The sequence below is a fragment of the Balaenoptera musculus genome, chromosome 1 (genome assembly GCF_009873245.2).
Source record: "Balaenoptera musculus isolate JJ_BM4_2016_0621 chromosome 1, mBalMus1.pri.v3, whole genome shotgun sequence".
NCBI lineage: Eukaryota > Metazoa > Chordata > Mammalia > Artiodactyla > Balaenopteridae > Balaenoptera > Balaenoptera musculus.
This window is the reverse complement of record NC_045785.1, coordinates 21,735,483-22,000,091: the sequence shown is the minus strand read 5'-3', so window position 1 is coordinate 22,000,091 and position 264,609 is coordinate 21,735,483. Positions and strand designations below refer to the sequence as shown.

At 42.4% G+C, this 264,609-nt stretch overlaps 5 protein-coding genes and 1 long non-coding RNA gene across 16 annotated transcripts; 2 read left to right on the top strand and 4 right to left on the bottom strand.

The window, feature by feature from the left end:
* Nucleotides 1-21,368: 21,368 nt before the first annotated feature.
* On the top strand, nucleotides 21,369-144,090 carry EYA3 (EYA transcriptional coactivator and phosphatase 3). 10 transcript variants are annotated; one of them, XM_036827381.1, is made up of 19 exons: nucleotides 21,369-21,522; nucleotides 21,985-22,084; nucleotides 79,228-79,328; nucleotides 86,841-86,884; nucleotides 89,907-89,986; nucleotides 94,796-94,862; nucleotides 97,734-97,870; nucleotides 104,596-104,733; nucleotides 111,243-111,328; nucleotides 114,461-114,644; nucleotides 116,560-116,699; nucleotides 120,760-120,843; nucleotides 122,303-122,392; nucleotides 124,506-124,564; nucleotides 126,678-126,838; nucleotides 129,149-129,263; nucleotides 130,584-130,705; nucleotides 137,060-137,160; nucleotides 139,172-144,090. In XM_036827381.1, exons 3-19 carry the CDS (start codon nucleotides 79,296-79,298, stop codon nucleotides 139,250-139,252), a joined length of 1,722 nt encoding a protein of 573 aa, XP_036683276.1. In that variant the 5' UTR covers nucleotides 21,369-21,522; nucleotides 21,985-22,084; nucleotides 79,228-79,295; the 3' UTR covers nucleotides 139,253-144,090. The 10 variants fall into 10 exon arrangements, with proteins under 10 accessions (XP_036683276.1, XP_036683312.1, XP_036683237.1 ...); XM_036827351.1 differs by lacking the exons at nucleotides 21,369-21,522; nucleotides 21,985-22,084 and adding exons at nucleotides 42,569-42,655; nucleotides 65,093-65,139; XM_036827361.1 differs by lacking the exons at nucleotides 21,369-21,522; nucleotides 21,985-22,084 and adding exons at nucleotides 42,569-42,655; nucleotides 52,322-52,481.
* Nucleotides 106,489-129,140, bottom strand: LOC118881991. Its single transcript, XR_005016643.1, has 3 exons — nucleotides 129,060-129,140; nucleotides 125,789-126,114; nucleotides 106,489-107,744 (listed from the first exon to the last, which is right to left on the bottom strand). It is a non-coding gene; the product is annotated as an uncharacterized LOC118881991 (long non-coding RNA).
* Nucleotides 144,091-145,951: 1,861 nt separating the features above from the next.
* On the bottom strand, nucleotides 145,952-152,759 carry XKR8 (XK related 8). Its single transcript, XM_036827448.1, has 3 exons — nucleotides 152,368-152,759; nucleotides 150,118-150,314; nucleotides 145,952-147,553 (listed from the first exon to the last, which is right to left on the bottom strand). Exons 1-3 carry the CDS (start codon nucleotides 152,658-152,660, stop codon nucleotides 146,844-146,846), a joined length of 1,200 nt encoding a protein of 399 aa, XP_036683343.1. The 5' UTR covers nucleotides 152,661-152,759; the 3' UTR covers nucleotides 145,952-146,843.
* Nucleotides 152,760-153,318: 559 nt separating this feature from the next.
* Nucleotides 153,319-182,292, bottom strand: SMPDL3B (sphingomyelin phosphodiesterase acid like 3B). The gene is made up of 8 exons (XM_036827438.1): nucleotides 182,042-182,292; nucleotides 167,149-167,362; nucleotides 164,489-164,586; nucleotides 159,322-159,465; nucleotides 158,114-158,286; nucleotides 156,797-156,977; nucleotides 156,584-156,717; nucleotides 153,319-153,951 (listed from the first exon to the last, which is right to left on the bottom strand). The coding sequence occupies exons 1-8, from the start codon at nucleotides 182,127-182,129 to the stop codon at nucleotides 153,586-153,588; spliced, it is 1,398 nt and encodes a 465-aa protein (XP_036683333.1). The 5' UTR covers nucleotides 182,130-182,292; the 3' UTR covers nucleotides 153,319-153,585.
* An 18,735-nt stretch (nucleotides 182,293-201,027) lies between these two features.
* Nucleotides 201,028-219,468, top strand: RPA2 (replication protein A2). Of its 2 annotated transcripts, none has more exons than XM_036830757.1 (9): nucleotides 201,028-201,306; nucleotides 201,547-201,653; nucleotides 205,355-205,456; nucleotides 206,458-206,571; nucleotides 212,013-212,087; nucleotides 212,594-212,710; nucleotides 217,242-217,349; nucleotides 217,520-217,614; nucleotides 218,781-219,468. In XM_036830757.1, the coding sequence occupies exons 1-9, from the start codon at nucleotides 201,297-201,299 to the stop codon at nucleotides 218,863-218,865; spliced, it is 813 nt and encodes a 270-aa protein (XP_036686652.1). In that variant the 5' UTR covers nucleotides 201,028-201,296; the 3' UTR covers nucleotides 218,866-219,468. The 2 variants fall into 2 exon arrangements, with proteins under 2 accessions (XP_036686652.1, XP_036686642.1); XM_036830747.1 differs by having other exon boundaries at nucleotides 201,028-201,312; nucleotides 201,544-201,653; nucleotides 218,781-219,465.
* Nucleotides 219,469-221,082: 1,614 nt separating this feature from the next.
* On the bottom strand, nucleotides 221,083-234,620 carry THEMIS2 (thymocyte selection associated family member 2). Its single transcript, XM_036841300.1, has 6 exons — nucleotides 234,501-234,620; nucleotides 232,104-232,244; nucleotides 229,068-229,478; nucleotides 226,365-227,431; nucleotides 223,796-223,952; nucleotides 221,083-223,364 (listed from the first exon to the last, which is right to left on the bottom strand). Exons 1-6 carry the CDS (start codon nucleotides 234,592-234,594, stop codon nucleotides 223,312-223,314), a joined length of 1,923 nt encoding a protein of 640 aa, XP_036697195.1. The 5' UTR covers nucleotides 234,595-234,620; the 3' UTR covers nucleotides 221,083-223,311.
* Between the last annotated feature and the right edge of the window lie 29,989 nt (nucleotides 234,621-264,609).

Below are 264,609 nucleotides of genomic sequence, written 5' to 3'. Positions count from 1 at the left end.
GGGGTGGGCGGGTAGTTTTTTTTCCTTTTCTTCCTTTTACGTCTGTCTTTCTTTCTTTCCTCCCTCTCTCTGTTTTTCTCCTTCCTTTCCTTTCTTCCTTCCTCTTTTCCAAAAAATGCACAAAGTTCCTGCTCATTGCCAGACTCTGTTCTGGGAGATGGTGACATAAAGATGAATCAAAAATAGTCTCTGTCCTCAAAGAGCTCAAAATCTAGTCTGTTAGACGTCTAGGTCAAGTAAATAAATTCCAAGCCAGTATCATTTCCTCCTCTGTAAAATGGGCATCATCCTTACTACACCAGAGTTATTGGATGCAAGTAACTGAAACTGACTTAGGAATGAAATTTATTGGAAGGGCACTGGATGGGTCCCAGAAATGAAAGAAAAGCAGGAGAACCAGACCCTGGAAACAGGAGGGTGGGCAGCTCATAGAGCCAAGTCCATGCTCTAAGAGCTAGCTTGTGAGGACAATGCCACTGGCACTGTCCCCACTGTGACTATTCCAGTTGTTCCCTTGTCTTTGAGACTGTCCCCCAAGATTCAAAGACCCAGGTGGGAGCATCCCATGAAGCAAGCATGGATCAGTCACCTAGCCAGACTCCAGCTGCCTAGATGTTGGGAGAGGAGATAATTGCTCCCTTCCATTGCAGAATGGGGGTTGGCACTCAGAGCCCCTGACACTGCTGCTCTCATTTCCCTGTGGTTCTTGGGTGACACCAGGGCTAAATAACCTCTTGAGAGGTCACCTATTCATCGAGTCCCTGCACAATGATCTGCTGCTAAGTAGTAGGACTGTGACTTGAATTTGGGTCTAGCTGGCAGAGTAGCAGTTAGAGTTCTTGGCTACAAGCAACAGACACCACCTCTGCCAATTTTCAGCAAAAGAGAATTTATTGGAGGGATGTGGGCGAGGCTCAAAGAATTTATGGGGAGCTGTAGAAGCCAGTTTGGGGATAGACAGGAACCAAAGGAGAGATGGAGGGTCTAGGATCATGTTGGAGACACATTTACACTTGAGTGCTGCCGCCACCAGCACGATGAATGACCTGCAACAAGATCTCCTATTTTGGCTGCACTGCTTCCAAGTTCAAATTCTCAGGACATAAGGTGTTTGATGGGGTTAGTTTCCACCATGGCCCTGTCCTCCAGGGTGAGGATAGGAAAATGGCTTTTTTAGTGGGATGGGTCATTTGGAGTTACCTTTCCATCAAGGCCACAGAGGAAATTAATACAGTGTTGGGGGGTGTTTATCAGTTATCTATTGCCAAAATAATAGTACATAGCAAACAATCACATGCTTCCAAAGCATGCAGCAATCAGCTCATACATCTGGTGGTCAGTTAGGCAGCTCTACTGATTTTGGCTGGACTTGCTCACATGTCTGGAAGTTGGCTGGCTATTGGCTGATCTAGTCTAACCTTGGCTGGGAGGACTAGGCCCTCTGGTTCTGCTCCTCCAGTGGGTTACTTCTGGCATGTTCTCCTGGGTAATGGCAGAGGCAGAAGAGGGGGCAAACCCTATCACACAAGTGCTTTCTAAGGCCCAGCTTGCATCACATCTGCTGATATCCTATTGGCCAAAGCAAGTCACATGACCAAGGCCAGCATCAGAGTGAGGGAGCACTGTGAAATATCATGGCAAAGGGTGTGGATACAGTTGGCCCTCCCTCCATATCTGCAGGTTCCACACCCACCGATTCAACCGACCATGGATCAAACATATTCGAAAAAAACAATTCCAGGAGGTTCCAAAAAGAAAAACTAGTTACATAGCATTTACATTGTATTTACAATCATTTAAATGGCATTTACAGTGTATTAGATATTATAAGTAATCTAGAGATGATTTAAAGCATACCGGAGGATGCGCATAGGTTACATGCAAATACTTTGCAGATTTTGGTATTTGAATTGCAGGGTTGGGGTGGTGGTTGTCCTAGAACCAAATCCCCAGCAGATAACAAGGGGAGACTATACAGGGAAAGGTGAAGAATTGGTGCCATGTTTGCAGTCCATGGGGAAATGTCTAAAAGGAGCCAATGTCTGTGACAGACGTCAAAGTCCAAGTTCTTTCCATGTTCCACACCACCTGGGGCAGCAACCAAAGGAGCTTTTCTCTAGGACAGGCCTCTGTCCTTATTCAGTTGTATCACTTTGAATGTCAGGTTCATGAGAACAGGGACTTTTGTCTGTTTTACTCACCATGTAACCCCACTGTCTAGAACAGTGCCGGATACATAACAGGTGCTTAACAAATAGTGATTGAGTGAAAATTCCCCTGTGAACTTATCTTATGCATCTAACCAAGGTTTTTCACTTTTGTGGGGAGGTTGTATGCTATGGAGGAAAGGACTTAAATTTGGACACAAATCAACCTGGGCTTAAATCTGGGCTTCATCCTTTACTACCAGTGACCTTGGGCAAATTATCCTGTCTTCCTGAGCCTCATTTCCCTGTAGTGGAAAACTTTTGGGTGACTTCTCAGTGCAACCTCCCCATTTTCTGGTAATTGTCCCTTCCATCTCCACATATTTCCTGTGATGGGGCTTCTGTATTACGTGACCCTGTCCCCAACCCCCAACCCTGTCTCAACTGATTGGACCAGGGGTATGGATCTGAACCATAATGGGCCAATCAGAGTCTCTTCTCCAGGAATTTGGAATTCCAGTCTTAGTCTGATTGGCCTCTTAAATGGAGGAGATAGGAAATCAGGAGCTGGCTATGGTCATTTTCCACCAGAGAGAGCTGGTCTACAGCAGGAGAGAAGAATAAAGCCCTCATTGCAGATTATTTCTTAGGCCCAGTCAGCTATCAGACAGCTAGCTAGGCAGCTAGGTAACCACTGGTGTAATGGTTAAGGGCATAGTCTCTGGTTCCAGACTACCCTGGTTCAGATTCTGGCTCTAACATTTACTAGCTGAGTTATTTAACTTCTCTGTGCCCTCATTCTCATCTGTAAAGTGGGAATGACATTAATACCTACTTCATGGGGTTGCCATAATGATTAGATAAAAGTGCATAGAACTATATCTAATGCATGGTGAGTACTAATCCATGTGCATGGATTCCAGGTCATAGTCTCCGATCCTTAAAATTAATACCTCTTTTTCACCCCACCCACCCCCTTTCAGGAAACACTCACTTCAGTGGATTGTTGATTCCAGGGCAAAGAATCTGAACTAATACCATTTTCACCTGTGAAATGGGGAAAGTTAGGAATCTTGAGTTCTTGGAGTAGTAGTGAGGATGAAATGAGATGAGTACAGCTCTTGGCACACTGTAGGCACTCAATATTTACATGCTTCTCATCCTTCCTACCCTGCCTTCCTCAGACTCCAACTGGGGCCAAGCATGGGAGATGGTGCTTCTGGTCTGGACGGTCTTGGCCACAGCTTGGTTTGGCTCCTTTCTAAGGTGAGTCTGATCTGTTCTTCCAAGGTTCGTAGAACCACACCTCTCAATACTTCATTCTGTACTCAGAGGAGTGAATCATTGATCCTGAGGTGCCTTCTCCCCTAGAAGACTTCATCTCCGATGCACTCTAGATTTTCTCATTGCCGGGGAAGTAACCCAGGGCACAGCAGCTCTTGGTGGGGGCAGGGGTGGTGTGGGCAACAGGGGTAAGAGAGCTGAACCTTACCCTTTCCTTATTTGTCCCCTGCTGGTACAGTCCTTTTCCTGGTCCTTGAGAGCTATATAGGAAGGGAGAAAACTGGGCCACTGGCTTAAGAGAACAGGGGCAAGAGGCTTGGAGGTGCGGACAGAGCTTCTTGATTCATGTGATAATATTCGGGGGTGAATAAGTCCATGACAGGGAGGTTTTCTTCCTCTTGGCCAGCTTCCTCAGCCCTCCTAGCTCCTCCCTTTGAGGCCCCTACTCTGTGACCACCCAGCTCAGCCCCCAGGCGAAGCCCAGCAAGGGCAGGGCGTGTGAGTAAGTGGGATGGGAGGTTCTAGGAACATTTTTTTTTTAATTGAAGCATAGTTGATGTACAATATTATGTTAGTTTTGGGTCAACAAAATAGTAATCCAACAATTAAATCCACTACAAAATGATCACCACAAGTCCAGTAACCATCTGTTACCATGCAAAATTATTACAATATTATTGACTATGTTCCTTATGCTGTATATTATGTCCCCATGGCTTATTTATTTTATAACTGGAGGTTTGTATCTCTTAAACCCCTTCACCTATTTTGCCCAACCCCCCACTCCTTCCTGGCAACCACCAGTTTGCTCTCTGTATCTACAACTCTGTTTCTGTTTTGTTGTGTTTGTTACTGTATAAGTGAGATCATACAGTACTTGTCTTTCTCTGTCTGACTTATTTCACTTAGCATAGTACCCTCTAGGTCCACCCATGTTGTTGTTAATGGTACAATTTCATTCTTTTTTATGGCTGAGTAATACTCCATTGCATATATATACTATATCTTTTATTATCCATTCATTCTTCTATTTTTTAAAAATTTATTTATTTATTTATTTATTTATTTATTTATTTTTGGCTGTGCTGGGTCCCCGTTTCTGCGCGAGGGCTTTCTCTAGTTGCGGCAAGCGGGGGCCACTCTTCATTGCAGTGCGCGGGCCTTTCACCGTCGAGGCCTCTCTTGTTGTGGGGCACAGGCTCCAGACGTGCAGGCTCAGTAGTTGTGGCTCACGGGCCCAGTTGCTCCGCAGCATCTGGGATCCTCCCAGACCAGGGCGCGAACCCGCGTCCCCTGCACTGGCAGGCAGACTCTCAAACACTGCGCCATCAGGGAAGCCCTCCATCCTTCTACTGATGGACATTTAGGTTGCTTCCATATCTTGGCTATTGTAAATAATGTTGCAATGAACCTAGGAGTGCATACATCTTTTCGGATTACTGTTTTTGTTTTCTTTGGGTAAATACCCAGAAGTAGAATCACTGGACCATATGGTAGATCCATTTTTAATTTTTTGAGGCAACTCCATACTGTTTCCCATAGTGGCTGCACCAATTTACATTCCCACCAACAGTGCATAAAGTTGTCTTCTGTATTCGTTTGCCTCTGGGTTGGGGGGCAGGCAGGAGGGTGATTTCCCTGAGATGAGTCGGCTGTTGTCATTGTCCCTTTCCCCTTCTCTCTTGTGGGGAAAAAAGTTGTGAACATGGAAAAGGCCATAAAGTTGGCAGATGCTTCTGGGGACCCATAGAGCCATGGTGCTGCAGGCTTCTCCTTCTGCCGTGTTGGCCCCAGTCCTTGACTGGGATTCTGCCTCTGTTTCCCTCCAAAGACAAAGAGCACTGTCTTTGTCCAAAGACAAAGAGCGCTGTTTCTAGAAAACTCCAATGCTAACTCAACAGGGAAGACCCCACGGGTGGCTTTCAGGCATGCAAGTGAATCTTCCAACCACGTTATGAAACCATCAACGGCTCCAGTTTCCTCAGTCTCAAAGAATGGGACAGTCACCACCGTGAAACCCATAGTAGCATCTAAAATGACAACACCAGGGGTCTCAACAGATATAACTTCCACCACCTTAAAGTCTACACCCAAAATAACAAGTGTTTCAAAAAACATCCCGGATGTCAATCAACATCCACAATGACTACAACCCACAGTAGTTCGGTGACATTTGTTTCTTCATCAGTAACAATTACAGCAACTATTAACTCTAAAGAAAATAAAAGATCAAAATTTGATACTGGCAGCTTTGTTGGTAGTATTATATTAAATTATGGAATTTAATCTATGCTTTACATTGGATGCAAAATGTACTATTCAAGAAGAGGCATTTGTTATAGACCCATCTGTGAACATGATGTCATCATTTAAGGAAATCCGAGCACCAATGGAAAGAAGAAAGATTGATGCAGCCCAGTCAATTAATTTTGTTTTATTGTTGGTTTAAAACAATATTCTCTTCTTGAAAATAGTATGAACAAGCCAGTGCATATAATGTACAATGTATTATATGAATATGTAAAGCTTCCTCAAGATTACTAAAGGCAAAAAGGATTTGGATTATTTTTTTTTTTGGTTTTTGGGTTTTTTTGGCCACGCGGCATGCAGGATCCCAGTTCCCCGACCAGGGATGGAACCCGTGCCCCCTGCAGTGGAAGCGCAGAGTCTTAACCACTGGACCGCCAAGAAAGTCCCTGGTTTGGCTTTTTTTTTTTTTTTGGCTGTGTTGGGCCTTCGTTGCTGTGAGCGGGCTTTCTCTAGTTGCGGTGAGCGGGGGCTACTCTTCGTTGCGGTGCGCAGGCTTCTCATTGTGGTGGCTTCTCTTGTTGCGGAGCACGGGCTCTAAGAGCGCAGGCTTCAGTAGTTGTGGCACGTGGGCTTAGTTGCTCCGCGGCATGTGGGATCTTCCCAGACCAGGGCTCAAACCCATGTCCCCTGCATTGGCAGGTGGATTCTTAACCACTGCGCCACCAGGGAAGCCCCAAACCAGGTTTTAAGCATAATTTTAGTTTCAATGTCTCTTCAGAGTGCATCAGTATATTATATGTTTTAAAGCTTAGTACTCGTTTTTTTGCGTGTGTGTGTGTGTGTGTGTTTGCCACGAGGCTTGTGGGATCTTAGTTTCCTGACCAGGGATGGAACCCGTGTCCCTTGCAGTGGAAGTGCAGAGTCCTAACCAACACTGGACCGCCAGGTAATTCCCAAAACTTAGTACTTGGTTTAGAAACAAAACACATACCAAAAACAAAAACAAAAAACCCAGAAAAAACCCAGATAAACCCAGAACCAATATCTGGGCTTAACTCTGTTAGAGAGGCTGTTTTATTTTTTGTTTTTTGTTTTTTTTTGTCTGTGTTGGGTCTTTGTTTCTGTGCGAGGGCTTTCTCTAGTTGCGGCAAGCGGGGGCCACTCTTCATCGCGGTGCGCGGGCCTCTCACTATCGTGGCCTCTCTTGTTGCGGAGCACAGGCTCCAGACGTGCAGGCTCAGTAGTTGTGGCTCACGGGCCTAGTTGCTCCGCGACATGTGGGATCTTCCCAGGCCAGGGCTCGAACCCGTGTCCCCTGCATTAGCAGGCAGATTCTCAATCACTGCGCCACCAGGGAAGCCCCCGAGAGGCTGTATTTTTATTAATAACTTCTTTTGAGCATTCCATGACAGTTGATATAATTTCAGTGAATTGCAATGTTTAACATGCTAATGTTTTAAAGACTTAGTTGTCAGTATTAAATAATAAGTTGGATTATTTGGTACCGTGAGAATATTGTCACCACTGCATACTGCTTCATTTCATACTTAGCTGTTAATTTCATATTTGGTGAATATTTTTAAGAGCTGTAGAGCTGCTTTCTATATCTGGAAATGTTTGGTGTAATGGAAACACACTTAAATTAAAAGAAAAAAAAAAAAAGCCCATCATATGATTTCCAAAACAACACTTAGAATTCTGAGCTACTGATGGATGCTGTGTTTATCAAGCCAGGGATTGTGGGGCTGCTAAACCTACAGGATGAAAATGCTGCATTTTCATTCACTGTCCATTTTACTCAAAGATTTGGGGAGACAGCATTTTTGTACTAAAACACCAGTGTATTTTGGAATCGATTCTTATGAAGTTTTAAAGCAGGAATTTTTAAGACAGGAAGCATCCTACTTCCTTATGTGGGTATCCTTCAGACAGCTCCTCTCCCTCCCTTGCTGAAGAGGATGCACTTCCAGGTGTATTATGTTAATGGGGAGAAAAAGCACAGTATTGTAGGGACACCGATATTAGCCAATGTATTTTGAAATGTTTTCAGTTTTATAGTTTATATTGGAGCATTCAAAGCTCAGGGTCAAATTTCGACAAAAGAGGTATTTAGTCACACGGAATACTAAGCTAGTATTTCTTCTATCTTAGATGGTTAAAGCAAATCGCACCAATTTCTGATAGTCCAAAAAGGAGCTGAGAATCATAATGAACATGCATTTACATTTAATAGGAATTAAAGGTGACTCTTGTGATCAGCTTTTAATTTTCAGAGAATGAAAATTCTCTGAATTTTCAAGAGAATTTTGAAAATATTATATCAAGAATTTTGATATAAAAGGATCATTTCTACTCACTGTGCATTATGGCTGATTGATATGATGAATATGGGTGATAAAAATTATCCAAAATATGGATATGATAGGATGTATGTAGTGTGGAGAAAGCATTACGAAACACATGTGTTTACATTGGTTTGAAAAGAGATGTGACTGATAGGTAAGTTGCCCCAACTGATCTTTCAACCACTGCTTTCACTTCTTTGGAAAATATACTTAAGATATATTTCATAGTAATGGGGCCCTTTTAAATTTAACTTGTTTTGTCTCCTGCATTCTTGATATTTCAGTACTTCAAGTCAGTCAGAACATTGTGGACAGGCCTGAAGTTTTCTTGAATACTTGTTTCTTTAGCATTTTGAAGATATAAAACCACCTTTTAAGCACTAAATGTCATTATTTGCCTATAAAGTTTCCTGTGCTTTGGGTTTGAAATAATTTAGTTATCTCTTTCCTCTGCATATAAGTTGTATAATTTGTTACTTTCAAATACCAGTACTTCAACGCAGCCATTTTTTTTTTTTTTTGGTTATCTGCAAAAATTGAGGAAAACAGTGATGCAAACCAGAATTTCACTTTGGAGAACATTTCCTCAACGTCACTTTATCTTCCTAATTATGTTTATTTAAGCAAATGTTCAATTTTGTTTGCATTCTTTGAGAATGTGTTTACTTGAAGATAAAATCAATCTAGGTATATGTCTAAATATTAGGCAGAATCCAATCTATGATTTTAAAATGTCTTTGGATAATCTATAAAATGAATAATTCAAATACAGATAAATGAGAGTTGGCAGTATATTATGGTGATAATTTTGTATTTTTCAGGAAAAAAATTAAAGCAAATTCCTGTTACCTTTTTTATTATAATGACCAGCTTTTGGTATTTCATTGTTACTGAGATCTATTTTTAGAATAAAATTGTGCTCTCCATCTTAAAAAAAAAATGCTTTTAAAAGGGCTATGTCAGTTACAATGTCACCAGCAAATTGTGTAAATACTGGTTTTGTCACATCTTTGCCAGCACTGACCATTATAATTATTCTAAGTGTCTCATAGTTGACTTAGGTTTTGTTCCTTTCACAGCATACGTGAACAGGGTGTGCCAATAAGTAAAAGTTCATCAGGACTTACAATGCTTGGTGTCAGTCTATTTATCTCTTGTAAAAATAAAATACAGTGTGTGTGTGTGTGTGTGTGTGTGTGTGTGTGAAAAAAAAAAGAAAATAGCATTTTCCTTGGAGGAAATGTGAGGATTAAATAAGATGTATATGTAAAATATTTAGAATGGTACCTGGCATATGTTCAATAAAAGCTAGACATTTCAAAAATAAATAAATAAATAAATAAATAAATTATGCTCAACTTATCTGTGGACTTGAATCTCAGATAAATAAATTTGCCAAAGTTGGGAAAAAAAAAAAAAAGTTCATCAGGACTGAGGAGGGATCGTTTCTTTGAAGAGGGAACTTAGAAAGAAAAACACATACCACACACTTTGTAAATATCCTGAAAATTGAGGATGTTGTTCTTCTTGTCCACTGCAGCTACTTCTCTTTTCTGAGACATCCATTTCTATATAGCTTGTTCAGTTCCCTTGGCTTTGACACTTGTAGATCTAGAATGTGGAAGTACCCTGAATGATGATGATGATTTAACAGCTTGAGATAAACTTTTGATGAAATTTCAGATCAATTTCTATGTCTCTTTGAATATGCATTTTCTCATGAAAACTTTCCAAATCAGAGGAGAAGCTGAAATTTCTCTAGAAAATTATTGAAGATGATGAGACTCAGTTTCTCCATCTGTAAAATGGGAGAGGGAGGTTGGGATGAGGTAATGTCCAAAGAGAAGCTTCATGGGTTTGCAAAGACCTGCAAAGACTTGGTTGGCAAAACATGTCTTGAGACGAGGAGGATTTAATCCAAGAACAACAGCATCGTGATTCTTGATGTCCTGCTTGTTCATCCCAGGAAATTATCAAATGACAAGGAGTTAAGTAACCAAGAGAAGGGAAGTGGAGCTAGAGTAGACCAGAAGCCATAGATCCACTGTCCTCCATGCCCAATCACATCGTTAGAGATATTGAGAGGGGCTCTGAGTCACCCACTCTCCAGGATCTGGGAGTTCAAGCCAATTTTACTTAACTTCCCAAGAATTACTGTTTGCTCCATCTCAGCAGCCCCTTGCTTTTTTCCCTTCATTGAATCTATCATTTACATGATTTTGCATTCTTCTTTGGCATTTTTACTTGCTACTACCTGTCTCCCTTACTAGAGTATAAACTTTCTGAAGGCAGGGAATACATCTGTCTCATTCATTGTTGTATCTCTAGTTTCTGGAAGATGCTAGATGTTCAAGAAATATTAATGCAGTGACAGGTGACCCTAGTGGGCTGGAGGTGTGGGGGACATCCAGACTGCCAAGTCACGGGTTACGTACATTCATTTCCTTTCTAAAAATGGTCCTCTACCACATGTAACTGGTAGACATGGGATTTGAAAATAGGCAGGCTGACTCCAGAATCCATGTGCTTAGCCATGAGGGCTTGCAGCTGTGCAAAGGAAGACCATGTGGCCATTAAATCCATGTGGCAGAAGAATATTTATTGACATGGGAAAATATTCACAATATGTTGGTGAGTGAGAGCATCCCGTTTCAAAATACAACACTAACCATCCAGGGTTGTTGGGAGGATTAAATGAGTTAATATAGGGAAAGCACAGAAAACAGTGCCTAGCACATGGAAAGTTCTTGATAAGTGTTGCCCAAGTAGTTGGTGAGCCATCTCTCATCTTCAGGGTTTCTTAGGGAGAAGTCAGGCCCCAGGCCACAGTGTGGAGAGGCAGCGTGCTGTTGAAGAGCTGCCTCCCTAGGTTTGAAATAATGTATATTGCTCCTCTCCACCTCTCTCCCTTCCACCCTGGGCTGGTAAGATGGTGGGAACAACAGTATAGACAACGGCTCTCTCCAAAGATATCTCTTCATCAAATCTCCCCTTTCTGCATTCTGACCACCTTTTAGTATCTTTGATCTGGCGGAGAGGTCTGAAAATGGTAAAGCTGATTCTATACTTTTCCTCTGTAACTTCTATGTAGGAGGTAGCCTCACATTCACTTTGGGATATGATATCCATGTACTGGCATCTCTGTAGAAACAAAGGTGGGGAAAGGCCCCATTTCAACATCCTATTACATGACTGCAATTATGACCTTGGGTTCTGTGAGACCCCTGGGCTCTCATAATACATTCTTCCTTTTTAGTTTGAGTGGGTTTCTTCTACTTGCAAACAAGTGATTGCTCACCACGGCATAGGTCCTAAAGATCTGAGCTTGGATGGGGTATTCCTCCTGAAGCGGGCAGGAATAAGAGGAACCAGAGCAGAGCCTGAGTTAAAATCCCCCACAAGTTCAAAGGGCAGAAAATGGAAGTCAGAGTTAAGGGTCAGGGCCAGGCCCCAGAGCTGAACTTCAATTAAAGAGGAGAAGATTGAATTCAAAGTGAGGTGGTGTCCTGGGCAACGGACAGTGAGTGTCCTGGGTGGTGTCCTGCTTTTCACAATTTTGCTTTTCAGACTCTGTAGACTGTGATGTGCAGTTGGCTTAAAGGTACAAGGACAGGGATGGCAGCCACCAATATCTCCAGGCCCGTGGCTTTTGGTTTTTGTCAAGTTATTTTTGGAGTGGGATTATAGAACCAGAAGATTTGATTCTTGGTATCAGCCACCAGTGGCTTTATCCAAAATGGTACTAATTAGCCCTGCCATGAGCCATGTGTGAGCATATCTGGGAGTATGAAGGTACAGAGTTACAGGCAAAGGAGTACCCAGGATGTCCCTGCAACTTTATACCTTTAAGGGAAGGACCAGCTGCAGGTGGAGGAGCTGAAGAAAAAACAAGTGGGGGAAGACAAGGCACTCACCCAGCAGTCCAGCGTTCCTGACATTCCTCTGGCCTCACTCTGCTGTGGATTCCTGATTCTGACTCCTTGATTATCCCCAGTTCCCGGGCTGTGTCCTTTACAGGTTAGACTTTTTCTAATCACACCGCTTTCCCCCTTACCTGCTGACCAGTCCTGCATGAGGAAAGGGTCACTGGTTCCTGCCAGTCTTTGCCTTTCCAGCCTGGAGTGGCTCTTTTGAGCTGCCGAGCCCACTCTGAAAGGCCTGCTGGACTCTACTTAAAGGTCCTATCTGGCCAGGGCACCCCATACCTAGTCTAGTCTGTTAACTCTTAGTGAGGCAGGATAGCAGGATGGTTAAAAGCACAGGACCTGGAGTCAGACTGCTTGGGTTCAAATGCTGGCTTCCCCTGTTACGAGCTAGGTAACTCAGGGCAAGCTACGAACCTCCCTGGGTTTCAGTTTTCTGTAGAATGGGGGTGAGAATAACAATACCTAACTCATAGGGTCATCAAGAGGATTAAACTGAGTTCATGTATACAAAGCCAGGGACACTAAACTAACCACAAGAGTGAGATGGACAGTTCTGTACAGCAAAGAACCATCCCACCTAAAATGCCATCAGTGCTCCTAGTTGAGAAACACTGACTAAGAGCATGGAACTCGAATGCCTGGGTTGAATCACAGATCTACCACTTACTAGTTTTGGGATCTTAGACACTTACTGAACCTTCTGTGCCTCAGTTTTCCCATCTGTACAATGGGAGCAATGATAGATTTGTAAAATAAGAACAATGACAGCCTACCTTATACAGGGTTGCTCTGAGGCTTAAATGAGTTAATATGTACAAAGCTTTTTTTTAAAATAATTATTATTTTTAAAACTATTTATTTATTTATTTATTTATTTATTTTTGGCTGCTTTGGGTCTTCACTGCTGCGTGCGAGCTTTTCTCTAGTTGCGTTGAGCGGGAGCTACTCTTCATTGCTGTACGCAGGTTTCTCATTGTGGTGGCTTCTCTTGTCGCAGAGCACGGGGTCTAGGCATGCTGGCTTCAGTAGTTGTGGCACGCAGGCTCAGTAGTTGTGGCTCACGGGCTTAGTTGCTCCACGGCATGTGGGATCTTCCTTGAACAGGGCTCGAACATGTGTCCTGTGCATTGGCAGGTGTATTCTTAACCACTGCACCACCAGGGAAGTCCAATACGTATAAAGCTTTTAGGACAAGGCCTGGAGTATAATCAGCTCCATATTTTAGCAACTGTTACTATTATACTGTCCCCTTATCTGATGTTGTGGGCATAACTGGAGGTGGCATATGATACAAGCATTTTTTTCACATCATAAAATAAATCTTTGCTTCCTTTGAAAGTTCTCTGGAAGAAAAGTTTCCTTCAGGAGGTTGTTAATTCCTATGTGGATTACTCATAAGAGAAAACACTTTCCTTAACACAGGGAAAATGAAACTGGTCGTGTTCTAGACAGTGGTGAATTAGACCAGCCTGAAGAGCCAAGGTGTCTTAGTCAGGAATGGTTCAGTTGCAAATAACAGAATCTGTGTCACGCACTAGCCAAAGCAAGAAAAACGTTATGGGGGAGGAAGGAAGGGGAAAATCTAGATGAACACTTGGGGGTAGGAAGTAGACAGGTCTCATGAGGAACTAGAACCAGGAACTGGAAACTTCTAAATAGAACCAGACTCCCACTCTTGCTCACCACTCCCTCCACACCACCCTAGCCTAGCCATCTTCAGCTCTCGCCTGGATGGTTGCGACATTCTCTCTGCTTCTCCCTTTGTCCCCCTAAGACCCATTCCTCACACAACAGCCAGAGCGATCTTTTAAAAATGTAATAAGATTGTGTTGTTTCCCTGTACAAAACCTTTCAGCGGTGTCCCATTGTACCTGAAGGCAGGAATTTGTCCTCTTGTTCACTGCTATATCCCTGGGCATGGCACATAGTAGGTGCTCAATAAATTTGTTGATTGACTGAATGGAAATGCACCCGGACTCCTGGCAGAACCGTTCTCTCCTTCTCCCTCTGAGGTTTCTCATCACTCTTTGTGAGCCTTCCATGGTTCTCTCTCTGAGTTCTTGCCATTCCCATTCACATGGTGCAAAATGGCTTTCCAGCCAATGTCACCTCTCAGCTTCAGCATCACCTGCTAACACATCCCAGAGTCCAAATTTCGGGAAGAGAGAAGTTGACTGATCCAGCTTGGATGAGGGGATCCACCCCTATTCATTCAGTTATGGCTGGGGACTGCTGAAGCCCACTTCTATGGGAAAGGCATTTTTAGAAAAGAGGAACATGGGCTGGCAGACCACCCTCAGAATTGTGTACTACCTTTAGGGCAAGGCTCAGGTATGGGGAATCCCCAGTCCTCAGGGAGTCCAGTACTAGGTTTGAGTGGGCAATTACACCTTGTCTAGAAGATCCCAAATAGAATCCAGGATATGAAATAGAGATAATAAACTAGCTACAATTTTTATGAACTATTGAACCACATGCCAGACATAGGTCTAAGAACTTTATAGGTATCAACTCTATGTATCAAAGTGTACAATCTTCCCGACAATGCAATGAATAAGGTACTATTATCCCCATTAAATAGATGAGGATGTGGAGGCACAGAGAGATTGTCAGTGATGGAGCCAGAATTCTAAGCATTCCAGCCCCCAACTGCATCTGTTCCTTCACCACCTAAACAAGATAAAGACATAATTCCCCTCTTACAATGAGGAAAATGAGGTTCCGAGAGATAAAGTAAAAAGAATAATGTACATAAAGCCACCTGGCTATAAAGTAACAAAGCCTTGATTGCAACAGCTCTGCAGCCCTTAGGCCAAACTTCCCCCATCACCGTGCCCACTACAATTAAAAAAAACACCCAGCTTTATTGAGAGAGAATTCACATTCACCTATTTAAAGTGTATAATTCAATGGTTTCTCGTATAGTCACAGATATGTACAACCATCACCACAGTCAATTTGCCCACTACAACTCTATGGATAAGGTAATTCTATCCCAAAGAGGGGAAGTGGCTAGGCAATCATCACACAGGATGCAGATGACAGAACCCAGGCCACTGTCCCAACCACTATGAGAATATTTCTGGAAATCCCCACTTGAATAACTATGTTTGTCAGAACAAGGATGGCTTGTTGTGGTGTGATGGCATGGGGGCAGAGCTGGGAGGAGACAGGATAAGAAAGCCCCTATCCCATGGAGACAGTGTCCAAAGCCGAAACTCTGGCCTCTGTGACCTCCCCTGCCTAGCCAGACAACCTCTTTTCTTGCTTCTCTCCTTTATTCCTTTGACAAACACCTACTGTCCTTTAAGCCTCGGTTCAAATATCTCCTCCTCCAGAAAGTCTTCCCTGATTCATATCCAGGCTGGGCCAAGTGCTCCGCCATGGTGTCTGCTGGACAGCTTTCTCTGTCTCAACAGCACAGCTCTTCTCTGTCGTGGCCCCTCTGCCTTTGCGCAGTCCCCCCAGTGCTAAGTGCATGGATATTGGAACTAAAAAGGCATGGATTTAAATCCAGGCTCCGCCATGTCTTAGCTCTGCGACCTTGGGAAGGCACATGGTAGGCCCCCCAAAATTTCCAGTTCCTTTCATCCTTCCCTTCTGGTTTCTTGGAGGGTGCCTATTAAGCCTTAGTTCGCATTGGAATCCCACGTCCTCATGTCTGACAGCCTTCTGGCAAATGGCAGACACAATTTCATTGCTCAGACTGTCTTCCAATGGAGAAGCATTCCTCCTTCCCCAAATGCAGCTCAGTCCTTGTGGCTTGGGTGGTTCTGACTCTAAGTCCCAGGGGTGGGCAGAAGACCCAAGGCTGGTCAATCCAAGGTTTTTGTCCTGTGTCTCTAGTGATTGATCCAGGGATAGGGATGGGCCAGTGACTTAATCAGAATCCCTTCATGAAATCTGTCAAATGGGCATTAGAAAAAAGAAGGTCTCTCTGTCTCTGTCTCTCACGCTCAGCATGAGATACACGGCATTGAAGGTTTGGCATGCCAGCAGCCATCTCCTGTCTGAGAGTGACGCCAAGCAGAGTCAAATAAGCCTGAAAGATGGAAAGAACGAAAGTTCTGATGCCTTCCTGGATTCAGATATGCCTGAAGTCCCCTTGGATTCCTGTTTTCCTTAAGCTCATCTAGGTTGGATTTCTGATGTTTGTAATCAAAAGCGTTCTAATCAATACATGGGTTCACTTTAATATGCAATCAGGGTAGCTGGATCTATGGTGGCCTGAAGATAAGCCAACAAGCTGTGGATAGCAGAGCAGCAAGAGGCAAAGAACTCTGGGCCCTTGATGACATCATTAAACTACTGAATTAACCAGCCCTGAAGCCAGTCTAATCTAGGATTTCTCATTCTGTGAAACAATAACATTTCCTTATTGGTTAAGTAATCGTGAATTGGGTTTTTTCTTACATGTAGCCAAAACCATCCTTAACTTGGTCTCCAGCCCTCTCCCCCTAATTCCTGTGATTTTAGCCAAGGGATTGAGTGGATTTGGGGCCACATCCCCCAGGCTAGCCCAAGAAATAGTTTGTTTCTCATTGTTACTCTTGTTCCTTTGGTGCTATTTTTTCTCTTGCAGGCTCTCTCAGACCCTTGTGGACAAGTTGTTGATTCCTTCATTTCTCCAAGTATTCCTAACACTGAGCAGGTTCTACTGAGGCTTTAGTGACACACAGGGAGAATTTCAGCACAGTAGAGGCACCCACTTAAAGTTATCTATAAGACATCACTGTCCTAAAAGTTCATGGGCCATTACTGCCAAGAGGAATTTCTTTCTGGCTCTATCCCTCCTTGGGAGTCAGCTTGCTCCCATCTCCTCCAGCCTCTAACTCCATTCTAGTCTCCAGCAGTCTGTTCTAAAACTTCTCTTACTCTGTAAGGTGAAGTATTTTCTTCTCTGTTCTAGACTCCAGGCTAAACCTCAGGCTGAAACTGACCCACGGAACACTAAAGTGCCCTTTGAAACAAAGGAGCAAGTATACCTGACAATTATAGGGTTTGTTTTTTTTTTCTTTAACAAAACTAAATTCTTCAACTGGGCTCCCTTGCCACCAGTTTTTGGGACGTTAAAGAGAATATTATAACAAATAATTCTCCTTCTGTCCCAAGCAAGCTTCCAGGGATCATGGGATTTCTCCCTGCTTCTAGCTACACAATCACTAGTTGCATCCATGTAAATATATATTTTTAATAACAATTTTATTTGAGATATAATTCACATATCACAAAACTTACCATTTTAAAGTGAATAATTCAGTGGTTTTTAGTACATTCATTCACAAGGTTGTGCAACCATTGTTACTATCTGATTTCAGAACATTTTTATCACCCCAAAAAGAAACCCTGTACCCATTAGTAAATTCCTATTTCCCCCTCCCCCAGCCCCTGGCAGCCAGTAATCTTTACAACTGATCTTAAGGGAAAATATTCAGTTTTTCACTATTAAGTATGGTGTTATCTGTGGGGTTTTTGTAGGTGACATTTATCAGGTTGAGAAAGATCCCTTCTCTTCCTAGTTTGTTGAGTGTTTTTATCATGAAAGAGTGTTGGATTTTGTCAAATGTTTTTTATGCATCTATTGAGATAATCATGTATTTTTGCCCTTTATCCTGTTAATATGGCATATGACATTGATTGCTGTGTAGATACGAACATGATGTTTTTAACACACTCCATGTTGCTATGTTAAATCATCGTATTGGTTTATAAGCTCAGGTGAGCCTCATTTTAAGAAAATTTGATAGACAGCAATACAGACTTACAGAACTATAGGCTTGGTTACTTAGGTTAACAAATTTTTTTTTCTCAAAGTTTTTCTGAAGGAAAAAATTCATTGTGAGCATATAAAATATAATGCAAAAATATGTTTAGGCTTTTTAAGGAACTATCTGTTGGTGTCAGTCTCTCTGCGGCTGAGAAAAGCTACAGCATGCATGATGACACTTTGTCCTGGGCAGTGGCCTAACTGGTCAAAATGGTCCCCAGTGCAAAGTCCACTGTCTCCTCGGGGCTTCTCTAAGTCACCAAGACGGCTGTGGAATTGATTTCTTTCCTCTAGTGGGCAGGAGTCTCCTATCTTGGGCTGGAAAATAGAATGAAGTTTGAATAAAGATAACTGTCCAAGAGTCTACATTTTCCTTCCCTCCTTTTCTTTTTAAAAAGTTTTCTCCTCTGGAACTTTCTGTGCTGAGAAAAGTTGCTGCAGCAGATCTCGCACCAGATGGAGAGAGTTGTGCATTCAGCTTGGCTGTCTTCTATTTTTGTCTGACCAGCAAGCCTTCCTTTGGGGAACTTCCCTCCCAGCCCCCCACCGCCCCCAACCCATGTGAGACTCAAAGGGCTGCCAGTCACAGGACTCTACCCCTCTGACCACAGGAGTGACTCAACTCTGAGTCAACTAGACTTTCTCAGGACTGTGGAATCTTGAGTGGGGACACGGAGATGGAAGGCAGTCGGTGCTGAGTCATTTGATGTGTTTACCTAGAGAAGTGGTTCTCATATGCGGCCCCTGGCCCACCAGCATCAGCATCTGGGAAAATGTTAGAAATATGAATTCCAGGGCCCTACCCTTCATCAGCTGAATCAGAAATTCTGGGGGTAGGCCCCAGAAATCTCTGTTTTAACAAGCCCTCCAGGTGATACTGACTTCTAATTCTGGGAAATTAGAAGTTTCTGCTAGTGGGATTCCCAGAGCTTACCTGGATCTTGTTCTTTCCTGGAACTTGGCTCTCAAGATCTTCTGTAGATTCTTTGATCTCCTCCGTGTCCTTCTAACAAATTCCTTTTTGGCTTTGTTTTATTTGAGAGAGTCACAGTTGCCTTCTGTTGCTTTCAACCTAAAAAGACCCTGACTGATGGCCCTCTCACCTAATTCATAGCTGCACAGACCCTTCTTGAACCATGGGTCTTTGTGCCATTCAGGCTGCACTGTTCAGGTTCACCCCGGTCTTTGTATTTAGATTCAGCCCCAACCATATTAATTCCATTCTAGGCCAAAGCAGAGCCCAGCAGGGCTTCTGACCAAGCTCTATCAATGCCCTGCCTGTTAGTAGTTCAGGTGCCTCCCCCAGTAATGAAGGCCTTTGTATTTTCCAAGACCTCTTTACAAAAACATCTTCTCCTATTCCAGCACTTATTTGACTCCTTTTTTCAACTTAGCTCCAACCCCCTTTTCAACTATTAACGACAACCATTAGTATAATGCGGTTTGTTTTCTATATTAGTTGGGGAACGGAATAGCTGTTTTAATAAAGAGATAAAAAAATACAGGATACTCTAAAAATACATATCTTGTTTAATAGCTGTTGTTGTTGTTGTTTTATCTCTTAAAGCCTATGAGTGGGTCAGCATGAGTCCAGTGGTGAGTAAGTGGCTCTGCCCCATGTGGTCATTTTAAGGACACAGGTTCCCTCTATCTTGTTGCTCTGCCCTCTCCTAGAACATTGTTGAAGCAAGCTCTCCACCACTACATCTACATTCCCAGCCTGTGGGAAAGGGGGAAAAGAGGACGTAGATGGCTAACAATTTCCTTTTAGGATATGATGTAGAAGAAGTGATGCTCATATCAATTCTAGTCACTTTCCAGTGGTGAGCACTTGCATGGTCACACCCAGCTAGCTGCAAGGGAGGCTGGAAGGGAGGCTAGCCACAAGGGAGGCTGGAAGATATGATCTTGAGCTGGGCAGCCATATGCCCTGCTAGTTCTTGGGGTGAAGGTTGCTTTGTTACCAGAAGAAAGAAGGAAATGATGAATAATGAAGGACAGCTAGCAATTTTTTCACATTTTCTAATCTTGAGTTTTATATTCAAGTGTTGAAAGCTCAGATGCCCTCAGGGACTAGCAGATGATTAACTGAGTAGAGCAATCCAGGTGTAAGACTAGAAGGAGTGAGGTGACAGTGACAGTGACAAAGTGGACAGCATGTCCTGTCTAAAGGGAGCAAGATCTAGTTGCCTACCCAATGTCCCTGCTCCCTTCTTTGCTAACAGACCTTCAAGTTTGTTTAGGTAGTTGTGTAACTAGGGCATACATCATGACTTTTGAAGCCAATCATGAAATTTCTGTTTCTAGTGTCCCCAGCCTCCCTTGTAGCTGGGAATGTCCATGTCACTCAGCCAATGAGAGAGTTAGGGAAGTATAGTGGGGGACTTCTGGAAAATCTTTTGCTTTCCTAGTAAAGAGTTAGCCATAACTGGAGCTTCCCCTTAGCCATTCTTCCTTCTTTGAATGTGTATGTGATGCCTGGAGCTGGGGCAGCCATCTTATGACCATGAGGTGGCAAGCATGAGGGGAAGGCCAAAAGAACTGCGGTGATACTGAGCCAGAGAGAACCAAGGCCAGAGGCTGCCTACTTTCAGACATCTTGTTATGTGAAAAAAGCAAACAAACAAAAAAACACGTACCTGTTTGTTTAAGCAATTTAAAATCAGTTTATCTGAACCTCATAGCCATTTAAAACTGATTAAATCCTTCCAGACTTTTTCTATGTGTATATTTACTTTGTAAAAATGTGAAATACGTACACTGCTTTGTAACCTGCTTTCTAGATGTACAATAAATAATGTGCATTATACAATATTAAAATAATGTACAATATTATAAGCATCTTTCCCTGCCATTTACTACTGTTCAACATTTTTCAATTTAATGACTTCAGAATATCTATTGTAGGCCTGTAACATAATGCATTTAATCAATCCTTTATTATTGGACATTCAGGTAGTTTACAGGTTAGTTGTTTTTGTTTTTGAGGGGGATGTTTGCTGTTATAAACAATTCTATAGACCATCCTTGCAACTAACTTACAAACTTCTAAGTATATCCTTGTAATTACTTTCCTGATTATTTCCTTAATTTTCTAGAAATGCAGTGACTGGGTGAAAAGGTAATAAATAGCACACTCTCTTAATTAAAATGACACACTTGTCTTTGGTTCCATTTCTGCTACAGGGAGTAACCAATCATTCATTTATTCATTATCCATTCACTTAACAAGCCCCAGAGGCCTGTGCTAGTCACTAAGGAGCACTAAGATGTGAGTAAATTGTGGTTCCTGTCTTCAAAGCACTCACAATGGACTGGCAGGGACAGGCAGGACAACAGCCATGACAAGATGGAGTAGGAGTGACATTTGTAGTAGGCAGCTTCTGACAAGCTTCCAAATGATCCCCACCTCCTGGTATTTATGACTGTGTAATTCCCTACATGTGAGTATGAGCTGGACCTAGTGAGTTGTTTCTAATGAATGGAATATGACCAAAGTGAGAGGATGTCACCTCTGTGATTAGGTTACAAAGGACTGTGACTGTCACTTAGCTGCCACTCTCTCTCTTGCCCTCTCATCTGCTCGCTCTGATGAAGCCAGCTGCCATGCTTGCTTCACGGAGAGGTCTACATGGCAAGGAATGGAGGGAGGCCCCCGGCCAGCAGCTTTTGAGGAATTGAGGCCTCAGTCCAACAGTCTATGAGGAACTGAATCCTGCCAACAATCATGTGAGCTGGGAAGCCGATCTCTTCCAGCTGAGCCTTAAGACAAACCATGCCCGGATGCCTGATCCACAGAAACGGTGAGATAATGCCTATGGTTCTAAGCCATTACATTTTGGAGAAATGTGTTATGCAGCATTAGATAACTAATGCACAGGTGGAGTGGTCCATATAAGCACAGTGTGTGACAGACGACAGGTGCACACGTGAAGGTGAGGCACTGAACCACTGTGGCGGGGAAGGGCTGCATCTGGTAAGATGTCTGAGAGGAGAGCAGGCTGGCATTGCGTTTTGCAGGCTAAAAAGGCATTAGTTAGGGGAAGAAGGCGTTGCCAGGCAGAGTTTGCAGAACAATCAAGCTTTGTGACCGTTTCTCAGATCTGTTACCAGCTCACTTGTCACACCATCGATTGGAAGTAAATTTACTTGATCAGAGGTGAAATCAACAGAGCTTCAGGGTCCCTCACCAGCATATACCATTCAAAGCCCAGGAAGGGCCCTAGCAATTTTGTGGTAATAATTTTGCATTCTTTTTCTTACAGAAATCCCCCGACTTCAGGTCCTGCCTCAGTGGACCCGCCAAGACCCTTCCACTGTCACCCACCACTCACCCCTCCCAATCTACAACATTGACCTACCACTGTATGTATTTTATTTTGTTTGGCTTCATCTCTTTGGAAACTGTTTCTCAGAAGCCCAGGCTTCCCCTCCTGCCTTCACTTCCTTAACCTAAACAATCTAGGTTCTGTAAACTTTCCTCACAGGCCCTTTTCTCTAACTCTTTAATCATCTTTACTGCTGTTTTTGAAATGTCTCAGAGTTTTCCCTTAGGTAGTAGTGCCCAGAACGTATGTGCTTTTCTAAGCAGCAAGTCTGGCTCCTGACCAGATGGCATCTGAGCAGGGCCACTTTGCGGCTGGCTGAGTCCCAGGAACCGCCTCTCTTTCCTGTGTTGCCCCACCCCCAACTGCAGAATGACTAAGGTTCAGAGAAGCAAAAGGAGTGACTAGGGAAAAGGTAGAAAATGCAATAGGAGAGGGGAAGCCTTGCTTCCTTAAGGGTGGGACCTCTCTTTTAGGATGCTGATGGTAGTACTTCAAGACAGTCATGGTCTGCTAGGGGGAAGGAAACTGACATTACCCTTGTCTACTCTGTGCCAGGCACATGGGCTTTCCAGTTGCTATCTCGTGGATTCCTCACTACATCCCTACAGGTTAAGAGCCAGACTCTCCATGTTATAGCTGAGGAAATTAAGGTTCAGAGTTGAGAAGTAGTGTGCACGCCTCACAGCCAGCAAGACCAGGGTCAGGCCCAGCTGACTTGAGGCCCAGGCTCCAGCCCCACCTGGTGACCTCTCCATCCTTTATTGGGCATAATCACCTACATTCAAGTTCTAGATGAAAATTGGTGGGCATTGCAGCAAAACTTTACCTGGAAATAAGTTTTATAAATGAAAACGTCAGGCAAGCTAAATTCTTGTTTCTGGAAGATCTGTCTAATGAAGAAGACCCACCAGTGAACTGGGAACCCTCCCAGGGTTTGGATTCACTTCTAGAGAGAGAAAAAAATGACAAGAGAAGGCAGGAGATCTAGACCCCAAAGTACAAAATCGGTGTTGAAAGGCTGGACAGACTACAGTGTGGGGATAACAATGAAAGTAAGAAAATAACAACTGTTGTTTATCAAGTGCTTACACAGTGCCATGCACTGTGCTGGATGCTTTCTATAGGTTAGTGTGCCTTATCCTCACAACAAGCCTGCTATAAAGATAGGGTTATCATTCCTAATTTTAGGTTGGGAGCCTGAAGATGAAGAAACTTACACACGGGCAGGCAGTGGTGATGCAGGGACTTGAACCTAGGTGTATCTGGCTCCAAAAGCCATGCTTATATCCACTAGGCTTTGCTAGGTCAAGGCGAATGGGAGCGGGAGAAATCTACTTTCTGTCGATGAAGTTAACACGGCGAAGTGGGGGTTAGCAGGTGCCATAACTTGGGAGTGTGTGGCACAGAGGAGGCTAGGGCTCCCCCGGACCCAGTTCTTGCGGGTAGCAGAGGTGACTCAGGAGACCCTTGAGAGCCAGGAACTGGGTGCTGTGGAAGGTGTCTGCAAAGGAGGCTCTTGGGTCCAGAGTGGGTGGAGAGAATCAGAGTCTCTCAATATCTATTGACCGCTCCCTGGATTGGCTCAGGAACTTGAAGGGGAGGGGCTTAGGCCTCTGGGATGCTGATCTGAGGCTGGACCAGGAAGCTGGAGCTCGCTTGCCCTCCTGGTGCTACGGCCCCAGTGCTGTAGTCACACGTCTGAGTTTGGATTCTGCCCCTCCTCCTTCTAGGTTTACGACTTAGAGATCTAACAATCTTGAGCCCCAGGTTTCTGTAAAGTGCAGATAATCAGAGTATATATAGCCAAATAATAGATAATAAATTTGCCGTTGGGAGAATTCAGTGAGGTGACGGATATGAAGGACTAACTCAGCGCCTAGGGCGGTGGGCGCTTGGTAAACGGCAGCCATATTATCGCGAGATTCCATCCTCTGCTGAGGCGGTGAAGCTTTTTCTGCTTTCAGCTTGCTTTCACTCCCATTGCCTACTTTGGTAGTAAAGTGAGACTGCATTCCAGGGAGGGAGTAAATTTAATATGTCTCTCACCTTTCACTTGTTCAAACTCTGAATTTTTAAATTGTTTTTATGGTTCACAGCTCACTTCACAATTGTAATTTGTCTCTGGCCTGGAAGATTTTAACCCTCACATAAAAGCAAATAGATTTTTCATGCTAGGAATTTTCTCTGTAGGCGTTCTTTCTTCTGTAGGTGTTTTTTTTGTTTTTGTTTGCTTTTTGTTTGTTTGTGTTTTGTAAACAAAACATTGGATTGGTGTTAAAATGGTTCACTGGTCAAAATCAGTGACCAATTCTGGTTTTCAGGACAACAACAATATTTTATTGGAAAGAGTGGGTTAGCTCACTGAGGCAAAAGCTAAATGGCAAGCCTCAGAAAAAGCACACAGGGTAGCTCTAGGGAGTTGGGAAGCAGGAAGTGATGAGCAGTAGCTCCAGGCACTATCAGGTGTGCCTTGTGTTAATCTACCCAAGGTTAAATTCTTACAAGGAAGCGTTTGATTGACCTGACATGGGTTGTGCACCTACCCCCTTGGTTCAGGGAAGGAGAGGACACCTAGATTGAAATTTAGAATAAGTGGGCGTACACTGGGGGAGGGTAATGCCCAGAAGGTAAACGGAAGTGCTGTTACAGGAAGAGGGGTATGTGTGCTGGGTGAGCACACACAGCAAGTGTTCCCTACCAATACTGTTCTCCCTGTGATGAAATATCAAGATTCTGGATTTTTCTAGTATTCTCAAATATGCAGGATAGTTGAAAGAATACAACAATGAGCACATATCTACCCTTCCTCTAAATTCAACAACTGCTAACGTTTTGCTACATTTGCTTTATTTTTAAAAACTTTTATTTATTTATTTTTGGCTGCATTGGGTCTTCGTTGCTGCGCGGGCTTTCTCTAGCTGTGGAGAGTGGGGGCTACTCTTCATTGTGGTGCGCGGGTTTCTCATTGTGGTGGCTTCTCTTGTTGTGGAGCACGGGCTCTAGGCGCGCTGGCTTCAGTAGTTGTGGCGCACAGGCTTAGTTGCTCTGTGGCATGTGGGATCTTCCCGGACCAGGGATCGAACCCGTGTACCCTGCATTGGCAGGCAGATTCTTAACCACTGCGCTACCAGGAAAGTCCTGCTACATTTGCTTTAATTTCTCTCTGCATTTTAAAAATTTTGTGAACTATTTGAAAGCCATAGACATCATGGGCCTTTACCCTTTAAATAGTGAATACTTCATGTATCTCCGGAGGATAACAACACTTGCCTACATAAATGCAATACTATTACCACACCTAAGAAAGTTAATACGTATTCTATAATATCTTCTAATTGCAAGTTCATGTTCAAATTTCCTCAATTGATACAAGAATATATTTTATAGATTTTTTTTCAGATCAGGATTGAATTAAAGTTCACTCGTTGCACTTGGTTTTAGGGTCTCTCTATTCTCTTTTTTTTTTTTTTTTTTTAATTTTCAGATAACATTGATTTTGTGTTTCCTTTCAGTGTATTTAGTAAGCCTAAGCAGAGACATCTTTTTTTTTTTTTTTAATTTTTATTTATTTATTTTTGGCTGTGTTGGGTCTTCGTTTCTGTGCGAGGGCTTTCTCTTGTTGCGGCAAGTGGGGGCCACTCTTCATCGCGGTGCGCTGGCCTCTCACTATCGCGGCCTCTCTTGCTGCGGAGCACAGGCTCCAGACGCGCAGGCTCAGTAGTTGTGGCTCACGGGCCCAGTTGCTCCGCGGCATGTGGGATCCTCCCAGACCAGGGCTCGAACCCGTGTCCCCTGCATTGGCAGGCAGATTCTCAACCACTGCGCCACCAGGGAAGCCCTATTCTCTTTTATTTATTTATTTTTTGGCCGCACCGCGTGGCTTGTGGAATCTTAATTCCCCGAGCAGGGATTTAACCTGGGCCCACGGCAGTGAAAGGGCCAAGTCCTAACCACTGGACCTTCAGGGAATTCCCTCTATTTTCTTTAAATCTAGAGCAATTCCTCTACATTTTTGGATTTTTCATGTCATTGACGTTTTAATCCAGGTTAGTTGTCTTTTAGAAAATATTACATTGTTTCCTTTGAATTGCTTTTTTTTTGTATAGTGTTTTTTTATTGTGGTAAAATATGCGTAACATAAAAGTTGCCATCTTAACTGTTTTTAAGTGAAGAATTCAGTGGCATTAAGTATATTGTCAAGGTTGTACACCATCACCGCTATCTATTTCCAGAACTTTTTCATCATCCCAAACAGAAACTCTGTACTGATAAACAATAAGTCCCCATTCTCCCTTCCCCCAGCTCCTGGTAACCTTGGTAATCTCTATTCTACTTTCTGTCTCTATGAATTTGCCTATTCTAGGCGCCTCATCAGGTGGAATCATACAGTATTTGTCCTTTGTGTTTGACTTATTTCAGTTGACATAATGTTTTCAAAGCTCATCCGTGTTGTAGCATGTATCAGAATTTCATTCTTTGTATTGCTTTTTAAAGTTAATCTGTTGGAGTTTTATATTTAATCTTTTATAAGATAACTTTTTCACATGAAGGAAAGTATTTACATGCATTATCAAATTTAAGAGACTCTGCCTAGACTTTTATACTTGTCAAGTTAATTAGATCTAGATCAGTGAGGTCATAGGGGGTTAATTTATCACCAAACTGGAATAAAATTAACCTTCTATAACAAAAATAGTTTACAGCTTTAAATGAATAACCACTGTTTTCTACAACAAACATTCTTTTTAAAATGTAGCTTTCTAAAAAAAATATAGTTTTCTATAATAAGAATTATTAGCCTCAGGGTTACAAGTAAATACTTCCTGGAATTATTAAAGCAAACATTCCAATATTATAGAAAAGCTCTTTGTCTTTTTAATTAAAAGACTTAGTCTTTTTATAATGACATGATTTGGAAGTCATTTGGACTGTCTTAAATTTTACGGTAACTCCTATGTAAAAATTCACTAGCCTTCTTCCTTATCTCTCAAAACAAAGGAGGATGGATAATCCGGTGTTGGCATTCTCTAAAGCACTTGGATTAATAGCTTCTCATCTTCTCAAATTTCCTGATAAAGATCAGACCTTTATGGTTTATTATAATGTTTTTCTGTATCTCTAAACTCATGAAAGCTTCATAATATTCCTTCTATTTCTCCATTCTATTTTGATTTTTAATCACTTATATAGATAGATATCTGACATAATTCTAAGCACTTTACATATATTTAATGCTCATACAACACTATAAGGGCTTTCTTCTTCTCTCCTTCCCTCTCCCCCTCCTCCTCCTTCTTCTTCGATAAGCGGTTTTTAAAATCTCCATTTTAAAGGTGAGAAAAATGAGGCACTGAGAAAGTACTTGACCTGCCCAGTGTCACACAACGGTGGGATAGCCAGGGAGTTCTGGGAGATCAGACACAATCTCTTTCCAGAGCCCTTGTTCTTAACCTCTATATATTCTCACTATAGTAAAAAAAAAAAAAGCAAACTTTACAGATACATACAACATAGAAATTAAGTCTCTTTAATCCTACCCACAAGAAATATTCAGTGCTAACAGTTTATGTTTTAATTTTAAATCTAATTACAGAGTACAAATACACAGATAACAACATTCTTGGTGGAAGTTATAGCCATAATTAAAAGCAAATATTAATCCATTATGTGGTTGGCAGGAAACTTCCAAGAGGCTTCAGTTTGACCCAGCTCAAGCTATCCAACTGGACAGGGCTAAGGGGTGGGGATGGCTCAGTTTAGTTGTGGGCAGCTGGCAATGATCCCCACAGCAGGTGGCCACTTGAACAGGAGGGGAACAACAAGTAGGAACAGGGGGCCAAAGTGGGTGAGATTAATATTAAATAGGGTGAAAGCAGGGGCAGAAACCAGGTATCCCAGATGAGTCCAGCCAGAAAGGATGACCCAGCACCAGTAAAGCAAGGGGCTGGGCTGTGGGTCTAGTGTTGCCCGTGAAGACAAGTCACAGTTAAATGGCGTCCCAAGGCTGTGCCAAGACAAATGCTACTAGACATCTGTGCGAGAAGATACTGTCTCAAGTATGTTAATCAAAATAGAAAGGCATCCTAGTAGAAGAGTGCTGGACATGGCAGGGTTATGAGTGGGAATCAGGCAACCAGAAATGGTTAGAGTGGGGGCCATTACAGATAGTACGAGAATGGGTATACATAAGGGCCTAAGTGAGCGGTTCTCAAATGTTTTTATTTCAGGATCCCTTAACACTCCTAAAAATTATTTAGAACCCCCAAAGAACTTTTGTTTATATGGGTTATAACTATTAATATTTTCTCTTTTAGAAATTAAAACAGAAATTAAAAAAATAAAGAATACACCGGCACGTATTCCAGTTAGCCATCAGAGAAATGATGGCACCACAGAGTCTCTGGAAAACACCACACTTTTTGAGAGAATAAGGGTAAAAACAAAAAAAATGCTGCATTAATATTATTTTTAATTTCACTTACTCCCTGATAGTGGCTCAGAGACCTCCATACTTTAAGAACAACCAGTCCAGATACTACGTAGCCTCTTATATTTGTGTAGTACTGTATAGTTTACAAAGCTCTGTGAATTAGGACTAGTATTCTTATTCCCATTTCAGAGCTTTAAAGCACACTGCCATGGAGCAGGGGAGGAACTAGGCTGTCCTATCTCTCAAGAGCTAATGCTGAAATGGTACCTTGGGTCCCTTGGCTGCTGCGATTGCACTTCCCAAGCTTCACGTGATTCCCGGGACTTGCTCTCTGGTCTAACACTTGGCTTTCTCTCTACCAGGGACCTGGTCAGGTTCACCCTGTGCCTGGAAAGCTGCAGAGCTGTCTGGGAGGAGTTAAAGGCAAGAACATCAGATGCTCAGATTTCCATGTGAGGGATTCTAATGTAGTCATCAAGTAAATATAGAGGGTCTACCTAGAAGGCAGAGATAGTGGGAACTGAGTATTTTAATTTTAATATCATACCTTCTCAGTCAGTTTTCAGCACAGGCAACAGAAATCTTTCTAGGTGTTTAAAGCAGAAAGCAATTAATTTCAGGAAATTGAATGCTTACAAAATCATTGTAAATCATTGAAAATCTGGAGGAGAGAGAATCAGAGGTCAACTCAAGAATGACTAATTTCAAGAACATAGTCATACTTCTCTACAATTAAGATTCAGGGGTCAGAAAGCTAGGACTGGGTAGCTCTCCTTTGGTGGCCACTGTTGCTACAACTGCCTTCCCAACTCATGGAGCTGGAGACTGGAAATGGAAAGACTGCTGCAGGAAAACCCCATGTCTCCAATGATGACCCTATTGGCCAGTAGGAATGGCCAAAATGCAGGAAAATGGTCTCTTCCTCATTTCCACCTTGTAAATCTTACCCAAGTGCATCTAATTGGCAATACCTAGCTTTCATCCAGAATCCTAGCTGTAAGGGAGCCTGAGAAATGCCATCTTTAACCTTCCCACTTCTGCAATATAAGAAGGCTCACTAGAAGGAAGTGGGAATAGATGTTTAACCCCAAATGAACCTAGTCAACTCACTAGATTTCTGACTATGGATTGACTGGAATGTGAGCTCCATGCAGGCAGAGGTTTTTGTCTGATTTGTTTTCTGCTGTGACCTCAGAGCCTAAAATATTACAAAGTAGTTGCTAAATAAACAGGTAGATAAACATCAAAATGAATGTTTCCTCAGGAGCTCTTTGGGTGAACATCAGAAAGATAACAATAGTGGCAAGAGGTCCAAGTTACTCTGACAATGTCCGGGGTCTACGTTGCCTTCCTTGAATCTAGATGAGCTTTATGATTGTTTTGACCAGTGGATGGAAGTGATGCTGTGTCAGTTTCCAGGCAGGCCTTAAAAGAATGGCAGCTTCCAGGATCTGTCTCTGCCATGTAAAAAGTTTAACTACCCTGATGGATAGACCACATGGAGAGGCTCTGAGACTACACAGCTAAACCCAGCCTTTCGGGCATTCCCATCAAGTGCCAAGCATATGAGTAAGGCTGTGTTGGACCCTCCAGATCAGCCTAGCTGCCAGTTAGAACATTACTAACGAACTCTGATTGATTCCAGATGGAAGAAAGGAATCATCCAAATCAGTCCTGCCCAAATTCCTGACTCAAAACTTGTGAGATATTATACAGTGGCTGTTTTAAACCACTGAGTTTTGGAATAGTTTGTTACATAGCAATAGATAACCAGAATACACTTCAAGTGTGATATTAATGAATACAAAGCTGCCTGTGGTAAGGATGCAGAAAATGTTCCATTTATATCTCATGTAGATTTCCAGGGTTATAATTTTAATCCTGTCTGGTGAGGTGTACTAAAACACGGGTTCGAGCCCTGGTCCGAGAAGATTCCCACATGCCGTGGAGCAACTAAGCTGGTGTACCACAACTACTGAGCCTGTGCTCTAGAGCCCACAAGCCACAACTACTGAGCCCACGTACCACACTACTGAAGCCTGTGCACCTAGAGCCCGTGCTCCACAACAAGAGAAGCCACGACAATGAGAAGCCCGCGACCACAACAAAGAGTAGCCCCCGCTTACCGCAACTAGAGAAAGCCCGTGCACAGTAATGAAGACCCAACACAGCCATAAATAAATAAATAGACAGACTGCAATGGGATTTGGCTCAAGATTGCGGAGTAGAAGGACGTGCTGTTACACCCTCTTGCGAGAGCACCAGAATCACAACTAACTGCTGAACAATCATCAACAGGAAGACACTGGAGCTCACCAAAAAAGATACCCCACATCCAAAGATAAAGGAGAAGCCACAATGAGACAGTAGGAGGGGCGCAATTGCAATAAAATCAAATCCCATAACTGCTGGGTGGGTGACTCATAACTGGAGAACACTTATACCACAGAAGTCTACCCACTGGAGTGAAGGTTCTGAGCCCCACGTCAGGCTTCCCAACCTGGGGGTCTGGCAACGGGAGGAGGAATTCCTAGAGAATCAGACTTTGAAGGCTAGCAGGATTTGATCGCAGAACTTCGACAGGACTGGGGGAAACAGAGACTCCACTCTTGGAGGGCATTCACAAAGTAGTGTGTGCATCAGGACCCAGAGGAAGGAGCAGTGACCCCATAGAAGACTGAACCAGACCTATCTGCTAGTGTTGGAGGGTTTCCTGCAGAGGTGGGGGGTGGCTGTGTCTCACCGTGAGGACAAGGACACTGGCAGCAGAACTTCTGGGAAGTACTTCTTGGCGTGAGCCCTCCCAGAGTCTGACATTAGCCCCACAGAGAGCCCAGTTTGGCTCCAGTGTTGGGTCGCCTCAGGCCAAACAACCAACAGGGAGGGAACCCAGCCCCACCCATCAGCAGACAAGCAGATTAAGTTTTACTGAGCTCTGCCCACCAGGGCAATGGTCAGCTCTACCCACCACCAGTCCCTCCCATCAGGAAACTTGCATAAGCCTCTGAGATAGCCTCAACCACCAGAGGAAAGACAGCAGAAGGAAGAACTACAATCCTGCAGCCTGTGGAACAAAAACCACATTCACAGAAAGATAGACAAGATGAAAAGGCAGAGGGCTATGTACAAGATGAAGGAACAGGATAAAACCCCAGAAAAACAACTAAATGAAGTGGAGATAGGCAACCTTCCAGGAAAAGAATTCAGACTAATGATAGTGAAGATGATCCAGGACCTCGGGAAAAGAATGGAGGCAAAGATCGAGAAGATGCAAGAAATGTTTAACAAAGATCTAGAAGAATTAAAGAACAAACAAACAGAGATGAACAATACAATAATTGAAATGAAAAATACACTAGAAGGAATCAATAGCAGAATAATTGAGGCAGAAGAACAAATAAGTGACCTGGAAGACAGAATGGTGGAATTCACTGCTATGGAACAGAATAACGAAAAAAGAATGAAAAGAAATGAAGACAGCCTAAGAGACCCCTGGGACAACATTAAATGCAACAACATTTGCATTATAGGGGTCCCAGAAGGAGAAGAGAGGGAGAAAGGACCCGAGAAAATATTTGAAGAGATTATAGTCGAAAACTTCCCTAACATGGGAAAGGAAATAGCCACCCAAGTCCAGGAAGCACAGAGAGTCCTATGCAGGATAAACCCAAGGAGAAACACGCCGAGACACATAGTAATCAAATTGGCAAAAATTAAAGACAAAGAAAAATTATTGAAAGCAATAAGGGAAAAATGACAAATAACATGCAAGGGAACTCCCATAAGGTTAACAGCTGATTTCTCAGAGGAAACTCTACAAGCCAGAAGGGAGTGGCATGACATATTAAAGTGATGAAAGGGAAGAACCTACAACCAAGATTACTCTACTCAGCAAGGAGCTCATTCAGATTCGACGGAGAAATCAAAAGCTTTACAGACAAGCAAAAGCTAAGAGAATTCAGCACCACAAAACCAGCTCTACAACAAATGCTAAAGGAACTTCTCTAAGTGGGAAACACAAGAGAAGAAAAGGACCTACAAAAACAAACCCAAAACAATTAAGAAAATGGTACTAGGAACATACATTTCGATAATTACCTTAAATGTGAATGGATTAAATGCTCCAACCAAAAGACATAGGCTTGCTGAATGGATACAAAAACAAGACCCATATATACGCTGTCTACAAGAGACCCACTTCAGACCTAGGGACACATACAGACTGAAAGTGAGGGGATGGAAAAAGATATTCCATGCAAATGGAAATCAAAAGAAAGCTGGAGTAGCAATACTCAAATCACATAAAATAGACTTTAAAATAAAGAATGTTACAAGACACAAGGAAGGACACTACATAATGATCAAAGGATCAATCCAAGAAGAAGATATAACAATTATAAATATATATGTACCCAACATCGGAGCACCTCAATACATAAGGCAACTGCTAACAGCTATAAAAGAGGAAATCGACAGTAACACAATAATAGTGGGGAACGTTAACATCTCACTTACACCAATGGACAGATCATCCAAAATGAAAATTAATAAGGAAACACAAGCTTTAAATGACACAATAGACCAGATAGATTTAATTGATATATATAGGACATTCCATCCAAAAACAGCAGATTACACTTTCTTCTCAAGTGCGCACGGAACATTCTCCAGGATAGATCACATCTTGGGTCACAAATCAAGCCACAGTAAATTTTAAAAAATTGAAATCATATCAAGAATCTTTTCTGACCATAACACTATGAGATTAGAAATCAATTACAGGGAAAAAAATGTAAAAAACACAAACACATGGAGGCTAAATGATACATTACTAAATAACCAAGAGATCACTGAAGAAATCAAAGAGGAAATAAAAAAATATCTAGAGACAAATGACAATGAAAACACAATTATCCAAAACCAATGGGATGCAGCAAAAGCAGTTCTAAGACGGAAGTTTATAGCAATACAATCCTACCTCAAGAAACAACTAACATCTCAAATAAACAAGCTAACCTTACATCTATAGGAAGTAGAGAAAGAAGAACAAACAAAACTCAAAGTTAGTAGAAGGAAAGAAATTATAAAGATCAGAGCAGAAATAAATGAAATAGAAACAAAGAAAACAATAGCAAAGATCAATAAAACTAAAGGCTGGTTCTTTGAGAAGATAAAATTGATAAACCATTAGCCAGACTCATCAAGAAAAAGAGGGAGAGGACTCAAATCAATAAAATTAGAAATGAAAAAGGAGAAGTTACAAGAGACACCGCAGAAATACAAAGCATTCTAAGAGACTACTACAAGCAACTTTATGCCAATAAAATGGACAACCTGAAAGAAATGGACAAATTCTTAGAAAGGTATAACCTTCCAAGACTGAACCAGAAAGAAATAGAAAATATGAACAGACCAATCACAAGTAATGAAATTGAAACTGTGATTAAAAATCTTCCAACAAACAAAAGTACAGGACCAGATGGCTTCACAGGTGAATTCTATCAAACATTTAGAGAAGAGCTAACACCTATCCTTCTCAAACTCTTCCAAAAAATTGCAGAGGAAGGAACACTCCCAAACTCATTCTATGAGGCCACCATCACCCTGATACCAAAACCAGACAAAGATACTACAAAAAAAGAAAATTACAGACCAATATCACTGATGAATATAGAGGCAAAAATCCTCAACAAAATACTAGCAAACAGAATCCAACAACACATTAAAAGGATCATACACCATGACCAAGTGGGATTTGTCCCAGGGATGCAAGCATTCTTCAATATACACAAATCAATCAATGTGATACACCACATTAACAGATTGAAGAATAAAAACCATATGATCGTCTCAATAGATGCAGAAAAATCTTTTGACAAAATTCAACACCCATTTATGATAAAAACTCTCCAGAAAGTGGGCATAGAGGGAACCTACCTCAACATAATAAAGGCCATATGCGACAAACCCACAGCAAACATCATTCACAATGGTGAAAAACTGAAAGCATTTCCTCTAAGATCAGGAACAAGACAAGGATGTCCACTCTCACCACTATTATTCAACATAGTTTTGGAAGTCCTAGCCACGGCAATCAGAGAAGAAAAAGAAATAAAAGGAATCCAAACTGGAAAAGAAGTAGTAAAACTGTCACTGTTTGTAGATGACATGATACTATACATAGAGAATCCTAAAGATGCCACCAGAAAAGTACTAGAACTCATCAATGAATTTCGTAAAGTTGCAAGATACAAAATTAATGCACAGAAATCTCTTGCATTCCTATACACTAATGATGAAAAATCTGAAAGAGAAATTAAGGAAACACTCCCATTTACCATTGCAGCAAAAAGAATAAAATACCCAGGAATAAACCTACCTAGGGAGACAAAAGACCTGTATGCAGAAAACTACAAGACACTGATGAAAGAAATTAAAGATGATACACACAGATGGAGAGATATACCATGTTCTTGGATTGGAAGAATCAATATTGTGAAAATGACTATACTCCCCAAAGCAATCTACAGATTCAATGCAATCCCTATCAAATTACCAATGGCATTTTTTACAGAACTAGAACAAAAAATCTTAAAATTTGTATGGAGACACAAAAGACCCCAAACAACCAAAGCAGTCTTCAGTGAAAAAAACGGAGCTGGAGGAATCAGACTCCCTGACTTCAGACTATACTACAAAGCTACAGTAATCAAGACAATGTGGTACTGGAACAAAAACAGAAATATAGATCAATGGAACTGGATAGAAAGCCCAGAGATAAATCACACACCTATGGTCAACTAATCTATGGCAAAGAGGCAAGGATATACAATGGAGACAAGACAGTCTCTGCAATAAGTGGTGCTGGGAATACTGGACAGCTCCATGTAAAAGAATGAAATTAGAACACTCCCTAACACCATACACAAAAATAAACTCAAAATGGATTAGAGACCTAAATATAAGACTGGACACTATAAAATTCTTAGAGGAAAACACAGGAAGAACACTCTTTAACATAAATCACAGCAAGATCTTTTTTGATCCACCTCCTAGAGTAATGGAAATAAAAACAAAAATAAACAAATGGGACCTAATGAAACTTAAAAGCTTTTGCACAGCAAAGGAAACTACTAACAAGACGAAAAGACAACCCTCAGAATGGGAGAAAATATTTGCAAATGAATCAACGGACAAAGGTTTAATCTCCAAAATATATAAACAGCTCATGCAGCTCAATATTAAAAAAACAAACAACCCAATGCAAAAATGGGCAGAAGACCTAAATAGACATTTCTCCAAAGAAGACATACAGATGGCCAAGAAGCACATGAAAAGCTGCTCAACGTCACTAAGTATTAGAGAAAAGTAAATCAAAACTACAATGAGGTATCACCGCACACCAGTTAGAATGGGCATCATCAGAAAATCTACAAACGACAAATGCTGGACAGGGTGTGTAGAAAAGAGAACCCTCTTGCACTGTTGGTGGGAATGTAAATTGATACAGCCACTATGGAGAACAGTATGGAGGTTCCTTAAAAAACTAAAAATAGAATTACCATATGACCCAGCAATCCCACTACTGGGCATATACCCAGAGAAAACCATAATTCAAAAAGACACATACACCCCAGTGTTCATTGCAGCACTATTTACAATAGCCAGGTCATGGACGCAACCTAAATGCCCATCAACAGATGAATGGATAAAGAAGTGTGGTACATATATACAGTGGAATATTACTCAGCCATAAAAAGGAACGAAATTGGGTCATTTGTAGAGACGTTGATGGACCTAGAGACTGTCATACAGAGTGAAGTAAGTCAGAAAAAGAAAAACAAATATTGTATGTTAATGCATATATGTGGAATCTGAAAAAATGGTACAGATGAACCAGTTTGCAGGGCAGAAATTGAGACACAGATGTAGAGAACAAACATATGGACACCAAGGGGAAAAAGTGGTGGGGGGTGTGGTGGTGTGATGAATTGGGAGATTGGGATTGACATGTATACACTGATATGTATAAAATGGATGACTAATAAGAACCTGCTGTATAAAAAAATAAATAAAATAAAATTCAAAAAAAAAGAAGACAGCAATGGTTACTGCACATCTTGAAAATGTGAACTTATTCCACTCCCAAGGCTTCTTACTGGTGTAAATTTCGACAAAACTGTGAAAAAGACTATGATAATGTCCATGCAGGGCCGAGTAGGCATAAAGTGACCCACATCTTTATTATATCAATGACTAGATTGCTATAGATTTCTTTTTAAAAACTAATTAATTATTGTGGTAAAAACATATCATAAAATTTACCACCTTAACCATTTTTAAGTGTACAGTTCAGTGTACACTTAACAGTAGTGTTGAGTATATTGACATTTTTGTGAAACAGGTCTCCTAAGTCTTTTTATCTTGCAGAATTGAAAGTCTCTACCCATTACACAATTCCCCTTTGTTCTCTCCCTCTAGCCACTGGTATATTTATTTTTTTTAATGTTTATTTTTATTTATTTATTTATTTATTTTGGCTGCACCGGCTCTTAGTTGCAGCATGCGTGCAGGATCTATTTCCCCAACCAGCGATTGAACCTGGCCCCCCTGCATTGGGAGCTCGGAGTCTTACCCATTGGACCACCAGGGAATTCCCCAGCCACTGGTGTATGTGTGTATATATATATATATATATATATATATATATATATATATATATATATATATATGAATTACTACTTTAAAGACCTCAGATAAGTAGAATCATACAGTATTTGTCCTTTTGTGACTAGCTTATCTTACTTAGCATAATGGCCTCAAGGTTCATCCATATTGTATCATGTGACAGTATTTCCTTCGTTTTTAAGGCTGCATTGTATTCTAAAGTATATTTAAAAAATAAAGTATGTATATACCATATTTTATTTATCCATTTACATGTCAATGGATATTTGGGTTGCTTCTACCTTTTGGCTATCGTGAATAGTGCTGCTATAAACATGGGTTTGCAAATATCACTTTGAGACTGTGCTTTCAATTCTTTTGGCTATATATTCAGAAGTGGGATTGCTGGATCATATGGTAGTTTGATTTTGAATTTTTTGAGCAACTGCCATACTGTTTTCCATAGCAGTTGCACAATTTTACAATCCCATCAACTATCGATTGCTTTTAGAGGCTCAACTATCATGTACATAATAAGATATTGCCTTAAGTACCATAGAGAAGTCAACAGAAACAAAAGCTAGACCATTAGCCTCTCAGATCAATCAGGAGGGTTTAAGTTGATAACTATTACAAAACACTAATTCATTATGTCTTTTTAATGGAAATATATAATTTAGAAAACTTATTTTTAGATGGTTTTAGTGTAATTAGGCTTGTGTTTTGATTTACATTTTGGCTTTTGTTTAGAAAGACATGGCCATAATACTTTTGGACTATTTGAATAGCCTTTCTTTTGTGTTAAAATTTGAATGAAATATTTCAAATCTACAGAAATAATATAACAAATATCTAAATAGTTACAACTCAGCTTGAGCAAAACCATATTTTTAGCATATTTCTTTTTTTTAAAAAATAAATTTATTTATTTATTTATTTTTTTGCTGCCTTGGGTCTTCATCGCTGGGCGCGGGCTTCCTCCAGTTGCGGTGAGCGGGGGCTACTCTTCATTGCGGTGCACGGGCTTCTCATTGTGGTGGCTTCTCTTGTCGCAGAGCATGGGATCTAGGCGCGTGGGCTTCAGTAGTTGTGGCACACGGGCTCAGTAGTTGTGGCACACTGGCTCTAGAGCGCAGGCTCAGTAGTTGTGGTGCACGGGCTTAGTTGCTCCGTGGGATGTTCCCGGACCAGGGCTCGAACACGTGTGCCTTGCATTGGCAGGCGGATTCTTAGCCACTGCACCACCAGGGAAGTCCGTAGCATATTTCTTGATATCTGTCCCCAGGAGTAGTGCAGTAGGGCAGGAAAAAAACCCCAACAAACATTTCCACTCTTGCTGACCATGACAGCAAGCACAATTGTCTGAAGTCAGAGAAAAGAGACTAGTAAATAAATGAATCCATACTTGCTCTTCCTGTAGTTTGAGAGGAATCATGGGCTCTGTAGTCTTGCAGACCTGGATTCAAGTCATGGGTTTGCTTCTTGCCAGTTGTGTGGCCTTGAGCAAGTTGCTTAACTTATCCCTGCCTCAGTTTCCTCATCTCTAAAATGGAGATAATCATAATACTTCCCAAGATTGTTGGGAGGATTAAAAGAGAAATATGAGCATTTATATATTTACTGTGTATGGTAAGTAACACATAGTAAAGCTTCAGTAAATTTTGGTAATTACTTGTTTTGTTTATTGAGCACCTACTATATGCCAGTCACTCTTCTAGTGCTGAGAATTCAGCAGTGAACAAGAGAGATATAGACCCCCATGGAGCTTACTTTCTAGTGACAGATGATAAATAAACAAGGTAATTTCAGATAGTGATAGGGACCATGGAGAAAAGATAAGGTATGCGAAGGGGATGGAAGAGCTACTTTAGACGGGAGATGGGGGTCATGGGGGGCCTGCGTGAAGCCTTCAGAACTGAAATTTAACTGAAAGTAGCAGAAGGAACAATTCATTGGAAGGTTTGGAGAAGAGTGTTCAAGAGAGCAGAAAGGGTATTTGCTTAGACCTTGAGGCAAGAAAGTTTGGTTTGTACAAGAAGCACAAAGAAGAACAGGATGGCTGTACATGAGGGTAAGGGAGGCTGGAAACGACATCAGAGAGTTAGGAAGGGCAGGCCAAGAAGGGCCTTGTAGACCATAGTAAAGAGCTTGGATTTTATTCTGAAGGGACTGTGAAGACATTGGAGGGTTTTTATTGATAGTAGGTCCAGCATTCTTTGCTCTGGGGAGGTATTTGTGTGCTTTCTTGTAGTTGTGTTTTAGAATTATGTGTATGTATATGCTTTAGGAATAACTTTTCTGGGGATACCACATTGGTTACTCACGGACTCCCCCTGGTGGAGTTGGTGGCTCAGCTTGCATGGTTTTGGATGAGCAAAAGCAAAGTAAATGAGCAATTGATCCTTTTAGTCAACAAACATTTATTGGGTGCCCTCCACATGCAAGGTTCTGTTCTGGTACTGAAATACATCTGTGAACAAAACAGACAAACATGCGTGCCCTCATGGAGCTCACATTCTGGTGGGGGGAGGAAGGGGAGGGTGGTGGGGGTGGGGGCGAGATGTTAAACCAAATTCACTAGCAAATCGTTGGACGGGAAAAATGTTATTGTAGAAAAATTAAGTGAGGGAACTGGGCTAGGAAGTGCAGGGAGGATGGTAATACTTTAATTTTTTTTTTAAACATCTTTATTGGAGTATAATTGCTTTACAATGGTGTGTTAGTTTCTGCTGTGTAACAAAGTGAATCAGCTATACTTATACATATATCCCCATATCTCCTCCCTCTTGCGTCTCCCTCCCACCCTCCCTATCCCACCCTTCTAGGTGGTCACAAAGCACTGAGCTGATCTCCCTGTGCTATGCGGCTGCTTCCCACTAGTTATCTATTTTACATTTGGTAGTGTACATATGTCCATGCCACTCTCTTACCCTGTCACATCTCACCCCACCCCCTCCCCATATCCTCCAGTCCATTCTCTAGTAGGTCTGTGTCTTTATTCCCGTCTTGCCACTAGGTTCTTCATGGCCTTTTTTTTTTTTTTTTCCTTAGATTCCGTATATATGTGTTAGCATACTGTATTTGTTTTTCTCTTTCTGACTTACTTCACTCTGTATGACAGACTCTAACTCCATCCACCTCATTACAAATACCTCCATTTCATTTCTTTTTATGGCTGAGTAATATTCCATTGTATATATGTGCCACATCTTCTTTATCCATTCTTCTGTCGATGGACATTTAGGTTGCTTCCATGTCCTGGCTATTGTAAATAGAGCTGCAATGAACATTTTGGTACATGACTCTTTTTGACCTATGGTTTTCTCAGGGTATATGCCCAGTAGTGGGATTGCTGGGTCGTATGGTAGTTCTATTTGTAGTTTTTTAAGGAACCTCCATACTGTTCTCCATAGTGGCTGTATCAATTTACATTCCCACCAACAGTGCAAGAGTGTTCCCTTTCCTCCACACCCTCTCCAGCATTTATTGTTTGTAGATTTTTTGGTGATGGCCATTCTGACCGGTGTGAGGTGATACCTCATTGTAGTTTTGATTTGCATTTCTCTAATGATTAGTGATGTTGAGCATCCTTTCATGTGTTTGTTGGCAATCTGTATAACTTCTTTGGAGAAATGTCTATTTAGATCTTCTGCCCATTTTTGGATTGGGTTGTTTGTTTTTTTGATATTGAGCTGCTTGTAAATTTTGGAGATTAATCCTTTGTCAGTTGTTTCATTTGCAAATATTTTCTCCCATTCTGAGGGTTGTCTTTTCATCTTGTTTATGTTTTCCTCTGCTGTGCAAAAGCTTTTAAGTTTCATTAGGTCCCACTTGTTTATTTTTGTTTTTATTTCCATTTCTCTAGGAGGTGGGTCAAAAAGGATCTTGCTGTGATTTATGTCATAGAGTGTTCTGCTATGTTTTCCTCTAAGAGTTTTATAGTGTCTGGCCTTACATTTAGGTCTTTAATCCATTTTGAGTTTATTTTTGTGGGTAACACTTTAATTTTAAATATAGTGTTCGGAAAGTTCTCATTGAAAGGGTGACATTTGAACCAAGATGTAAAGGAAGTGATAGGGTGAAAGATGCAGTTATCTGGAGGAAGAGCATTCTGGGCAGAGGGATCAGCAAGTACAAATACCCTGAGTCTATGTGCAGGTTAGAAGAATAGCAAAGAGGCCAATGTGCCTTGAAAAGAGGGATAATGGAAAGAGTAGGAGATGAGGTTATTTGTACTGGGGGGTGTCAAGTCTTGAGGGTCCTCTAGGCTTATGCAGGATTCTGGTTTTCACTTTGAAATAGGAATCCACTGGAGGAGGGACCTGATCTGATTAAGGTTTTAACAGGAGCCCACTGCTGTGTTAATAGACCCTGGAAGGGCAAGTGTATAAAAACAGCAAACGGCCACACATTAACTGTGGCTTATACCAACAGAGGCAGTAAATAGTCGTAATCTGGACAGATTTTAAAGGTAGATCCTGCAGAATTTACTGATGATTTAGATGTATGGTGTCAGAGAGAGGAGTCAAGGATCCCGGTAAATGATATTACTTAGTAAATTGTCATAGGAAAAGGTGATCAAAGAAGATACAGCCAAAAAATGTAGCAAAAAACGTACTTTAGAGGTGTATCAACTAATAGTGTTTATTTTTTCTGGATTTTGTGTTATTTATGAAATTTAAAAAACTTGTGATTTGTGATTTCTTTGCTAACATTGAAGATTCATTTTTAGACCTAATATTGTATTTGTAATTGTGGGTTTCCTTAAAGAGAGCCCCCGAATTGAATAAACTTCAGGCCCTCACAAAACCTTAATTCAACCCTGCTCCATTTCCATATTGGGGTAGTAATTTAACGTTAACGAAGCATTTAAAAACCTTGTTTCTGATAAAATTATTACATAAAATATTGTGCACGAAATAGAAGTTAACTGGAAGCTCAGTACAATATTAGGAATAAACTAATACCGGAATAAAACCATCACCTTGGGCTAGCCTCCCCTCCAAGTGCCTTCCAGAATTTCCTAGAGATTCTTCCTCCCACAGTTTTTCTAAATCTAACAAATACGTCCAACATTTCACTTTCGCTTTAGAGATAAAGGAATTACACGCAACTTAAAACACCTTCTTGAAACATGAGTGCTGAGTATTTTTTTTTTTTACCGGGGCTGCTTGGGCCTCAGTGGTACCTAGGCGCCGCACGAACCAACCTACCCGGCCCAAGCACCACCGAGGGGCCGGGCGGGCCGTAATCAGGGGCGGGGCTCCCGGGACGGCCGAGTGGGCGGGGTCTAGGCGCTTCCCCGCCCCTCCCCGTGAGGCCTGACACATGCGCCCAAAGTCTTCTGTTGGAACGAGGTGTGGATTGTGTGATGACCCTGGCCGCCAACTTCCGGTTTCTAGGGATGCGCATCCGGGTCACACTAACGCCGCCGTTTCCTGCAGCCGCTTGGTTCTCCTGTGTGTTTGGACCGGTCCCCATGTCCTTCTGTGGGGCCTCTGCAGCCTTTGGGTGAGTCTCCGCTGCCGACAGGGTCTGAGTGCGGCCGGTCGAGTACAGCCTGTAGAGGGACGGGTCAAGAGTTGTGTCCCGGTCCCTGTGGGTGGGGGTTCTCTTTGCCTGTCCCTTGTCCCTGCAATGCTTCCTGAGCTTATTTCATTCCTTTCCCCCAACGCCGGCCTCGCCTCTTTCTCCTCAGCTGAGCCTGTTTTGTCGCCGCTCACATCTCGCCTTGCTATTTTTCCTCCACCTCATCCGCCTTTTAAAAGCCCTGGTTTCTTGCCTTTTCGCCTCAGCGCTTCCCTAAGCCACTGCCCCTTGGTTTTGCCCCTACTCTCACTTTAGCATCTCTCTTCCCCGACCGTTGATCCTGGAATCTTGCTGTGTTTTCACCCAGTAGGACGGCCCACCTCCTCGTTGTGCTCACCGTGCTCCACTGCGAAACTGAGCCTGTCTCTCTCTGGGGTCCTAGGTCCTGGTTCTCCAACTTTCTTCATCCTTGACCCCTACCCCTCCCGGGACGAGTAGGTGACATTTGTGCTTCGCCTGGGTTCTCCCTCCTTTTCTTTGCTAGAGGAGGCCTTTGCCCAAGCCCGGATCTGGGCAGATTTACCCGGCCTGGGGGAAGTTTTCCTTAAGGCGCTGGGTTAGACTGAACTCTGGTAGCTTCCATGGTTAGGGAACAACAAAGGCGTTCCCAGTTCTTCGCTGGTGCACAGTTTTGGGGGCTTTCGCTAGAGCAGGCTAACAGGTGGCAGGCACTCGGAATTGCTGGCAGATTGGGCTTGTGTCATCTTGTTAATCGACAGGTCATGGGGACGTTCTGTCATTTTCTTGTTCTCTATCCCATGAGAATGGATATGCACAGCTGAGGCAAACATGCGGATGTTCTGGGATGATCAGCTCTGTTTTCTGCATGGGCTTTACTTATAGGACAGTTGCTATGACGGAGGACAGAGTTTCTTGGGAGATTATTAGCCCCAGATTTTTAAGCTTATTGCCAAAAATTTTAGTGTACTGTTACTGAAAAAATTTCTGCTAAAGAGTTCATTATCGTGGTTTCGAAGTACATTTTCTTTAGTTGAACTCAGTGTGCATGTGTATCTTTATCTTTGCCTCTTATACATTGTTTCTTCATTGTTACTGTATTGACAAGTTTTCTGTTTTTCTTCTTGTTTCTTCATAGACCAGACATTACATTACTTTATTACTTAGCATATTCTTCTCTTTTTTTCTTTACTGTTTTCACCGTCTTAAAACCATCTTTTTCTCATTTTGAGACTTAAGTTTCTCATAAATTTCTTAAATGTCTCTGTAGGCTTTTAGTCATCTCTAAAATGAAGGGATTAGTTTTAATAACGGTTAGTGTCCTGCTTTCCAAAATTTGTTATCTGAGGTATATTCTGAGACACAGAGTTGGATAATTTTTATTTTTGTCTTTCCAATATTTATGGTGTATGTCTAGCATTTGATTACAAATGTTTTTGTGTGATCAGTTTCTGTTCTCATGTAAATTGTGCTCTAAAATTTAGTACTTCAGTGAACAGAATAAATACAGCTTTTAGCATCTGCTTTTCTTTTGACTAATAAGTTATAGAAAAGTCTCCCTCATTATATGAGACATATACATATGCAAGCATAGCATAGACCTTGGCGTATTCCAAAATTGGGCTGATCCCTTCAGCTATTTTTAGCAAAGGACTTTGGAGCTTGACCGTATTAGTCCTAGAAGCCACAGAGAAGGACCCTTCTGGTTGGCTTTCAGGACTTATTTCACTGCTGAGGAAGCCCTTTTGAAAGCTCCTTACTAGTACTTCCTCCCCAGCACCTACCTTGGAAACTCTAGCTTCTGTTCATCCTGGCCTCATCATTTCCCAATCTTTAAAAACTAACCCCAATGAATATGGGCTGACACTCTATGTTTTCTTACCTCCAGGCTGGTGGACTCTTTTTTTTTTTTGTACATACATATACCTATATTTGGATTGATGCAAGGCCCTCTTTCAACCTTTTTCATTTCTGAACTTCTTACTTCTTCAGCATGTCTGTTTAAATCTAGATTGATTTCTATAGTTCACAGCTGGAGGGAACCATAAGAATTCAAACTTATCCCTTTATTTTACAAAATACGGAAATCAGGGTTTAAATTGGTGGTGTTTTCCCCAAGGTCATTTTTCGCAAATAAGTCCTGTTCATGTGTTTAGAGAAATGGGTTTTAGTTCTTTCAAAGCTGTAGGCTGGAGAGCACAATATTGTATTTAGTGGTGCATGTCAATAAATTTATGTCATAGGAATAAACGTTTTAGGTTAAGAAATCTATGATGCAGAATTTAAAATTCAAGGCTGAAGTCATTTTGCCTTCAAAGAGGGACTCCAGAAAGAAACTGTTGTACAGAAGTAGAAGTTGAAAAGTCTTAAGGAGTCTCTTTCTCTCTCTTTTCTTCTGAAATCTCTTTGGCCTATTATGATACAAATTCTGCATAAAAGCTCTTACATGAAACGAACATCCTGTGGTCTCATTGGAGCAGTTGTATTCATGGTCCTGTTCTTTGTACAGAACAGTGATAGACTTTCTAATTACTGAAAAGCCTACACCTCTTGCTTAGCTGCCAAAGGAAAAAAATATCACTAGAAACAACATAATGTATGTGTTTTTAAAGCTCAGGAGAGGAATGACTGTCGGTTTTCTATAAAAATTTCTGCTTTAGTTTGGCAAAGTCTTAGTTTGTAACCCTGATGGCTCAATTTAAAATACATTTATGCATATTAGTTTTATGCCTGCAGGGTTTTTTTGTTTGATTTTGTTTGATTATTTTTGATTGTTATTTTTTGTCATTTTACTTGGTACTGTACTTTGTTTTACATGTTTTAATTTTTATCCTTGAACCCTAGGATATGTTTTAAGGAAAATGCAGTTTTAAAAATTTAAAATTTTTAGTGTCCTGGTCATTTGTACCTTGCGGTATGATGGTTTCTGTGATCTGCCTAAGCCACTCCATGACTTCATTCTCTTTGTTTTGTTTACAGACAAAAGGCTCATAGAACTTCTTTTTTGGTAGTTGTCTAAAAGATTTTTGTGTTCTGCATATAATAGCAGGATATTTTAACTTCTATGTGATTTAAATGGAGGAAGAATAGTTCAGAATTGTTCAACATAGAATATAGTTCAACACAGAAATAGTTCCAAATGTATTTAAGGATATTAAGAATAGGTTTTTTTTTTTCCCATACATTATTTAATTGGTTTATACCAAGGGGCCGAATTGTAATATTTATAGTAAAGTGGAAAAATATGTGGACTTTCTGTCTGCGGATTAACTTAAAAATACAGGTGCATGTTCTTGTACAGAATATATGGCTTAAGCAAAAACTGCCTTATTGATATGTTTTATTGGCAGAGAACACAGCAAACAGCAGCGACATGATCATCTTGATATTTTTATTTGATCCCATTAACCTAAGTCCTAGGGTATCTAATTATTAAATGTAGAAATAATTAGGGTATTTTCTCTTACTTATAGTATATTAAAAAGGATATTTGAAATATGGGCTTCATAAAATTTATCTTTGCTGTTTTCCCCTTTTAAATATGTAGTAGTATTTTAAACCAGAAGAGGAACTGTAGATAGTGCTGACTTATTGTAAGTTAATTAACAGATTAGCCCAAGGCGGTCAGTGCTTAATATCTTAAAGATCTTGCTACAGATTGTGTTGGATGCACTTTAACTTATTAGCTTGGTTAATATTTGTACTAGTTAGATTTGTTTTTATTCCCTAGGAAATAAAAACAAATAGTTTTATAGTAGTTAGGAGATAGTAATAATCTTTGTAATACATTCCTTTCAGCAAATTTTTTATGGATACCTACTACGTACAGTTATATTACATATATAGACAGTTCATATGAACTAGGTGACATTATACAAGGCTGACATTTACACTTAGATTCTGAATTTGACTTTATTTGTATATATCTGAATTAAACTGTAAGACTAAACATAACCTGCATCACCAGGGTGTAGGGAAAAAGAAGACTTAACATATTAGAATGAAAATAAGCTTTAATCCTAAGAAGGTGTCAATTCTTATCAGTACAACGGCATATGATTTTTTTAACTAGATTTTATGATTTTCTATTTTCAAAACACTCAGTGATTTCTTTTCATTATTTGAATTTAAGGTTCTTGCATTAATCTGTATCACAGCTTAATTAATATAAATAAAGTCATGTTCTTTATACATAAAATTAAGTAATTTTCATTTGGGAAACTTTTTCACAACTGAACTGTAAAAATCTGTAGTGGTAAAGCAGTAATTTTTTTTAAAAAGCACATTTTGTGTAGCACTTACTCTGTGCCAGGAATTACCAAGTGGCTTACATATAGTATTAACGCTTTAATCCTTAAAACACTATGAAGTAAGTACTATATTTATCTCCATTTACAAATGAGAAAACCAAGGCACAGAAGTTACACAATTTGCCCAAAGTAACACAGCTAGTTGGCAGGAGAGGTGGATTTGAACTTAGTTTTTCTAGCTCCAGAGTTCGTGACCTTTTTGTACAAAGTTCTACTAGTTTAATGATTTCTTCCTTCATAGGTTAAAACAGTTAAAAAATCCAATTTCTCTGAAACACAGAAGAATGCTGCATTTGGTTGGGAACTTTAGAGAGGGGTTTTACCTGGTCCTTTTATAAATGCTGGCTTAAGGCAAATTGCAAACCCTTTACTAGCTAGGTTTCTTAGATGGCAAAAACCACATATTAAGAAAGCAAGTAATATCCATATCCTTCCCTCTTAAAAAAAGTATCATATGGAAGTTAATTACTTTTGAGTTATTTGGAGAAAAGGCAGTTTGTTTAATAAAATGCATTCTATGTTACTAAAATGTTTACCCCTTGACATTAATTTTTTCCCTTTCTCTGATTTGCAGAATATTAAATAAATTTATGTAATAGTCTTGAACTCTGAAATCTTACTGTCCCCAATATGAATTTAACAACTTTGAAATATAAAACAGAAGACTAAAGCTGAAATTTCTGACTTACCTCTAGTCTCATTTCGAGATTTGGAAATTTGTACAAAATTAAGTGCATCCATTTCTTTAGGACTACCATGTTTAGAGTAATATATTTAAATTAGTCTTTTTATTTTTACTTTAGAAAAGAGGAGGTGTGCTTTCATAAAACAATTCCTTTTTAAATAAAAATGCAAATAATCATTTAGAATATTGTTAGTCATATTACTATTACTCTTTTGTGCTTTTATTATTTCCAGATTTAAAAATTTTGTTGCATCTCTAAGGGAAGGAGATGATTTTATATCAGTTGAGGTGCAGCTTAATGGAAGAGCCTGGGACTTACATGTGATGAGAAGTTATTTTTCTGAGTATTTTTGAATACAGTTGAGAATCATGGAATCTGGTTAACAAAAAACTACCGTTGTTTCTGGTCAGAAGTGACAGTTGGTTAGGGATACTACTTATTTTCATTCTTATATGCTATTAACCCCCCTTTATTAATTCAGACATGTTAATTAAGTGCACTGTTGTTTTTTTTTTTTTAATTAATTAATTAATTAATTAATTTTTGGCTGTGTTGGGTCTTCGTTTCTGTGTAAGGGCTTTCTCTAGTTGTGGCAAGCAGGGGCCACTCTTCATCGCGGTGCACGGACTTCTCACTATCGCGGCCTCTCTTGTTGCGGAGCACAGGCTCCAGACGCGCAGGCTCAGTAGTTGTGGCTCACGGGCCTAGTTACTCCGCGGCACGTGGGATCTTCCCAGACCAGGGCTTGAACCCGTGTCCCCTGCATTAGCAGGCAGATTCCCAACCACTGCGCCACCAGGGAAGCCCAGTGCACTGGTTTTTAATAGTAGCTTTTGTCTTGATTTTTTTTTTTCTCTTTGTCAGAAAAGTATTGTTATTGAGGTGAGAAGTGTAAGCTTTGCTATGATGATTTACTTACTGGTATTTAGAATGTTCTTTACTTTGATTTAGACATTTGATTTTTATTTCAAAAGCAACTCTCTTTTATATGTGGGTTTGATAATCATTTTATTTTCTAAAATTTCAATAGTTTCCTTTCACCTGAAATTTAATAATGTAGCAATTACTGAATTTAGGAAAATTGGTAGTTTGTTGCTATCAGCACTGTTACTATGGGAATAAATTAGAATGATTAGCTCTTAGGTGGAATTGAACTTATTCTTTAGTTTCCATAGTAGTTGAAAAAGATTTAGGTCAGATTCACCTGTTGTTCCTCCTTTTTTCAAAATAAGAGGGCATTTTAATTTAGCACAACGATGTTAATTTTTTCCTACTAGATTGATTATATTAATATGATAATCTCACTCTCTTTACTGACAGCATAATCCAAAGTGCGTGTGTATGATTTTTTCTTGAAATATTTCAGAATTTAGAGAACATTTTAGGATACAAAATAGTACATACATATCTTATTAAAAAACATACTCTAGTAATCAGTGTGTTATTACTTCACTGAGTTTTTCAAATCTGTTTTTCCTTTTCATCAATTCTTAACTTTGCTATAGGTTAGGAAGCAGTGATTAGATAACATTAAAAAATAAATGTTCTTGAGAGTGAGTACTAGAGCTTTTGCTTATGCACCATCTGTCATATTGGTGTGGTATTTAATAGCTAGATGAACTGAAAATCTTTGCTTTATCTCATTTCTGTTTATCTCCTGTTAGTAATATTTATTTAGTGTTGGTACCTCTCATTCGGTGAAATTGTTGTTTATTTGGAATAACTATGGTAAACTATTGATTCTTACCCAGATGGTTCCTTTTTCCTTTTTTGTTCATTTTCAGAGGCTTGCCTTTAAAAAACTGTAATTTAGAGAATCACTAAAACTTTGAGTGTTCTTTCATACGTAGCTTGAAGTGGATATTTTCCTCCTTTTTGACTGGTCAGTTTTTTTATTTTTTAGTTTTTTAAAATATTTATTTTGGCTGCACGGGGTCTTAGTTGCAGTGTGCGGGATCTTTAGTTGTGGCATGCGGAATCTAGCTCCCTGACCAGGGGTCAAACCCGGCCCCCCTGCATTGGGAGCACGGAGTCTTAACCGCTGGACCACCAGGGAAGTCCCGGGTCAGTTTCTTAAAATCTTTGGGTAAAATGGCATTCAAACTTTTTTGATCACAACCCACTATAAGATGCATTTTTCATTGTTATCCAGTACTTATACACATATATGTACATATTAATATTTAAAATTGAAACAGATGTTTCATGAAACAATATTTATTTTTACTATTGGTGATGCATTGTAATGTTTTCTGTTCTATTTTGTTTAATTGCATTTCATTCAGAACAAACTGTTGGTATCCACTAAATGGATATGATAACCCACTAATGTGTTGAACCTGCAGTCTGAAAAATTCTAGTGACTGCTAGATTTTTTCCAATATTGTTTTTTGGGAATTGGAGATGTGTGGGTTTGTTAGTTTTTTTTTCACTGAAAGGTATCTTGATTTTCTTAATCTTTTAACCTAAATAATTGTGCAGAACAGTTGAGAGAGGGAGACCCTGTTGCCCCAATTCTTGTTACTGTCACCTCTGTCCTTTACTCTGTGTCTAGGCACATCATTTAAAAAACTGCAGTGATACAGAATCGTGAGGTTGACAACGCTTGGTCATGTGTAGAGCTTTTATCATTAGAATCCTTTTCTAGTTTCCATCTAACAGTCAAAGTTTAGTTTGATTAAGTTCCTTTCACAAACCTTGCTTCTGCTCTTGGCAACTAGTCAAAAGGTTACAAAGCTGCTTTATTCTGCTTTTTTCTGGCCCCATTCCAGTCTTTGTAAACCAAGAAAAGAGAGCCAAGGAGTGAAGCAGTTTGCTCCTGTGTATATAGTCAGGTGAAAGTAACACAGTTGAAGAGTCATTAGGATTTGTTACAGTGGACTGTATTTATTTATTATCCTGATTCATTTCTTGTAATCATAAAGGGGGAAAGATGGTAGAGATATCAACAGTTCCTAGCATATCACAGCTATTAGAGTGAGGCAGGGTCAGCAGGCATACACTACTGTTTTTACCACTACCTCCTTTTAACACGTAATGAGCACTTACTATGTGCCAGGCACTATTTAAAGCATTTCTCTTGTATTAACTCATATTTATTTGGGAGGCCTGGGAGAAGAACGAGAATGAGGAAGAATAAAGAAGAAAACTGGCTTTCTTAGTATCTTCTCATTACCTGACTTGTGAGTTCTGGCTATTGGTGACTGTAGCATGAAACAGCATACATTTTTTTAAAAATAAATAAATAAATAAATTTATTTATTTTTGGCTGCATTGGGTCTTCGTTGCTGTGCACAGGCTTTCTCTAGTTGTGGTGCGCGGGGGCTACTCTTCGTCGCGGTGCGTGGACTTTTTGTTGCGGTGGCTTCTCTTGTTGCGGAGCACGGGCTCTAGGCACGCAGGCTCAGTAGTTGTGGCTCGCAGGCTCTAGAGCACAGGCTCAGTAGTTGTGGCGCACGGGCTTAGTTGCTCCACAGCATGTGGGATCTTCCCAGACCAGGGCTCGAACCGGTGTCCCCTGCATTGGCAGGTGGATTGTTAACTACTGTGTCACCAGGGAAGTCCCAGCATACATTTTTAACTTGGTCAGCTTTTTAAAATCATTAGTCCTGTCTGTGATGTTCTGTACTGAGGCACGAAGCTATGGTTTAAAACCTCAGGCTTTGAAGTTAGGCTGCCTGGGCTTGAATTCCAGGTTGGTGAGTTATTAGGTATATGACCTTGGTTGAGTTACTCTCTACGCTTCAGTTTTCTCATCTGTAAAATGGTGATAATAGTAAATAGTACATATCTTATAGACTTATTGAGAGGATTAAAAGAGTTAATATACGTAAAGTACTTAGAACAGTGCCTGACCCATAAAAAACATTACATAAATGTTAGCTATTAATAACTCACAACTCACAGTTGGATCTCCTGAAAGTATTTGTGACCATGATGAGTTCATATTTGCTAAGTAACAGGACATGATTGATATTCAATGTTTTATTGCCCAGGAGCTTGAAAACAGCTTTCCTTGAGGACTTGGAAGGAAGTTCTTGTGCAGAGTGTTGGAATCAAAGCCAGGGACAAAGAGTATCAGCTACAGGCCCAACTTGTTTAATCTCTCACAGGAATCTCTTGTTATTTGGACCTTACCTTTTTTGTTGTTGTTGGGTTTTGTTTTGCTTTTTTTTAAAGTTTTTTTTTTTGATGTGGATCATTTTTAAAGTCTTTACTGAATTTCTTACAGTATTGCATCTGTTTTGTTTTTTTGGCCTTTGGCCGTGAGGCATGTGGGATCTTAGCTCCCCCACCAGGGATTGAACCTGCACCCCCTGCATTGGAAGGTGAAGTCTTAACCACTGGACCTCCAAGGAAGTCCCTGGACCTTACCTTTAATAATTTTAATATTTTGCCCTTTGAAAAACTAAGAGGAACTAGTTAATGAATTGACTTTCACTCAAGACCACATTTCTGTCCTGAGTCTGTTTAGCTTATGTCTAAGATATTTCTTTATTTTATTTTTCTTTAACAGTTATATCATCCTAACTATGTGCCAGACACTATTCTAAGAGCTTTATAGATATTAACTCATTTAAACCTATGACAAGCTTATGAGAAAAACACTAATTATTATTTTTCCCATTTTACAGATGAAGTAAATGAGGCTCAGAAAAGTTAAATAACTTGTCTAAGCTCCCACACCACTCATCAGTGCCAGAACTGGGATTTGAACCTAAGAGTCAGACTCCAGAGTTCATGCTTCAAGCTTGCCAAGCCTGCCTCTTACAGAGATGAATTATGTTGAAAAGGGTAAAATAGCAAGTGTTAAAACTTACTTCACTGTTCTTTACTCTGTGTACTGAATGACAACACTGAAATTATGTGTGATGGTGTTTTGGCTGATGGATTTTTGAAGGAATAAATAAATTCGAAGTAAAATATTAATAAAAGATCTGTACCTAGATTTTATAGTTCTGACAGCTAAAGACATGCATTTGAAAAGACTCAGTTCTGGTAATATAGCGTGTAGTAAGTTTTGTTCAAATACTGGAGAGTGGATTGATAGATACATGTGATGGATAGATATATAGAATGCTATATAGAATTTTGACTTTAGAAAATGGTTAGTATAGACACATTTATAGAACATTCATGTTGGAGTATACCATGTGTCAGGCCACAGCGCCTATAGAAAAAAATGTGATTCTCTTAGAAATGTTAACTTTAGATTAAAGGAGGGTGGAGATAAAGTTTTGGAGGCTGAGAGTTCTTTGGAGTCTGGATCTCCATGCATTAGAGAAACTCTTATGCTTTGTGACTGACACGTTACTAAAAACTGAAGAGAGGTCCAAAGAGGGTTGGAAGGAATGTAGTAGAACTGTTGGATTATTATTAAGGTCATTTTGACACTCTAATTCAGATGAACTCATTCCTTCTCAATACTTTATACTGTGGTTTTGGAATTTTTCCTGTGGAACGCTATCTCCCAATTTTATTGGAAGCTTGTGGGGAAAAGTTTGTGTTAAATTTTTTTAAAAATTTATTTTATTATTTATTTTTGGCTGCGTTGGGTCTTCGTTGCTGTGCGTGGGCTTTCTCTAGTTGCAGCGAGTGGGGGCTACTCTTCGTTGCGGCGCGTGGGCTTCTCATTGCGGTGGCTTCTCTTGTTGTGGACCACGGGCTCTAGGCACGCGGGCTTCAGTAGTTGTGGCTTGCGGGCTCTAGAGCGCAGGCTCAGTAGTTGTGGCACACAGGCTTAGTTGCTCCACGGCATGTGGGATCTTCCCGGACCAGGGCTCGAACCCATGTCCCCTGCATTGGCAGGCAGATTCTTAACCACTGCGCCACCAGGGAAGCCCTGTGTTAATTTTTATTAAGGATAATTTTACAGACAGCTTCAAAGGATGATTTTCCAAGAAGTAAGGTTAGAAATTGTAAAAACAGTTCTTTTCGGAGAATCTATTCCTGATAAAATTTTCTCTCCTGTTAAGAATTTGGTACAGCCTAAATGTGTTTTTTAAAAAATTCTTTCCCAGTAAGTTCTGATAGTATTCTGTTTAGTGTAAAGTTACTATAAATATTCCTACAGCTGACAGTACCATGATGTGTTAGTCATGCCTCCCAAATAAAGTAGCCAGAAGAATTCACCAACTTTACCACAGTCAGTTGGCTGGGCTGTTTATTTATGGACGGAGTTAACCAACATGGTGATGGCTTTTGTCGGTCCACAGGAAGTTCAGCAGAGAAGGTGTGGTTGTTTGCTGTTTTTTTGGCCACAGAAATGTGATTTGTGCTGATGCCTGAATTGCGAGAGCTAAAAGGCTCTCTTAGGGTTACTTTAAAGGGAGCCTTAAAAGAGGTCAGTTGCATGCAGGTCTGCTGGATATTTGTGTCTACTTAGCAGGACTCTTGAGTACAGAGGACTCTGAGTGAATGTGTTAGTAGATAAGTTAGGTAAGTTTTTTTAAAGGTAGTACTTGAGAAAGATTGCCATCAGCTGATAGACTTCAGTGAATTTCTGAAAGATAGGAAACAGTGAGATTGGATTGATAGAGAAACTAGGAGAAGAAATCACATCGGAAAGTATATGTAGAAGTTTCAGAAATATACCAGACTGCAAGTAAATGAATATGGAGAATGGAAGAGTGCCTGGAGCATTCATCAGTTTCCTGCCCCTTGCTCTATTTTGAGCTTCTGGTGTTTGTCCCCTGGATAAAGCCCAGAGAAATGCTTTCCGAACATATGGAACAATCTGCCTGGGGAGGGCTTTCCTTATAGTCTCTTCTCCCCGTGGCATTTAGTATATATAAATCAAATCATGTCATTCTCTTGCTTGAAGCACCCATTACCTCCCCAGACTGCTTATCATGTGTTACAAGGCTGTGTGTGACTTGGCCCTTGCCTGCTTCTCAGGACTCATTTCCTACCACTTATTCACTTATTAACATCAGCCTTTTTGCTGTTTCTCAAACATATCAGGATGTTTTCCTTTTAGTTTCTTTACACTTGTTTCCTTCTGAAGGCCCTCTTTTACATCTTTGTACAGTTTTCTACTTTTGATTATTCACATCTTTGCTGAAATATTGTTACCACCTCAGAGAAATTATCACCAAATCTGAAATAGCTCCCCTGTAGTCATGCTCTACTCCTTCGTTTTATTTATTTATTTATTTATTATATTTTTGGTAACAGCTTTATTGAGATATAATTCACATACCTATTTAAAGTATATAATTCATTGGTTTTGACTACATTCACAGAGTTGTGAAACCATCACCACAACCAATTTTATTTATTTTTTGAATTTTATTTTATTTTTTTATACAGCAGGTTCTTATTAGTTATCTATTTTATACATATTAGTGTATATTTGTCAATCCCAATCTCCCAGTTCATCCCACCACCACCACGCCACCACTTTCCCCCGTTGGTGTCCATGTGTTTGTTCTCTACATCTCTGTCTCTATTTCTGCCCTGCAAACTGGTTCATCTGTACCATTTTTCTAGGTTCCACATATATGCGTTAATATACGATATTTGTTTTTTCTTTCTGACCTAATTGACTCTGTATGACAGTCTGTAGATCCATCCACATCTCTACAAATGACCGAATTTCGTTCCTTTTTATGGTTGAGTAATATTCCATTGTATATATGTACCACATCTTCTTTATCCATTTGTCTGTTGATGGGCATTTAGGTTGCTTCCATGACCTAGCTATTGTAAATAGTGCTGCAGTGAACATTGGGGTGTATGTGTCTTTTTGAATTATGGTTTTCTCTGGGTATATGCCCAGTAGTAGGATTGCTGGGTCATATGGTAATTCTATTTTTAGTTTTTTAAGGAACCTCCATACTGTTCTCCATAGTGGCTGTATCAATTTACATTCCCACCAAGAGTGCAAGAGGGTTCCCTTTTCTCCACACCCTCTCCAGCATTTGTTGTTTGTAGAGTTGCGCATTCTAACTGGTGTGAGGTGATACCTCACTGTAGTTTTGATTTGCATTTCTCTAATAATTAGTGATGTTAAGCAGCTTTTCATGTGCTTCTTGGCCATCTGTATGTCTTCTTTGGAGAAATGTCTGTTTAGGTCTTCTGCCCATTTTTGGATTGGGTGGTTTTTTTTTTTATACTGAGCTGCATGAGCTGCTTGTAAATTTTGGAGATTAATCTTTTGTCAGTTCCTTAACTTGCAAATATTTTCTCCCATTCTGAGGGCTGTCTTTTCGTCTTGTTGATGGTTTCCTTTGCTGTGCAAAAGCTTTGAAGTTTCATTAAGTCCCATTTGTTTATTTTTGTTTTTATTTCTATTCCTCTAGGAGGTGGGTCCAGAAGGATCTTCCTGTGATTTATGTCATAGTGTTCTGCCTATGTTTTCCTCTAAGAGTTTTATAGTGTCCGGTGTTACATTTAGGTCTTAATCCATTTTGAGTTTATTTTTGTGTATGGTGTTAGGGAGTGTTCTAATTTCATTCTTTTACATGGAGCTGTCCAGTATTCCCAGCACCACTTACTGAAGAGACTGTCTTTTCTCCATTGTATATCTTTGACTCCTTTGTCATAGATTAGTTGACCATAGGTGCATGAGTTTATCTCTGGACTATCTATCCTGTTCCATTTATCTGTATTTCTGTTTTTGTGCCAGTACCACATTGTCTTGATTACTGTAGCTTTGTAGTATAGTCTGAAGTCAGGGAGTCTGATTCCTCCAGCTCCGTTTTTTTCGCTCAAGACTGCTTTGGCTGTTCGGGGTCTTTTGTGTCTCCATACAAATTTTAAGATTTTTTGTTCTAGTTCTGTAAAAAATGCCATTGGTAATTTGTTAGGGATTGCATTGAATCTGTAGATTGCTTTGGGTAGTATAGTCATTTTCACAATATTGATTCTTCCAATCCAAGAACATGGTATATTTCTCCATCTGTGTGTATCATCTTTAATTTCTTTCATCAGTGTCTTGTAGTTTTCTGCATACAGGTCTTTTGTCTCCCTAGGTAGGTTTATTCCTAGGTATTTTATTCTTTTTGCTGCAGTGGTAAATGGGAGTGTTTCCTTAATTTCTCTTTCAGATTTTTCATCATTAATGTATAGGAATGCAAGAGATTTCTGTGCATTAATTTTGTATCCTGCAACTTTACCAAATTCATTGATTACCTCTAGTAGTTTTCTGGTGGCATCTTTAGGATTCTCTATGCATAGTATCATGTCATCTACAAACAGTGACAGTTTTACTACTTCTTTTATAATTTCTATTCCTTTTTTTTCTTTTTCTTCTCTGATTGCCTTGGCTAGGACTTCCAAAACTATGTTGAATAATAGTGGTGAGAGTGGACATCCTTGTCTTGTTCCTGATCTTAGAGGAAATACTTTCAGTGTTTCACCATTGAGAATGATGTGTGCTGTGTGTTTGTTGTATATGGCCTTTATTATGTTGAGGTAGGTTCCCTCTATGCCCACTTTCTGGAGAGTTTTAATCATAAATGGGTGTTGAATTTTGTCAAATGCTTTTCCTACATCTGTTGAGATGATCATATGGTTTTTATTCTTCAATTTGTTAATGTGGTGTATCACATTGATTAATTTGCGTATGTTGAAGAATGCTTGCATCCCTGGGACAAATCCCACTTGATCACGGTGTATGATCCTTTTAATGTGTTGTTGGACCCTGTTTGCTAGTATTTTGTTGAGGACTTTTGCCTCTATATTCATCAGTGATATTGGTCTGTAATTTTCTTTTTTTGTAGTATCTTTGTCTGGTTTTGGTATCAGGGTGATGGTGGCCTCATAGAATGAGTTTGGGAGTGTTCCTTCCTCTGCAATTTTTTGGAAGAGTTTGAGAAGGATGGGTATTAGCTCTTCTCTAAATGTTTGATAGAATTCACCTGTGAAGCCATCTGGTCCTGGACTTTTGTTTGTTGGAATATTTTAAATCACATTGTCAATTTCATTACTTGTGATTGGTCTGATCACATTTTCTGTTTCTTCCTGGTTCAGTCTTGCAAGGTTACACCTTTCTAAGAATTTGTGCATTTCTTCCAGGTTGTCCGTTTTATTGGCACAGAGTTGCTTGTAGTAGTCTCTTATGATGCTTTGTATTTCTGTGGTGTCCATTATAACTTCTCCTTTTTCATTTCTAATTTTATTGATTTGAGTCCTCTCTCTCTTTTTCTTGATGAGTCTGGCTAAAGGTTTATCAATTTTGTTTATCTTCTCTAAAATCCAGCTTTTAGGTTTATTGATCTTTGCTATTGTTTTCTTTGTTTCTATTTCATTTATTTCTGCTCTGATCTTTAGGATTTCTTGCCTTCTGCTAACTTTGGGTTTTGTTTGTTCTTCTTTCTCTAGTTCCATTAGGTGTAGAGTTAGATTGTTTGTTTGAGATGTTTGTTGTTTCTTGATGTAGGCTTGTATTGCTATAAACTTCCCCTTTAGAACTGCTTTTGCTGCATCCCATAGGTTATGGATTGTCGTGTTTTCGTTGTAATTTGTCTCTAGGTATTTTTTGATTTCCTCTTTGATTTCTTCAGTGATCTCTTGGTTATTTAATAACGTATGGTTTAGCTTCCATGTGTTTGTGTTTTTTACGTTTTTTCCCCTATAATTGATTTCTAATCTCATAGCGTTGTGGTCGGAAAAGTTGCTTGATATGATTTCAATTTTCTTAAATTTACCGAGGCTTGATTTGTGATGCAAGATGTGATCTATCCTGGAGAATGTTCTATGTGCACTTGAGAAGAAAGTGTAATCTGCTGTTTTCGGATGGAAGGTCCTATAGATGTCAGTTATACCTATCTGGTTTATTGTGTCATTTAAAGCTTGTGTTTCCTTATTAATTTTCTGTCTGGATGATCTGTCCATTGGTGTAAGTGAGGTGTTAAAGTCCCCCACTATTATTGTCTTACTGTCGATTTCCTCTTTTATAGCTGTTAGCAGTTGCCTTATGAGTTGAGGTGCTCCTGTGTTGGGTGCATATGTATTTATAATTGTCATATCTTATTCTTGGATTGATCCCTTGATCATTATGTAGTGTCCTTCCTTGTCTCTTGTAACATTCTTTATTTTAAAGTCTATTTTATGTGATATGAGTATTGCTACTCCAGCTTTCTTTTGATTTCCATTTGCATGGAGTATCTTTTTCCATTCCCTCACTTTCAGTCTGTATGTGTCCCTAGGTCTGAAGTGGGTCTCTTGTAGACAGCGTATAGATGGGTCTTGTTTTTGTATCCATTCAGCAAGCCTGTGTCTTTTGGTTGGAGCATTTAATCCATTCACTTTTTTTTTTTTTTTTTTTTTTAACTTTTGGCTGCGTTGGGTCTTCGTTGCTGTGTGCGGGCTTTCTCTAGTTGCGGCGAGTGGGGGCTACTCTTCGTTGCGGTGTGTGGGCTTCTCATTGTGGTGGCTTCTCTTGTTGTGGAGCATGGGCTCTAGGCACGCGGCCTTCAGTAGTTGTGGCACGCGGGCTCAGTAGTTTTGGCTCGTGGGCTCTAGAGCGCAGGCTCAGTAGTTGTGGCGCACGGTCTTAGTTGCTCCGCGGCATGTGGGATCTGCCCGGACGAGGGATCGAACCCGTGTCCCCTGCACTGGCAGGTGGATTCTCAACCACTGTCCCACCAGGGAAGCCCCTAATCCAATCACTTTTAAGGTAATTATTGATATGTATGTTCCTAGTACCATTTTCTTAATTGTTTTGGGTTTGTTTTTGTAGGTCCTTTTCTTTTCTTGTGTTTCCCACTTAGAGAAGTTCCTTTAGCATTTGTTGTAGAGTTGGTTTGGTGGTGCTGAATTTTCTTAGCTTTTGCTTGTCTGTAAAGCTTTTGATTTCTCTGTCGAATCTGAATGAGATCCTTGCGGGGCAGAGTAATCTTGGTTTTAGGTTCCTCCCTTTCATCACTTTAAATATATTGTGCCACTCCCTTCTGGCTTGTAGAGTTTCCTCTGAGAAATCAGCTGTTAACCTTATTGGAGTTCCTTTGTATGTTATTTGTCATTTTTCCCTTGCTGCTTTCAATAATTTTTTTTGTCTTTAATTTTTGTTAATTTGATTACTATGTGCATCGGCGTGTTTCTCCTTGGGTTTATCCTGCATGGGACTCTCTGCGCTTCCTGCACTTGGGTGGCTATTTCCTTTCCCATGTTAGGGAAGTTTTCTAATGTAATCTCTTCAAATATTTTCTCGGGTCCTTTCTCTCTCTCCTCCTTCTGGGACCCCTATAGTGTGAATGTTGTTGCGTTTAATGTTGTGCCAGAGGTCTCTTAGGCTGTCTTCATTTCTTTTCATTCTTTTTTCTTTATTTTGTTCTGCTGCAGTGAATTCCACCATTCTGTCTTCCAGGTCACTTATCCGTTCTTCTGCCTCAGTTATTCTGCTATTGATTCCTTCTAGTGTATTTTTCATTTCAGTTATTATATTGTTTGTCTCTGTTTGTTCTTTAATCCTTCTAGGTGTTTGTTCTTTAATTCTTCTAGGTCTTTGTTAAACGTTTCTTGCCTCTTCTCGATCTTTGCCTCCATTCTTTTTCCGAGGTCCTGGATCATCTTCACTGTCATTATTCTGAATTCTTATTCTGGAAGGTTGCCTATCTGCACTTTATTTAGTTGTTTTTTTTTTTTTTTTTTTTTTTTTTTTAGTTGTTTTTTTGAGGTTTTATCTTGTTCCTTCATCCAGTACATGGTCCTCTGCCTTTTCATTTTGTCTGTCTTTCTGTGAATGTGGTTTTCCTTCCACAGGCTGCAGAATTGTAGTTCTTCTTGCTTCTGCTGTCTGCCCTCTTGTGGATGAGGCTATCTGAGAGTCTTGTGCGAACTTCCTGATGAGAGGGACTCCTTCCTTTGTTTTATTTTCCAAAGTGTTATTACTTTGGGGACTTCCCTGGTGGTTCAGTGGTTAAGACTTTGCCTTCCAATTCAGGGAGCGTAGGTTCGATCCCTGGTCAGGGAACTAAGATTCCACGTGCCTTGCAGCCAAAAAACCAAAACATAATACAGAAACAATATTGCAGCAAACTCAATAAAAGACTTTAAAAGTGGTCCACATCAAGAAAAAAGATCTAAAAAGAAAAGTATTATTACTTTGTGAAATTATATTACCTTATATATTTGTTTATCTTCCTGTTGGAATATAAGTTCCTTGAGGCTGGGGACTTTGTGTTCATCACTGAATTCCCAGTATCTAAACTAGTGCCTGGCACGTAGTAGACACTCAATAAATATTTTGTAAGTGAATGAATGAATTTTGAGGTTAGAGAAAGAAGCAAGCACAGCATGAAGCAATTATAGACTTCCACCCAAAAGCAGCAGAAGCAAAAAGCAAAGTGAGTAGCTAACTAACAAAGTGTTTCTCCCCCAGATAAAGCTATGATAGCTACTCTCTAAAGTTAGAGTCCTGGCGTGGGATACTAGATATATCCCTAGTAATTTATGTGATGTTCAGAAGAGGAAGGAATTCATATCCAGAAAGCAAGTGACCTGCAGACACCGCCTAACTGCATATTTCATCCCTCTTCCATAGTTACTAGAAGTGGATGTATATAACTAGAACCTGCATATAATAGTATATGAACAAAGATTCTCACCCACTCTGAGGATACACTGTTTAGTTGAAATTCCTGGGGCTTCCCTGGTGGCACAGTGGTTAAGAATCTGCCTGCCAATGCAGGGGACATGGGTTCGAGCCCTGGTCCAGGAAGATGCCACATGCTGTAGAGCAACTAAGCCTGTGCACCACAACTACTGAGCCTGCGCCCTAGAGCCCGTGTGCCACAACTACTGAAGCCCACGTGCTACAGCTACTGAAGGCTGCATGCCTTGAGCCCATGCTTTGCAACAAGAGAAGCCACTGCAATGAGAACCCTGCACACTGCAATGAAGAGTAGCCCCCACTCGCCGCCACTAGAGAGAGCCTGCATGCAGCAATGAAGAACCAACGCAGCCAAAAATAAATAAATAAATAAATTTATTTTAAAAAAGAAAAGAAAAGAAATCCCTAACTACAAATATGAACTACTAACCTAGACTTATCAGCCATTTAAGAAAAATTAATTCTATGAAAGAGAGGTACGAAATGCTTCCAACACTAAAGAAAATAGTGAATAGTATAAACTGAAGGAGATTTTAAAGATAAACATCATTAGTAATTTCAGAGGAAATGAAAAAGGAAATAAATGTAAATATTGAAATTTTAAGAATCAGAAAGTGTGAATAGCAAATTAATAAGTACAAAGATTGAGCTGAATTGAAATGCAAAGGATGTCAACAATAATGGCAGAGTAAGAACCTCTGAAAATTCTCCTTCATAAAAGCAGTGAGAATACTGGCAAAAATAGAATCAACTCTTTCAGGACTCTGAAAATTAACTACAGGCTTGCAGCAATCTGAACATTTATTCAAGAAAAATGGCTGAATCTCAGCAAAAACAGTGAACTTTGTATAGCATTTTATCTTGCATTGTTTCCATTCTTCTGTCTCCAGCTCCATAGTAGCCTTGGACACCAACAGCCCCCAGTCATGGTGAAAACTAGCAACCTGGAAGCCACTGGAAGGGGCAGAACAAGATTGGAGCTCCTTCACAGCCCTGTTCCCAGAAAATTGTCATTATTTGACCTGTCTGGTGGTTCCTTGAAAGACCTCATTCTCAAGACTATACTTGACCTGACTGGAGCTCACCCTGTACAAATAGCCTTTCCCCTCTTAGGGTGTTCATTTAAAACAATTAGAGGCAGTTATTGAACATCATAAATTCAGTACTAGAAAACAGATTCAACAGTACATTAAAATAATATTCTACAATGCCAAAGTTTCATCTCTGAACCAAATGCATATGTGGTTCAATATTAGGAGATCTAGTAATATGCTATATTAATAGTCGAGAGAAAAACCAGATGTTCATTTTTTTGGATGCCAAAAAAGCACTTGACCAATGTCATGCTAGTAGTGGTATGCTAGATGTATTTTTATTAATGTGAGGAACAAGAAAAGGATGCCCAACAATTAGCACTGTTACTTAATATTATAGTGGAGGTGTAAGCCAATATCATTAGGTTAGAAGAAGAAATAAAGAAGTTAATATTGGGGAAAGAGGAGCTATTTTTATGCAGCTGGGGAAAATATATACGTGAAACTCAAGAATCAACCATCTTAACTATTCTCATTGTTAGAAACAATAAGAGACTTTGGTAACGTGGGAGTTTACAAAATTAATGTATCAATATCAACAACTATCCTATATATAAAAAACAACTTCTTTAGAAATGAAAAATATAACAAACAAAAAGATAAAATGCCAACATAAAGAAACGTAGAGGATCTGCTAAGAAACATTTTAAGAAAAAGATTAAGTAACTGGAAATACATACTGTGCTATTCGATAGGAGAACACAATATTGTAAACTCATCATTTCCCCCTAAATTAATTTATGTGTTTAATGCAATTTAAATTAAAATATCATTTTTTTAAAAACTTTGATAACATTACCCTGAAGTTCGTTTGGAAAGCGTATACTTTTCATTTAGTGATTAAGTTTGTGTATCGTCCTTTTTGAGTTGCATTCAGAGGAGATTCCAGAGTTTGAGATTGCTGGCCTCTGTAGATTTGATCCCTTCATTTTAGACCAACCAGAAAATAATAGCCTCTGGGAAATTGTTTCAATTAAGAGTCTTTATCAAGAAAAAGAGTAAGTTCCTAAAATTTACTCTTCTTGTTTGCTTTGTTGCTTTAAGTTAGCATTAACAGCTTTTATTGGTTAAATTAATGAAGCCTCTATATTTTTACTCTGTCTGATATATACATTTTAGTGTTTAGTTAAATGGCATTTTCAACACTGACATAAATTTTTGAAAGCAGCCAAAACACACTAATTATGATTTCTTTCAGAATATGTCTTAAACACCTGGCATATTCTACCCTCTATTTTATTTTAGTGTTTTTCTTCTGGTTTCAGATAGTCTATGAATATTCTATGTTGAGAAAGAATTCTAGGGCTGTATTCAAGAAAAACAAAAAAGGAAGCTCCAAAGAAAGAAGTATATGCCCCCTCCAAAAAGAGGTATTTGCTTAGTTAGAAAAGTCATGTTTTTCTAATGACAGAAATTTCTGATTATCCAGTATCATTCTATAATCTGTTTATTAATGTTCTTAATACAGTGCTTAGCACAGTGTTACAAAATTTTAAGTTAAATGTTTAGTAAATGCTTTTATGAAGAATCATACTACTCTATAGATATCACAAAATGACTTCATGAAAGAAATACAAAATAGGAACTTCAGTCAATCAAAATAGAAAAATATGAGCTTCAATCTTGAGGCATAGTGTGCCTAAGAATGTTATTGAAGACCAACTGGAAAGGAAGACTTGTATATCTTTCAGGTTTAGCTCTAGCAGTATTTTTTTTTCCCCAAGCAGAACACATCAAATAGTTCAGTACAGTGATTGTATGCTGATTTTAAATGCTATCTTACAGATACAATACTTGTTTGTTCTCAAGGTATTAGATGGATCCCTAAGGTGTCTTAAGATCCATGAAATACCTGGGACCACCAGTTTTACTATGTTACCTGGAAATTTCTTCAACTATAAATTCAGGATTTGACCCAGAGTGAAAGCAGGAAAATGCTAATTTTGTAATGTGACAGTTCTGTTAGGCAAACTGTCCAATTATTTGGAAAGCTTTTTATTCTTAATGTTTGGAAGCATTTTTGCAGCTGTATGTATAATCATGTTTTGTTGTCTTATTTACATACTTTTCTTCATTTCCTACCTTTGTTTTCAGCTTATGTGTTTCATTCAGTGGCCAGATGGCCAACAAACCCAAGCTGAGAGGTAATAGAAAAAACGAATGAAAAACAAAATAAACTTCTTTACAAATAGTATTAGTTTCCTGTGGGTGCCATAATAAATTGCCACAAATTTGGAGGCTTAAAACAACAGAAATTTATCCTCTCATAGTTCTGGAGGCCGGAGGTCTGAAATCATGGTGTTGGCAGGGTTGCACTCCCTCCATAGGCTCTCGGGGTAGAATCAGTTCCTTGCCTATTCCAGCTCCTAGTGGCTGCTGGCATTCTTTGGCCATATCACTCCAGTCTCTGCCTCCATATTTATATTGCCTTCTCCTCAGTGTATGTGTGTGAGTGTTAAATTTCTCTCTGCCTTTCTCTTAAGATGGCATTTATGGCCTACCCAGATAATCCGGGATAATCTCCTCATCTCAGAATCCTTAAATACATCTGCAAAGACTCTTTATTCCAAATAAGGTAACATTTATGGGTTCTGGGGATTAAGATGTGGACCCATCTTTGGCCAGAAATGTTTCATGATAGCTGTGTATATTTGTGTTTGGGGAAGGTGATTTCATACTTGATCTCTCTCTCTCCCCACCCTGCCTCCCTCCCTCTCTCTTTTCCTTCCTTCCTTCCCTCCTTCCTTTCTCAGCCTATTAAGGGACAGAAGCTTAAGGTCTCCTAACTCCTCACCTCTAAGTAAGTAGTGGTGTGTTGTGATCCCTTGTTATGTATGTGATATTAAGATTTGATTTAAAGCATATCAGTCCTTTCTTTTATTTGAAGGGAACTTTTCACTTAACACAGACTTCAAAATGATGTTCTTCAAATCAGTTAATAAACCTTGTAAAGAATTAAAGACTTAGGCATTCCTGGTGAGAAATGAGAAAAGTGAAGATTTGAATTTTTTGTGCCTCTAAATATATTGAAGGTTCTTAATGAACTGGTTTTAAGTAGATATTTAGAGGAATCAAGAGCCTAGAAATTGTACTTGGTGAACAAATATTTATTGATTGCCTGCTATGTGCTCTCAGATACTAAAAAGAAGGTGGTCTCTGCCATTGTGGAATTTACGATCAAGATTCCACAGGAATCTTAGGACCAAAGGAAAATTAGTAGTTTTGACAGAATTGTTAACTGCCAGATTTACGGAACACAGTAGGGGTCAGAGAAGTAGTTTTTGAAGAATTCTTAATTATTAAGTAATAATGAGGCAGGGAGCTCTTTCACTAACTTTGAGGTTTTGGTAGGTTAGGAGATCTTTTGTTTTTCCAAAACCATGATACTCATCTCTGACTAGAAATGGTAAAATAATTTATTTTTATATCCCGTATAATTAAAATTACCTGTTTCATTAACAATAGATCGAAGTTTGTGTCTTGTAAATTAAAGACTTATGGCTATAAAGAGAAATCAAATTGTTATTTTTGCTAGATTGTACAAGAAATTAAAAAGTAGCTTAAAAAAAGAATCTTTTTAGGATTTTTAGATAGTCCTTAAAGTACCAGTTAACAACAGTGAAAAAGAAGTTTTGAGTTTATAAATTTAAAACATTTTAAAACTTTTAAGAGTATGACCATGAGGTGAAACTGATGTAACAGAATAGTTAGAGATTTAATGAAAGAAAAGGAATAAATAGCTTAAGTTAATATTAGGAATGTAATTTTAAAAGGGAGGGTCGTGTGCTCAATTCTATCTATCTGTCTGTCTATCTATCTATCTATCTATCTATCTATCTATCTATCTATCTATCTATCTATCTATCTATCTATATTTTTGGCTGCGTTGGGTCTTCATTGCTGCGCCTGGGCTTTCTCTATTTGTGGCGAGCGGGGCCTACTCTGTTGTGGTGTGTGGGCTTCTCATTGTGGTGGCTTCTCTTGTTGCGGAGCACGGGCTCTAGGCATGCGGGTTCAGTAGTTGTGGCTCGTGGGCTCTACAGCTCAGGCTCAGTAGTTGTGGTGCACGGGCCTGGTTGCTCCGCGGTATGTGGGATCTTCCTGGACCAGGGCTCGAACCCGTGTCCCCTGCATTGGCAGGCGGATTCTTAACCGCTGCACCAACAGGGAAGCCCTGCTTTTGATTTTTATTAAACTATTTAAGGTATTATTATTATTCTATAATTAATGTAAAGTCTTACTTTTTTTTCATCTTTTAAATGAGCTGGTGTTGAAATAGGTTGCAGTTTCATTTAATATAGAATGTAGAATTACAGCTTAGATAAATCATTCTCCACATGTTCGTTGTTTCTAATTTTTCATTACTGTGAACAAGAAACTTACTCAATTTTTAAAATAGAGTTAGCTTTTTACCCCTCTATTTAATTTTGAGGGGAAAATCCAAGAAAAATTATTCAGGCCATGGGCAATTTTATGACCTCTTTTATACTCTAACCAGAGAACAGTCTGAAGATACATACAATTTTACAGCAGTGCCTGAATATTTCTTTTCTTCTTATGGCCTGCATAACTTTAGGTTTTATTGTTTAGATTTATTTTTGGTAATTTAATAAGTGTGAAGTGGTATCTTAAAAATATTAAAATTTATTCAGTTAGTAGTGAGAATCTTTTTTCCAGAGTGCTGATTTGATCTTGGTTATTACTTAAACTGTTTGTATCCTTTGATGGATGTGCATGTTAGTCATCATTTGCCGCGTAACAGATGAGCAGTAAATGTTGAACTGGTTGGGTTTATTTCTTTTATTTTTTATTTTTAAAATTTATTTTTATTTTATTCATTTATTTTTGGCTGTGTTGGGTCTTCGTTGTTGCACGCAGGTTTTCTCTAGTTGCGGCGAGCGGGGGCTACCCTTCATTGTGGTGTGTGGGCTTTTCATTGCAGTGGCTTCTCTTGTTGCGGAGCACGGGCTCTAGGCTCATGGGCTTCGGTAGTTGCAGCACACGGGCTCAGTAGTTGTGCCTCATGGGCTTAGTTGCTCCGCGGCATGTGGGATCTTCCTGGACCAGGGCTCGAACCTGTGTCCCCTGCATTGGCAGACAGATTCTTAACCACTGCACCACCAAGGAAGCCCTGGTTGGGTTTATATTGTAGACATTAAGCTTTATCTGTCATAATTATTTCAGGCATTGCTTCCATTTGTTATATCCTTTTAATCTTGGATTTGTTATTTTTTCACTGCATGAAAGTATGTTTTACATAACCAGATCTGTCAATTTGTTGCTTGTGCTTTCCTTCATTGCCCAAAATTTTATCTCTTTCCCACAGATGCAATAAATATGCTCTTCTGTTTTCTCCAAAATCATTTGAAAGCTTATTGGTTTTTCATATATTTAGAATTACTCATAGTGTATGGTGTGGATATGTTTTTCTCCACATTGATATTCAGTTTTTCTGACAACTTTTTTAAAATTTTATTTATTTTTGGCTGCGTTGGGTCTTCATTGCTGTGCGCGAGCTTTCTCTAGTTGCGGCGAGTGGAGGCTACTCTTTGTTGCAGTGCGTGGGCTTCTCATTGCAGTGGTTTCTTTTGTTGCAGGGCACAGGCTCTAGGCGCACGGGCTTTAGTAGTTGTGGCGTGTGGGCTCTAGGGCTTGCAGGCTTCAGTAGTTGTGGCGCATGGGCTCAGTAGTTGTGGCACATGGGTTTAGTTGCTTCGCGGCATGTGGGACCTTCCCGGACCAGGGATCCAACCCGTGTCCCCTGCATTGGCAGGCGGATTCTTAACCACTGCGCCACCAGGGAATTCCCCTGACAATATTTTTTTAAATAATGATTTTCTCTACTTATGAACACTTTTTGGATTGGGTCATTATTTTGGTCTTTCTAGTCTCAGGGGTCTTTTTGTAGTTTGTTTTTTTTTTTTTGTGGTAAGTATACATAACAGAATTAACAGTTTTAACCATTTTTTGGTATACCATTCAGTAGCATTAAGTACAGTCACAATGTTGCACAGCCATCAGCACTCTCCTCTGTTGTCTTTATTTGATATATTTCTACTTTAGTCTGAAAACATGATTGCTATTATTCTCAGGCAGATTGTCTAAATCTCTGAATCCCATTTGCCCTGTCCATAGTATGAGGATGGTACCAGTTGTGTTTTAAAATGGTTGTGGAGATAAAATTAAGTAAGGCAACGAATGTAAAAATACTTGGTGCATTTTATATGCTCAGTAAATGATAGGTCTCTTATCCTCCCCACTGTAATTGATTTTAAAGACTGGTGTAGGGCAGATCTTCCTTAATTGCCTCTGTTATTCTCCTCCAAGATGTTCATTATTATTTTTGCCTTATTTTCAGTAAGAAATTTGTAGGCATTGGAATAAACCTTTGTTTACTTCTTGTTTGAAACCTACTGTAAGTGTTCTATAGATTGTGAAGCCCAAATTCGTATTTAGTATCATCCCCACTGAGACTGCTAAGTACTGTTCTGCAAGAGACCATAGAAATGTTTTCTTATGTTTTTGAAACCATTTTCCTGACATCTTTTCCGATTATGCTTTATGAGGCCTCCTACTTTATAAAATAGAATTTATTTTGAAGAGATATCTTTAGGCTTTATGTTTGGTACTTTGGGTGTTAGGACACTTGTTTCTGAATTAATTAATAGATCCTCTTTAGAAGAGATCAGTTATTGTTGAATAATAATACTTGAAGTAGTTTTCTTCAAGCCACCTAGAAGAGGGTATTTTGCTCTTTGTTTTTATTCTTCAAGGCATACATATAATTATATTTGAGGACACCATGGTAAACATTTGCTAATTGCCTACTTCTTTTATATCCTAAAGGAATCCACATATTAATAAAAATCATAAGTGATGATATACCACTTTTTTGATACCTTCTTCAGGCTACTTTTGTTTATAACTATTGTTGAGATATATTTAATTTTGGGAAACATGCTGTTCATTTTCCCCAGGGAAACTTCTGTAGCCTTTTCTGTGGTGTGCTCTAAAAATATATATAAGGCTTTGGAAGGGATAGTAAACAGACTTCTAAAATATAGTGTAGTCAATGGTCAAATTTATGAGTTACCTGTTTTCTACTTACAGCTGTATAAAAGATATTCAGTTAACCCCTGAATATCTCTGTGCACACTTTGCCATATGCAAATTCCCCTTCTAGGACCTATAATGAGACTGTTCTGCTCTATTTTGACACTTCTCGTGATGTTCTAATTAAGAGTGATGAATACTTTGTTTTCACTGAAAACAATTTGACCTTTATTCTGTGTTTTAAAATATAAATATGTATATACACAGTATATATGTATTTCCCCTTCCTATACTTAAGAGCTATAATAACATATTGAAGTAATCTAAGTTCTTGCTTGTGGCCATTTATAATTACAGGGTAAATAGTATGTTGAAGTTGGTACAAAACAGAAATTTTGAGGTAGGAATCTAATGAGAATTTTGAAATAAAATATTTGTTGCTAGTTATTTCCCTTCTAATTTTTAAGTATTAAAAATAAAAATTATGACTGTCATATTACAAAAGATTCCTGCTTTATGAGCGTGTACAATTACAATGTTTAAAATTATGTGACCTTTTCAAACAAATCAAAATTCCTATTTTTTCATTGTTAGTATTTGCAGGTAGGGAAATGTGAAGTCTTAGGAAATACTATTTCTGTTCTCAGTTACAGGTTTTCCCAGATTTCTGCCCGTGAAGGCATGTGGATACTGATAAACTCTCTCCAAAAAAGGTGGTAAAACAGCTGTATTTAGAAGCCAACAGTAAGAATTGAAACTAGAAAATTATGAAAAAACATTACTATCCAAATGCCTTGAAGGTGCTTAAAACAAAAAAGTTAACTCAGAGTATGTTATGTTATTTCATTGGCTGCTTGACTAAGTTAAAATTATATTCATTTACACTACATTAAGTATCCACTTTCCACTTCGATGTCAAGCCATTATATTATTGGATATTTCAAAAGATGAAGCTCATTGAATGTAGAATAATGTCGGGTTATATATATATATTTTTGAATTTTATTTTATTTTATACAGCAGGTTCTTCTTATTAGTTACCTATTGTATACATATTAGTGTACATATGTCAATCCCAATCTCCTAATTCATCCCACCACCACTGCCCCCCTCACCCCACCCCGCTTTCCCCCTTGGTGTCCATATGTTTGTTCTCTACATCTGTGTCTGTATTTCTGCCTTGCAAACCGGTTCATCTGTACAATTTTTCTAGATTCTACATATATGCGTTAAGATATGATATTTGTTTTTCTCTTTCTGACTTACTTCACTCTGTATGACAGTCTCTAGATCCATCCACGTCTTTACAAATGACCCAATTTCGTTCCTTTTTATGTCTGAGTAATGTTCCATTGTATATGTGTACCACATCTTCTTTATCTATTCATCTGTCGATGGACACTTAGGTTGCTTCCATGTCCTGGCTATTGTAAATAGTGCTGCAATGAACATTGTGGTGCATAACTCTTTTTGAATTATGGTTTTCTCTGGGTATATGCCCAGTAGTGGGATTGCTGGGTCATATGGTAATTCTATTTTTAGTTTTTTAAGGAACCTCCATACTGTTCTCCATAGTGGCTGTATCAATTTACATTCCCACCAAGAGTGCAAGAGGGTTCCCTTTTCTCCACACCCTCTCCAGCATTTACTGTTTGTAGATTTTTTGATGATGGCCATTCTGACTGGTGTGAGGTGATACCTCATTGTAGTTTTGATTTGTATTTCTCTAATAATTAGTGATGTTGAGCAGCTTTTCATGTGCCTCTTGGCCATCTGTATGTCTTCTTTGGAGAAATGTCTGTTTAGGTCTTTGCCCATTTTTGGATTGGGTTGTTTGTTTTTTTAATATTGAGCTGCAGGAGCTGTTTATATATTTTGGAGATTAATCCTTTGTCCGTTGATTCATTTGCAAATATTTTCTCCCATTCTGAGGGTTGTCTTTTCATCCTGTTTATAGTTTCTGTTGCTGTGCAAAAGCTTTTAAATTTCATTAGGTCCCATTTGTTTATTTTTGTTTTTATTTCCGTTACTCTAGGAGGTGGATCAAAAAAGATCTTGCTGTGATTTATGTCAAAGAGTGTTCTTCCTATGTTTTCCTCTAAGAGTTTTATAGTGTCCGGTCTTACATTTAGGTCTTGAATCCATTTTGAGTTTATTTTTGTGTATGGTGTTAGGGAGTGTTCTAATTTCATTCTTTTACATGTAGTTGTCCCAGTGGTTTTCCCAGCACCACTTATTGAAGAGACTGTCTTTTCTCCATTGTATATCCTTGCCTCCTTTGTCATAGATTAGTTGACCATAGGTGTGTGGGTTTATCTCTGGGCTTTCTATCCTGTTCCATTGATCTATATTTCTGTTTTTGTGCCAGTACCATATTGTCTTGATTACTGTAGATTTGTAGTGTACTCTGAATTCAGGGAGTCTGATTCCTCCAGCTCCATTTTTTCCCCTCAAGATTGCTTTCGCTATTTGGGGTCTTTTGTGTCTCCATACAAATTTTAAGATCTTTTTGTTCTAGTTCTGTAAAAAATGCCATTGGTAGTTTGATAGGGATTGCATTGAATCTGTAGATTGCTTTGGGTAATACAGTCATTTTCACAATATTGATTCTTCCAATCCAAGAACACGGTATATCTCTCCATCTTGTTTCTGTCATCCTTGATTTCTTTCATCAGTGTCTTACAGTTTTCTGAGTACAGGTCTTTTACCTCCTTAGGTAGGTTTATTCTTAGGTATTTTATTCTTTTTGTTGCAGTGGTGAATGGGATTGTTACCTTGATTTCTCTTTCTGATCTTTCATTGTTAGTGTATAGGAATGCAAGAGATTTCTGTGCATTGATTTTATATCCTGCTACTTTACCAAATTCATTGACGAGCTCTAGTAGTTTTCTGGTGGCATCTTTAGGATTCTTTATGTATAGTATCATGTCATCTGCAAACAGTGACAGTTTTACTACTTCTTTTCCAATTTCTATTCCTTTTATTTCTTTTTCTTCTCTGAGGGCCATGGCTAGGACTTCCAAAGCTATGTTGAATAATAGTAGCGAGAGTGGACATCCTTGTCTTGTTCCTGATCTTAGAGGAAATGCTTTCAGTTTTTCACCATTGGGAATGATGTTTGCTGCGGGTTTGTTGTATATGGCCTTTATTATGTTGAGGTAGGTTCCCTCTATGCCCACTTTTTGGAGAGTTTCTATCATAAATGCGTGTTGAATTTTGTCAAAAGCTTTTTCTGCATCTGTTGAGATGATCATATGGTTTTTATTCCTTAATTTGTTAATATGGTGTATCACATTGATTGATTTGCGTATATTGAAGGATCCTTGCATCCCTGGGATAAATCCCACTTGATCATGGTGTATGATCCTTTTATTGTGTTCTTGGACTGTTTGCTACTATTTTGTTGAGGATTTTTGCATCTATATTCATCAGTGATATTGGTCTGTAATTTTCTTTTTTTATAGTATCTTTGTCTGGTTTTGGTATCAGGATGATGTATTGGCCTCACAGAATGAGTTTGGGAGTGTTCCTTCCTCTGCAGTTTTTTGGAAGAGTTTGAGAAAGTTCGGTGCTAGCTCATCTCTAAATGTTTGATAGTATTCATCTGTGAAGCCCTCTGGTCCTGGACATTTGCTTGTTGGAAGATTTTTAATCACAGTTTCAATTTCATTACTTGTGATTAGTCTGTTCATATTTTCTATTACTTCCTGGTTCAGTCTTGGAAGGTTATACCTTTCTAAGAATTTGTGCATTTCTTCCAGGTTGTCCATTGTATTGGCATAGAGTTGCTTGTAGTAGTCTCTTAGGATGCTTTGTATTTCTGCGGTGTCTGTTGTAACTTCTCCTTTTTCATTTCTAATTTTATTGATTTGAGTCCTCTCCCTCTTTTTCTTGATGAGTCTGGCTAATGGTTTATCAATTTTGTGTATCTTCTCAAAGAACCAGCTTTTAGTTTTATTGATTTTTGCTATTGTTTTCTTTGTTTCTATTTCATTTATTTCTGCTCTGATCTTTATGATTTCTTTCCTTCTGCTAACTTTGGGTTTTGTTTGTTCTTCTTTCTCTAGTTCCATTAGGTGTAAGGTTAAATTGTTTATTTGAGATGTTTGTTGTTTCTTGAGGAAGGATTGTATTGCTATAAACTTCCCTCTTAGAACTGCTTTTGCTGCATCCCATTGGTTTTGGATCATCGTGTTTTCATTGTCATTTGTCTCTAGATATTTTTTAATTTCCTCTTTGATTTCTTCAGTGATCTCTTGGTTATTTAATAATGTATCGTTTAGCCTCCATGTGTTTGTGTTTTTTACCTTTTTTTCCCTGTAATTGATATCTAATCTCACAGTGTTATGGTCAGACAAGATTCTTGATATGATTTCAATTTTCTTAAATTTACTGTGGCTTGATTTGTGACCCAAGATGTGATCTATCCTGGAGGATATTCCGTGCGCACTTGAGAAGAAAGTGTAATCTGCTGTTTTTGGATGGAATGTCCTATAAATGTCAATTAAATCTATCTGGTCTATTGTGTCATTTAAAGCTTCTGTTTCCTTATTTATTTTCATTTTGGATGATCTGTCCATTGGTGTAAGTGAGATGTTAACGTTCCCCACTATTATTGTGTTACTGTCGATTTCCTCTTTTATAGCTGTTAGCAGTTGCCTTATGTATTGAGGTGCTCTGATGTTGGGTACATATATATTTATAATTGTTATATCTTCTTCCTGGATTGATCCCTTGATCATTATGTAGTGTCCTTCCTTGTCTCTTGTAACATTCTTTATTTTAAAGTCTATTTTATGTGATTTGAGTATTGCTACTCCAGCTTTCTTTTGATTTACATTTGCATGGAATATCTTTTTCCATCCCCTCACTTTCGGTCTATATGTGTCCCTAGGTCTGAAATGGGTCTCTTGTGGACAGCGTATATATGGGTCTTGTTTTTGTATCCATTCAGCAAGCCTGTGTCTTTTGGTTGGAGCATTTAATCCATTCACATTTAAGGAAATTATTGATATGTATGTTCCTAGTACCATTTTCTTAATTGTTTTGGGTTTGTTTTTTGTAGGTCCTTTTCTTCTCTTGTGTTTCCCACTTAGAGAAGTTCCTTTAGCATTTGTTGTAGAGCTGGTTTGGTGGTGCTGAATTCTCTTAGCTTTTGCTTGTCTGTAAAGCTTTTGATTTCTCCGTCGAATCTGAATGAGCTCCTTGCTGGGTAGAGTAATCTTGGTTGTAGGTTCTTCCCTTTCATCACTTTAATATGTCATGCCACTCCCTTCTGGCTTGTAGAGTTTCCTCTGAGAAATCAGCTGTTAACCTTATGGGAGTTCCCTTGCATGTTATTTGTCATTTTTCCCTTATTGCTTTCAATAATTTTTCTTTGTCTTTAATTTTTGCCAATTTGATTACTATGTGTCTCGGCGTGTTTCTCCTTGGGTTTATCCTGCGTGGGACTCTCGGTGCTTCCTGGACTTGGGTGGCTATTTCCTTTCCCATGTTAGGGAAGTTTTTGACTATAATCTCTTCAAATATTTTCTCGGGTCCTTTCTCCCTCTCTTCTTCTGGGACCCCTATAATGCAAATGTTGTTGCATTTAATGTTGTCCCAGGGGTCTCTTAGGCTGTCTTCATTTCTTTTCATTCTTTTTTCTTCATTCTGTTCCACAGCAGTGAATTCCACCATTCTGTCTATCAGGTCACTTATCCGTTCTTCTGCCTCAATTATTCTGCTATTGATTCCTTCTAGTGTATTTTTCATTTCAATTATTGTATTGTTCATCTCTGTTTGTTTGTTCTTTAATTCTTCTAGGTCTTTGTTAAACATTTCTTGTGTCTTCTCGATCTTTGCCTCCATTCTTTTCCCGAGGTCCTGGATCATCTTCACTATCATTATTCTGAATTCTTTTTCTGTAAGGTTGCCTATCTCCACTTCATTTAGTTGTTTTTCTGGGGTTTTATCTTGTTCCTTCATCTGGTACATGGTCCTCTGCCTTTTCATCTTGTCTATCTTTCTGTGAGTGTAGTTTTCGTTCCACAGGCTGCAGGATTGTAGTTCTTCTTGCTTCTGCTGTCTGCTCTCTGGTGGATGAGGCTATCTAAGAGGCTTTTGCAAGTTTCCTGATGTGAGAGACTGGTGATGGGCAGAGCTGGGTGTTGCTCTGGTGGGCAGAGCTCAGTAAAACTTTAATCTGCTTGTTTGCTGTTGGGTTGGGCTGAGTTCCCTCCCTGTTGGTTGTTTGGCCTGAGCCGACCCAGCACTGGAGCCTGTAGGCCCTTTGCTGGGGCTAATGGCAGACTCGGGAGGGCTCACACCAAGGAGTACTTCCCAGAACTTCTGCTGCCAGTTTCCTTGTCCCCGCGGTGAGCCACAGCCACCCCCCGCCTCTGCAGGAGACCCTACAACACTAGCAGGTAGGTCTGGTTCAGTCTCCTATGGGGTCACTGCTCCTTCCCCTGGGTCCTGATGCACACACTACTTTGTGTGTGCCCTCCAAGAATGGAGTCTCTGTTTCTCCCAGTCCTGTCGAAATTTTGCAATGAGATCCCGCTAGCCTTCAAAGTCTGATTCTGTGGGAATTCCTCCTCCTGGTGCCAGACCCCCAGGTTGGGAAGCCTGACGTGGGGCTCAGAACCTTCACTCCAGTGGGTGGACTTCTGTGGTATAAGTGTCCTCCAGTCTGTGAGTCACCCACCCAGCAGTTATGGGATTTGATTTTATTGTGATTGCGCCCCTCCTGAGGTCTCATTACGGCTTCTCCTTTATCTTTGGATGTGGGGTATCTTTTCTGGTGAGTTCCAGTGTCTTCCTGTTGATGATTGTTCAGCAGTTAGTTGTGATTGTGGTGCTCTCGCAAGAGGGAGTACGTGCATGTCCTTCTATTCCACCATCTTGAGCCAATCTCAGTGTCAGGTTATATTAAAGGTAAGAAAATACCAAAATACACAAACTCTAGAACCAGTACACGGAAGTGAGAAAACTAAGGTTTGTATGGTAATTCTGTACTTTTTTTTATTATCCAGTACTGGAGCACCTTGTCTGTGTTATACAACACTTTCATCTGGTGGTTAGTAAATGTGACTTTCAATTGTAAGCATGTGCCACTTGTAGAAAATGGTGTAAGATCTTAATATTAAAAGTTTTATTATCACATTGGTAAATGCTAGAAGCATGATAAATACTTGCGTTCTTTTATCTAGTATATTTCAGGTGTTTGACATTACAAGATATTGGAAGGAAGGAAGAATACTATATTGATGGAAAGTAGTATTTTAGATGCATGTTGTGATGGAATTACTTAATTTATAGTCATTATTAATATATTTTATATACAAGTGTACCACAATGTATGTTTACAAACTTCACATATATCACATGTTGCCAGTAGAATCCCAGAAATTCTGTAATAAATCATGTGCATCCTTTGTAGGTTGCTTTTTTTGTTTTAAAATTATCAGAATTATTGGTGGTCATTGATTAATTACTTGATTTTTTTTAAGGTTTTTTTTTTCCAAATGTAGTAATTATCTATGACCCTTTTATTTCCCTAAATTGAAAAATGAAGAAGATAAAGGTGATTTTTAAGATGGAAGCAACAAAAGGTGCTTATTTTCAAAGAAGAAATAGGAGAGGTAGAAAGGAATGTCTTCCAATCTTTTCCCTTAAAGAAGGTTTCCTTTCAACTTATAGAATTTATCTCAAGAAAAATAGAAAGCTGTTCCCTTTCTGTTATAAAATCACTGTAATATTACCATATTCCTAAAAAACAAAATTCAAGATTTTAACATTTTGTTTTATATGGCTTGAGAATTTATTTCCCCACTATTAAGAGTAATGTTTCGTACCTTTTAAAACCCATGACCCCTTTTGATCTATAAAAAAATCTTGTTCTCCTTTAACATTGTTCATATTTTTAAAATAAATTCATTTCTGTGTTTAAAACAAAAATTAAATTAAAGGACATGTTATTGAGTACCTTTTTTTTCTTTTTTTTTTTAACACAATTTTTCTTACCTTCCTCTTCTTTAGGGGTAGATTTATAACCCTTCCTCCATGAGAAAGAATATCCCTTCCTTCTCCTTCACTGAGAATCTACTAATTAGAGATTTCAGTCATTACAGTTATGGCTTTCAGTTGAGTAAAACATGGGATATTATCACTTTTTGTTTAGATGAGATCTGGTCACACAAAAATTTAACAAATGAGGTATTAAAGGCATTACATTTCTCTAATGATTTGACCCTAGTTTGCTCTTATTTTGGGGATGAAATCATATATGTATTAAATACATTATGTACATTGACACTGTTAAAATCCCATAAAGACAAGACATTTCATCTTAAAAGTAAAACAGACATAAGCTGGTAAAACATAAAAACAGTTCATCTTTCACAATTGTGAATCAGTTTCACGTCACATTGGTTGTGCTCTTCTGAGTAGAGCAAAACAAATGCAGGGAAGATAGCTCCTGTGAGCTTTAGTTATTGCCTGCTGTAATTCTGCAGCACTAGTTATCTACGTCATGTAGTATGAAAACTTAGCTTTTGAGGCTCTGTGTATGAGTTACACGTGAGTGCATTGAGCATCAAGTTCTTCTGACCTTTAAACTTTTTTTTCTTTTGACATTCTAGATCAGGGCAGGGAGGAAAGCTGTGTCAGAGTTGGACAGTTTTGCGTCTGATTGTGTCCCTTACACGTGTTTTCTCTCCTTTTCCCATTCTAGAGTGTGACTCTAAAATAAAGTGTGTTGTATTACACCAGAATAGAGCAGTATTAGTGGAGTGGTGGTAAATTGGTACAAGTGAAGTTTTTCATTTCCCTTTTTATTCATTACTTCTGCAATAAGATTGTATACTTGCTTTAGCTTTGTCTGTTAAGTTGGTTACAGTGGTTGGTGAAATAAGTGAAAACAGGTGTGACCTTAATTAAAGGTATAAACAATCACATCTGTTTTGGAGAAGTGCTACTTTCATTTTTGTTAAATAGGAATGGAGTTTATAGTTTTTATAATTATTTAGTTTTCTAACATCTTTCTGTCTCACTGGGCAGCAGGGCACAATAAGGTGTTCTTACCAGTAAATGTGGGGCTTAGAGTCCTGTTTTTCTTTTTTAGTTTGAAAACCAGGACAGGAAGAGCAGGGTCTGAGAAGGTAAAGATTTTGCTTAAATAATTGACTAGGCAATACATGTAGTGGAGCTCGTTATTTCAGGATAAATTGGGTCCTAGCTCTACATGATTATTTTCCTTAATTCTAAAATTCAGTGTTTCACTTTACTTATTTATTTGCATTATTAAAATAGATCCGGAAGAGTTGAGTTTTCCTTTAAGCTGATTACATATATACAGATAGTTGGTTGCGAAAGTTTTTATTTGATATTCCAATTTGCCCTATTTAAAGTGATTGTGTGTGTTAACAGTTATGTAAATGTTCCCCATTAAAGCAGGTTAGATGTTATCATAACTTCTTGACTGGCTAAGCTAGTTTTTATCATTTTTTAATGTAACCCTAATTCTAAAAAAAGTTGTGTTTTAGTTAATTGCACATGGCTGTTATAAAGTGTTTAATGCATTGGGCACTATAGCAACCATGTTTTAAGTACAGCAGAAGTGGCTCCACGTGTTGGCTTTTGCAAGGAATTATAAAAGTCATTGTGTAAACCTATCCTGACTTGGTGCAGCATGTCCATTTTGAAAAGCCACGTGCAGATTTGAGATTTTGAGATTGGAGCTCACGTAGAAAGACTGAGGTAGCAAAATATTTTAAAAATTATTCTCTGATGGCCTCAATGATAATGCTTTAAGAGTACATAAAGCTTTGAATCCCCCCTCTTTTTTAAACAGACTGTGAAGACTGCTGAGAGACACTTGAAGTCCAGTCACATAAGCGTAATAAAGAAATATTGGTCCTCATGGAAGAAGAGCAAGATTTACCAGAGCAACCAGTAAGTATTTCCTTTAACAATTTAAAGTTGATTGTAGAAAAGCTAATCTTAAGAGATTTTAGATAGTATTCAGTTGTACTACAGATTCTAAATCAGAAATAAAATTAAGGAAAGGACTCCTTAATACTTTCCTTCTAAGAAAACAATGTTCTGTGTTCCTAAATTCATGTTTTGCTAACTTAATGCCAACGACTTGCTTAGAAAAATTCAGCATTACAAAATAAATATTGTCTTTAGAAATGTCATTTAAAAAAAACAAGGGCTACTCTTAACAGTTTTTAGAAAATAAAAGAGGACATCTATTTACCAAACAGTATATACCATTTCTGCCAGAAAATCTAGTTTTATCATTACCTAAATTTCCCTGACTTAATTTTTTTTAAAGTAGTAGTAGTAGTTGAAGAAAGTATAATTTGACCACTAGCTAATTCTTAAAAATAGATAAGACCCTCGAGAATAGGTTGAATTCTTAATTTCTTTTAAATATTTAACATAAATAAATAAATAAAATCATTTTAAATGTCCCCAAGTGATACAGATTTATTGCCTTGCCATGGCTTCTTTTTTGTTTTTGTTTTTTCCTAAGTGTTTTTTGACCCTTAACATTTAGAAAAGGAAGGTAATAGTAATCATTCTCCTAAGATACTTTTGTGTTAAAGAATCTTTTCCTTTTGGCTTGACCTTCTTTTTCTGAAATTAGATAAATACTGATTCAGTTTGCTATTCAATTTGCTCTCCTGAATGAGCCTCTTGCATTTTATATTGAGAGAATATAGAGTGGTACATGTTTACCTCCCTATGAAAATCCAACCTAAAAAACTTTGAATTTTGAAAGCAGATAATAGGGTATGTTTTTCATGTTCTAGATGCATCCTTTACATCAGTGATATATTTTTAATATTTCACTTTATGTTGAGGCGTGCATACTGGTGATTCTTTTGCTATTAGTCTTTTAGCCCCTCACTTAAGTATAAAACTAGGAAGACAGAAGCAGTTGGTAAAAGGACCTTTTGAAACATTTAAAATGTCATCCCATATCCCTGGTGGAACATTAATAATCAGGGAAATGGTAGGGTTAAAAATCATCCTCAGCGGTGTATCTAAGATATACACTATAAGAACAAATAGCTGAATTAGAGACGCTAAATGTACCAAAGAAGATTCTGTCATTGAGTTTTTAATATAGTAAGACAAAGGTCTAGTCATAGTTTCAAAAGACTTATGTAAGTGTTGACATACTGTTGAAATGAGTATTGTTGTTAGTCACTCCTTACCTATTTAAGGTAATGAGAATTGTGAAGCTGACCTGCTGGTGAGTCATTTTTTCCTCTCTGCTTCATTTGCTTGCTGTTCTGTTCAGTATCTATAATATGATGTGCAAAATCTGATTGTTACTTCAGAGAGAGGTAAGAAATTAAAGTGCTTTAAAAACAAATTTTCTGGGAATTCCCTGGTGGTCCAGTGGTTAGGACTCTGTGCTTCCACTGCCAGGGGCCTGGGTTCAATCCCTGGTTGGGAACGGAGATCCCACAAGCCATGTGATGTGGCCAAAAAATTTTAAAAAAAAATTTTTTTTAAATACTAAAAAAAAAATTTTTTTTTTAAACCCACAAATTTTCTGCTGACTATAAATGGTGATTGTCATGGGGCATCTTTTTTTTTTTTTTTTAAATTGATTTGTACCTGGGTCTTAATTTATAAAGGTGATTGAGTGACTACATGAAGAGGTCAGTGTCATTGAAAAAAAAGAAGAAGAAAAAAAAAGTTTGGACTTCCCTGGTGGCACAGTGGTTAAGAATCCGCCTGCCAATGCAGGGGACACGGGTTCGAGCCCTGGTCCGGGAAGCTCCCACGTGCCACGGAGCAACTAAGCCCGTGTGCCACAACTACTGAGTCTGTGTGCTACAACTCCTGAAACCTGGGAGCCTAGAGCCTGTGCTCCGCTACAAGAGAAGCCACCACAATAAGAAGCCCGCGCACTGCAACGAAGAGTAGCCCCTGCTTTCCGCAACTAGAGAAAGCCCGTGCGCAACAACGAAGATGCAACGCAGCCAAATAAAAAAATAAATTTATTTTTTAAAAAAGTTTCATGTTACAGTTCTCTTAGAGATGAGAGACGTAGCAGACCATACAGGGTCACGGGGGTAAGCACCAGTGTCATTCAGGAGGCAGAGATGCATAGGGGAATTCTAAGAGAATGCATAGGCTACAGTCTGAATTGAGGTTTCCACAGGCAAGGTGTGAAGCAATGTAACATAGGGTAATTGTTTATTTAGGATTGGCTAGTTTGAATAATTCCAGAGGGTTTTGGGGTATAGAAGCTATCACTAGGTATCTGGCGCTGGGTTGATTTACAGCAGGGGAATATAGTTCAGAGTATGGTTCAGAATATAGGCTCTAGATTGCAGGGGCGATGTAAGCAACTTTGGCTCTTAGTTTGGCCCTGTGATTAGTGGGTGCCGAACAGACAAATGTAGAATCTAAGAAAACATAGAGCATTTATTAACTGTTAAAAATAATTAGAATAAGAAGAGTAAATGTCAGATGTTGAGTAAAGCTAATTTTCACAGGCTGTAGTAGAAATCTAAAACTTGAGTGGAAAGAATGGTCCTGTCCCAAGTTGATGATGATAAAGCCATGATTTAAAAAAAAAATTATTTTATTGAGGTATATACAACGTTATGTTAGTTTCTGGTATACAGCAAAGTGATTCAGTTATACGTATATATAATAGTTTGCATCTGCTGATCCCAGACTCCCAATCCATCCCTCCCCAACTCCCCTCCCCATTGGCAGCCACAAGTCTGTTCTCTATGTCTGAGTCTGTTTCTGTTTCATAGATAAGTTCAGTTGCATCGTGTTTTAGATTCCACATATAAGTGACATCATATGGCATTTGTCTTTCTTTTCCAACTTACTTCACTTAGTGTGGTATCTCTGCGTCCATCCATGTTGCTGCACATGGCATTATTTCATTCTTTTTTTATGGGTGAGTAGTATTCCATTATACACACACACACAAACACACACCCACCCACACCCCATACCTTCTTTATCCGTTCATCTGTCGATGGACATTTAGGTTGTTTCCGTATCTTGAATAAAGCCAAGATTTTTAACCCTGCTGTTTACTTGTGTATAAAGAGAGATGCTGCTGATGAGCATTACTATTGGAGTTATTTTAATCACATTGTCTCTTCCTTATTGAGTTATCCCTTTCTTGTTTCTGTACTGCTTGCTAGCTCTATCTCGAGATTGTTCCAGTCATTGTTCACAGTACAACATAAATCCTAGCCTCAGGTTCTCTTTCACTTTCCCCTGTTGCCAGTCAGTCCTCAGTCCTCTGCAGTCAGAAATGGTTCTCTCTATGCTCATCACTTACTTTGAAATCACTCCATCTTTTTACCCTAGTCTTCATCTTTCTCAGCTACTCTGAAGCGGCTTATATTATTGTCCAAACTAGAACTCTTTTGTAGAGTGAAAGGGGGCACTAACCAAACTCGGTTTTAGGATAGGAGGTATAAATTAACACTGTTCCTGGCAAACTGGAAGCACTTAAAAAACTCCTTTATAGCTATCAGGGTGCTCTTTGAGCTCAAGTTTTAAAAGGACATATATACATAGGAAAAATTTTTAGAAGAATATACACGAAACTTAATACTGAAATCATGGAGGTTTGGGGGCAGAATAAGGTCTTTTGTATTTTATTTTATACATATCTGTATGGTTTGGGTTTCTAAAAATATGAGCATATGTGCCTTTTGTATTTAAATATTAAAAAGAAATTAGTAATACTGTAGACAAAAGAGGTGGTACATGATTACAACCACAGTGTACTCTAGGCTAAAACATGGAAAAGCAGTGAAGCTTGGGAAATATTCTTGATTGAGAGCAATGAAAAGGACCCTAAAATTTGTGGTTTTGGCTTGGAGAATAAAAGGATGGAATAAGTGGCAAAGAGAGAACGACTACACTCAACCCCTAATTTCTTTTTGTCTTATCGATAAAGGAGAGTAATCTTCAAACTATAAAGGATACCATATCAATTTAAAATATTTTATTTCCACATTTATAAGCAGGTACCTGTTATTTCAAATGAGTTCTAATTCTCTAGACTCCCCCCAGTAAAAAGACTGGCTTTGGTGCTCCTTCTTTGTGTTCCATAGAACCTTGAACTTCTATCAGAATCATTATTTCACTGTTTTATTTATTACTTTTTAAAAATTTTATTTATTTTTGGCTGCGTTTGGTCTTCGTTGCTGCGTGTGGGCTTTCTCTAGTTGTGGCGAGCAGGGGCTGCTCTTCCTTGCGTGCGGTGGCTGCTCTTGTGGAGCACGGGCTCTAGGCGCACGGGCTTCAGTAGTTGCGGCACGCGGGCTCAGTAGTTGTGGCTCACGGGCTTAGTTGCTCCACAGCATGTGGGATCTTCCTGGACCAGGGCTCGAACCCGTGTCCCCTGCATTGATAGGCGGATTCTTAACCACTGTGCCACCAGGGAAGTCCCTGTTTTACTGTTTTAGAAATTATCTGTTTCTTTTCAACCAGACTGTAACTTCCTTGAGGTCACGGACTGTATTTTGTTTATCGTTATATTCCCTTTCAGGAGGGCTTGGTAGAGAACAGTCAGTTGAATGAATGATAGCATGAATATGAACTAGAATTCTCACTATAGGCATTTAACGTTGGAGAATGAATCTGCAGTGTATTTTTCTCTCACATTAGTCTCATGTGGATTGACAGCTTTCCTGGGCCAGTCTTCCATGAAGGCTTCTTTCATCTTGTGATGCTATTATCTTCAACTGTAACCTCCATGGCCAAAGAAATGGAAGAGAGGATTGAAGAATCACATGAGATGTTTTTAAGGGGTAGTTGTAGAAGTGGCTTACGTAGATAGCTCCAACCTGACAGTAAGGGGGTCTGGAAAATGCCATCAATCTGTGTCTTAGTCTATTCTGGCTACTGTAACAAAATGCTATAGAATTGGTGGTTCATAAACAATAGAAATTGATTTCTCACAGTTCTGGGGGCTGGGAAGTCCAAAATCAAGGCGCCAGCAGATTTGGTGTATGGTAAGGACCTGCTACCTGGTTCATAGACTGCCATCTTTTTGCTGTGACCTCACATGGTGGAAAGGGAAAAGGAGGTCTCTTTTTTTTTTTTAATTTTTTTTTTTTATATGGATTACTGTTAGGAGACCATAGAATGTTTTAAATTCATTTCTTTGATCGCAAAGAGGGTCTTTGGGTGAGCTAAGCGTAGATTCATCACCACTATTGGAAAATTACGTTATTATCTGACCTTATGTAAATACTGTCATCTTCAGGTGGGAGGGACAGCACATTTATATTATAGCAAGAGCCTGTATTTTGTCATTTGTGAAATTATGGCAGTAGATAAGCTAGAAAATTGAATTTTTCTTATCTTTAGCCTTGCAGTTTCCAGTCAAAACGTGTTTTCCAGCGTTATTCCATCAACGCATTTTTCTCCTATGCCTTTCAGTGAGGTTATGTCATACATTTGTAATACAATTAAATTCTCTTGTCACAGTATGTATACCATCCTGGAATTCCTTGACCTCCTGGTTGGTTTTGGTATCTTTTATCATACAGAAGTTTTGAATTTTTGTAAAATCAATCTATTTTCTCCTTTATGGCTTTTGAATTTAATATCATGCTTAGTAAGGGTTTATCTACCTCAAAGTTCTTTGTTTTTTGTTTTTTTCTTTTTTCTTCATATGCTTCTGTAATTTTGTTTCTAAATTTAGAGGGTTTTAAAAAAAATTATTTTATTTATTTATTTTTAGCTGTGTTGGGTCTTCGTTGGTGTGCTCAGGCTTCCTCTAGTTGCAGAGAGCCGGGGCTACTCTTCATTGCGGTGCGCAGGCTTCTTGTTGTGGTGGCTTCTCTTGTTGTGGAGCACGGGCTCTAGGCACGTGGGCTTCGGTAGTTGTGGTGCACAGACCTCAGTAGTTGTGGCTCGCGGGCTCAGTAGTGGCGGCTCGCAGGCTTAGTTGCTCTGCAGCATGTGGGATCTTCCCGGACCAGAGCTCAAACCCATGTCCCCTGCATTGGCAGGCAGATTCTTAACCACTGTGCCACCAGGGAAGTCCCTAGAGGGTTCTTTTTTAATGCCTCTTTTTTCCTTATCTTTATTGGTACCTATGAAAATTAAGGCAGCATTATATAATGAGTTGATATGCCATAAGCAAATAACCAAGAGTATTTGGTTTTATTTATTTTGTCATGTTTTCTCATGAGGAGTGGCTGTCCATTAGAAATTGTATGGGCCTTGTATTTAACTTGTATTTATTATTTACCTTGTCTGAATTGTTAAATTTAATCATATTAAATAGCTATATTCCCACCGGATATGTTTATTTAAAATTGTTTAGCAAAGTTTCTGCCTCTGTGAGTTCTTACTCTTTGTAGTGGTTGGCAGTACTCTTTGTCAGCTTGAAATACTTTAAGTTTTCATAATTTGTATGGCTAAGCACACTAAGCATACTTCTACTATAACTAGTAATTCTAATCAGAAAACTCTAAAATCAGATTCTTTGTCATATAAAAAAACAGGGAAAACTTAGTAGTGTTAACCATTGATCTTTCATTTATGGATTCTTAAACTGTTTCAATGAAAATGCTTTTACCTTAGAAGGAATTAGAGAAGGTGAAAATATGGGGAAAAAACAGAATAGTGTGAAGAATATTTTTTAGATTACTGGTAACCTGATTAGAATTTATTTTTATTTTTGGCATGTAAGTAATTTGAATATAAAGATATTTCTGTTAAATAAATGATTAGATGATAGTGAGATTGCCATACTTACTGTGTGAGAATAAAACTGTGTGTCTGGTAAAATTTTAAACTAACCAGTTTGTATCCAAGTTTGGATACCTTATCCTGGTAAACATTCTGTGTTGAGTAAAAATCCTGGTAAACCTTTTATTTTACCTTGAATCTGACAAACACTTTTTTCATTTAAAAAAAGAGCCTCATGTGAAAAACAAGTACATCTCTAACTCTAAAATATAATAGGGATTAATAAAATAAATCTAAGGGAAACGAAAGGAAACAGTTACCCTGTAATTTATTAGTTAATATTAGGCTGCCACTTGAGTAGCTAGATGATTTTATTTATTTATTTATTTTTTTTTTTTTTTAATATTTTTTTTTTTTTTTTTTTTTATTTATGGCTGTGTTGGGTCTTTGTTTCTGTGCGAGGGCTTCCTCTAGTTGCGGCAAGTGGGGGCCACTCTTCATCGCGGTGCGCCGGCCTCTCACTATCGTGGCCTCTCTTGTTGCGGAGCACAGGCTCCAGACGCGCAGGCTCAGTAATTGTGGCTCACGGGCCCAGCTGCTCCGCGGGCATGTGGGATCTTCCCAGACTAGGGCTCGAACCCGTGTCCCCTGCATTAGCAGGCAGATTCTCAACCACTGCGCCACCAGGGAAGCCCGCTAGATGATTTTAAAAACAGATCAAGACATTGATGCTTTTGTATAATTTTTTTACAGGTGAAAAAAGCCAAGATGCAGGAATCAGGAGAGCAAACTTTAAGGTATACAGAGTTGAATTTCTTTTTAATGACCTACTTATAATTGTTTTTACATGCTGATTAGTATATGGGCGTGATTTGGGTTGACTACCCTGTTTTTGGTTTTTAGCATCAATCTTTACGTTTTGAAATTATTTGGTTTAAGGTGAAAATTTTCCTCTAAAAGTTTGTCCTTGAAACACATAGGTGCTGATTTTTTTCATTTATTCATTATTTATTCAACAATATATACCAATCTCATGGTATCTCTCAGATCCTGTGATATGTGGAAGAGACACAATGGTGAATATTCTTGAGTCAGATGTACAGTATACATAATAGGGAAGACAGAAATAAGGAAAATCCAAGGGGTTAATCATTAATTACCAAATGGATATGGGACACCTCAGTCATTAGCTCGGCTCCCCTTGTAGAAAAGAGGCAGCATCTTTGCATGTCATGTTCTGGCTTCCACAACACCATGATTTTAAGTTGTCCACAGTTCTTACCTTCTGTTGTTTGTCTACCAACCATATGAACCGGTAACTGCATCACCTCTAACATCTTAATTTTAAGAATCCTACTCTTATACCACCACACACACTATCATTCCAGCTTATTTATTCTATTGTCACACTAGCCCTGTGTGTTATACACTTCCAATTAAATGATCTGTCATATTTTCATTATCAAGCATTGACCCTTCCCCCAAAAAAGACTTCAATAACTCTCCATTTTCCCCTTTTCCCAGCTCCTGGCAACCATCATTCTGCTTTTTGTCTCTGTGATTTTGAGTACTCTACCTCTTATTAGTGCAATCATGAGTTATTTGTCTTTCTGTGACTTGCTTATTTCATTTAGCGTAATGTCTTCATGGTTTATCCATGTTGTAGCATGTGTGAGAATTTCCTTCCTTTTTAAGGCTGAATAATACTTCACTGTATTCCACACTTTGTTTATGCATTCTTTAGTTGGTTGTGTTAATTGTTGACAAGAGTTCTATTGAATGAGAATGAAATATTTGTGGTGCTTACTTTTGGAGTTTGGGTGTTTTTGCTCTTTTTTGGAGGAGGGAAATTTTATTTTGGAGCATTTTATTTAATATCATACACACATTGTTAAGTAAAATTTATGCTTATATAACTGAAAATAATTATACTTTGAGACAGTAATAATTTTTCTAGATATAATAACTTTAAATATTTAACAAAGTGCTGGAGTTAATTCACTGTCTTGGTGCTGTTGTTTCTATTTAATCTTTAGATACTAAGTTGAATAAGTAGGGGATTTTGCTATAAGATTACAGGACCATAGGATTTTAGGAACTGGTCCATTGTATGCCAGACCATACAAATATACCTTCTAAGATACAGGATCTAGAAATAGTCTTTCAACAGTGGGTATAACAGTGAACCCCAGACTTATTCAGGTACACATAGAAGACCAGTCATTGTAGTCAGAAATGTGAAGTTCTTGTCTGGGTTTATACCTTTCTCCTTGGAATCCTATTTAATTAGGCATAAGATGGGGCTCAAAAGTCTGTATTTTTACCATTCAGGTAATTGTAAGAAATAAGCCAGTTTGGGAAACAATGATGTAACTATTCAGTATGATTTCTTACCCTTACCCTCAATTCCCATAGTAATATCTTGGTTAGTATATTAAGCGCTATTCCAGAAATACAGACAGTTGAGTAAATAGATTAAAATAAACTTCATCTGGGGATTTACCTTTAAAAATTAATTACATCTTAGGGAAAATTGTTTGAACCTTGAGAATATACCCAGAAAAAAAAAACTTTATTGATATTATGCTTGAATATTAGAGGTCCATTCAGAAAAGATAAGGAGAGCTTTAAGAATTTTGGTGCTGTGTATTTTTTTTTATAAATAACGTTTCTTTTAAAAAATTTTTTCTTTTTAAAACTACTCTTTCCAGATATGTGTAGTGTCTGGGACAGGGTCCTCCATGTCTCCCTGGAGTGTAGAACAGCAAAGCAGATTTCTTGCTAGGGAACATGAATGTGGGAAGAATACCTGGGCTGGGGAGAAGTTGTATTGTAATAATACTAGCTACGGTTATATTGTACTTACTCTGTTCTAGTCTCTGTTCTAAGTACTTTTCATGTATTAACTCATTAATTTCTATAACAACCCTAAAAGGTAGCTTCTATAATTATCCCTCATTGACAGTTGAAAAACTGGAGCACAAATTCAGTGACTTGCTTAAAGTCATAAAGCTAGTTTTGGCAAAGTGGAATATGAACTCAAGCAATCTGGTTCTAGAATCCACACTCTTAAGCACTGTGCTATACTGGTAGTTGAGGGAATATGTGGAGAGTGGAAAGTAAGGTAGAAGGAAGAGGGAGGACGTTGTGAGGGATGAAAGTATAATCTCCAATTCAGAATTTCAGTGAGTATCTTCCCAACATTAAAGTGTCTAACATAATGACTTGTCCTCCCAGTTTACATGACTTATCTTTTACAATTTCCCTTAATTTGTCTTACAAGTTTTTTTAAAAAGATGTTGCTAAGTTTTGGGAATGATAACAAATAAAAACTTGTTTATTTTTAATTGGGGGAAAGGAAATACAGTGGAATGCACCATTTTAAGGTTCAGAACCCCTTCTTGGAAGCAAGCGTGTATGATTTGAAAAAACTTGTCAAGTGATTATGAGGAGCATTGTCTGAAATCAAGCATCTTCCTACTTCCCTTTGGTACTTTGGAAATAAAGTGACAGCAGTTTTTGGTGTTGTGGAATTTTTCTTTTACCATGTGGTCTTCAGAGAAAATCCGACTTGCCTGTGGCTTAGGTGGAATTTCCGAGTGATATAAAGATTGAAGTGATGATGAAGAACAGTAGAATGCTGAAGGTACTAGCCCTGGCCCTAGCTCTTTAGGTAGCCGCTAAAAACCAAAAATAAGTATTTCATAAAGTAGACTTACCTTGCCTCTTACTTACCTAGGAAGAAAGGGTCTGATTTAATCACCTTTAGCAATGCAGCAGGTCAGTCAGGGGCTAATGTATTCATTTTGGTTTTCCCAGTCAAGTAAGCAACTCTGAAGTCAGTGATCAGAAACCTGAAACTTCAAGCCTTGCTTCAAACCTTACCATGTCGGAGGAAAGTAAGTACCATATTCTGTGCACCATGGAAGAGGTGTTCCTGTGACCAGGTGATGCTATTCTTTTATAATTCGTTTTCACTGATTGCCTTGTTTGTCTCAGAATATCCAGAATCCTTTCATTGCCTTGTTTGTGTGTTCATCCTTGTGCTCTCCTATAAGCCTTATTGACATACCAGCTAAGGAACAAAATAACATGGAATTCACTCCCCAGGGATTGGTGATTGTGTTTTTGTTTTGAGGTTGGATGTTCTAAAGGTAATAAATAGTGCCTTACTGAAAATCAGAAAAGTTTGTGGGCCAACCTCTGACTGTTCTCCAGAGGGCTTGATATTTTTCTACCTTCCTAATAACCAAATAATTCTACCTATCCATCTAGGCCAAAAAAAGAAAAGTAAGCCCCGAGGGCCCAAGATTGATACTGGGCCCTGAGGGAGATCCATCTCAGGGATCCACTTACCAACCCTTATTCTCTTGTAGAACAGTTATATTCATGCATTAGACAAAAATTTGTAGAATGTTCTTTTTTTTTTCCTGTGGAAACATGAGCTTTCTCTGACATATCGTGGTGGTATGCTCCATAGGGCAAATAGTCCTCCTTGAAATTAAATTAAATAAGATCTTATGGAAAAAACCCAAGCGAACTTTTTGGCCAACCCAATAGCTGTGCCCTTCCATGTTTTCCCACACACTTTAAAAGGATAAATTTGTGTAAGACACTTTTTGAAAAGATACTTGTTTGGGGGATATATCTTAAGATGATTATGCTTAACCTTATATAATTCCCATGTGTTAAAAAATGGTGTGCCTATTTAAAAAAAAAATGGTATGTCTTGAGTTGTATATATTATTTCCTCAAAGATGCTGTTCCAGTGGTTCTCAAACTTTCAGCATACCTAAGAGTCATCTGGAGTGCTTGTTTGTAATGTAGAATTCTAGCCTCATCTTCAGTGATTATCATTCAGTAGACCTGATGTGGATGGGAATCTGCATTTTCAAGAAGATAGCTAATTCTGATACATATGGGAAACTGCTCTAATCAATGAAAAGTGTCTACTCTAATTTTTTTAATATCTCACTCATCCCCAAGAAAAAGGCCTGTTCCTTATATACTTCAGGGCCCGGAGGTAAGTTGTCTTCTTGCTTCTTGAAAACCATTTCTCTTTTTTTCTCAAAAACTCTAGTTCCTTTGAAGTCTATATTTATGTCCCTCCCCCACATTTCTTTTTACCTCAGACTGAACTCCTAGTCATTTTGCTCTTTAAAGACTAGATCTTCTTTTTCTTCTCCATCCAGACTCTTATTATTCTTGGTAATTTCAACATCCATGTAGATGACCTATCCAATACCCATAATGTCCTTCTTGTTTTCCTGTCCCTTTTTACTCAGCATAGATTCTATGGTTCTTTATTATAATTACTCCCTTACAAATACCTTCAATAATTTGGCCTCTTGTGCTCTTCTTGCTAAACCCAAGTCATAATTTAATCCAACTCTCCACCTTCTCTATAAGTGCATTCAAATAGCTGAACATTATTGGATGAATTATACACCTAGCTGACTATTTACTCACAGGGCCTCAAGTGGGCACCCTACTACATTTTACTCATGAGTTTTACCTTTTAATATTTCACACCACTTCTTTCCTCTCGAAGCACCTATACTCATTCACCTTTCTTCATGCTTAACTGGTGACTCCTTCTCAAATAGAAGCTCTCTGTGACAGGAAGCTCCCTTATTATCCTACCAGCACCAGATCTTCAAAGCTACTTGTGTTTGTACCCATGTTATCTTGCTTCATTCTTGTCAGAATTGGAATAGTATTCTTGCTCCTGTCAAAGGTAAAACCTTTTATTTGTGCTTCATACCCTATTTGTTCTCATCTCCCCCAAGGACTTTGGTACTTTGGTTATCCTAATACCATTCCTGCATTGTCATGTTCTTCTCTTCTTAATCCATCCTGTCAGTAAAGAGACATGATTCAGTATCTACCATCTTAAAAAACCATCCTTTGGGTCCACATCCCCTGCTAGAAATAGACCTTCTCTTTGTTCAGTGACCCATTGGAACCTCTGGAAAGAGTTGCCCTCGCTTGCTTTCTCACCTCCCATTCACCCTTCAACCCTCTCAAATTTAGCTTCTGTCACCACTCTTCCAATGAAATTGCTTTTGTCAAGGTCATTAGATACTTTCAGTAACTGAAAGTGCTAGTTCTAGTGACATTTCTCTCCTTGTATCCTGCCTCCCACTATTTTTTCTCCCACCTTTCTCCTTTGCTGGCCTTTCTTCTACTATCTGAACTCTGAATGTTGGTGGGCCTCAGGGTTTGGTTCTAGTCTACCATCTTTGCTCTTTCTGCATCCTCTCATCCATTACTACATTACTTTAAATGTTTTATACATTCTTAACGAATTCCAAATTTGTATTTCCAGTCTGACTTCTCCCCTAATTTCATTTGTGAATCCAGCTGCCTACTTGACATCTCCACTTAGGTATTTAAAAGGAAAGTCATACTTAAAATGTGTGAAAGCTTTTTATTCCCTTAGCCCTCACCAAATCTGTCCTCTTCCCGAACTTCCCCATCTTCGGAAGTGGTTTCACTATCCCTCTAATTACTCAAGCTGAAAACCTAGAAACTATCCTGTATTCCCGTTTTCCTCATTCCTTACATACAAATTCATCAGGATGTTGTGTTAGTTTTACCTTCAGGATATATTTCAAGGTTTTGCTTCATCTCCACTGCCTTTTTTTTTTTTTAACCAGTACAAAGTTAAACACATCCAAATTTATTTACACAAAGCTAAAGAAATTTGGGTTCTATTTCCATTTTGTGTAATTTTATTCTGGGGTCTGGCTTTGTTGTGTAGCCGACATAGGTCATTGAAACTTGATTATCCCACCTCACATGTAATTTTTTGTCACAAGGGAACAGAAAACTTGGGTATTTAGCGCACATACAATAATGATCTTAATACTTTTGCAATTTAGTAGGAAGGCAGCTGTCCCACAGCTTGGCAAGGGGACAGAGAAGTTACAGATTTTAAGCAGATTATGCCTTGACTCTTTTGTTTTTTAATTATTTATTTTCTTTCTTTATTTTGGCTGCAGTGGGTCTTAGTTATGGTACACGGGATCTTCCTTGAGGCATGCGGGATCTTTCATTGCGGCACGTGGGCTGTTCGTTGCGGTGCGCGGGCTTCTCTCTAGTTGTGGCGCATGGGCTTCTCTCTAGTTGTGGCGCATGGGCTCTGTAGTTTGCGGCACACGGGCTCTCTTGTTGAGGCGCACAAGCTCAGTAGTTGTGGCGCGTGGACTTAGTTGCCCATGGCATGTGGGATCTTAGTTCCCCGACTAGGGATTGAACCCTCGTCCCCTGCATTGGAAGGCGGATTCTTCACCAATGGACCACCAGGGAAGTCCCTTGCCCTGACTCTTTATAAGCCTTTCATAGTTCCCAAGTGCTGCAAAGATCAAGGCTCATTCATTCTCTAGAGAAGTAAAAATTGGCCTAGATCTCCCAGGATGTTTTGTGGACCTCTTCTAGAATTAAATTAAATCAGAGGAGGAGAAGGATTTGGGTTTTTGAATGTACTTGTCAGCAGAGAAGGAACCATTATGTAGAATTCAAATGAACTTCCATTCTATGCGATGAATGCTAAGAACTTTAGATCTAATTGAGATCCCCTTCATTTTTGTCAAAGTGATTATGGATTAACATAATCTGCAAATTGCCATTAAGTATTTTCAAAGACTTTGAACAACGGCAGTGGACAAGATTCATGATGAACTCACTGGTGATGATTTATCGTACTGTTGGGCATGAATTGGCCCTGCATCTGATCTTGATCAGGGTTCCCTTTTTGGGTCAGACACTCAGGGAACCCAGCTAGACATAAAGTTAGTTGGTTCACCCTTAGTCCCTAATCACAATAGAGCAACCTCCTTTATAGTTGTTGAAGGAAGTTCTTGAACAGTTCAGGAGTCTGGTACAAGCTCTGTGTGATGTTACTCTATCTACAATATGGACTGAAATAGTGCTAATGAATAGGATTCTGCTATCTGTCAAACTTGAGTTGAATATTTACAGTATTTATCCCAGATGAAATCATTAGGGTCAAGCCTCATGACGGTATCTATTCTGGATGAAGTCATGGAGGTGAAGAGGACACTAGCTGTGAAAGTCTCTTTACTTGATGGTTTATCAGAGTATTACATCAGTTCCTCAGGTGTGTCTCTGCTTTGCCAAACGTAAAGCCTTTACTGCAAAGCTGAAAAAATAGTAATACAGAAGCATACTTACATCTTTCTGCTGTTGATTATATACAGCAGTAGCTACAGTTTTCTAATAAAATTGGGTTCTTGCTCCAAATCTGTCTTCCTGCAAGTCATTCTTATGACCTTTTATTCAGAATAGGGTAAGCACCCAGAGAATGAATAAGCTGAAGAAGTATAATGTGGTTTCCTAGACATAGATCTTGCATTTTAAGTTTGCCTATGAGCACAGCTGAGAGCTTAGGAAGTTGCTTCATCTATGGTTGTAGATCAGTGATGGGTGAAGGCAGAGGTCAGTTGGTACTGACTTTCGAGCACTTTACCATACCCCTTGCATTCTAGCTTCTTTTACTGTCTCTAAAAGTCTCTAAACCCATTATTAGAAGAGTGAGGTATTTCCTACTGCATAGTCTTTCTAAATTTCTGATGCCCTAGTTGTAGTCTGTTATTTAGTTTGAAAGACTATACAGTGAGACATGAAATTTCCCCATTTCATTTTTAAAATGTTCTAACTTTTTCCTGGTGATATCTTTCTTTCAGTTATGACATGCACCGATTACATCCCTCGCTCATCCAATGATTATACCTCACAAATGTATTCTGCAAAGTAAGTTGAATAATTATTTCAAAAATCTGTATGCTTTTTCTCTAGATTCATTGCAAAATTTAACTTGATGTTTAAGTTATTAAGTTGACATTTAACTTATTTTCACCTTTCTTGTTCTTCCCTACTCCAGTTTTTTCATTCCCTCTAAATATAGTCTATGTAACATCCTTTTAAAAAGTTGATGATTGTCTGGAATAGATCACTGTTACCCAGGAGCTTGCTCAAAATGAATAGGCACTGAAAAATGCAAAATACCATTAGTGATGAAAACATATTACTGATTGACCTCTGATCATTCTCTCTTTGCTCTACTTTAATAGAGAGATCAATTTAAAAAGCTGAAGCCAGCCTCGGACTGGGACTTCTCAGCCTAATCTATGTTCAGTTTATTGTTTTAGGAGTGTCCTCAAGAGTAGAACTAGGCTTGAGATTAAACAGGTTTAGTGGGTTGAAGTCATTAAGAGGCAATATTTTGGGCCTCATGAGGTAAGATCAGCATTTAAGGTCCACTAAGTTAATCATCTCCAAGATGAGTAGGTGCAGAACAGTGTGTATATTCGAGCCAGCAGTTGTGCGTTGATAGAGTGAGCCTACATACATAGATACATACAAGTGTGCTTTATTAAACTGGGAGAAATTCTGATGTGCTTACATAGGCAGGGTACGTAAAGAACACTCACCTTTGGTAACAGAGGTGAGTGATATGTATGGGTATGTTATAAAAAGAAAACTTTTTCCTTTTGAATTTTGCGTCAGTTAAAAAAATGAGCTAATTGAAAAGTCAACTCAATGAGTTCTCCAAATTCTAACCTGGTATTAACACTAATAGCATTCTTGGGCCAGTCATTTTCATGTGGTTTTCTTCTTCTGTGAGATGACTGAAACTATTCTCTGAGATCATTATGAAGAAGATAAGAAAATAATTTGAGCTATAAAGACACTATATAAAAAATGATATTATGATCTTTATCATATCTGGAGATTAATCCATTCGAAGTCACTAAGATTTTAAATCATTCTCACGTGATTTGATTAACAGCTACAACCTGAGCTATTTCCTGGTCTCAGATCTGGCTAAGAAGAATAGAAATTTTCAAATTCAGTCTTTTAGGGTCTACCGAGATGTGAATATTGCATATTCCAAATTCATTCATTCGTTCAAAAAATATTTGTATACCTGCTGTACTCAGGACACCTTATTATCTCTGCCTTCTATCTTTTTCCTTTTTAATTTTTTTTTTTAATTTATTTTATTTATTTATTTTTGGCTGTGTTGGGTCTTCGTTGCTGCGCGCGGGCCCCCTCCAGCTGCCGCGAGCGGGAGCCACCCCTCGCCGTGGTGCACGGGCTTCTCACTTCGGCGGCCTCTCCGTTGCGGAGCACGGGCTCCAGGTGGGCGGGCCTCAGCAGTTGTGGCTCTCGGGCTCCAGAGCGCAGGCTCAGCAGCTATGGCGCAGGGGCCCAGCTGCTCCGCCGCACATGGGATCCTCCCGGACCAGGGCTCGAACCCGTGTCCCCTGCGTTGGCAGGTGGACTCTTAACCACTGCGCCACCAGGGGAGTCCCTATGCCTTCTATCTTAGTGCAGACCTCCTTACCACTTAACTAAAATAGCATTGCATTTTTTAACCGCCTCTATTTCAAGCACCCTCCCCAATCCATTTTACAAAGAAATGTCAAACTAATCTTTATTAAAGAACAGCTCTGATCTTGTCATTCTTTGCTCAACAATTTCAGTGACTCCCAGTTGAACACTTTTAGCCTCATATTCAAGGTCTTTGCTGTCTGTCTTCTTATACTTTCCCTTAATATAATATGTGCTCCTTGCAGGCTGAAGCCCTTCCTCTGTACCTTTGCCAGAGTTTTTCTCTTTTCCTAAAACACCCTTTCTCTCCCATTTCTGCACATGCTATCTGCTCAGCTCACAGACCATTTCTTTATAGGCTTCCTTCATTTTCTTCTTCCCCAAAGCTGGGGGGAAAAAAATCTTTTCCTTTCTGAAACACCCCTTTCCCCCATTATTTTATTGTTATGATCTATATGGTACATATGACACTTTCTTGCTTATAAGTACAGCATAACTTATCAAATAAAATAACTGGTATCTAAAAATTCAGTGCATAAAATGTGGCACCATCTTATTCCATGGATAAAATGACCAGGTCATCTAGCTAGTTTAAAATCCCAGAAGTTTCACTGTTAAGTTCAAATCTCTAGCTAAACCTGATGTGGTTGTCACCAACTAGTGGCAGTGTACTCTGGCTTAAATATCAGCGGGGCAATTCTGTGTCCTGTCTAGAACTTCCTGGATTTTATTAGTTATGTGACTTCGATTTTATAGGCTCGATCTGGGGATATTGGGCCACACCTGTACTCCCTGTTTTCTAATATGGTTGCTTACCTTTTCTCTGCCAGCCTCACCCTCTTCTCTAAGTCCCACTTTCCCTCTCCGAACTTTAGTTTGGCCCAGAGGGCTAGGTGGAGAATGGAGCCAGTTGCCAATCCTGTTCTGTCCAGTTTTCTGTCATTTTAGGGTTTTATTCTATATTTAGACATAAGGGCGTAAACGAGTTTAGTCCATACTTGTATCTCACATAGGGCCTTGCATGTGGCACACCACAAATGTTTGAGGCATAGTAACTGGACCTTGGGAGGGAGATATTTGAAACTATTAAATTTTCTGTAAAATTGTTTGTTAGGTAGGTGACAGTAGAACCTGGAAAGGAAAAAATAATTCTACTTTCTGACCATAGTAAGAGACATTTTATGTGGCAGGTTAGTCTCCTCATTGCTGATTCTTTGCTGTTAGTGGTATTAGCTATTTCCCCTACTTTTCTCACATGAAAGTTTTTGTTTTCTTGAACTTTTCTAGACCTTATGCACATATCCTCTCAGTTCCTGTTTCGGAAACTGCTTACCCTGGGCAGACTCAGTATCAGCCACTGCAGCAGTCTCAACCCTATGCTGTCTACCCTCAGGCAACCCAAACATATGGACTACCTCCTTTCGGTAAGGCATTCTATTGTGAGCAGTTGCTAAGAATGTTGATTTTATCCCCCAGAAATTTCCGTCTTTCCCCCAAAAGCGAGCACGGCTGATCAGGAAGCTGAGAGATGCCACGTTGTTCTTGGCAGAGCACCTACTCAGGCACAGGTGTGATAGAAGTTGGGTATGCAACTTCCCAGCAGTATATTTGATGCATGTCATATAAAATCATAACTTCTCAATACTCAGTTGTTTATCTGCCATAATGTAGCTATTTCCAGGATACTAAGTCTTGACTGTAAAGCTTGGAATCTTCAAGTGTTTGGAAACTCTTTGAGGAATTACTACTGTTGATTTGACTTACTTCATACAAAACATGATACCATGACAAATTTATTTTGAGGTGGCTAATTTCTTGCTAAAACCAAGTAATCTACATATCCAGATGGAATGTACCTTATAGTTTTCTGCCCCCCCCAACCCCGCTCTGTTTTGTCAATTTCTCCCTCTCCTTCCCTGCTGCCCCAAACTGATCAGTTGTTGCTCTGCTGAACCAGAAAGTCGTCTTAGAGGGGGAAATCCCCAATTTTGTACAACCTTATCATGTGCATAGAGAGTTTTGTTCTTTGGTTTTAGGTATCTTGTACATGAACTATAAATTAGAATGATTTACTAGAAGTCAGTTTGAGGTTCTTTGGGCACTTAATATCTGTGCTTTTTCTGTGTGTGTGTTAATTGATAGATATTGTCAGTGTGGTTGATTGCCCCTTCCCTGCTTTCCTAGAACTGGTGTCAGAAAATTAAGAGAATACTGTATTTTTTAAAAAATATTCAATATGTTAATAAAATTATAACTGTGTAGCCTTTATTGAAACTAGCTAGGAATTAGAGAAATCTTTCAGATTGCTGCAGATTCTGGGTGTTGCTTGCTTTTGGTTTTGAGATTCCTACTTTTCCTGGCCTATTTGGCTACTCTTTTATGATACTGACAGCTTTCTTATCTTGAGGCTTGTTAGCATTCCTTAGCTCCTGATAACTACTAGAAACAAAAATTGGGGGTTATGTTTAATGATAGTGGTAGTTGATAACTTCATGAGAGAAGAGAAACAGAAATGCTCTTGTTTTCCTGTTTGTACACCCATGCCTCAGTGCCTGTCGGTATATACTAAGATTTTATGTTTCTGATATATTTAACCAGACAAGACTGAGCAGTCCTTTCGGAAGCAGGACTCTGTGAATATGTTTGTGTTTATTTCTTTTTGCATATATTAAAGCTAATTTATCAACAGCTGGCTAACAATAGGCCAGCAAGTATAAAGTATTTCACATTTTATTTTACTCTCTGTTTTGATTTAAATTCTTTATTAGAAAGCCAAAAGCCCTTTATGACATTGTTGAACAGTTGATTATTTCTGCTGTTCAGTGTTAAATAAAACTCCTATTATATCTCTGAACTCAGATTTTGGAAAACCTAGCACAATGCCATGTGCATATAGGTCCTAGATATTATGGTATCTTTTATAACAACAGCATTTCCCTCATTTTAAAGAAAGAAAGAAAAATCTGTAAAATAGGTAGATCCCTGTTAAAAACTTGAAGGAAACAGTGTTTATTTTATAAAGAAATATTGGTTATAACAGGCTCTTTTATTAATCTATTTCTGTTTAATAATAGGGGGTGAGGGAAACTTGTTTAATAAGTTTTTCTTATCAGTAATTCAGAGAGAACTGTTCATTAGCTTAATTTGCCTTTGAATGATAGGTATGGCGTATTCTCAAATTTTATAAAGGAAATTTTAAGGAAATGTTTATAATACTTTGTGTGTGTGTGTGTGTAATGCTTTTTAAAGTGACTGTATTTTTGAAAGACATTTTCTTATGTTTTAACACATGGCTTCTTTTCTTTTATATCACTCAGATGTAAAATACTCCATTTCTTCCTGTATAGCACAGGGAATTATACCCAATATCTTGTAATAACCTATAATGGAATATAATTTGCAAAAAACAAAAAAACTGTATCACTATATTATACACCTGAAATTAACACAGTATTGTAAATCAACTACACTTCAGTTAAAAAAAAGACTCCATTTCTTTTTTTCTTGTGAAGATTTTGGTAATTTTATTATCTTAGTGTTGCCTGTTAGCACTAAAACTAGATTAGCTAGTCTGTTATTTTATTTCAGATGTAAACAGAGCTTTAGAAAATCTTACTGTAATACGATTGTATGTTATATATTTATACTGTATTAATAATATAATTATATTGAGTGCTTACTACGCAAGCAGTATGCTGAGAATGAGTGCTTCACACTTTACAATACTTTCTTATGTAACCCTCAGGACCACCCTAAAAAGTAAGTGGCAACATTATCCCTTTTTATAGATGAGGAAACAGGCTTAGAAGGATTAAGTGACTAACCTGAGGTCATACAGTTAGTAAATGCCTAGGATTAGAAGTGCACCCCGGTCTGTTTAATTCCAGAAGTGCTCATAAATTTAGGTCTGTATGAAAAAGTTAATCTCAGAGTTGAGTTTGAAATTTAAAAGTTTCCTCCTTTTAAAGAAGTGAGAAAAGACTAGAGGAAATCTAAGAAGCCCATATTATGACTAATCTTTAAAAGTAAAGGAATGGTGGTCATATCTTTTCAGAGCTATATAGAAATCTGGTGAGATGGTAGAATGAGGATTTGAGGTTTAACTTCCAGTGATCTGCATGAATACGTGTGAGAGAAAGGGTACTCGTTTGTTTTTAGGGGCTCATAAAAGATTGGCTTAACTGCCATTGTTCTACCTTCTTTTAAAAGAACTTTAATATGAGATGGAGATTTGACAGTATGTATTAAGAGTCTTAAGGATGTTCATGCCATATCCCTCAGTAATTTTACTTTTAGGGATTTATCCTAGGGAATTAATTAGAGATAACCACAAAAATTTACTACCAAGATATTCATCACAGCATTATTTATAATAGCAAAAGATTGGAAACAACAGACATATTGAATTGAAAGGTATATGTTAAATTGCAGTGTATCCATAGAATGGAAAACTGTGTAGCCATTATAAATCATATTCTTAAAGAATATTTAGTGTCTTGAAAAAAGTTTATTATTAATTGAAAAAAGCAGTATATTAAACTGAAAATACAATATAATATACCAAGTTAGTAGTTTTTAAAAATATGTACATAAAGAGTAATTTGGAAGAAAAACTGAATGTTAACAGTACAGGCAGTACAGATTTGATCTCAGTTACCAAGGAACCACGCAAAGTGAGGACACAGTTCCAATGTGTACAGGTTTCAGTTAACACAGTCCCGTGCAAAAATGAGAATTGTCTGTATTTTTTGTGTGTGTGATGAGACTATGCAATTTTTTTCTTTTCACTTTCTATATTTTCCATAATATACATCTACTTATAGTTAACAAAAGTACTCAGATTAAATTACTTAGTATTTATAAGAGCTCATCCCAGTGAGGTATTAAATCAACAAGATATTCTTTCATGTGGTTTTTTTAGCATTTATATGTACTTCAATTCTTAACCAAACTAATCTTCTCTAAATTTCCACTACTCTGATATATATTACTGCAAAGTGAACTGCTCAGATTAGTTTGGTTAGTGACTAACCAATAGGGGGGAAGTATTTGTGCTGAGAAACTTGGGTAGAGTTTGTGATAAGACCCCACTGTGGGGCAGCAGGAGAACAGCACTCAGAGGCAGACTTCCTTTGCCATTTTTAGATCAGCTGCTGCTCTACATCAGGCTCTTGGTGCTTAAAATGACTTGAGAAAGTCTACTTGTAGGCAAAGAACAGTGGACCAGGAGGCAGGAAGCCAGGATTTCATTTCTTCTTTGCTGCTGGCATTAGTGCTCTACAGGCACACCATTTGTTCATGCTACTTGTTACTTGGAATTCTGGAAAGAGTGCTTTTAAAGGAAGATAGACAGATAGATACACACACACTTAAAGAGCAGGGCTACAGTGATACTGGAGGCAGTGTCCATATTGTCTTTTATTCCTCTGTTCTTCATAAAATAATATTCAATAGCTACTTCATGTTTCTGCCCAAAAACATTCAAAACTATCTATTATTTTCTCTACTTGTCTTGGACATTTTGCACTAATTTCTGACCTTATAAGATGGACCAGTTTATAGAAATTTTACATTTTGAAACTTTAAAGATACATACTGAATAATGAGACTAGCAAAACTCTCTCGGTTAATACTATTCTTATTAGTAAGATAGTATTTTAGGACAGTGTAATAATAAACATGTTTCCAAACCCAACACCTCAGGTTCAGAACCTATTTAGAAAAAAAACACATTGATTACAATAAATCTGAAAGTTATTGTGACATTGAAAAGGCAAGTTGTTTCTATGTTTCTAAAAAGTGTGATAGTCAACCACCAAGAATCTTAGCACTAATATTCAAATTTCACATCATAAATGTTTTAAAAAACTGCATTCTCAAATATTTTTTATTGTTAAATGTCAGCCATAACAAGGAATTAAGGTGTGGCTTACCTGGGCAAGACTGAAAATCATCATGAACCAAGGGGTGGAAGGGGGTGGAGGGCAACCCTCCTAATTCGTGCTGGAGATGTCGGCATCCCTTAATCTCCTCAAATATGTTATTTCATGTGTTTAGTACGTGAGAAAAGAATATGTCTTGTTCTTTTAATGGTTTAGTTTGATAGATTAGGAGTTTGGGATTAACACATACACACTACTGTATATAAAATAGGTGAATAACAAGGACCTACTGTATAGCACAGGAAACTATACTAAATATCTTGTAATAATCTATAATGGAAAAGAATCTGAAAAAGTGTGTGTGTGTTTGTGTAGCTAAATCACTTTGCTCTACAGCAGAAACTAACACAACATTGTAAATTAACTATACTTCAATGAAAAAAAAAAGAGTTTGAGACAAGGCAATTACCATGTTCCAGCGTGAACCTTTTAAGATTTTCACATCTCCTTTTACTATTCTTACATTTACTTATCAACAAATTTTACAGATCTGAGTTACACTAAGATATGTGAATGCCCTGGTGAAGCAGAGGTCCTTATTCTCAAAGCATTATATATTTATAAATTTCTTATCAGATTAAGAGTATATGAAGTGAGGTAATATTGAATTTGAATCTGTGGCTGACCTTGGTATTGATTTCTTACCTGGAATGTGTTTGATGAATCTTCTTGGGCCTAATTATCAGCTTCAACTATATTGATCCAGTAGCTATAACTATTCAGAGCACAGTGAGGTTTTTTTTGTTTTGTTTTGTTTTTTAACATCTTTATTGGAGTATAATTGCTTTACAATGGTGTGTTAGTTTCTGCTTTATAACAAAGTGTATCAGCTGTACCTATACATATATCCCCATATCTCCTCCCTACAGTGAGGTTTTTAATAGACTTTTGCATAGCCAAAATTATGACAAAAACTTGGGGTCTTTCCTGGCAGTCCAGTGCTTAAGACTCCATGCTCCCAATGCAGGGGGCATGGGTTCGATCCCCGGTTGGGGAACCAAGATCCTGCATGCTGCACAGCGCGGCCAAAAAAAAAAAATTTTTATGACGAAAACTCTTCACTCATAAAGGATATCCTTAGGCCCTCGTGTAGAAGCAAGCTTTTTTAATGGTTTCCTAGTTTACTGCAAATGAAAAAGGAGATACGGCCAGAAACAGGAGATTGTCAAGAAGTGACAGATCACAGAGAAAAGACAAAGTGATACAAGAGCCTTCAAATCATAGAACTATAATTGAGTTCTACTTAGTACTAAGCAAATGTCTTCACATATTGCAGTAGCCTCTGGGGATGTTTCTGTAATGTACATAGCACAGCACAGTATAGATCTGAGAAAAGGTGTGGTCACTATTTCCTCCCTGCTAAGAAGGCAGGAAAGGATATAAATACTTTTTAGAAAGATTGTCACTTAGGAACCTTGTGATAAAAATAAAAGTGAATAGCTATGATGTCTTACATGTTCTAACAGGGAAAGATATGTCTCAGGTATTATGTGGAAAAGCAAATTATGAACAGCATGTAACATGCCATTTTTATTAAAAAGAAGAAAAAAGAGATTAGTAAACAGAAGAAATCTGAGTGACTCTTATGCAAACTGTGAATAGCGGTTAAGTCTGGATGGTGGGATTATATATGACTTTATTATTTCTAAAAATTAGAAATTATATTTCTGTTAATGTTTTTTAATTTATAAAAGTAAGCAGGTATGTCTTTCCTAATCAGAAGAAATAAAGGTAATAAAATAACCAGCTTAAGAAGGCAGAGAAGTATACATACATTTTAGAAAAATCTGGTGCTTGTTTAATGGGTAAGTGAATTTTAAACGTACGTGGAATGTCTCCTACCTAGACAATGCAGATAAATGATTTATCACTCTACAGGAATGTCAGGCACTCTACAACAATGCTAGGGTGTCAGTAGCCCTTTGCTGATCAATTTTCCCCAACCATTGAAGTGAACTTACATACATACATATCACTATTGGGTTTTTGACAAGATTTTTGTTTCTATGGCCCCATTCCCCAATTCTTTGAAATTGTATTTGCTTGTGGTATATTACGAGTGGGAGATTCAATAATTTTCTCTTACAAGCAAATTTATTTTTGTTTTAAGATTTTGGTTTTAAACCTACTGGCTGATATTTGAAAGCATAACCATGCTCCTCAGTTCCAGTGTTTTGTTTGTAATTGGTCCAATTTATCTGATTCAGGTGCATTGTGGCCAGGTATGAAACCTGAAAGTGGTTTAACTCAGACTCCATCTCCAAGTCAACACAGTGTTCTTACCTGCACTACAGGGTTAACCACAAGCCAGCCAAGCCCAGCACATTATTCTTATCCCATTCAAGGTAAACAGGCATGGTTGTGTGTGTTTTGTTTTTTTGTTTTTTTTTTTAAATTATTATTGTTTTTTGTTTTTAATCTACCTGTATCTCCAAACATACTGGGTAATATAGGATATTTGCATTTGTGCATGCTTTTTGTGTTAGACAAACTAGAACCTAGGAGTGTGGTTCATAAGTAGTTTAAGCCTTTGACTGTGAACTGCTTAATAGAATTGAAGACTCCTCTTTTGCACGTTGGTGTCCAGAAAACCTGTCTAATTTTGTTCTAGTCTGTTCTCGGTGGCATTTTGTCCTGTAAATGAGCAGAAGACTCCATGGGTTAGAGCTTTGCTGACTTCTTTTATGTGAAGTCCAAATAGAATGGAAAGTGAGATTGAGTGCTGCTTTGTGAGATGTGTGCTGCTTTTCTGCTGTGGTTTTTGTTATACCTCCACCCCCATTTACTACTTCTTGGTGAGCTTTTCTCTTGTTCAAAAAATTCAGTGTTGTTTCTATTTTGTGATGGAAAGGATAGCATTAAAGCTTAAACTCTAAACATCTCTGCCTTCCTGAGTTCTTCCTCTAAAAGGTTAGAGTTATGACAGGACTATTTGGAATGAAGACAAAGAAACTCAAAAGGCACTGTGAAGTTAATTCCTTACCCTTCCAAGTCCAATGCAGGGAATTTGTCATTGCTCCAAATTGGAAATTAATGTCCATCTACTTGGCTTCTCATCTGCCTCCTTTCTCCTGATTTCTCCCAGCTTTTAAATATTATTCCTTATAAAACCAGTCCTAGGTATTCTTAAAATATAAACTTTGATGATGAAAAACTGTTTTGATATAGATTATATTAAACAAAATATTTTGATTTACAGTATTAACTGTTTTCAATAAAATGATTGAGGACTACTTTTTCTTAGTCTGTTGGGAACAACTGGTTACTACATTCCTAAGACCTTGCTCTGAGCTACCTTTATCTCTTATTGTTTACGGAGTCTCCTTTTAATTATTTTCCCTTCTTTTTATGTTTGTCCCCTCCCCCTTCTTTCTTTCTAAAATGGGAACAAACCAGGAGGAAAAAACTCAAGAGCATGACTTTGTCTTCTCTACCCCCTTTCATTTTTATAAAGTGTTCCTCTACTTTGGTAGGCTTTGGGGTCCAACTACAGGCAAATCTAGTAGCCAAGTCCCTCCTAAACTGATATATCTCTGATGACTACACCTAGGTCATGAAAGAAAAACAAGGAGTTCTCTTCCGTTATATTAATAATCCTCTCCCAAGGTGTAGAACCACCACTCGTCTGTACTTGTACCTTGAATTTGAGGAACCTGATAGCTGTGCTTACTTCTCCCTCTTTGTAAGACAAGAGGAACCACCTTTTGGGGGTCTTTTAAGAGCCATTGCTTTAAAAAAGTCATGAAGCTATGCTTTCAACCTCATTTGCCACTATCCTAATTTCTTAACCTTTTAGTACATTTTTTCCCTTTAGATCAATTAACCCAGTTTCCTCCATTGTGCTAATAATGATCACTGTTGGTATTTGTTAAGTGCATATTATGTGCTTAGCATTATTTTAGCAGAGATAGGTGTTACTCATGTAATCACAACACACCTATGAGGGAAGTACTGTCATTAATCTCATTTTACAGATTTGGCACATAAGACACACAGTAAATAAGTCAAGGATGTAAGCTGGGCAGCCTGACCCCAGCACATGGGTGTAATGTTTATGATTTTCAATGTAGAAGTCATGGTATCAATATCACCTCCCATAATTGAGAACCTATACTTGCAAGTACTTAAATTCATTTCCCTTCCCTTTTCTGGTTAACCTATTGGCCCATTATATTGCCATTAGAACTTTGGCGAAGGGTAGAAATTAACCATCAAGTTATTAATTTTTGCCATTTATTCTGAGAAAAAGTTGGTAGAAAGCAAGTGGTAACAATTGGCTAAAAGGAAATATGGGTATTACTGGCACATTTGAATCACCTGGATTCTCCTCTATCAGTATCACTCTCCTCACCCCCACTTTTCATTTCCTTTAGCACAGATAATTAATGTCAGCTCTCCAGGGCTTCATCTTCCCCCCTGTGTAACTACCCAGTCATTCCACGGAATAAAAACAAGGAGCATTGTATTGATTTTTTTTTTAAAGTGGTCAAAACAGCAATGTCCCCTCATCCCCTCCGGAAGCTTTCAACAATTGACAATAGCCCATCTTCCCGGGGGAAGTTAGGGAAATTACAGCAAATTCCACTTCTGGCTTGATCAGCTCTGATCAAAACCTTTTCTTTACTTTATACTTCAATGCTCATGAAAACCCTTTGATTAAATAGATCTGGCTTCTTTATATCAACCTTTTCCTAGAGTGTCTGTGACTGTGTGGCCCAATCTCTGGTTATTTTCTTCAATTGAGATGATTTAAATAATTAAAATTCAAGTAGCAAAATTAATTTCAGAAATTTCAGAATTAATTTTAACCCAACCTTGAATTTCAGTGAATGTCTTTGGGCTCTGATAGTGTTGGTAACACACAAGAGTCTTTCGTTGACTAGGAGATTTGTTTTGTATTTTAATAGACTTTATTTTTTATTGTAGTTTTGTAGATTTGTAGAAAAATTGAGCAGATGATAGAGAGAGTTATATATCCCCCTACGCTGCACACAGTTTCCCCTATTATTAACATCTCACATTAGAATGGAACATTTGTTATGATTAATGAACCAATATTGGTACATTATTATTAATTAAATCCTAGGTTTATTTAGATTTCCTTAGTTTTTACCTGATGTCCTTTCTCTGTTCCAGGATCCCATCCAGGATACCACATTTCATTTGATTGTCATGGCTCCTTAGGATTCTCTTGACTGCAGTTTTTCACACTTTGCTTGTTTTTGATAACCTTGACATACTATTCATGAATCCCACGAGTATTTATTGAGCTTTACCTATTGTAGGCCGGATGCTTTGCTGGATGTTGGAGGTGATGAATAAGGTAGTAAGATTCTGCCTTCATGGAGCTTACAGACTAGGAGGGGAGGCAGAAAACAAACAAGTAAATAAATAAATAGGTTTTGAAAAGTGCTCTGAGAGGAAAAAAGAATTGGTTGTTGTGACTGGGAAAACAAGAAAGGAATTAGTTCTAATAGAGGAGTCCAGAGAGAGTCTCTCTGGAAGTGGACATGCTGAGAAGGAATGATCATGCTGGAGGGCAAGAGGGACAGACCAGGGAGAACAATTCAGGCAGGGAGAGCAACATTGCAAAGGTCCTTGAGTGAGAAACAGTCTCTCTTGTTTTGAGTAACTCGAAAGCTGGGTGAGCATGGGTGGTAGAGAAACATTCATAAAATTAGAGAGGTGGGTAGAAACTAAATCTTGCACCAACTTCTATGTGCCGTTAACCCTTGGGTTTACCCTCCAGCTTTAGGGCAATGTCACTTAATTCAACTGTGCCTCTCACAGTTCTATAACCACAGTCTTCTGATTAAAGCTATCTCTGTATCCTGACTGTTTCAGGTGGATCTCTAATGGGGCATGGTTCTCAGAAGCTTTGTCTTTCTATGATTTCACAGCTCTGTTGCAAAACAGGAGTGGGAACTATCCGAAAACAATTGGCCATGCCGTTGGCATTTGGAGAGCTAATAGTCTTTAAATATATGTATCAATAGGAGTTACCACTTGAGTTTTATTTTATCCTCTAAATTTATTTTTGTTGCATATTTTATTGCTGCTGCTTTTGTTTTTTAAATCTTCAGTTTAATTTGTTGTTGTTGAGACCTAGATGTATATTTATGTAGGATGATCAGTGCTTTTATTTTTGAGGTGCCTGGCTATTTAGTCATCGTTGTGCAGGGGGTACGGCATGTAGTGATTGTGTATATTTTAAAGTGAGTTTAGCTTGGGTTCAATGCTGGTTACAAGAGCCTAAATAAATACTATTTATTTAATTATCATCTAACTTTTATCACTAGAGTTTAAACGCCATGAGAGCAGGGACTTTGTCTTGTTCACTACTCTACTCCTCAGTGGCTGGAACCATTTCTGGGCACATAGTAGACCCTGGTTTGATGAACTAATGAATGAATGAATAACACATGTTAGAAATTATTTGATTGAGTTGGAGAAAGAACTGTTATTGAGCCCTATAAACTTTCTAGGTTAGCAGACCAACATTTCCTGTAATAGAAGCCACTATTGCTGAGAGGAATTTGTGATTTTTAGTACTGTACTTGTTAAAAACTTGCTATCAACAACTAGCTAATCCAGTCATTAAACTTCCTGTCAGGGATAATTAAGAATATGTGGCCAGTTGTTTGTAAGGTCTACCTTTTTACCTGCAGCCCAATTCTGTAAGTGATCTGAAAATTGTTAAATTTATAAAACTACCTTGTCAGTCAGAGCACCTTTTTCCCCATGTGTGCAGATATCAGATGTGAATGAGTTGTACCTCTAACCGTTTATAAATCATTAAGAAGGTAGAACAGAATTAAAGGTAAATGGGAGGAAAAGAGGAATATACGCTAGGATTAGGGCTATAGAAAAATTGATCTAGAAATGGGAGTTTGCTGGGAGAGATAAACTTAAGAGATTAAATACTTCATTTTCTTTCCCACATTAAATCACCTGTGTTTAGCCAGCAGGCCTGCCTAGCATAATGTACTGGTAATAGAATCTGGAATGTACTCAAAATTCTTTTCCCACAAGAATAATTAAAAACTACTTGTAGAGTCATTTAGCTTATATACAATGATTTCTTAGGACTTTCCCCCTTAGGGGAAAAAATATTGATGGGAAGAAAATATCATCTATAAATTATAAAATCTGTTTCATTTAGGTGTTGGGTTTAAGAAAGTAGACAAGAATCCTTTAGTTTACCTGGGGGAAGGAGTACTGTAGAAAAGAAAATCTCCCTGGATAGTGACGAAATCTGATCCCTAGCTCAGCCACTGACTCTGAGGAAAGAAAGGGCACTGGATGAAGAATTGGGAGATCACAGTTGTCATTTTGACTATCTACCTTTAACCCCATGACTGTGGACAAATTACTCTAACTCTTCTTTGTCCCAAGTTCTTCTGAAAGCTAGCAGTAGCTGTTCCTTATATCTAATTTACCTCAATTTCTTCTAGACTTTCTTCTAAGCAGAGTACCCTTGGGGAAAGGGATAAAAATTCCCTATGATTTTGACCAGTCCTCTCGTTTCTTCTGCATTTGTTCACCTGCACTATTCTTTTTTTTTTTTAATTTATTAATTAATTAATTTATTTTTGGCTGCGTTGGGTCTTCGTTGCTGTGCGCGGGCTTTTCTCTAGTTGTGAGCGGGGGCTACTCTTCGTTGCGGTGCGCAGGCTTCTCATTGCGGTGGCTTCTCTTGTTGCAGAGCACGGGCTCTAGGTGCACGGGCTTCAGTAGTTGTGGCTCGCAGGCTCTAGAGCACATGCTCAGTAGTTGTGGCACGTGGGCTTAGGTGCTCTGCGGCACGTGGGATCTTCCTGGACCAGGGCTCGAACCCGTGTCCCCCACATTGGCAGGTGGATTCCTTAACCACTGTGCCACCAGGGAAGCCCACTTGCACTATTCTTAATGGAGGTTTTCCTAATAACTTTCCCTCTAGAGGACTTTGTCGCCAATGGGATAGGTAGTCAGATAGTGTGGTCTACCTGATGGTGAGCCTTTATGGTGTGTGTGACTGCGGTAGAAACCATGTATAAGTATGCTTATGATGAGCAAAAGAGAGGAGTTCAAGAGCAGTACCTCACAGTTTCACATACATTGTCCACCTGAAAAATGTCACTGTGACAAATACCAGTCACTGAGGATTTTATTAAAACCCTGGTGGAATCTGTGATAGAAGGGTGTGAAAAAACCCAAATTTCTTGTCCTGAGACAGGCAGCCTAAGTAGCTTATGAAATAAATTTTTCCCTGGCCAGAATAATATTGAATATTTTCCGAATTTTTCCAGGCTCATGAGTGAGATCATTAAATGCCAGAACATGGTGTTTGTTGAAGCAACTCGAAGCACTTTAGAATTTGGAGAACTACATCAATTTCTCAGAGTAATTGTGTTGCACCAGGAAAGGCATAATTTGGGGCAAGTGACAGTAAATATCACAGTGTAGGACTTAACACGTGGATTTACCAGAGTTCTTGTTGTTTCTACTGGTGTCAGTAGGTCACACTGCAGGTGAGTTATTTTTCAGCTGCCAGAGAAGATGGACTGGAGTGATTTGGTTTAGGTTCTGATTTCACTGGTATCATTAGTATGAACCAGTGCATTGTGTTATATCCTTCTAGGACTTTAGTAGGAATAGTTGAAGACTCAAGTTGAAACAAAAATGTGTGAACTGTTTTATTTCTAATCAAGTCTAAATTAAGGTATGGCATGCAAAAGAGCAAAACCAGTATATAGTATTTATTTCCTTTGCCAATGTTTTTTATCTCCTTGTAATCTGTTTCCTTAGGACAGAATATATTTTCAGTTTCATTTAGGCTTTTACATAATATCTTTAAACACTTTCCATCTTATAGCTTCAAGCACAAATGCCAGCCTGATATCCACTTCATCTACTATTGCCAATATTCCAGCAGCAGCAGTTTCCAGCATCTCAAACCAGGTACGGTGCTGCTTTTCCTCCTGTTGATATGGTTCATCTAGCTAGCTCTTCCTCTCTTCTTTCCATTATCAGTTTGCCAATCTAAGAAACAACCAGTATGGACTGTGGAGAGACCTTTTTCTGGATGCCCTCAGGACTGAGACCTTGGATGGTTTCTCAGGCTACTACCCAGTTTCTCTCATTCCATTGCTAAGACTATGAGTGATATGATTATATCTGCTCCTTTATCTACTGTGTGTGTGTCTGTCTCTTACCCTGCTGCCACAAGAATGTAAGCTCCGTGAGGGTAGGGATTTATTTTTCTATTTTGTTCAGTTATTTGTTCTGAGAGTTCAGAAAAATGCCTAGTACTCACATTAAAGGCACATAATAAATGTTTGTGGAAATATTACTTCGGCTTTTTTTTTACTTAGCCACTCATTTCTTTGTGAATTCCTTGTGGTCTGGTCTTGATCACTATTCTACTAACTCTGTATGTTTAGATCACTGTTAACATCTTCAGTGTTTTAGGGTTTTTTTGGTTTTGTTGTTATGTTTTTATTTGTTGTTTTCTCTGCGGCAGTTAGTATTATCAACCACTGTCTCCATGGATCTTTTTTGTGGCTGCAGTTAACATTGCTATTCTGGTTCACTTTTTATGTTTTGACTGTTTTTGCATTTGTTCATTCTTTTAGTCCACAAGTATTTATTGAGTTCCTGCTGTGTACCTGGAATTCTTCAGGGTAACATCTCTCTCCCTTTGCATATCCTGTCTTCTGTCATGGACAGTCTGTTTAGTTTTCCACATGTTTATTATTTCATCCCCAGGAATGTTTAACCACATTCACAATGTCCATTTACTTCTTCCAAAATGAAGATTCTAGTCCTGACCTCATGATATCTACAGGCTTCCTGCTGATTGATGGGCTTTTTTTTTTTAAATATCCTATTATTTCCCTAAGTTGACCATATCTAAAACCAGCCTTTCATTCCACCCTTTCTTCCATTTCCTTGTCCTCCAAAAAGTAATACCACTTTTTCCTATGGCCTCTCAATTCTTGTCAGTTACACTGTTTTTTAATATACCTAGGCCTAAAACCAGACCAGTCATCTTCGATTTTTTTTTTCCTTACCCAGCCCTAATCCAGCCATTTCTGGAATTCTTTCCTGCTTTTTCTTTTTCTTTTTTCTTTTTTGGCTGCGCCACATGGCATATAGAATCTTAGTTCCCTGACCAGGGATCTAACCTGTGCCCCCTACAGTGGAAGCATGGAGTCTTAACCACTGGACTGCCAGGGAAGTCCCTGCTTTTTCATTTTTGCTGTCATTTCCCATGGTTTAGTTTTTTCCTCTTTAATCTTGAGTTAAGTATTCATCTCATCTTTAATTTTTCACCATGCCTGTACATTTTCTAAAACACTGTCTGATGAATTTTCTTTAAATGCCACATTTTATCCTGTCACTCACCTGCTCAGAATCTTTTCATATTTTTGTTTATTTGAATTTGATGATCCCCATTTCCTGCTCCCACACAAACTATACACCACTGCCTAAAGAATCCAATCCTATCCGTAACCAGTCATTCAGGCCTACAGAGATCCTTTGTTTCATCCAGACTCAACATCTCTGACCCCTTAATAAAACCTTTCCAGGGCCTGTTCATTTTCCTATCCCTTCTGCTTCTTTGTCTCAGAAAGCTCTCTGTCACAGTCTGCAGTGATAGTTGTCTTCCTCTGTATTTTACTCATTTGACATACAATTTATTGCTAATTTGTTGGTCTTCTATCCTGCTAGACTGTTTTTTTAAAATTAATTAATTAATTTATTTATTTATTTATTTATGGCTGTGTGGGGTCTTCGTTTCTGTGCGAGGGCTTTCTCTAGTTGCGGCAAGTGGGGGCCACTCTTCATCACAGTGCGCGGGCCTCTCACTATCGCGGCCTCTCTAGTTGCAGAGCACAGGCTCCAGACGCGCAGGCTCAGCAATTGTGGCTCACGGGCCTAGTTGCTCCGCGGCATGTGGGATCTTCCCAGACCAGGGCTCGAACCCGTGTCCCCTGCATTGGCAGGCAGATTCTCAACCACTGCGCCACCAGGGAAGCCCTATCCTGCTAGGTTTTTAACTCCCATGTACCAACACATACACACACACACACACTCACACTGTGAATTGTATTTGGCTTATGGTAGATGCTCAGTGTTCTTTATAAATAATTGGTCTGATCAGTTAGCTTCTTCCTACTTGTCACCAATATCAATTATCAGTGGAATTTTTTTAAGGTGTGTATTTGAGCTGTGCATCATACCCATTTTTTACAGCTTTTTTAAGGTGTAATTGACATACAGTAAATTGCACAGATTTAAATTGTATGATTTGATAAGTTTTGTCATGTATGTGCCTGTGAAACTACCAAAAGTTCCCTTCAAATATTTTAAAGAAACTTTATTTTTAAAGAAAACTTGATTATTTAAAAAAAGAGAGGGGACTGCCCTGGTGATCCAGTGGTTAAAACTCCATGCTCCCAATGCAGGGGGCCCAGGTTCGATTCCTGGTCAGGGAACTTAGATCCCACATGCCGCAACTAAAGATCCCGCATGCCACAACTAAGACCCTGTACAGCCAAATAAATAAATAAATAAATATTTTTAAAGAGAGAGAGATACTCAGTTTTTAAACTGGGAAACTTTAATGTAGGACATTCGCTTTTTTGTTTAAGCTCATCTGTCCTTAAAAGCACTATCATCTAATGCAGTGTTTTATAAACTTCTTAAAGAGTAGACTCTTTCCTTCAAAAATTCTGTGCAGAAATTTTTGCAGAAATTCTGTACATAAAGTAGAAAAAAAAAAAGGCTGGTATAGTAGAAAAGGGACATTGTGTGTACAGTGCATGGGACACTTTGCTCTCAGCCTTAACCTCATCCCAAAGACAGTCCCTGAGGCGTGTCCTCTTGACTCTTAGGTTTCCACAGAATGCATTTCGAAAATCATTGGTTTAGGTGGAAGACTATATAGGTTAGGTAAATAAGAAGTCGGGTTAATGTTTTAGGGAAATAATTATGAAAAAGAGGGACATGAAAGTCTCTTGTGTTGAAATTAGTGTTATGCTCTTGCTAAGAGGCTTATTTTCCTCCCTTATTCCCTTTGACCTACAGGACTATCCCACCTATACTATCCTTGGTCAAAGTCAGTACCAGGCTTGCTACCCCAGCTCCAGCTTTGGAGTCACAGGCCAGACTAACAGTGATGCTGAGAGTACCACCTTAGCAGCAGCCACATACCAGACGGAGAAGCCTAGCGTCATGGTACCTGCTCCTGCAGCACAGAGACTTTCCTCTGGTAAGCTCTGCATTTGGCTTAAGGGCATTTCATCCAACAGGCGATGGTGAAGATTATTTTGTTCTGGTCTAAGTCACTGTTACCATGCTATTGGCCTTCCTTCTCAGGTGAGGAGTATTTAAACACTGTAGCCAGACAACGATGAGTCGTTGGCAGACTGAATATAATACCTGATGTTGTGAACAGAAAAGTACCAAGAATGAAAAGACTTTATTTATGACTCCCACTCCACCCTCCCTGTAGCTATAATATGCTTGTCACAGAGAACTTCAGAATCTTAGCACATTTTATAAAAGCTGGGGGACTGCAGTTTTAGTCTGTGCATAATTGACTTCTGGTTAGGCCTCACAACAGTAGTTCTTAACTTTTTCTGTGTCATGGATCCCTTTAAGATGCTGAAGAAAGGTATGGTTCTTTTTCCCCATGAAATACATAAAATTTAACCTACAAATGTAAACCTCTAGCTTTGAAATGGATCAATGAATTATGATGTCCAGATTAAAAAATCCTGACATAAAGACTTTATGCACACATTCAGTAAACATATGCACACACTTTTTATCCCTATTTTTTATGAAAATTTGGTGGTTCACTGTCATGTCATGTAACTTGGGGAAGGACTGTTTATCGTTAACACTGATGCATTTTTAAAAACAGTGGTCTACATCAACTAATGCAGTTTTCTGTGCATCTTGCCTCTACTGGTCTTCTAAATAAATGGACATACAAATGGTTGCTGCTTCAAACCTACATAACTTTGAAATCATTACATGTGTTGATGCCTTAGTTTTGAATTAATTTCTCTAAATATCTTTGTTCTTCATAACAATTTTAACTTTTTAATAATGGAGAGTTTCAAACAGTGGCAGAAGTTGTCAGAATGGTATAATGAACCCTTATATATCTGTCATCCAACTTCAACAATTAACAACTCATAGGCAATCTTGTTTCAACTATACTTCATCCAATTCCCTCCTCAAATTCCAGGTATCATATTTATTTATAATGCTTGATAACATAACCACAGTGCCATTATCCCATCTAAAATATTCAACAATAATTCCTTAATAACATAAAATACCAAAGGGTATTCATATTTCTAGTTTTCTCATAAATGTTAGGAGTTTTGTTTTTCTTTTTACAGTTTGTTTAAAATAAGATCCAAGTAAGGTCCATACATTGTGATTGGTGGATATTTTGTTTTAACCTATAAATTCCCCCATCTCTTTTTATTTCCGATTGTAATTTATTTGTTGAAGAGACAATCAATAGACTGTTTGTCCCATACCATTTCTCAGTCTAAATTTCGCCAATTATAACCTTAGAGGGTAGTTTACCACAGCCCACTGCCTTCTGTATTTTATTTAAAGTGGTAAATGGATCTAGAGCAGTGGTTTTTCAGTTAGAGGTGGTTCTGTGCCCCCTGCCTCCACCCCCATGCCCCCACACCCAGGGATATTTGGCAATGTATGGACACATTTTTGGTTGTCACACTGGGAAGGGGGTGCTACTGGCATCTAGTGGGTAGAGGCCAAGAATGCTGCTTAACCAAACATCCTACAATGCACAGGACGTCCCTTCACAACAAAAACTATCTGGTCCAAAAAGGTCAATTGTGCCAAGTTGAGAAACCCTGATCTAGAAGCTTAATCAGGTTCAGGTTTAATTTTTTTTTTTTGGCAAAATGACTTTATAGATGTGTTCTTCCATTGGGAGGCAGGCATATAAATTCTAGTTATAACTCTCTTTATGATGTTTGGTCTACATTTCCAAATTGCTTAAGTAAAGTTTGGTTTTCCAGCCTTTATCCCTGCAACATGATTCTTAAGGGCAGAGAACCTGCTGACCATTCTGCTCTGGTTCTTATAGCCTGTGACTACCCTGGCAATACCGGTGTCTCACTTTTCCTTTCTAGGAGACCCTTCTACAAGCCCATCTTTGACCCAGACTACACCAAGTAAAGATGCTGATGACCAGTCCAGGAAAAACATGACTGGCAAGAACCGGGGCAAGAGGAAAGCTGATGCCAGCTCTTCCCAGGACAGTGAATTAGAAGTATGGGAAGAAACTCATTTGAGCTGCAACCTTTTTTTTTCTCATTTCTTAAATTTATCAAATATATATCTGAAACTCATGAGATTATGTGGTTCTGTGTTGTATACCCTATAATTCCTGAGCAAGAGAAAATGAATTGGCCAAGTGAAAAGAGAAATGTAAAAACACATTACTCTATGCCCATATCTTACCATATCACTTTCAGATCCTTTTCACCAAGAGCATTGAAAAAGCTTTTTTGAATTTAGATAGCCAGGTCACTTTTTAAGGGAAAGAACAAACTGTTTTCTGTATTCCAGAGGAGAACAGAAAGAATAATGCATCATATTCAAAAAGCAGAGGGTGTCACAAGTAATATACTGTTCTCCATTTAAAAATCTCAAAGTAAAATGAGAGAACTAAAGTGCTTTAGGCCAAGTTTCTGTGAAACATGCAGCCAGATCTGGTAACTTATTAATGAGATTGGCTCTCACTTATTCTGTAGTTTAAACACTATAGGAATTTATTATGGGCATACATTTGGCTTCATTATTAAAAGACTAGAAATTCGTACAAAATTCTAATAATAATGGAGTTTTGATATTAATCCTTTTGTTTTCTTTCTTCAATTTTTCTATAATGTGATCATTTAATAAGAGGGAAAAGCCATATTTAAAAATGAGTCCATTGACAGGTGTTCAGAAGACATAGGTAAATTGAGGCTATGTTTGAAACCTCTCTTCCCTTTTGTTACTGGGGGCGGCGGGGAGGGCAGGAGGAGAAAGAAAGAAAATCTAAAGACCTGATATATTTCTTGGAAAAAATGGAGTACTCACTCATTTTTTAAATTGTGGTAAGGTATATATAATATAAAATTTACCATTTTTTAAGTGTGCAATTTTAAGTACATTCACAGTGTTGTTCGTTACTGCTATCTGTTTCCAGAAGTTTTTCATGATCGCAAACAAAAACTCTGCACCCATTAAGCAATAATTCCCTATTCTCCCCTCCTATTAGTCCCTGGTAACCTCTGTTCTACTTTCTGTCACTATAAATTTGCCTATTCTAGATAGTTCATAGAAGTAGAATCATACAAAATCTATCCTTTTGTGTCAGGCTTACTTCACTTAGCATAATGTTTTCAAGGTTCATCCATGCTGTAGCATATATCAGAACTTCATTCCTTTTTATGGCTGAATAATTCCATTGTGTATATATACCACATTTTGTTTATCTGTTTTCATCTGTGATGAACGCTTGGGGTTTTTTCACCTTTGAGCTATTGTGAATAATGCTGCTATAACACTGCTGTACAGGTATCTTTGAGTCCCTCTTTTCAATTATTTGAAAAAGTATAAACCTAGGAGAAGAATTGTGGGATCATATGGTAGTTCTGTGTTCAGCTTTTTGAGGAGCCACCAAAATGTTTTCCAAATGACTACACCATTTTACATTCCTACCAGCAATGTACCAGGGTTCCAGTTATTTCCCATTTTTTGCATAATCCATCCTAATGGGTGTGAAGTGATGTCTCATTGTGGTTTTGATTTGCATTTCCTTAATGATTAATAATGTTGAATATCTTTTCATGTGTGTATTGGCCATTTGTCTGTTTTGTTTGAAGTAATGTCCAAATCCTTTGCCCATTTTTAAATTGGGTTGGTTTTTTGTTGTAGAATGTTAGGAATTCTTTATATATTCTAGATATTAATCCCTTATCAGATATAAGACGTGCAGATATTTTCTATGGATTGTCTTTTCACTCTTGATAGTATCCTTTGATGCTTAAAGTTTTAAATTCGGATAAAGTTCTATTTTTCTTTTATTGCTTGTGCTTTTGGTGTTATATTTAAGGAAACAAGATTATGAAGATATTCACCTCTGTTTTCTTCTAAGCATTTTATTGTTTCAGCTCTTAAATTTAGGTCTTTGATCCATATTGAGTTAATTTTTGTACATAGTGTGAGGTAGGAATCTAATTTCATTCTTTTGCACATGGATATTCAGTTTTCCCAGGACCTTGTTTTGGAAACAGTTTCCTTTCCCCATTGAATGGTCTTGGTATCCTTGGCAAAAAAAAAAAAAAAAAATCAATTGACCACACATATATATATAAGCATTTATTTCTGGGCTCTCTCATCTATTCCATTGGTCTGTATATCTATCCTTATGCTAGTACCACACTGTTTTGATTACTGTGGCTTTGTAGTAAGTTTTGAAATCAGGAAGTGTGAGTCTTCCAACTTTGTTCTTTTTCAAGATTATTTTGGCTCTTCAGGGTCCCTTGAGATTTCATACAAATTTTAGGATGAGTTTTTCTGTTTCTTTAAAAAACACTGTTGGGATTTTGATAGGGATTGCATTGTATTTGTAGATTCCCATTGGGTAGTATTGTCATCTTAACAATATTAAGTCTTCTATTCATGAACATGGAATGTCTTTACATTTATTTAGGTGTGTCCTCTTTGATTTCCTTCAGTGATGTTTTATAGTTTTCAGTGTACAAGTCCCGAAGTGTTAAATTCATTCCTAAATATTTTATTATTTTTGATGCTGTTGTGTTTTAAAATCCTCTTAGAATTATTCATTGCAAGCTTATAGAAATACAGCTGATTTCTGAATTCATTTATTAGCTCTCAACAATTTTTTGTGGCTTAAGGGTTTTCTATATATAAGATCATGTCATCTGCGAACAGAGGTAATTTTACTTCTTCCTTTCCAGTTTGGGTACCTTTTTTCCCCTTTCCTTGCCAGTTTATTCTGGCTAGAATTTCCAGTACCATGTTGAATAGAAGTGGTGAAAACAGGCATACTTCTCTTATTCCTAATCTCAGGGATAACGCTTTCAATTTTCCACCATTGAGTATGATATTAGCTGTAGGTTTTTCATATACGTCCTTTATCATGGTGAGGAAGTTGCTAGTTTATTGAGTGTTTTTATCATGAAAGCGTGTTGAATTTTGTCAAATGCTTTTTCTGCATCAATTGAGATGACCATGTGGGTTTTTTCCTCTATTCTGTTAATGCAGTATATTACATTGATTTTTCTATGTTGAACCAACCATTCTTGCATTCTGGGAACAAATCCCACTTGGTCATGATTTATAATTCTTTAAATATGCTGCTGAATATTGTTTGCCACTATTTTATTGAGGTTTTTGCATCACTGTTCATATGAGAATTGGTCTGCAGTTTTCTTGCAGTGTCTTTGTCTTCAGTATCAGGGTAATGCTGGCTTCATAGAGTGAGTTAGGAAGTGTTCCCTCCTCTTCAATTTTTTTGGAAGATCTTAAGGATTGGTGTTAATTCTTCTTTAAGTGTTTGGTAGAATTCAGCAGTGAAGCCATCTGGTCCTGGGCTTTTCTTTTTTGGGATGTTTTTTATTATTGATTCAACCTCCTCCAGTTAAAGATCTGTTCAGATTTTCTATTTCTTTTTGAGTCAGTTTTGGCACATTGTGAATTTCTAGGAATTTGTTCATTTCATCTAGATTATTTGTTGGTGTATAACTCTTCATAGTATTTTCTTATAATCCTTTTTATTTCTGTAAAATTGGTAATAATGTCCCACTTTTATTTCTGATTTTAGTAATTTATGTCTTCTCTCTTTTTTCTTAGCCAGTCTAGCTAAAAGTTGTCAATTTTGTAGATCTCTTCAAAGAACCGACTTTTGGTTTTGTTGATTTTCTCTATTTTTTTCCTACCCTCTGCTTTATCTATCTCTTCTAACCTTTATTATTTCCTTCCTTCTGCTGGCTTTTTCTGGCAACTTAAATTGTGCAGTTTGGTTTTTGATTGAGATCTTTTTTAAGGTACACATTTGGAGCTATAAATTTCCTTCTTAGCATTGTTTTCACAGCATCCCATAAATTTTGGTATGTTGTTTTTGGTTTTCATTCATCTCAAGGTATTTTCTAATTTCACTTATTTCTTTTTTATCCATTGATTGCTTAAGATAGTATTGTTTAATTTTCACAGATGTGTGAATTTTCCAGTTTTCCTTCTGTTATTGATTTCTTGTCTCATTCCATTACGATTAAAAAAGATGCTCACTCATTTTTTAAAATATTTTCCTCACTCAGCGGGTATTTCTGTGGGACTTAGATGAAACCATCATCATCTTCCACTCCCTTCTTACTGGATCCTATGCCCAGAAGTATGGAAAGGTAATTTGAGTCTTTCTTCCTTTGTTGTAACTGTCCCTCTCCTGACTATGTGTGCAGGTAACCAAAATCACTGTCTCTGTTATCTCCATCTTACCCTGTTGACCTTTCACCTTTCACATAAAACTTCACCCAATGGCTTATACCAGGCAGACTACATGGTCAGGCAGAGCTGATGATAAAGGTAGAGACTAGACCTGGGACCAGTGCTAAAAGCTGAAGTTGTTGGAGAGCGGTATTTTGCAAAGACTAAGTATGGGACTGAGGCTCAAAACAGAGTGGAGTCTCAGGATTATCTACTCCAAAGACTAGTCTGTTATCCCTGTGTCACATATAACAACCCAAACTGAGCATACCATTTAGCTGAGAATATACCAGATCTGTACATTTAAAATATAAAATATCTTTCTAAAATAGATTATATACCCTCTTAGGAACTTCCCTGGTGGTCCAGTGGGTAAGACTCCACGCTCCCAATGCAGGGGGCCCGGGTTCAATCCCTGGTTGGGGAACTAGATCCTGCACGCCTGCCGCAACTGAAGAGTCCGCATGCCGCAACTAAGAAGCCCTCATGCCGCAACTAAGACCCGGCACAGTCTAAACTAATTAATTAATCTTTTAAAAAAACCTTAAAATAAAATAAAATAGATTATATACCTTCTTAAATGAAACATACCAAGCAGGATTTAACTTCAGTCATCAGTATTAACATCAGTTTTGATAGAGGGCTGAGCTGTTTTGAGGTAGTGGCTGTATATTTCTGTACTAAATTACCTCCAGGCTCCCATTTTTTAGTTTCTGTGAATTAATTTTATAAAAATATCAGCCTCCTTTGCTTTCCTACTTTTACTGCTCCTAATTATTTCTTATTGTCACCAGTGTTTCTGTTAGAAGTACTTTCCCATAGGCTTTTAGTATCTAGACTGGCAAGCTGACATAAGCTCATATACTATATAACAAGACTGGTAATGAGAGTATATAAAATAAGAGCATACTGCCTTTAAGGGAAGGTCTGATAGTTCATTTTAAAGCTACGTGCATTGGTTTTCCTGCAAATATTTCTTTACTGATTTCCTGGTTGTTGAGATTGTCAGATTACTGACTTCTGGTGTTGTACTGTGTGTGTGAGGTGGGGGGGTATGATAATGGGTGTTATAAGAGCAATATTTCAGCGATAGTTAGAATTTCTTCTGAAATGGAATTTCTCCAAAAATTAAGTGTTGTTTTTTTTTTAAGTGGGTTAAGTTTTCTAGAAACTAAAGTCCTAAAGTCCTGAAATGTTTAACTTTGCACAATCCCAGATTCTTATAACTGTGAATGAAATTGCATCAGTAATAGTGAGAAGCACTGTTGTGGGCCAGTGTTGTTTTGGCCTTGACCCAAACTATTTTGAACCCTTTAAAGATAAGAACCAATGCTGTGAGTGCCAAGTCAAGCAAATTATTCTCTTATTGTCTTTCAGGACCCAACAGTAGTGATTGGCTCAGGTTTAACAATGGAAGAAATGATTTTTGAAGTGGCTGACACGCATCTATTTTTCAATGACTTAGAGGTAAGCATTTTAAATTGTTTCTGCACTTCAGTGAAACACTTTGTTCAATAACTATTTATTGAGCCTGTGCTTTTTGTATTTAGAGGAAATGTGGTTAGACAGGGTAGGTATGGAGAGGGCAGCTCGGCACTTGGGTGTACATAGTCTTGAAGGAATAGTGCCTTGGCTAGGTCACCACAGTCTTAGTTCTGAGCTTCAGTTTTATTGGCTCAAAAACTTGATTTTTGTTAGCTTATTTGGAAGTGATCTAGCTCTAGGGGCAGTGCCACCCCATCAGGCAAAACACTGATATATAAACCAACATTCCAATTTATTCAGCTATATTAAATAACATACAGAAGGTGGCTTTGATTATTTGTACTCTTGAATGTTTTTCAGTTTTACCTTCTTAAAAGATAGCCTCTTGATTTGTCAGGTCTGTAGATGGCTACTGTAACTCGTTGTATTTTATACGTGCTTGTCCATGTGTAGGTTAGCCTTGATGTCAGATCATTTTATAGTTAGGTGGAGGGAAACCAGGAAACACCGAGAGCTTCTTGGTTAATTTTTTTGGTTTTGACATTTGAGTTCATCTTTGAGGTGAACATCGTGTAGTGGAAAGAGCACAGGACTGGGAATCAGGAGACCAGACTGCGAGGACCAAGTTAGGAAAGTTATCTCCCCATTCTGGGCCTCAGTTAAGCAGTTACCATACACAACAAACTAGTAACAGTTGTTCTATCTCAGGATGGGAATGTATTGCTGGGACACAGAGGTGGGAAGGAGCAGACTTGTCACTTAATGTCCTTTTGAATTTTGAACTGTGTACTACATATATTACCTAGTTTTTTTTTTTTTTTTTTTTTACCTAGTTTTTTAAATAGTGAAAATTTTAAAGTAAATAAAATTTTAAAGTAAAATGAACATGAAGTAATCCTCTTTCTTTTAAAATACAACCTAGTTCTACTCAACAGACAATTCTCCAACAAATTAAATTAATAGGGCTCTAAACTCCAACACTTTTGTGTAAGCTCCACAGTGCTTTAATCTTCCCTCAACTTCACATGTTGATAAGTTGGGACATTATAGTTTTATTCAGCAAACATTTATTGAAAACCTACTATGTGCCAGTAATTGTTGCCAAATTGTATTTGTAATGATTTTCTAGACATAGTCCTCACTCAGGACTGAAAGTTCTGTGAAGAATTTGACCTGAATGTGTTCCTGCCCCCCAGGTCAGTGGTTCTCAACTTTAGGGGGCATAAGAATCACCTGGGGAGCTTGTTAAAAATGAAGATTCTAGGACTTCACTCACAGAAATTCTGTTCAAAAATATGCATTTTTAAAAATCTTCCCCAGAGGATTCTGATGCAGGTGGACATCACGGCACCACCCTAGGTGGTGTCAGAGGACTGAATCTGTCAGTTAGGCAGTGGGTGGCGTTTTATGTCAGTAGTAGTGTGGGCTTAGAGGAAAGAACCTTGGATTCAGATTAGAAGACCCAGGCTCCTTCTGGTTTCTTTCTACCACTCACTAGTTTTATGACCTTGGGCAAATTGTTTTACCTCACTTTTAGAATATGAGGAGATTGACTTAGATGACCTCTTCTAATTCCTAAGTTTGAATTTACAAATTTCTGTTTCAGTCATTCTCAGTTTTGATACCACACGCACTCTACCAGCATCTGTTTCATCTGCAAAAATGTATTGAGTACATGCTATATAAGGGCACTGGACTAGACTAGAGGGGTACAAAGGAGATGTAAGGCATGGTCGTGCCATAAGAGGCCTACAAGGTAATAGGACTTACAGTCTAGTGTAGGACATAGGCACACCTAACAGTGTAAGGGAGCTTGTGTTTATACCCATGGACTGTTGGAAAAATGAACTATTGAGATAAGAGCATAACTGAGGGTTGGGATGGTTAAGGAAGATTTCATGAAGACTGAGGAATGTAAATTAGGCCTTAGAAGAAGTTGAACAGCAAGGGGGGTGAGAGTGATCCTCCATACATAAGAGACCATAAGGTATTTCATCACCTTGCCATTGTTTGTGGTATTTTTACAATATATTGTGGTGGTAGTAGCACTTCTACTCCCTGGGCTGAAATAATGTGTGGTTTTGTCTTTTAACAGGAGTGTGACCAGGTGCATGTGGAAGATGTGGCTTCTGATGACAATGGCCAAGACTTGAGGTGATAAAAACAATGATGTCTTAAACATCAGTACACCTGTTATGCACAAGACACTGTCTAGGTTCAGAGGAAAACAAAGATGAATAAGACACAGCCCTAAAAGAGCTCACAATCTATTAGAGGAGATAGAAACAAACATAGTTAACGATGGCATGTAGTGTGAGAAGGTGACAATAGAAAATGTGATGGAACACAGAATAGAAAGTAATTCTGATGGGGGTGGGGAGCAGGTGGTGCCAACATTGGAGTGGCCTTCTCAGCACAGTAGAATTTAAGTATGACCTTGATGAATGGGTAGCATGATGGAATGAGAAAAAAGCATTCCAAAGTAAAGGATATACTAGTTTCTCTTTGGCCAGATTTTCAGTCGGGAAAAGTGTGCTTCCAGATTGATTGGTTTTAGATACAAATAAACATCAGGGATTTCACCAAGGAAATTAATTGTGGGGGGTCTGATGGTGTCAGGAGTGACCCTATGGAAGACAATCTTAAACATTAATATCACAGTGAACGCTAAACCAAGGAGGTCTCAGTGGCAAAATGCTTGCTTGGTCTCCTCCTTTCTCTCTTGGCTACTGTCTTCTAGCTCAGTAGTCTTAGCTAAGAATAATCCAAAAATTTATCTACCTTACATTTAAAGACCTTTAGAAAAAAAGTTGTCACATCTTTTCATGTTAATTTGTTTTAATGTTTATCCCTTTTCATAGGCAAAAGTTTTTCCATGTGTCTACCCTAAAATTGTTTCCTCTGTGAATTCTCAAATCTAGAGCAGAACTGGACACATCACTTAGTAAGGATGTAACCCTGTGGTGCCGAGAAGGATAGAAAGGTTTCACTTCTGGAGCAGATCCAGTCGTGTATGCTGTGTCTTGCACAGCCTTGGAGGGCACCAGTCTTAAGAGATTTTACTCACCTTAGGAAAAAGCCTGGTCTGAAGCAGTTTACAATCCACTCAACCCTAGTATTTTTTTTTTTTTCTCTTATACATATGGCTAACTAGTAATTACCTATCTTATGTCTTGGCAGCTTTATTTTCTTAAATATAGAATCTCACACTGAACTCTATTTTGACTTCTGATTGAACCAAGTTGTCTCTAATTCTGTCAGTCATTTGGAAATCTTGACTTAGGAAGTATTAATCCCTCCCAACCTGTCTAACTATATAATAGCTGTCTATTGCTGTGTAACAAATTACCCCAAAATTTAGTAGCTTAAAACAGTTACCATTTATCATCTCATAGTTTCTGCAGGTCAGGAACTTGAAAGTGACTTAGCTGGGTAGTTCTGAATCAGGGTCTCTGAGATTGAAGTCAAGATAGCTGAAGCTAAAATCATTTGAAGGCTTGGCTGGAGCTGGAGGACCTGCTTCCATGTGTGGCTGATAGGAGGGGGCCTCAGTCCTCACTATGGGCCTCTTCATGGGGCAGCTTGAGTGTTCTCCTGTGACAGCTGACTTCTTTTAGAGCAGGTGCTGTAAGAGAAGCCTGGTCTCTAAAGTCCAACACCATCACTTCCACCACGTTCTGTTTATGTTCAAATACTGTCCATACCTACAGGGAGCAAAGTTAGAAGAGAGGAGTATTAAAGAATTTGTGGACATATTTTATAGCCAATACAGTGACCCATGAACTTACTAAACTAGCCAACAGATCACTGAAGGAAAACATTCCCATTTTCTAACTATTATTAGAACTTGGGGTTAGTTCCTTCCATTATTTTTTCATGTTTCTCCTTTTTACATAGTTGCAATCATTGTGTGTGTGTGTGTGTGTGTACACAAAAGTTTTGTATTCTGGGTTTTTTTCACTGTAAGGTATTTTCTGTCATTAATGAAAAATGGTCTGTCTGAAGCCAGCCTCTAGGGGATGCTGGTGATTGAATTAGTCTTGCTTCTCTTGCTCTCCCTTTCCATCCTTTCTTTGATAGAAGTAATAGGCTTGAGATGGAGGACTGATGAAAAGATAGACTCTGACATACAGAGATTAAGAAAGAAGATTCTCAAAGCCTGGCTGTCAGATGCCAGGAATAGGACAGAAAATCAATCCCAGGTGGCATTCAACCAAAAACTCCATGCAGTATAGATTTTAATTTTCATCATCCTCTCTCTCTACAGCAACTACAGTTTCTCAACAGATGGTTTCAGTGGCTCAGGAGGTAGTGGCAGCCATGGTTCCTCTGTGGGCGTCCAGGGAGGTGTGGACTGGATGAGGAAACTGGCTTTCCGATACCGAAAAGTGAGAGAAATCTATGATAAGCATAAAAGCAATGTGGCTGGTAAGTGTGGCATACAACCAGCTAATTTTCTGTTTTGTTCTGACTTCCTGTTTTTTTTTCCAGGGTTTGCTTAGGGCTCCCTGACTTATGAATTTGTGCCACAGTAACATTTTAACTCTGTATTTAAAAAAACAGGTTTGATGGAAACCCTCTGGGGAGGAAGCTCTGCAGTTCTCATGGACTTCTCTTGGTATAACTTCGCAAAGTTCTCTTGTTCTTTTTAGATAGATGCCTTTTTTAAAGGAAATGTGTTCCATAGATTATGTTTGATGGCATGTGTTTTTTTCTGGGGTCACAACTACTATCAGTAATATTTAATAGGTTGCCATATTTTTGAACAGATTTACATAGCCATCGGGACAAGTCAGGTAGAACTAGCAACCAGGTTTATAGTGGATGGAAAACTAGGTCCAGGATGATAGGTTGGCAGTATCCGTGCATTGTGATTTGAAGGACCTTGGAAATTCTTTCTGCCCAGATAGATCTCAAATGTCAGGTGCCATTATGCCTAAAATTCTATTATTTGGAATTAATTAATTAGCCATAGATTGTTCAAATTAGAAGAGACATTAGGGAACTAATCTAAATCCTTCATTTTGCACTTGAGAAAATTGATGGTCCATCATGAGGGTAACAAGGTCGGGTCACATAACAAATTAGTGACCATACCACAACTGGAATCCCGAACTCTTGGTCCACTGCACTTTACATTCATGCAATTCCTTTTTTAGTGATATACCCTTGTGAGAAAATATTGAAAACTGTGAACCATCGCCCTCAAACACCTCCATCTGCACAAAATGTTGCGTGAAGTTTCAGGGATTCCATAGACTGCCTAGAAGTATATTACGTCAGGTCAAGAGGGCCCTCCTACCTACCATACCACTACTGCAGTGTGGGGCAGAAAGTAAAAACAGGGCTTCAAAGATCAGTTTGGTGCATTCCTGTTACAGTGCTCCAATACCAGAAAAAATCATAGGCATCTGGGCTTTTGGGAATCTAATTTATTTACTTTTTTCAGATTCCTTTCTTTACTGCTTTTTTTTCTTCATGATTCAGAGCCAGTACTTTTTATTTTGGTAACCAAGTCTTTTTGCTCTTTCTCTCTCGCAGACATTAGCCTTTCTTTTGTTCGTTTTCATATACAACCTAAGTCTCTGGTCCTTTCTCTGCCCAGTGAGTGTCTGGACCTGGTTTCCTGAAGAAAGTGATATATAACCCTCTGTGAGAATCCCCTGAGCCCACCCTGGGGAACATAGTAAAAGTAATATCCACCTGTATTTTGTAAAATATGAATTAACAAAAGTGCCACATGATATTAGTTAAATATATGACATATGCGTGCTTATGTATATGTCATACATGACGTATAGATACTTGTTTGGTTTTTGTTTTGTTTTATCAGAAATTTTGAGAGTCATCTAATTCTAGGCTTGCATTGTGAAAAACCATCAGGCTGAAAACAAATTATACACAGTTCTACTCATAGAGATGACTTCTGTTTTTATGCAGTGTTGGTAATAGAAAGCAGAATTTCTCTTTTTACCTTCACTACAGAAAATTCAGAGCCAGGTTTATTATTTGAATATTGTAACTCAAGTGTCAGGTAGCGTGCTCCCATCAGATGAATTGTTTTTTGTTTTGTGCTTAATCATCTGATCTTAAAGAAATGTTTTAGTCTCTTATCAGCTGGAGTTGTTTCAGAAGTACAGTACAAATAAATGACATTCAGAAAGCTGGTGATTCAGCCTGGGATCTCAGGTTGATGTGTTCTGAAGGGGGTGAGAGCAGTCACTGTGGGAGCAGTGTATGATAGTGGGAAGATTTCTGAGACCAAAAGCCACTAACTTGCTGTGTATTCTCAGGCAGCCGCCTTTCCTCCGTGGGCCTCAGTTTCTTTAGAAAGAGATTGGAAATGCTGTGGACTCTCCATCTGTAATTTTTCCCCCTTTGGTTCTTGATGTCACATCTAAAGCAGTGCTACTCAAAGTATGGTCCACTGGTCTGCAAATTATGTTACCGGTTGGTGATGAAAGAAAGAGCCTCTGCCAGAACCTAGTCACAGTGTTTCTATCAGCTGATTTTGTTGTTGTAATTATGCACCTCCCACCTCCCCCAGCAAAATATTCTGGTGAAGAAAGTAAAAAAGGCATTTTGAGTAGGCTAGGGTTTTATCAAGGAGAGAGATGTGTTAGCTCAGAAGAATATTTCAGTAACTCACACTGTTTCCAAATTGAATTTAGAAGTCGCTTTCTCTATGCCAGCAAGGATGTTGTCAAATGATGAATGTGTCTACTTTTATTCCCAAAGGGCTCCTCAGTCCCCAGAGAAAGGAAGCGCTGCAGAGACTAAGAGCAGAAATTGAAGTTCTAACAGATTCCTGGTTGGGAACTGCACTGAAGTCCTTGCTTCTCATCCAGTCCAGGTATGGAAATAACTCTTTCGTTTTCATCCTCTCAGAGAGACGCTTTCTCCCACCCTAGTCCAGGATAGGCCATTCCCTAAAACAGACTGTGGGACAGGGCTGAGAAGAGTTCACATGATGCAGAGAAATATTCGGTTAGATGGGAGGCAAGGTCATTTTACTCTAAAAGCACACCAAAGAGTTTTGAAAGCTTTTTTCTTTTCTCTTACTTTTTGCTCACTAAATTATACTCAGTAACCCAGAATCTCCAGCCCAGGACGTGGGTGGGCCTGGTGACATCAAAGAATACATGTAGGAGCTATATCACAAATATCCTAAGTGTAGGAAGTGCCAGAGAAATGTAGCAAAACCTACTCAGGAAGTTGGGATTCAAAAGAAAAAGAGTACAGGGTCTTCCCTGGTGGCACAGTGGTTAAGAATCCGCCTGCCAGTGCAGGGGACACGGGTTCCAACCCTGGTCCGGGAAGATCCCACATGCCGCAGAGCAACTAAGCCCTTGCACCACAACTACTGAGCCTGCGCTGTGGAGCCCGCGAGCCACAACTGCTGAAGCCTGTGCGCCTAGAGCCTGTGCTCCGCAACAAGAGAAGCCACCACAATGAGAAGCCCGCGCACGCAAGGAAGAGTGGCCCCCGCTCGCTGCAACTAGAGAAAGCCCGCGCATGGCAACGAAGACCCAACACAGCCAAAAATAAATAACTTGAAAAAAGAAAAGAAAAAGGGTACATTAAGCAGATTAAGGAGATTTGAGCTTGAAGCTTAGAATGGGAAATAAATACATACCCTTATTTGTCCCTCCCTCAAAGCAAGAATTCCAGATTCACAGCCTACTAAACAGTAAAACTGACACCAAGGAGTGGATATCTGTGAAGGTAAAGGACTTGTGAAAATAATATGTATTCTGAAATTTATGTTGCCATTGTGTGATGAGCAGAGAGGACTTCAGTCATGTCTCAATCAGATGAAATGGCACTGTAACTGAAAGCCTCATTGTGTTTTCTGGAGTGTGGTTTCAGTGCTGTGGGTCGGTGGGGTTTGCTAACAATGCAGTGAGCTAGAATGGTCAGAAGGAAGTGAGGCAAGAATCAAGTTGCTGCTCTGTGTCCACCACAAAAATCTCTGTCCTTTAATTGGGAAAATAAATAAACCTGAGATAATTAGAGCAAAAAGTGAACACTGGCACTGAACAGATACCATGCCAGGCACTTTGAGGTTAATTTTTCACAAGTAGGTCCTACAGAGAAGAGCCATTTGAATTCTTGTTCGCAGGTTGGTTTGATTTCACCTTTTTCTTTTCTTTTCCCTCTTTCTCCCTTCCAGAAAGAATTGTGTGAATGTTTTGATCACTACAACCCAACTGGTTCCAGCTCTGGCCAAGGTTCTCCTTTATGGGCTAGGAGAAATATTTCCTATTGAAAACATCTACAGTGCTACCAAAATTGGTACAGTTTCAATTCTGTTTCTTGTCAACTAGCCTTACAATAATACTTGCTACTTAGGATGTGCTTATTATTTAGCAGTTCCTCAGTTAGACACTTTATATATACATATATCTATAATCCTCACAGCATTCTTCTCCTGACATTACTGATGGGGCAGTTCAGGCTTATCAGTTATGTAGTTTGCTCAAGACTTCACAGCTAGTAAGTTACATAAACAGGATTCGAATCCAGGTCTGTCGGACTTAAAATTTATCATGCTCTTTTCTTTTATAATATTTGAAAGAACATAATACCTAGTTTAGAAATCCACTATGCCTCATTTCAAATTCCTCTTTCACAGAGAGTGTACTGTAATGTAGTATAATCAAAAAAGCACTAGATTAAAAATCAAGGACTAAGATATATACTTTAAAATGGTTAAATCCCTCACACTCGTTAGGATAGCTGCTATCAAAAAAAAATAACAAAATAACAAGTGTTGGCAAGGATGTGGAGAATTTGGAACCCTTGTGCACTTCTGGTGGGATTGTAAAATGGTGCAGCCACTGTGAAAAACGGTATAGCGGTTCCTCAAAAATTAAAAATAGAGCTATCACATGATCCAGCAATCCCACTTCTGGGTATATATCCAAAAGAATCCAAAGCAGATCTCAAAGAAATATTTGCACACCTATGTTCATAGCAGCATTATTCATAGTAGCCAAGAGGTGGAAGCAACCCAACTGTCCATCAAATGAATAGATAAACAAAATGTGGTAATACATACAGTGGGATATTCGTCAACCTTAAAAAGGAAGGAAATCCTGTCATATGCTTACTATATGTATGAACCTTGAAGACATTATGCTAAGTGAAGTAAGCCAATCACAGAAAGACAAATACTGTATGTTTCCACTCATGTATAAGGTACCTAGAGTAGTCAGATTCATAGAAACAGAAAATAGAATGGTGGTTAATAGGAGCTTGGGGAGAGGGGAAATAGGGAGTTGTTGCTTAATGGGTATAGAATTTCAGTTTTGTAAGATGAAAAGTTCTGGAGAACTATTGCACAACAGTGTGAGTATACTTAATATTATTGAAACGTATATTTTTAAATGGTTAGGATGGTAAATTTCATGTTATGTGTTTTTTTACCATACTTTTTTGAAAAGGAAAAACAAAAACAAAAAACTAAGGACTAGGATAGAGTCCTAACTCCCCCACTTATTCGCTCTTAGGGAAATTACTGTATCTCCTGAGCCTCAGTTTTCTCATATAAGATGAAAAACTACCAGAGAGGTTTTGAAAATCAAATGAGACTGTGTATGTGAAGATATTTTTTATCCCCTAAAAATGTATTCAGTTCTAAGTACATGAAATAGTAAGTACTCGATAAATATTTGCTGAATTGATTAATGAATTGGCACCAGATTTATATAGAACCAACTTGCTCGGCTGAGAAGGCAGCAGAATGTGTCACTCTAATCTTATGTGCTGTACATGGTCCGGGGAAAGAGGACTATGACCGCTATCTCCTTACCCCTCCAGACCCTTTAGTCTGTGCCTACAGTTCCTACTTCCCTACTGCAGCCAAGGAGACAGTCCTCATTTGAAGATAAGCTGTAGTTATCTACTAGATTAAAAAATGTCAGGCATTGCCAAAGCACTCAGAATATAGCAGTGACAAAATCCTCTGTCCTCATGGAACTTACCTTCAGTCAGTGGTGCTCGGATAATTGGGTGATCCATACGGGGGGAAAAAAGCAGATTCTGTATTCCTTCTTTATGCTATTTGCAAAAATAAATTCCAGGTGGATAAAAAATTTACCATGAAAAGCAAAACGTTAATTTTTAGAAGAGAAAATAGAAAAGTATCTGTATGACCTTAAGGTAGGGAGGGATCTCATTTAAGAGATGCCAAAAATAGTACTTAAAAAAAAAAAAACAAAAAAATGATCATTTTGATTGCGTGAAGCTTTTAATTTTATATACAGTGAAAGATGACATAAAGTGACAAGACAAGTCACAGACTGGGAGAAGATACTTGCAATACATTTACTTGTTGATTAGTGTACAGAATCTATAAAGAACTCCTGCAGATCAATAAGCAACAGACAACATAATTTTTAAAAGTAGGCACAAACCTTGGAGCAGCCAATTTGCAGAAAAGGTAACCCAAATTGTTAGTAAACATATATGAAAAGTTTTTTAACCTCACCAATTAAGGATCTGCAAATTAAGGAAATGCAAATTAAAATGTGATGCCTTTCTCGTCTATTAGATTGACAAAAATTTAAGTCTGACGGTGCCAAACTTTGTCAAGGAAATGAGAACTTACTCTGCTAGTGGGATTGAAAATGGATATAACTTTTTGGAAAACAGTTTGTCAATGTTTAGTAAAGCTTGAGATGTGCATAACCCTATGACCAAGCAAATCTACTTTTAGATATTTATACTCGAGAGCAGGGGTCTCAGACTATAACCCACGTACCAAATTCTGCCCACTGCCTGTTTTTAGAAAGTTTTATTGAAACAGAGCCATGCCTAATCATTTCCATAGCTGCTTTCACACTACAGTAGCACAGTTGAATAATTGCAACAGAGATCATATGACCTGCAAAGCTTGAAATATGCCAACTCCTTCCCTTGAGTTATTCTCATTTGCACAAGGAGATATGTGCAAGGATTTTTTTTTTTGATGCAGCCTTGTTCATAGTAGAAAATAATTAGAAACAGCACGTGAACCTGTCTATGAACAGAAAATAGAATAGTCAAACAATGGAATACTGTATAGCAGCAAAAGTGAATGAACTGGGGCTTCCCTGGTGGCGCAGTGGTTAAGAATCCGCCTGCCAATGCAGGGGACATGGAATCGAGCCCTGGTCTGGGAAGATCCCACATGCCACGGAGCAGCTAAGCCCGTGCACCACAACTACTGAGGCCCACGCATCTAGAGCGCATGCTCCACAACAAGAGAAGCCACCGCAGTGAGAAGCCCGCGCACCGCACCGAAGAGTAGCCCCTGCTAACCGCAACTAGAGAAAGCCCGTGTGCAGCAACGAAGACCCAACGCAGCTAAAAATAAATTAATTAATTTTCAAAAAAAAAAGGTGAATGAACTAAAACTACATATATCCCTAAGGATTAGTATTAAAAACAATGCTGAACACAAAAAACACATTACAAATAGTATGTACAGTATATAATTTATATAAAGGTAAAAAATGTTCACAATAATAGCCATACATTGTTTATGGATACACGCTCAGGAAGAGAAAGGAGGAGGAAGAATGTCATCAAGTAGGGGTAAATAGAAAACTTCAAATAAATCTGTACAATCTCATTTTTATATTTTTTTTATCTAAAGCAACTCTAAAGTGTTAAGATTTGATAAAGCTGGGTTGGTGGTAGCTATATAGGCATTTATTTTTTATTGTTCTTTTTTGTATGGTTGAATTATTTCATTTACAAGGGCTTTGATGGGGGAGATACATCTGTAACCCCCCTTCAGATTTTGCTACTGCTGCCCCTGCTTTACTATGCATTTTCTAAGAACTCAGAGCACTCGCTAACCTTCCCACACCTGAAAGGTAGATTTCTGTGGTGCTTGATACTGCATCCTGGCACTCAGAGGCTCATCAAACTAATGGACATGATTTTATTCCTTCTGACAGTAAGTGTGCTTATTTGGTGATTTTCTCATTTCCTCCAGAGCTAATTAGCAGAGCTACAGTGGTACCTGGCGCCATGGTAACCACAGTGAGAGGCTTGAGGCTTTCCTTTACAGAACTATGGGATGAGAGCAGGGAAAGGAAATGTTTGTTCCGTTCCTCTGAAATGGTTTCAGAATTGCAGTTCTCTTAATGGACACTCTGTGATCTGGAATTAAAGAGAATTCTCAAAATCATTTCTGAAAATGTCCGAAGTCTTTTTTTAAATTTATTTATTTATTTATTTATTTTTGGCTGCGTTGGGTCTTCGTTGCTGCGCGCAGGCTTTCTCTAGTTGCAACGAGTGAGGGCTACTCTTTGTTGCAGAGCATGGGCTCTAGGCACGCGGGCTTCAGTAGTTGTGGCTCGTGGGCTCAGTAGTTGTGGCACGCGGGCTCTAGAACACAGGCTCAGTAGTTGTGGTGCACGGGCTTAGTTGCTCTGCGGCATGTGGGATCTTCCCAGACCAGGGCTCGAACCCGTGTCCCCTGCATTGGCAGGCGGATTCTCAACCACTGCGCCACCAGGGAAGCCCAGAAGTCTTTCTGATAGAGGAAACCCAAGAACCTAATCTTCTCCAAAGGCTTGGTTGGTCTCGCAGTTACAGCTTCTATCGCTTGACATTTGGTAAGCTGAGTAGTCTTTGGTTTTATCCTCCTGAACAGGAAAGCTCATCTCTAGGATTGTTTTGAAAGTGTGACCTGGAAGCAGGGTGCTCACAGCTGTACTGGAATTATTTTTCCATATGGCTGCTTCTTTACCCTGAGCTGTTAATAACTCACTCTTAATCCTTTTAGAGGAAACATTCCTGATTGTATTTCTTCCTTGATCGTTGCAGGCCAGGACAATGAAAACATCTTTATGTCCCTGTCTTCTAAATATGAGACATTCCCTTTGTTGGGTCTTAGGGGAAATTTCTAAAATCCCACTGACTTAAAAGTTTTTTCTATAAATCATAAATTAGACTGTGGGTCTAGCAGAGGTTGGCTTAGGTAAGGACCTAATGGTTGGAATGGAATTAGACAGATAACTCTTTAACACTTAATAAGAACATGTTAAGAACTCATTATTAGTTGAATTATTTAATGTTTAAATTGGGGCTCAAGGCATAGAGTAGAGCGCTCCATCCCCTTAATCATTTGTGAAATTAAAATGTATTTACTTAGCAAACATGGATTGAATGCTTGATAGGAACGTAAGGTGTGACAATGCTATTATAAAATGGTAGCACTGAAAGGGACCTAAGTGCACCTAAGCCAAGCCTTGTATTAAGAGTGGGAGACTGAAGCCCCAAGTGGACTAGTGTCTGGTCCAGGTTTGAGGTGCCACCTGGGCTAGGCATGTCATAGACTTGCAGTTGCTTAGATGTACCAGTCAGGACTTCTGAGTATGGGTGTAAAGATTCTTGTCAGTTATGATGTAGTCATCTTAGATTTGTGTATTTCTATATTTGTATATTTATTACAACAGTTTTCCAGCAGATGGCATTCAAGTGCCTTGAAGAAGAGGCACCTTTTTCTTATTCACACAGGAACCCTGGTGCTAAGTCACTGAATCTGGCAAGAAGATAGGATGAGAAAGTTAATGGAGCAGGATATAAAAAGGAAGCAGAGTTATTAGCGCCTTGCTTAACTGAAGAAGGTGGCAGAAGCAGGGAAATAAAGCGTAAGAGATGGTGAAGGAAGAGCAAGAGGAATAATTTTCTTTTTATTTACTTATGCAAGTACAGTGTCTTTGCCAAAGCAGTATTATGTGTGCATGTTTAGGTGTTGGTTCCAGGTAGGATTTGAATTTTGATACATTGCCGTGTTTCTAAGAGCTGTCTGCAGTGGATTTAAATCACCCATTTCCCAAGGTTAATGTCATTGATACAGGATCTCAGTTGCAGTTACACAGTATAATAGGAGATTCCAGATGTGACAAATACTGCTGCCATATTCATTGGTACTCTGAGACTCCTCCCCTCCTGAAAGACATAAGGCCCAGGACTAGGACTGTTTCTGGGAAATGTAGAGTTGGAAGGAAATGGCTGTTTTTTCCTAATTACTAACCGGAAATCGGGGACTTCCACTTTTTTCTTACGCTAACGGTTTCCCCTCAAAAATCGTCCTTTTGTCATGGCACAATGACCAGAGCCTAGACTCTGGAGTCAGAGGCTCAGAGTCTAGCTACTAGCTTGTTTGTGATCTGGGGCAAGTCACTAATCCTTTGGGTTCATTTCCATCTATCAGAGTAGGGGATGGGACCCATCTCACCTGATTATTTTGAGAATTAAGTGAAGGAACACTTTGAAACTGCTTTTGTATGCTGTAAAGTACAGGAGCTGTGGAAGAGGGAGGGAGTGTGCACAGCTCTCATACTGTGTTTATAGAAACATCCCACACTAAGATCTTAGGTACTTCACCCTCAGTGTGAAAGTTAAAATAAGAACCTAGAGAGCACAGTGCCTAGAAGTCTGTTGTGTGAATGGCACAATTTCACATTCTTTGGGCAGAGGGCCTGTTGGATCTCTAGCTACCACCCCTGCTCCCCACCAAGCAGACCACATGGGCTGCCCTGATTCTGTCTAAGCACAGGCAGGTGAACCTAGCAGCAGCCCTTTTCTTTGGTATTGAAAAAAAGAAAGGGAGGAATGTCCTAATAGGAAATTTCTTTTTCTCATCAGGTAAGGAGAGCTGCTTCGAGAGAATTGTGTCGAGGTTTGGAAAGAAAGTCACATATGTAGTGATTGGAGATGGACGAGATGAAGAAATCGCAGCCAAACAGGTAACCATGGCAAAGTAAATAGTCTATATGGGAATACATTGAGCAATTAGAAAAATGGTAAAACTCAGAAATCGTAGTCATCTGTTGTGCATTTACAGTGTTTTCCCTTCCTCCTCTTCCTCTCCCATTTTTCTTTTAAAAGAAAGAAAGAGGGTCACTTTTTTCCCCACGCAGAGTTTTCCCTGTAAGTTGTTAGATCCTCCCCTTCTCTCTCCTCCCTGCCGCTCTAAAATCTTAAAATCTTTGAGCCCTGCTACAGGGACGCCCATCATTAAACCTGACGTGGGCCCCATCTTCCATCTGCGTCTTAGAGGTCAATGCTTTCTCAAGAGCGTGAGGCTTTACCACTAAAGGCCAATCATTCAGACTTTTCCAGGCTTCAGAGTCTCAAGATACCAGTGCGATGAATTGGGAGTTGTTTAGAGAAAGTCCTTCCTGCTCCTGAGCCCTGGAAAGATTATTCTGATGTTAACCTCCTTGCTGTGCAGGTCCCAACCCCAGGTCATCCCTTTTTAATACAGGAAACAGTAGATTTAAAAAGTCTTGGCTATGGAGTCTAAAATCAGACAGTTCACATCTCATCCATTTACTAGCTGTGTGACTTTAGACAATTTACTTATCCTCTTTGAGAATCTTCATCTGCTAAACGGACCTACAGAAGTTCCTTCCCTCTCTACCCCAGTTTTCTTCCAGCAACTCTGTTTCTCAGACTTGAAGGCAGTGGGTTGCCAACTAGAACCATCTGTCCTGATTTTCTCCATCTAGTTAAAACACAAACCTTCAGCAGCTGTTAATGAACTGTTAGATCGGTAATCAGTGGCATTATTACCTCATTATGTTTTCATTTGCCACTTTATGTAGCAATTCAAGGATTTTTTTTTTTTTAATGTGTTATCTCCAAAGCTTTAATTCTAAAGTGCTTGTTGCCCTCTGGGGAAGACACTAGTGGATGTAGGCATCAGTGCTTCTTGGTCTGAAGAAGAAGGGAGTGGGGGAGATAGAAGAACAACTCAAGTCATTATCAGACTTTGTGTCTCTAAGCAGATGCTTCTAGTCATCTGCCACAGAGTGCACCCATTGGAAAATGCCTTAGATCTCAGTCTCCTCCCTCTGAGGGATCTTTTCTGCACCCTCTGTGACAGAAGACTTTCTAGTCCTTGCTTGAATACACCTAAGGGTGAGGAGACTGCTTCCCAGGTATCCTGTTCCACTGTGGGGTCGTCCAGGCTCTTAGGATGTTCCTCCTTCCATTGAACTAAAATTTCTGTTTTGTATCCTGGTCCTAATCTGGCACTTCTGAGCACAACATAACAAGTCTGCTTCCTCTTCAGTATATTCAAGGCCTTTTAAATATTATGTGTGAGCAGCAGGCTTGAAAAAGCACTGAGCTACATGCCAAAAGAACTGTGTTCTAGGACTTTCAGTATTCCAGGTAACTTGCAACCAGTCTGAACAAAATGATTAGTAAAGCTAGTTTCCGTCAGCTTTATAGAACATGGTTTCCAACACTCATGTTTTTCAAAGCCCTTCTTTAAAATATGGCTTCCAGAATGGCACACAGTATTCTGGATATAACTCTGATCACATAATATAGTGGGATTATTATTTTCTAGGTCTCTATGTTCTTCATCTTGGTCATGGACAAGATTTGGGCTTTGCAGCTCTGAACCTTATAGAAAATAGACTATCCATAAAAAAATGTAATACTATATTAATACTGATTTCTTACGTGGGTCATTTTATTTGATCCTGAGGATTGTACACAGTAGCTAGAACAGAGTTACCACTGAAACCTAATAAAAATCTCTCACGTCTGTAAGTATCTTGTAGTATACATATGTCCCTATACACATGACTTACTTGATCCGTATGACAGTCTTATGAGGTGGGCGGGAGTAAGGAGGGTTACCAAGCACTTTGGGGAGAGGTCTGTGGAGGAAGGGGTGTGGGTAAATATAAGCTCCCAAAAGAAGTTGGGTTAACCAGTTCCCCTCCCTCCTCCCCCTTCCAGCACAACATGCCCTTCTGGAGGATCACAAACCACGGAGACCTGGTGTCCCTCCACCAGGCTTTGGAGCTTGATTTTCTCTAAGAACTGGAATGAAGAGCCTTCCCCGCGAGCTCCTTTTCACTCCTGAAAGGAGCTAGAGACCGGAACCAACTGGGAACTCTTTCTCCATGGAATGCTGGCGAGAACACAATCAAAACCAACAGCTGCAAGAGATGAAGCTTATTTTTGCTAAGAGCGAGCTGCAGCCCCGTGTTCATCCTCGCGTAGGAGCGGAAGACAGTTGGATTGAGAGAACAATAGACTCACCGCAGCTACAGTGCTTTTAATTCTTCTGGGTTTTGTTTTGTTTTATTTTGTTTCAAAATAAATGAAGAAAAAGAAAAGGAAATTCTTGGGGCAGACTTGCACTCTGCGTCCATGACCAGATTGAGAACTGCCATTAACTTGTGGTGATAGGATAAACGCAGCAGACTTTTATAATAACATCTCTTGCAGTCTTTGTAATCTCCTTAGCTGTAGAACATATTCCCAGTGAATGTATATGTTATTTTTATAGGTAAGGGTCTGGTCTCTGAAGCAGGTTCCCCCCCTCTTTCTAGCAAGAGCGGGGCGTGTAAAGTTTCCTTGGGAAATCGCACCTGCAATATCTGAGATACCTCTCTGTGGCAGTAGCGCCTCCTCAGCTGCTCCAGTGGTCTGCTCTCAAGGGTGGGCGCCTTCCCGCTCCTCCATCTCCTGGTTGGCTGAACTGTGAGGCCTGGGACACTGATTAACTTTAGACTTTGCTGTTTCCCATCCTAGAAGCCTTAGTCCCCTTTCCAGTCCCTCTCCCCTTTCACCAAATGGCACAACCCTAGAAACTCCTTCTCTTAGACAGTAAATTGTAAGCCTTCAGCTTGACTCTTAGTCAAAGAGTATGTCCCAAGGGGCTTACCTCCAAACTGGAGAGAAGAACTAAGGCTTCTTAGGAATTTCCACTTCTTTGGCTCTTGAAACAAGAAGATTCCACCTTTTCCTCCTGCAGAGAAGCACCCTTCCCCAACACGTGCTCACCTCTACAGCGCCCTCGCCCTTTTTAGTCATCCGTGCTGGGCTCTTGGCCCTTTCCTGCCCTCTGTACCTCATGTCCACCCCCATGCAGCTCTGGCCAGTCCCCAGGCTTTGGACCCAAGTAGTCAAATCAAGTCTGAGAAAAGGTTCATAATCACATTTTGGCCAAAACTACGAAGGGATTTGACTTTCTTTGAATCCTTTAAGCCCTGTGAAAGGTGTTCTGGACACATATTTACCCAGATCTCAGCCTGAAACTGAAGAACAGATTGCCATGATCACAACCCAGTTTCCCCGTGGAATACCCTTCCCGCTTCTCAAATCCCATTCTAAAATGGGAAACCAGAAGGCCAGAAACACTTTCCTGATTTAAATGAGGTGGTAGACCCCCTACTCCATGCCTGAAAACTCAAATCTTGGGCCAAATGCAGGAACATCTCTCAACCTGACTTCTGGGAGGATCGGCGGGTGCCCAGGCACTGGTCGCAGCCTTCAGTCCAGCTGTGTGTGTGGATGCCCCATCCCTCCGAGACTGGCCTGGGCATCTGCTCAGGCAGAATAAACTTCCGTAGAGCTGAAGAAGTTCGGCCTCCTCCAGGTTGCACAGAGAGAGGTGATTTTATAAGCACCTCAGAGAGGTGCAGTCCGGGTCCTTAGTAGGAGGCATCCTTGACCAACCGCAGCTATAAATGGTTGTACTCAGAGATTCTGCATATCCATTTTCAGAGATGTTGCAGCACAAAGGGGTCAGATTCCTTCCAAAGCCAGATCACCCAGAGAAAGGCTGGTATACACACATTCCCTCAGAACTGATGGAGAAAGTGCTTCATGACTCAGTTTTAGAGAAGATGTGTTTGGAGAGGAGCTCAAGTCAGTGCTCATTACTTAGCTGCCTCTTTGGCCTGTTTCCTTTGGATGGGAAATACAAAGTCTGAGGCAGACCTTCTCGGTCTGAGTTCAGCATAGTTGCCCAGATGCTGCTCTGCCTTGCTTGGTAATTTATCTTAGAGTGCTCTAGGGTGGGTCTGTACTTCCAGGCCCCAAGCCCTCCCCGTACTGGCAGTAGAGCTGTTGGTTTCTTGCCCTGGACATAGGCCACCCTGTTGGTGCTGTGCTTCAGGCTGATGAGGCTGCAGAGCGGTGCCCACGTCGTGCACACAGGTCCGCACACACACACTCCCCTCTCCCTGCCCGCTGGGAGAAGCTCTTTATTCCTAGAATATGACCTGGACTCCTTTTTCGATGGCCTTTTCCCTCCTGCTCTGACTGCACGGCTTAGGTCTTTGCAAAAGGAACTTGAAATTGGCTAAGAGAGGTGAGGAAGCTCTCTGAGCAGTGCCGCCTTTGCTCTTTTCTGGTTGTTTAGAGGGTAGACAGGAAATGGAGCTTCCTGGCTCCTCTTTGCCAAAATGAATTGTTCAGGGAACCCAGTGCTCTTCTTGGACCCTGTGTTTTCCTCTTCCCCAGCACAGAGGTCTGGAGAGGAAAATAAGTAGGCAGCACCACGAGCTCTTGGAGGCTGAGGTCGAAAGGATACTGTGGGTCCTTTCGTCAAGGGGGAAGCCCTCTTTACTAGAAAGAGTCCCCATGGAATAAGCCACATGATGAGTCCTTTTCCCAGCTGGGCACCGTGGGTTCTGTAAGATGGGTCTGCACATTTCGTGGTGAGAGCTAGGCCGTCTCTAGTAGGGAATCTGGAGTTGTCAGCTGTGTCCTGGGTTTAAGAGGTGGCTTTACTTTCGAATGTAAAACTGACTGTGCCTTAGCGTCACCCTGTCCGGTGCCCCTGGGGCAGCTGGTGGTGTCCAGGAGAATGGATGCCTGCTCCAGATTTAAATGCCTACTTGGGCTTTTATTTGGTTTGGGGTATCCCTGTCTTCTGCTCTGCAAGTTGGGGGAGCAAAGCTAGTGTCCCAGGAGACGTGTGCCACAGCTTATTTGCAGTTTACACAAACTTGTTCACGTTAAGGCTCCAAGCAGAATCTGATTGGCAAACTCCAGCTGCAGTATATGGAGCTTCTAGATGTTCACTACCTTCAATGGGTGTCAGTGCCACTGAACCATGGGGGAGGGGAGTCGAGCGGCAGAGCCACGCTCTCCCTCTTCCTGGGAGAGCAGTGGTCTAAGCCAAGGGCTGGTGAGCTTGGGGCCTTCCTCCCCTCGCTGCTGCAGGAAGGGGGGCAGTTAGGACCCCTCTTAAGCAGGCTTCTGTTTCTTACCACTAACTTGGCTTCCTTTTTCATCCAGAAGTTGGAATTCCCCAAATACCCTGTAGAGGCCAAATCTGAATTCTGAGATTTTGAAATATCTTAACCCACGAGAGAAAGTCTAGTTCTGTCCCACCTCTGAGCAGCAGGCCCTCTGTCCTTTCCTCTCCTCTGAGTCAGACAGCTCTAGCAAGCAAGGTTACTTGGCTAGTTCCTAATGCACTGATGGGAGCCATCCCATTAAGGACGACTTCTACTCAAAACATGACCCTCTGGACTTCAGATGCCTCATTTAGCAGGAAAAGGCACTGATTAGATATATTTATGTGACTGCGGGCATTTGTGGCTGTAGAGTCCTTGACCATAATGTTATATGTAATGGGAACTATCTTATAAACTTGAAAAAATAAAGTTTTTATTTTCTATATGGTTTGCTCCTGTGTCTTTTCTGAGTAGGATCAGCCCAGTTGCCCAGCTGAGTAGGCTTCTAAGTAGGCTTCATAAAAAATCAGAAGAGCTCATTAGAAAGATGGCACCCTTTCAGTAACTGAGTCATTAATTTCACGAAAAGAAACAAACAAACCATTTGGTATAAATAAATGAGAAAATAAACTAAATATTTTAAAATAATTTGCAAGGGAAAGTTTATTTCTTAATTGTTTCTAAAATACATCACTTTTCAAAGTTTAGGACTGGAACACCAAGAGATTTCATTTGCTGTCAAATGTGCTGAAATTTAATTATTAAAAAAATCAACACCTTGCTGTGCTGAGCTTAAAATGCAAAAGCAATAAAACTGACAAATTGATATCAAACTGATTTGGCTTGTTTTCATGTTACATCAACAACTTTTTTCATTTCTTTAGATGTGAGTCTGACTGTTCATTGGTCTGGAAAACAGTCAGGAATCCTTTTGCCTTTTATTCCAGTAGAGGTTAGAATTGGGTTCTAGCTTCCAAGTACCATACATGTCAGACTATAAGATGTGTTTTTCCCCAAATTAATTCCCCCCAGAAAAGAGGGGGGTTGCCTTGTATTCTGAGGCATTAAATCTTTTCATCAGAAGATGCACATTTTGAGCCACAATATAGTTGAAGCAAACTTGTTAATCGGTCAGAAGTACAGGTATCAGAGTGTTATTAGTTTTTAAGCCCAAAGAGTAAACGTCTCCATCTCCCCCCTCCAATAGGTATAACATCTGCACGTTTCTCAAGAACCTTGCCGGTGGCAGGTTAAAATGAGCAAATCAAGAGCTTTTTTATTCTTCAAAAACAAGTTTCTTGACATAAAAAAAAAAAATGGAGATCTTCAAAGGAAATTTCTAATTACAAGTAACATCACTGTCATCTTTTTAAAATTCTTGATTCTGTGAACTTTATTTACAAATGAAACGACCACTAAATTCCACAGCTTTTTAAATTACATACGTGTTACCCTCGTTTGACAATTTCATCTAGAGAATACAGATGAGAGCTTGGCCAAAAAATTAAGCATCTTTTTGGATTTTTCTCAGGGGAAATAGCCTAAGACACTACACTGCGTCATCTGTTTGGGCATGTATGGCAACTCCCCAGAGCCTAGTCTTCTCCACATATGACAGGAAGAAGTAGAGAAAAGTAAATGTAGCAAGTTTTTTTTTTTTTTTTTTTTTACTTATTTATTTATTTATTCTTGGCTGTGTTGGGTCTTCGTTTCTGTGCGAGGGCTTTCTCTAGTTGCGGCGAGCGGGGGCCACTCTTCGTCGCGGCGCGCGGGCCTCTCACTATTGCGGCCTCTTGTTGCGGAGCACAGGCTCCAGACGCGCAGGCTCAGTAGTTGTGGCTCACGGGCCCAGCTGCTCCGTGGCATGTGGGATCTTCCCAGACCAGGGCTCGAACCCGCGTCCCCTGCATTGGCAGGCAGGTTCTCAACCACTGCGCCACCAGGGAAGCCCTGTTTTTTTTTTTTTTATTGAAGTATAGTTGAGAGCAAGTATTTGTTTTAGTGAACCCCTTAGAAGCTATGTTTGAGGCTAGGTTGGACACTAAGCCCAGGGATTTATAAAGGCCAAGCCTGCTCTCTGAGGTCTCAACCCTCGATATTCCCTATGAGTTGAGAAAAATAATGATTCCACTTTTGTGTGTGTGCAAATGTGTGTTTATAGTCAATTAAAAAAATGATCCTTTTTCTGAGGTTATATGTCCTTTCATAAGACAAGATAATAGATGGTGGTAGTTTTTACTGCCCCTTTTCATTAAAATTAACTTGGCAACCATGTTGGCCATTATACTGGTTCATGAAATGCAAGAGTCTGAAAATCATTGGACTAAGTGATCCTGGAGATCCTTTCTACCTCTACCATTCTGTGTATGTAAAAAGCACCAGCGTCATCTTCCCAGAGTTCCTCCCTGCTCCCAACCTTCATCTCTGTGTCAGCCTTGGCTCCAGGCCAGTATAACTGCTACAAGCCCTCCTTCATCCAGTCACTGCTGACTTGGTGTCTGGAATAAAGCACATCTGCGTGGCTGCCATCCTCACCTCCTTTAGGGCGTACATCAGTTTCTCAGGGAGGCCTTCCCGGCCATTCTATATAAAATTGTAACTCCCACCTACAACACACGCGCACGCTCCCTACCTTATTTTTCTTTTAGCACTTAACACTATCTGATATATTCTTTCACTTATTCTGTTTACTGTGTCTCCACTAGATGAATGAATGAATAACAGACTCTCCTGGATCCCGTCCCAGTGGTGATGAACCTTTCCTTCTGTCTCCAGTGCCCTTTCCCTGCTCCTTGTTTCTCCAAACCACAGACCTCCCCAACACCACTGCCCACATCCACATCCCCTGTCATCACTGCATTGCTCCCAGTGACCTCCCAGCGACCTCCCAGCAAAAAGACCTTTCTTCACCTGCGCTCGCGTATTCACTTCCTGATACCAAAGGTGTACCTACTCCCACCAGGCCCAGCAGCAGAGCCGGCTAAGAGCACACACTAGAGTTAGCCCAGATCTGGGTTCTGATGCCCACCTGAGTGGTCAACACCACACTGGCTCACCAGCTCCTGACGCTTAGAAAACAAGGTTAAGAAGTCTCGCCTTGGGGCTTCCCTGGTGGCGCAGTGGTTGAGAATCTGCCTGCCAATGCAGGGGACACGGGTTCGAGCCCTGGTCTGGGAGGATCCCACATGCCGCGGAGCAACTGGGCCCGTGAGCCACAATTACTGAGCCTGCGCGTCTGGAGCTTGTGCTCCGCAACAAGAGAGGCCGCGATAGTGAGAGGCCTGCGCACCGCGATGAAGAGTGGCCCCCACTCGCCACAACTAGAGAAAGCCCTCGCACAGAAACGAAGACTCAACACAGCCAAAAATAAATAAATAAATTAATTAATTAAAAAAAAAAAAAAAAGAAGTCTCGCCTAAGCCAGCCCTCTTCTCTGGTCCCAGGACCTTTACCTACTTTGAGAGGAGGACTTTGAGTCCCTGACCCCTTTTTTCCAGGCAGCTTTGAACTTGGCGGTGGATTTAATGACACAACTAGGCTAGAGGATTTCATGAGGTTTTAATAATAATCTAACAATACTGTTCAACAAAGACAACACACATGTCTCTCGCTTACAGAGACGGAGATACACACACCTCTTCCACCCACACAGACTGAGGTAGAAAGTACACTGCCTGAAGCACAAAACCATACTCAACGGGCTGAGCCATGGCCCAGACCACGGGTTCACAAGGCACTTGGTTGAAAGGTCACCCCTTGAGAGCAGGGGCAGAGGCCGGGCCAGCTGCACTAAGGCCTTGGAGGGGCTCACAGGGCTCACAGGCAGGCAGGCATCCCTGGCTTCCAGCCTGAGAACCTGTTCTGGAGTAGCTGGAGAGGGTAAGGGATGAAGCTGGAATGGCAGCTGATCTGCCAAGGCTAGAATGATGCTTCTGACACATAAAAGGCCCTCGGTAAACATTTGCTGAATGAATTGAAAGACTGGGGTGGGGCAGGGGAGGAAGAATTCCAGAGAACACATCCTGGAGGTCCTGGGGCCTTCCAGCCCAGGAGAGGGGAACCAAGGGTGGGACAGCAGCTCCACCAATTATTTTAGAGGTAGCCAGGGAGGTAAAAATACCAACACTGGGATGCTTTGGGGTTATACTTGTTTGGGGGGAAGGGAAGGGGAGGGGTCTCTTCTTTCCTCCCAAAGTGTTTCATACATAATTGGGGCCCTTGACCCTCCAGGGCCCAGCCCTTCTCATCTTGTTCTCATCCTTGAGGGCAGGCCTCTGTCTTCCTCAACTCTGGTCTCCAGCGCCTGGCACAGCTCAGGCATCAAGTGCTCGCTGAGTGAATCAAGGCCCATAGCAGCATCAGGAGCTTATCTTCTATATTCTACCAACTGATTCCATCTGGCCTTCGGTCCCCTGGCGGGGTCTGAGCCTGCCTCAAAGGACACCATTCACCTCTCCCTTCCACGGCACAGCAGCCTCATCCCTACCTTTGGGGAAAAAGTTCTTAGCCAAATGGGCCATGCGCCTGTTCTGAGGCAGCTGACGCCCCTCGAGGGAGCGCAGACCCCAGGTCCCGTCCAACTGGTCAGGCTCCCAGCGGCAGCTGGGGTGCAGCCAGCGGTAGTAGGCCAGCCGCAGAGCCAGCCCCAGGAGGAAGCAGGCGCCGGCCGCGGGCAGCAGCCTCTGCAGCAGGCACCCGCTGGGCAGCCAGGTGCTCTGAGCCACCCAGGCGACCGCCAGCAGAAGGCTATCATTCAGGAGGAACGCCAGGTGGATGGTAGCACGGCCTCGGGTGCGGCCCTCAGCCACGTTGAACCAGGAGAAATAAAGGATGGTGGCCACCGTCGCCCGGTACAGCCACTCGGAGCAGGGATCTGGCATAAAGTCCGTGCCCTGAAGCCAGACCCAGAAGAGCAGCACCAGCCACAGGCCCAAGAAGTGCAGGGCCACATAGCGGGGGAAGAGGGCTGAGAACAGGGCCACGACCAGGACTCGGGGCCACAGCAGCAGCAGGTTCCACAGGAAGTAGATCACGGAGGCACCCAGCCCCAGGACGGGCTTGGAGGGGAGGCAGGTGCGCAGGGCCCGGTGGTAGTCAAGCAGTGCCCATGAGATACCCACAAAGGACGTGCAGATGCTGACCCCTACGAAGAGGAAGAGGAGACACATGAGCCCTGCGGGCAGCCTGCAGGCACTCCCCAGAGGCCACGGGTACTGCGGAGGCCTCGTAGCCACGCTGAAGTGGGTATTACGGCCCCCAATTTGTTGAAGGGAAAACTACAGCTGGAGAACAAACAGTAAGTTCACACAACCCCAAACAGAGCTAGGATCCATATGGAGTCTGCCCTTCACCACAAACCTTTCCTTTTCGGGTGCTACCATGGTTATATTTCTCACGGATGAGAAGGTGTGTGACTTATACGCTCTCATCGGCACCCCTGTCACCCAGCATCTGGCACCCCTGGGCCTTGGCCACACCCTGAGCATCTTCTAGGGCCCTGTAACCCTTCCTTTCCCGGAAGAGCCCACGCCTTTCTTGGATCTGAAAATCAGCAGTCCAGTTCCCCCTTCTTAGTCTCAGAAAGGGAAGCAGGAAATCCCATGGGGTGGCGACAGGCCTCTAGCTGAAGCTGCCTTCCGGGGCCAAAAGGGATGTCCCCGTTATACGGATGGAACAGCCTCTACTCCCCTCCACCCTCAGACTGGGCCCTGGTTTTGATTTTCCAAGACTCGAAGCGTACAGTGGGGATCCTATCCCACCTCCTAGCCGCCCATCCTGGGCTAGAAGCACCAGGCCCTCCAACGAGGGCTGGAAGCATCTCTAGACTGCTTCCTCCCCGCCCCCCTCCTATCGCATTCAGTCAACAGATGTTCGCTGGGAACCTGCTATGGGTCAAGAACCCACTCCCAGACTGGAATCAGATCTGTGGCCTTTCTAACTACCCCACACTCAGGGTCTCGGCAGGGCTGATGTTCCTCCAGTTTGCCAGCATGCCGCATTCTCTGACCTGACAAGCTGTGCCCTTGGTATTAGGTAGACCCACGCCCTGCTTCCCCTGGCCTACTCCTCCTTACCCTGCAAGTTCTGGCTTGATTATCCCCTATAGTCACCCATCCTGACCCCACCCCACCCCACTCCGCTGTGCAGCCCCTATAGTACCCCACTCCTGTCTGGAGTCTTATCACACAGTAATTATTTCCTTATCTCTGAGCTCCTTCAGGGTAGGAAACAGATTCTGCTCCCCAGGGATCCCCCAGCAGCTGGCATATAACAGCAGCTGAATACATGTTTGCTAAACAAAAGTTGGGAAAACCTGTCTCTTCCCTCAATCCCCCACCCCCACTCCCTCCATACACACAGTGTAGACTGTCCCCATTTAGCCCTGGTCTTAGACACCCACTGCCTTCAAAGAGACAAACAAAAAACAGTCATCCCTCAGTATCCACAGGGGATTGGTTCCCAAAATCCGCGGATGCTCAAGTCCCTAATATAAAATGGCGTAATAGAGTCAGCCCTCTGAATCTGTGGATGCAGGACTCACAGACAGAGGCCCGATGGTACGTGCACAATGAGTGCTGTGTGTCCCGGGGCAAATCACTTCACCTTTCGGCATCTCTTTCCTCTTATGTAAAATGGAGATAAATGTAGCACCAAACTAGAGGTGCTATGAATGTGAGCGATGATGACAGTAAAGCACTTTCCTCAGTGCTGGCTAATAGCAGGCACTCAATCGTGATGGCTACTATTACTGTGTTTTGTTTTTTGTTTTGTTTTTCAATTAATACTGCAGACTCAGATTAGCAAACTGAAAGGGCCCTTGGAGATTGAGTCCAACTCCCCAGCTTGTACAGCTGTGGAAACTGAGGCCAGAGAGGGGATCTCCAAGTCCCGCAGACAGTGGAGGCAGAGCTGTGACTGGCTCCTTGGGAGGCTGTGCCTTGTACAGCAGCAGGTGTGCGAGGGCTGAGAAGGAGAAGGGGAAGCCTAGACCCTGAATCAGATGTGAGCTGGAGTCCTAACTTGGCTGCCAGCTGGCCTGTGACCTTGGGCAACTCCCCTAAAAGCCCTCCCAAAGCTTCTCTTTGCACAAACCTCTCCTGTGTTTTATGAGGCCACCTGCCTCTTCCTTTTCAGATCACTCCACACGCTTTACTGTAACTACCTGCTTTACAGTCTATGGTCCTGGCAGGCCAGGGGCTGTGTCCATCTCCTTATTCACTGTGGTGTTCCTAACACAGGGACAGGCACAAAGGTGCTCGATCAAAACAAAGGCACTCTGCACGTACAAAGGCGCTCAATAATTTATCTATTGATCAACAAGTTGCTTATTAGGCACCAGGCACCCTACACACTTCATCTGTTATCTTCAAAATAGTAAAAATTACACTTAAGATTTATTATGCACTAGGCACGAGGCTTTATAGGCATCACTTCACTTAAACCTTTCATTAACCTTATGAGGTAGGATCATTTATTACGTCCATTTATTTGTCCAGATGAGAACAAACTGATAGCTCAGAGAGGTGGAGTCCTTTGTCCAAACTCAAGGCTAGAGCATAACTTTGGATTTGAACACAGACCTGCCCGACTAAAGGACATTCTCCTATTTTCTAAGCAGCCTTTATAAAAGAGTGAAAACCTTTCTGACATTTGTGGGCAACTTTCCCAAGGTGTGAAAGGGGGGCTGGCCGAGGGCCTGACACTCACACTGGTAGTACTCGGCGCTGCCGCTCTGCAGCATGATGGCCAGCACCAGTGTGAGCTGCGGTGTCATCTCCAGGAAGGTCTCAAAGAGCCGCAGCATGCTGATGTCCAGGGAGAGGAAGTCGGCATAGGCCAAGTCGAACTCGGAGGGCACCGCCTGCCGCCACACCAGCAGCCCCTGCCGCAGCCCCTGCATGCACCTAGGCGGTACACACGATGCCCCGAGGGGCCCAGTTAGCATCCTGTGGCATTCCTCCTTCCCTACCCATCGAGCGAACGCAGACAGGCTCAAATCCTAGCTCGTCACATACATGCTATAAGGCCTTGGGCAAGCGACTTACCTCACTGAACTTGTTTCTTCATCTGTGAAATGGGGATAAATACAACAGCTATTACTTCTGCGGTGGCCACCATACCAAGCTCATCACAAACCTTGTCCCATTTACTCCTTTACAATATCCCCATTTTACAGATGGGGAAACAGGACCAAAGAGCAAATGAGCAGTGGAAACAGGATTTGGACCCAAAGCTGTTTGAATTTGAAAGGTGTACTAGGAAACTGCCTAAAGTTATCATTCTCAAATTTTAGCAAGTGTAAGAATTTCTTAGGATCCTGTGGGGAAGGGAGCCATTGAGAGCTTCTGAGCACAGGCAAGACAGGTCCTACTGTGCTACAGAAAGAGCACCCAGGGATCCATTTAAGAGGCCTGCCCAGAGTGATGGGAACAGACGGGGCAGAGTTAAGAGAGTCCAGAGGTTGGACAGACAGGCCTGAGTGATCCACTGGCACGAGGGGGGAGTGGAGGAGGCACTAAGATCTCCCCCCGCCCAGAACTGATCTCAGTTGGCTATTGGGAGGTGAGGCCATTCACTCATTGCAAATTCATTCATCAGACGTTTACTGTCACTCCCCCTGGATGAACCTGACAACACACTCAGGGAGCAGGCCTGAGTTGGGGGGGGGGTCCCCCAGTGCCCTGGCAGAGGCCTCAGCCTAGTCACAGGCAGGAACAGAGACCCCGTTTTCTCAACCAAAGCTCAGTACAGTCTGTCTGACTCATGCTTAGCAGAAACAGAAGATACATGATGTAATTATAGATTCAGGGTTCATTGAGGGCTGCCAGAACTGTAATAACCGTGCCCCTTCGTGTTCACCCAACGTGTTATTGATGCCTGGACAGTCCCTCAGGCAAAACTGCACATTCAAAGTTCCTCTCGCCCCCTCCTGGAGACTCAAGGCAAGATCTGGAGAGAATCTGTAAACATGGATTCAAGAGCAGATCCTGCCTCCGTCCATCCCATCCCAACCCAGACCACATCATGTCCTGACTTCATCACATGACTCTGACTCCTTCATTTCAGTTTCCCCACGTCTAGAGGGCCCCCGCCTGAGCCCAGTCCTACATGGCTCCAGGGACATGGATGAGTCAGACCCCATCTCTGCCCTCTTGCTTGGTCTGGGAGTGAGGGGGTGGGGCGGGGAGCAAGTGTTCAGGGAGAATACAACTGGGAAAGACAGGGTGGGAGGCACTGGTCATGAGGGAACAAGCGCTGCTCTGGGGGTCAGGGCTGCTGAAACTCCAGGGGGACCCAGCTGATCATGAAGCTGGCTGACACTTGCTGCCTGCTTACTCTGCACCAGGGCAGTTTACAGGTCTCATTCCATTTAATCCAGACACTGTGAGCCTCTGGAACAACGAGTAAACTGAGACCCAGAGGGGTCAAGTGACTTGCCCAAGGCTCCACCCACAGCTAGAAGCAACGGGAGGTCTGTTGCCACCAGGCTCTGTGCGGGGAGCTTCCCCCTCTGCCCTTCACCACAGGCCTGCCAGCCACACCTATCTCTAGATCACTACCTCCTTTAACAGAGGAGGAAACTGAGGCTCAGAGAAAGGCAGGAATAAGGCCACACAGGTGGTAAAGCCAGGATTGGATCCCAAAGGGTCCGACTCCAAGTCATGCGCCTCCCTTCCCTCTCTGGGCCTCAGTTTCTTCGGCTGTGCCAGGAAGGGTACCGTTCATGAGCTCTGAGGGCTGTCAGCCGGATTTCTCCCTCCTCAGGGATCAGGAGCTCACCTGTAGGGAGAGGCGCCCGCTAAACTACAAGGGGCTTAGTTTCCTCTCCGGGGTCCCAGTCCTCTCCTCTCCGCCCCCGTCGCGGGGTCAGGGCTCTCACCTGTGCTACCAGCCCAGCTGCAGGAGGTGACGTTGACTTCCGTTCCCCCTCCCTCTCCCCGAGGTTAGGGCGCTCACCTGTACAGGTAGCCCAGCTGCAGGACATGCAACAGCGCCAGGCAGTGGCCTGGGGGCTTCGGCGCGTGCGGGCTGGAGAGGTCGGCGCGCAGCCAGACCCAGCTGAAGAGCTGCAGCGCGACTGAGGCGAGGCCCAACAGCGCCAGCACTAGCGCGGCCCACAGGTAGCGACCGCTGAGCACATACTGGCTCGCCGCCCACAGGTCGGCGCCCAGGTCGATCAGGAAGGCGAGGGTGCCCAATACGCCCAGGACCAGGTCCCAGAAGAGAGCGGCGCGTGGCGACAAGGGCATGACCCGCCAGCCTCTGCCCCTCTTTCTCTTCTGGGCTCGGACCCGCCCTCCCGGCCCAGGGTCGCCTTCCCAGCCCAGGGTCGCGGTGGCAGGAAGGAGGCGGGCACAGCCCTCGGGGCCGCCCAGGACTCGGGCTGCGGGGCGGGACTTCCCCGTCCCGCCCTGTCCGGGGAGGAGCGAGGTCCGTAGACCCCGCGGTTGGGGTATCAGCGGTCCCACAGATCCCTGGCCCTGCCGCCTGCCTAGGGACCCCCAACTCTCACCCCAGCCCCGCTGAGCCCCGAGGGCCCCGAGGACCGCTAAGCCCGAAGACGGACCGTCCGAGGCGCAATGCCCTTAGCTTAGGAGGCTTCTAATCGCCTTGTTTTACATTTGAGGCTCCTGGAGACCCAAAACGGCGAATATGGCCCGGAGATTAGCGCCCGGGCTAGAACTGCGATGTCTCACGTCTGCATTGTTGCAAAACAAAACAACAGAACGCCAAGGCCCGTTCCGATCCCTGATTGAGGGACTTCGCTAAGTTTGCCTCCGAGTCCGGGCCGTGTGCCAGGGGAGACAGAGGGCACTGGATCAAGCAGGCGCATCTTCCTGGCAGCTCATTTTACTCGGATTATCCTAATAGGAGGAGGGGGGCACATTCAATAACTGGGCAAGGGAGTTACTTTAAACATGATTTACAAGTTAATAACAGAATAACATGCACGACGAGCATTGTGTTTGGGATAAAACATGAAACTTGAAAGAAATGTGCTTCTGGTGGGGCCCTTGGGGCTTCATTTCCTGATCGGCTGTCCCGTCCCAGTTCATTCTGCGGACGCCGGGGAAAAGGTGGAAAGTCCAGCTCTCGGGGGAGGGGGGGGGGGATGCTCTCCCCATTTTACCAGGAGGAAGGCGAGCCAAGCCAATCAGCGGGCGGTGCCCAAGGTCACGGCACAAGCAGCGTGCGCAGGCCCAGCAGCGCCACCAGCAGGAGCGCGAGGCGGGGCGCGGGCGCGACGCCGGGGGCGCGCAGACAGGCGGCATACCCGTCGAAGGCCACTTCGCGCAGCGCGCACACGTGCTCGGCTTGGCAGGCCTCGTCGCAGGCCCGCGTGTCGTAACTGACCGAGTTGTAGACGTAGTAGCGCTGCAGCGCGCCCTGGTCGCTGGCGATGCGGCCCAGCGCCTCGTGCATAGAGCGGGCGCCTGCGTCGGGCACGCCGTAGGCCTTGGTCACCCGGTACTCGAGCTCCCAGCGCGGCTCCCCCTGCGCGTTCGCCTGGCTCAGGTTCAAGAAGTAGGTCACCATGTCCTGCAGAGGGGGCGCGAGGCGGGCCGGATGTGAGCAGCTATCCGCTTCCGCCCCCAATCCTTCACCTTGCATTTGCCCCCAGATTCTAATAGCTGTAATCCTGACCGCTCTTAGTTATTGAGCATTTACTAGTTTCCGGGTATGCTTGGCAGACATCCTCTGATTGAGTCTGATGAGGTAACTGCGCTTATTGTCCCCATTTCACAGATGACGAAACTGAGTCCTAAAGAGGTTAATTCACTTGGCCAGGGTCCCACAAGTGGCTGAGGCAGGATTGGAACCCAGCTTGTTTACCCCATGGCCTGTGCATTTTCTGTTCCAGCAAGCTCCCGGGTACCCAGAAGATTGTCAGTAAAAATTTGCAGAAAGACTGGATAAAACGCAATATAAAAGCAGTGGGATGGGGGCTTCCCTGGTGGCGCAGTGGTTGAGAATCTGCCTGCCAATGCAGGGGATACGGGTTCGAGCCCTGGTCTGGGAGGATCCCACATGCTGCGGAGCAGCTAGGCCCATGAGCCACAATTGCTGAACCTGCGCGTCTGGAGCCCATGCTCCGCAACAAGAGAGGCCACGATAGTGAGAGGCCCGCGCACCGTGATGAAGAGTGGCCCCCACTTGCCGCAACTGGAGAAAGCCCTCGCACAGAAACGAAGACCCAACACAGCCAAAAATAAATTAATAAATAAAAATAAAATTTAAAAAAAGCAGTGGGATGGAGTGCCTGGCTGAGAGAGCTTATAGAATTGTGCTTTGATGGGGGCTTGGGCTACACCGAAGACCCTGAGTACTCAGGTGCATTTTCAGGACTAGAACCCAGAAGGGTTTATCTGTGCAACACTTTCCACCTAAATTTGCAGTCAGGAGAGGTGGGGTAAGAGGAGCTGCCATGGATGGATGGCAATTACTTGCTAGGCACCTTACATTATTTCATTTAGTCTTCCCCGAACCCTGTGGTCTGAGTGCCCATGTGGACGACAGACCACACTCTTAAAACTCCTCAGACCTCTTCTCCATCTACATTCACTCTAGAGTCAAGGCCCCAGGTTAACTCATGCAGCCCCTGGTTTTAAATGTCCTTTCTCAACACCCAGATTAAATCTCTGTACCCACCTCTTTCTGGAACTCCAACTTGAATACCCAGCTGCCTCTTCCCTCAGCATTTTCACCTGGATGCCACTTAGACATCCCAAAGTTAACAGGAAAGCTAGGCTTCTGATCTTCCTCCAAAATCTGCTCCTCCTGCAGTGAGCCCGTTTCAGTAAATGGCGACCTCATCCTTCCAGGTGCTCTGGCCAAAGCCTTGGAGCCCTCGTTGCCTCCTCGCTTTCTCTTCCACCCCTCAACCAATCCGCCAGCAAATCCTGTCTGCTCTGCCTTCAAAATACATCCAGGATCTGGCTCTCCTCACCACCCACGGGTGCCACCCTGGCCCACACCACCATCACCTCTCAGTGGCTGTGGTCACCTCCTAATTGGTCCCCCTGTGTCTGCCCTTGCCCCCTACAGCCTGTTCTCCACCCAGCAGAATGGTGGTTTTCTAAAATTCCAGAGTCATCCTCATGGCCTGCATTACCTGACCCCCCCTCCCCCCCTCCCCTCGTGACCTCCGCCGTGGCCTCGCGGGCCTCCGTGCTCCTCCCCTAACACACCAAGCGCATTCCCACCCTGGGCCTCTGACGTGTTTTTCCTGTTCCTTCCCCAGACGCTCACACGGCTCACTCCCTGAATTTACTCAGAATTCAAATGTCACCCTCTCAGTGACACTTCCCTGCCCCATCTAACACCACACACATATACACGTACCCTGTAACTGTCACCACCTGCCTCCTCACCCTGTTTTCTTTTCTCCTTAGCACTTATTTCGTGCCACACTTAACTTTATGTGCTTGTTTATTGTCTGTCAGCTCCAGGAGAGCAGTGACTTTTGTTCACTTATGTATCTCCTCAGCTTAGCACGGGGCCTGGCACATGGCAGAGGCTTAACACGTTTTGTTGAATACATTAAGGAATAATATTTCTTTGTCATTTCAGTAATCACAAGCACATCCCAGGAGGTGTGGGATTGCTCATTGAGTTAGGGGCCTGCTTGGCTGCAGCGTAGTCAGTGTAGAGAAGACCTGGCAGTGGGCCTGAGGTCACACTGTGAGAGACCTTGAATACCAGGCCAAGGAGAGTTACACTGTGAGAGACCTTGAATACCAGCCCAAGGAGAGTTACACTGTGAGAGACCTTGAATACCAGACCAAAGAGATCCAACTTATCTTGGGAGCACTGGGGAGCCACTGAAGGTTTTTGAGCAGGAAAGAGACAAGAAGTGCTTTAGAAAGATTAATCCCCTCCTTAGCTGTACCAGATGAGCTACAGCAGGGCAGTGCTGGAGGAGGGGAGAACACGTAGGAGGCCTTGACAATGATCCAGGGCAAAGGGCAATTTGGAGAAGAATTGACCTGACTTGGTGGCAGGATTTGGAGGTAGAACCAGGGTTCTGATCCTGAGCTCTAAAAGGGTGGAAGTAACTTGACCTTCCTGAGTCTCAGTGGTCAGTAGAGGGTGGATTAGCTAGGGAAGGCAGTGATGTTATCAGGTCCCTCCTCCCTCCTCCTCTGGCCCCAGCAGACCCAAGGCTCCTGACCTGCAGGCTCAGTGTGGCTCGGTCGTATTCAAACACCCGGATGCCTGGATTGTTGGCTCCGTTGACCACTCCAGGTAACGTGGTTTTCCATGGGGTGACCCCAGGTGTAAGGAACATGACACTGATGGGGGTACCTTTCAAGAGAGAGTGGAGCTGAGAGGCTGGCGAGGGAAAGAGGCAGTTGGTCTGGCCGTTGCCCTCCAGGTTGGATACCTGCATCATCGTAGAACATCCGAAAGCTGTCGGTGTGGTGGTGCCCGAAGAACTGCCCTGCAATGACTCGATGATGCTTCCGGACCACCTTCAGGTACTCCTGGTTGGGGCCCTCCCGGAACCACGCTTTGTTCCGTGTCTTCTCAAAGAACCCCGGGGGCACATGGCCGATAATGTACACCTACGAGGAAGGGGTGCCCAGCAGGGGCTCAGAGACCCCTTCCACAACTTTTCATCTCTACCTCTCACAACCTGCCCGTCTCCCCAGAGGCAAGCAGATGGGCTCAAAGGTACCTCCTCCCCCATCCCTCTCCCAGGTGATGCGGCATCTCCCTGTACCCAGAAATGAATGTGCCACATGCTTCCCTCCCTCTGTGCCTTTACCCATGCTATGCCTGCCACCTGGAGCGCCCTTCTCATTTTCACTTCTGTAAATGCTACTCATGCTTCAAAACCCAGCTCGAAGGATACCTCCTCCTGAAACCTTTCTGATCCTTCAGAGACAAGTCTTCTCTTCTTGGAGAGCTCAGGCACTGTAACCAAACCTTCCTTGCATGGTTGTGTAGCATATGCTGTGTGGTAATGTGTGTTCACGTCTTACATTCCTCGAGTCTCTCAGCTAACAGTGCCTGGGCCCTTGGTCCCCATTGCAAGAGGTAGAATGGGCGGCGGGGGCAGTGGTAGGAAGGGCAGTTAAGAACATGAGCTTTGGAGCCAAACTGCAGCTGGACACCAGCTGTGTGTCACCTCCCCGAGCTTCAGTTTTCTCATCGGGAAGGGCACCTAACTGGTGGAGATATGAGAGTTAAATGAGATCATCCATATAAAGCACTTAGCAACATAGCTGATGCATAGTGGGGGCAAAAGCACCGGCCATGAGATCCTGCTGGGATGCGCTGGTCAGAGCAGGGACTCAGGCAAATGGGACACAGGGTCAGTCATCGGGGGCCTGCTAGCCCAGCAGACTAGACGGACACACCTCAAGGGCAGGGCATCCCCTTGAGGTCTAGCCCACAGTGTGGCTGCAGCTGTGCTGGCCTTGGATTCTGGAGACTGGGGTTCTAGTCTAGGCCCCGCCACTTATTGTGTGACTTGAGACTGTCACTGCCCATCAGGAGCCTCGCATCTGCAATGGACTCCAGGGTCCCAGCCTCACAGGCTGTTGTGAGGATGGAAGCAGCCCCCTCAGGTGCCTAGCTGATGAAGGACCCTCTGTGATGTGGGCATCTCAAGTGAGTGGGTGAGTCTGTGCCAAAGTGGGGGACTTGTACGGGAAGAGACCCCAGGGAGGGGAGAGGAGGAGTGGGGAGCCCTTACCATTTCCCCAGCTCGGGACGCATTGGTCAGCACATCGTCCAGCCACTGGAACTGCTGGCCAGGGTCGGCCATGCCGGCCGTCTGCTCGTTGTTGCTATAGTACAGATTGGTGTTGAGGACCACGATTCGCCCAGCTGCGCTTGGCCCCGGCAGTTTCTCAGAATAGAAGGCACCTAGGACATCACAGCCAGGGGGAATCTGAAGGGGTCTCCAGCCTCCGAACAGACACACCTCTGTCCCCCTCCACTTCACTCGCCCACCTTCTCCTTCCCTTGCGTCCTCCCTTCCCATCTTTCCCATAGGAGCGGCATCGTGGGTAAGGCCAAAGGCTCTGGAGCCAGGCTGCCTGGGTTCAAGTCCTGGCTGTATCACTTCCTAGCTGTGCAACTTGGGAAAGTTCCTTAACCTCTCTGTGCCTCAGTTTCCTCCTCCGTATAATGGGAATAACATGGAGGAGTGTTTGCCCCTCCAGATCCACTGTCAACCCTTCTCTGCTCAGCTCTCTGCCCCAGGAGCTGTGGGTTAAATCCATGGGCTTCTGTGCTGTGAGCTTCTGGTTGGGTTTGACCAATGGGGAGCCCCAACAGCAAGGGACTGAGGTAAGGAAGGAGAGGAGGTCAGGTCACTTTGGGATACTGTGTCTCCAAACCAGTGATTCTCAACCTGGTGATTTTGTCCCCAAGGGAACACTCGGCAACGTCCAGAGACATTTTTGGTTTTCACAACTGGAGGTGTTACTAGCAACTAGTGGATAGAGGCCAGGGATACTGCTAAGCACCCTACAATGTACAGGATGGCCCCACAACAAAGAATTATCCAGCCCCAAATGTCAACAGTGGCAAGGCTGAGAAACCTGGCCTGAGCTGCAGGTCACTGCCCCTACCTAGGATTGTTGTAAGGAGTCTAGCAGTGTGCTGAGGGCAGTTCCGGGCACACAGGAAATGCTCAGTGAATATTCTCTTATGATCCTCATTAGTGCTGTGGGGTTAAGAACATGGGCATTGGAATCAGCCCTGGATCCTACTCCCAAGTCTGCCTCCTCTAAGCTGGGTGACCTTGGCCGAGTGACTTGCTATGTTCAAGCCTCAGTCTCCTTATCTGTAAAATGGGGATAAAATCAGTCCCTATTTCATGGGGATGTTGTGAAGATGAAATTAGATCAGACCTTGGCATAAAGTGCTCCTTACAGTAGCAAATGATGTTAGTACCTTCTCTGAAGAGAGCGATGGATTTGTTACTGAGCCAGGGTCGCCACAGCTCTGCTACCTGATTGTAGATATTGTTGCTTCCGGCCGGGAACTGGTTTTTGGGGTGAAAGTCATGATTTCCCAAAGCAGCATAGACTTTAGTATCTGGGAGGAAAAAGAAAAATATAAGAATGTATATGCAAAAGTGCTTAGTGGAGTTAGTTTCAGCCACTGGCTATCAGAGCTAATGGGGAAGAGCTATAGCACAGATAAGGAAAAATACAGAGCCAAGCAGGAAACCACATTATAGAATCTGGCAGAATTTGGCTCAGATCTGGGAAGGAAGAGCAGTGAGTTCTCTAACTCCATTCCCCGCAGAAATTTCCATGGTCAGAAATGAAGCATGAGATAAGGAGGAGAAAGCTAGAAGATCCAAATAACCTTCAGATCCATGATCAGCCACTTGGTCATTTAGTGTGCCTTGTTCTTGTCAATTCCAGATCCATCTTACTGTTAGGGAAGGGGTCTGCTGCACCCTGGAAGGCCTTGGGAGTTTCACTCATTCATGAATCAACAAATATTTACTGAGCACCTAGTACATGCAAACATGTAGACCTGGGCCCCCAGGCCCAGGCCCAGAGGCCTGGCAGTGCGGTAGGGTTGATAGGCATTGAGTAATGGCTGTCACAAAAAGGGAAGAGCCACTTGCTGTGGGAGTGTATAACAGGGGTGGGAGTGGGGGTCAGGGGAGCCTCCCTGAGGATGTGGCCTGTGAATGAACCCAGGAGGGAGAGGGGAGCCTGTCAGACTCATTTCTTCCTTGTGAGTAGCCTCACTTCTGCTTTTATTTTACATCTGTGTCTGGTATGTAGTAGTTGCTCAATAAATATTTGATAATAAACAAAAACTCCTCTGAGCTCAAGGCAGGGCCTTGCCCTTATATGAGCTTGGTTTACCCCAGGGAGTGAACTTGAACCAATGAGGAAGCCTGGCGCCTCCAATTCCTACTTGAAAAAATGATTCTAACAAACCCTTTACCCTGTATAGCCTACAAGATCTGGAAATGCTAAGCTCTGCCAAAGGAGGAGGCCGCAGAATTCCCATGAGGAATTATTCACAAAGCCAGAAGTCATGGCTGTGACTGCCTGAAAGAAAACCTCACCTCTCTAACATAGATACAGGCAGCCATGAGAATTCGTTTAAGGACTTCCCTGGTGGCGCAGTGGTTAAGAATCCGCCTGCCAATGCAGGGGACACGGGTTCGAGCCCTTGTCTGGGAAGATCCACATGCCGCAGAGCAACTAAGCCCGTGCGCCGCAACTACTGAGCCTGCGCTCTAGAGCCCGTGAGCCACAACTACTGCGCCTGCATGCCACAACCACTGAAGCCCGCACACCTAGAGCCCGTGCTCTGCAACAAGAGAAGCCACCACAATGAGAAGCCTGCGCACTGCCACGAGGCCCCCCCCACTAACTGCAACTAGAGAAAGCCTGCGCGCAGCAACGAAGACCCAATGCAGCCAAAAATAAATAAATAAATAAATAAACAACAGAATTAAATACAGCTCTGATATTTATTTAAAAAAAAAAAAAAAGAATTCATTTAAGAGAAAACACAAATCCCTGGCATCCCAAAGGCAGATGAGAAGGGAGGTTATCTCTCCTGGTTTATAAGCAGATAAGGTAGGGTGTCCCCAGAGACATAAGAGAAGCCATTTTTGGCCTAAGCCATTTTGGGATCTAAGCCTGGCTACAATGCTTGCCCTTGAACAGATCTCAGTAACAATGATCTTAAGGGAACAAAAGAACAAACTGTTATCAGGCAAGAGAAGTAACAAGGGCAAAGATAATAACTCAGTTGTAAAGACTCCCAGTTCTGTTCCAATGGTAAAGATTAGCCTGAAGCACTGTCTTGAGCTGTTTGGCAGAATTTAAACCCCCTCAACCATGAGATCAACTGGAACCTAAGGAGTGATGATGCTGACCTTTGCTGACCCTTGTGACTTCAATCAACTAAAGCTTGGACTCTGTCAACCTTTGCTCCAATTCTAAGTTGCATTCTCCTGCTCAAGCCCCTTCATGAATATGCATATATCCTTAGCTTAAAACTTCCCCAATTTTGCTGTTCAAGGACACACTGATTTGGAAAGATCCCTGGTGTTCTCCTTACTTGTTGCAAGTAATAAATCCTTCCTTCTCCTGATCTTTGGCTTGGTTGTGCCTTTTGGCTTGACACCCACCAAGAGGCAAACCCAGTTTTGGGGTAACAGGTTTTTGCCACTTCTATGTGTCGGGCACTGTCAGAAGATCCTTACAAGCCTAAGCTCCATGAGGGCATGACCTGGCATCTTGTTCACAGCCACATCCCCTACCCCTAGCATGCTGTCTCACCCGTAGAGGACACTCAAATATTTGTTGACTGACTAAATGAATGGATGGATTACCTTATTTAATCCTCATAACAACCCTTTGGGCAGGTACCATTATTTTCCTCATTTTGCACAGGGAGAACACTGAGTGTCCGGAGGATGGCCCAGCTATAGAGCGTGGCAGAACCTGAATTGGGACCTGGATCAGTTTGCCTTGCACACCTTTGTTTACCATCGGCCACGGTGGACAGGGGCCAGTGTTTGCAGTGACTCTGATGGGGGGACACAGGTGCACGTGGCAGGAAGAACTCATGACATGGAACCAAAATCTCAAATTTCAGTCCCTTCCTCTTCTCCAACAAGTTGCTTCAGCTTATTTATCTCTATGATAGGGAGTGTTCTGCTTGACCTATGTTGCTACCATTCTCAAATAAGATAATGCCTCATTTCACCTCTTCCAATGTGTTCATATTTTAACATCTCTATAAGTGGGACGTGTCTTACCATTGAGGCCATGAGAAAGTTCTGTGTCATACTTTAATGGACAGCTTTTTTTTTTTCTTCTTTTTCTTTTGGCCACGCCATGCAACTTGCAGGATCTTAGTTCCCCAACCAGGGATTGAACCCGCACCCCCTGCAGTGAAAGGGCTGAGTCCTAACCACTGGACCACCAGGGAATTCCCCGGAGAACATTTTTTTTCTTAGAGATACATAAAATAATGAAACATCTTACAGCCAATGGTATCTTGGATTTAGGAAATTCAGTAAATGTGCAAGCATGTTATAAACTGTAAAATCTTATTTACACTTGTATGTCAGGTCATAGTAATAAAGCATTTTCTTATCCATTATTTCACTTTTATTCCTGAAGCCCCACGTGGAGCAGAGAAAAGACTGCTCAGTGTTGGATCTAAGTTTGAATCCCTCCCTAGGAACTGACTAGCTTTGAGCCATAGGTTCCTTATCTATACACTGGGGATAATAATACCTATTGTTGCCATGGGGGAGAGTGTCCTGGTTTGAACCTAGTAGTGACTTCTGCTGGAAGATGAAGTAGCCCAGGCATACCTGGGTTGGGTTGGGTTGAGTTACATAGACTAGAAGCATCCAGGCAACTTCTTTGCACAAATTGATTTAGGTTGAGGGAAGGAGGTGTCAGAAATGAGGTTGCCTCGGGGACAGATGTGGGATGGTAACAGCAGCTCGGGGGCCCCTCCTGGAGTGGCAGTAGAAGTGATAGGTAAGAGATGTCCTCAAAGAAGGATCTGCATCCTCAACCTTGCCTGTTTCCTTGACCCCAAGGCTCACATTTGTCATCAGTAAAAATGTGAGAGAGCTCCACTCTCCTGGAGTCTCCTGAGTCTCATTCCTGACAGTGAATGAGCTAAGGCATATAATATTCTTAGAGGAGTGCCTGACACTTAGCCCTTGATACATAGATACATATAGTTGTTCTTGCTGCTGCTATTACTTATTTTTATTATCATTATTTCATATCTGGGTCCTGGGGACCCATGACCAAGACCTTTAGAGGAAGCAGCTGTGCCGGAACCCAAAGGAGATTGGGGGATGGGGAGGGGGGTCCAAGGGGTCTGCTTTCACAGGTGTCCAGCTGGCAGGCTGAGAGCCTGATTCAGCCCCCAGGACCTTGTGTTTGGCACAGCCTGATTAAAGCCATTTTCAAGGGCCATTAGATGGAGCGCCCAGGCTGCATTCTCCCTGTCAAGTCCTGTGGGGCTGCTACCATAATCTCTCACAGTCCTGGCCTGCTCTCCCAGGCTCTGAAGGCCTTGGACTGCACCACGAAACAGCACTTTGGCTGGAAATCAGCATCTCCCCAAAGTCCCAGCAGCCAGGATGGTTTAAAGGCAGTAGATGGCAATTCCAGAGCCACAGCAAGACTCAAGGGCTGTGTGTGAGACCACGTGAGACTTACCCAGGGAAGATGCCTAAATATAACAGTAAATGCCTTGAGAAGGGGCTGTGAGTCTGCTGTTAAACTGTCAGGACAGAAGCCAGTGAAATGTCAGGCATTTCCATTATTAAAAAAGAAACAACAGGCCCAAAATGGAGTTACTTGTGCTAAGCTCTGGAGTTACTTATTAACCAAGTTAATACCTCACCTAACTGAAGTTTCAGCCTCTCCCAAGAATGTGACCTTTAAACAGTCAATCTGGAATTACTTGGTCAGCACTAGTGAGGAAATCTGCCTGATAGACACCACCCCTTCCCCTAAACGAAGGTAACCTTGCCTGAAACAATCCACTTTTTGCTAGAATCTTCCTTTTTCCACTGCCTTCTGTTTATAAAACCTTCCATTTGTACAGCTCCTTGGAGTGCCTTTCTTTTTTTTTTCTTTTTTTTCTTTTCGGCCGCACTGTACAGCATGCGGGATCTTAGTTCCCCGACCAGGGACCGAACCCGTGCCCCATGCAGTGGAAGTACAGAGTCTTAACCACTGGACCGCCAGGGAAGTTCCTGGCGCTCCTTTCTATTTGCTAGATGGGATGCTGCCTGATTCATGAATTGTTGAATACAGCCAAATAGATCTTCAGATTTACTCAGTTGAATTTGGTTTTTTAACACCATTAACAGGATTCTGTGTGTATCCACAGGCCGACAAACTCTCATGTTCCTTACAGGGTTGTTGGAAGGTAAGACACAATCACTGTGAAGTGCCTGGCACGGGACTTGGCCAGCAGCCATCGTTGTCCACGGGTGAAGGTCGTTCCTCTGCATCTTGCTGCCGTTGTCGTCCCACTGTGCCAGGCACCGCCTGGGCATCATGGAATGCTGTGGGGACCTGGGGCACAGTCTTACCTGGAAAGGCCTTTCTGATGAGCTCGGTCAGGTTCTCCACAATTTGCAGCACGGCCGCCTCTCCCAGGTTCTCGTTGGGCACATGGGGCGTGTCATCACTGCAAAACACCGCCGGGCAGCTCGGGAAGTGGCACAAGGAAAAGAAGGGACGGCTCTACCATGAGAAAAGAGACTGCAGAACTGGGCCTCAGACAGCTACTGAAGGGGAATGACCAGGCTGGAGCTGGGAGTCACATGGGACAAAGTCCAAACCCAGGCTCTGCCATTGACCGGCTGTGGGTCCCTGGGCTGGTTGTTTAACATCTCTGAGCTTCCATTAGCTCATCTATAAAATAGGGACAATAATGGTACCTACACACAGAGTATTTGTGGGACTTCGATAAAGGGGGAAAAGTATATGTATAAAATGTAGTAGCTGCTAGGTTGCAGTTAATATGGTCTTGAGAGGGAGCTCTGGGTTTCCAGTCTCATCTGCAAGCCCCTGGGGAGCTTGGGCTGGACAAGCCGTGTCTGAGTTCTGAGTTTCCCCAAGGGTTCTAAGGAGTTTGGAGCTGGCTTCAGAATATAGAATTCAGATCTACTCTGGTAGGTCGAGGACCTACCCCAGGACCATTTAGTCCCCCATGTTTGACAGACCTAAATTCCTGGATCCACCTTAGAAAGGTGCAGCAAGGTGGGGGAAGAAGTGGGAAAGGAGGTTTGGGGGATGCTAAGAGCCCCACAACTAAAGCCTGAGGACTCTGCTGGACCGACAGGGTGAGGCAGCTGCTGCCCAGAGACTCCCCAGGGAAGGTAATTAGCTGAATCGTCCTGAGACCGCTACTGGCAGCCCACGCTGGCTCACTTTGTGCTGGGTACTTTCTGTGTATTGTACCCTTATCCACTAATTTATTCTTCATAATAACCTACAACATAGGTTCTATTGTTAGTCCCATTTGACAGATAAAGAAACCAAGGCACAGAAAGGTGAAGAATCCTGCCTAATGTATACAACTAGACAGTGGTGGAGTCAGAGTTTGAACCAGTCAGCCTGGCTCCAGAGTCTATGCTCACATCCATTACGTCCTACTGCGACCCTGATACCTTCATTAGGGCAGTAAGAGGGGCCTTTTAGCCCTGTCCTCCCTGGGGACAGGCCTGGAATACGAAGAGAGAACAAAATTCCATTTTTTTTTTCTAGTTTGGAGCATTTAATTCTGTGTGATAGAAAACACATCCAATTTCTACAGGCTCTCCCTCAGGGGATTGCAAAAACACATCCAATTTCTACAGGTTATCCCCCAAGGGACTGCAATTCTCATGGAGAGGTCCAATTTCTGAGAAACTGAAGAATTATGAAGGGTCCTAGAGGTCATCTTGTCCAAAGCCATACACCTCTGCAAGTCCCAGAGATTTCCCAGAAAAATCATGCTTCTGTTAAAGGTCATGAATTTCCCAGAGGGATCAAATCTTTTAGAATGTTACGCATTTCTCCAAGGGCCCCTCCTCAGAGAGCAGGAGGCCAGGGTCATGGCCTAAATCTCACTCTCTCCTTAGATTGATTCCTGAGCCCAGGGAAGCCAGAGCTGCCCAGGCTCCTCCTGAGACACTGTCACATTTCTTAAGTGTCCAGCCTTGCTCCTCCCACTGCTGACCACAAAGTCCATCTGAGGGTCATTCCGATCACTCCCATGTCACACTGAGGCACAGCTGGGGACGTCATGGGTTTGATGCCGCCTTACAGAAGTGTCCATAGAGGCTGGAGGAGGGCACAAGAAGCCCGAGCTCCTGCCAGCCCTCCTCACCCGCTCCCTGGTTCACCACTTCCTGCAGCAAGTCCTCCCCAATCCCGCCAGAGGGAGTCAGGTGCCCTGTGAAGCTCCCCCATCCACCCAGTGACCCTCTCTCCTCGCTGGGATATAATGGTCGGTGGCCTTGTCTCTGTCGCCCAGGAGACCATGAGCTCCCTGAAGGAGGGTCCAGGTCCCTATCATCTCTGTTCCCCCCGTCTCCTGGGGGTGAGCACAAGACAGGCTGACCTACCAAGGGAGGGAGGGAGGGAAGGAGCGAATGAGTGAAGGAAGGACCTCGGGTGCTGAGGGAAGTCAGAGGACTTCCAGCAGCATCCATGGGTGAGCAGCAGAAATGGCATCTCTGTGGCTGAGCTGAAATCACCCCTCAAGCTCTCTCCTCACAGAGTAGTGCTCTGACCATTGAGGACCCCCAGGGCCAGGGCAGCCGGGGGTGGCCCGCAGCTGACCAGGACACTTGCTCCCAGTGCTGGCTCACCTTCAGCCCTCCTACCTTCTCCCCTCCCTGTATTTGGATCTCTGGGGCTTGCAGTCCCCAAACCCCGGTGGGAGTGGCACCAGTGTTCATCGACCCCCACACCCACCCCCGACTTAAAATCTGGGAGTTCCCCCCATGCCCAGACATGCCATGACCGTGTCCCCAGCCTCAGTGAGAGCCACATTCTGCTGAGGCCGTAAGACACAAGGTCAAGGGCACAGACCCTGGAATCAGCCAGGCCCAGGCTCCCCTGGACAAGCTTGGAGCTTCAGGTTCATCCTCTCTGCAACAGGGCTGGTGAGGACTAAGGGAGATGGTGTGGGGAGGGTGCCAGGCAGGCAGGGGGCACAGGCAGTGGCCCGGGGAAGAGTAGTTGTGGTGACGGCTCTCACCCAGTCCAGAAGATGAAGTCTGGCTCTGGCTCGATCTCCTTCATGGCATAGATAGAGGAGTTGATGAGGATCCAGGGAGAATCGCAGAGGTAGTTGCCCCAGGGGCCTGCACTGGGCACCGGCTGGGAGCCAGCGGATGGGCACACCTGGAGGGGGTCTTCAGACACCTTGTAGTCCCGGTCAAGGTGCAGGTCAGAGACGTGCCAGAACTTCCCTGCAGGGGCAAGGAGACCCTGCTCAATGCAGGTCTCTCCCTGAGCCTGGATGTGGAGGGAGTCAAGGGAACCCTGGGCTGCGGGAAGGGAGCTTGCACAGGTAAAAGGAAGTTTTCTCCGAACCCAGGGCCTGGTTTTGCCCAGGGAGGCACTGAGCAGAGCAGAAAACAGGCTTGGTTCAGTCCCTGACCTCTGACCTTTGACAAAGCCCTTTCTATCTCCCCACCTCAGTGTCCCCAGCAGCAGCATGAAAGATGGACTGCGTGACCCTCAAGAATTCTTTGGGGGACTTCCCTCGTGGCACAGTGGTTAAGAATCCACCTGCCAATGAAGGGGACATGGGTTCAAGCCCTGTCCCAGGAAGATCCCGCATGCCGCAGAGCAACTAAGCCCATGCGCCACAACTACTGAGCCTGCGCTCTAGAGCCCTTGAGCCACAACAACTTAGCCCACGTGCCACAACTACTGAAGCCTGCGCGCCTAGAGCCTGTGCTCCACAACAAGAGAAGCCACCGCAATGAGAAGCCCGCACAGCGCAAGAAAGAGTAACCCTCGCTTGCCGCAAGCAGAGAAAGCCCCCAACGAAGACCCAACGCTGCCAAAAATAAATAAATAAATAAATAAATAAATAAATAAATAAATAAATATTTTTTAAAAACCCCAAAACTCTTTGGGAGTTCTAAGCAGAGTGCTTGTTTTAAAGCAAAGGTGTGTTAAGCGCCCAGGCTCTGGAGCCACATACTAGCTGTGTGACCGTGAGCAAGTTGCTTCACCTCTCTGAGACCATAACTAGAGCCAAATCTTTTCACCAGGGAAATACATACAAAAATCTGACCTGGGAGAAGGCTGACACATCAAATGCATTGTAAGATCTTGCTGATCAATACCAGCAAAAACCTGGGGAATATGTGTGGAAATGGAGTTTACAAGTACGAGGCCAGAAAACAAGGAACGTAACTTCAGATTGGGTTGAGTTTCTTACTGTGGGTACACTTGTTAGTGACTCTGGATCCGGGGTAAAATGCCAAAAATCTCTGGTGTAATACAGAGAACGGAATCCAAAGAAACTGGCCACGTGGAGTGGCTTTATCATCTGCACTGAGCACAGGGCCTGGTGTAAGTGGGTTCGATGATGCTTGTTGAACAGGTTTGGTCTCTGCCCTAAATCCTGTTTCAGGCTAAAACACGGGTGAGGCCTGGAATTTCCTCACTCTCCACCATTGCTGTCACTTCCTCCTCCACTTCCTGTGTCACTCAGACTCAGAGCCAACAGTCAACACCCAACCCATCCCAGGAAAATGGGCCTGGGCCTGGGGGGTCCCGCTTTTGTTGCTTTCAGGGTTGGATTAGTCAGTCCCCCACTCCCTCAAGCCCTCCCTTCCCCACTCCTCGCCACAGGACCTTCAGTGGGGCTCTAAGGCCTGAAGGTAAAGTCTGGACCCTGATCTCACTCCTTGACTTTTCCTCCAGATGCTTCTGAGCTTTTGCCCACCTCTCCTGGTCTAAACCTCAATTCAGGAAAGGATCAAAAACTTGTTCACGGGACTTCCCTGGTGGCACAGTGGTTAAGAATCTGCCTGCCAATGCAGGGAACACGGGTTTGAGCCCTGGTCCAGGAAGATCCCACATGCCACGGAGCAGCTAAGCCCGTGCGCCACAACTACTGAGCCCGAGCGCCACAACTACTGAAGCCCACGTGCCTAGAGCCCATGTTCCACAACAAGAGAAGCCACCGCAACGAGAAGCCCACACACTGCCACAAAGAGCAGCCCCCACTCGCTGCAGCTAGAGAAAGCCTGTGCACAGCAACGAAGACCCAACACAGCCAAAAATAAAATAAATAAATAAATTTATTTTAAAAAACACAAAAAACAAACGTTCACACTAAGTTGCAAATGACTGATTAAGCAAATCATGGTCCCTCCCATGGTCATTATATAGTCATCCTCACCACAGCCCTGAAGGGATTGATCATTATCCTCATTTTGCAGATAAGGAAACTAAGGTTCAGAGGTCAACATGCCTGAGATATCATGGTAAATGGTGGGGGTCCTCTGGCTCCCTATCCTCTCCCAGGAAGATGTGATTGCTAAGGGGGTAAAATCATTGCCTTTTATTTTAACTATGTCTTTTTGTAGATAGTCTATGCCTGCATTTTAATTTTTTACCCAAACTGAGAGTCTTTGTTTATAACGGGGAGAATTTAAACTTTTCACACAAATTGTGATCACTAATATATTTGAAATTACTTCTACAGAGGCAAAATCCTAAACCAGAGGAAAGAAAATAACCTCCCCATTTCAACTAGTAAATGGGTAGAGTTGGTGGACTTTCCCAAGCCTCTGCCAGAGGTGATGAGTGGGTCACACCTGCTTCCAAGCCTGAGGCCAGGCGAGGTTGGCAGTGGAAGCGAGAGGCCCTTGGCCCTTTTCTCTGGCACGTGGGTCCCTTGCCTTCTCTGCAGACCATGCAGAGACCATTCCCCTGCCTCAAGCCAGCTCTTTCTCAACTAACCACAGACATGGAGCAATTCTGCCCCTTTGACATCAGCCCTCAAAGTACTCAAAGGTTATTTCTCCACTTCAGAAACTCCTTGCCTGAGGCTCGTCAGCTGTTGGTTTGTCTCTTCCTGCAAGCTCTGGACTAGTCAGCATAGAACTGAAACTCCTTGCAGCCTCCCTCACACTTCCTATGACCTCTGAGTGCGTGCATGCATGTATGTGCATGTGTGTGTTCATGTGTGTGCATATGTGGGTGCATATGTGTGTGTGTGCTTTTTGTGTATGTATGTATATGTGTGTGCGTGGGTGCGTGCGTGCGTGCCCACGTCCTCAAAGACCTGACTTCAGGAGAAGCCAGTAGAGTGGAAAGAATGGCAGAGAGAGGGACTTCCCTGGTGGCGCAGTGGTTAAGAATCCGCCTGCCAATGCAGGGGACACGGGTTCGAGCCCTGGTCTGGGAAGATCCCACATGCCGCGGAGCAACTAAGCCCGTGCGCCACAGCTACTGAGCCTGCGCTCTAGAGCCCACAAGCCACAACTACTGAAGCCCGCAGGCCTAGAGCCCGTGCTCTGCAGCAAGAGAAGCCACCGCAATGAGAGGCCTGTGCACCGCAACGAAGAGTGGCCCCCGCTCACTGCAATTAAAAAGAAAGCCCACGCGCAACAACGAAGACCCAGTGCAGCCAAAAATAAGTAAATAAATAAATAATAAAAATTAAAAAGAAAAAGAAAAAGAATGGCAGAGAGAGCCAGAGATCCAGGCAGGGGCTCCACCTCAGGCTCCAGTCTCCTCATTGTGGAGTCTGATCACAAACCCCTCCTCTGCTGCTTTGCCCAACCCCACCCACCCCCTCCCACCCCCTCTCCTCACAGGGCCTCTTTCCTGGCTCCTCTGCCACCTTCCCCAGTCCTCCCCAGGTCATCGCACGGCTGCTTTCTCCTCTTCATTCAGGCCTCAGCTTGAAGGTCACCTCCTCGGAGAAGCCTCCCCTGACTACCTTTGCTCAAGTTCCACTTCCTCCCACCCCTCTGGTCACTAGCTATGTGACTCCCCCAGTTTTATTTTCTTCAGAGCACTCTCACATGTGAACTTATCTTGTTGGCTTGCTTGTCAGCCATCTTCCCCTTCTTCAGTGTCAGTCCCATGAGAGCACGAAGCCTGTCTTGTTCATCCCTGTGTCCTCAGCACCCAGAACAGTGCCTGGGATGTGGAAGATGCCCATATAGTTGATGAATGAGCAAGGCTGTGGGGAGGATGATTGGACTGGTAAGCCCTCAAAGAATGTTAGCCAGGTGCCCTTCACATGCTCATCTCATTTCATCCTTGCAACCATTCTGTGAGGTGGGATTCTTATGCCCATTTCACAGATGAGGAAACTGAGGCTCGAACCCAACCTCTCTGACTGCAAAGCTGAGACACAATGTTGGCTCAGAGCCCCTGGAAGGCTTTTATAATACATCTATGTTACCCATAAAAGATGGGAGCCACAGGCTTCTATGGAGTTGGTCACAGAACATGAGGAATTAAGCTCTAAATATCATGTCATGGAGAAGAGGATGGGCACCTCCTGGAGAGGGAGGCAGGTTATTGGGTTTCTAATCCAGGCTCTTCCTTGTGTTGGCTGAGGACTGGGCAAGCCAGCTGGCCTGAGGGTGTTTGACGTCTGGCCTGCTTGTCTGTGAGCATCAAATAAGACAGTGAACAAGAAAGAGCTAGTCCAGAAGACTCTCAACACACCACTGTCCCTGGCAATTACCTCCGGGGCCAGGAGTGAGACTGGGAGGGTGTGGGGAGTTGGGCACTTTAACACTTTATCCTTTGGACCAGAGCTTCTCAAACATTACCACGCAGTTGCCTCACCTGGGGAATCTCATGAAAATTAAGATGTTTTCTATATTCATACTGCTTGGATATTTTACAGTAAGAAAGTATTCATATAACCTTTGAGTTTTAAGAAAAGGTATACCAATCTTAGCTGTCATTGTTATTCATTAATTATTGAGACTATGAATAAATTTAGCATCAAATCCAGTGAGAAGCTGAGGGCACAGACCTGGGTTGGAATTCCAGCTCCAGTGCCCACTAGCTGGGTGAACTTACTCTGTGCCTGTTTCCTCATCTGAAATGGGGACAACAGCACCCCCCAGCTTTTATGGTTATTGTGAGGTTTAAAATGAGAGAATATGAGAATATGCGTAAGCACTCAGCAAAGCAAAGCAGCAGTTACTTTGAATTTGGTCCCTGGGGTGTCCTGAAAGTCCCTTTTCACCATGGAAGGGAGACGGGACCAGGGGAGTGGCTGTGTCCTTCCCCTGCCTGCCCCAGCGTCCCCTCTGCTGCTGTCCTCTGCAGGAAAGTGCAGGTCTGGGGCCAGGACATTTGAAACAGAACAATGTGAAAACAGATCCTGTCCCCTCCTGGCTGGTCCTCCTTGAGCGGAGGACCGGTGGCACAGCACACCCTCTAGTTTTAATTCTGAGAGCTCATCTCTGCTCCCTGTGCCCGGGCAGGCAAAAGTCTCCTGGCCCTCCTCCTTCTTCACCAAAGGGGTCATCAGGCCCACCTTGTACACTGGGGACAACAGATACAGGGCCCAGGGCCTAATACTTTTGTAAGGCTCATGGAAATGTCTGAGACCTGAAAAAGAGCGCATTGCTTCCGAAGTTCAGAAAAAAACAAAAAAAAACTATGCTATCGAAACCAACAATCCATTTCGAATGCAATATTAAAAATGTCATTAAAAATCATATATATATATATATATATATATATAAAATCATAGATAATGTGAGATACTTTTACTATGATTCATGATGGGGTGGAGGAGACTTGCAAAAATCATTCCTAAAGTCTAATAAGGTCTTTTTTTTTTAAATTTATTTATTTAATTTATTTATTTTTGACTGCGTTGGGTCTTCGTTGCTGCACACAGGCTTTCTCTAGTTGCGGTGAGTGGGGGTTACTCTTCGTTGCGGTGCGCAGGTTTCTCATTGCAGTGGCTTCTCTTGTTGCAGAGAATGGGCTCTAGGCTCGCGGGCTCAGTAGTTGTGACTTGCAGGCTCTAGAGTGCAGGCTCAGTAGTTATGGCACATGGGCTTAGTTGCTCCGCAACATGCGGGATCTTCCTGGACCAGGGCTTGAACCTGTGTCCCCTGTGTTGGCAGGTGGATTCTTAACCACTGCACCACCACGGAAGCCCTAGAGTCTAATAAGGTCTTAAAGTGTCTGAAAGGTGAGTTTACTTATGGTTGGAGACAAGAAAAGGAAAGCATTTATTTAGCACCTACTGAATGCCAGATGCTGTGCCAAGCCCTCTGTCTATGTAGTTTCACAACAAAATTAGAAATACATTCTATTATTATACCCATTTTACAGATGAGGAGACTGAGCTAGTTAGTGGCACACCTACGATTCATATTGTATCTAAACAGAAATGATCACGGTGCACTTTGCCACAAGCTAGGTGTGTGACCTTGGATATTAAAAAAAAAAAAAATTCCTTAAACTTTTACAGCACGTTGCAGTGTAAGTGCATGATCTCACCTAACTATCATTTAATCTCTCCTCTGCTATTATCCTTATTTTATAGATAGTGAAATAGAGGCTCAAGGTCACATAGATATTAAAAGGTAGGATCTAGGCTTTCTGACTTAAGGCAATGGATTGTTTTTGAAACGGCATGCATGAAATTTGGACTCAGGGAAATCTTGTTTTGAATCCTGGCTCCTCCACAGGTGATGGCAACTTGAACAAGAGATTTCCTCAGCTGAGCCTCAGTTTCCTCATCTGTAAAATGGGGATAACAATGCTAGTAGCAAAGGGGTGGATGTCCGGATGAAAGGAGTAATCTCATATGGAGCACGTGACTATGGAGTGGACAAGCCAGCCTGAGTGCTTAATCCCTGGGATACTCTGCCCCTTGGGCCTCAGTTTTTCTTCTCCTCTGGAGCCTCTGTTTCCTCAAGTGTAAGATTCGAGTATTGCACAAAGGTTATCTGAAGGCCCTGCCAGTGATTCCATGACTTTTGTCTGTTATGTGTATAACCCACCATAAAGTGATGTTGGTCCCCAGTTCAGTCCTTCGGTTTTTCTGTTTGTTTGATTTTTGGTTTTTGATTTTGTTTTTTACAATAGGTCCTTGTTGGTTATCTATTTTAAATATAGCAATGTGTACGTGTCAATCCCAAACTCCCAATCTATCCCTCCCCCGCCACGGTTCCCCCCTGGTTCCCCCCTGGTAACCACAAGTTCGTTCTCTAAGTCTGAGTCTGTTTTGTAAATAAGTTCATTTGTATGTTGTTGTTGTTGTTTTAGATTCAGATCAGTCCTTCCTTTTTGACACTAAGCGATAACCCCAAACACTTCAGTTATAACTCCTCCTCTGTAAACCACTACCCTCCAAGACACAGAGGGTTCACTCGTTAAAACCAACATTTCCTAACCCCTTGTGTTATCTGCATGGATTGCCCTCTCCTCACAGCAGCTCCACGAGGCAGACTCATTGTTCTTGGGGGAAATGTTTTCCTACCATGCGGGCCCATACTGGAAGGACTTGTGGGTTTCTCTGCAGTTAGAGGCTGAGGGATAAATGCGGTGTTGTCTCGGGCTTGTGTGGGAGCAGACAAAGCCAGCGAGCTGGTGCCCCACCCAAGCTCCTGACTAAGGATGGCGGAGGGAGAATCCCCACCGTTGGGTTTTTTTTTTTTTAATTTATTTATCTTTGGCGGCGTTGGGTCTTTGTTGCTGTGTGCGGGCTTTCTCCAGTTGTGGAGAGCGGGGGCTACTCTTCATTGCGGTGCACAGGCTTCTCATTGTCGTGGCTTCTCTTGTTGTGGAGCACGGGCTCTAGGCGCGCGGGCTCAGTAGTTGTGGCTTGCGAGCTCTAGAGCACAGGCTCAGTAGTTGTGGCACACGGGCTTAGTTGCGTCGCAACATGTGGGATCTTCCCGGACCAAGGCTCAAACCCGTGTCCCCTGCATTGGCAGGCGGATTCTTAACCACTGCGCCACCAGGGAAGCCCATAGAATCCCCACGGTTTTATGCAAAGCAGGGATGACTGCTATCTGATTTGGTGTCTCAAAGGTCTGCACTTCAGGAAGAGACTTGGATTCTGAAAAATCTTACAGGTGCTGTGGAATTCTTTTTAAATTTAATTCCATTTTTAGATTATAGACGTATACATTCCAGAAAGTTTGGAGAAAAGAGAAAAAAAAAATAGTACCTATAAAACCCACCATCCCAAGAGGAGCCATCAAAGGGCATGATGGATAAAGTGGCTGAGTACCAACTTGGTCTTGCCACTTCCCAGCTGTGGGATCTTGGGCGGGTGTTGTGTCCCCTCTGAGTCTCATTTTCCTCATCTGCAAAATGGATATAATGGTAATAGTACCTACTTTACAGGGACTATAAAAATCAAAGGAGGTTTTTTCATTTCATTTTTCAAATAGGTTTTAAAAGGACAACATATGTCAAGCACGAAGCACAAGCATGGCGTATCATAAGTGCTCAGAAAATAAATGTTAGCACTTCTTGGCTATTTTCCTTACTGTTGTTTGTGTGATTTTATTTTTATTTTTTAATTAATTATTTATTTATTTACTTATTTGGTTGCAGTGGGTCTTAGTTGCGGCAGGAGGGCTCCTTAGTTGCGGCTCACTGGCTCCTTAGTTGCAGCATGTGGGCTCCTTAGTTGCGGCACACAGGCTCCTTAGTTGTGGCATGTGAACTCCTAGTTGCGGCATGTGGGATCTAGTTCCCTGACCAGGGATCGAAACTTGGCCCCCTGAATTGGGAGTGCAGAGCCTTATCTACTGTGCCACCAGGGAAGTCCCTCTTTGTGTGTTTTTATATAACATTATTTTATAAACAGATTGAAGATGTACAGCCAGGGTTCATGTCCAGACTCAGACACTTAACTAGATGTGTGACCTTGAGTGAGTTATTTAACTTCTCTAAGGCTCAGTTTCCTTGCTAATAATCCCTACTTCACAAGGCTGTTGTGAGGATATCATGTAAAAATTTTAGCAGTGCCTGCCACATAGTAAGTACTTAATAAATGTTACTTAATATTTTCAATTTATGGTATTATCTTGAAACTTTTCTGTCTGGTGGTTTTACCATAATCTATTCAGCTATTCTATTGCTGTTAGCATTTTCCATTATAATAAACAACACTGCAATAAACATCTTAGTGCCTTTGGTGGCAGGGGAGATTCTTTTTAACCACTAAGACCCTGGGCTTGGGAAGGGGGTGCCTGCTGGCGTTTGGATTTCTAAGAAAACATATTTAAAAGTGAAACAGTGAGGGGGTGGAGATACTTTCAATCATTCCTAAGTCTCCAGTCAGACTGGCAGGGCCCTGAGTCCCCCAGAAGGGAACAGGGTCTCTGTGTTCAAGTAGACGGAGGACGGCCACTCTTGGTCTTCTCCCAAGCAGTCACCCTCCCAGGGAATGACACGTCCTCTCAGGGCATGTCCCAAATCAAACCGCCCTCTCCTCCTCCCGCATCTCAGCAAATGACAACCCCGTCCTTCCAGCTGCTGATACAAAAACCTTGGAGTCGCCTCTGAGTCCTCCTTCTCTCACACCCTCCATCTGTCAACAAGTCTTTTTTTTTTTTAAATTTTATTTATTTTTGGCTGCGTTGGGTCTTCGTTGCTGCACACAGGCTTTCTCTAGTTGTGGCGAGTGGGGGCTACTCTTTGTTGCGGTGCCCGGGCTTCTCATGTTGCAGAGCACGGGCTCAAGGCACGTGGGCTTCAGTAGTTGTGGCATGTGGGCTCAGTAGCTGTGGCTTGCGGGTGCTAGAGCACAGGCTCAGTAGTTGTGGCTCACGGGCTTAGTTGCTCCGCGGCATGTGGGATCTTCCTGGACCGGGGCTCGAACCCATGTCCCCGGCATTGGCAGGTGGATTCTTAACCACTGCGCCACCAGGGAAGTCCTGTCAGCAAGTCTTGTCCTGAGTCAGACCATCTCCCAGCAGCCCTCCTCTCCCTGGATGATGGCAGTAGCCTCGTCACTGGTTTTGCTCCTTCTCCTTTACCAGGATGCGCAGCCATCCCAGTTTGCCCAAGACTGAGGGACTGCCAAGACGCCCAACTTTAAGTGCTAAAACCAGGAAAGTCTCAGGCAAACTGAGGTCACTTGCTCACCCCACCTTTACCCCATCACAGGCGCTTCTCCGTACAACAGCCCAAGGGTCCTTTTAAACTCACACAAATCAGATCACATCACAGCTCTATCCCAAACCCTCTAAGGATGTCCCATTTCACTCTGAGTTCTTAAAATTGTCTACAGGTTTATACATGAGCTGCCACCAGCGCCCCCTGCCCCGTAACCCCTGACATCCCTCCCCACACCCTCCCCGTCCTCTCTGCTCCAGCCAGCTGGCCTCAGGCTCTTCCTCACACACGTCGCCTGTGCGTCCCGCTCAGGGCCTGTGCACTTTCCGTCCTATCCTGCTGGAATGTTCTTCTCCTGGACGTCCACATGGCTCTCTCCTTTGCTGCCTTAAATCTCTGGTCAAATGTCACTTTATTCGATAGCTCTTCTCTGGCTATCCCTTAAGTATCTCCCCCCGCCACCCTCTCCACTCCTTTATTCTGCTTTATTATTCTCCATAACACTTGTTATTTCCTGGAATATGTATTTCCTTGTTCATGTGTCTTTCAGAGGTTTCTCCGGAGGTGAAGGAATGCTTCACCAGGTCTGGGACTTTTGTTTATTTCTGCCACGTCCCTGGTTCCTAGAATAGTGCATGACATATTTTTTGGTTTAAAATAATGTTTTTATTGCCCAGGACATTCTTTTTCTTGTGTCTTGATTTTTTGTTGTTGTTTGTTTTTGTTTTCTTTTTTAATAACTATAAATTCAAGCTTAGGAAAGATTGTCTTTGTCTTGAAAAACAACAAATTTTTTGTTTTTTTTTTAAAATTTATTATTTATTTATTGGCTGCGTCAGGTCTTAGTTGAGGCATGCGGGATCTTTGGTTGTGGTGCGCAGGCTTCTCTCTAGTTGTGGCGTGCAGGTTTTTCTTTCTCTAGTTGTGGCACGCAGGCTCCAGGGCACATGGGCTCTGTAGTTTGTGGCACGCGGGCTTCTCTAGTTGAGGCGCGGGAGCTCAGTAGTTGTGGCGCGTGGGTTTAGTTGCCCCGCAGCATGTGGGATCTTAGTTCCCTGACCGGGGATCAAACCTGCATTCCCTGCATTGGAAGGCGGATTCTTTACCACTGGACCACCAGGGAAGTCCCAAACAACAAAGTTTTTATATCATTTGCTAACCTGATCTCGTTGTTGTTGTTGTTGTTTTTAACATCTTTATTGGCATATAATTGCTTTACAATGTTGTGTTAGTTGCTGCTGTATAACAAAGTGAATCAGCTATATGTATACATATATCCCCATATCCCCTCCCTCTTGCGTCTCCCTCCCACCCTCCCTATCCCACCCCTCTAGGTGGTCACAAAGCACAGAGCTGATCTCCCTGTGCTATGCAGCTGCTTCCCACTAGCTATCTATTTTACATTTGGTAGTGTATATATGTCCATGCCACTCTGTCACTTCGTCCCAGCTTACCCTTCCCCCTCCCCATGTCCACAAGTCCATTCTCTATGTCTGCATCTTTATTCCTGTCCTGCCGCTAGGTTCTTCAGGACCGTTTTTTTAGATTCCGTATATATGTGTTAGCATATGGTATTTGTTTTTCTCTTTCTGACTTACTTCACTCTGTATGATAGTCTCTAGGTCCATCCACCTCACCACAAATAACTCAATTTCGTTTCTTTTTATGGCTGAGTAATATTCCATTGTATATATGTGACACACCTTCTTTATCCATTCATCTGTTGATGGACACTTAGGTTGCTTCCATGTCCTGGCTATTGTAAGTAGTGCTGCAATGAACATTGTGGTACATGTCTCTTTTTGAATTATGGTTTTCTCAGTGTATATGCCCAGTACTGGGATTGCTGGGTCATATGGTAGTTCTATTTTTAGTTTTTTAAGGAACCTCCATACTGTTCTCCATAGTGGCTGTATCAATTTACATTCCCACCAAGAGTGCAAGAGGGTTCCCTTTTCTCCACACCCTCTCCAGCATTTATTGTTTGTAGATTTTCTGATGATGCCCATTCTGACTGGTGTGAGGTGATATGTCATTGTGGTTTTGATTTGCATTTCTCTAATGATTAGTGATGTTGAGCATCCTTTCATGTGTCTGTTGGCAATCTGCATATCTTCTTTGGAGAAATGTCTATTTAGGTCTTCTGCCCATTTTTGGATTGGGTTGTTTGTTTTTTTGATATTCAGCTGCATGAGCTGCTTGTATATTTTGGAGATTAATCCTTAGTCAGTTCCTTCGTTTGCAAATATTTTCTCCCATTACGAGGGTTGTCTTTTCGTCTTGTTTATGGTTTCCTTTGCTGTGCAAAAGCTTTTAAGTTTCATTAGGTCCCATTTGTTTATTTTTGTTTTTATTTCCATTTCTCTAGGAGGTGGGTCAAAAAGGATCTTGCTGTGATTTATATCATGGAGTGTTCTGGGTATGTTTTCCTCTAAGAGTTTTATAGTGTCTGGCCTTACATTTAGGTCTTTAATCCATTTTGAGTTTATTTTTGTGTATGGTGTTAGGGAGTGTTCTAATTTCACTCTTTTACATGAAGCTGTGCAGTTTTCCCAGCACCACTTATTGAAGAGGCTGTCTTTTCTCCATTGTATATTCTTGCCTCCTTTGTCAAAGATAAGGTGACCATATGTGCGTGGGTTTATCTCTGGGCTTTCTAGCCTGTTCCATTGATCTATATTTCTGTTTTTGTGCCAGTACCATACTGTCTTGATCACTGTAGCTTTGTAGTATGGTCTAAAGTCAGGGAGTCTGATTCCTCCAGCTCCGATTGTCTTTCTCAAGATTGCTTTGGCTATTCGGGGTCTTTTGTGTTTCCATACAAATTGTGAAATTTTTTGTTCTAGTTCTGTGAAAAATGCCATTGGTAGTTTGATAGGGATTGCATTGAATCTGTAGATTGCTTTGGGTAGTATAGTCATTTTCACAATATTGATTCTTCCAATCCAAGAACATGGTATATCGCTCCATCTGTTTGTATCATCTTTAAATTCTTTCATCAGTATCTTATAGTTTTCTGCTTACAGGTCTTTTGTCTCCTTGAGTAAGTTTATTCCTAGGTATTTTATTCTTTTAGTTGCAATGGTAAATGGGAGTGTTTCTTTAATTTCTCTTTCAGATTTTTCATCATTAGTGTTTAGGAATGCAAGAGATTTCTGTGCATTAATTTTGTATCCTGCAACTTTACCAAATTCATTGATTATCTGTAGTGGTTTTCTTGTAGCATCTTTAGGATTCTCTATGTATAGTATCATGTCATCTGCAAACAGTGACAGTTTTACTTCTTCTTTTCTGATTTGGATTCCTTTTATTTCTTTTTCTTCTCTGATTGCTGTGGCTAAAACTTCCAAACTATGTTGAATAATAGTGGTGAGAGTGGGCAACCTTGTCTTGTTACTGATTTTAGAGGAAATGGTTTCAGTTTTTCACCATTGAGAAGGATGCTGGATGTGGGTTTGTCATATATGGCCTTTATTATGTTGAGGTAAGTTCCCTCTATCCTACTTTCTGGAGGGTTTTTATCATAAATAGGTGTTGAATTTTGTCAAAAGCTTTTTCTGCATCTATTTAGATGATCATATGGTTTTTCTCCTTCAGTTTGTTAATATGGTTTATCACATTGATTGATTTGTGTATATTGAAGAATCCTTGCATCCCTGGGATAAATCCCACTTGATCATGGCGTATCATCCATTTAATGTGCTGTTGGATTCTGTTTGCTAGTATTTTGTTGAGGATTTTTGCATCTATGTTCATCAGTGATACTGGCCTGTAGTTTTCTTTTTTGTGTGACATCTTTGTCTGGTTTTGGTGTCAGGGTGATGGTGGCCTCGTAGAATGAGTTTGAGAGTGTTCCTCCCTCTGCTATATTTTGGAAGAGTTTGCGAAGGATAGGTGTTAGCTCTTCTCTAAATGTTTGATAGAATTCACCTGTGAAGCCATCTGGTCCTGGGCTTTTGTTTGTTGGAAGATTTTTAATCACAGTTTCAATTTCAGTGCTTGTGATTGGTCTGTTTATATTTTCTATTTCTTCCTGGTTCAGTCTTGGAAGGTTGTGTTTTTCTAAGAATTTGTCCGTTTCTTCCAGGTTGTCCATTTTATTGGCATATAGTTGCTTGTGGTAATCTCTCATGATCCTTTGTATTTCTGCAGTGTCAGTTGTTATTTCTCCTTTTTCATTTCTAATTCTATTGATTTGAGTCTTCTCCCTTTTTTTCTTGATGAGTCTGGCTAACTGATCTCGTTTTAAGAGAGAGATAGGAGTTATCTTGCAAGGGTAAAATTTATACCGTGAATGATGTAGGTCAAAGCCTGGTGGTACTAAGACCTACATTGTTGACAAAATTATAATCTGCTGGTGGCATTTGCGGAAAAGAAGCCCTTGCAAATTTCTAAACAACAGTAAACTCTGTTAGGAAATTCTAAAGTGTTTTATAGGTCAAAAAGGGAATGAGGGTACTTCCCTGGTGGTGCAGTGGTTAAGACTCTGCACTCCCAATGCAGGGGGCCTGGGGTTCGACCCCTGGTCAGAGAACTAGATCCAACATGTATGCTGCAACTAAGAGTTCACATGCCACAACTAAGGAGCCAGCATGCTGCAACTAAGACCAGCATAAATAAATAAATAAATAAATAAATAAATAAATAAATAAATAAATAAATTTTTTTTTAAGAAAGGGAATGAGGTTAGTAAAATGCCTCAACAGAGTTTGAATAAAATACTGGATTTGAGAGCTACTCAACCAATATTTTTTGAATGAATTCATGAATCTTCCTGCCACCTTCTACCTCTACCAACTGGCTGGTTCTTACGTACCCACACCTCTGAACAATGTCAATGTCCCTCCTGTGGCCAGCTGTCACCCCCACTTAAAATCTCAGGCTCAAACAGCACCTCCACCACCCACTAACCCTCTCACCCAGCCTCCCCCGCCTAGCTCCCTGCCTTGCTAGTTTTATCAGCATTTTCAGCTTTCTCTGAGCAGCTTCCAGCAGCCCTAGACCCTGAGTTCATAGTACCAAACAGGGAGATCACAGGCATTCGCAGTGCCTACCTTGTCCAGCCCTGGTGATTCCCCAGTGGGCCAGGAAAATCAGCAGCTCGGGCAGCCTCATCCTGGGGGCTCGCCTCATGGGAGCCATCAGGTTCTCCTGGAGCAAGTGTTCGAGCCACAGGCTTCCCAACTAGGTGTTGGTGGCCACGCACCAGAGCAGAACTTCCTGTCCTGTCACTGAGTGTTCCCAGACAGTGGAGGTATTTGGCTCCTCTGACTTTTCTTCCTGTGCTCAGCAGGGTGTGAGCAGGGTTTGCCCAAGGAGCTGTACCTGCCAGGACTTTGGACTCTCAAGTAGGAAGCAGCACCAGTCCCGCCAGTTCCTCAGAGAATGTTGGTACAGCCAGCAACTGGATTCTCCAAGAAACTCACTCAACCCCACCCAATGACAGGCAAATAACTACTTTTGAAGATTTCATGTTGCCCCACCCCAGCAGAACAAACATATCGTATAAAATGTCAGGCCTTTGCCATCAAAGGAACATAACTGCTTGTTGGAGATCAAGATGCTTGACCACAAATGAACCAAGACTAAGAGTCATCTGCTCATTTATGCTGGAAACCATGTCCCATGGAGATAGAGGGGACCCAAGGCCACTCTGCCCTCAAGAGGGAGAAGTAAGCCCCTGGACTGCCGTTCAGTGTATTAGGTGGCTTGACAAGCCCAGAGGAGGGAGCTAACCCTCTGAGGAAAGTGAGGGCTTTCTGGGAGGAGGTGACACAGGCTTCATCTCTTCTTTCATTATGGAAATTGACAAACATAAATAAAAGTAGAGAGAATAGTGTAAGGAACCCACAGTACCCATCCTCCAGCAACAGCAGTTAGGAACTCATGGCCAATCTTACTTCAGCTGTACCCCCACCCCAACCCTGATGGATTATTTTAAAGTCAAGTCCAGAGATCATATCATTTTGCCCATAAACACTTTAGTATATATGTCTAAAAGATAAGGATTCTCTTTTTCTAACCCAATGATAATACCATAGCAGATCTAAAAAATAATAATGTTGCCAACCTGGGATCCCTGGACTCTTCAATCAACAGAAATTCATAAGAGACTGGATGAGAATTTCAGGCAAGGCTTTACTGGGACTCGTGCTGCAGCATGAGGGAGGAAAACAAGAAACAGGTGCCCTTGCTTGCGCTCCAAGGAGGAGGGCTGGCTCTTTAAATGGGATGAGGGTAGGGGCGGATCAGTGGGTCGGGCTGGAGGGGTGGTTAGATGATCTGCCCATCTCTTGGTGGTGCTATGTGTGGGGATCATGCGTAGTACCCTGCTTTTGCTCCCAGCACCTCAGAAGTGGCAGTTGGTTTGTGGCCTTTTTGTATCTTATTGTTCATAATTGCCCCAACTGCTCATGTTTGCAGTTGTTTTTAGCCCCTTATAGGTTCTTTGTCTTCTGTTGCTCAAGGAGACATTTGCCCTGGTGCAAGTGAAAGCACTCCCATAGAGGATCCCAGGTCCCAGCCTATCTCAATAGTAATTCCTTACTACCACCAGGTAGATACTTGGTCAATGTTTAAACTTCCCTGATTGTCTCATAGTACTTTTTTTTACAATTGGTTCGTTCAAATCAGGATCCAAACCAGGTCCACACATTGCATGCGGTTGATGTGTCTCTTAAGTCTCTCTTTAATGTTAGGCCTCTCTCCCTCCCCGCTTTTGCTTGTTCTTTGTCAGTGGAACCAGGTCATTTGTCCTATGAAATTTCCCACATTCTGGAGTATTTGGCTGATTGTTTCTTCGTGGTATCATTTAAGTTAGTCTTCTGTCCCCCATATTTCCTATAAACTGGTAGTTAGATCTAGAGGTTTGATGACATTTAGATTTGATTTTTTTTGGCAAGATGACGTCTCATGTGGTCTTGTGTCCTACCTGCTGCATTGCATTGCAAGGCACATAATTGTATGCTTGTCCCACCAGCTTAATCTTAACATACAGGCATACCTCGGAGATATCGCGGGTTCAGTTTCAGACCACCACGATAAAGCGAATATCAAAATAAAGCAAGTCATGGACTTCCCTGGTGGCGCAGTGGTTAAGAATCCGCCTGCCAATGCAGGGGACATGGGTTCGAGCCCTGGTCCGGGAAGATACCACATGCCGTGGAGCAACTAAGCCCAGACGCCACAACTACTGAGCCTGTGCTCTAGAGTCCGTGAGCTACAACTACTGAGCCCATGAGCCACAACTACTGAAGCCCACGTGCCTAGAACCCATGCTCCGCAACAAGAGAAGCCACCGCAATGAGAAGCCCGTGCACCGCAACGAAGAGAAGCCCCCGCTCACCGCAACTAGAGAAAGCCCATGCGCAGCAACGAAGACCCAACACAGCCAAAAATAAATAAGTAAATAAATTTATTAAAAAATAAAAAAAATAAAAAAATAAAGTCACATGAATTTTTTTGTTTCCCAGTGCATGTAAAAGTTATGTTTACACTATACTGTAGTCTATTAAGTGTGCAATAGCATTATGTTTAAAAAATGTACATGCCTTAATTTAAAAATATTTTATTGCTAAAAAATGCTAACCATCATTTGAGCCTTCAGTGGGTCGTAATCTCTTTGCTGGAGGAGGATCTTGCCTCCATGTTGATGGCTGCTGACTGATCAGGGTGGTGGATGCTGAAGGCTGGGGTGGCTGTGGACATTTCTTTTTATTTATTTATTTATTGTTGGCTGTGTTGGGTCTTCGTTGCTGCATGCAGACTTTCTCTAGTTGCAGCGAGTGGGGACTACTCTTCGTTGCCCTGCGTGGCCTTCTCATTGCGGTGGCCTCTCTTGTTGCGGAGCACAGGTTCTAGGCGCGCAAGCTTCAGTAGTTGTGGCACGTGGGCTCAGTAGTTGTGGCACACGGGCTTAGTTGCTCCGCGGCATGTGCGATCTTCCTGGATCAGGGCTCGAACCTGTGTCCCCTGCATTGGCAGGTGGATTCTTAACCACTGTGCCACCAGGGAAGTCCCTGTGGCAATTTCTTAAAATAAGACAACAATAAACTTTGTCTCATCAATTGACTCTTCCTTTCACTTGAATACTTAGAGGCCATTGTAGGGTTATTAATTGGCCCAGTTTCAATATTGTTGTGTCTCAGAGAATAGGGAGGCTAAAGGAGAGGGAAAGAGATGGGGAAGCAGCTGGTCAGTGGAGCAGTCAGAACACACACAACATTTATGGATTAAGTTCTCTGACTTACAGGGGCACGTTTCGTGCCACCCCAAAACAATTACAATAGTAACATCATCAAAGATCACTTATTATCACAGATCACTGTAACAAATATAATGATAATGAAAATGTTTGAAATATTGTGAAAATTATCAAAATATGACACAGAGACACGAACTGACAAATGCTGTTGGACAAATGGCACCAATAGACTTGCTTGACGCAGGGCTGCCAAACACCAATTTGTAAAAAACTCATCATCTGCAAAGTGCAATAAAGTGAAGCACAAGAAAATGAAGTCTGCTTGCATTTCTCCAAAGAAGACATACAGATGGCCAAGAGGCACATGAAAAGATGCTCAGCATCACTAAGTATTAGAGAAATGCAAATCAAAACTACAATGAGGTATCACCTTACACCAGTCAGAACAGCCATCATCAAAAAGCTTACAAACAATAAATGCTGAAGAGGGTGTGGAGAGGAGGGAACCCTCCTGCACTGTTGGTGAGAATGTAAATTGGTACAGCTACTATGGAGAACAATATGGAGGTTCCTTAAAGAGCTAAGAATAGAGCTACCATATGATTCAGCAATCCACTCCTGGGTATATATCCGGAGAAAACAGTGGTTCAAAAGGATACATGTACCCCCATGTTCACTGCAGCACTGTTTACAATAGCCAAGACATGGAGGCAACCTAAAGGTTCATCGACAGAGGAATGGATAAAGATGTGGTATATATATACAATGGAATATTACTCAGCCATTAAAAAGAATGAAGTAATGCCATTTGCAGCAACATGGATGGACCTGGAGATTATCATACAAAGACAAATTATCATGTGATATCACTTATATGCAGAATCTAAAAAAATGATACAGATGAACTTATTTACAAAACAGAAACACTCACAGAGTTAGAGAACGAATTTATGGTTACTGGGGGAAAGGGCGTGGGGGGAGATATAGATTGGGAGTTTGGGATTGACATGTACACACTACTATATTTTAAATAGATAACAGACAAGAACCTATGGTATAGCACAGGAAACTCAGCTCAACATTCTGTAATAACCTAAATGGGAAAAGAATTTGAAAAAGAATGGATACTTGTATGGGTATAACTGAATCACTTTGCTGTAAAACTGTGACTAACACATCATTGTTAATCAACTATACTCCAATATAAAATAAAAAAATTTCAAAACAGGAGGCCTGCCTGTACAAGTAAGAGTTAGCCAGAAGAAGGAGAAAATGGGGAAGAGGGTATTCCAGGAAGAAGAAACAACTCCCGCTAAGAGTTGCTGGAACATCCCAGGGAGCTGTGTTGGGTGATATTGGGGCTTGGGGTGCTGAACCGGGGCAGCAAGCAGGAGCCAAGCCATGCTCAGTGGTTTGAGCTGAGAGCTGTGGGGAGCCATGGAAGAGTCTTAACTTGGGGAGAGACACAACCAAATTAGCATCTTAGAAAGACGCACTGGCTCTGTAGAAGATGGTTGCTCTAGGAGACCAGCAAGGAGGCAGAGTAGTCCTAGAGAAAAGCGATGAGGGTCTAACGAGGGAGTGAGTAACTCGTAGTAGAGTGGAATTAATAGACTGTAGCAGGGGAATTGTTGTGTTAATTTATGTTCTCCCTGTATCTTTTTTGAAAACCTGATCTAAGCAGGTAGTAGAGATGCCCTCCCTTGGGGGAGGCTGTGGCCAGGTAGAAGGCCACAGCTTCTCGAAGACAGCCACCTCCAGATTTTGTCCTCTAGAAAGCGGAAGGGAAGAACCTATAAGAGAAGGGAGACTGGCCCAACCATTGAAGCAGAGGGAGGTTGCTGGGTTCCAAAAGTGTCAAGGTGTCCAGGAGGAAGCCGGTCTTCAGACATGAAGTCTGAGACATTTACTTGGGTTCAATAAATATCCAAAGTCTATTAGCTTCTAGGCCCTAGGGACACAGAAGTGAGCAAAACAAAGCCTCTACTCTCATGGAGCTTACATTCAGCAAAAAAGGACATTACACAAACTAATCAACAAGGCTCCCAGCCTGGCAAAGCCCTGGGGTCAGAGTCACAGCAGAACCTCTGGCCCCTCAGAACCGTACAAGTCTAGTCGCTGACTATATCAGCAGGATCCATAGACAACTAAAGACTAAAGCTCCAAGAAGACACACGGATGGCTAACAGGCACATGAAAAGATGCTCAACATCACTAATTATTAGAGAAATGCAAATCTAAAGCTCAATGAGGTATCATCTCACACTGGTCAGAATGGCGATCAACAAAAAAATCTACAAATAGGGACTTCCCTGGTGGCGCAGTGGTTAAGAATCCGCCTGCCAATGCAGGGGCACGGGTTCGAGCCCTGGTCTGGGAAGATCCCACATGCCGCGGAGCAACTAAGCTTGTGCACCACAACTACTGAGCCTGCACCCTAGAGCTCACGAGCCACAACTACTGAGCCCTCGTGCCACAACTACTGAAGCCTGCGAGCCTAGAGCCCATGTTCCGCAACAAGAGAAGCCACTGCAATGAGAAGCCCACGCACCACAAGGAAGAGTAGCCCATGCTCGCTGTAGCTAGAGAAAAGCCTGCACGCAGCAACGAAGACCCTATGCAGACAAAAATAAATAAATAAAAATTTTTTTAAAAAAAATATTTATTTATTTATTTATTTTTGGCTGCTTTGGGTCTTCGTTGCTGCGCGCGGGCTTTCTCTAGTTGGGGCGAGCAGAGGCTATTCTTCGTTGCGGTGCGCGGCCTTCTCATTGCGGTGGCTTCTCTTGTTGCGGAGCACGGGCTCTAGGTGCACAGGCTTCAGTAGTTGCAGCACACGGGCTCAGTAGTTGTAGCGCACGGGCTTAGCTGCTCTGCGGCATGTGGGATCTTCCCAGCCCAGGGCTCGAACCCGTGTCCCCTGCATTGGCAGGCGGATTCTTAACCACTGCGCCACCAGGGAAGTCCAAATAAATAAAATTTAAAATAAAAATAAATGCTGGAAAGGATGTGGGGAAAAGGGAACCCTCCTACACTGTTGATAGGAATGTAAATTGGTGCAGCCACTATGGAAAACAGTGTGGAGGTTTCTTAAAAAACTAAACTTAGAACTACAGTATGATCCAGCAATTCCACTCCTGGGCATATATCTGGAAAAAACAAAAACTCTAATTTGAAAAGATACATGCACCTCAATGTTCATAGCAGCGCTATTTACAATAGCCAAGACACGGGAGCAACCCAAGTGCCCATGAACAGATGATTGGCTTGAGAAGATGTGGTGTATATATGGACTATTACAATGGAATATTAGCCATAAAGAAGAATGAAATATTGCCATTTGCAGCAACATGGATAGACCTAGAGAATATTATGCTTAGTGAAATATGTCAGACAGAAAAAGATAAATACTATATGATATCACTTATATGTGGAATCTAAAACACAATACAAATTAATCTATATGCAAAACAGAAACAGACTCATAGACAGAGAAAACACACTTATGGTTACCAAAGGGGGGAGGGGGGAGGGGGCAGGGAGGGACAAATTAGGAGTATGGGATTCACAGATACAAACTACCGTACATAAAATAGATAAGCAACAAGGATTTACTGTTTAGCAGAGAATTATACCCGATATCTTATAATAACTTATAATGGAATATAATCTGCAAAGAAAAATCAAATCACTATGTGGTACTTATGAAACTAACACAATATTGTAAATCAACTATACTTCAATTAAAAAGAAAAAGACTAAAGCGCCATCTGTGTTCAGGCCCTGGGTCACCCCAAGGAGGAGGAGGGCATCAAAATAACCACCAAGATGAATTTTCTGCCAGTGCAGAGAGAAGAGGGCTCAGGGACCAACTGCTTTTGATTTAACGAAAATAAGACAGTGTGCTTTTCTTAGCTCATGGCCTGATTCATACCTGCTCGACAGTATCTAGGGCACATCAAGGTTAGCTTAGAAGGTAACCCGTGGGACCCGTAGGGAAGGAGGACGGGCAAGGAGTCTAGGGCAGGCAGCTCCCTGAGGGCTGAGCAGGGAGCTGGCAACGACTAGGCTTGAAATTGGAACAAGGGGGAGACCTCTGAGAGAGCCTAGGTGCTCCTTGTAAACTCCTCTGAGGGGTGCTAGAGTCTTACTCAGCTTTTGGCTGGATGCAAGGACTTCTTTTAAATACCACAGCTTTTTGGTCACTGTCACCACCACTAACCCATAAGGTAACTTTTCACGAATAGAAAAAGGTACCCCGGGAATTCCCTGGCGGTCCAGTGGTTAGGACTCCGTGCTTCCACTGCAGGGGGCCCGGGTTTGATCCCTGGTCGGGGAACTGGGATCCCACAAGCTGCGCGGCGTGGCCAGAAAAGAAAGAAAGAAAGAAAGAAAGAAAAAGGTACCCCAGCAGGGCTCAGAGTGGAGCCAGGGGGTATTTCAGGCCCCACTCAGCCCTTTGCCAGGAGCCGGTTACCTAAATGATAATGGCTTCTCCCTGGGTTCAGCCTGGCCTGCTGGATCTGGGTTTGCTGGAAAAGGTAAGTGAGGCAGAGAAATCCGAAGGGTTGGGACCATTCTTTCTTAAGTACAAAACAGCCGCTCTTCTTCAAATTGCCCCAAAGCACTTATTTGATTCTTGGCAACTGTCATCTCCAGAAAATCCACATCGCTCTTAGGAGAAAAACATGTGGCATGACAGCTGATAAAGGCAAGCATTCTTCACGTTTTTGCTGTAGCCTTTTAATTCTATAACCTCAGTGATGCATATAAAACAAATACCCTGATGGGAATGAGGGGGTCAGCCCTTCAGTGCCCAGGACCTTTGTCCATTCCTGGCCTCCGAGCTCCTGGGAAGCTGTGGTTGGCCTGGGGTCCAAGTCCACAGAGGGCTTAGTCCAAGAAGGTCAAGAACAGTGCCAGGTGCTGGCGATACAATGATGAACAAAACTAATTTATAGTTTTGTGAGAGAAATGGGCTTCAGTAAGATTCATACAGATAAACCTAAAACTATAACTGTGATGGTGCCCAGTTTGGATGTCATTCCAAGGACCTTGAACTTTATCCTATAGGTCATGGGGAACCACTGAAGATTTTGGAGCAGGGAAGTGCAAAGATCATAAAATAATTAATTGAATTTTCCCTTTGCAGCTGCAGTGACTGATCCAAAAGAATGAATATCTAACGATGAAACCTGAGGGGCCTCAAATTATACTATATAATTTGCGTCTTCTCTAAGCTGGGTTTTTTGGTAATGGTTGATCCTTAAAGATCCCAGAGAGAAATTCTGAAGTTGGCCACAACTGACAAACTCACAAAGCCAAATATGAACTGAAGAAGCCTGCTTCTGTTCTTGAGTTCCTGATCTATTTCTCCTTGTGACCCAGCTTCAAAACTAGAGTCAGTTCAGGGGAAGCATAGCTCTTGGCACTTAATAGGCACTAAATATATATTTGTTGAATAAATAAATGGTGGACTAAATAAGACTGATTGGATGGAAAAAAAATTAATAAATTAAAGACATTTTAAACCTTCCCCTTTCCTATGACTTCTGTTTTATCTGTCCCTCTCTTTCTCACTCCCTCTGCCTTGATTCAGGCCCACATCTTTACTACCTTGGTTGCTTCTCCAGCCTCCTAACAGATCACCCTGTCTCCAGTCTTGGGCAGCCCCTCAATCTGTCTGTCAGTACTCCCTCAGTCTGCCAGCAAGATCATGTAATTGCTCTGCTTCAAAACCTTCAGTGGCTCCCCATGACTGTGGGGAAAAGTCCAAAGTTCATAAAAGGCATCCAGACCAGGCACTGTCACCCTTTTGTAGGTATCTCTGTTCTATCTGTCCTCCTGGGCACGTGTCCTCTTCCAGGGCACCCTTTTTTTTTTTTAACCTTGTTGAGAATCTCTATTAAAATTGCATAGAATCTACAGGCCAATTCTTCTTAACTTGATATTTTTATGATATTGAATTTTTCTGCCCATGAACTTGGTCTATTTCTTTACGTATTTAGGTCTTCTTAAATGTCTTTTTTTAAATTGAAGTATAGTTGATTTACAATGTTGTATTCGTTTCAGGTGTACAGCACAGTGATTCAGTTATACATATACATATATATATTCTTATTCAGATTCCTTCCCCTTATAGCTTATTACAAAATACTGAGTATAGTTCCCTGTGCTATACAGTAGGTCCTTGTTGATTACCTATTTTATATATAGAACTGTATATATGTTCATCGCAAACTCCTAATTTATCCCTTCCCTGCCTTTTCCCCTTTGGTAACCGTAAGTTTGTTTTCTATGTATGTGAGTCTGTTTGTGTTCTATAAATAAGTTCATTTGTACCTTTTTTTTTTTTAGATTCCATATATAAGGGGTATCATATGATACTTGTCTTTCTCTTTCTGACTTACTTCACTTAGTATGATAATCTCTAGGTCCATCCATGTTGCTGCAAATGGCATTATTTCATTCTTTTCTATGTCTGAGTAATATTCCATTGTATATACGTACCACATCTTCTTTATCCATTCATCTGTTGATGGACATTTAGGTTGCTTCCATGTCTTGGCTATTGTAAATAGTGCTGCAGTGAACCCCGGACACTCTTTAAAATTGCAAATATGTTTGAGAAAAACAAGAATAAGCCCCTTTCACCTCTGTTTGTTTAATGTGACAACAGCATCAAAGTACTAAGCATTTGAAGGTAAAGAAGAGCTGACAAGGGTGAGGGGATGGGCAAAAAGGAGGCACAGGAAAAAGAACATCATGATTAAGAGCTGGGCTCAGGGGGCTTCCCTGGTGGTGCAGTGGTTAAGAATCCGCCTGCCAATACAGAGGACTTGGGTTCGAGCCCTGGTCCGGGAGATCCCACATGCCGCGGAGCAACTAAGCCCAAGCACCACAACTATGGAGCCTGTGCTCTACAGCCCACGACCCACAACTACTGAGACCGCGTGCTGCAACTACTGAAGCCCGCGTGCCTAGAGCCTGTGCTCCGCAACAAGAGAAGCCACCACAATGAGCAGCCCGCGCACCACAACGAAGAGTAGCCCTCGACGCAACCAAAGAAAGCCCGCGCGCAGCAACGAAGACCTAATGCAGCCATAAATTAATTAATTAATTAATTTTAAAAAAAAGAGTTGGGCTCAGGAGTCACATAGAGCTGCGTTCAATCCGGTTGGTCTTTTTGCTAGCTCTGTGACCTCAGGCTGATTACTGAGTCTCACATGGAATGTCCAGGCACACCAGTGCATCACTAAAAGTTCACAGGAGCAAGGAGATATTCATCCACAGGTCAGCCAGGCAGGCTGGGCTTGGTGCATTAACCATCTTGGTTTGAATGGGACTGGAGGGGTTTCCAGGACAAGAGACCTTTAGTTTTTTTGAGTGTGTGTCCTTTTGTTTTTTAATTTATTTTTGGCTGCTTTGGGTCTTTGCTGCTGCACCGGGGCTTTCTCTAGTTGCAGCGAGCGGGGGCTACTCTGTTGTGGTGTGCAGGCTTCTCATTGCGGTGGCTTCTCTTGTCATGGTGCACGGGCTCTAGGTGCACGGGCTTCAGTGGTTGTGGCACGTGGGCTCAGTAGTTGTGGCTCATGGGCTCTAGAGCACAAGCTCAGTAGTAGTGGCGCACGGGCTTAGTTGCTCCATGGCACGTAGGATCTTCCCAGACCAGGGCTCAAACCCGTGTCCCCTGCATTGGCAAGCGGATTCTTTTTTTTTTTTTTAATTTTATTATTTTTTTCTTTAATAAATTTATTTTATTTATTTATTTGTTTGTTTGTTTGCTTGCTTTTTGGCTTCATTGGGTCTTCGTTGCTGTGTGCTGGCTTTCTCTAGTTGCGTCGAGCAGGGGTTACTCTTTGTTGCAGTGCGTGGGCTTCTCATTGCGGTGACTCCTCTTGTTGCAGAGCAGAGCACAGGCTCTAGGCGTGCAGGCTTCAGTAGTTATGGCACACGGGCTTCAGTAGTTGTGGCTCGCCGGCTCTAGAGCGCAGGCTCAGTAGTTGTGGTGCACAGGCTTAGTTGCTCTGCGGCATGTGGGATCTTCCCCGACCAGGGCTTGAACCTGTGTCCCCTGCATTGCAGGTGGATTCTTAACCACTGCGCCACCAGGGAAGCCCCAGCAGGCAGATTCTTAACCACTGCGCCACCAGCGAAGTCCCAACCTTTAGTTTTAAAAATGGGAAAGTCCTGGGCAAACTGGGATGAGTGCCCCTTTAGCCCCTGCACCTCTGGCCCCTGCCAGCCTCATGTGTTTAGTCCAGTGTGCCACACAAGCACTATTTTCTACATGCGCATATAACATAAAAAAAGGTTGGGAAGCTCAGTTTCCTCATCTGTAAAATGGGGGTGACGATAGTGCTTACCTCGTTTGGTTGTTGTGAAGATGAAGTGAATAAAGCAGGACATTTGATCCTGCCCTCCCAATCCAGAGACACACCCAGATCCTATGTCTTTGCCAATCTAATGCCCTTTCCTCCAAGGCATTAAAAAAACTATCCACAATTTATCTGTCAGCTTAACAAATGTAAGGTATAGCAACATGCTATGTTAAATTGGAAAAATACATGTAATCTCCTAACCTTAAAAGATAAATGTTTCCCTTCCTGAGTGACTCCTAAGAGGGCTCTAACAGCAGCGGCCCCCTGTACCGTTCTCCATTCAAAGGAGGAGCACTGAGGCCGTGTCTCGGGAAAGAAAAAGTTTAGGCTGGATGGGGTGGGATGCCCTCCTGCTGCCAGAAAGCCAGAAGGCTTTAAGGAACATGAGGTTCCTTAGCGCTGATAGGTCCAAGGAACCAACCCATCACTGGCCAAGATGTGACAACTGCAGCATTAATAATAATATGATAACAATTTTCTTATTGTTATTGTCACAGTTTTTGGAAGAAGTTGCATCTGTGAAAGCCCATGAGTTCAGGATAACAGTCCACATAGAAAAAGAACATGAAAAGGTAGTTGAAACACACAAGACTGTGACTAGTACAGGATATGTTTAACTTGTTTATTTTCATAAGTAAACACACATGGACACTTTGCTTCTTTTATTAATTAGATGCCTATTTATAAAGTGTACATATGTACAGTTCCCACTTGGGTAAAGAAGAAATTCACAGACCTGTGAGAAGTCAAATAGTCCCAGACAATGGGAATTGTGTGCAGAACAAGATGGGCTGACAGGCTGGACTGCTCACACACAGTAACCAAGAAGAAGGGGCTCCAAGAGCTAATTAGCCAACCATCCTAGAGTCCTGCTAACACCAAAGACTACTCCTCCTCTTCTAGGAAGTGAAGCCTTCAGGTGGCCCTATGAATATAACAAAATAATATATCAATAAGAATACATGAATTTTCAAACTTGCCAAAGTCCCCATCAATGTATCAAACAGGACAGCTGGGGACTTCCCTGGTGGCGCAGTGATTAAGAATCCGCCTGCCAATGCAGGGGACACGGGTTCGAGCCCTGGTCTGGGAATGATCCCACATGCCACAGAGCAAATAAGCCCGCGAGCCACAACTACTGAGCCCGCATGCCACAGCTACTGAAGTCTGAGCGCCTAGAGCCTGTGCTCCGCAACTAGAGAAGCCACCGCAATGAGAAGCCCACGCACCACAACAAGGAGTAGCCCCCGCTCGCCACAACTAGAGAAAGCCTGCGCCCAGCAACGAAGACCCAATGCAGCCAAAAATAAATAAATAAATAAATAAATTAACTAATTAAAAGAAAAAAACAGGACAGCAGTTTATATAATGCTGCCCAAGTGAGACTGAAAGCCCATGATTTTGAGAAAAGACATTAGGTTGCAAACAATGAAAACCTAAGAGAAAGGTATGACTTTAATAAAAGTCTAACAGATATTACAAAAAGGAAGCTCAGCCTGGTCATCTGTGGCCTGGTGACAGTCCCCTTGGACCACACAAGCAAGTCGTGAGACCTGACTAAGAATAAATTGATTGAAGACCCAGATCCAATAACCTCAACTGGATTAAAATGACATTTCTTTTTCTTTTCAGTCTGATTGAATGTTTGAAAGCCAAGAATAATACTACAGAAACCACAGGATGATAACAAAATAAATAAAGCAATGATCCAAGGAAGCAGGAGACAGGAGGCACCAGATTTTGTTGGACCTGAGGCTTAAACAATTTGTGTAGCCCTATTTAAGAGAAAGAATGCAAAGTAAGGTATTAAAGTAAAGAGGTATCTAAACAAAAGAAGGGCTTTGGAAGAGGCTGTGCAAGCAAAGGGCCCTGAAACTTCAACTTCATTAACTTCACAATTATCATTTTTGTATTTTGTCTGCTCTTTAAGATATTTGAAGTATCCATAAGAATCAGCCAGCCATACTAGCACTTTAATTGCAGTTTAAAAATTTAAGGATATTTAAGTTTGTAAACAATGTTTAAATACCCAAAAGATTGATTTCAAGGATTATTACCTATAAGAGTTAAAAAATTGAGCATTAAACAAATAGTGTTCTGCACCACTTATAAAAGCCTCTTTGATATTAAAAGAATTCTATCAGTATTATCCAATTCATAATGATTATTACTGGTGGAAATAATCAGTACAATATAAAACTGAAAATAGCTACTCCATCCAGTAAAATTGTCTTAGGAAAAAAAAAAAAAGGAGAATCACATCCTGTGAACATTGAAAACTACCAGAAATCCCCTGAATCAAACTGTACTTGATAGAAATGAGCACCCATGAAACAATAGTGGCAGATGTGAAAAACCAGTAAAATTTGATATGGATCAAATTTGAATGATGAATTTAACCCTCATTGTAAAGTTTGCCCAGGAAAGAATTGATTCACAGTGATTTCTGCAAAATTGAAAATGGAAAAATTAGAAATGACTAAATCTCACTATACAAAAAATTGAACAGGAAATTAAGTCTAAATGAAAATTCATCAATGTTGAGACCATTCTGATTAAAATATGTGTATTTATAATGTGGAGGCAAAATGAACTTGGAGGTTTAAATGGCAGGTCAAAAACTTTGGGAGAGGGGAGGGAGCGAGGGAGGAGGGACAAAAAAAAAAAAAAAAAAAAAAAAAAAACTTTGGGAGATAATGCATATGAAGAATTCAGCAGAGATAATGCACGTTTCTGGCCTGTGGCATATACTCAATAAACCCCAGGGTGGATTTAAAAACATTTTTGTGTTAAAATACAAACAACATAAAATTTACCTTTTTACCATTTTCAAGTACAGTTCTGTGGCATTACCTACATTCCTGTTGTGCAACCATCACCGCTATCTATCGCCCGAACTTTTTTTTTCTAATTAATTTATTTATTTATTTATTTTTGGCTGCTTTGGGTCTTCGTTGCTGCGTGTGGGCTTTTTGGAGAGCGGGGGCTACTCTTCCTTGCGGTGCGCGTGCTTCTCATTGCGGTGGCTTCTTTTGTTGCGGAGCACGGGCTCTAGGTGCACTGGCTTCAGTAGTTGTGGCTCACAGGCTCTAGAGCGCAGGCTCAGTAGTTGTGGTGCACAGGTTTAGTTGCTCTGCAGCATGTGGGATCTTCCCAGACCAGGGCTCGAACCCGTGTCCCCTGCGTTGGCAGGCAGATTCTTAACCACTCTGCTACCAGGGAAGTAGGGAAATTTTTAATCTTTCCGAGTGGAAACCATACCCATTAAATGATAACTCCCCATTCTTCCTTTTCTCCAGCCCCTGGTAACCACTAGTCTACTTCCTGTCCCTATGAATTTGACTATTCTATGTACCTCATATAAGTGGAATCATACAATATTTGTCCTTTGTGACTGGCTTATTTCACTTAGCATAACGTCTTCAAGGTTCATCCATATTTTAGCATGTATCAGAATTTCTTTCCTTTTTTAAAAGCTGAATAATATTCCATTGTATGTCCCATAAGTTTTGTTTATTGATTCATCTGTCAATAGATACTTGGTTTGCTTCCACCTTTTGGCTTTTGTGAATAACGCTGCTATGAACATGGGTGTCCAAGTAACTGAGTCCCTGCTTTCAGTTCTTTGGGGTAGATACCCAGAAATGGAACTGCTGGATCATATGATGATTCTGTTTTCAATTTTTTGAGGAACTGCCATACCGTATGTCATAGTGGCTGCACTATTTTGCCTTCCCAATAACAGTGCACAAAGTTTCCAATTTCTCCATGTCCTCACCAACACTTGTTTTCCATTTTTAAAATAGTAGCCATCCTAATGGATGTGTCACCAGATTGCTTTTAAAGGGTGATTTCTCCTTTTCTCAGTCTTGCTGTGGGTTTCCCTGATAGCAGTCTACCTGGAGAGGGAAACGGAAGACTTCTCAGAAATCCCTTCTATGTGACAGGAAGACTTCAACTTGATAAAACTAAACCTTGAGAGACGAATTCACTGCCCCTCCCAAAACAAAAGGTAAATACTAATCATTTTAGCGCTAATTGAATACTGAGTCCTCTGCTCAACTTATCAGATCATCAAGCTCTTGAAAAGATTTGCAAAAACCTTAGTTTGATGTTTTGCATTGTTATATTTTAATATACTCATATTTCATTTTATTTATTTTTAAAAGTATGATCCTCTCAGCTGAATTTATAACTAGTTGAGGCTGACTACTCCAAGTGAACCCACATCTTAAATTTCCCAATTACTCTTAATTGCAAACATATTATCCTACATATCATACATATGCTCTTACTTGTCAGACTATGAAAGTTTCAATCACCTTAGGCTTAATATAATAATGTTATCTTGATATGACTTTTCTTCTTGGCTGTATCTTGTTTATTTCTCAGCAATGATTTGGACGTAAACAGAATTTACGTAGGAAAGAAATGGCACACAAGCAACATCTGGCCCACAGATACCTTTTCTTTGGCCTACATAGCATTTTTTAATTTTTTGTTTGTTGTTGTTTTTTTTTTTTTTTTTGGCTGCTTTGTTTCTTTGTTGCTGCACACGGGCTTCCTCTAGTTGCAGCAAGCGGGGCTACTCTTCATTGTGGTGCTCGGGCTTCTCATTGCAGTGGCTTCTCTTGTTGTGGAGCATGGGCTCTAGGTGCATGGGCTTCAGTAGCTGTGGCACACGGCCTCAGTAGTTGTGGCGCACGGGCTTAGTTGCTCCACAGCATGTGGGATCTTCCCGGACCAGGGCTCGAACCCATGTCCCCTGCATTGGCAGGCGGATTCTTAACCACTGCGCCACCAGGGAAGTCCCTTTTAATTTTTAAATTTACTTATAAACAAAATCCTGAAATTTTTACATAAAAATGCAGGCTTCTGGTACCTGCTAAAAAAACTTAAGATGACCTGGCAACACTGAGCCCATATTCTTTATGTCAGTTGCTATTTACCATTATGCTTGTGTGGTTGCTTTTCTTACTGTGGAGAAAAAAGTTTTAAAAATTCCCCTCCATTATCCAATCCACTATATTTACAGCTTTCCTGCCTGACACTAGTCAAAAATAAACAAATGGGACCTAATGAAACTTAAAAGCTTTTGCAAAGCAAAGGAAACTACAAACAAGACGAAAAGACAACCCTCAGAATGGGAGAAAATATTTGCAAACGAATCAACGGACAAAAGATTAATCTCCAAAATATATAAACAGCTCATGCAACTCAATATTAAAAAAACAACCCAATCCAAAAATGGGCAGAAGACCTAAATAGACATTTCTCCAAAGAAGACATACAGATGGCCAAGAAGCACATGAAAAGCTGCTCAACATCACTAATTATTAGAGAAATGCAAATCAAAACTACAATGAGGTATCACCTCACACCAGTTAGAATGGGCATCATCAGAAAATCTACAAACAACAAATGCTGGAGAGGGTGTGGAGAAAAAGGAACCCTCTTGCACTGTTGGTGGGAATGTAAATTGATACAGCCACTATGGAGAACAGTATGGAGGTTCCTTAAAAAAATTAAAAATAGAATTACCATATGACCCATCAATCCCACTACTGGGCATATACCCAGAGAAAACCATAATTCAAAAAGACACATGCACCCCAGTGTTCATTGCAGCACTATTTACAATAGCCAGGTCATGGAAGCAACCTAAATGCCCATAGACAGACGAATGGGTAAAGAAGATGTGGTACATATATACTATGGAATATTACTCAGCCATAAAAAGGAAAGAAATTGGGTCATGTGTAGAGATGTGGATGGATCTAGAGACTGTCATACAGAGTCAAGTAAGTCAGAAAGAGAAAAACAAGTATCGTATATTAACGTGTATACGTGGAACCTAGAAAAATGGTACAGATGAACCGGTTTGCAGGGCAGAAACTGAGACACAGATGTAGAGAACAAACGTATGGACACCAAGGGGGGAAAGCCACAGGGGGGGGGGGGGGTGGGGGGGGTGGTGTGATGAATTGGGAGATTGGGATTGACATGTATACACTAATATGTATAAAATGGATAACTAATAAGAACCTGCTGTATAAAAAAATTAATTAAATTAAATTTTAAAAAACAACTTATAAGGAAAAAGAACATATATATATATATATATATATCTGAATCACTTTGCTGTACACCGGAAAATAACACAATTGTAAATCAACTATACTTCAATTTAAAAAAAAATTCCCCTCTATTATCCAATCCACTATATTTACAGTTTTCCCGCCTGACCCCAGTTGTCATGTGAGTTTGTGCCCCAGTTCTAGGATGTTCAAGAAGGTATACTAACTACACTGGTTGATAGAATCAGACTTCCTGGGCTTCAATACAGACTCCCACAACTTAGCTTCAGTTTTCTCATCTGTAAAGTGGGGACAACAGCAGTATTTACCTACCTCACAGGACTGAGTTAATTAATGTAAAATATTTAAGACAGTGCCTGAGGGACTGCCCTGGTGGCACAGTGGTTAAGAATCTGTCTACCAATGCAGGGGACACAGGTTCGATCCTTGGTCCAGGAAGATCCCACATGTCGTGGAGCTACTGAGCCCGCGCGCCTAGAGCCGGTGCTCCGCAGCAAGAGAAGCCACCGCAACGAGAAGCCCGAGCACCACAACGAAGAGTAGCCCCCACTCGCCGCAACTAGAGAAAGCCCGCGCAGCAGCAACAAAGACCCAACGCAGCCAAAACAAAAAACAGTGCTTGCAGTTTTAGCAAAAGGAAATACAATGGCCCCAAAGCCCGGGACCATGTCTACCTTATTTACCATTGAATCCTAGTGGCCAGCACTGAGCTGGGAACAAAAGAGACATCAATAAATATTTTTTTAATAAATTAATTGGAGGAGGGAGGAGGAGTCCTAACAATATAATAGTATTTAGAGCAAAGAACTGACAGACGTGTTCCACTCTCTATAGTAGGGACACAACTGTGTTATATGAAGAATACTTGAAGCAACCGAGGATGCGAAACTGGATTAGAGCGGGGTGAGGAACAGGTTGGGTGGATGTCATTCTCAGATCTTCTGCCATCCTGGAAAAGACGGTGTAGGTTTCTCATAGCCTCACTGGGGAAAATCAGGACGAGGAGGTGGCAATAAAAGAACTGAACTTGGCTTTTTAAGGAAAAGAACATGCAACTCCACGAGGTGCCGTGAAGCCACTACGGTGACTTCCCCGGGTGCGCAAAAGCTGCGTGATCGCCAGGCCCAGATGCGGAAGCAGGAATTCTACTACAACCCTTTAGATTAACGCGTCGCTTGGTAAGAGTTTGGCGGGAACAGGAGGAGGCCGTACAAAGGAAGTGATGTAAGGTGTCACGGGGGTGGGATTACACGGCCTGAGATGCGTTAGTTATTTTTTTGAGACACCGTCCTATCACAGCGTCCCTCAGCCTCACTTCCGCTTGCGCAGTCTATTTTGCCCTTAGTAACGATGGCCGCAGAGGCTTCCGACCCTCCCGGGAGCAGAGTGCGCATTTTCAGGAGCGCGGCTGGAGAAGACGGGAAAAGGCGTAAGATTCGTGAGCACTGATTGGCTGAAGCGAGAAGAGTTCTGGCTGCTGACTGGCTCCGTCTTTCGCGGGAAGGAGTTTGTGGCTCCTGCGAAAAGTAGATATAGCGGAGCGGCCGCCGCAGCGTCCGGAGGCGGTTAGGGGAACCCACCAGGCCGGAACCTTCTGGAACTCTTTCCTGAGGGAATCGTGACGAAGATGTGGACCAGTAATGATGAGTGGGGCGGATTATGAGACTCGCAAGAAGGATTTAGCAAGGGGCTGGGTGGGAGAGGCCTGTGGCGGCGGGGGTGGGGGAGGGGTGGGGGCCGGCCGCGGGGGCGTGCGGGGTCGGGGGAAGGTTAGGGAGACGCTGGAAGTGGCTAGGGTGAAGTCTGGTGGGTCCTGTGGATTTTTCAGAGGCTTGGAGGGCGGAACAGGTATTAATACCGCTGTTGTTTAAAACCAGGTGGATTTGAAAGCTATAGCAGTTCCTCTTTTGGGGGAGCCGGAAGCTACACACAGTCCCCTGGGGGCTTTGGATCACCGACACCTTCCCAGGCCGAAAAGAAATCTGTAGGTTGAAAGCGTACTTCGTTTTATCTTATACTGTCCGGAAGCTACTGACTCATCTGTGAGAGAAAATTTATGCGATGAAGGAAGGGTGTTAAACTTGAGCTGATACGATAATTGTCAGTTATTATCTTACCGAATCTTATAATTGAGTGCTGTAATTTTGAAAAATGAAATTCCCCTAATTTTGCATCCATTGTTTCCTTGGCTTTATTTTGAAATTTACCAATAGAACTAATGAATCAACCTTGTGGGAAAAGTGAACTTGTTTCTAGAGCCTAGTTTACATTCTTCATGTATTGGAAGTCGTTTTTAAATGAAATGTAGTGAGGTGCTCTAATGCGGTGGAAAGAACATGGTCTTTGAAGTCTAGTGGGTCTATGATCCACCATTGCTCTGACACTCCTTGCAGGGTATCATTAGACAAATGATACCTTCTTGGAAATCTGTTTGGCACCTACTAAATGGGATTAATAACAGATACCTTACAAGGTTGTTGTGAGACTTAATATTATGATATATATAATTACACCTGCCCCAGAGTTGCTTTCAGTAAATGGTCGCAGAGAGTATTATTAAAAAGAACCTGAGCATTGGAGCCAGAATACATGGTGTCCAGAATCAACTTTGCCTCTTAACTGGTGGTGTGAGTTTAGCGAAGCAGCTTGCACCGTTGGTTTTGGTGGCCCTTGATTTTTCTCATCTGATAATAGTACTAGTACTACTCATGTCCCAGGGTGGTTCTGAGAATTGATAAATGAGGTAATGTATAGGAAAGTGATCTGTAAAAAGCTGTCCAAATGCTTGCTATTCACTCTTTCAGAAATGAGTTTCAATTTAATAGCTGCTGTTGATTTCATCCTTTAAAAAATACAGGATTTGGTGTTAAGACTCAGTATTAGTAGGTTCTGTGTTTTATATCCAGGTTGATAAGCTTTTACCTAAACTGTTAATCCACAAGGATGTGTCAGTGGGAAAAAATCCATTGATAATTCCCATACATTTGGGCATTGCTTTATATTTTCCATATGATTATTTTATATAATCCTGTGAGTTATTTATTATTTACTGCATTGCACAACAGAGACTCAGGGAGATTAAGGGACACCTGAGCTTGCATAGCTAGTTAGACAGTCCACACATGATGCTGCACAAATCCAAAATCTGATGAGCAGCTTCTGTCTATTGTAATTTTCTTTTTCCCAGGAAGACCAGAGGGGACTCCAGGTCCTCTAACTTTGTCTTCCTTGAGGCTGTAAAGGAAAAAACAAAAGATAGATCATTGGTTCTCATCTTTTCTCCTTTATCTTAACTATTTTTCTTCATTCTGGTTGTTAGAATTCTTAATCTCAGTATCCCTACCTGGGGCTGTGTATTAAGATTGCTTTTCGGAGAACAATGATGGTTATAAACTGGAGTTTCAAACCCAGGTCTTTTTATATTTAAATCTAGTGCCTTTTCCACAGTAAATTAGATAAACACTCTATCTAAAATGTTTCCTGTCGACTATAAACCTGTTATATTTGATTGAATCATGTGAACTTTCTAATACTGACCGTATTTTGCCTTTAAAAATGGTGGTTTTTTTATAGTACTGTCAGAGTAGCCAGTGGTTCATAGTCAGCTAGAAAAGAATTTTTTCGAAATTAAACATATCAGTACTTGTGCTTACACCCTCTCTGTGAATCTGTTTGGAACAAACTGGAAACTCTTTGTGATCAGTTCCTGGCACATAATAGGTGCTCATTAAAAAACAAGAACTCGCTGTGATTTGAGATGAATTTGAAGGTATTTACTAACACCTCAATAATTACCCATCTGTAACTTTTTTCCCTGAGGAGTAATAATATTTATTGAATACCTACTACATGTGGAGCTTGGGATTAGCATTTTCATATACATTATATATTTCATTTACAACTCAAAAGGTAGATATCCTTATTTTATAGAATAGGTGGTGGTGTGTCCAGGGCTGTGGAGCTGGGATTTGAACACAGGTCTATAGGACTTTCTGGCTCCAAAGCCAATATTCTTGCTGCTGTTACCACAGTAGCTCTTAGTTTTCTTATGCTGAAGATACAGCGAAAATCTCAGGTGTGATAGGTGAAAACGATATAGTAGATTATGAGAGCTAAATCCTGGGACCTCAGCAAATTTTAAATATATAAATACTAATATAGCATATAACTTCACTTATAAAATACTATGAAGTAAAATTGAAAAACACAGTTGATTCGTTTACATCCTTGTTAAAAGCTATTGCAGATATAAAGAGTGAGGAACAATAGCTGACCTAATAATTCCTAATGTTTATTGAGTGCTTACAGTGTGCCGGTTATTCTAGGTACTTCACCATATATTTAATTTTCATAATGATTTTTAATGATTTTATTATTCCTAGTTTTATAGGTGAGGAAACTGAGGTACAGATGAATAGAGAAATGTGACCAAGAGCACACTGCTCCTGAGTGGTAGAGCCATCATCTTTACCCTCAAGCTTGGCTGCTGCCTGTTGCGACATGTGTGCTGGTAGTTGGCTGGGCTTACTTTCTACCATCCTGGCAATACTCACCATTCAAAATTATGCTTCAGCAAAGTGAAATGTTGCTAGTATCATGGACCTTCAGGGATAAGCTTCAACTGCTAAATCCATGAAGACCAAGAGTCTACTATGTTCAGTCTTACATGTGGAACAGTTACCGGGTTACATCCTGTTGATCTCCAACAGGAAGAACCGTAATCTTTAATCCACCATGCTTTTTCCATCTTGTACATGGTCCCTGTAAGAGTCTATGAGAGTGCATGTTTGCCCTCAGCCTATAATGCATATTCCTTACCCACTATTTTTTCACTGTCAAAATTCTTGTGCTTCAGGGTCCAGCCTAAATGCTCCCTCTTCTTGAAAGTGCCAAAAATATTTCCGAGATCCTACATAGAGCATCTCATTCTATAGTGTATCAAGATCAGGCTCGTTATTTACATTTTTACCTCCCCTAAGTTAGGAGTATGTTGAAGGCAAATCCTATTCCATTTTACTCATCTTTATGTCCCCCAAACAACCTCTGCCCAGCGGTAGGCAAAAATAAGAATTTATGCTGGTGTTAGGCTGCTTCTGGATGTGATTTGGGTGTCCTCTTCTGCCCATCACCTCCTGTCCCTTTCCTTTAAGATGTCCAGTGTGGCCAAGCCCTTATCCCATTTTCCCCATACTCACATTTGATTGTCAGAACATCTATCCTAAAGGTATACCTCTAACTTTCTGTTATATTTTATCATGAGAGTTAGAACAACTCCAATGTTCTGTCTCTGCTGGCCATCTCTCAAACCCCTTCTGAGTACCATCTCATCTGTGATAAAAAACCAGCTCCTAAAGGTGGGGTTTCCTTTTAAAAGTCTGTTCCAGAAGCAGGTCATCTTCCTTATGCTGTTTGCACTCTGGCCTACTCATTTTGGTGATCCCTAGTACCGCACAAACTTATCCATTCATCAGGAGCTTTGGAGTCAGACAAGCCTGGGTTTGAAATCTAAAGTGTGGCATTTGTTAGCTATATAACCTCGGTGTTCATCTCTGTGAAGTAGGGATAATGAGGTGCATTTTGAAGATTCAATGTTATAATATATGTAAAGTGCTTGGCACATAGCAGGTGCTAAATGAACAGTAGTTATTATTTTCTTAATTGAATGTATGCATACTTTTTTTTCAGAGAGCCCGAGCTCAGCATATTGTACCCTGTACCATATCTCAGCTGCTTTCTGCTACTCTGGTTGATGAAGTGTTCAAAATTGGAAATGTTGAGATTTCACAGGTAAGTAAAAATAATTTGTGGAAGAGTCACTTAATCATAGGAATGAAGAATGAGATAAAACTAACATCATTTAAAAATACATAGGGGAGGGGCTTCCCTGGTGGCGCAGTGGTTGAGAATCTGCCTGCCAATGCAGGGGACACGGGTTCGAGCCCTGGTCTGGGAAGATCCCACATGCCACGGAGCAACTAAGCCCGTGAGCCGCAACTACTGAGCCTGCGCGTCTGGACCCTGTGCTCCGCAACAAGGGAGGCCGCGATAATGAGAGGCCCGCGCACCGCAATGAAGAGTGGCCCCCACTTGCCACAACTAGAGAAAGCCCTCGCACAGAAACGAAGACCCAACACAGCCATAAAAAAAAAAAAAAAAAAAAAAATACATAGGGGACTTCCCTGGTGGCGCAGTGGTTAAGAATCCACCTCAATGCAGGGGACACGGGTTCGAGCCCTGGTCTGAGAAGATCCCACATGCTGTGGAGCAGCTAAGCCTGTGCGCCACAACTACTGAGCCTGCGCTCTAGAGCCCGCGAGCCACAACTACTGAAGCCCGTGCGCCTAGAGCCCATGCTCCGCAACGAGAGAAGCCACTGCAATGAGAAGCCCGCGCACTGCAACAAAGAGTAGCCCCCGCTCACTGCAACTAGAGAGAGCCTGCGCACAGCAACGAAGACCCGATGCAGCCTAAAATAAATAAATAAATAAATAAATAAATTTATGAAAAAAAATACATAGGGACTTCCCTGGTGGTCCAGTGGTTAAGATTCCACGCTCCCAATGCAGGGGGCCCAGGTTCAATCCCTGGTCAGGGAACTAGATCCTGCATGCCGCAACTAAGAACATACATGCCACAACTAAAGATCCTGCATGCTGCAACAAAGATCCCACGTGCCACAACTAAGACCCAGTGCAGCCAAATAAATAAATAAATAAATATTTTTTAAAAAATACATAAGTGTTGCTTTGGTTTCCAAGAAAACCAAATTTTTTTTTCTTCTGGTCTAGGTCACTATTGTGGGGATAATCAGAAATGCAGAGAAGGCTGCAACCAACATTGTTTACAAAATAGATGACATGACGGCTGCACCCATGGATGTTCGCCAGTGGGTTGACACAGATGTAAGTAGTTGTTTTTGAATCAGGGTGGGGTTACTTCGGGACTTTGGAGATGTTGAACTTTTTTAGTCTTACTTTTTAAAGGCGGATCTTATTATAAAAATAAAACATAAGCAAGACATCGAAGGCAGAAACCCTAACATGAAAGGCCAATACATTTGATGTCATAAAAAATTTAAAATCTTTTAAACTTCCCAAAATACTATAAACAAAGGGCAGGTGACAGGACACACTAGAACGTAAACTCTGTGAGAACAAGGATTTTTATGTTGGCACTGTATCCCTAGCACCTAGAACAGTGCCAGTTACATAGTGGGCCCTGAGTAAATATTTAAATTAGTGGGAAAATTTTTTGCAAAATATTACAAACATTTTAAATTTTCGATTATTGAAAGTTCTTACAAAGCAAAAAGGAAAAAGCAACCACACCTTAGGAAAATGGGCAAAGAAATGCACAAGTAATTCATAATAGATGAAATACAAATTGCAACACCAATAAGAAAAGCAAGTTTACTAAACATTAAGATACCATTTTAACTTATTAAATTGGCAAAGGAGAAAAGAGAATGACAATGTCCACTTCTATTGAGAGCAGTAGGCGCTTAATTTATGGAGTGATTTGTCACTGTTTGGGGAAGTGGATACCATCCTACCTTGATGTTATGAGTATCACCTTTCTCAAAAATCAGCCAATGATCAAAATCATCACAGAAATGTTGACCTAGCACTCCACTGCCAGAAATTTACATTAAGGAATAATTAAAGATACACGCAAAGATTCAGTTGTAAGATTGTTGATCATCACATTATTTATAATAATGGAAAACTAAAAGGAATCTCAATGTTAGCAATAGGATATTATTAATTAAATCATGGTTAATTTTTTTAAATACTGCAAATGATGTAGAAATGTATGTATTGTCACAAAGGAGTGTTTACCATAAATTGTTGAGAGGAAAAGAGCATGTTAAAGGTAGTATGCATGGTGTGGCCCCATTTTTGCAGAGCAACATGTATATGAGTGTGTGTATAAACATGGAGAAAATAGACTTAAAGAAAATATATTCTTTTTACCCTTTTTATTTTTTTTAATTATTTTATTTATTTTTTAAGATTTATTTATTTATTTATTTGGCTGTGTTGGGTCTTTGTTGCTGTGCGCGGGCTTTATCTAGTTGCGGCGAGCGGGGGCTACTCTTTGTTGTGACGCGCAGGTTTCTCATGTCGTGGCTTCTCTTGTTGCAGAGCACGGGCTCTAGGCACGCGGGATTCAGTAGCTGTGGCATGTGGGCTCAGTAGTTGTGGCTCATGGGCTCTAGAGCACAGGCTCAGTAGTTGTAGTGCACGGGCTTAGTTGCTCCGCAGCATGTGGGATCTTCCTGGGCCAGGGATCGAACCTGTGTCACCTGCATTGGCAGGCAGATTCTTAACCACTATGCCACCAGGGAAGCCCCCTTTTTATTTTTTAATTGGGCAGAAGGCCTCTTGGTTTTTTATGTTGTTTTTAAAATACATTCCTTATAGAACATTTGGATAATGCATACTTTGTATGCTATTTTCACTTCAAAAACCACAAGTCGTTTGTGAAGAATTAACTTGATAGTTATGCATTCTTTATTTTTTGCACCTCAGAAAAATACAGGAGAATTCATTCAACAGTTATTATTGGAGTACTGATTCTGAACCAGACTGCTTGGTTCCAGGTAGACAAAGAATGCAAAAGACACAGTCCCTGCCATCGAGGGGGAAGGTCGTTACTAGAGATGCCTAATACTGCATGCTCATGCAAAATGTATGGTGCTCACTTATAAACATTTAAAGATCCCCTGAAACCCCACATCCCAAAGATGACTACTGTTACAACGCATTTTGGGAAATACCCTTTCAGACGTTTCTCTCTGCATATCTGTACATTTATGAGATGTATGCTTACAGTTTTACCTAAAAGATAATATGATATGCAACTGCTCTGTAATCTGCTCTTTTCGCTCTAAACTACGTAGTGGAACTGATTTCTTAATGTCAATAAATACAGATTTACATCATCAATTTTGGTGACTGCCTATTCCATCATAAGGATATATCACCCCTTACTTATAGACCCAGTCAGGAAACATTTAGCTTATTTCCATCGTTTGTTATTATAGACAATGCAGCGGTGAGTATCTTTGTGTACATCTCTGCATGATTGAGATAATCTCCTTAAGATTAATTTAAACTAGGTTTTCTGGAGGAAATACACATATTACATGTTCCTACTTTCTTTTTTGGTTAATCTTACATTTACGTTTTTACATTTTTTATTCCCTTCCGTAAAGGTACCAATTTACTTAGTGCATGAGAGTTCTCCGTTAGTTCTCCACACCCTAACAGTGGGTTTTATGAGTCTTAAATTTTTGTATCATAGTTTAAAAATAGTCTTGTCATTGAGAATTTTCTCACTTTTTATGTGTAATTCTTTGGTTTTAGTGAGATTGGATTTTTTTTTTTAACTTTATTCAATATTAATTTGTGGGGGGATTTATAGTTGTCTAAGTCCTTTGATTCCCCAGGAGTGTTTGGTTATTTATTTTTGTTTGCAAGAGCCTGAAAAATAGTAACCTCTTATCATAATTATATGATTTCTCTAGTTTGTCTTTTGACTTTGAAAAGCTTTTCCTCGTTTCAGATTATTTTTCAATTCATGTTTCCTTCTATAATTTCTGTGGTTTCTTTTTATATCTCTATATATGATTAAGTCTTTTTATAATTAAATGATGTATTTTGGTAAAAGGAGAGAAGTATAGATCCAGCTTTACTTTTTGCAAGTGTTTGTTTGTTTTTAATTTTTATTGCAGTATAGTTGATTTACAATGTTGTGTTAGTTCCAAGTTGTTTTAAAATGTTCTTTGAGAGAATACAAAGTTTTATCTGTGGTATAGATACAGCTATGTAAAATAATAGGTAGAGTGAAATGCAAATAGTTGATAATCTCCAGATAATGGGAATTGGGGTGTTTTTTATTTTTAAACACATAGATTCTATATTCTAGTTTTTTTTTTGTTTTTTTTTTTTTATAAAAGCATTTTTGTAATGGGCTTTGTTCAGTGTTTTAGCCATGAACATTTATCTTTTATACATAAATTCATATTAGAATCGCATTAAAATAGTACATAGTAATTTTTTTTTTATAAATTCATTTATTGATTGATTGAGTTTTGGGTGTGTTAGGTCTTCGTTTCTGTGCGACGGCTTTCTCTAGTTGCGGCAAGCGGGGGCCACTCTTCATCGCAGTGCGCGGGCCTCTCACTGTTGTGGCCTCTCTTGTTGAGGAGCACAGGCTCCAGACACGCAGGCTCAGTAGTTGTGGCTCACGGGCCCAGTTGCTCCGTGGCATGTGGGATCTTCCTGGACCAGGGCTCGAACCCGTGTCCCCTGCATTGGCAGGCAGATTCTCAACCACTGCGCCACCAGGGAAGCCCTATATTCTAGTTTTTTTATAGTCATGTATTTTATAATCAAAAAGAACTTTGAGTCAGCTTATGTATTTTTCTTATAAATAATAGGTACATAGTCTAGAAAACCCAAAAAGAAATATTAAAATCATTTATAATTATCCAAGTTAACTTTTGTTAACGTTTTGATGTATATGTTTCCCCATGTGGGAAATAAGCTTTTTTCCATGAGTCACAGCAGGTCTTTCCAGACAATGAATAGTATTCTGCATTATCATTTGCAACAGTATAAACTAACCCATTATACGAATGTGCACCTTTTGTTGGATATGTAGGTTGTTTAAAATGTTTTAGTATTCAAAACTATGCTGTGATGAATACTCTTAAAGCGAAATCTTTTTTTTTTTGAATTTTTGAATTTTATTTTATTTTTTTATACAGCAGGTTCTTATTAGTTATCCATTTTATACACATCAGTGTATACATGTCAATCCCAATCGCCCAATTCATCACACCACCACCCCCACCCCCCGCCACCCTCCCCCCTTGGTGTCCATATGTTTGTTGTCTATATCTGTGTCTCAATTTCTGCCCTGCAAACCGGTTCATCTGTACCATTTTTCTAGGTTCCACATATACGCGTTAATATCTACATCTCTACACATGACCCAATTTCGTTCCTTTTTATGGCTGAGTAATATTCCATTGTATATATGTACCACATCTTCTTTATCCATTCGTCTGTCTGTGGGCATTTAGGTTGCTTGCATGACCTGGCTATTGTAAATAGTGCTGCAGTGAACATTGGGGTGCATGTGTCTTTGAATTATGGTCTTCTCAGGGTATATGCCCAGTAGTGGGATTGCTGGGTCATATGGTAATTCTATTTTTAGTTTTTTAAGGAACTTCCATACTGTTCTCCATAGTGGCTGTATCACTTTACATTCCAACCAATAGTGCAAGAGGGTTCCCTTTTCTCCACACCCTCTCCAGCATTTGTTGTTTGTAGATTTTCTTATGATGCCCATTCTAACTGGTGTGAAGTGATGCCTCATTGTAGTTTTGATTTGCAGTTCTCTAATAATTAGTGATGTTGAGCAGCTTTTCATGTGCTTCTTGGCCATCTGTATGTCATCTTTGGAGAAATGTCTATTTAGGTCTTCTGCCCATTTTTTGATTGGGTTGTTTGTTCTTTTAATATCAAGCTGCATGAGCTGTTTATATATTTTGGAGATTAATCCTTTGTCCGTTGATTCATTTGCAAATATTTTCTCCCATTCTGAGGGTTGTCTTTTCGTCTTGTTTGTAGTTTCCTTTGCTTTGCAAAAGCTTTTAAGTTTCATTAGGTCCCATTTGTTTATTTTTGTTTTTATTTCCATTACTCTAGGAGGTGGATCAAAAAAGATCTTGCTGTGTTTTATGTCAAAGAGAGTTCTTGCTATGTTTTCCTCTAAGAGTTTTATAGTGTCTGGCTTTACATTTAGGTCTTTAATCCATTTTGAGTTTATTTTTGTGTATGGTGTTAGGGAGTGTTCTAATTTCATTCTTTTACATGGAGCTGTGCAGTTTTCCCAGCACCACTTATTGAAGTGACTGTCTTTCCTCCATTGTATATCCTTGTCTCCTTTGTCATAGATTAGTTGACCATATTAAAGCTAAATCTTAATACATGTTCTTTATTTTCTTAAATTTCTAAAAGTAAAGTTGCTATGCCAATAAGTATGTCCACCAGAAAGTTGTGTGCCTAAGAGCACTGAATGAGAGTGCCATAATTGTTTGCTTGTTGTTTGATGTGCATAACATAGAACTTGGATATTTTTATTCTAATTCCTGGTTTTATTTTTAAAAAATTAAATTCTAAAAGGCAGGGCAAACTAGGTAGTGCTACATTAGGATCCTTTAGCTCTTACTTTGTAACTTTCTCTTTCTGTACATAATTTAGAAATTTTGAAGAGGCTTTCACCAGCATCACTAAAACCTAAGTGGTGTGTTTGTATTTTTTCTGTTTAGGATGCCAGCAGTGAAAACACTGTGGTTCCTCCAGAAACATATGTGAAAGTGGCTGGTCATCTGAGATCTTTTCAGGTAAAGTCAGGAAAAAAACAACAGTTAAAATGTATCTGCATGAAGCAGTTTCTGGGGTCATGCCTAAGTTTAGGATACTTAAGACTTAGTAAGTCTATATTTAATGGGAGTTATATTGAAGTTATTTCATTATTTTCTTCTTCAAAAGGAATAATGGGTTTCCTCAATATAAAACAAACAGAAAGGTAGAGAAAGAACAAGATCTCAGCCTACAGTTGCCACCTGTGCCATTCATTGGGTGTAGAAGGCGGACACTGGATTTGGAGACTAGACTCTGGTTGTATAACCTTGGGAAAGTCATTGAACATCTCTGTGCTAGTTTTGTTCTTTTGACTGTATTTCATTGACTGTATTTGGATTAACTCTGAGTTAAAAATTTTTAGTATATAACACATTTTCCTCATTTAGTAAAATACTATAACCAAGAAAAGAACCACAATGTTTTGACCTGAAATTGACTTGAATGTGCTCATTCTTTGTTCACATTTCTCTCTTTATTTTAATAGAACAAGAAAAGTCTGGTAGCCTTTAAGATCATGCCCCTGGAGGATATGAATGAGTTCACCACACATATTCTGGAAGTAGTCAATGCACACATGATGCTGAGCAAGTCCAACAGCCAGGTGAGCAGCTTCATTCTCGTCGTTTTTTCTCTTCCCTGAAAAAACATAAACCGCTTCTGTGCTCTGGCTTTGATTTCCTTGACATTTTGAAGATTGAGCCACAAGAAAGGCATCATTCAGTCCTCAAAAAAAATTTTCTCCATGAGCTTTGCTGTGTTACTTTATTCCTGATGAAACACTTTCCTCTCAAAATTACAAGTTCCTCTAACCCCAGTGGCTTGGATGGCTGAAGCCAAGACAAGCTTCAAGTGTAGACACATAATTATCGGCTGAGCTCTTAGCTTCAGGATTTTCAGTCCATATTCAGAGAAAAACCCCAACTAAGATAGCATTTTGCTGCTTTCCTTCCAACCTATTGGCTAAACAGGATAATTTATGCACCATTATTTTGTCCCTGCAATTATATTTCTTGCTTCATATCGAAATTTCTCAACATTTTCTGTGGTACAAATTCAATTTGGCGAGTCTATCTAGGACCACATAATGGGTTTGCTGATCTGAGTATTAGAGTGCCCTTAGATGATTCCGGTGGCAAGGTGGAGGACTGGTTACAGTAGGAGGGACTGGAGCTGTTGCATCTTGTTCTGTGCCAAGCACTTTGCTAAGCACTGGGGATACAAAGATAAATTCATTCAATTTATTGAGCCTAGTATATGCCAGTCATTATTCTAGGCCCTGGGAATATAGCAGTGAACAAGATGGGTAACGAGTCTGCCCTCAAATTTATATTCTTGAGAGAAATGGACCATCAACAAGAAAACAAATATAATTTTAGGTAGTTATAGGTACTCTGAAATTAAGCAGAGTAGGAGAAGACAGTGATGGAGGAAATAAGAATGGTATAATTTTAAATGAGAGAAGAACATTCCAAGCAGCGGTAATAAAAAGTCAGAAGCCATGAGACTGGAACAAGCTTGGCATACTTGAGACCAACAAGAAGGCCAGACTGTCTGGAGTGAAGCAAATGACAGGGGAGGTGGTGCAGGGATGTAGGCAAGGGAGCGAGACCCCGATCGTGTAGGGCTTTGTAGGCCATAGTATGGATTACTTTTTTCTAATTGACACTAAACCTTTAGAAGGTTTTGACTAGGGAAGTGATGTGGTCTGATTTACCTTTTCAAAAACTCACTTCAGCTGCTGTGTGGAGAGTAGACTATGAGGCACCAGCAATAGCAACAGAAGTAATTCTGGGGAATGGTAGCAGCAGCTGGGTAAGAAGTGGTTGGATTCTAATACATTTCGAAGGTAGAGCTGACAGGACTTTTTGGTTTAGATACAGGATATAAAGAAAAGAGAGGGTTCAAAAATAACTCCTAGGTTTGGGGCTTGAGTAACTAGATGAAGCTAGCAGGTTTGAAGGGTAAAATCCAGAGTTCTGTTCTGGACTTAGCAAATGCGACGTGTCGGACACCCAAATGGAGACCAGAATGGATGGTTGACTGTATAAGGCTGGGACTCAAAGGAGAGGTCAGGGGTAGAGAGAGAGCGTTTGGGAGTCATTGTGTGGATGGTATTTAAAGCCTCGGATGAGACGAGATATCTGGTGAGTTAAGAGGTAAGAGACCTAAGCTCTGAGACACTAACCTTTAGGAGTCTGGAGGCACAGCAGGAGCCAGAGAAAGTCAAAGAAGTTGCCAGTTGGGCAGGAGGAAAATCAGGAAATGTGATTCTGTAGAATATTCTGAAAAGAGTACTTTAAGGAGGGAGTGGAGTTCAACTGTAGAATGCTGCCTAGAAGTCAAGTAAGGTGATGAGAGAGGTCTGTCGGATTTGGAAACGTGGATCTTCAGAAGAGAGGCTTCAGCAGCGGATAGGGGAAATGTGGGTTAAAAAGAATGGGACTGGGTAGAAAGTTTAGGGTGTTTATTTTATGACTATACTTCATAACCTATACATATGTATCAAATGTTCTATGATAAAAATGGTTTTCAAGTGAGGATGGGTGGAAGCTGTGAGTATAGACAGTTATATTGAGGAGTAAATAAAATAATCCTTTCCCTCAAAGAGTTTGCCTTAAGCGTTGAGGGTTCAGATCACTTAAGCAGTGAAAGCAGTGAGGAGTGGCAACTGCAGGGTGCTGTGGAACCACAGAGGAGAGTTTCCTGTCCTGACCTGGACATCAAGAAGGGCCTCCCGGAGGAGGTGATGCCTAAACCAAGTCTTAAAATACACATACGGGAGCAGGGGCGCACCTGAAGCAGAACATGAGGTCATTTCAGCAGAGGTATCCAGGGAAGAAATAGCGTTCAGTTCAGTATTACTGGATCATAAAATAGGACTTCTGTTTCACCAGCAAGCAATGTGAAGGCATCTAGCTTGAAAACAAGAGACCATGACTGAATTTTGTGTCTTTTTTTTAATGACCTCGAAGCATCGGCATTTAATGAACTTTTTTTTTTTTTTTGTCTGCGTTGGGTCTTCCTTGCTGTGCGCGGGCTTTCTCTAGTTGTGGCGAGCAGGGGCTACTCTTCGTTGCGGTGCGTGGGCTTCTCACTGTGGTGGCTTCTCTTGTTGCGGAGCACAGGCTCTAGGCGCGCGGGCTTCAGTAGTTGTGGCACAGGTGCACTAGAGCGCAGGCTCAGTAGCTGTGGCCCGCGGGCTTAGTTGCTCCACGGCATGTGGGATCGTCCTGGACCAGGGCTCAAACCCGTGTCCCCTGCACTGGCAGGTGGATTCTTAACCACTGCGCCACCAGGGAAGTCCTAATGAACGTTTGTTGAATGAATGAGTCTCTTGACTGCGTGGGATTTCACTGATGAGCTTCCACAATGCTCTTTTACCTGTAATGAGTACTTAACATATTTAATCTTTTGTCATCTTTATTCAGTTCAATAAATTAAACATTGACTGAGCACCTGCTGCCCACCAGGCACTGTGCAAAGCTGAAGGGGCTTATGGGGGAAAGTGACAGGCAAACAGTGTGATGGCTACTATGAGAGGGAATGGGCCAAATGCTGTGAGAGCCAAGAAGGAAGAACACAACTAACTTTGGCCTGGGGGATGTCAGGGAAGTCTTCACAAAGGCAGTGACAACTAAGTTGGGCTTTGAAGCATGAGAAGTGTTTCCCAGGCAGCTGAGGGGAGGGGCATTCCAGACACGGAATAACGTGTCAGAGGCATGTGTGTGACTGGCAAGAATTCCCTGTGTTGAAAGGGGGTGGTCAAGAATAAAATACAGACTTTGATGTCTAGTTGTGGTAGGTCTTGAATGTCCAGGAGTTTTATATTATTTTCACAAGCAGGGGGAGCCAGCTGAAAGCTTTTAGGTGGAGGAGAGACATGATCAGAAGTTATTACTTGGAGCAGTGAGGAGGGTTGGTTGGAGTAGGAGAGACTTGCAGCTGAGACACCAGTCAGGAGACCAGGGGTGATGAGGACCAATTCGAACCGCTGAACGTTGTATTAATGGGCTGTGGTGACAGACTGGGGGAGGTGAGCAAGTGGAGACTCAAAGATGGCCGAGGTCTACAGCACTGGGCTTGGACTTACTAATAGAAATGGAATATACCAGGGCAAGCAGGTTTGGGGAGGAAAGTAGTGAACTTTATTTTGAAGTGCGTGAGATAGCTAAGTGGAGGTCTTCAGTAGATGGTTGGGAACAAGGATTTGTGGCCTCGGAGGAGGTCTGGGATGAAATCCTGGGGGAACTATCAGCTTTTTGGAAGACAGGTAGACAAAGAGGCTGAGAAGGGATACTGAGAAGGTATAGTTTGAAACTTAATTGGAGAACCAGAAGAATATGGTGTCAGGAAGCCTAGGGAGGGGTACATTTCAAGAAGGGTGTGGTCAGCAGTGTCTGCTTCTGAGAGGTCAAGTGTTATGAGGACTGAAAGGGATTACTGGCTGTGTTGGTTGATAAGCATTGGTAAGTTTGGTGAGAACAGTTTCAGAGGTATATTTGGAGAGAATCCAAATAGTGCTGGGAAATGTAAACAGTGACTATAATCTATTATTTTTTAAAAGTTTGGTGGTAAAAAAGAAGAAAAGAGAGGGTGATGAGAACTATGTCTCCTTTTCTCTCCTTGTAATGCTTCATGCCTAGTTGACGCTCAGTAAATGCTTGCATGATTGAAGCACCAGAGATAGATACCACTATAGCAGATCTCAGTAATTTTCTTCTCAGTGCTATTTTTCCTCTGGTTCCTGTCACATCACAAAAGAAAAGGAGGATCCAGGAAGTACGTTTCTCTCTGTTTGATATGATACGCTTCAGAGAATGACTTTATCTTCCGATGAACTCATTAGATAATAGCTGTCCTTTCCAAGGGAAGCAATTGTTATTGGGAAAACTCTGCTTAGGGAATTCCCTGGCAGTCCAGTGGTTAGGACTCTAACCACGCTTTCACATGGCCTGGGTTCAATCCCTGGTCAGGGAACTAAGATCCCACAAGCCGTGTGGCGCAGCCAAAAAAAAAAAAAAAACTCTGCTTAAATTGTTTTTTGTAAACTACTTATTAAGCTATTTAAAAGAGCAAGGACTGTGTTTAAATTGGTGAATTTACTAATGTTGTAAACTTATTTCTTAATTCAGCCCTCAGCAGGGAGAGCACCTATCAGCAATCCAGGAATGGGTGAAGCTGGGAACTTTGGTGGGAATAGCTTCATGCCAACAAATGGCCTCACTGTGGCCCAGAACCAGGTAAACAGCTGAGTGGCTCCAGACATGCAAGACACAGACAGTTGTAAATTATGTTACTTCCTTAATGGTGCTAAGTACCCGACTCATTTCTTTCCTATAAAGGGATTCTGGCTTACACAGGGGAGCTGATTCAAAGTAGTTGCTAAAATCTTTCTGATTTGAATCTTCAGGTACTGAATTTGATTAAGGCTTGCCCAAGGCCTGAAGGATTGAACTTTCAGGATCTCAAGAATCAGCTCCAACACATGACCGTAGCCTCAATCAAGTGAGTATTTGGTTTCTGTGAACTAGGGCTCCAGAATTGTACCCATTTCCCCTCACCAGGATTTCCCGGTAATGAGAAGTAAGTTTAAAAAATTAAAAAAAAAAAAAACTGTTGACTAACAAAAGGGAAGTTGTTCAGTCATGGAAGAATAGAAAAAGGACTCACAAAGATGGTGCTGCCTGTCACTTCACTCATTCATTTTTCATTCAGCAAATACTAAGTCCCATTATGTGGAAGGGATGTAATTTTGAGCAAAAATTGACCAGATACCTCTTGTGGAATTTAGTCTGGAGGAATGAGATCCTGAGCTCCTGGTCCTCAGGTGTGCATTTGCACTGGCGTTACTGTCCCCACTGTGGAGAGTGTTCCTCAGGCTATCTGGACCTGAAGCCATTAGACAGTCCCTCCAACATCCTTGTCCTGATAACCTGTTAGAGAAGCAGCTTCCTGATTCCAATGAACTAATCAAACAAACTGAGTATTATGGTGTTTGTGATAGTTGTTACTATCAATCAGTTGATATTCTAGGTCTCGATAGAAAAGAATACTCAGGTCTGATTCCATTTCCTGTCCTATAAGATGAGGATAATAATTCCTATCTTAGAGTTTCTGTGATGGTGAGGTGCAGAATGTCTGTCACGATAGTAGGTGCTCTATAAATTGTTACTCTTATTAAATATGTTACTGACACTGACCCTGAGGGCCTTTAAGGATCTGAAGGTGTCATACCATTTCTAGAAAGACCTTTCCTTTCCTTCTTGCAACTTGATTTCCCGGAGGGGAATGAGAGGGTCAGTGGATGAGTGAGGAGCTATTTTTTTTTATATAGCTGTTTATACTAGGAGACATTATATGCAACTGGAACTATAGCTTTAGATCCTGGTTTCAGTTTGCTTAGACTGGTATTTAAGTGAGGTCCTGTTTTCTTTGCTTTACACAGCTTGGGAGAGGCATCCAAGGCAGCCCTAAAGCCTTTGTCTCCATGGATTACCTCAGTTTTGTAATTTTACTGGTGTTTCTCCCTGCAAGAGCCTTCTGTGAGCAAAATGGCCATGAATTCTTCTCAGCTAAGATAGAAAGTAGGGAAATGAGTGAAGTTTACATATTCAGCCATATCCAAAAGGCAGTTTCCTTTCTTCTGCATTTGGTTTTTTCTTTCTTTCTAGGCAAGCTGTGGATTTTCTAAGCAACGAGGGACACATCTATTCCACTGTGGATGATGATCATTTTAAATCCACAGACGCAGAATAACTGGATCTAATTGGGTACCCGAGATATTTTCCAGCTGGACTTTTTATGCAATCTCTTGTCTCCAGCTGTGCATATATTTGGCAGGTTGACTTCTAGGAAGCAGGTTTCATCTATAAAAGGTTTCAATTGACTCCTTTTGAAACTTACTACTGTTCTGTGTTTTTGAAGCTCAGAGGGATATGGGCAACTGACAGGGATGTAAACCAGGGCGGAATTTCTTAAAGAAGTTACAAATTAGTTACAATATCAGGATAAATGGAATTGGAAGAGGGATGCTACCAAGAGGGTTGGGCGGTATTACTGAAATAATACACAGGAGTTTTTATTCCTAAATTGTTTCCTGTTAAGAGTAGGACGAGGGCCTGTCAGCAGAGAGCTAGCCACGAAACCCACTAACCTCTGCCTGTTTTTGTTCCCCACTTTGGTTATGTGTTGTTACTTTCAGAATTGCACTTTCTTTCACCTTGTCATAATTGCTGCCCAAAGTGTGTTTTTATAAGCATGGGGTTCTAGAATGGTGGTTTCATGGGGCAGAGAGTAAGATATGTATTTTGTACAAAATAAGTACATTCATATGTTTAATAAAATAGTTCTATTGCAGTAGCTTGTAAAAATGTTCTTATTTTTTTACACTGTAATAATACTTTATCATCTCAGCTAATTCTGAGATAAGTTAATGAGGTGTAACATGCAAATAAAAGTTCTATAACTGTTTTAACTGTGTTTCTAAATGAGATCTACCAGCAGCTGTGTGGAGAAGGCTCCACCCCCTTGGTTTCTGACAGTGAACAACAATGTGGTTGTTATTTTCTGTACATGCAGGATAGTTCCCATCTGGGGAGCTGTGCAGATGCTTAAAAGTCAGTCAACCAGTATGTTCATTTGCAAGTATGTCCATTCTTGATTGTTTCCTAAAAGAAAGAACAATGGCTAAAAACAGGTTTAAAAAAGCATATACATTTGAATATGGAATGCATGATAGGATACTTTTATGGGTGGTGGACTTCTCTTTCTAGTTACCATGCTAATGCCCTCAAATGGGCAAGGGGGCAATAGCAGTGGTTCTGGGTGGAAGTCACTTTTTCTTTTGATTTTGAATTCGATGATTTAGCAATCAAAAACTACTTACTCATTAATTCAGCGAGTGTTTATTGAATACCTACTGTGTCAACCCATTGGTCAGCTACTAGGAATATAAAGCAAAATAAGAGATTGGTGTCCCAGCACTTGCTGATTCAGCATTCCCAGTAACACAGAGTAGCTACTCAGGGATACTGAATTCCCTGCCACCTTGGCAGTGACACGGTCTCACAGGAGCTCTGTGGATTCTGAGCACTACGGAGGCCCGTGGGGCTGAGCAGAGGAAGGCCACTGCTCAGCAGAGTGAACCGCCAGCCTCTGTAGAGCTTCTACCTGCTCAAGCCAGGGGACTTGCATTTTGGATATTTGTGGTCACCTGGGATGTCAGGTATACAGTGTTCTCTTGGTACATTGTTGAGACAGCAGGAACAGCACTGTGACCCAAGTTCTCAGAAATCCCCAGTGTCACAGCCAAGCCATGAGTCCAGCCTAGTCTCAGGAAGATCTCTTTAGGTGTACAGGTGGGAGATGAGGCTCCTTGGGAAATAGTGGTACTTTATTGGATTTAACTAGAGAAAAGCCAGTAAGAATTAGTGTCCGATGTGAATTAATAGATTTGGTTTTTTTTGTTGTTGTTGTTTTTATTTTATTTTATTTTATTTATTTATGGCTGTGCTGGGTCCTCGCCTCTGGGCGAGGGCTTTCTCTAGTTGTGGCAAGCGGGGGCCACTCTTCATCGCGGTGCGCGGGCCTGTCACTACCGCGGCCTCTCTTGTTGCGGAGCACAGGCTCCAGGCACGCAGGCTCAGCAATTGTGGCTCACGGGCCCAGCCGCTCCGCGGCATGTGGGATCCTCCCAGGCCAGGGCTCGAACCCGTGTCCCCTGCATTGGCAGGCAGACCCCCAACCACTGCGCCACCACGGAAGCCCTGTTTTTTTTTTAATTTGTTTTTTAAAATGCTGTTGAGGGAAATTCAAAACTCTTGATAAATTTTTGAGCATGCATCCCCAGGTTATATTCATTTATTTAGCAGTTATTCTGTTACTATATTAGTTTGTTATATATATTACAAAACACTCAAAATTAGAAATGAAAAAGGATATTAAAAATAAATATGAAAGGATGTACCAATACAGTTGACCCTTGAACATCACGGTTTGAGCTGTGCCGGTCCACTTATACGCGGATTTTTTCCAATAAACACATACTACACGGTCTGCAGTTGGTTGAATCTGCAGGTGCGGAGGGCCAACTGTAAAGTTGTATGTGGATTTTTTGACCGTGTGGGGGGTCAACTGTAATTCTTCTCTGTTTCCCAGTCAGTCATCTTGTGTGCTCACTTTGGAGACCACTGCTTGGGGGAATCTCTAGTCCCATTATAATTCCCTCCCCACCACCCAGCGGTTTATTCCAGAGGTAAAGAGGACAAAAGCACCCTGAGGGTGGTATCTGCCTTTGGTCCATTCCCTTCCTACCCTCACTGCTCTAGTAAGACATTCACAATTGTGGTTTTCAAACATGTTTTCCTTTGAAGCCCAGCTTTCCCTGCTATGAAATTGCTGCCTTTCTCCTCATGGTAGCATTTGGCCACTCCGAAATCCCCTTTTGTGGGAACTGGTGGCCCTCTCCTCTGCCCCGCTTTTGTGATCTTGCTCAATTTGGCGCCAGGATTAACTGCAAACATGAAAGTGAAACTGTTGACATTTTCATGGGGTCGTGATCCCTAGGGGTTCGGTGCCAAGGAGGAACTTTCTGTCTCTTGCTTATTGCTTTTCCCAGAGTACTCTCTTCCTCAGGGTCCTCCTGTGTGGTAGAGATTGCATCTGTGGAGGAGGGCATGGGAACTGGTGTGGAGATGAGCATGGGTGCTAGATATTGGGGACTGGCCCAGCAGCATGTAGTCACCACTCAGTGGTCACCTGGAGAATGCCCTGCTGGAGTGTGGCGGCCTGGGAAGTACATGGGTCCAGAGAGCCAGAGGGATGTTAGGAGGCAAAGGAAGGACACACTCAGGTGTAGTGCCTAGAATCCAGGAGTGGGAATTTGACCCTCTTTCGGCTCCCGCCTCCACTGGACACTCCTTCCATCTTTTTGTCTCTCTCCTGTCCTCTGCTGACCATGGTGCTTAGTTCCGTGACTGCATTAGCCCAAGAAACCAAAGTCCCACTACTTCTAGGAAGTGAGGCCTGTGGTCTTACCTTACTGAACAGGCCTTAACTGACCCTGGAAACGGAGTTAGTTATTCTCTGCGTAGACACAGGCTTGTATTTCTTCTCTTATCTCGTTATACTGGCTCTGTCTCCACAGCCCAGGAACATAGTATAAACACTGGGATGAATTCCATGACTAGGAGACAGCGTAAGCATGTGAAAGGGGTGTTGGTTTTAGAGACAGGTACAACTCTTTAATCTTGGTCAACAGTAATGATACTAACATGTTTATTGAATGTTTATTATGAGCCAGGCACTGTGCTAAATGCTGTACAGATATTATCTCAATCGATCCTTAAAACAATCTTTTGAGGTAGATAACTTAGTTTCATTTTGCATGTGAAGAAACTGAAGCTTAGAGAGGTTAAAATCACTTGTAGGTGGTGAGCAAGGATCCTGACCCAGGCCCATGACTAGCCTGCCCGCTGAAGCACACTAGACTAGCTTGTTTCCCAACCTTTAAAACCAGGCCTTGTCTACCTCAGAGAGTTGATTTAGATAGGGTTTGTAAAGGGTCTGGTACACAGACAGAACTTAATAAGTGATAATCTCTTATCATTTTTCCGGAAGCTCAGATGTCATTTTTATTCTGTGGTTTTAAAGTGAAATCATCTTGGATAGTCACCTACAGCTGTCATGTGCTGGGTGCTGCAGAGATGAGGAAGACAGTCCTGGTCCCTCAGGGGCTCAGAGCCTGGGTGGGGGACGGGGAGAGGGAGGAGAGAGTGGAGCAGGGGCGGCCAACATTACAAAAGGCTCTCAGTGCAGTGTGTGATCAGGATTGAGGCCCCTTTACCAAGAGGCAGGAGGCACTGTGCTGCCGTCACCAAGGTGGGCAGTCTCTTGGATTCCTTTCTGCACTAACCAGTGGGGCAACTGGTGTTGGGTTGCAAGACTGAGTAGAACCCAGCTGGCTACTTGATACCAAAGCTCCGAGGCTGAAGGAGCCAAATGCAAGGTGCTGGGCCCAGAGAAGCCAGAGGGAAGCTGGTGCAGGGTCTTTCCTATTTCCAGTTCGTCCCCACCCGGCCACTCCTTGTCCACAGTCTGATTTCTGAGAGACCTTGTCCAAGGTCCTCTAAAGGCGTGTAATAGTTGGCTGATATCTCGGGTTCCCTAAGAAGCAGCAGTTAGGAAGTAAGGTTCCTCCAGCACCTAGAGGGTTTTCGGAAACTGCTCAAGTATTTCTTCGTAATCATGTTCATCATCTGCAAAAGAATCCAAGTCAGTGAGGACCTTTGGCCTTAGGTTCCTTCCCCTCTTTAGGGTACTTTCCTCCCTTGAACAGGGGAGGGCTTGGTCTGGATGCTCTAAGGTCCTTGCTAGCCCAGAAACCACAGTTTGTTGTGTCTGAACACTTCGCAAACATTCTCCTGTGTGCCTTGGGGAGGGTAGTTGGGGGATGAACTCATTTTCCTTGCCAGGGCCCTGGAGCCACTGGGAGAAGGACAGTAGGGACCCTTCAGCCTCAGCCCATCTCATATAGGCCTGTCCATCCAACTGGGACTGTGGAAGGGTCGCTCATGGGCAGGGCCCTGCTGAGGGTATGGCCAGCACCATCAGAGGCAAAAGCAGCAGCAGAATGGCATGGGGGCGGGGAGAAGGAAAGACAGGGGTGAACAGGGGCTGACAGACTCACCTGTATCCTGAGTGATGGGCTTAGTGAGCCTGAGACCCTTCTTGTGACCAGGAATCTCACCGTATAAATTGCAGCTGTCCTTGGTGACCTTTGGGAAGGTCTTCCTCTTGGGTTTAGGCAGCAGAGATGATTTCTGCAATTGGAAGGCTTCAGAAGACTAAGTGGGAGAAAAAGCAGAAGTTAGCAGGGTCCCAAGAAATGGAGTAAGAGAGTACATGAAATGCAATTTCCTTCAAATCTCACTTCCTCTGCTCCCCTCTGAACTTCCTTTTCAGTGTATGGCTTCTCAGGACCCCAGGTGTTTTTGCTACAAGCACTTGAACTGTTCTTTGGCAGGGGAGAAAGGGGCCAGGGTGAGAGATGACAGGGTTGGGGGCTAGAGACAGGGTGTCCCTGCGTTTTTACACAGGGATTTGGTCATTGTCCTCCAAATCTTTTGCTGAAGGAGAAAAAAGTAGTCACAAAGCCTCAGGACAAACAGAGTGCAGAGCTGAGAGGGGTCCCAGAAGGAAGAGGACTTTTACTGAAATCCTGCCATGTGCCAGAAGCTGTATGCATATCCGTTCATTCATCCTCAAGTGACTCTCTGAGCTGTTTGAGTCCCCAGTTCACACGTGAGGAACCAGGCTCAGAAAGAGCATGCCACATCAAGCCTCGCACAGGGGATCCCTGGCTGGGCCAGGCTTCGGACGCAGAACCATGTCTGTGGCCTGTAAAACTGCTCCTCTTCCCACCACGTCATGCTTTCAGAAGCAAACAGTACGGCTCCCTGATGAGCAGCAGAGAATACTGATTCCCAGGGGGGGATATTGCTGGTTCTAGGGCAAAAAGCAGGAGCCATCCCAGAGGAGCCATCAGGAACCAAGGCTGGGACGGAGGTCTCAACTCTTTGTACCACATTCTTTCCAGCACTGTCACAAGGCCTGTGTCCCAGGGTCAGATGTCCCAGTCTATTTTTGGTTCTGTCAGAAAACGACTACCCTACCCCCTGCCCCACAGATACGAGCCCCTTCTGGGGCTGAGATCACGCAGGGTTCATCTTTTTAACTTCCACTGCCATCCCACTGCCTCCCCACACAGTACGAAATCCAAGTCTCTGCACATCCCAAAACAGTATGCTTGTTACAGTTTACAAAGTGCTTTTTATGTAGATCACTCCCCCCCCACCCCCCCATGCCCCCCATTCTCAGCAGAGCATGGCTATCAGCGCCCACCTCAGAGGGACGCCGTGAGAGCTGGGTGGGGCAGTACGTACGTGTAAGGGGCCACCCCAGGGTAAGCGCCCCACTAGTAGAGGCTAACAAAACAGCACTGAGAGTTAGTGGTGTTATCCCAGGCTCACTGGTGAGGGAACATGCCCAGAGAGGAAGTACAGCCCACGGAGTGAGGAAACAGGGACGTGAACTTCGTGTTTCTGACTCTGACATTCTTTGCCCGCTTGTTGTGATTCAGTTTGGTTCAGTTCGGACTCACTAGCACTTTCTCTGCCTGCCTTGGAGTGGGAGGTCCCTGCCCCACAGGACTCTTGTTCTAGCCAGAGGCCAAGTACAACTAATTAAAACTACATGGCCTCCCACCTCCAAGCTATGTACAGCGTGCAGTGTGACTACAGAAGAGGGAGAACTGTCACCGCCTTGGAGGAAATGTGAGCTGAGCCTTGCCCGTGAGTCTGAAAGGAGGAAGAACGTTCCTGGCAAAAGGACTGGCATGTGTGAAGTGCTGAGGCAGGAATCCTGGCATACCGAGAGCGTCAGGAGTTCCTCTGTGGTTGGAGCTGCTGAGCAGTGGTGGAAGGTGGGCCTGGGAAGGTGAGACTGAAGTCAGCTATGAAGGACCCTGGATACCGTGTTAAGGGGTTCGCATTACCCCAGCAATGGGGAGCCACGGAAGGTTTCAGAAGGTGGGGCTGAGGCCCCATAGTGACCAGGGAAGGATGTGGGAGGCCGTTCTGACAGCCGTGGGGAGGGGTTGAAGAGGCTGCTGAAAGAGTTTAGGTGAAAAATGCTGTAGCTTGAGCTAAGGAGTGACAGCAGGGGTAGCAGAGAGAGGTAAAGCACCGTGAACTTGGAGTCACAATGCTTCCGCTCCAGTTCAGGCCCCCCCGTATATAAACTGTGTGACTTTGGGCGAGTCTCACAGTCGCTGAGACCTCATTTTCTCGACTGTAAAATATGGATGATCACACCATTGTCAGGATGGTCAGGATCGAATAATAGGTACAAAGCGTGCACGTTTATAAACTGCACGTTCTGGAAATAGAGACAGATGTAGAGAACAAGCATATGGACCCCAAGGGGCGAAAGTGGGTGTGGGTGGGTAGTGGCGGCGGTGGGATGAACTGGGAGATCGGGGTTGACATATATACACTAATGTGTACAAAATAGGTAACTAATAAGAACCTGCTGTATAAAAAAATAAAGTTCAAAACTAACTAAATAAATAAATAAATAAACAAACTGCACGTTCTGTACAGCTGTCAGAGACACGTGATGCCAGGCAGACAAGAAATGGCAGGACCCAATGATCCCTACAGGTGGCCCCTCCCTGCCCACTTGGGTTCTGTTGGTACCTTGACGCCTTTTGCCTTGCTGACCTGCTTCTTCTGCCCACTGAGGTCCTTACTTTTCGGAGGCCTGGGCGGGGGAGCTTGACTCTCAAAGGCCGGTGACTTCCGAAGGTGATAATAGAAGGCCTCTGTCAGCTCCTCCACTGGGACTACAGGGAGGGGCCCAGCCGGCTGGCTTGGCTGCCCCTCGGCTTCCACGACAGTCAGGTCCAGCCACCGGGGAGGGACCTCGAAGCACATCTCAGGGTTGGAGTCTAGGCTGACCACCAAGAAGGGTTCCATGATCTTCTCCTCCAGCCGCAGGCCCAGGAAGGAGGGCAGAGGGTCAGCAGGGTGGCTGGCGTCCTTGGCCACCACCTTGACCTCACAGGGCAATGAGAACTGGGCAATCAGATCCTGCAGGCTGTAGCGCCGGCCATCACCCAACTCTTCCACGAAGCCGCCAGAGAGGTGGAGGGGCAGCAGAATCTGTTCTTGGTCCTCTGCCTCTTCATACTCTTCTCCCTCCCCAGGCTGGTCACTCAGCCGCTGACACACCAGGACGTCCATGTCCCTCTCTTGAACCCCAAGGGCCTGGCCAGACCCCAACACCTCCAGCCTGTCTCCCATGGCCAGGGACATGAACCCGGGGTTCTCAAACCCGTCTCCTTCACAGTCCTTTGTGGCCACTACCCGGAGTGGCTGGCCTGGCTGGAGAGCACCCAGGAGGTCGTAGGCCGTGGGGAACTCTCTCGGCCGCCGCCGCAGCTTGCCCTGGTAGGCCCCGGAGATCATGAAGTGTCTGGGCACTTTCCGGCCCTTGGTTGAGGCCAGGAACCGCCAGGGTGGCGAGGCCAGGCCGTAGATGCAGAGCCTCTGGCCCTTCTGTAAGGAGCTCAGCCACGGGCTGAGGAAGATGGGGGGCCCCTCCGGAACTTCCAGGATCTCTGTGGGCAGGGGGAAGGGGCCTCCCCGGGCCAGGGCCTCGCTCAGCAGCAGCGGTTGCATGAAGTGGATGTGCTGAGAGGAGGCGGTGATATCCTCCACGTCAACCTCCAGGGTGGAGGGGATCTTGACGATGGTCCTGCGCACTGTGGAGGGGAGAGGTCAGCTCCGGCGCGCACGCTCCACCCCTCAGAGGTCTGAGCCTGCTAACCTCTTTCCTGTCTTCATCTTTTCTTTCCTACCAGCGTTTTCCTATCGTACCAGATTCCTTGCCCACTCTTTCCTTCAACCTCTTTTTAAAAAGTTACTATAAAAAGTTTTTAAAATATTTATAAAAGTAGAATAGTATAGTGAACCCCAATGTACTTGTCACCCAGCTTCAACATTTAACCCATGGCCCATTTTCTTTCCTTTATACCCCCATCTATCCATTCCCCCTCCACTGGATTATTTGGAATCAGAATAATCACATCTTGCCATCTGTGACTATTTCAATGTGTATTGCTGAAAGAAGGGGTAATTAAAATTTCAGAAATAATAACCACTAGGCTATGATCACATTGAAGTAATAATAATTTGATAATTCCTTAATATCACTGAATATCCAATCAGTTCCCTTTAAAAATTTTAATTGAATTTTGAATGTAATTTTATAAGCTGTCTTTCCAAATCCTTTCTGGATTTAAATAGATAGAACCAAATCAAGAAAGACACTGACTACATGACTTTGGACAGCCTCCCCCTGTCCTGGCATTGATAGCGCCTGGTGCATAAACTCTGTAAGAGTCTGAGGAAAACTGGCCCACCCACTATGTTGTTTGAGCCGCACCACACGGAAGACAGAACAGGGAATGTCCTCCCTGTTTTGCAGATGAGAGCACTGGGGCTCCGAGGAGTGGTGGTGACTTCCCTCAGGTCACGTGGTTGGGATTTTTGCCCTGTGCCAGATGAGCTGATAATTGGCTGAAGCTGGGAGATGGGCACATGGCGGGTTCATTACACTGTTGTTTTTTTTCTTCAGAATGCTTTATAAATTACCTGAGCTGCCTTATTCTCCAGGGTAGCCAACTCGTTATTTTTACAAAAACTAGTAAACAAAGCATAGGTTGTTTCTTAGGACAGTCCTCAGTCAGACTGCTGGCAGAATCCAGAGAAGGGTTGGTGAGGCAGAGGCAGAACCTGGCCAGTCAAGAGGCCAAGGCTGAGTGGAGGTAGAAGAATGGGGGTGCCCTGGGGACCTCTACACATACACCCATTCTTCTACCTCTGCTCCAGCTTGGCCTCCGACCGGCCAGACCTGGCCAGGTTCTGCCTCTGCCTCACCAGCCCTCTGTGCAGCCACCAGCCTGTCCTAAGAAGTAACCTATGAAACAGCCGGGGGATTCGGCCAGACAGTACCCTCCCAGACGGGAGGCCCTTCACGAAAAATCCTGCTCTCCCCAGCAACGGGGAAATATATTTCTCCTGAGCAAACGGTCAACGCTGCACCTTCTAACACTATGTTTCTTTGTCCTAGCTGCGGGCAACCTCACAACCCGACTTTTGCCAAACTTTATAAAGTACGTGGGACCTCACTCAAGTTACCCGTTTTCCTATCTCCTTTTGCACCTAACTTCCACTATTGGGGATTCTTTATTCTGTTACGTTGTATATACCAGGTAAACCACCTGGAATCCCTGGACTATCCACGGGGATAGGGGGCATCTTCCCATCAGAGCAGCTCCCCAGGGCCTCCTCTGCCCCTCCCGCCCCCAGGCCCACCCACCTGCCCGGGGAACTCACAGTGCATGATGGCTTCGACCTCGTACTGGGGCATCAGGGTCAGGGAGCGCCAGGGGAGGGCGGGGCAGGTGAGGATGGTGTCCCTCAGGGCCGGGTCCTGCAGCACCTGGAGCAGAGTCCGAGGGGGCCCAGGCTGCAGTTCCCAGAAGGGCCCCTTCTGGGACAGGGGCAGGTGCAGAAGGACCTGCTGGGCCCCGGTGCCCATCACACAGCAGGCACAGCAGGTCCCGAGGTGCATTTCCACAGCCTCAAGCTTGAGGGGCTGCTCCTGAGGCACCACCCTGGCCTTGGTGGTGATTCTGTGGGTTGACATGAAGCAGATGGGCAGCTGCTTGGAGCTCTGGGTTGCAGCAGAGACCAGCTCCTCCAGGGTTCCATAGCTCCGGGGGCTAGTGAGGGGGCTGAAGTTGCCTGTGGGGCACAGCAGTGGGTGTCAGGGTGGGGCAGACCTTTGCCGGGCCCAGGGCCGCATATCCCATGCCCAGGTCTGGCTGCAGAGAACCAGCCAGAATCCCCCGAGGACAGGGGCCAAGGGTGGGCCAGCACTTGGATATCCAGGCTGCAGGGCTGAGGGACGGCAGGCAGCAAGTGACCATTGCAAATGGACAGTGAGGGCAGGGGTGGGGACAGTTCCTTCTCACACAGGCACGGACACAGAGGGATTGTCACCAGAGACAGAACAGACACACTGCCACATTTTCCTACCTCCCGACCCCACCTGCCTCTCACTTTGCCATCTTTGTCTCCAGATACCTCACCACTGCTCCATTCCCACACACCAGCACCTACCACCCCATCCTGGGTGGGTGAGTGCCACAGTCCCTCCCAAACTAGAAACCCAGGAGCTACCGGCCAAATGACCTCTGACCACCCCTCTACCCCTCCCCCTGCCCTGTCCATTCTTCTGCCACCAGACTGGCCTAAAATACCCCATGTCTGGACATAATATCACTTCCAGGGTCTTCCTGCCCAAAACCCTCAACACAAATCTATTCAAGGAAGCACCACACAAAGTCGGTCTGAGGGACATTGTGTAAACGTACTGATCTGGACTCTTCAAAAATGTTGATATCAAGACAAAGGAAGGCTGAGGAACTATTCCAGCCTGAAGGAGACTAAAGGAGGCCAACTGAATGTCATGTGCAATCTGGGACTAGATTCTGGATCAAGGCAAACACCGGGCTATCAAGGACATTAGTAGGGCGGCTGGTGAAATCTGAATACAGACTGTGGGTTAGACAGTAGTATTGTATCAATATTAAATTTCCTGAATTTAATCACTGAACTACAGTTTTTTGTGAGTGAATGTCCTTGTTTTTTAGGAGATAAGCTAAATATTGGGAGTAATATTCAGATGTAATGGGGCATCATGTCTATAACTCTCAGATGGTTCAGAAAAAAGATATATATACACACACATATATAGTAATATATGTTCATATGTATATATGTGTGTGTGTGTATGTATATATAATATACAGAGAGAGGGAATGCAAATGTAACAACATGCTTAACTGGTCAATCTGGATAAACAGTATACAGGAGTTCTAGCAAGTCTTCTGTAAATTTGAAATTATTTCAAATTTTTTAAAAACCTCAAAATACAAAACAAAACACATCACTTCCCTAGTTAAAAGCTCTTTGGCTACTTAATACCTTCAAAATAAAGACCGAAATGTGGGGACTTCCCTGGTGGCGCAGTGCTTAAGAATCCGCCTGCCAATGCAGGGGACACGGGTTCGATCCCTGGTCTGGAAAGATCCCACATGCCACGGAGCAGCTAAGCCCGTGTGCCACAACTACTGAGCCTGCGCTCTAGAGCCCACGAGCCACAACTACTGAGCCTGCATGCTGCAACTACTGAAACCCATGCGCCTAGAGCCCGTGCTCCGCAGCAAGAGAAGCCACCACAGTGAGAAGCCCGCGCACCGCAACGAACAGTAGCCCCCACTCGCCGCAACTAGAGAAAAGCCCACGCGCAGCAACGAAGACCCAACACAGCCAAAAATTAAATAAATAAATAAATTTATTTAAAAATTAAATTAAATTAAAAAAAAAAAAGAACAAAACGTGTCCGTGCCCCACACAAGCTCCCCCCGCCCCCCTGTGGTCTGACTCCCGCTCACCTCCCCACCACTTCCCCTCACCTGGAACCCATGCCCTCACTGGTCCCCTCCAGCGATCACAGGAAACCATACTGAGAACAAGCCTGCAGAGGGTGCCTGCTCTGAGCCCAGCCCTGTTCTAAGTGCATCATACATGGCAACTCACTTAATCGTCACATCAAGGCTGACTGCCCCATTACAGAAGAGGAAGCTGAGGCGCAGAGAGGTCACGGGAACTAACCACGGCCACAGCTAGTAGCCGGCAGAGGTGGGATTCCCATCCAGGCTGCTGGCTTCAGCGTCCAGGCCCATGGTCCACCACACTACACACCTCCTGCAGTGACTGCGCTACGGGGGGTTTCTGGAGCACCAGTGTGCTCATGCTACTCCCTCTAGCTGGGATCCTTCCTCCAGCTGAGGTGCCACCTCCTCCAGGAAGCCTGCACAGACCTCTGAGGCAGGCCACTCCTGCCCGGAGCCCTCTCCAAACTGGTGCCTACTTGTGCTGTTGTCCTCCTCACTGCCATCCTGGAAACTCCCCACCGGAGAGGGCTGCATCTGCTTCATCCCGAACCCCACACCCCAGCCCCCAGCACGAGGCCTGGCACACAGCAAGTGTCAATAAATGTTTGGCGAGTGAATGTGGGAGCGAATACAAAAACTGGCATGTGGACAAAGACATGAAACAAAAAAAGGCCCAGCCAAGAGGCAGATGTAATCAGAGATAGACACGGAGAGGACGCAGCGACGCCAGCTCAGGGCACCGTCAGAGCACTCAGAGGACATTCGGGTCTCGGGGCTGGGTAGCGGTGGATGTGAGAGCAGTGTGTGCCGACCCAGAGGGGTGGGAGTTTGTGCTGGGGTCGCGTGTGCCCGAGGGTGTGCCTGGAGGGTTCCAGGGCACTCAGGGAGATAGAGGTGCCTGCCTTACCCTGGAAGTTGGGAGCGAGCTCCATGGTCTGGCCCGTCCCCGGGTTCTCGCAGACCACCTTCTGGAGGCGAACACAGGTGACCTTGATCAGGTCTCCTGTGGAGAGGGAGCACTCATTCCCAGAGATCTCATAGACGGAGCCTGCGGAGACAAAGAGCCAGTTTCACCCGTTCAGTAAAGGCCAAGCGCTGGGCGGCCCGTGCCCTGCTCCCCCCAGGCACTGCTCGGCCACACCTTTGCACACGTTGTTGCGGTGCCTGGAGTGCCCTTCCCTGAGGCCGCTCTGCCTTGTTTTAGCACTGACTGTACCCCTCTGTGGTCACATCCCCTTGCCTCCCGAACTCAGCTCACAGGGCAGGACTGATCCATCTCAGCCAGCACAGGCCCAGCCCCGAAGTGTGTGTGTTTAAGCCATGAATGAGTAAACAACCCAGTAAATCCCAGTTCCCTTATTAGCTACAAAATCAGGCCCAGGGAGGTTCAGTGACTGCCCGGAGATCACACAAAGCCAAACACCCACACTGGCGCTTTCTTCTTCAGATGACTTGCTGTTAAGGGAAGCACAGGAGAGGATGGCGGGCCGCTGACAGGGTGGGCCCAGTAGGCGGGTCTGGGCCCTGACTTACAAGGTTTAAAGGGCTATAGCAGGGTCCAGAGCATGGAAGGTGCTCAGTAAAGATCTCTCACACACAGCGACCCATCCTGCTGATGAGGGACAGACAGTGCAGGTGGGCAAGCCTCCAGGCCACCTGACTCTACTCCACCCCCAGGGCAGCCCCAGCAGGGTCCTTTACAACAGCCCTGAGAAACGGATGAAAATCCCACCCCTTATCCCCAGGAAAATACACACAGGCTCATAAAACACACACAGGCTCATAAAACACACACTTCTGTCTACAGACGCTCGGGGCGGGTAACAAGAGCAGCCCTGGTGCTGAGAACTAACTATATGCCCGGCGCTGTGCTCGGCACTGCAGATGTATCATGGCACTTAAGACTCATGACTGCCCCTGGAGGGAAGGACAGTTTCTCTTTCCTAAATACGGAAACCGAGCCTTGGCAAGGGTGAATGGGCCGCCCGAGATTATCAGGTAATAGGAGGCAGAATTGGGACTCCGCCCAGGACATTTGCCTCCAAACTGGGGCTCCTAACCACGCGGTGACCACAGGCATCTGCCCCATCAGTATCACCATCTGCCCCCCTCCACCTCACCCCACTCCCACACTCTCATCCTGTCAGATTCTTCTCTTACCCTCACTTCCGCCACTCCCGCACCCCCCCCAGGGGGAGCATAATGAGGAAACGCAAGTATTGTGACACACAGTGGGAGGGGGTGTCAGGAGGAGGGCAAACAGAGCACAGATGCCTGCAGGAAGCCCCCAGAGAGAGCGGGATTTGAACCCAGATCCCTCAGAGTCCCAAGTGGGCCTGGCGAGACCCCATGGTGTGGTGGCCCGTCCTGCCCCCTGTGGGGCCCTCCATGTGTCTCACCCTTGATCTAGGAACCCCACTTGGGGCCTCAGAACACTTTTCTGGAAGCTGCTGTGGTAGAGCAAGGGAGCGGATGGAGGCAACAGGATGAGGCAGGGCACTCAGAAATAGTTTGCTCTCTAAGGAAGGAGCCTCCCGCACCCCACCCAGACTCTCACTTCCCTCTCTCCTCCTCCTCCACCTTTCCCACTCAGTTGCCCACAGGTCCTCCCTCACCCTCAGAGCCGCCGTCTCTCCCCTCACTGCCTGTCAATCCCTCCCCTCTCACTCTTTCAGGCAATGACTACTAAGCCCCAGCTGTGTACCATCCCTGTGAACCAGGCGGGCTGCGGCCAGGTGGGCAGATGTGCAGGTGTGCAAGGAGCCAGGAAGGCTTCCCGGAGGAGGAATCATTTTAGCTGAGAACTGAAGAGTTGATCGGATCAAGTACGGCCCAGTGCCAAGCAGAGAGCAAAGGCGGGATGGGGGGACTGAAGGAAGGACGTGTAGATAGGCGTCGAGGGGGAGGAATGGGAGGGCATACGGAGGGGAAGGCTGACCTGGCTCTTCAGAATCAAACAACAGCCCGGCGTCGTGAGCGCCTGAATGCCGCGACCCCGCACGGTCGGACCTCATGCAATGCGCACCACCGTTCCACCCCAGCTTGGCTCGGTTCCACCCACTTGAGTATCTGAGCTCATGGACTTTCCATCACCACCCTGCGGGGCAATCAGCGATCCCGCATTCCACGGAAGGAAAAGCCGTGACCCGGAGAAGTTGGAGTGTGGCCCCAAATCACACAGCTTGGGTAGCGGCAGCGTCGGGATTCGAACCCAGGGCGCAGGGTCCCGGGTTTCTAACGCCCTGGCAGGGAGAACCGGTCCGCCGCGGGGCCGGGGTCGGAGGGGTCTCGGCCCTTCACTCACCCTGGAAGTAGACACCAGAGCAGACCCGCAGCACACGCGGGAGGGAGGCAGGGTCCAGGGCGCACACGAAGTCCTGCAGCGACACGGGCTCCATGGTCCGCGCGGCTCGCTGGACGCGGACTGAACTGCCCGCCCGCCGCCGAGCGCGGCAACCCCGCCCGGCCGGCCCAGCGGGGCGGGGTTGGCTGGAGCGCCCCGCCCAGGGGCGTTGGGAATGCGACGCCGCGTTCTGGGACGCGCCACCTCTCTCTCCCGGCCTCAGTTACCTTGTTTCTACAAGGGGGTTGCAGTACCCACCTCTCACACTGGTGGCAGGATTTAGAAGGTCAAGACCAGGACCTGACATCCGGGAGGCTCTGAGTAAATAAAAGCTGGTCCCTACGTGCCCAGTAGTCAGTGAGGTGCCCCATAGTGGAGGGAGGACGAGGATGAAGATGAAGAAGAAACCCCCGACTCCCACCCACCCCCGTTATCACCCCCTGTCCTCTCCGAACGAGGAAACACGGCCCTCCTGGTGCAGTTCTGAGTCTCACAGGAGGGACACAGCCTGCGCTTTGGGTCTGAGGAGGAAGATAGAGCATCAGGTCTCCCGAATCCCTCTCCGGGACACTCCATGGTCCTCTGCCGCTCATTACCTTTCCAGGACGCAGTTCTACTTAAAAATTCTTCCTTGGGCTAAAGAGAAATCTGCTTAGGAGAGAGACCAACCACTTCTCCTGACCCCAGAGGGGATAAGGATTTTCCATCTCCCTGTGCCTCAGGAGCCAGACAGAGGTTCAAGTCCCAGCTCCTCCTCTGCCTTGTTATATAATTTTAGGCAAATCACTTTGATGTTGAGTTTTAGTTTCCTCATCTGTAAAATGGTAGAAAGAATCTTTTCTAAACTGATCGTGAGGATTAAATGAGATGATATAGATATTGTACAAAATGCTTTATTTCGTTTTTTGTCACTATAAAATAACAGAAGACTTCTAATCAGAAATAATAACAAAAGTTTAAAATAAAAAGAATAAACCCTAATTAAAGACATTTGACAAATAAAAAGACAACATTCTTTTCCCAAATATAACGAACATTCTGCTGTGTTTCTTTCTACTGTTTATTCTGCCTGGGTGTGTGTGTGGTGGTTTGTTTGTTTGTTGTTAATTTTTGATGCAAAAATAGTAGAGATTTCCCATATATCCCTCAGCTAGTTTCAAATTCCCCTGTTGGTAACATCTCACATTACCAGGATGCATTTGCCAAACCTAAGAAACCAACATTGCTGCGTTGCTGTTAACTGAACTACAGACTTTATTTGGATTTTATCTGTTTTTTCACTGCTGTCCTTTTTCTGGCTCAGGATCCCAACCAGGATTCCATGTTGCATTTAGTCATAATGTCTCCTGTCTGTGACACTTTCTCAACCTTTCCTTGACCTTGTTCTTATAACCTTGACCGTCTTAAAGAGTACTGGTCAGGTATTTTTGCAGAATGTCCCTCAATTTGTTGTTGTTTTTGTTTTCTGATGTCTTCCTCATGACTAGACTGGGGTTATGAATTTTAGGGGGAGGATACTACCAAGGTGAGGTGTCCTTCTCATCACACCCTGCCGGGGGCACATGACATATCCGCGTGACTTCTCACTGTGATGTTAAACTTGACCACTTGGTTAAGGTGGTGTTTCCAGGTTTCACCACAGTAAAGCTGCTCTTTGGAAGGAACACTCCGGGGGAACTCCGCCCCGCTTCCTGGAGGGGGCAGCATCCAAATAAATTATTTGGAATTCTTCTGTAAGAAAGATTTGTCTCTTCTCCCCCATTTATTTATTCAATTATTTATGTCAGTATGGACTCATGTATATTTAATTTATACTTTTGACTATAATCTAATACTACATTATTTATTTTGTTTCTCAGATTGTTCCAGCTTTGGGAGTTCCCCAAGTCTGGCTCCTGGGACCCTTTGCCATACCCCCATTGTTCCCTTCTCTGAGCACTTCCTTACTGCCTGGTGCTATCAGATGCTCCAGGGTCATCTTGTCTTTTCCCTGCCCTCACCCTACAATCAGGCATTTCTCCCAGAAGCCTTGCTTCCTTTTATTGGAGAATGGTGTTTAGAAACCATACTCTGGTATCTGAGAGTGCTCCTTGCCACTGTGTTGCCTGTACTTTTTGTCTTTTTCTTTCCGTCTTTTTCTTTCCTTGCATAGACATTTACAGACACCACTGCCTGTCCCATGGCCCAGCTGAAATCAGGTCCAGCCCTGACCTTCAAGAAGAAGCTCCTGTAGTACAAACTTCCACTTGCAAAATAAATGAGTCACCAGTAAGAAATATACAGTGTGAGGAATATAGTCAATAACTACGTTATATCTTAGTATGGTGGTCATTTTGAAATGTATAGAAATATTGAATCACTGTGTTGTGCAGCAGGAACTAACATAGTGTCGTAGGTCAATTATACTTCAAAAGACAAACAAACTCAAAGGAAAAGAGATCAGATTTGTAGTTACCAGAGGTATAGGTAGTGGGAGGGGAAATCGGAAGAAGACAGGCAAAAGGTACAGTTATAAGATAAATAGTACTAGGTATATAATGTAGAACATGATAAATACAACTAACACTGATGTATGTTATATATGAAAGTTGTTAAGGGCAAATCATAAGAGTTGTCATCACAAGGAAAAAACTTTTTTTCTATTTCTTTATTTTTGTATCTATATGAGCTGATGCATATTCACTAATCTTCACGAAGTGTGCAAGTCAGATCATTATGCTGACACCTGAAATTTATACAGTGCTGTATGCCAACTATATCAAGAAAACTGGAAGACAGATAAATAAATTGATAGATAAATAAATAAATTCAGCTTTGCAAGAAGAAGAAGAAGAAGGAGAAGGAGAAGAGGGAGAAGAAGGAGAGGAAGAAGAAGTTGTTCCTGTGTAATAACCCTCAACAGAAATTTCAAATCCACCCCTTCACTTGGTTTTATCTTGTGAGCATTCTCCCAGATTCCTGGGCACAGAAGTGGACTTACCAAAATCAGTAGGCAAAAGCCTACTACAACCGACATACTGAAACCATTTCCTTGCCATTCCAATTTGCAGTTGTATATTTATCTGTGTAATTATTTGCTTAATTGTTCCTCAGCAATTAGACAGGTGGCTTCTGAGGGGCAGAGACCAGGGTACCAGTCTGCTTTGCCCCCCACTGTACCCCCAGCATAGTGCACAGGGCCTGGCACACAGTAGGTGCTCAATGATCAGCATCATTGTTGATGACTCACTGGATGAATGGGTGGAAAAGACTTCCTTGGGATAGATTCCTGAGGCGGAATTTCTGGGTCAGATGGCGTGCTTGCTTTTACAGCTTCTTAGGGTGTATTTCAGTCCTGCTGACAGGCTGCTGAGCCTCCGCTGGATGCAGTAAGATAAGGAAGGAGAGAGACCTTTGCAAGAGCTGAGAGGAGCAGGACACAGAGGCACGCATGGGGCCCCAGACCAAGGAACAGTGTCTGCTAAGCAGAGGAGATGGGATGGAGGGGACATTTCCACATGTTTCCAGAAACACCACCAAGGGTGATTCTCTGAACCCCTAGGGCCTCCAAGCAGGACCTATACAACCGTTCACTCAGTTAATCCTTCCTATGAGTAGGCAAGACAAATGTTATTCCCACTTTACAGATGAGGAAACTGAGGCTCAGACAAGTGAAGGGACTTGCCTAAGATTGGACAATGAGAAAGTGGAGATGCTTGGATTTTAACCCAGCTCTGCTGCTCCTTCAGCAGGCCAAAGAAAACGGCAATTCTTCATCTCTCCCCCATATGTTTCAGGGGATCACGTAAGTCTGACAGATTTCTACACAACCCAATTTTGTCTAGAATAATAGTAGAGGATGAAGAATAAAAAGATGGGTTTTCAGGACTTCCCTGGTGGTGCAGTGGTTAAGAATCCGCCTGCCACACAGTGGTTAAGAATCTGCCTGCCAATGCAGGGACACGGGTTCGAGCCCTGGTCCGGGAAGCTCCCACATGCCACGGAGCAACTAAGCCCGTGTGCCACAACTACTGAACCTGTGCTCTAGAGCCCGCGAGCCACAACTACTGAGCCCACGTGCTGCAAATACTGAAGCCTGTGCGCCTAGAACCCGTGCTCCACAACAAAAGAAGCCACCGCAATGAGAAGCCCGTGCACCGCAACGAAGAGTAGCCCCCACTCATCACAACTAGAGAAAGCCTGCGTGCAGCAACCAAGACCCAATGCAGCCAAAAATAAATAAATACGTAAATAAATAAATTTAAGGAGAATCCGCCTGCCAATGCATGGGACACGGGTTCGAGCCCTGGTCTGGGAAGATCCCACATGCCGCGGAGCAACTAAGCCCGTGCGCCACAACTACTGAGCCTGTGCTCTAGAGTCCACATGCCACAACTATTGAGCCCATGTGCCACAACTACTGAAGCCTGCATGCCTAGAGCCCGTGCTCCGCAACAAGAGAAGCCACCACAATGAGAAGCCTGCACACCACAATGAAGAGTAGCCCCTGCTCGCCGCAACTAGAGAAAGCCCACGTGCAGCAACAAAGACCCAATGACAAAGACCCAATGCAGCCAAAAGTAAATAAATAAATAACTTAAAAAAAAAAAAAACGATGGGCTTTGGAGATAGAGCTGAGCTTGAATCCTGGCTCCATCACTTAGCTGTGTGACCTTGGGCAAGTTCCTTAACCTCTCTGAGTCTCAGTCTCCTCTGTACAATGGGGACTGGTGAGAGTGGGGTGTTGGTGAAAATGATCGTGTAACATAAGCATCTGGGCACATGCCAAGTGCTCGATATCTGTTATCACTATTATTTCCCTAGGGCCTCCTGTGCCTGTGTCATTTCTTAGAGATCTCAGCTCTCATTTCCTTCTCCCACCACCCTGCTTTCTATTTTAGGAAAATAAGAGTCTGAGCGGGAAACTCTTCTTTGCTCTTACACATCATGCAAATGGAGGAAATGGAATTGGAAGCCAGGCCTATGCTGGCCGTCACCCGAGCCCTTTCCACCCCCAAAACACTGGTCTGGGCCTCCCCAGGTCCCTCAAGAGCCGAGTGGGGTGTGGAGAGGGAAGCCCAGGCTCACAGAAAGGCTGGGGAGCTGCCATGGGAAGGAGCCGAGAGGAGGGTGCCTGCCAGGACCAAGGGCTGGAGTTTCCTCCACAGTCTCTGTCAGGTTTTTGGAGTCTGAAGGTGACGGGCTCGGGGCCTGCTGTGGGCAGCCGATGGTCAGGGGGACTCAGGGGGACTGGGGCCCTTGCTGCTGCATTGGCACCATCCACTCTTGCAGGTGTTGTCATGTGGCCTGGGGTTTTCAGGCAACATCTGAGTGGGCGGGATGATCCTTTCCAGGAAGGGAAGGGGCCTAATGATGGTGCAGCGCTGGACATGGTGGTTACAATGTCCTGCTGTCCACTTCAATGTCCACCAGTGTGACATGTTGGTCCAAGGTGGTGGAAAACACGCCAGCACTCAGGAAGGTCAAGGCCAGGATGTGGGAGAGAGGAGGAGGCTGCCTCTGCTCAGGGGTGAGTCAGCTGGCAGAGGCTGGAAGTCCTCTGCACGCTGGTTGCTAGGTTACAAGGCTTCTGTCCCACAGCCCGCAGCCTCCCCTGGGCTCCTGTGGACTTCTTCCTCTGGCACTGGCCCTGATGGCTATGAGACGTGTGCCCTTTCACAGGTCGAACGACAGTCTGCCACGTGATGGTACCTCTGGGTGTCGAGGGCGCCCCACCAGAGCAGACACACATCGAGGTGCCCATCTTGTGCAGAAAACTCACGGGAGACCAGTAACGTTCCCGGAGCTGGGAACCATGGGGGCTTGAGGGGTGATCTATCGTCTTTGCCTGTTTGCTAGATTTTCTGTAGCTTGGTTTGTATACATGAATGACTCTCTGTCAAGCGTTCCCTGAGACAGCTGTGGGGACCGTCCTAGAGGGATGCCCCTTCCCGGTAGATGTTCACTGGGGGAACGTCCCTTCTGGAAAAAGATATTCAGTACTCGCATCTCCTTAAGGAGGAGCCATGTCTGGTTGTGAAACTCCAAAGGACTGACTCTGCTCCCTCCTGTGTGGTGGAAAGTTAGCTGCAAGTCCTCTTCAAGCCCCAGGACCTCAGGGAAGGCCTAGGGGATGCTGGCTCTGGGGGTGGGGGTAGTGGAGGGTCCCAAGACATCTTGCAAGGGCGCAGATCAGTAGGGATGGCAGCTGAGGGGGGCCGGGCAGGAGCTGCTCAGGCCTGGGAACAAGCGAGGTCCCAAGGAGGGAACTGGGGGCGGAGCAGAGCGGGAACACAGAAAGTGGAACCATGGGGCTTGGGCCTGGGGAAGTGAGTGTGAGCCCAAAGAGCTTTTTGCCCCGGCATGTCCCAGCTGGGACTGGATAGAACCAAAACTCCCTGCTCCCTGCATCAAATGCTTCTCTCCCAGCAGGGACTGCAGCACCTGCATGGCTGGCGAGCAGAGGGAAGGAAGTGGGCTCAGTTCTGGGAGCAGGGGTCAGGCTTTGGGTTCCAAACACTACAAAAACCTCTATGTAGTTTCTGGGCTTGGGGGGAACAGTGGGGTCTGCTGTCTCCTTTCAGCAGAGGTTAAAAGAAGTTATCTCTTCCTCAAAATATTAACAATGGAGTTATCATGTGATCCAGCAATGCCACTTCTAGGTATATATCCAAAAGAATTGAATGCAGGGACTCAAACAGATATTCGTACAGCCACATGTTCATAGCAGTGTTATTGACAATACCCAGGAGGTGGAAGGAACCCAAGTGTTCATCAACAGATGAATAGATAAACAGAATGTGGTATATATTACATAAAATGGAATATTATTCAGCCTTAAAAAGGAAGGAAATCCTGACATATGCTACAACACGGATGAACCTTGAGGACATTATGCTAGTGAAATAAGCCAGTGACAAAAGGACAAATCTTGTATGATTCCACTTATGTAAGGTATCTAGAGTAGTCAAAATCATAGAGACGGAAAGTAGAAGGGTGGCTGCCAGGGCCTGGAGGGAGGGAAAATGGGGATCAAGTTTCAGTTTTGTAAGATGAAAAATTTCTGGAGATTGGTTGTACGACAGTGTGAATATACTTAACACTCCTGAACTATATACCTAGTGATAAATTTTATGTTATGTGTGTTTTATCGTGATCTTTATTTTTTTTTAAGATTTATTTTTATTTATTTATTTTGACTGCACCGGGTCTTAGTTGCGGCATGCGAGATCTAGTTCCCCGACCGGGGACTGAAGCCTGGCCCCCTGCATTGGGAGCTCAGAGTCTTACCCACTGGACCACCAGGGAAGTCCCTATCATGATCTTTAAAAAAAAAGTTCTCTCAGACTGTGTCTAAGCCTGAATCTAATGTACAGCATTGCTTATTCTTCAACAGTGATCTGGCTGGTAATGAGGTCCAGGTTGTAAACAGTATTCCCTCAAACTTGGAACAGGGCTCCATAGTCTTGGAGTAACATGTTCACTGTTGGGAGTCCAGTGTCATTGTTACCCCAGATCTCTTGTGTGTGAAGGCTGGCAGTCTTCTCTCTGGCCCTGGTGCTCTGATTTTTCACATGCTCAGCCCTCTGCAGGCCTTTCATTCTTGTTTCTGGGCACTTGTGAATCTTTTTAATGTGGAAACTCACACCCTTAGTTCTAGAAACTTTCTTGTTTTGGTTTTGTTGTTGTTGTTTGTTTTTTGTTTTTCTCTCTTTTGTTAGCATCTTTTAGTTGTATGTTGTATCTTCTGGGCCAATTCTTCATCTCCTTGAGTTTCTGTTCTGCTTTCCGGGAGATTTCATAGACTTCATCTTCTAACTGCTCTACAACTTCTAAAATTTTTTTCTGCTTTTACATTTTTAATTTCCATAAACTTCTGTAACTGAGCAGGACGCTATGGTATCTTCCCAGGACAGACCACCCCCCACAAGTCCTCCACTTGCCTCTTATTTGTGGAAAAACTTTAGCCTCCTAAGCCTTCCCCTAGTTCCAAAGGATAAATCTAATCAGAGAAGTGAGAAAATGCAGAAACAAAGTAAAACAGTCAAACAAGACAAAATAATAGGACTTCCCTGGTGGTCCAGTGGTTAAGACTCCATGCTCCCAATGCAGGGGGCCCGGGTTCAATCTCTGGTCAGGGAACTAGATCCTGCATGCCACAGCTAAGACCCTGCGCAGCCAAATAAATAAATAAATATTAAAACGAAAGACAAAATAATAATAGTTTACCCATTAAACAAAGTCAAGGACCTTTAGTTCCTCCTCAAGGGCTAGAGAAAATATGCTGAGCCACATCCTTTGAGATGTTTTGCTCATACTGGAACCCCCACCAGATGGACGAAGTTAACTCTATGCTGCCCACAAGAACGTAGACCCCAGACATGTTGGAACCAGAAGGTTGATGATGTTGACTCCTGATTTTCTCACCACTAACCAATCAGAAGAATACCCATAAGCTAATCATGTACCCCATAACCCCTGTCCCTCATCCTGTCTTTAAAAACCTTTCCCTGGGGCTTCCCTGGTGGTGCAGTGGTTGAGAATCTGCCTGCCAATGCAGGGGACACGGGTTCGAGCCCTGGTCTGGGAAGATCCCACTTGCCACGGAGCAAATGGGCCCGTGAGCCACAACTACTGAGCCTGCGCATCTGGAGCCTGGGCTCCGCAACAAGAGAGGCCGCGACAGTGAGAGGCCCGCGCACCACAACGAAGAGTGGCCCCCGCTTGCCACAACTAGAGAAAGCCCTCGCACAGAAACAAAGACCCAACACAGCCAAAAATAAATAAATAAATAAATAAAATTTTAAAAAAAAAACCTTTCCCTGAAAGCCATCAGGGAGTTTGGGCTTTTTGAACCCTAGCCACCTGGACTCCTTGCTTGGTGCCCTGCAATAAACACTACACTTTCCTTCACCATAACCCAGTGTCAGCAGATTGGCTTTACTGGGCACGGGCGAGTGGACTCAAGTTTGGTTTGGTAACAGTTCTTTAAAATTCTACTTTTAATTCATCCTGTTCTTATTTCATGGGGAGAGAGGGAGTTGCCAAAGATTATCTTCTGCTTTGATTCACTCTTCCAGAGAAGAAAACCTTAGAAGTAATTAAGAGATGACTGTTGGAGGATGGAGATAATGAAAAGTGCCCACCAAACTGAGAAGGTATCTGGAGACTGAAAATCGAGGCGGGCAGCTCCATGTACTCAACGGATCAGTTTATTATAAGGTAACTTACTCACAGGGTGGGATCTGGTGGACAATGATCCAGAAGCATTTGCGCCTGCACTCTGCATGGCTGAGGGGCCACCAGGACAATTTTTTAGTTAACTTAGGGTATGGAGGTATGTGCTTGGAAACAGGAAGTGCCTTCCCAAATCAAGATTTATGAATGGGCAACTAGTCTGGTGGGCACTGGGAATACGTCATCGAAGGTCTTTGTCATTGTTTGGAGGCTAACAGAGCATAGCGGTTACCTGGTCCTGAGGATTATTAAACAGTATCTATTAACTAGAAAACCCTCGATGACAGAGGAGTCATTTACTGCACAGTATAGTCCTGGCTAGGGCCAGTGGAAGGACAGGAGGAGCTGAATGGGCCCAAGATGGTGTCAGTTATGCCAACCGCCGTACACCCCACCCCTGACATCTTGATGACGTCTTGATAGCCATACACTCTTATCCATCATTCTTCCACAGAGACACTAGTGACAGATCTCGGGAAGTGGCTTGCATTCCTCATTGGCAGCAACAGCATAAGCAGCAGCAAGAACAAACTACTAAACATAGAAGAATACTAAGAACTACGGTTCCTCATTTACCCAGGAGAGAAGTAAGTCAGCGAGTTAAAGCATCAGCAAAGGAAAGTTTATATGATTCATGACTGTTTTCATATGGGAAAGTAAATCAGTTATGTTGGGTTCAGATGAAGGTGTATAAATGCACAGCGTTCCTGCCCAATAAAGGTACAAGCTCCTCCCTGCACAGCTGTCAACATGTCTAAAGCCGTATGGTTTGCAGCACCACTTTTCTCTTTTGAGCAGTTTCCTGGTTTAATAGAGAGATGCTTTCGAGGGGGTCATTCAAAGCTGACATGGTGAACTGTGCTAACGCCTGGATTTCCCGTATGGCACTTACACCTATGTACTGGGGAAGGAAAATAGATGTTGGCCATTCCCACCATGACAAACTATGATGGACCCACCACCTGGACTTAATAGCAGGGAGGTTATGGGAAATTTCCAGTAAGAACGTATGTGTATGTATATATATCTATAGATATGGCCTGAGAGGGAAGGAAACCCCAAGGTGCATCGGCCCATTCACCCACAGGGCAGATAAGGCACAAATAGGATCCACATATCCAGATCCCTTGTTTGGGAGTCATAAAGGAGCCTGTTGTATGAAGCTGCTTCTTTTCCTGTCCATTCAGTATTTAATATCTTGTGAGTTACTTGGCAGACTTCATAGGGAAGACACCCGATATGTCCGTGATTTGTTTGGATATGGTTGGTCCTTTCTATGCAGATGGGGGCTACTGACCTCAAGACTCCATGTTCAGCTCCCAACTACCCCAAGCCATCCCAAATATGATAAGCCACTGAAATCTGGGAATCATTTGACTAGTTTTGCACCAGGGGAAAAACATATTGTTTAGAGTCACTGTGATCAAACATAGAACTTTCCTCAGTAGGAGTCAGATCACCAAGGGGATTTTTGGTCACCAATCCAAGCCATTGTTCCCATTCCATGTGGTTGAACGGGTGAACTATCCACGGCATCCCCTGGGCACTGGAGACAGGCAACGGGCCGCAGACCCTGTAGTCAGAACGACTGTGGACCTCTGCATATGTTGGGGCCCAGCATAGGAAGACACTTCCCATAACCAGAGTCAGGAAGTTCATGAGGCAGACACTATGGGCAATAAGACAAGTGTTTTAGGGACCAAAGATAAAGCAGATCCTCATTCATGAGTAACACTGTAGTCGTGTGATCTCCACCGGCCAAAACCACCCCTGGTTTTGGCATTTTTTCCCAGTGGTGATATCACACATTTTATCCTTAATACCTTCAGTAGGTAAACTAAAATTATATACAGGGACCTCAGTGGGACCCCACATGACTAAATCCACTTCAGCTCCCGTGCTAATGCTTCTGGAGAGGTGATCTGGGTCTGCTGGGGCCCATTCCCACATAAAATCCCTGAATGAAGGTGATACCAAGGCCAGTCCCATCCAGAATACCACCTGGGAGGGGGAGACCAATTTAAATGCCAATGAATTACAGTAACACCAGGTGGGAAGTCCAGTGGTAGCTGCAAAACAAAAAAACAGACAAAAACAAGACCTTCCTCCCACTGCATAGGCAAAGACCTCCCTTGTGTACCTGTTTTCTCAACGCCCTTGTTGGTGTTCAGTCAGGCAGTCGTTCATATGCAAATTGTCAGCCTGCATTTTACAGTCTGACAGCTTCAGACAGCCGAGGGGACCAACCTTGTAACGTGCTGTCGGGAGATAGGGCTGTTAAGGTGGCTTTTAACATCCAATTAACCAGGCCAGCCGCAGTGGGGTTGTACGGAAAATGGAAAGGCCAAAGACTTTCTTGGGCTTCTGCCCGCTCTTGTATTTCATGTCCAGTGAAATGAATTCCTTGATCACTGTCAATTTGGGCCAGTGTTCCTTACGTAACTTCCAATTTTGACAAGCCTTTAATTGTAACGGCCTGATTCGCTCTTTTTTTTTTTTTGTAATAAATTTATCTATTTATTTATTTTATTTTTGGCTGCGTTGGTCTTTGTTGCTGCGCACAGGCTTTCTCTAGTTGCAGCGAGCGGGGGCTACTCTTTGTTGCGGTGTGCGGGCTTCTCATTGCGGTGGCTTCTCTTGTTGCGGAACATGGGCTCTAGGCACGCAGGCTTCAGTAGTTGTGGCACATGGGCTCAGTAGTTGTGGCTCGCGGGCTCTAGAGCGCAGGCTCAGTTGTTGTGACGCACGGGCTCCGCGGCATGTGGGATCTTCCCGGAGCAGGCCTCGAACCCGTGTCCCCTGCCTTGGCAGGCGGATTCTTAACCACTGCGCCACCAGGGAAGCCCCTGATTGGCTCTTAATGGCAAAGGCTTGCACTGATCCAGTGGTTGTGTGGGCACAGGTTAGAGCACACTGATACCCTTCTGACACCCACAACGTCCCTATGTATCCACTTGCCATCTAGTAACTGGATGGTCAGAGCGTCTGATGTGCCCTGGGGGGTGTCTCAGGCGGCGGCACTTCAAATGATCCACAGCTTGGGGATCCGCATATCTGAGGGGCAAATGGAGCCTTTTTCTTTTCGGTGGAGCCATTCCACCACGTCAGAGGGGATCTGTAATTCCTCCAGCAGCAGACCTCTTGCCCTGGCTAATGCATCAGCTTCATGATTGCCAGACAGAGTTAGGGTGAGTGGGCTGAAACGTGCCACATGGGCACACTGGCACCTGGTTGCATGCAGGCAGTCCAAATATCAGCCCATAATTCATCCCCCGCAGAGGTTTACTTAATATTTTCCAATTTTTCTTTTTTCTTTTTTTTTCCTCACTGTGTGGCTTGTGGGATCTTAGTTCCCCAACCAGGGATTGAACCCGGGCCCCGGCAGTGAAAGCGCCGAGTCCTAACCAAGGGACCGCCAGGGAATTCCCTATATTTTCCAATTATCTTGATGCCACTGAGACATCCACACGTCAAGCCTTTCCATACTGCCCAACTGTCAGTGGCAAGGTTGAGGGGCGTGGACCCGTGAGTAGTCTCCAGCCACGTCACTCTGAGCTCTGCCCACTGACTACTTTGTCTAGTCCCTTTCTCGAACCAGATGACATCAGAATCCAAACAAACAGCTGTCGAGTACAGGGGGGAATTGCCCCTACAGCTGCCATCCGTGTACCATGTGTCAGCAGGGGGCATCCCGGTATCTTCTCATACCTGTGCTCTACAGAGGGTGCAAGCAGGTGATGGTCAGAGCATCTGTGGTGGTCACCAGCCCTAATAAAACATGCAACTCCTGAGAGAGGGAACCGGTGTAAGAGGTGCTTCTCTGTTGATGGTACGCATGCACTTGTGTAAGGTACTCAGCTACGCACAGGCACTCTTAGACTTTAAAAGAAAGTCCTTAATCCATCGACCCACAGGTAGGGGAGTTTGTAAGCTGACGGGTAAGTTGGTGGTCAGATCCCCGGTTTGCTGAAAGGCTAGGGAAACTGCTAACAATTGTTTTTCTATTGGACTAGACTGGTTCTCCGCCCCCCCTTTCTGTAATTGAGACCAGAATCCTAGCAGGATTCTTTTCCCATTTTGTTGCTGCCACAGTTCCCATCCAAACCCTTCTGGATGTATACTTATATCCAATTCACAACTGGCATTAACACCCTCTGTCCTTAGGCTTGTTTGACAACCACCTTGGCCTTTTCAAAAGCCTCTTGTTGTGGGATATTCCAGTCCCAGATTGTTCCCTTTTTTACTAAAGCATATAGGGGTCTTAATATCTGGGCAAGGTGAGGAATAAAGGCTGCCAGTACCCTCGCCCACCTACAAAGAAAGGCTTGTAGTTCTTTTACATTGCAGGATGCGGATACGCCTGTATTTTATCAATGACAGTCTCGGGCATCACTGTGGTCTCACCAGACCAGAGAGCTCCCAAGAACTTTACTGACTCTCCTAGTCTTTGCTTCTTGTCAGCGTTTACCTCCCATCCCCGAGCTTTAAACGTTCCTGAAGAGACACAGCATCTTGGGAAAGAGAGAGCAAGTCATCACAGGTTAACATGATATCATCAATGTAACAACAGAGAACAAAAGAGGGAGAAAGAGTCCATTTCTCCAAGTCCTGGGCCACCATCCCATGACGTATAGTAGGACTATGCAGATAACCTTGGGGTAAGACAGTAAAAGTCCATTGTCTCCCTTCCCACGTGAAGGCACACTGGTCCTGGGAACCCCTTCTAAGGGTATGCTGAGAAAGGCATTAGACAAATCTGAGACACAACGATATGTCTTGAGAGAAGAGGAGATCGTATCCAAGAGTCGGGCTGTGTTTGGAACTGCCGCATAGATACGGGGTGTTACCTTGTTTAATTCTCTATAGTCTACTGCCATGCGTCAGGTGCCATCTGGTTTTTACTCCGGCCACGTGGGGCTATTTTTTTAAAATATTTATTTATTTATCTGGCTGCACCGAGTCTTAGTGGCGGCACGCGGGATCTTCATTGCCTCATGCAGGATCTTTGTTGCGGCGTGTGGGATCTAGTTCCCTGACCAGGGATCGAACCCAGGCCCCCTGCATTGGGAGTGTGGAATCTTAACCACTCGACCACCAGGGAAATCCCCACGTGGGGCTACTGAATGGGCTTTGGGCCAGTCTTATAACTCCCACCTTCTCTAATTCCTTGACGGTAGCCATTGCTTCTTCCTGCCCTCCAGGTAGGCGATATTGTTTTATTGCCACCACTCTCCGAGGGATAGGCAACTTTACAGGGTCCCCTTTAGCTTGACCCCTGGGATCAGTAACCGGCACTCGCCCGTGGTGGTTGTGAGGTCCAGGTCCTGTAGGACATCCAAACCCACAGCATAATCAGGTATGAGCGAAATATAAACCAGAAAGGGACAGAGAGGCAATCTTCTGATTTATAACACCTTTGAAATAACACCTTTGAATGGGGCCGCCCACAGCCCTTCATTTGAGACATCTTACATGCATCACTTCAATGTGCTCTTCTTGTTGTATTTTCTTTGACTGAGGTGGTGGACCATGGCGTCTGGACATCCCTCTCTAACCCCTGTGCCTCTCTAGTTGGCTCTAGTTCCCTGCTGAGCTGCAATTCCTTGTCTGTGCTAATCCTCAGAGCACACAGCAAAGGTAATGCAACAGCCTGATAGCCTGCTCACTTTCTTTTTTCCACTTTCACTTTCCCACGGCTGGGATTAATATACCTAGTAAGCCCTCTGGTGTTTTCCTGGCATCCCCATGCTCACACACCGGCCGGAAGCATTCCAGAAACCTAGCCAGGTCACCCCACGTGGCCGTGGCTTGCCAGCCTGGGATTCCCCCACCAGAGATGGGCTCCCCCGCCCCAGCCCCCCTGCACTATCCCTTTACCCATTTCTCTGTCATTTTCAGTCTCCTGGCTGGTTTGCTAATTGTTGGCTGCAGGAGGTAACAAAAACAAAACTGAGAAGGTATCTTTTTTTTTTGGCCATGCCCTATGGCTAGCAGTATCTTAATTCCCCAACCAGGGATTGAACCCAGGGCTACAGCAGTGAACGCGCCGAGTCGTAACCACTGCACAACCAGGGAATTCCTTGAGAAGGTATCTTGAGACCAAAAAACGAGGCAAGCAGCTCCATATAATCAGTGGATCAGTTTATTATAGGGTAATCACAAGGTGGGATGGGGCAGACAATGATACAGAAGCATTGGCATCTGCACTCTGCACCACCAAGGGGCCACTGGGACAATTTTATAGTTAACTTAAGGTTTGGGGGTAGGTGCTTGGAAACAAGAAGTGCATTTCTAGTCAAGATTTATAAATGGGTAACTAGTCTCTTGGGCACCGGGAATAGTCAGCGCAGGTCTTCATCATTGTTTGGAGACTGACAAAACATAGAGCCACCTGGACCTCACAATTATTAAACAGTATCTATTAACTACAAAGTCCTTGATGACAGGACAGTATAGTCCTGGCTAAGGTCAGTGGAAGGACAGGAGGAGCTGAATGGGCCCAAGATGGTGTCAGTTATGCTAACAGCCATACAGATGACAATTGTAACATAATTATCCTGGCTCAAATTATCAGTTAAAATAGCCAATTGCCATCCCAGTCTTATTTTTGGAATTTAAAAGTTACTTCCACAGAGTTTTGTACAATCTGAAGTCTGGTTGTCTTTCAAGACTCTCTGTGCAAACAACCTTTCCCAGGATGGATTTTTTTTTTTTTTTTTTTTTTTTGGCTGCATTGGGTCTTTGTTGCTGCACGCAGGCTTTCTCTAGTTGCAGCGAGCAGGGGCTACTCTTCGTTGCAGTGCATGGGCTTCTCATTGAGGTGGCTTCTCTTGTTGCGGAGCACGGGCTCTAGGAACACGGGCTTCAGTAGTTGCAGCACGTGGGCACAGTAGTTGTGGCACGCGGGCTCTAGGGCGCTTAGGTTTCAGTAGTAGTGGCGCACGGGCTAAGTTGCTCCGCGGCATGTGGGATCTTCCCAGACCAGGGCTCGAACCATGCATGGGCAGGCGGATTCTTAACCACTGCGCCACCAGGGAAGTCCTCCTCAGGATGGATTTGTATTAACAGAGCTAACATGTTTTTCATACATAGTTCCACAGTCTCCACATTGGACAGGAAAACAAGATGGACACGCTCGTGAAATTTCTTGTTTTGATCTGTATCACGTCTGATTCTTTTTCTTCTTTTCTTTTTTTTTTTGGCTGCACCACGGCTCACAGTATCTTAGTTCCCCATCCAGGGATCAAACCCATGCCCTCAGTAGTGAAAGTGTGGAGTCCTAACCACTGGACAGCCAGGGAATTCCCAATCATGTCTGATTCTTAAACTCATTTTTATGATGGAGTATAGTAAGTATTTGTGTTTCTACAGCTTCAGGGGAGAAAAGACAGGTACTTCCCATCTTTCTGAGGCTTGTTTTCATAGAAGTTGTTAATTAAGATTTTCATTCTTAGGGGCAGGCATTGGAATTTTATTAGTTAATGCAATAAGAAAGAGCAGGGCTGAGGAAGCCAAGTTCTAGAACTAGAGAGAAGACAAAATTGTTTAATAATTCCATTATTTAACCATACTAGAATCTAGAACATTTGATGCTTTTCTACAATATTGTAGTTTGAGGTCAGAAATATCTTCTTAGAAGATGGAGTTTCTGTTTCTTGTTCTCATTGTGTGTGTGTGTGTGTGTGTGTGTGTGTGTGTGTGTGTGTGTGTGTGTGATGGGGTGATTTTCAAGAAGAAAAGGGGAAGAAGATGCCTCTACTCCACCTTCCTGAAAAGGCAAAGTTGGAGCACATTTCTAGAGTATGTTGTGCTTCCTCCCATGACAGGACATTTGCATATGCCATTCCTTCTGCCGGGAATGCACTCCACCCTCTTGCCTGGGTAACTGTGTAGGGGAAAAGAAACCGTCTTCCCAGGGAATTTCCCCTACACCAAGTAATTCTTTGTGAAACCAACTAGGTGTCCTACAATTCAACTGAATTCTGACACTATCTGCACAGAGATATAGTCAGATTCTACAGGTTAACGGTTCAGTCCCATAAGACTGCCCCCCCACCCCCTGCACACACACATTTCAGAGGCCAGTCACAAGCCCAGGTAATTACCTGTGCTTCTGACCAACCAGCTACAGATTGAAAGTTCCAATGACCCCCTCCTAGGGTTCAATCAATTTGTTAGAGTGGCTCACACAACTTAGGGAAGCACTTACAGTTAGTAGTTTATTAAAGGTTATGACAATGGATACGGATGAACAGCCAGATGAAGAGATACATAGGGCGAGGTCTGGGAAGGTCCCAAGCGCAGGAGCCTCTGTCCCCGTGGAGCTGGGCTGTGTCACCCTCTCAGAACGTGGATGTGTTCACTCATCTAGAAGCTCCCCGAAACCCATGCTATTGGGATTTTTGTGTAGACATGATCAACTACTAACTCCATTTCCAGCCCTCTCCCCTCTCTGGAGAAGTTGGCGTTGAGGAGTGCGTATGTGAAAATTCCAAGCTTCTAATCATGGCTTGGTCTTCCTGGTGGACAGCCCCCCTCCAGGAGCCATTCGGGACCACCACTCTCCCCAGCCAAGTGACTTCAGTAAAACAAGAGATGCTCCTAGTGTTCTCATCAGTCAGGAAATTACAAGGGTTATAGGAGCCTTGTGCCAGGAACCAGGGGCAGGTATCGATATAGATATATAATTATTATCTCACAGTAACCTTTTTCATCCTGAGTCTCAACCTAAGCACCGCATCCTCAAAAGACTTTCTTGACCTCCCAGGTAGAGTGTGGTCCCTTACTACATCCTTGCACAGTTCCATGAACCCCTTCTCCATAGCCCTCGTCACAGTTATACTGTTACATTCATTCGTGATTTCTTAACATCTCTTCCCCAGTAGTCTATATGCTCCCTGAGAGCTGGCTGCATCTCTTTTTCTGTTATTTCCACAGAGCCTGGCATTTGTTGACTAGATGATGGGAAGCTTCTGGACTGTGGGATCTGCCCTCACTCCCAGCCTCCACACCTTCCTCCAGACCCTGTAAGGATGGCCTCCTGGGGAAGGGGGAAGGGTCCTGGGGAGTCAGGACCCTGGGTTCCTGGCTTGTCACACCCTCTTCCTTGTGATCTTGAGCCAAACAATTGTCTACGTCTAACGCGTGTGCCTCAAAGCTTGTGTTCAGCGCAGTAGGTTCAGGAGAGCTGCCGTCGCAAACCTGGCTCTGCCTCCTCTTAGCCTCAGTTTCCCCAGCTGCAATGAAAAGGGGCTGAAAGAGGCCACAGGTCCCCCTCCCCATTCCTCCTGTTAGGACTTCCTGCTCTTCCTCAGCCCCAGGGCCCGGTCCCACAGCCCCTAGTCAGCAGCTCTGCCCCTGTGTCCTCTGTCCCCTCCGCCGGGTCCGTCCCATCCACCCTCGGCCTGGACGTTGCACACACTTGAATTTTCATACGCATGAAGGTGATGGGAAGGCCTGGGGGCCTGGGAAGGGGAACTTGCCTCCCCACGCGGCAGGCGCTGTGCAAGGAGCTCTCCACGCATTGCTTCACTAAGCTCACCATACCTGAGACAGGGTTCTCCGGTGCTTTCCATTTTACAAGTGGGAAAGGGTAATCAGTGTGCCCAAGTTCCGCTGCCAGGAAGAGACCGAACCAGGTTCCCAGGAGCCAACATCCCTTCTACTGCTCGGAGCAGGAAGCCACAGGTCAATTTCCCTTTCTCAGGGCCCCTCTGGAGCCCTCCCCACAGAATCTTCTGCTCTGTCTCATTGCCCTTACTTCCCCTGAGGGTTTGGGAGCCTTGATGAAACATGACTTCAGTTGCTGGTGTCTCCTCCCAACACCCCTGGGACGTCACTGGGTTCAGGGCTGAGACCCTCTGGGTGGCACAGGTGAAGGGACGCAGCCTCTGGACTCAGCTGCCCCTTCTCTCTGGGATGGGGAATAACACCTCCTGCTCACCTGATCCAGTGGGGCAAGATCCAAGGATCGGGGGAGGGGAGGAGGGTGAAAGAGCTTCATGACACATCCCAACTCAATGCTGTCTATACGGCTGGCCCACTGTGGGTTTGCTGGGAAGCTGTGGTAAACACGATAGACCCAGACTCTGCCCTCCCGGCACCCAAGTGGGAAAAACCCAGTGAGTGAGGGTTACTAAAGCAGACCTTCCTTACGCAGCCTGGGGACCAAGGAAGGCCGCCCAGAAGAAGTGATGAGTGAGCCGAGGGTGAATGGCAGATGAAGGGGGAGGGCAGCAGGGAGGATGCACACTAAGGAACTAAAAAAAGAGTCAAGTGGGAGGGTTTGAGGCCCCAGGAGGGAGATTGGCCTTGGACCCAAAAGTTATGGGGCTGAGTCCCTGCTTGAGGGGCATCTGAAGGAGGAGTGATGTGCTGTGAATTGCGTTTTAGGAGGACCCCGGAGGAGATGTGGAAGATGGCTTGGTGGGCAGGGAGGGGCACTGCAGCAGTGCTCCGAGGAGGGAGGAGGGAGGCCCCACCTGGCTGTGGGCAGACGGGAGGGAGAGGCATGTAGGAGGCAGAATGGAGCCCAGGGAGTCTGGGTTAAGCCCTTCCATCAGGGCAGGGCTGCCACCAGCTCCGGTCGGAGTCTCAGGGGCAGGTGGCTGGGGCCACTGGGACAAGGAGGGAGAGTGCCAGGCTTGCCCCCCAGCTCTGCTGTCTGTGAGCTGCTGATGGTGACATTGTGCCTGGACTTCCTCTGGTTACCCCCCCAACTTCAGCCCCCCTTCTGAGCTTTCCGAGAATAATGCGGGCCTGGGTCCCGGGGCGGGGCTGCCATCTCCGCCTCCAGGTGGAGCTTTGGCTCCAGAGCGCCTACTGCTGCGGCCTGTGTGCAGCACAGAGCCTCCCCCTCTGCTTTCTAAACAAGCCTGGAGCGGTGAATTATTAGGAGAGGGAGGACTCTTCTGTCCCAGCGAGTGATTCCAGCCACTGGGAGTTCCAGGGAGCAAGGTGAGACCTAGAGACCCCAGAGAGAGTGGAAGAGGGGTGGGGGGAAAATGGGCCTTCCTCTGCCTTCCCTGAAACCCTGTCTGCCCTGAGCCCCCAGGGCTGTGGCTTCTCAGCTAGAAGTCTTCAGAATTCCTCTCTCCACCACTCCTCTCAGCACCACTGTGTCCATCTTCCAAACCTGTGTCTCCAGTCTAATTTTGAGCTCCAGGTATACATACAACTGCCCACGTGACATCTCCCCTCATGTTTCACAGCACAAAGTGCCTCACACTCAGCACCTTCCCCGTAACTTGCCCCTCCCACGTCCTCCTCTGCAGTGAATGGCACCTCTGATCACCTGGATGCCCAGGCCAGGACCCAGGAGGCACCTGGGTCTTCCCCCTTCTCCCTGGACTCAGCCCCTTCTCTCCAGCTGCCACCGTGACCCAGGTGGCATCATCTCACTTTCCTACAGTCTTGCCACTGGTCTTCCCACCTCCAGCCTCACCTCTTCCACGGCACTGTCCCCCTCCTGCCATCTGCTCTTAAAATGCTGCCTTCTGCTTAAGCACTACCATGGCTCCCAGTGGCCCTCAGGGTAAACTCTGAGTTCCCAGTGACCCAGCCCTCTTGGCCCCTGACAACTCTCCAACCTCATCTCTTGCCTTCCCCTTCCAGAACTCCCTCTTGAGCTATCTCAAAGCACTTGTAATCCCCCAATAATGAAATACCCCCTCGCTTCCCCAGGCCTATTGCACATGCTGGAAACACTCCTCCCCACTGTCAGGCAGGATCACCTCTATTTACCCATCAGATCCCAGCCTTCATAGCCCATTTCCAGGGAAGCCTTCCTTATGGCCAAGCTGGTTAGGACCTCCGGTCCTAGCAATGGTTCATTCATTCAACAAATATTTACCACGTGCCTACGATGTGCTAGGCCCTGTTCTAGCCATTCTGAATACATCCTGAAACAATCCTGACAACAATCCATGCCCCTAGTGGAGCTCACATTCAAATGGGGTTGGGGACGGGCGAGACAGACCAGAAATGATATAGAGCAAATAAGCAATTGATCCAGTGTGGGAGAAGGCGATGGGTGCTATGATGGAAATGGAGCAAGGGAATGGGGAGGCTTGGGGGGTGGGGCAGGCTGCAGTTTTCACTGGAGATGGTAACCTCTGGGTAAAGACTTTGTGAAGGACCTCCAGCCAAAAAACACCAGAAAGACAGGGCAGTTATCAAGTTGAGTTTCTGACTTGTAGTGAGGGACAGCGTACTCCATGGGGACCGTGGGGCCACTCAGTAAGAGGGTGTTAGAAATGAATTACTATGGGATTTGGACTTGGGTTAGATGATTTGGGAGGGCTTCAGGAAGCAGGACTTTGCTCTGGATTGGATGTTGTAGGAGTGGGGGCAATTCTATGACTAAGGATCTTTTTTTTTTAACATCTTTATTGGAGTATAATTGCTTTACAATGTTGTGTTAGTTCCTGCTGTATAATAAAGTGAATCAGCTATACATATACATATATCCCCATATCCCCTCCCTCTTGCGTCTCCCTCCCACCCTCCCTATCCCACCCCTCTAGGTGGTCACAAAGCACCGAGCTGATCTCCCTGTACTATGTGGCTGCTTCCCACTAGCTACCTATTTTACATTTGGTAGTGTATATATGTCCATGCCACTCTCTCACTTTGTCCCAGCTTACACCTCCCCCTCCCCATGTCCTCAAGTCCATTCTCTACGTCTGCGTCTTTATTCCTGTCCTGCCCCTAGGTTCTTCAGAACCTTTTTTTTTTTTAGATTCCATATATATGTGTTAGCATATGGTGTTTTTCCCTTTCTAACTTACTTCACTCTGTATGACAGATTCTAGGTCCATCCACCTCACTACAAATAACTCAATTTCATTTCTTTTTATGGCTGAGTAATATTCCATTGTATATATGTGCCACATCTTCTTTATCCATTCATCTGTCAATGGATACTTAGGTTGCTTCCACATCCTGGCTATTGTAAGTAGTGCTGCAATGAACATTGTGGTACATGTCTCTTTTTGAATTATGGTTTTCTCAGTGTATATGCCCAGTACTGGGATTGCTGGGTCATATGGTAATTCTACTTTTAGTTTTTGAAGGAACCTCCATACTGTTCTCCATAGTGGCTGTATCAATTTACATTCCCACCAACAGTGCAAGAGGGTTCCCTTTTCTCCACACCTTCTCCAGCATTTATTGTTTGTAGATTTTTTGATGACGCCCATTCTGACCAGTGTGAGGTGATACATCATTGTGGTTTTGATTTGCATTTCTCTAATGATTTGTGATGTTGAGCATCCTTTCATGTGTCTGTTGGCAATCTGTATATCTTCTTTGGAGAAATGTCTATTTAGATCTTCTGCCCATTTTTGGATTGGGTTGTTTGTTTTTTTGATATTGAACTGCATGAGCTGCTTGTATATTTTGGAGATTAATCCTTAGTCAGTTCCTTTGTTTGCAAATATTTTCTCCCATTCTGAGGGTTGTCTTTTCGTCTTGTTTATGGTTTCCTTTGCTGTGCTAAAGCATTTAAGTTTCATTAGGTCCCATTTGTTTATTTTTGTTTTTATTTCCATTTCTCTAGGAGGTGGGTCAAAAAGGATCTTGCTGTGATTTATGTCATAGAGTGTTCTGCCTATGTTTTCCTCTAAGAGTTTTATAGTGTCTGGCCTTACATTTAGGTCTTTCATCCATTTTGAGTTTATTTTTGTATATGGTGTTAGGGAGTGTTCTAATTTCATTCTTTTACATGTAGCTGTCCAGTTTTCCCAGCACCACTTATTGAAGAGGCTGTCTTTTCTCCATTGTATATTCTTTGTAGTATAGTCTGAAGTATAATCTGAAGTCAGGGAGCCTGATTCCTCCAGCTCTGTTTTTCTTTCTCAAGATTGCTTTGGCTATTTGGAGTCTTTACTGTTTCCATACAAATTGTGAAATTTTTTGTTCCAGTTCTTTGAGAAATGCCATTGGTAGTTTGATAGGGATTGCATTGAATCTGTAGATTACTTAGGGTAGTATAGTCATTTTCACAATGTTGATTCTTCCAATCCAAGAACATGGTATATCTCTCCATCTGTTTGTATCATCTTTAATTGTGTATATTGAAGAATCCTTGCACTCCTGGGATAAACCCCACTTGATCATGGTGTATGATCCTTTTAATGTGCCGTTGGATTCTGTTTGCTAGTATTTTGTTGAGGATTTTTGCATCTATGTTCATCAGTGATACTGGCCTGTAGTTTTCCTTTTTTGTGACATCTTTGTCTGTTTTGGTATCAGGGTGATGGTGGCCTCGTAGAATGAGTTTGGGAGTGTTCCTCCCTCTGCTATATTTTGGAAGAGTTTGAGAAGGATAGGTGTTAGCTCTTCTCTAAATGTTTGATAGAATTCACCTGTAAAGCCATCTGGTCCTGGACTTTTGTTTGTTGGAAGATTTTAAATCACAGTTTCAATTTCAGTGCCTGTGATTAAGTGCTGTTTATATTTTCTATTTCTTCCTGGTTCAGTCTCGGAAGGTTGTGCTTTTCTAAGAATTTGTCCATTTCTTCCAGGTTGTCCATTTTATTGGCATATAGTTGCTTGCAGTAATCTCTCATGGTCCTTTGTTTTTCTTGCAGTGTCAGTTGTTACTGCTCCTTTTTCATTTCTAATTTTGCTGATTTGAGTCTTCTCCCTTTTTTTCTTGATGAGTCTGGCTAATGGTTTATCAATTTTTTTTATCTTCTCAAAGAACCAGCTTTTAGTTTTATTGACCTTTGCTGTTGTTTCCTTCATTTATTTTATTTTATTTTTATGCTTTCATTTTATTTTTTTATACAACAGGTTCTTATTAGCCATCAATTTTATACACATCAGTGTATACATGTCAATCCCAATCGCCCAATTCATCCCCCCACCCCCCCCCCACCGCTTTCCCCCCTTGGTGTCCATACGTTTGTTCTCTACATCTGTGTCTCAATTTCTACTCTGCAAAACTGTTCATCTGTACCGTTTTTCTAGGTTCCACATATATGTGTTAACATACGATATTTGTTTTTCTCTTTCTGACTTACTTCACTCTGTATGACAGTCTCTAGATCCATCCACGTCTCAACAAATGACCCAATTTCATTCCTTTTTAAGGCTGAGTAATACTCCAGTGTATATATGTACCATATCTTCTTTATCCATTCGTCTGTAGATGGGCACTTAGGTTGCTTCCCTGACCTGGCTATTGTAAATAGTGCTGCAATGAACTTTGGGGTGCATGTGTCTTTTTGAATTACGGTTTTCTCTGGGTATATAGCCGGTAGTGGGATTGCTGGATCATATGGTAATTCTATTTTTAGTTTTTTAAGGAACCTCCATACTGTTCTCCATAGTGGCTGTATCAATTTACATTCCCACCAACAGTGCAAGAGAGTTCCCTTTTCTCCACACCCTCTCCGGCATTTGTTGTTTGTAGATTTTCTGATGATGCCCATTCTAACTGGTGTGAGGTGATACCTCATTGTAGTTTTGATTTGCATTCCTCTAATAATTAGTCATGTTGAGCTGCTTTTCATGTGCTTCTTGGCCATCTGTATGTCTTCTTTGGAGAAATGTCTATTTAGGTCTTCTGCCCATTTTTGGATTGGGTTGTTTGTTTTTTTATTATTGAGCTGCATGAGCTGTTTATATATTTGGGAGATTAATCCTTTGTCTGTTGATTCATTTGCAAATATTTTCTCCCATTCTGAGGGTTGTCTTTTCGTCTTGTTTATGGTTTCCTTTGCTGTGCTAAAGCATTTAAGTTTCATTAGGTCCCATTTGTTTGTTTTTGTTTTTATTTCCATTACTCTAGGAGATGGATCAAAAAAGATCTTGCTGTGATTTATGTCAAAGAGTGTTCTTCCTATGTTTTCCTCTAAGAGTTTTATAGTGTACAGTCTTATATTTAGGTCTCTAATCCATTTTGAGTTTATTTTTGTGTATGGTGTTAGGGAGTGTCCTAATTTCATTCTTTTACATGTAGCTGTCCAGTTTTCCCAGCACCACTTATTGAAGAGACTGTCTTGTCTCCATTGTATATCTTTGCCTCCTTTGTCATAGATTAGTTGACCATGGGTGTGTGGGTTTATCTCTGGGGTTTCTATCCTGTTCCATTGATCTATATTTCTGTTTTTGTGCCAGTACCATGTTGTCTTGATTACTGTAGCTTTGTAGTATACTCTGATGTCAGGGAGTCTGATTCCTCCAGCTCCGTTTTTTTCCCTCAAGACCGCTTTGACTATTTGGCATCTTTTGTGTCTCCATACAAATTTTAAGATTTTTTGTTCTAGTTCCGTAAAAAATGCCATTGGTAATTTGATAGGGATTGCATTGAATCTGTAGATTGCTTTGGGTAGTATAGTCATTTTCACAATATTGATTCTTCCAATCCAAGAACATGGTATACCTCTCCATCTGTTGGTATCATCTTTAATTTCTTTCATCAGTGTCTTATCGTTTTCTGCATACAGGTCTTTTGTCTCCCTAGGCAGGTTTATTCCTAGGTATTTTATTCTTTTTGTTGCAATGGTAAATGGGAGTGTTTCCATAATTTCTCTTTCAGATTTTTCATCATTAGTATATAGGAATACAAGAGATTTCTGTGCATTAATTTTGTATCCTGCAACTTTACCAAATTCATTGATTAGCCCTAGTAGTTTTCTGGTGGCATTTTTAGGATTCTCTATGTATAGTACCATGTCATCTGCAGTGACAGTTTTACTTCTTCTTTTCCAATTTGTATTCCTTTTATTTCTTTTTCTTCTCAGATTGCCGTGGGTAGGACTTCCAAAACTATGTTGAATAATAGTGGTGAGAGTGGACATCCTTGTCTTGTTCCTGATCTTAGAGGAAATGCTTTCAGTTTTTCACCATTGAGAATGATGTTTGCTGTGGGTTTGTCATATATGGCCTTTATTATGTTGAGGTAGGTTCCCTCTACGCCCACTTTCTGGAGAGTTTTTATCATAAATGGGTGTTGAATTTTGTCAAAAGCTTTTTCTGCATCTATTGAGATGATCATATGGTTTTTATTCTTCAATTTGTTAATATGGTGTATCACATTGATTGATTTGTGTATATTGAAGAATCCTTGCATCCCTGGGATAAATCCCACTTGATCATGGTGTATGATCCTTTTAATGTGTTGTTGGATTCTGTTTGCCAGTATTTTGTTGAGAATTTTTGCCTCTATATTCATCAGTGATATTGGTCTGTAATTTTCTTTTTTTGTAGTATCTTTGTCTGGTTTTGATAACAGGGTGATGGTAGTCTCATAGAATGAGTTTGGTAGTGTTCCTTCCTCTGCAAATTTTTGGTAGAGTTTGAGAAGGATGGGTGTTAGCTCATCTCTAAATGTTTGATAGAATTCACCTGTGAAGTCATCTGGTCCTGGACTTTTGTTTGTTGGAAGATTTTTAATCACAGTTTCAATTTCATTACTTGTGATTGGTCTGTTCATATTTTCTATTTCTTCCTGGTTCAGTCTTGGAAGGTTATACCTTTCTAAGAATTTGTCCATTTCTTCCTGGTTGTCCATTTTATTGGCATAGAGTTGCTTGTAGTAGTCTCTTAGGATGCTTTGTATTTCTGCAGTGTCTGTTGTAACTTCTCCTTTTTCATTTCTAATTTTATTGATTTGAGTCCTCTCCCTCTTTTTCTTGATGAGTCTGCCTAATGGTTTATCAATTTTCTGTATCTTCTCAAAGAACCAGCTCTGAGTTTTATTGATCTTTGCTATTGTTTTCTTCGTTTCTATTTCATTTATTTCTGCTCTGATCTTTATGATTTCTTTCCTTCTGCTTTGGGTTTTGTTTGTTCTTCTTTCTCTAGTTCCTTTAGGTGTAAGGTTAGATTGTCTACTTGAGATTTTTCTTGTTTCTTGAGGTAGGCTTGTATAGCTATAAACTTCCCTCCTAGAACTGCTTTTGCTGCATCCCATAGGTTTTGGATCATCGTGTTTTCATTGTCATTTGTCTCCAGGTATTTTTTGATTTCCTCTTTGATTTCTTCAGTTATCTCTGGTTATTTAGTAACGTATTGTTTAGCCTCCATGTGTTTGTGTTTTTTACGTTTTTTTCCCTGTAATTCATTTCTAATCTCATAGCGTTGTGGTCAGAAAACATGTTTGATATGATTTCAATTTTCCTAAATTTACTGAGGCTTGATTTGTGACCCAAGATGTGATCTCTCCTGGAGAATGTTCCGTGCACACTTGAGAAGAAAGTGTAATCTGCTGTTTTTGGATGGAATGTCCTATAAATATCAATTAAATCTATCTGGTCTATTGTGTCATTTAAAGCTTCTGTTTCCTTATTTATTTTCATTTTGGATGATCTGTCCATTGGTGTAAGTGAGGTGTTAAACTCCCCCACTATTATTGTGTTACTGTCAATTTCCTCTTTTATAGCTGTTAGCAGTTGCCTTATGTATTGAGGTGCTCCTATGTTGGGTGCATGTATATTTATAATTGTTATATCTTCTTCTTGGATTGATCCCTTGATCAGTATGTAGTGTCCTTCCTTGTGTCTTGTAACATTCTTTATTTTAAAGTCTATTTTATGTGATTTGAGTATTGCTACTCCAGCTTTCTTTTGATTTCCATTTGCATGGAATATCTTTTTCCATCCCCTCACTTTCAGTCTGTATGTGTCCATAGGTCTGAAGTGGGTCTCTTGTAGACAGCATATATATGGGTCTTGTTTTTGTATCCATTCAGCAAGCCTGTGTCTTTTGGTTGGAGCATTTAATGCATTCACGTTTAGGTAATTATCGATATGTATGTTCCTATGACCATTTTCTTAATTGTTTTGGGTTTGTTTTTGTAGGTCCTTTTCTTCTCTTGTGTTTCCCACTTAGAGAAGTTCCTTTAACATTTGTTGTAGAGCTGGTTTGGTGGTGCTGAATTCTCTTAGCTTTTGCTTGTCTGTAAAGCTTTTGATTTCTCCATCAAATCTGAATGAGATCTTTGCTGGGTAGAGTAATCTTGGTTGTAGGTTCTTCCCTTGCATCACTTTAAGTATATCATGCCACTCCCTTCTGATTTGTAGAGTTTCTGCTGAGAAATCAACTGTTAACCTTATGGGAGTTCCTTTGTATGTTATTTGTCATTTTTCCCTTGCTGCTTTCAATAATTTTTCTTTGTGTTTAATTTTTGCCAATTTGATTACTATGTGTCTCGGCACGTTTCTCCTTGGGTTTATCCTATATGGGACCCTATGCGCTTCCTGGACTTGGGTGGCTATTTCCTTTCCCATGTTAGGGAAGTTTTCGACTATAATCTCTTCAAATATTTTCTCAGGTCCTTTCTCTCTCTCTTCTCCTTCTGAGACCCCTATACTGTGAATGTTGTTGCGTTTAATGTTGTGCCAGAGGTCTCTTAGACTGTTTTCATTTCTTTTCATTCTTTTTTCTTCATTCTGTTCTGCAGCAGTGAATTCCACCATTCTGTCTTCCAGGTCACTTATCTGTTCTTCTGCTTCAGTTATTCTGCTATTGATTCCTTCTAGTGTAGTTTTCATTTCAGTTATTGTATTGTTCATCTCTGTTTGTTTGTTCTTTAATTCTTCTAGGTCTTTGTTAAACATTTCTTGCATCTTCTCGATCTTTGCCTCCATTCTTTTTCCGAGGTCCTGGATCACCTTCACTATCATTATTTTGAATTCTTTTTCTGGGAGGTTGCCTATCTCCACTTCATTTAGTTGTTTTTCTGGGGCTTTATCTTGCTCCTTCATCTGGTACATAGCCCTCTGCCTTTTCATCTTGTCTATCTTTCTGTGAATGTGGTTTTTCTTTCACAGGCTGCAGGATTGTAGTTCTTCCTGCTTCTGCTGTCTGCCCTCTGGTGGGTGAGGCTATTTAAGAAGCTTGTGGAAGTTTCCTGATGGCAGGGACTGGTGGTGGGCAGAGCTGGCTGTTGCTCCTTCATTTATTTTTCATTTATTTCTGATCTAATCTTTATGATTTCTTTCATTCTGCTAACTTTTTTTTTGTTGTTCTTCTTCTTTCTCTGATTGCTTTAGGTGTAAGTTTAGGTTGTTTGATATTTTTCTTGTTTCTTTTTTTTGTGTGTGTGTGGATAGAAAACTAAAACCATGGCTTCTGGAGGTAAGGTGTTTCTTCAAGAAGAAAGAGAAGTGATCCTTATTCTTTTCTTTCTTTTTTAATTTTATTTATTTTTTTATACAGCAGGTTCTTGAGGTAGGATTGTATTGCTATAAACTTCCCTCTTAGAACTGCTTTTGCTGCATCCCATAGGTTTTGGGTCTTCGTGTTTTCATTGTCATTTGTTTCTAGGTATTTTTTGATTTCCTCTTTGAATTCTTCAGTGATCTCTTGGTTATTTAGTAGCATATTGTTTAGCCTCCATGTGTTTGTATTTGTTACTGTTTTTTTCCTGTAATTGATATCTAATCTCATAGCGTTGTGGTCAGAAAAGATACTTGGTATGATTTCAATTTTCTTAAATTTACCAAGGCTTGATTTGTGACCCAAGATATGATCTATCCTGGAGAATGTTCCATGAGCACTTGAGAAGAAAGTGTATTCTGTTGTTTTTGGATGGAATGCCCTATAAATATCAATTAAGTCCATCTTGTTTAATGTGTCATTTAAAGCTTGTGTTTCCTTATTTATTTTCATTTTGGATGATCTGTCCATTGGTGAAAGTGGGGTGTTAAAGTCCCCTACTATGATTGTGTTACTGTCGATTTCCCCTTTTATGGCTGTTAGCATTTGCCTTATGTATTGAGGTGCTCCTATATTGGGTGCATAAATATTTACAATTGTTATATCTTCTTCTTGGACTGATCTTTTGATCATTATGTAGTGTCCTTCTTCGTCTCTTGTAATAGTCTTTAAAGTCTATTTTGTC

Coding starts and splice junctions, on each gene's coding strand:
- EYA3 (XM_036827381.1), top strand. CDS start 79,296: ATGGAAGAAGAGCAAGATTTACCAGAGCAACCA. Junction 104,734..111,242: donor TTATTCTTATCCCATTCAAG/GTAAACAGGCAT, acceptor TCCATCTTATAG/CTTCAAGCACAAATGCCAGC. Junction 126,839..129,148: donor GCATAAAAGCAATGTGGCTG/GTAAGTGTGGCA, acceptor TTATTCCCAAAG/GGCTCCTCAGTCCCCAGAGA.
- XKR8 (XM_036827448.1), bottom strand. CDS start 152,660: ATGCCCTTGTCGCCACGCGCCGCTCTCTTCTGGGACCTGGTCCTGGGC. Junction 150,315..152,367: donor CAGCTGGGCTACCTGTACAG/GTGAGCGCCCTA, acceptor TGTACCGCCTAG/GTGCATGCAGGGGCTGCGGC. Junction 147,554..150,117: donor CAGCGCCGAGTACTACCAGT/GTGAGTGTCAGG, acceptor TCCTCTTCGTAG/GGGTCAGCATCTGCACGTCC.
- SMPDL3B (XM_036827438.1), bottom strand. CDS start 182,129: ATGGCTCCCATGAGGCGAGCCCCCAGGATGAGGCTGCCCGAGCTGCTG. Junction 164,587..167,148: donor GACTTCATCTTCTGGACTGG/GTGAGAGCCGTC, acceptor GGTGTTTTGCAG/TGATGACACGCCCCATGTGC. Junction 159,466..164,488: donor CATCAGAAAGGCCTTTCCAG/GTAAGACTGTGC, acceptor TTTTCCTCCCAG/ATACTAAAGTCTATGCTGCT.
- RPA2 (XM_036830747.1), top strand. Junction 201,654..205,354: donor CCCAGGCCGAAAAGAAATCT/GTAGGTTGAAAG, acceptor CTTTTTTTTCAG/AGAGCCCGAGCTCAGCATAT. Junction 212,711..217,241: donor TGAGCAAGTCCAACAGCCAG/GTGAGCAGCTTC, acceptor TTCTTAATTCAG/CCCTCAGCAGGGAGAGCACC.
- THEMIS2 (XM_036841300.1), bottom strand. CDS start 234,594: ATGGAGCCCGTGTCGCTGCAGGACTTCGTGTGCGCCCTGGACCCTGCC. Junction 227,432..229,067: donor GGTCGAAGCCATCATGCACT/GTGAGTTCCCCG, acceptor TCCCCTCCACAG/TGCGCAGGACCATCGTCAAG. Junction 223,365..223,795: donor GCCCATCACTCAGGATACAG/GTGAGTCTGTCA, acceptor ATTCTTTTGCAG/ATGATGAACATGATTACGAA.